Source organism: Heterodontus francisci, chromosome 28 (assembly GCF_036365525.1).
Source record: "Heterodontus francisci isolate sHetFra1 chromosome 28, sHetFra1.hap1, whole genome shotgun sequence".
In the NCBI taxonomy this organism is placed as follows: Eukaryota; Metazoa; Chordata; class Chondrichthyes; order Heterodontiformes; family Heterodontidae; genus Heterodontus; species Heterodontus francisci.
Genome location: NC_090398.1, coordinates 43,780,853 through 44,069,210, shown reverse-complemented (window position 1 = coordinate 44,069,210; position 288,358 = coordinate 43,780,853).

Here is a 288,358-nt window from a genome sequence, read left to right as displayed (position 1 = left end):
CCCTGTTACCGGGACAGCGCAATGCCCTGCTTCCAGGGTAACTGACTGCCCTGTTTCCAGGGGAACTGACTGCCCTGTTTCCGGGGTAGCTGACGAACCTATTTCCAGGGTGACTGACTGCCCTGTTTCCAGGGTAACTGACTGCCCTTTTTCCAGGGAAGCTGATCACCCTGTTTCCGGGATAACTGACTGCCCTGTTTCCAGGTTAACTGATCACCCTGTTTCCGGGGTAACTGACTAACCTGTTTCCAGGGTAACTGACTGCCCTGTTTCCAGGGTAACTGACTGCCCTTTTTCCGGGGAAACTGACTGCCCTGTTTCCAGGGTAACTGACAGCCCTGTTTCCAGGGAAACTGATCACCCTTTTTCCGGGTTAACTGACTGCCCTGTTTCCGGGGTAAATGACTGCCCTGTTTCCGGGAAAACTGACTGCCCTGTTTCCGGGGACACTGAGCGCCCTGTTTCCTGGATAAGTGACCGCCCTAATTCCGGGGTATCGGTCCGCACTGTTTCCAGGATAATTGACTGCCCTGTTTCCAGGATAACTGACTGCCCTGTTTCCAGGGAAACTGACTGCCCAGTCTCCAGGGTAACTGATCACCCTGTTCCCAGGATAACTGACTGCCCTGTTTCCAGGGTAACTGACCGCCCTGTTTCCAGGGTAACTGACTGCCCAGTTTCCCGGGTGACTGTTCACCCTGTTCCCGGGATAACTGACCGCCCTGTTACCGGGACAGCGCAATGCCCTGCTTCCAGGGTAACTGACTGCCCTGTTTCCAGGGGAACTGACTGCCCTGTTTCCGGGGTAGCTGACGAACCTATTTCCAGGGTGACTGACTGCCCTGTTTCCAGGGTAACTGACTGCCCTTTTTCCAGGGAAGCTGATCACCCTGTTTCCGGGATAACTGACTGCCCTGTTTCCAGGTTAACTGATCACCCTGTTTCCGGGGTAACTGACTAACCTGTTTCCAGGGTAACTGACTGCCCTGTTTCCAGGGTAACTGACTGCCCTGCTTCCGGCGTAACTGACTGCCCTGTTTCCAGGGTAACTGACTGCCCAGTTTCGAGGGTAACTGACACCCTTTTTCCGGGATTACTGACTGCCCTGTTTCCGGGGTAACTGACTGCCCTGTTTCCAGGGCAGCTGATCACCCTGTTTCCGGGATAACTGACTGCCCTGTTTCCAGGGTAACTGACTGCCCTGTTTCCAGGGTAACTGATCGCCCTGTTTCCGGGGTAACTGATCTCCCTGTTTCCGGGTTAACTGACTACCCTGTTTCCGGGAGAACTGACTGCCCTGTTTCCAGGGTAACTGACTGCCCTGTTTCCAGGGTAACTGATCACCCTGTTTCTGGGGTAACTGACTGCCCTGTTTCCAGGATAACTGATCACCCTGTTTCCGGGGTAACTGACTGCCCTGTTTCCGGAGTAAATGACCGCTCTGTTTCCAGGATAACAGATCACCCTGTTTCCGGGGTAACTGACCACCCTGTTTCCAGGGTCACTGACCACCCTGTTTCCAGGATAACTGACTGCCCTGTTTCCAAGGTAACTGACTGCCCTGTTACCGGGGTATCTGATCTCCCTGTTTCCAGGGTTACTGACTGCCCAGTTTCAAGGGTAACTGACTGCCCTGTTGCCGGGATAACTGACTGACCTGTTTCCAGGGTAACTGATCGCCCTATTTCCAGGATAACTGATTGCCCTGTTTCCAGGGTAACTCATCACCCTGTTTCCGGGGTAACTGACCGCCCTTTTTCCAGGATAACTGATTGCCCTGTTTCCAGAGTAACTGATCACCCTGTTTCCGGGATAACTGACTGCCCAGTTTGAAGGGTAACTGATCACCCTGTTTCCGGGATAACTGACTGCCCTGTTTCCGGGATAACTGACTGCCCTGTTTCCAGGGTAACTGACTGCCCAGTTTCTGGGGTAACTGACTGCCCTGTTTCCAGGGTAACTGACTGCCCTGCTTCCGTGGTAACTGACTGCCCTGTTTCCAGGGTAACTGACTGCCCAGTTTCCAGGGTAACTGACTGCACTGCTTCCGGGTTAACTGACTGCCCTGTTTCCAGGCTAACTGACTGCCCTGTTTCCAGGATAACTGATCACCCTGTTTCCGGGGTAACTGACTGCCCTGTTTCCGGGGTAACTGACCGCCCTGTTTCCAGGATAACAGATCACCCTGTTTCCGGGGTAACTGACCACCCTGTTTCCAGGGTCACTGACCACCCTGTTTCCAGGATAACTGACTGCCCTGTTTCCAAGGTAACTGACTGCCCTGTTGCCGGGGTATCTGATCTCCCTGTTTCCAGGGTAACTGACTGCCCAGTTTCAAGGGTAACTGACTGCCTGTTTCCGGGATAACTGACTGCCCTGTTTACAGGGTAACTGATCGCCCTATTTCCAGGATAACTGATTGCCCTGTTTCCAGGGTAACTCATCACCCTGTTTCCGGGGTAACTGACCGCCCTGTTTCCAGGATAACTGATTGCCCTGTTTCCAGAGTAACTGATCACCCTGTTTCCGGGATAACTGACTGCCCTGTTTCCAGGGTAACTGACTGCCCAGTTTCTGGGGTAACTGACTGCCCTGTTTCCAGGGTAACTGACTGCCCTGCTTCCGTGGTAACTGACTGCCCTGTTTCCAGGGTAACTGACTGCCCAGTTTCTAGGGTAACTGACTGCCCTGCTTCCGGGGTAACTGACTGCCCTGTTTCCAGGGTAACTGACTGCCCAGTTTCCCGGGTGACTGTTCACCCTGTTTCCGGGATAACTGACTGCCCTGTTACCGGGACAGCTCACTGCCCTGTTTCCAGGGTAACTGACCTCCCTGTTTCCAGGGGAACTGACTGCCCTGTTTCCGGGGTAACTGATCACCCTGTTTCCGGGGTAACTGACTAACCTATTTCCAGGGTGACTGACTGCCCTATTTCCAGGGTAACTTTTTGCCCTGTTTCCGGGATAACTGACTGCCCTGTTTCCGGGATAACAGACTGCCCGGTTTCCGGGGTAAATGACAGCCCTGTTTCCGGGATAACTGACTGCCCTGTTTCCAGGGTAACTGACTGCCCTGTTTCCAGGTTAACTGACTGCCCTGTTTCCAGGGTAACTGACTGCCCTGTTTCCATGATAACTGACTGCCCTGTTTCCAGGGTAACTGACCGCCCTATTTCCGGGGTAACTGACCGCCCTTTTTCCAGGATAACTGACTGCCCTTTTCCAGGATAACTGACTGCCCTGTTTCCAGGGTAACTGACCATCCTGTTTCCGGGGTAACTGACCGCCCTGTTTCCAGGATAATTAACCTCCCTATTTCCGGGGTAACTGACCGCCCTGTTTCCAGGGTAACTGACTGCCCTGTTTCCAGGAAAACTGACTGCCCTGTTTCCAGGGTAACTGACGGCCCAAAATCCGGGGTAACTGACCACCCTATTTCCAGGATAACTGACTGCCCTGTTTCCAGGATAACTGACTGCCCTGTTCCATGGTAACTGACTGCCCAGTTTCCTGTGTAACTGATCACCCTGTTTCCAGGATAACTGACTGCCCTGTTTCCAGGGTAACTGACCGCCCTGTTTCCAGGGTAACTGACTGCCCAGTTTCCACGGTAGCTGTTCACCCTGTTTCCGGGATAACTGACTGCCCTCTTTCCGGGATAGCTCACTGCCCTGTTCCCAGTGTAACTGACTGCCCTGTTTCCGGGGTAACTGACTGCCCAGTTTCCAGGGTAAATGACCACACTTTTTCCGGGATAACTGACTGCCCTGTTTCCGGGATAACTGAATGCCCTGTTTCCAGGGTAACTGACTGCCCAGTTTCTGGGGTAACTGACTAACCTGTTTCCAGGGTGACTGACTGCCCTGTTTCCAGGGTAACTGACGGCCCAGTTTCCAGGGTAAATGACCACACATTTTCCGGGATAACTGACTGCCCTGTTTCCGGGATAACTGAATGCCCTGTTTCCAGGTTAACTGACTGCCCAGTTTCCGGGGTAACTGACTGCCCTGTTTCCAGGCTAACTGACTGCCCTGTTTCCGGGGAAACTGACTGCCCTGTTTCCAGGGTAACTGACAGCCCTGTTTCCAGGGAAACTGATCACCCTTTTTCCGGGTTAACTGACTGCCCTGTTTCCGGGGTAAATGACTGCCCTGTTTCCGGGAAAACTGACTGCCCTGTTTCCAGGGTAAATGACTGCCCATTTTCCGGGGTAACTGATGACCCAGTTTCGGGGTCACTGAGCGCCCTGTTTCCTGGATAACTGAATGCCCTGTTTCCAGGGTAACAGCCTGCCCAATTTCCGGGGTAACTGACTGCACTGCTTCCAGGCTAACTGAGTGCCCTGTTTCCAGGGTAACTGACTGCCCAGTTTCCAGGGTAACTGATCGTCCTGTTTCCGGGGTAACTGATCTCCCTGTTTCCGGGGTAACTGATCACCCTGTTTCCGGGGTAACTGACTAACCTGTTTCCAGGGTAACTGACTGCCCAGTTTCCAGGGTAACTGATCACCCTGTTTCCAGGATAACTGACTGCCCTGTTTCCAGGGTAACTGACCGCCCTGTTTCCAGGGTAACTGACTGCCCAGTTTCCCGGGTGACTGTTCACCCTGTTTCCGGGATAGCTGACTGACCTGTTACCGGGTCTGCGCACTGCCCTGTTTCCAGGGTAACTGACTGCCCTGTTTCCAGGGGAACTGACTGCCCTGTTTCCAGGGTAACTGACTGCCCTGTTTCCAGGGAAGCTGATCACCCTGTTTCCGGGATAACTGCCTGCCCTGTTTCCAGGGTAAGTGACTGCCCTGTTTCCAGGGTAACTGATCGCCCTGTTTCCGGGGTAACTGATCTCCCTGTTTCCGGGGTAACTGATCACCCTGTTTCCGGGGTAACTGACTAACCTGTTTCCAGGGTAACTGACCTCCCTGTTTCCAGGGTAAGCGAATGCCCTGCTTCCGGCGTAACTGACTGCCCTGTTTCCAGGGTAACTGACTGCCCAGTTTCCAGGGTAACTGACACCCTTTTTCCGGGATTACTGATCACCCTGTTTCCGGGATAACTGACTGCCCTGTTTCCGGGGTAACTGACCGCCCTGTTTCCAGGATAATTGACCTCCCTATTTCCGGGGTAACTGTCCGCCCTGTTTCCAGGGTAACTGACTGCCCTGTTTCCAGGAAAACTGACTGCCCTGTTTCCAGGGGAACTGACCGCCCTATATCCGGGGTAACTGACCACCCTATTTCCAGGATAACTGACTGCCCTGTTTCCAGGATAACTGACTGCCCTGTTCCAGGGTAACTGACTGCCCAGTTTCCTGGGTAACTGATCACCCTGTTTCCAGGATAACTGACTGCCCTGTTTCCAGGGTAACTGACCGCCCTGTTTCCAGGGTAACTGACTGCCCAGTTTCCACGGTAACTGTTCACCCTGTTTCCGGGATAACTGACTGCCCTCATTCCGGGATAGCTCACTGCCCTGTTTCCAGGGTAACTGACTGCCCTGTTTCCAGGGGAACTGACTGCCCTGTTTCTGGGGTAACTGAATACCCTGTTTCCGGGAGAACTGACTAACCTGTTTCCAGGGTGACTGACTGCCCTGTTTCCAGGGTAACTGACGGCCCAGTTTCCAGGGTAAATGACCACACTTTTTCCGGGATAACTGACTGCCCTGTTTCCGGGATAACTGAATGCCCTGTTTCCAGGGTAACAGACTGCCCAATTTCCGGGGTAACTGACTGCCCTGCTTCCAGGGTAACTGACGGCCCAGTTTCCAGGGTAAATGACCACACTTTTTCCGGGATAACTGACTGCCCTGTTTCCGGGATAACTGAATGCCCTGTTTCCAGGGTAGCAGACTGCCCAATTTCTGGGGTAACTGACTGCCCTGATTCCAGGCTAACTGACTGCCCTGTTTCCGGGGAAACTGACTGCCCTGTTTCCAGGGTAACTGACAGCCCTGTTTCCAGGGAAACTGATCACCCTTTTTCCGGGTTAACTGACTGCCCTGTTTCCGGGGTAAATGACTGCCCTGTTTCCGGGAAAACTGACTGCCCTGTTTCCGGGGTAACTGACTGCCCATTTTCCGGGGTAACTGATGAACCAGTTTCCAGGGTCACTGAGTGCCCTGTTTCCTGGATAACTGACCGCCCTAATTCCGGGGTATCGGTCCGCCCTGTTTCCAGGATAATTGACTGCCCTGTTTCCAGGATAACTGACTGCCCTGTTTCCAGGGTAACTGACTGCCCAGTTTCCAGGGTAACTACTCACCCTGTTTCCAGGATAACTGACTGACCTGTTTCCAGGGTAAATGACCGCCCTGTTTCCAGGGTAACTGACTGCCCTGTTACCGGGAAGGCGCAATGCCCTGCTTCCAGGGTAACTGACTGCCCTGTTTCCAGGGGAACTGACTGCCCTGTTTCCGGGTTAACTGACGAACCTATTTCCAGGGTGACTGACTGCCCTGTTTCCAGGGTACTGACTGCCCTGTTTCCAGGGAATCTGATCACCCTGTTTCCGGGATAACTGACTGCCCTCTTTCCAGGGTAACTGACTGCCCTGTTTCCAGGGTAAATGATCACCCTGTTTCCGGGGTAACTGATCTCCCTGTTTCCGGGGTAACTGATCACCCTGTTTCCGGGCTAACTGACTAACCTGTTTCCAGGGTAACTGACTGCCCTGTTTCCAGGGTAAATGATCGCCCTGTTTCCGGGGTAACTGACTGCCCTGTTTCCAGGGTAAATGATCGCCCTGTTTCCGGGGTAACTGATCTCCCTGTTTCCAGGGTAACTGACTGCCCAGTTTCCAGGGTAACTGATCACCCTGTTTCCAGGGTAACTGACTGCCCAGTTTCCCGGGTGACTGTTCACCCTGTTTCTGGGATAACTGACTGACCTGTTACCGGGACTGCGCACTGCCCTGTTTCCAGGGTAACTGACTGCCCTGTTTCCAGGGGAACTGACTGCCCTGTTTCCAGGGTAACTGACTGCCCTGTTTCCAGGGAAGCTGATCACCCTGTTTCCGGGATAACTGCCTGCCCTGTTTCCAGGGTAACTGACTGCACTGTTTCCAGGGTAACTGATCGCCCTGTTTCTGGGGTATCTGATCTCCCTGTTTCCGGGGTAACTGATCACCCAGTTTCCGGGGTAACTGACCAACCTGTTTCCAGGGTAACTGACTGACCTGTTTCCAGGGTAAGTGACTGCCCTGCTTCCGGCGTAACTGACTGCCCTGTTTCCAGGGGAACTGACTGCCCAGTTTCCAGGGTAACTGACACCCTTTTTCCGGGATTACTGACTGCCCTGTTTCCGGGATAACTGACTGCCCTGTTTCCAGGGTAGCTGATCACCCTGTTTCCGGGATAACTGACTGCCCTGTTTCCGGGGTAACTGACCGCCCTGTTTCCAGGATAATTGAACTCCCTATTTCCGGGGTAACTGTCCGCCCTGTTTCCAGGGTAACTGACTGCCCTGTTTCCAGGGTAACTGACTGCCCTGTTTCCAGGGTAACTGACCGCCCTATATCCGGGGTAACTGACCACCCTATTTCCAGGATAACTGACTGCCCTGTTTCCTGGATAACTGACTGCCCTGTTCCAGGGTAACTGACTGCCCAGTTTCCTGGGTAACTGATCACCCTGTTTCCAGGATAACTGACTGCCCTGTTTCCAGGGTAACTGACCGCCCTGTTTCCAGGGTAACTGACTGCCCAGTTTCCACGGTAACTGTTCACCCTGTTTCCGGGATAACTGACTGCCCTCTTTCCGGGATAGCTCACTGCCCTGTTTCCAGGGTAACTGACTGCCCTGTTTCCAGGGGAACAGACTGCCCTGTTTCCGGGGTGACTGACTGCCCTGTTTCCAGGGTAACTGACGGCCCAGTTTCCAGGGTAAATGACCACACTTTTTCCGGGATAACTGACTGCCCTGTTTCCGGGATAACTGAATGCCCTGTTTCCAGGGTAACTGACTGCCCAGTTTCCGGGGTAACTGACTGCCCTGCTTCCAGGCTAACTGACTGCCCTTTTTCCGGGGAAACTGACTGCCCTGTTTCCAGGGTAACTGACAGCCCTGTTTCCAGGGAAACTGATCACCCTTTTTCCGGGTTAACTGACTGCCCTGTTTCCGGGGTAAATGACTGCCCTGTTTCCGGGAAAACTGACTTCCCTGTTTCTGGGGTAACTGACTGCCCATTTTCCGGGGTAACTGATGACCCCGTTTCCGGGGACACTGAGCGCCCTGTTTCCTGGATAACTGACCGCCCTAATTCCGGGGTATCGGTCCGCACTGTTTCCAGGATAATTGACTGCCCTGTTTCCAGGATAACTGACTGCCCTGTTTCCAGGGAAACTGACTGCCCAGTTTCCAGGGTAACTGATCACCCTGTTCCCAGGATAACTGACTGCCCTGTTTCCAGGGTAACTGACCGCCCTGTTTCCAGGGTAACTGACTGCCCAGTTTCCCGGGTGACTGTTCACACTGTTTCCGGGATAACTGACTGCCCTGTTACCGGGACAGCGCAATGCCCTGCTTCCAGGGTAACTGACTGCCCTGTTTCCAGGGGAACTGACTGCCCTGTTTCCGGGGTAGCTGACGAACCTATTTCCAGGGTGACTGACTGCAATGTTTCCAGGGTAACTGACTGCCCTTTTTCCAGGGAAGCTGATCACCCTGTTTCCGGGATAACTGACTGCCCTGTTTCCAGGTTAACTGATCACCCTGTTTCCGGGGTAACTGACTAACCTGTTTCCAGGGTAACTGACTGCCCTGTTTCCAGGGTAACTGACTGCCCTGCTTCCGGCGTAACTGACTGCCCTGTTTCCAGGGTAACTGACTGCCCAGTTTCGAGGGTAACTGACACCCTTTTTCCGGGATTACTGACTGCCCTGTTTCCGGGATAACTGACTGCCCTGTTTCCAGGGCAGCTGATCACCCTGTTTCCGGGATAACTGACTGCCCTGTTTCCAGGGTAACTGACTGCCCTGTTTCCAGGGTAACTGATCGCCCTGTTTCCGGGGTAACTGATCTCCCTGTTTCCGGGTTAACTGACTACCCTGTTTCCGGGAGAACTGACTGCCCTGTTTCCAGGGTAACTGACTGCCCTGTTTCCGGGGTAACTGACTGCCCTGTTTACAGGATAACTGATCACCCTGTTTCCGGGATAACTGACTGCCCTGTTTCTGGGATAACTGACTGCCCTGTTTCCAGGGTAACTGGCTGCCCTGTTACCGGGTTAACTGACTGCCCTGTTTCCAGGCTAACTGACTGGCCTGTTTCCAGGATAACATATCACCCTGTTTCCGGGGTAACTGACCACCCTGTTTCCAGGGTCACTGACCACCCCGTTTCCAGGATAACTGACTGCCCTGTTTCCAAGGTAACTGACTGCCCTGTTTCCAGGGTAACTGACTGCCCTGCTTCCGGGGTAACTTACTGCCCTGTTTCCAGGGTAACTGACTGCCCATTTCCCGGGTGACTGTTCACCCTGTTTCCGGGATAACTGACTGCCCTGTTACCGGGACAGCTCACTGCCCTGTTTCCAGGGTAACTGACCTCCCTGTTTCCAGGGGAACTGACTGCCTTGTTTCCGGGGTAACTGATCACCCTGTTTCCTGGGTAACTGACTAACCTATTTCCCGGGTGACTGACTGCCCTATTTCCAGGATAACTGACTGCCCTGTTTCCGGGATAACTGACTGCCCTGTTTCCGGGATAACTGACTGCCCGGTTTCCAGGGTAAATGACAGCCCTGTTTCCGGGATAACTGACTGCCCGGTTTCCGGGGTAAATGACTGCCCGGTTTCCGGGATAACTGACTGCCCTGTTTCCAGGTTAACTGACTGCCCAGTTTCCAGGGTAACTGACCGCCCTGTTTCCAGGATAATTCACCTCCCAATTTCCGGGGTAACTGACCGCCCTGTTTCCAGGGTAACTGACAGCCCTGTTTCCAGGATAACTGACTGCCCTGTTTCCAGGGTAACTGACCGCCCTATTTCCGGGGTAACTGACCGCCCTTTTTCCAGGATAACTGACTGCCCTTTTCCAGGGTAACTGACTGCCCAGTTTCCAGGGTAACTGATCACCCTGTTTCCAGGATAACTGACTGCCCTGTTTCCAGGGTAGCTGACCGCCCTGTTTCCGGGGTAACTGACCGCCCCGTTTCCATGATAATTGACCTCCCTATTTCCGGGGTAACTGACCGCCCTGTTTCCAGGGTAACTGACTGCCCTGTTTCCAGGAAAACTGACTGCCCTGTTCCAGGGTAACTGACTGCCCAGTTTCCTGGGTAACTGATCACCCTGTTTCCAGGATAACTGACTGACCTGTTTCCAGGGTAACTGACCGCCCTGTTTCCAGGGTAACTGACTGCTCTGTTTCCACGGTAACTGTTCACCCTGTTTCCGGGATAACTGACTGCCCACTTTCTGGGATAGCTCACTGCCCTGTTTCCAGGATAACTGATGGCCCTGTTTCCAGGGGAACTGACTGCCCTGTTTCCGGGGTAACTGAATTCCCTGTTTCCGGGGTAACTGACTAACCTGTTTCCAGGGTGACTGACTGCCCTGTTTCCAGGGTAACTGACGGCCCAGTTTCCAGGGTAAATGACCACACTTTTTCCGGGATAACTGACTGCCCTGTTTCCGGGATAACTGAATGCCCTGTTTCCAGGGTAACTGACTGCCCAGTTTCCGGGGTAACTGACTGCCCTGTTTCCAGGCTAACTGACTGCCCTGTTTCCGGGGAAACTGACTGCCCTGTTTCCAGGGTAACTGACAGCCCTGTTTCAAGGGAAACTGATCACCCTTCTTCCGGGTTAACTGACTGCCATGTTTCCGGGGTAAATGACTGCCCTGTTTCCGGGAACACTGACTGCTCTGTTTCCAGGGAAACTGACTGCCCATTTTTCGGGGTAACTGAAGACCCAGTTTCCGGGGTCACTGAGCGCCCTGTTTCCTGGATAACTGACCGCCCTAATTGCGGGGTATCGGTCCGCCCTGTTTCCAGGATAATTGACTGCCCTGTTTCCAGGATAACTGACTGCCCTGTTTCCAGGGTAACTGACTGCCCAGTTTCCAGGGTAACTGATCACCCTGTTTCCAGGATAACTGACTGCGCTGTTTCCAGGGTAACTGACCGCCCTGTTTCCAGGGTAACTGACTGCCCAGTTTCCCGGGTGACTGTTCACCCTGTTTCCGGGATAACTGACTGCCCTGTTACCGGGACAGCGCACTGCCCTGTTTCCAGGGTAACTGACTGCCCTGTTTCCAGGATAATTCACCTCCCAATTTCCGGGGTAACTGACCGCCCTGTTTCCAGGGTAACTGACAGCCCTGTTTCCAGGATAACTGACTGCCCTGTTTCCAGGGTAACTGACCGCCCTATTTCCGGGGTAACTGACCGCCCTTTTTCCAGGATAACTGACTGCCCTTTTCCAGGGTAACTGACTGCCCAGTTTCCAGGGTAACTGATCACCCTGTTTCCAGGATAACTGACTGCCCTGTTTCCAGGGTAACTGACCGCACTGTTTCCGGGGTAACTGACCGCCCCGTTTCCATGATAATTGACCACCCTATTTCCGGGGTAACAGAGCGCCCTGTTTCCAGGGTAACTGACTGCCCTGTTTCCAGGAAAACTGACTGCCCTGTTTCCAGGGTAACTGACCGCCCTATATCCGGGGTAACTGACCACCCTATTTCCAGGATAACTGCCTGTCCTGTTTCCAGGATAACTGAGTTCCCTGTTCCAGGGTAACTGACTGCCCAGTTTCCTGGGTAACTGATCACCCTGTTTCCAGGATAACTGACTGCCCTGTTTCCAGGGTAACTGACCGCCCTGTTTCCAGGGTAACTGACTGCTCTGTTTCCACGGTAACTGTTCACCCTGTTTCCGGGATAACTGACTGCCCTCTTTCCGGGATAGCTCACTGCCCTGTTTCCAGGGTAACTGACTGCCCTGTTTCCAGGGGAACTGACTGCCCTGTTTCCGGGGTAACTGAATACCCTGTTTCCGGGGGAACTGACTAACCTGTTTCCAGGGTGACTGACTGCCCTGTTTCCAGGGTAACTGTTCACCCTGTTTCCAGGGTAAATGACCACACTTTTTCCGGGATAACTGACTGCCCTGTTTCTGGGATAACTGAATGCCCTGTTTCCAGGGTAACTGACTGCCCAGTTTCCGGGGTAACTGACTGCCCTGTTTCCAGGCTAACTGACTGCCCTGTTTCCGGGGAAACTGACTGCCCTGTTTCCAGGGTAACTGACAGCCCTGTTTCAAGGGAAACTGATCACCCTTTTTCCGGGTTAACTGACTGCCCTGTTTCCGGGGTAAATGACTGCCCTGTTTCCGGGAAAACTGACTGCCCTGTTTCCAGGGAAACTGACTGCCCATTTTCCGGGGTAACTGAAGACCCAGTTTCCGGGGTCACTGAGCGCCCTGTTTCCTGGATAACTGACCGCCCTAATTCCGGGTTATCGGTCTGCCCTGTTTCCAGGATAATTGACTGCCCTGTTTCCAGGATAACTGACTGCCCTGTTTCCAGGGTAACTGACTGCCCAGTTTCGAGGGTAACTGATCACCCTGTTTCCAGGATAACTGACTGCCCTGTTTCCAGGGTAACTGACCGCCCTGTTTCCAGGGTAACTGACTGCCCAGTTTCCCGGGTGACTGTTCACCCTGTTTCCGGGATAACTGACTGCCCTGTTACCGGGACAGCGCACTGCCCTGTTTCCAGGGTAACTGACTGCCCTGTTTCCAGGGGAACTGACTGCCCTGTTTCCGGGGTAACTGACGAACCTATTTCCAGGGTGACTGACTGCCCTGTTTCCAGGGTAACTGACTGCCCTGTTTCCAGGGAAGCTGATCACCCTGTTTCCGGGATAACTGACTGCCCTGTTTCCAGGGTAACTGACTGCCCTGTTTCCAGGGTAACTGATCGCCCTGTTTCCGGGGTAACTGATCTCCCTGTTTCCGGGGTAACTGATCACCTTGTTTCCGGGCTAACTGACTAACCTGTTTCCAGGGTAACTGACTGCCCTGTTTCCAGAGTAACTGACTGCCCTGCTTCCGGCGTAACTGACACCCTTTTTCCGGGATTACTGACTGCCCTGTTTCCGGGATAACTGACTGCCCTGTTTCCAGGGTAGCTGATCACCCTGTTTCCGGGATAACTGACTGCCCTGTTTCCAGGTTAACTGATCACCCTGTTTCCTGGCTAACAGACTAACCTGTTTCCAGGGTAACTGACTGCCCTGTTTCCAGGGTAACTGACTGCCCAGTTTCCAGGGTAACTGACACCCTTTTTCCGGGATTACTGACTGCCTGTTTCCGGGATAACTGACTGCCCTGTTTCCAGGGTAGCTGATCACCCTGTTTCCGGGATAACTGACTGCCCTGTTTCCAGGTTAACTGACTGCCCTGTTTCCAGGGTAACTGATCGCCCTTTTTCCGGGGTAACTGATCTCCCTGTTTCCGGGGTAACTGACCGCCCTTTTTCCAGGATAACTGATTGCCCTGTTTCCAGAGTAACTGATCACCCTGTTTCCGGGATAACTGACTGCCCAGTTTCCAGGGTAACTGATCACCCTGTTTCCGGGATAACTGACTGCCCTGTTTCCGGGAAAAATGACTGCCCTGTTTCCAGGGTAACTGACTGCCCAGTTTCCGGGGTAACTGACTGCCCTGTTTCCAGGGTAACTGACTGCCCTGCTTCCGGGGTAACTGACTGCCCTGTTTCCAGGGTAACTGACTGCCCAGTTTCCAAGGTAACTGACTGCCCTGCTTCCGGGGTAACTGACTGCCCTGTTTCCAGGGTAACTAATTGCCCAGTTTCCCGGGTGACTGTTCACCCTGTTTCCGGGATAACTGACTGCCCTGTTACCGGGACAGCACACTGCCCTGTTTCCAGGTTAACTGACTGCCCTGTTTCCAGGGTAACTGATCGCCCTTTTTCCGGGGTAACTGATCACCCTGTTTCCGGGGTAACTGACCGCCCTTTTTCCAGGATAACTGATTGCCCTGTTTCCAGAGTAACTGATCACCCTGTTTCCAGGGTAACTGACTGCCCTGTTTCCGGGGTAACTGACTGCCCTGTTTACAGGATATCTTATCACCCTGTTTCCGGGATAACTGACTGCCCTATTTCCGGGATAACTGACCACCCTGTTTCCAGGGTCACTGACCACCCCGTTTCCAGGATAACTGACTGCCCTGTTTCCAAGGTAACTCACTGCCCTGTTACCGGGGTATCTGATCTCCCTGTTTCCAGGGTAACTGACTGCCCAGTTTCAAGGGTAACTGACCGCCCTGTTTCAAGGATAACTGAATGCCCTGTTTCCAGAGTAACTGACTGCCCAGTTTCCAGGGTAACTGATCACCCTGTTTCCGGGATAACTGACTGCCCTGTTTCCGGGAAAAATGACTGCCCTGTTTCCAGGGTAACTGACTGCCCAGTTTCCGGGGTAACTGACTGCCCTGTTTCCAGGGTAACTGACTGCCCTGCTTCCGGGGTAACTGACTGCCCTGTTTCCAGGGTAACTGACTGCCCAGTTTCCAAGGTAACTGACTGCCCTGCTTCCGGGGTAACTGACTGCCCTATTTCCAGGGTAACTAACTGCCCAGTTTCCCGGGTGACTGTTCACCCTGTTTCCGGGATAACTGACTGCCCTGTTACCGGGACAGCTCACTGCCCTGTTTCCAGGGTAACTGACCTCCCTGTTTCCAGGGGAACTGACTGCCCTGTTTCCAGGGTAACTGATCACCCTGTTTCCGGGGAAACTGACTAACCTATTTCCAGGGTGACTGACTGCCCTATTTCCAGGGTAACTTTTTGCCCTGTTTCCGGGATAACTGACTGCTCTGTTTCCAAGGTAACTGACTGCCCTGTTACCGGGGTATCTGATCTCCCTGTTTCCAGGGTAACTGACTGCCCGGTTTCCGGGATAACTGACTGCCCTGTTTCCAGGGTAGCTGATCACCCTGTTTCCGGGATAACTGAATGCCCTGTTTCCAGAGTAACTGACTGCCCAGTTTCCAGGGTAACTGATCACCCTGTTTCCGGGGTAACTGACCGCCCTTTTTCCAGGATAACTGATTGCCCTGTTTCCAGAGTAACTGATCACCCTGTTTCCAGGGTAACTGACTGCCCTGTTTCCGGGGTAACTGACTGCCCTGTTTACAGGATATCTGATCACCCTGTTTCCGGGATAACTGACTGCCCTATTTCCGGGATAACTGACCACCCTGTTTCCAGGGTCACTGACCACCCCGTTTCCAGGATAACTGACTGCCCTGTTTCCAAGGTAACTCACTGCCCTGTTACCGGGGTATCTGATCTCCCTGTTTCCAGGGTAACTGACTGCCCAGTTTCAAGGGTAACTGACCGCCCTGTTTCAAGGATAACTGAATGCCCTGTTTCCAGAGTAACTGACTGCCCAGTTTCCAGGGTAACTGATCACCCTGTTTCCGGGGTAACTGACCGCCCTGTTTCCAGGATAACTGATTGCCCTGTTTCCAGAGTAACTGATCACCCTGTTTCCGGGATAACTGACTGCCCAGTTTCCAGGGTAACTGATCACCCTGTTTCCGGGATAACTGACTGCCCTGTTTCCGGGAAAAATGACTGCCCTGTTTCCAGGGTAACTGACTGCCCAGTTTCCGGGGTAACTGACTGCCCTGTTTCCAGGGTAACTGACTGCCCTGCTTCCGGGGTAACTGACTGCCCTGTTTCCAGGGTAACTGACTGCCCAGTTTCCAAGGTAACTGACTGCCCTGCTTCCGGGGTAACTGACTGCCCGGTTTCCAGGGTAACTAACTGCCCAGTTTCCCGGGTGACTGTTCACCCTGTTTCCGGGATAACTGACTGCCCTGTTACCGGGACAGCTCACTGCCCTGTTTCCAGGGTAACTGACCTCCCTGTTTCCAGGGGAACTTACTGCCCTGTTTCCAGGGTAACTGATCACCCTGTTTCCGGGGAAACTGACTAACCTATTTCCAGGGTGACTGACTGCCCTATTTCCAGGGTAACTTTTTGCCCTGTTTCCGGGATAACTGACTGCTCTGTTTCCAAGGTAACTGACTGCCCTGTTACCGGGGTATCTGATCTCCCTGTTTCCAGGGGAACTGACTGCCCGGTTTCCAGGATAACTGACTGCCCTGTTTCCAGGGTAGCTGATCACCCTGTTTCCGGGATAACTGAATGCCCTGTTTCCAGAGTAACTGACTGCCCAGTTTCCAGGGTAACTGATCACCCTGTTTCCGGGGTAACTGACCGCCCTTTTTCCAGGATAACTGATTGCCCTGTTTCCAGAGTAACTGATCACCCTGTTTCCGGGATAACTGACTGCCCAGTTTCCAGGGTAACTGATCACCCTGTTTCCGGGATAACTGACTGCCCTGTTTCCGGGAAAAATGACTGCCCTGTTTCCAGGGTAACTGACTGCCCAGTTTCCGGGGTAACTGACTGCCCTGTTTCCAGGGTAACTGACTGCCCTGCTTCCGGGGTAACTGACTGCCCTGTTTCCAGGGTAACTGACTGCCCAGTTTCCAAGGTAACTGACTGCCCTGCTTCCGGGGTAACTGACTGCCCTGTTTCCAGGGTAACTAATTGCCCAGTTTCCCGGGTGACTGTTCACCCTGTTTCCGGGATAACTGACTGCCCTGTTACCGGGACAGCTGACTGCCCTGTTTCCAGGTTAACTGACTGCCCTGTTTCCAGGGTAACTGATCGCCCTTTTTCCGGGGTAACTGATCTCCCTGTTTCCGGGTTAACTGACTGCCCTGTTTCCAGGGTAACTGACTGCCCTGTTTCCGGGGTAACTGACTGCCCTGTTTACAGGATAACTGATCACCCTGTTTCCAGGATAACTGACTGCCCTGTTTCCGGGATAACTGACTGCCCTGTTTACAGGGTAGCTGACTGCCCTGTTACCGGGTTAACTGACTGCCCTGTTTCCAGGCTAACTGTCTGCCCTGTTTCCATGATAACTGATTGCCCTTTTTCCGGGGTAACTGATCTCCCTGTTTCCGGGTTCACTAACTACACTGTTTCCAGGGTAACTGACCACCCTGTTTCCAGGGTCACTGACCACCCCGTTTCCAGGATAACTGACTGCTCTGTTTCCAAGGTAACTGACTGCCCTGTTACCGGGGTATCTGATCTCCCTGTTTCCAGGGTAACTGACTGCCCGGTTTCCGGGATAACTGACTGCCCTGTTTCCAGGGTAGCTGATCACCCTGTTTCCGGGATAACTGACTGCCCTGTTTCCAGGTTAACTGACAGCCCTGTTTCCAGGGTAACTGATTGCCCTTTTTCCGGGGTAACTGATCTCCCTGTTTCCGGGTTCACTGACTACCCTGTTTCCGGGATAACTGACTGCCCTGTTTCCAGGGTAACTGACTGCCCTGTTTCCGGGGTAACTGACTGCCCTGTTTACAGGATATCTGATCACCCTGTTTCCGGGATAACTGACTGCCCTATTTCCGGGATAACTGACCACCCTGTTTCCAGGGTCACTGACCACCCCGTTTCCAGGATAACTGACTGCCCTGTTTCCAAGGTAACTCACTGCCCTGTTACCGGGGTATCTGATCTCCCTGTTTCCAGGGTAACTGACTGCCCAGTTTCAAGGGTAACTGACCGCCCTGTTTCAAGGATAACTGAATGCCCTGTTTCCAGAGTAACTGACTGCCCAGTTTCCAGGGTAACTGATCACCCTGTTTCCGGGGTAACTGACCGCCCTGTTTCCAGGATAACTGATTGCCCTGTTTCCAGAGTAACTGATCACCCTGTTTCCGGGATAACTGACTGCCCAGTTTCCAGGGTAACTGATCACCCTGTTTCCGGGATAACTGACTGCCCTGTTTCCGGGAAAAATGACTGCCCTGTTTCCAGGGTAACTGACTGCCCAGTTTCCGGGGTAACTGACTGCCCTGTTTCCAGGGTAACTGACTGCCCTGCTTCCGGGGTAACTGACTGCCCTGTTTCCAGGGTAACTGACTGCCCAGTTTCCAAGGTAACTGACTGCCCTGCTTCCGGGGTAACTGACTGCCCTATTTCCAGGGTAACTAACTGCCCAGTTTCCCGGGTGACTGTTCACCCTGTTTCCGGGATAACTGACTGCCCTGTTACCGGGACAGCTCACTGCCCTGTTTCCAGGGTAACTGACCTCCCTGTTTCCAGGGGAACTGACTGCCCTGTTTCCAGGGTAACTGATCACCCTGTTTCCGGGGAAACTGACTAACCTATTTCCAGGGTGACTGACTGCCCTATTTCCAGGGTAACTTTTTGCCCTGTTTCCGGGATAACTGACTGCTCTGTTTCCAAGGTAACTGACTGCCCTGTTACCGGGGTATCTGATCTCCCTGTTTCCAGGGTAACTGACTGCCCGGTTTCCGGGATAACTGACTGCCCTGTTTCCAGGGTAGCTGATCACCCTGTTTCCGGGATAACTGAATGCCCTGTTTCCAGAGTAACTGACTGCCCAGTTTCCAGGGTAACTGATCACCCTGTTTCCGGGGTAACTGACCGCCCTTTTTCCAGGATAACTGATTGCCCTGTTTCCAGAGTAACTGATCACCCTGTTTCCAGGGTAACTGACTGCCCTGTTTCCGGGGTAACTGACTGCCCTGTTTACAGGATATCTGATCACCCTGTTTCCGGGATAACTGACTGCCCTATTTCCGGGATAACTGACCACCCTGTTTCCAGGGTCACTGACCACCCCGTTTCCAGGATAACTGACTGCCCTGTTTCCAAGGTAACTCACTGCCCTGTTACCGGGGTATCTGATCTCCCTGTTTCCAGGGTAACTGACTGCCCAGTTTCAAGGGTAACTGACCGCCCTGTTTCAAGGATAACTGAATGCCCTGTTTCCAGAGTAACTGACTGCCCAGTTTCCAGGGTAACTGATCACCCTGTTTCCGGGGTAACTGACCGCCCTGTTTCCAGGATAACTGATTGCCCTGTTTCCAGAGTAACTGATCACCCTGTTTCTGGGATAACTGACTGCCCAGTTTCCAGGGTAACTGATCACCCTGTTTCCGGGATAACTGACTGCCCTGTTTCCGGGAAAAATGACTGCCCTGTTTCCAGGGTAACTGACTGCCCAGTTTCCGGGGTAACTGACTGCCCTGTTTCCAGGGTAACTGACTGCCCTGCTTCCGGGGTAACTGACTGCCCTGTTTCCAGGGTAACTGACTGCCCAGTTTCCAAGGTAACTGACTGCCCTGCTTCCGGGGTAACTGACTGCCCGGTTTCCAGGGTAACTAACTGCCCAGTTTCCCGGGTGACTGTTCACCCTGTTTCCGGGATAACTGACTGCCCTGTTACCGGGACAGCTCACTGCCCTGTTTCCAGGGTAACTGACCTCCCTGTTTCCAGGGGAACTGACTGCCCTGTTTCCAGGGTAACTGATCACCCTGTTTCCGGGGAAACTGACTAACCTATTTCCAGGGTGACTGACTGCCCTATTTCCAGGGTAACTTTTTGCCCTGTTTCCGGGATAACTGACTGCTCTGTTTCCAAGGTAACTGACTGCCCTGTTACCGGGGTATCTGATCTCCCTGTTTCCAGGGGAACTGACTGCCCGGTTTCCAGGATAACTGACTGCCCTGTTTCCAGGGTAGCTGATCACCCTGTTTCCGGGATAACTGAATGCCCTGTTTCCAGAGTAACTGACTGCCCAGTTTCCAGGGTAACTGATCACCCTGTTTCCGGGGTAACTGACCGCCCTTTTTCCAGGATAACTGATTGCCCTGTTTCCAGAGTAACTGATCACCCTGTTTCCGGGATAACTGACTGCCCAGTTTCCAGGGTAACTGATCACCCTGTTTCCGGGATAACTGACTGCCCTGTTTCCGGGAAAAATGACTGCCCTGTTTCCAGGGTAACTGACTGCCCAGTTTCCGGGGTAACTGACTGCCCTGTTTCCAGGGTAACTGACTGCCCTGCTTCCGGGGTAACTGACTGCCCTGTTTCCAGGGTAACTGACTGCCCAGTTTCCAAGGTAACTGACTGCCCTGCTTCCGGGGTAACTGACTGCCCTGTTTCCAGGGTAACTAATTGCCCAGTTTCCCGGGTGACTGTTCACCCTGTTTCCGGGATAACTGACTGCCCTGTTACTGGGACAGCTCACTGCCCTGTTTCCAGGTTAACTGACTGCCCTGTTTCCAGGGGAACTGACTGCCCTGTTTCCGGGGTAACTGATCACCCTGTTTCCGGGGTAACTGACTATCCTATTTCCAGGGTGACTGACTGCCCTATTTCCAGGGTAACTTTTTGCCCTGTTTCCGGGATAACTGACTGCCCTGTTTCCGGGATAACTGACTGCCCGGTTTCCGGGGTAAATGACAGCCCTGTTTCCGGGATAACTGACTGCCCGGTTTCCGGGGTAAATGACTGCCCTGTTTCCGGGATAACTGACTGCCCTGTTTCCAGGGTAACTGACTGCCCATTTTCCAGGTTAACTGACTGCCCAGTTTCCAGGGTAACTGACCGCCCTGTTTCCAGGATAATTGACCTCCCAATTTCCAGGGTAACTGACCGCCCTATTTCCGGGGTAACTGACCGCCCTTTTTCCAGGATAACTGACTGCCCTGTTTCCAGGATAACTGACTGCCCTTTTCCTGGGTAACTGACTGCCCAGTTTCCAGGGTAACTGATCACCCTGTTTCCAGGATAACTAACTGCCCTGTTTCCAGGGTAACGGACCGCCCTGTTTCCGGGGTAACTGACCGCCCTGTTTCCAGGATAATTGACCTCCCTATTTCCGGGGTAACTGACCGTCCTGTTTCCAGGGTAACTGACTGCCCTGTTTCCAGGAAAACTGACTGCCCTATTTCCAGGGTAACTGACCGCCCTATATCCGGGGTAACTGACTGCCCTATTTCCAGGATAACTGACTGCCCTGTTTCCAGGATAACTGACTGCCCAGTTTCCGGGTTAACTGACTGCCCTGTTTCCGGCGTAAATGACTGCCCTGTTTCCGGGAAAACTGACTGCCCTGTTTCCGGGGTAACTGACTGCCCATTTTCCGGGGTAACTGATGGCCCAGTTTCCGGGGTCACTGAGCGCCCTGTTTCCAGGATAACTGACCGCCCTAATTCCGGGGTATCGGTCCGCCCTGTTTCCATGATAATTGACTGCCCTGCTTCCGGGTTAACTGACTGCCCTGTTTCCGGGGTAAATGACTGCCCTGTTTCCGGGAAAACTGACTGCCCTGTTTCCGGGGTAACTGACTGCCCATTTTCCGGGGTAACTGATGACCCAGTTTCCGGGGTCACTGAGCGCCCTGTTTCCTGGATAACTGACCGCCCTAATTCCGGGGTATCGGTCCGCCCTGTTTCCAGGATAATTGACTGCCCTGTTTCCAGGATAACTGACTGCCCTGTTTCCAGGGTAACTGACTGCCCAGTTTTCAGGGTAACTGATCACCCTGTTTCCAGGATAACTGAATGCCCGGTTTCCAGGGTAACTGACCGCCCTGTTTCTGGGATAACTGACTGCCCTGTTACCGGGACAGCGCAATGCCCTGCTTCCAGGGTAACTGACTGCCCTGTTTCCAGGGGAACTGACTGCCCTGTTTCCGGGGTAGCTGACGAACCTATTTCCAGGGTGACTGACTACCCTGTTTCCAGGGTAACTGACTGCCCTGTTTCCAGGGAAGCTGATCACCCTGTTTCCGGGATAACTGACTGCCCTGTTTCCAGGGTAACTGACTGCCCTGTTTCCAGGGTAACTGATCGCCCTGTTTCCGGGGTAACTGATCTCCCTGTTTCCGGGGTAACTGATCACCCTGTTTCCGGAGTAACTGACTAACCTGTATCCAGGGTAACTGACTGCCCTGTTTCCAGGGTAACTGACTGCCCTGCCTCCGGCGTAACTGACTGCCCTGTTTCCAGGGTAACTGACTGCCCAGTTTCCAGGGTAACTGACACCCTTTTTCCGGGATTACTGACTGCCCTGTTTCCGGGATAACTGACTGCCCTGTTTCCAGGGTAGCTGATCACCCTGTTTCCGGGATAACTGACTGCCCTGTTTCCGGGGTAACTGACCGCCCTGTTTCCAGGATAATTTACCTCCCTATTACCGGGGTAACTGACCGGCCTGTTTCCAGGGTAACTGACTGCCCTGTTTCTAGGAAAACTGACTGCCCTGTTTCCAGGATAACTGACCGCCCTATATCCGGGGTAACTGACTGCCCTATTTCCAGGATAACTGACTGCCCTGTTTCCAGGATAACTGACTGCCCAGTTTCCGGGTTAACTGACTGCCCTGTTTCTGGCGTAAATGACTGCCCTGTTTCCAGGAAAACTGACTGCCCTGTTTCCGGGGTAACTGACTGCCCTGTTTCTAGGAAAACTGACTGCCCTGTTTCCAGGGTAACTGACCGCCCTATATCCGGGGTAACTGACTGCCCTATTTCCAGGATAACTGACTGCCCTGTTTCCAGGATAACTGACTGCCCAGTTTCCGGGTTAACTGACTGCCCTGTTTCTGGCGTAAATGACTGCCCTGTTTCCAGGAAAACTGACTGCCCTGTTTCCGGGGTAAGTGACTGCCCATTTTCCGGGGTAACTGATGACCCAGTTTCCGGGGTCACTGAGCGCCATGTTTCCTGGATAACTGACCGCCCCTAATTCTGGGGTATCGGTCCGCCCTGTTTCCAGGATAATTGACTGCCCTGTTTCCGGGTTAACTGACGGCCCTATTTCCGGCGTAAATGACTGCCCTTTTTCCGGGAAAACTGACTGCCTGTTTCCGGGGTAACTGACTGCCCATTTTCCGGGGTAACTGATGACCCAGTTTCCGGGGTCACTGAGCGCCCTGTTTCCTGGATAACTGACCGCCCTAATTCCGGGGTATCGGTCCGCCCTGTTTCCAAGATAATTGACTGCCCTAATTCCAGGATAACTGACTGCCCTGTTTCCAGGGTAACTGACTGCCCTGTTTCCAGGGTAACTGATCACCCTGTTTCCAGGATAACTGAATGCCCGGTTTCCAGGGTAACTGACCGCCCTGTTTCCAGGGTAACTGACTGCCCAGTTTCCCAGGTGACTGTTCACCCTGTTTCCGGGATAACTGACTGCCCTGTTACCGGGACAGCGCAATGCCCTGCTTCCAGGGTAACTGACTGCCCTGTTTCCAGGGGAACTGACTGCCCTGTTTCCGGGGTAGCTGACGAACCTATTTCCAGGGTGACTGACTACCCTGTTTCCAGGGTATCTGACTGCCCTGTTTCCAGGGAAGCTGATCACCCTGTTTCCGGGATAACTGACTGCCCTGTTTCCAGGGTAACTGACTGCCCTGTTTCCATGGTAACTGATCGCCCTGTTTCCGGGGTAACTGATCTCCCTGTTTCTGGGGTAACTGATCACCCTGTTTCCGGGGTAACTGACTAACCTGTTTCCAGGGTAACTGACTGCCCTGTTTCCAGGGTAACTGACTGCCCTGTTTCTGGCGTAACTGACTGCCCTGTTTCCAGGGTAACTGACTGCCCAGTTTCCAGGGTAACTGACACCCTTTTTCCGGGATTACTGACTGCCCTGTTTCCGGCATAACTGACTGCCCTGTTTCCAGGGTAGCTGATCACCCTGTTTCCGGGATAACTGACTGCCCTGTTTCCGCGGTAACTGACCGCCCTGTTTCCAGGATAATTGACCTCCCTATTTCCGGGGTAACTGTCCGCCCTGTTTCCAGGGTAACTGACTGCCCTGTTTCCAGGAAAACTGACTGCCCTGTTTCCAGGGTAACTGACCGCCCTATATCCGGAGTAACTGACCAACCTATTTCCAGGATAACTGACTGCCCTCTTTCCGGGACAGCTCACTGCCCTGTTTCCAGGGTAACTGACTGCCCTGTTTCCAGGGGAACTGACTGCCCTGTTTCCGGGGTAACTGACTGCCCTGTTTCCAGGGTAACTGATCGCCCTGTTTCCGGGGTAACTGATCTCCCTGTTTCCGGGGTAACTGATCACCCTGTTTCCGGGGTAACTGACTAACCTGTTTCCAGGGTAACTGACTGCCCTGTTTCCATGGTAACTGACTGCCCTGCTTCCGGCGTAACTGACTGCCCTGTTTCCAGGGTAACTAACTGCCCTGTTTCCGGGATAACTGACTGCCCTGTTTTCAGGGTAGCTGATCACCCTGTTTCCGGGATAACTGACTGCCCTGTTTCCGGGGTAACTGACCGCCCTGTTTCCAGGATAATTGACCTCCCTATTTCCGGGGTAACTGACCGCCCTGTTTCCAGGGTAACTGACTGCCCTGTTTCCAGGAAAACTGACTGCCCTGTTTCCAGGGTAACTGACCGCCCTATATCCGGGGTAACTGACTGCCCTATTTCCAGGATAACTGACTGCCCTGTTTCCAGGATAACTGACTGCCCAGTTTCCGGGTTAACTGACTGCCCTGTTTCCATCGTAAATTACTGCCCTGTTTCCGGGAAAACTCACTGCCCTGTTTCCGGGGTAACTGACTGCCCATTTTCCGGGGTAACTGATGACCCAGTTTCCGGGGTCACTGAGCGCCCTGTTTCCTGGATAACTGACCGCCCTAATTCCAGGATAACTGACTGCCCTGTTTCAAGGGTAACTGACTACCCAGTTTCCAGGGTAACTGATCACCCAGTTTCCAGGATAACTGAATGCCCGGTTTCCAGGGTAACTGACCGCCCTGTTTCCAGGGTAACTGACTGCCCAGTTTCCCGGGTGACTGTTCACCCTGTTTCCGGGATAACTGACTGCCCTGTTACCGGGACAGCGCAATGCCCTGCTTCCAGGGTAACTGACTGCCCTGTTTCCAGGGGAACTGACTGCCCTGTTTCCGGGGTAGCTGACGAACCTATTTCCAGGGTGACTGACTACCCTGTTTCCAGGGTAACTGACTGCCCTGTTTCCAGGGTAACTGATCGCCCTGTTTCCGGGGTAACTGATCTCCCTGTTTCCGGGGTAACTGATCACCCTGTTTCCGGGGTAACTGACTAACCTGTTTCCAGGGTAACTGACTGCCCTGTTTCCAGGGTAACTGACTGCCCTGCTTCCAGGATAACTGACTGCCCAGTTTCCGGGTTAACTGACTGCCCTGTTTCCGGCGTAAATTACTGCCCTGTTTCCGGGAAAACTGACTGCCCTGTTTCCGGGGTAACTGACTGCCCATTTTCCGGGGTAACTGATGACCCAGTTTCCGGGGTCACTGAGCGCCCTGTTTCCTGGATAACTGACCGCCCTAATTCCAGGATAACTGACTGCCCTGATTCAAGGGTAACTGACTGCCCAGTTTCCAGGGTAACTGATCACCCTGTTTCCAGGATAACTGAATGCCCGGTTTCCAGGGTAACTGACCGCCCTGTTTCCAGGGTAACTGACTGCCCAGTTTCCCGGGTGACTGTTCACCCTGTTTCCGGGATAACTGACTGCCCTGTTACCGGGACAGCGCAATGCCCTGCTTCCAGGGTAACTGACTGCCCTGTTTCCAGGGGAACTGACTGCCCTGTTTCCGGGGTAGCTGACGAACCTATTTCCAGGGTGACTGACTACCCTGTTTCCAGGGTAACTGACTGCCCTGTTTCCAGGGTAACTGATCGCCCTGTTTCCGGGGTAACTGATCTCCCTGTTTCCGGGGTAACTGATCACCCTGTTTCCGGGGTAACTGAATAACCTGTTTCCAGGGTAACTGACTGCCCTGTTTCCAGGGTAACTGAATGCCCTGCTTCCGGCGTAACTGACTGCCCTGTTTCCAGGGTAACTGACTGCCCAGTTTCCAGGGTAACTGACACCCTTTTTCCGGGATTACTGACTGCCCTGTTTCCGGGATAACTGACTGCCCTGTTTCCAGGGTAGCTGATCACCCTGTTTCCGGGATAACTGACTGCCCTGTTTCCGCGGTAACTGACCGCCCTGTTTCCAGGATAATTGACCTCCCTATTTCCGGGGTAACTGTCCGCCCTGTTTCCAGGGTAACTGACTGCCCTGTTTCCAGGAAAACTGACTGCCCTGTTTCCAGGGTAACTGACCGCCCTATATCCGGGGTAACTGACCACCCTATTTCCAGGATAACTGACTGCCCTCTTTCCGGGACAGCTCACTGCCCTGTTTCCAGGGTAACTGACTGCCCTGTTTCCAGGGGAACTGACTGCCCTGTTTCCGGGGTAACTGAATACCCTGTTTCCGGGGGAACTGACTAACCTGTTTCCAGGGTGACTGACTGCTCTGTTTCCAGGGTAACTGACGGCCCAGTTTCCAGGGTAAATGACCACACTTTTTCCGGGATAACTGACTGCCCTGTTTCCGGGATAACTGAATGCCCTGTTTCCAGGGTAACAGACTGCCCTGTTTCCGGGGTAACTGACTGCCCTGCTTCCAGGCTAACTGACATCCGTGTTTCCAGGGAAACTGATCACCCTTTTTCCGGGTTAACTGACTGCCCTGTTTCCGGGGTAAATGACTGCCCTGTTTCCGGGAAAACTGACTGCCCTGTTTCTGGGGTAACTGACTGCCCATTTTCCGGGGTAACTGATGACCCAGTTTCCAGGGTCACTGAGGCCCTGTTTCCTGGATAACTGACCGCCCTAATTCCGGGGTATCGGTCCGCCCTGTGTCCAGGATAATTGACTGCCCTGTTTCCAGGATAACTGACTGCCCTGTTCCAGGGTAACTGACTGCCCTGTTTCCAGGGTAACAGACCGCCCTGTTTCCAGGGTAACTGACTGCCCAGTTTCCCGGGTGACTGTTCACCCTGTTTCCGGGATAACTGACTGCCCTGTTACCGGGACAGCGCAATGACCTGCTTCCAGGGTAACTGACTGCCCTGTTTCCAGGGGAACTGACTGCCCTGTTTCCGGGGTAACTGACGAACCTATTTCCAGGGTGACTGACTGCCCTGTTTCCAGGGTAACTGAATGCCCTGTTTCCAGGGAAGCTGATCACCCTGTTTCCGGGATAACTGACTGCCCTGTTTCCAGGGTAACTGACTGCCCTGTTTCCAGGGTAACTGATCGCCCTGTTTCCCGGGTAACTGATCTCCCTGTTTCCGGGGTAACTGATCACCCTGTTTCCGGGGTAACTGACTAACCTGTTTCCAGGGTAACTGACTGCCTGTATCCAGGGGAACTGACTGCCCTGTTTCCGGGGTAACTGAATACCCTGTTTCCAGGGTAACTGACTGCCCAGTTTCCAGGGTAACTGACACCCTTTTTCCGGGATTACTGACTGCCCTGTTTCCGGGATAACTGACTGCCCTGTTTCCAGGGTCGCTGATCTCCCTGTTTCCGGGTTAACTGATCACCCTGTTTCCGGGGTAACTGACTAACGTGTTTCCAGGATAACTGACTGCCCAGTTTCCAGGGTAACTGATTGCCCTGCTTCCGGCGTAACTGACTGCCCTGTTTCCAGGGTAACTGACTGCCCATTTTCCAGGGTAACTGACACCCTTTTTCCGGGATTACTGACTGCCCTGTTTCCGGGATAACTGACTGCCCTGTTTCCAGGGTAGCTGATCACCCTGTTTCCGGGATAACTGACTGCCCTGTTTCCAGGGTAACTGACTGCCCTGTTTCCAGGGTAACTGATCGCCCTGTTTCCGGGGTAACTGATCTCCCTGTTTCCGGGTTAACTGACTACCCTGTTTCCGGGATAACTGACTGCCCCGTTTACAGGGTAACTGACTGCCCTGTTTCCGGGGTTACTGACTGCCCTGTTTACAGGATAACTGATCACCCTGTTTCCGGGATAACTGACTGCCCTGTTTCCGGGATAACTGACTGCCCTGTTTCCAGGGTAACTGACTGCCCTGTTACCGGGTTAACTGACTGCCCTGTTTCCAGGCTAACTGACTGCCCTGTTTCCAGGATAACTGATCACCCTGTTTCCGGGGTAACTGACCACCCTGTTTGCAGGGTCACTGACCACCCCGTTTCCAGGATAACTGACTGCCGTGTTTCCAAGGTAACTGACTGCCCTGTTTCCAGGGTAACTGACTGCCCTGCTTCCGGGGTAACTTACTGCTCTGTTTCCAGGGTAACTGACTGCCCAGTTTCCCGGGTGACTGTTCACCCTGTTTCCGGGATAACTGACTAACCTATTTCCAGGGTGACTGACAGCCCTATTTCCAGGGTAACATTTTGCCCTGTTTCCGGGTTAACTGACTGCCCTGTTTCCAGGATAACTGATCACCCTGTTTCCGGGGTAACTGACCACCCTGTTTCCAGGGTAACTGACCACCCCGTTTCCAGGATAACTGACTGCCCTGTTTCCAAGGTAACTGACTGCCCTGTTTCCAGGGTAACTGACTGCCCTGCTTCCGGGGTAACTTACTGCCCTGTTTCCAGGGTAACTGACTGCCCAGTTTCCCGGGTGACTGTTCACCCTGCTTCCGGGATAACTGACTAACCTATTTCCAGGGTGACTGACAGCCCTATTTCCAGGGTAACATTTTGCCCTGTTTCCGGGATAACTGACTGCCCTGTTTCCGGGATAACTGACTGCCCGGTTTCCGGGGTAAATGACAGCCCTGTTTCCGGGATAACTGACTGCCCGGATTCTGGGGTAAATGACTGCCCTGTTTCCGGGATAACTGACTGCCCTGTTTCCAGGGAAACTGACTGCCCATTTTCCAGGTTAACTGACTGCCCAGTTTCCAGGGTAACTGACCGCCCTGTTTCCAGGATAATTGACCTCCCAATTTCCGGGGTAACTGACCGCCCTGTTTCCAGGGTAACTGACAGCCCTGTTTCCAGGACAACTGACTGCCCTGTTTCCAGTGTGACTGACCGCCCTATTTCCGGGGTAACTGACCGCCCTTTTTCCAGGATAACTGACCGCCCTGTTTCCAGGGTAACTGACTGCCCTGTTTCCAGGAAAACTGACTGCCCTGTTTCCAGGGTAACTGACCGCCCTATATCCGGGGTAACTGACCACCCTATTTCCAGGATAACTGACTGCCCTGTTTCCAGGATAACTGACTGCCCTGTTCCAGGGTAACTGACTGCCCAGTTTGCTGGGTAACTGATCACCCTGTTTCCAGGATAACTGACTGCCCTGTTTCCAGGGTAACTGACCGCCCTGTTTCCAGGGTAACTGACTGCCCAGTTTCCACGGTAACTGTTCACCCTGTTTCCAGGATAACTGAATGCCCTCTTTCCGGGATAGCTCACTGCCCTGTTTCCAGGTTAACTGACTGCCCTGTTTCCAGGGGAACTGACTGCCCTGTTTCCGGGGTAACTGACCGCCCTGTTTCCAGGATAATTGACCTCCCTATTTCCGGGGTAACTGACCGCCCTGTTTCCAGGGTAACGGACTGCCCTGTTTCCAGGAAAACTGACTGCCCTGTTTCCAGGGTAACTGACCGCCCTATATCCGGGGTAACTGACCACCCTATTTCCAGGATAACTGACTGCCCTGTTTCCAGTATAACTGACTGCCCTGTTCCAGGGTAACTGACTGCCCAGTTTCCTGGGTAACTGATCACCCTGTTTCCAGGATAACTGTCTGCCCTGTTTCCAGGGTAACTGACGGCCACGTTTCCAGGATAACTGACTGCCCAGTTTCCACGGTAAATGTTCACCCTGTTTCCGGGATAACTGACTGCCCTCTTTCCGGGATAGCTCACTGCCCTGTTTCCAGGGTAACTGACTGCCCTGTTTCCAGGGGAACTGACTGCCCTGTTTCCGGGGTAACTGAATACACTGTTTCCGGGGGAACTGACAAACCTGTTTCCAGGGTGACTGACTGCCCTGTTTCCAGGGTAACTGACGGCCCAGTTTCCAGGGCAAATGACCACACTTTTTCCGGGATAACTGACTGCCCAGTTTCCGGGGTAACTGACTGCCCTGTTTCCAGGCTAACTGACTGCCCTGTTTCCGGGGAAACTGACTGCCCTGTTTCCAGGGTAACTGACAGCCCTGTTTCCAGGGAAACTGATCACCCTTTTTCCGGGTTAACTGACTGCCCTGTTTCCGGGGTAAATGACTGCCCTGTTTCCGCTAAAACTGACTGCCCTGTTTCCAGGGTAACTGACTGCCCATTTTCCGGGGTAACTGATGACGCATTTTCCGGGGTCACTGAGCGCCCTGTTTCCTGGATAACTGACCGCCCTAATTCCGGGGTATCGGTCCGCCCTGTTTGCAGGATAATTGACTGCCCTGTTTCCAGGATAACTGGCTGCCCTGTTTCCAGCCGAAATGACTGCCGAGTTTCCAGGGTAACTGATCACCCTGTTTCCAGGATAACTGACTGCCCTGTTTCCAGGGTAACTTACCGCCCTGTTTCCAGGGTAACTGACTGCCCAGTTTCCCGGGTGACTGTTCACCCTGTTTCCAGGGTAACTGACTGCCCTGTTTCCAGGGGAACTGACTGCCCTGTTTCCGGGGTAACTGACGAACCTATTTCCAGGGTGACTGACTGCCCTGTTTCCAGGGTAACTGACTGCCCTGTTTCAAGAGAAGCTGATCACCCTGTTTCCATGATAACTGACTGCCCTGTTTCCAGTGTAACTGACTGCCCTGTTTCCAGGGTAACTGATCGCCCTGTTTCCGGGGTAACTGATCTCCCTGTTTCCGGGGTAACTGATCACCCTGATTCCGGGCTAACTGACTAACCTGTTTCCAGGGTAACTGACTGCCCTGTTTCCAGGGTAACTGACTGCCCTGCTTCCGGGGTAACTGACTGCCCTGTTTACAGGATAACTGATCACCCTGTTTCCGGGATAACTGACTGCCCTGTTTCCGGGATAACTGACTGCCCTGTTTCCAGGGTAACTGACTGCCCTGTTACCGGGTTAACTGACTGCCCTGTTTCCAGGCTAACTGACTGCCCTGTTTCCAGGATAACTGATCACCCTGTTTCCGGGGTAACTGACTGCCCTATTTCCGGGGTAACTGACCGCCCTGTTTCCAGGATAACAGATCACCCTGTTTCCGGGCTCACTGACCACCCCGTTTCCATGATAACTGACTGCCCTGTTTCCAGGGTAACTGACTGCCCTGTTCACGGGATAACTGACTGCCCTGTTTCCAGGGTAGCTGATCACCCTGTTTCCGGGATAACTGACTGCCCTGTTTCCAGGTTAACTGACTGCCCTGTTTCCAGGGTAACTGATTGCCCTTTTTCCGGGGTAACTGATCTCCCTGTTTCCGGGTTCACTGACTATCCTGTTTCCGGGATAACTGACTGCCCTGTTTCCAGGCTAACTGACTGCCCTGTTTCCGGGGTAACTGACTGCCCTGTTTACAGGATAACTGATCACCCTGTTTCCGGGATAACTGACTGCCCTGTTTCCGGGATAACTGACTGCCCTGTTTCCAGGGTAACTGACTGCCCTGTTACCGGGTTAACTGACTGCCCTGTTTCCAGGCTAACTGACTGCCCTGTTTCCAGGATAACTGATCACCCTGTTTCCGGGGTAACTGACTGCCCTGTTTCCGGGGTAACTGACCGCCCTGTTTCCAGGATAACAGATCACCCTGTTTCCGGGGTAACTGACCACCCTGTTTCCAGGGTCACTGACCACCCCGTTTCCAGGATAACTGACTGCCCTGTTTCCAAGGTAACTGACTGCCCTGTTACCGGGGTATCTGATCTCCCTGTTTCCAGGGTAACTGACTGCCTAGTTTCAAGAGTAACTGACTGCCCTGTTTCCAAGGTAACTGACTTCCCTGTTACCGGGGTATCTGATCTCCCTGTTTCCAGGGTAACTGACTGCCCTGTTCACGGGATAACTGACTGCCCTGTTTCCAGGGTAGCTGATCACCCTGTTTCCGGGATAACTGACTGCCCTGTTTCCAGGTTAACTGACTGCCCTGTTTCCAGGGTAACTGATTGCCCTTTTTCCGGGGTAACTGATCTCCCTGTTTCCGGGTTCACTGACTACCCTGTTTCCGGGATAACTGACTGCCCTGTTTCCAGGCTAACTGACTGCCCTGTTTCCGGGGTAACTGACTGCCCTGTTTACAGGATAACTGATCACCCTGTTTCCGGGATAACTGACTGCCCTGTTTCGGGGTTAACTGACTGCCCTGTTTCCAGGGTAACTGACTGCCCTGTTTCCGGGATAACTGACTGCCCTGTTTCCGGGATAACTGACTGCCCTGATTCCAGGGTAACTGATCGCCCTATTTCCAGGATAACTGATTGCCCTGTTTCCAGAGTAACTGACTGCCCAGTTTCCAGGGAAACTGATCACCCTGTTTCCGGGGTAACTGACCGCCCTGTTTCCAGGATAACTGATTGCCCTGTTTCCAGAGTAACTGATCACCCTGTTTCCGGGATAGCTGACTGCCCAGTTTCCAGGGTAACTGATCACCCTGTTTCCGGGATAACTGACTGCCCTGTTTCCGGGATGTGACTGCCCGTTTTCCAGGGTAACTGACTGCCCTGTTTCCAGGGTAACTGATCACCCTGTTTCCGGTATAACTGACCGCCCTGTTTCCAGGATAACTGATTGCCCTGTTTCCAGAGTAACTGATCACCCTGTTTCCGGGATAGCTGACTGCCCAGTTTCCAGGGTAACTGATCACCCTGTTTCCGGGATAACTGACTGCCCTGTTTCCGGGATAACTGACTGCCCTGTTTCCAGGGTAACTGACTGCCCAGTTTCCGGGGTAACTGACTGCCCTGTTTCCAGGGTAACTGACTGCCCTGCTTCCGGGGTTACTGACTGCCCTGTTTCCAGGGTAACTGACTGCCCAGTTTCCAAGGTAACTGACTGCCCTGCTTCCGGGGTAACTGACTGCCCTTTTTCCAGGGTAACTGACTGCCCAGTTTCCAAGGTGACTGTTCACCCTGTTTCCGGGATAACTGACTGCCCTGTTACCGGGACAGCTCACTGCCCTGTTTCCAGGGTAACTGACCTCCCTGTTTCCAGGGGAACTGACTGCCCTGTTTCCGGGGTAACTGATCACCCTGTTTCCGGGGTAACTGACTAACCTATTTCCAGGTTGACTTTTTGCCCTGTTTCCGGGATAACTGACTGCCCTGTTTCCGGGATAACTGACTGCCCGGTTTCCGGGGTAAATGGCAGCCCTGTTTCCGGGATAACTGACTGCCCGGTTTCCGGGGTAAATGACTGCCCTGTTTCCGGGATAACTGACTGCCCTGTTTCCAGGGTAACTGACTGCCCATTTTCCAGGTTAACTGACAGCCCTGTTTCCAGGATAATTGACCTCCCAATTTCCCGGGTAACTGACCGCCCTGTTTCCAGGGTAACTGACTGCCCTGTTTCCAGGATAACTGACTGCCCTGTTTCCAGGGTAACTGACCGCCCTATTTTCGGGGTAACTGACCGCCCTTTTTCCAGGATAACTGACTGCCCTTTTCCAAGGTAACTGACTGCCCAGTTTCCAGGGTAACTGATCACCCTGTTTCCAGGATAACTGACTGCCCTGTTTCCAGGGTAACTGACCGCCCTGTTTCCGGGGTAACTGACCGCCCTGTTTCCAGGATAATTGACCTCCCTATTTCCGGGGTAACTGACCGCCCTGTTTCCAGGGTAACTGACTGCCCTGTTTCCAGGAAAACTGACTGCCCTGTTTCCAGGGTAACTGACTGTCCTGTTTCCAGGATAACTGACTGCCCTGTTCCAGGGTAACTGACTGCCCAGTTTCCTGGGTAACTGATCACCCTGTTTCCAGGATAACTGACTGCCCTGTTTCCAGGGTAACTGACCGCCCTGTTTCCAGGGTAACTGACTGCCCAGTTTCCACGGTAACTGTTCACCCTGTTTCCGGGATAACTGACTGCCCTGTTTCCGGGATAGCTCACTGCCCTGTTTCCAGGGTAACTGACTGCCCTGTTTCCGGGGTAACTGAATCCCCTGTTTCCGGGGGAACTGACTAACCTGTTTCCAGGGTGACTGACTGCCCTGTTTCCAGGGTAACTGACTGCCCTGTTTCCGGCGAAACTGACTTCCCTGTTTCCAGGGTAAATGACGGCTCAGTTTCCAGGGTAAATGACTGCCCAGTTTCCGGGGTAACTGACTGCCCTGTTTCCAGGCTAACGGACTGCCCTGTTTCCGGGGATAACTGACTGCCCTGTTTCCAGGGTAACTGGCAGCCCTGTTTCCAGGGAAACTGATCACCCTTTTTCCGGGTTAACTGACTGCCCTGTTTCCGGGGTAAATGACTGCCCTGTTTCCGGGATAACTGACTGCCCTGTTTCCAGGGTAATTGACTGCCCATTTTCCGGAGTAACTGAGGACCCTGTTTCCGGGGTCAATGACCGCCCGGTTTCCTGGATAACTGACAGCCCTAATTCCGGGGTATCGGTCCGCCCTGTTTCCAGGATAATTGACTGCCCTGTTTCCAGGATAACTGACTGCCCTGTTCCAGGGTAACTGACTGCCCAGTTTCCTGGGTAACTGATCACCCTGTTTCCAGGATAACTGACTGCCCTGTTTCCAGGGTAACTGACCGCCCTGTTTCCAGGGTAACTGACTGCCCAGTTTCCACGGTAACTGTTCACCCTGTTTCCGGGATAACTGACTGCCCTGTTTCCGGGATAGCTCACTGCCCTGTTTCCAGGGTAACTGACTGCCCTGTTTCCGGGGTAACTGAATCCCCTGTTTCCGGGGGAACTGACTAACCTGTTTCCAGGGTGACTGACTGCCCTGTTTCCAGGGTAACTGACTGCCCTGTTTCCGGCGAAACTGACTTCCCTGTTTCCAGGGTAAATGACGGCCCAGTTTCCAGGGTAAATGACTGCCCAGTTTCCGGGGTAACTGACTGCCCTGTTTCCAGGCTAACGGACTGCCCTGTTTCCGGGGATAACTGACTGCCCTGTTTCCAGGGTAACTGACCGCCCTGTTTCCAGGGAAACTGATCACCCTTTTTCCGGGTTAACTGACTGCCCTGTTTCCAGGATAACTGACTGCCCTTTTCCAGGGTAACTGACTGCCCAGTTTCCAGGGTAACTGATCACCCTCTTTCCAGGGTAACTGGCCGCCCTGTTTCCGGGGTAACTGACCGCCCTGTTTCCAGGATAATTGACCTCCCTATTTCCGGGGTAACTGACCGCTCTGTTTCCAGGGTAACTGACTGCCCTGTTTCCAGGAAAACTGACTGCCCTGTTTCCAGCGTAACTGACCGCCCTATATCCAGGGTAACTCACCACCCTATTTCCAGGATAACTGACTGCCCTGTTTCAAGGATAACTGACTGCCCTGTTCCAGGGTAATTGACTGCCCAGTTTCCTGGGTAACTGATCACCCTGTTTCCAGGATAACTGACTGCCCTGTTTCCAGGGTAACTGACCGCCCTGTTTCCAGGGTAACTGACTGCCCAGTTTCCACGGTAACTGTTCACCCTGTTTCCGGGATAACTGACTGCCCTCTTTCCGGGATAGCTCACTGCCCTGTTTCCAGGGTAACTGACTGCCCTGTTTCCAGGGGAACTGACTGCCCTGTTTCCGAGGTAACTGAATACCCTGTTTCCGGGGGAACTGACTAACCTGTTTCCAGGGTGACTGAATGCCCTGTTTCCAGGGTAACTGACTGCCCAGTTTCTGGGGTAACTGACTGCCCTGTTTCCAGGGTAACTGACTGCCCTGTTTCCGGCGAAACTGACTGCCCTGTTTCCAGGGTAACTGGCTGCCGAGTTTCCAGGGTAACTGTTCACCCTTTTTCCGGGATAACTGACTGCCCTGTTTCCGGGATAACTGACTGCCCTGTTCCCGGGACAGCGCACTGCCCTGTTTCCAGGATAACTGACTGCCCTGTTTCCGGGATAGCACACTGCCCTGTTTCCAGGGTAACTGACTGCCCTGTTTCCAGGGTAACTGACTGCCCAGTTTCCGGGGTAACTGGCTGCTCTGTTTCCAGGGTAACTGACTGCCCTGTTTCCGGGGAAACTGACTGCCCTGTTTCCAGGGTAACTGGCTGCCGAGTTTCCTGGGTAACTGTTCACCCTTTTCCGGAATAACTGACTGCCCTGTTTCCGGGATAACTGAATGCCCTGTTTCCAGGGTAACTGACTGCCCTGTTTCCAGGGTAACTGACCGCCCTATTTCCGGGGTATCTGACTGCCCTGTTTCCAGGATAACTGACTGCCCTATTTCCAGGGTAACTGACCGCGCTGTTTCCAGGGTAACTGATCACACTGCTTCCGGGATAACCGACTGCCCTGTTTCCGGGGTAAATGACTGCCCTGTTTCCGGAGTAACTGACTGCCCTGTTTCCAGGGTAACTGACTAACCTGTTTCCAGGGTGACTGACTGCCCTGTTTCCAGGGCAACTGACTGCCCAGTTTACGGGGTAACTGATTAACCTATTTGCAGGGTAACTGACCGCCCTGTTTCCAGGGTAACTGACTGCCCTGTTTCCAGGGTAACTGACCGCCCTGTTTCCGGGATAACTGACTGCCCTGTTTCCGGGATAACTGACTGCCCTGTTTCCGGGGTAAATGACTGCCCTGTTTCCGGGATAACTGACTGCCCTGTTTCCAGGATAACTGACTGCCCTGTTTTTAGGGTAACTGACTGCCCTGCTTCCAGGGTAACTGACCGCCCTGTTTCCGGGGTAACTGATCTCCCTGCTTCCGATGTAACTGACCGCCCTGTTTCCAGGATAACTGACCGCCCTATTTCAGGGGTATCTGAACGCCCTGTTTCCAGGATAACTGACTGCCCTATTTCCAGGATAACTGACTGCCCTGTTTCCAGGGTAACTGACTGCCCATTTTCCAGGGTAACTGATCACGTTGTTTCCAGGATAACTGACTGCGCTGTTTCCATGGTAACAGACCGCTCTGTTTCCAGGGTAACTGACTGCCCAGTTTCCAGGGTAACTGTTCACCCTGTTTCCGGGATAACTGACTGCCCTGTTTCCGGGATAGCTCACTGCCCTGTTTCCAGGGTAACTGACTGCCCTGTTTCCAGGGGAACTGACTGCCCTGTTTCTGGGGTAACTGATCACCCTGTTTCCGGGACAACTGACCAACCTGTTTCCAGTGTGACTGACTGCCCTGTTTCCAGGGTAACTGACTGCCCAGTTTCCGGTGTAACTGACTGCCCTGTTTCCAGCGTAACTGACTGCCCTGTTTCCGGGGAAACTGACTGCCCTGTTTCCAGGGTAACTGTTCACCCTGTTTCCAGGGTAACTGCTCACCCTGTTTCCGGGATAACAGACTGCCCTGTTTCCGGGATAACTGAATGCCCTGTTTCCAGGGCAACTGACTGCCCTGTTTCCGGGGTAACTGATCACCCTGTTTCCGGGGTAACTGATTAACCTATTTCCAGGGTAACTGACCGCCCTGTTTCCAGGGTAACTGACTGCCCTGTTTCCAGGGTAACTGACCGCCCTGTTTACGGGATAACTGACTGCCCTGTTTCAGGGTTATCTGACTGCCCGGTTTCCGGGGTAAATGAATGCCCTGTTTTCGGGATAACTGACTGCCCTGTTTCCAGGGTAACTGACTGCCCGTTTTTCAGGGTAATTGACTGCCCTGTTTCCAGGGAAACTGACCGCCCTATTTAGGGGGTAACTGACTGCCCTGTTTCAAGGGTAACTGACCGCCCTGTTTCCAGGGTAACTGACCGCCCTGTTTCCAGGATAACAGATCGGCCTGTTTCCTGGGTAACTGACTGCCCTGTTTCCAGGGTAACTGATCCCCCTGTTTCCAGGATAACTGACTGCCCTGTTTCCAGGGTAACTGACCGCCCTGTTTCCAGGGTAACTGACTGCCCAGTTTCCAGGGTAACTGATCACCCTGTTTCCGGGATAACAGACTGCCCTGTTTCCGGGATAACTGACTGCCCTGTTTCCAGGGTAACTGACTGCCCTGTATCCAGGGGAACTGACTGCCCTGTTTCCGGGGTAACTGATCACCCTGTTTCCGGGATAACTGACTAACCTGTTTCTAGGGTGACTGACTGCCCTGTTTCCAGGGTAACTGACAGCCCAGTTTCCGGGGTAACTGACTGTTCTGTTTCCAGGGTAACTGACAGCCCTGCTTCCGGGGTAACTGAGTGCCCTGTTTCCAGGGGAACTGACCGCCCAGTTTCCAGGGTAACTGATCACCCTTTTTCCAGGGTAACTTACTGCCCTGTTTCCGGGATAACTGACTGCCCTGTTTCCACGGTAACTGATCACCCTGTTTCCGGGTTAACTGTCTGCCCTGTTTCCAGGGTAAATGACTGCCCAGTTACCAAGGGTAACTGATCACCCTGTTTCCGGGATAACTGACTGCCCTGTTTCCAGGATAACTGACTGCCCTTTTTCCGGGATAGCTCACTGCCCTGTTTCCTGGGTAATTGACTGCCCTGTTTCCGGGGTAACTGACTGCCCTGTTTCCAGGGTAAGTGACTGCCCAGTTACCAAGGGTAACTGATCACCCTGTTTCCGGGATAACTGACTGCCCTGTTTCCGGGGTAACTGACTGCCCTGTTTCCAGGCTAACTGACTGCCCTGTTTCCAGGATAACTGATCACCCTGTTTCCGGGGTAAATGACTGCCCTGTTTCTGGGTTTACTGACCGCCCTGTTTTCAGGATAACTGATCACCCTGTTTCCGGGGTAACTGACCACCCTGTTTCCAGGGACACTGATCACCCTGTTTCCAGGATAACTGACTGCCCTGTTTCCAGGGTAACTAACTGCCCTGTTTCCGGGTTAACTGATCTCCCTGTTTCCGGGGTAACTGACTGCCCTGTTTCCGGGGTAAATGACTGCCCTGTTTCCGGGAGAACTGACTGCCCTGTGTCCAGGGTAACTGACCGCCCTGTTTCCGGGGTAACTGATCACCCTGTTTCCAGGATAACTGACTGCCCTGTTTCCAGGGTAACTGACCGCCCTGTTTCCAGGGTAACTGACTGCCCAGTTTCCCGGGTGACTGTTCACCCTGTTTCCGGGATAACTGACTGCCCTGTTACCGGGACAGCGCACTGCCCTGTTTCCAGGCAAACTGACTGCCCTGTTTCCAGGGGAACTGACTGCCCTGTTTCCGGGGTAACTGACGAACCTATTTCCAGGGTGACTGACTGCCCTGTTTCCAGGGTAACTGACAGCCCTGTTTCCAGAGTAACTGACTGCCCAGTTTCCAGGGTAACTGATCACCCTTTTTCCGGGGTAACTGACCGCCCAGTTTCCAGGATAACTGATTGCCCTGTTTCCAGAGTAACTGATCACCCTGTTTCCGGGATAACTGACTGCCCTGTTTCCGGGATAACTGACTGCCCTGTTTCCAGGGTAACTGACTGCCCAGTTTCCGGGGAAACTGACTGCCCTGTTTCCAGGGTAACTGACTGCCCAGTTTCCAAGGTAACTGACTGCCCTGCTTCCGGGGTAACTGACTGCCCTGTTTCCAGGGTAACTGACTGCCCAGTTCCCCGGGTGACTGTTCACCCTGTTTCCGGGATAACTGACTGCCCTGTTACCGGGACAGCTCAGTGCCCTGTTTCCAGGGTAACTGACCTCCCTGTTTCCAGGGGAACTGACTGCCCTGTTTCCGGGGTAACTGATCACCCTGTTTCCGGGGTAACTGACTGACCTATTTCCAGGATGACTGACTGCCCTATTTCCAGGGTAACTTTTTGCCCTGTTTCCGGGATAACTGACTGCCCTGTTTCCGGGATAACTGACTGCCCGATTTCCGGGGTAAATGACAGCCCTGTTTCCGGGATAACTGACTGCCCACTTTCCGGGGTAAATGACTGCCCTGTTTCCGGGATAACTGACTGCCCTGTTTCCAGGGTAACTGACTGCCCATTTTCCAGGTTAACTGACTGCCCAGTTTCCAGGGTAACTGACCGCCCTGTTTCCAGGATAATTGACCTCCCAATTTCCGGGGTAACTGACCGCCCTGTTTCCAGGGTAACTGACTGCCCTGTTTCCAGGGTAACTGACCGCCCTATTTCCGGGGTAACTGACCGCCCTTTTTCCAGGATAACTGACTGCCCTGTTTCCAGGATAACTGACTGCCCTTTTCCAGGGTAACTGACTGCCCAGTTTCCAGGGTAACTGATCACCCTGTTTCCAGGGTAACTGGCCGCCCTGTTTCCGGGGTAACTGACCGCCCTGTTTCCAGGATAATTGACCTCCCTATTTCCGGGGTAACTGACCGCTCTGTTTCCAGGGTAACTGACTGCCCTGTTTCCAGGAAAACTGACTGCCCTGTTTCCAGCGTAACTGACCGCCCTATATCCAGGGTAACTGACCACCCTATTTCCAGGATAACTGACTGCCCTGTTTCCAGGATAACTGACTGCCCTGTTCCAGGGTAATTGACTGCCCAGTTTCCTGGGTAACTGATCACCCTGTTTCCAGGATAACTGACTGCCCTGTTTCCAGGGTAACTGACCGCCCTGTTTCCAGGGTAACTGACTGCCCAGTTTCCACGGTAACTGTTCACCCTGTTTCCGGGATAACTGACTGCCCTCTTTCCGGGATAGCTCACTGTCCTGTTTCCAGGGTAACTGACTGCCCTGTTTCCAGGGGAACTGACTGCCCTGTTTCCGAGGTAACTGAATACCCTGTTTCCGGGGGAACTGACTAACCTGTTTCCAGGGTGACTGAATGCCCTGTTTCCAGGGTAACTGACTGCCCAGTTTCTGGGGTAACTGACTGCCCTGTTTCCAGGGTAACTGACTGCCCTGTTTCCGGCGAAACTGACTGCCCTGTTTCCAGGGTAACTGGCTGCCGAGTTTCCAGGGTAACTGTTCACCCTTTTTCCGGGATAACTGACTGCCCTGTTTCCGGGAGAACTGACTGCCCTGTTACCGGGACAGCGCACTGCCCTGTTTCCAGGATAACTGACTGCCCTGTTTCCGGGATAGCACACTGCCCTGTTTCCAGGGTAACTGACTGCCCTGTTTCCAGGGTAACTGACTGCCCAGTTTCCGGGGTAACTGGCTGCTCTGTTTCCAGGGTAACTGACTGCCCTGTTTCCGGGGAAACTGACTGCCCTGTTTCCAGGGTAACTGGCTGCCGAGTTTCCTGGGTAACTGTTCACCCTTTTTCCGGGATAACTGACTGCCCTGTTTCCGGGATAACTGAATGCCCTGTTTCCAGGGTAACTGACTGCCCTGTTTCCAGGGTAACTGACCGCCCTATTTCCGGGGTATCTGACTGCCCTGTTTCCAGGATAACTGACTGCCCTATTTCCAGGGTAACTGACCGCGCTGTTTCCAGGGTAACTGATCACACTGCTTCCGGGATAACCGACTGCCCTGTTTCCGGGGTAAATGACTGCCCTGTTTCCGGGGTAACTGACTGCCCTGTTTCCAGGGTAACTGACTAACCTGTTTCCAGGGTGACTGACTGCCCTGTTTCCAGGGCAACTGACTGCCCAGTTTACGGGGTAACTGATTAACCTATTTGCAGGGTAACTGACCGCCCTGTTTCCAGGGTAACTGACTGCCCTGTTTCCAGGGTAACTGACCGCCCTGTTTCCGGGATAACTGACTGCCCTGCTTCCGGGATAACTGACTGCCCTGTTTCCGGGGTAAATGACTGCCCTGTTTCCGGGATAACTGACTGCCCTGCTTCCGGGATAACTGACTGCCCTGTTTCCGGGGTAAATGACTGCCCTGTTTCCGGGATAACTGACTGCCCTGTTTCCAGGATAACTGACTGCCCTGTTTTTAGGGTAACTGACTGCCCTGCTTCCAGGGTAACTGACCGCCCTGTTTCCGGGGTAACTGATCTCCCTGCTTCCGATGTAACTGACCGCCCTGTTTCCAGGATAACTGACCGCCCTATTTAAGGGGTATCTGACCGCCCTGTTTCCAGGATAACTGACTGCCCTGTTTCCAGGATAACTGACTGCCCTGTTTCCAGGGTAACTGACTGCCCATTTTCCAGGGTAACTGATCACGTTGTTTCCAGGATAACTGACTGCGCTGTTTCCATGGTAACAGACCGCTCTGTTTCCAGGGTAACTGACTGCCCAGTTTCCAGGGTAACTGTTCACCCTGTTTCCGGGATAACTGACTGCCCTGTTTCCGGGATAGCTCACTGCCCTGTTTCCAGGGTAACTGACTGCCCTGTTTCCAGGGGAACTGACTGCCCTGTTTCTGGGGTAACTGATTACCCTGTTTCCGGGGTAACTGACCAACCTGTTTCCAGTGTGACTAACTGCCCTGTTTCCAGGGTAACTGACTGCCCAGTTTCCGGGGTAACTGACGAACCTATTTCCAGGGTGACTGACTGCCCTGTTTCCAGGGTAACTGCCAGCCCTGTTTCCAGAGTAACTGACTGCCCAGTTTCCAGGGTAACTGATCACCCTTTTTCCGGGGTAACTGACCGCCCTGTTTCCAGGATAACTGATTGCCCTGTTTCCAGAGTAACTGATCACCCTGTTTCCGGGATAACTGACTGCCCTGTTTCCGGGATAACTGACTGCCCTGTTTCCAGGGTAACTGACTGCCCAGTTTCCGGGGAAACTGACTGCCCTGTTTCCAGGGTAACTGACTGCCCAGTTTCCAAGGTAACTGACTGCCCTGCTTCCGGGGTAACTGACTGCCCTGTTTCCAGGGTAACTGACTGCCCAGTTCCCCGGGTGACTGTTCACCCTGTTTCCGGGATAACTGACTGCCCTGTTACCGGGACAGCTCAGTGCCCTGTTTCCAGGGTAACTGACCTCCCTGTTTCCAGGGGAACTGACTGCCCTGTTTCCGGGGTAACTGATCACCCTGTTTCCGGGGTAACTGACTAACCTATTTCCAGGATGACTGACTGCCCTATTTCCAGGGTAACTTTTTGCCCTGTTTCCGGGATAACTGACTGCCCTGTTTCCGGGATAACTGACTGCCCGATTTCCGGGGTAAATGAGAGCCCTGTTTCCGGGATAACTGACTGCCCAGTTTCCAGGGTAAATGACTGCCCTGTTTCCGGGATAACTGACTGCCCTGTTTCCAGGGTAACTGACTGCCCATTTTCCAGGTTAACTGACTGCCCAGTTTCCAGGGTAACTGACCGCCCTGTTTCCAGGATAATTGACCTCCCAATTTCCGGGGTAACTGACCGCCCTGTTTCCAGGGTAACTGACTGCCCTGTTTCCAGGGTAACTGACCGCCCTATTTCCGGGGTAACTGATCACCCTTTTTCCAGGATAACTGACTGCCCTGTTTCCAGGATAACTGACTGCCCTTTTCCAGGGTAACTGACTGCCCAGTTTCCAGGGTAACTGATCACCCTGTTTCCAGGGTAACTGGCCGCCCTGTTTCCGGGGTAACTGACCGCCCTGTTTCCAGGATAATTGACCTCCCTATTTCCGGGGTAACTGACCGCTCTGTTTCCAGGGTAACTGACTGCCCTGTTTCCAGGAAAACTGACTGCCCTGTTTCCAGCGTAACTGACCGCCCTATATCCAGGGTAACTGACCACCCTATTTCCAGGATAACTGACTGCCCTGTTTCCAGGATAACTGACTGCCCTGTTCCAGGGTAATTGACTGCCCAGTTTCCTGGGTAACTGATCACCCTGTTTCCAGGATAACTGACTGCCCTGTTTCCAGGGTAACTGACCGCCCTGTTTCCAGGGTAACTGACTGCCCAGTTTCCACGGTAACTGTTCACCCTGTTTCCGGGATAACTGACTGCCCTCTTTCCGGGATAGCTCACTGTCCTGTTTCCAGGGTAACTGACTGCCCTGTTTCCAGGGGAACTGACTGCCCTGTTTCCGAGGTAACTGAATACCCTGTTTCCGGGGGAACTGACTAACCTGTTTCCAGGGTGACTGAATGCCCTGTTTCCAGGGTAACTGACTGCCCAGTTTCTGGGGTAACTGACTGCCCTGTTTCCAGGGTAACTGACTGCCCTGTTTCCGGAGAAACTGTCTGCCCTGTTTCCAGGGTAACTGGCTGCCGAGTTTCCAGGGTAACTGTTCACCCTTTTTCCGGGATAACTGACTGCCCTGTTTCCGGGAGAACTGACTGCCCTGTTACCGGGACAGCGCACTGCCCTGTTTCCAGGATAACTGACTGCCCTGTTTCCGGGATAGCACACTGCCCTGTTTCCAGGGTAACTGACTGCCCTGTTTCCAGGGTAACTGACTGCCCAGTTTCCGGGGTAACTGGCTGCTCTGTTTCCAGGGTAACTGACTGCCCTGTTTCCGGGGAAACTGACTGCCCTGTTTCCAGGGTAACTGGCTGCCGAGTTTCCTGGGTAACTGTTCACCCTTTTTCCGGGATAACTGACTGCCCTGTTTCCGGGATAACTGAATGCCCTGTTTCCAGGGTAACTGACTGCCCTGTTTCCAGGGTAACTGACCGCCCTATTTCCGGGGTATCTGACTGCCCTGTTTCCAGGATAACTGACTGCCCTACTTCCAGGGTAACTGACCGCGCTGTTTCCAGGGTAACTGATCACACTGCTTCCGGGATAACCGACTGCCCTGTTTCCGGGGTAAATGACTGCCCTGTTTCCGGGGTAACTGACTGCCCTGTTTCCAGGGTAACAGACTAACCTGTTTCCAGGGTGACTGACTGCCCTGTTTCCAGGGCAACTGACTGCCCAGTTTACGGGGTAACTGATTAACCTATTTGCAGGGTAACTGACCGCCCTGTTTCCAGGGTAACTGACTGCCCTGTTTCCAGGGTAACTGACCGCCCTGTTTCCGGGATAACTGACTGCCCTGCTTCCGGGATAACTGACTGCCCTGTTTCCGGGGTAAATGACTGCCCTGTTTCCGGGATAACTGACTGCCCTGCTTCCGGGATAACTGACTGCCCTGTTTCCGGGGTAAATGACTGCCCTGTTTCCGGGATAACTGACTGCCCTGTTTCCAGGATAACTGACTGCCCTGTTTTTAGGGTAACTGACTGCCCTGCTTCCAGGGTAACTGACCGCCCTGTTTCCGGGGTAACTGATCTCCCTGCTTCCGATGTAACTGACCGCCCTGTTTCCAGGATAACTGACCGCCCTATTTAAGGGGTATCTGACCGCCCTGTTTCCAGGATAACTGACTGCCCTGTTTCCAGGATAACTGACTGCCCTGTTTCCAGGGTAACTGACTGCCCATTTTCCAGGGTAACTGATCACGTTGTTTCCAGGATAACTGACTGCGCTGTTTCCATGGTAACAGACCGCTCTGTTTCCAGGGTAACTGACTGCCCAGTTTCCAGGGTAACTGTTCACCCTGTTTCCGGGATAACTGACTGCCTTGTTTCCGGGATAGCTCACTGCCCTGTTTCCAGGGTAACTGACTGCCCTGTTTCCAGGGGAACTGACTGCCCTGTTTCTGGGGTAACTGATTACCCTGTTTCCGGGGTAACTGACCAACCTGTTTCCAGTGTGACTAACTGCCCTGTTTCCAGGGTAACTGACTGCCCAGTTTCCGGTGTAACTGACTGCCCTTTTTCCAGCGTAACTGACTGCCCTGTTTCCGGGGAAACTGACTGCCCTGTTTCCAGGGTAACTGTTCACCCTGTTTCCAGGGTAACTGCTCACCCTGTTTCCGGGATAACTGACTGCCCTGTTTCCGGGATAACTGAATGCCCTGTTTCCAGGGTAACTGACTGCCCTGTTTCCGGGGTAACTGATCACCCTGTTTCCGGGGTAACTGATTAACCTATTTCCAGGGTAACTGACCGCCCTGTTTCCAGGGTAACTGACTGCCCTGTTTCCAGGGTAACTGACCGCCCTGTTTACGGGATAACTGACTGCCCTGTTTCAGGGTTATCTGACTGCCCGGTTTCCGGGGTAAATGAATGCCCTGTTTCCGGGATAACTGACTGCCCTGTTTCCAGAGTAACTGACTGCCCGTTTTTCAGGGTAATTGACTGCCCTGTTTCCAGGGTAACTGACCGCCCTATTTAGGGGGTAACTGACTGCCCAGTTTCAAGGGTAACTGACCGCCCTGTTTCCAGGGTAACTGACCGCCCTGTTTCCAGGATAACAGATCGCCCTGTTTCCTGGGTAACTGACTGCCCTGTTTCCAGGGTAACTGATCCCCCTGTTTCCAGGATAACTGACTGCCCTGTTTCCAGGGTAACTGACCGCCCTGTTTCCAGGGTAACTGACTGCCCAGTTTCCAGGGTAACTGATCACCCTGTTTCCGGGATAACAGACTGCCCTGTTTCCGGGATAACTGACTGCCCTGTTTCCAGGGTAACTGACTGCCCTGTATCCAGGGGAACTGACTGCCCTGTTTCCGGGGTAACTGATCACCCTGTTTCCGGGATAACTGACTAACCTGTTTCTAGGGTGACTGACTGCCCTGTTTCCAGGGTAACTGACAGCCCAGTTTCCGGGGTAACTGACTGTTCTGTTTCCAGGGTAACTGACAGCCCTGCTTCCGGGGTAACTGAGTGCCCTGTTTCCAGGGTAACTGACCGCCCAGTTTCCAGGGTAACTGATCACCCTTTTTCCAGGGTAACTTACTGCCCTGTTTCCGGGATAACTGACTGCCCTGTTTCCACGGTAACTGATCACCCTTTTTCCGGGTTAACTGTCTGCCCTGTTTCCAGGGTAACTGACTGCCCTTTTTCCGGGATAGCTCACTGCCCTGTTTCCTGGGTAATTGACTGCCCTGTTTCCGGGGTAACTGACTGCCCTGTTTCCAGGGTAAGTGACTGCCCAGTTACCAAGGGTAACTGATCACCCTGTTTCCGGGATAACTGACTGCCCTGTTTCTGGGATAACTGACTGCCCTGTTTCCAGGGTAACTGACTGCCCTGTTTCCGGGGTAACTGACTGCCCTGTTTCCAGGCTAACTGACTGCCCTGTTTCCAGGATAACTGATCACCCTGTTTCCGGGGTAAATGACTGCCCTGTTTCTGGGTTTACTGACCGCCCTGTTTCCAGGATAACTGATCACCCTGTTTCCGGGGTAACTGACCACCCTGTTTCCAGGGACACTGATCACCCTGTTTCCAGGATAACTGACTGCCCTGTTTCCAGGGTAACTAACTGCCCCGTTTCCGGGTTAACTGATCTCCCTGTTTCCGGGGTAACTGACTGCCCTGTTTCCGGGGTAAATGACTGCCCTGTTTCCGGGAGAACTGACTGCCCTGTGTCCAGGGTAACTGACCGCCCTGTTTCCGGGGTAACTGATCTCCCTGTTTCCTGGGTAACTGATCGCCCTGTTTCCAGGATAACTGACCGCCCTACTTCAGGGGTATCTGACCGTCCTGTTTCCAGGAAAACTGACTGCCCTGTTTCCAGGATAACTGACTGCCCTGTTTCCAGGGTAACTGACCGCAGTGTTTCCAGGGTAACTGACTGCCCAGTTTCCAGGGTCACTGTTCACCCTGTTTCAGGGATAACTGACTGCCCTGTTTCCGGAATAGCTCACTGCCCTGTTTCCAGGGTAACTGACTGCCTGTTTCCGGTGTAACTGACTGCCCTCTTTCCAGGGCAACTGATCACCCTGTTTCCGGGATAACTGACTGCCCTGTTTCCAGGGTAACTGACAGCCCTGTTTCCGGGGAAATTGACAGCACTGTTTCCAGGGTAACTGACTGCCCTGTTTCCAGGAAAACTGACTGCCCTGTTTCCAGCGTAACTGACCGCCCTATATCCAGGGTAACTGACCACCCTATTTCCAGGATAACTGACTGCCCTGTTTCCAGGATAACTGACTGCCCTGTTCCAGGGTAATTGACTGCCCAGTTTCCTGGGTAACTGATCACCCTGTTTCCAGGATAACTGACTGCCCTGTTTCCAGGGTAACTGACCGCCCTGTTTCCAGGGTAACTGACTGCCCAGTTTCCACGGTAACTGTTCACCCTGTTTCCGGGATAACTGACTGCCCTCTTTCCGGGATAGCTCACTGTCCTGTTTCCAGGGTAACTGACTGCCCTGTTTCCAGGGGAACTGACTGCCCTGTTTCCGAGGTAACTGAATACCCTGTTTCCGGGGGAACTGACTAACCTGTTTCCAGGGTGACTGAATGCCCTGTTTCCAGGGTAACTGACTGCCCAGTTTCTGGGGTAACTGACTGCCCTGTTTCCAGGGTAACTGACTGCCCAGTTTCCAGGGTAACTGATCACCCTGTTTCCGGGATAACAGACTGCCCTGTTTCCGGGATAACTGACTGCCCTGTTTCCAGGGTAACTGACTGCCCTGTATCCAGGGGAACTGACTGCCCTGTTTCCGGGGTAACTGATCACCCTGTTTCCGGGATAACTGACTAACCTGTTTCTAGGGTGACTGACTGCCCTGTTTCCAGGGTAACTGACAGCCCAGTTTCCGGGGTAACTGACTGTTCTGTTTCCAGGGTAACTGACAGCCCTGCTTCCGGGGTAACTGAGTGCCCTGTTTCCAGGGTAACTGACCGCCCAGTTTCCAGGGTAACTGATCACCCTTTTTCCAGGGTAACTTACTGCCCTGTTTCCGGGATAACTGACTGCCCTGTTTCCACGGTAACTGATCACCCTGTTTCCGGGTTAACTGTCTGCCCTGTTTCCAGGGTAACTGACTGCCCTTTTTCCGGGATAGCTCACTGCCCTGTTTCCTGGGTAATTGACTGCCCTGTTTCCGGGGTAACTGACTGCCCTGTTTCCAGGGTAAGTGACTGCCCAGTTACCAAGGGTAACTGATCACCCTGTTTCCGGGATAACTGACTGCCCTGTTTCTGGGATAACTGACTGCCCTGTTTCCAGGGTAACTGACTGCCCTGTTTCCGGGGTAACTGACTGCCCTGTTTCCAGGCTAACTGACTGCCCTGTTTCCAGGATAACTGATCACCCTGTTTCCGGGGTAAATGACTGCCCTGTTTCTGGGTTTACTGACCGCCCTGTTTCCAGGATAACTGATCACCCTGTTTCCGGGGTAACTGACCACCCTGTTTCCAGGGACACTGATCACCCTGTTTCCAGGATAACTGACTGCCCTGTTTCCAGGGTAACTAACTGCCCCGTTTCCGGGTTAACTGATCTCCCTGTTTCCGGGGTAACTGACTGCCCTGTTTCCGGGGTAAATGACTGCCCTGTTTCCGGGAGAACTGACTGCCCTGTGTCCAGGGTAACTGACCGCCCTGTTTCCGGGGTAACTGATCTCCCTGTTTCCTGGGTAACTGATCGCCCTGTTTCCAGGATAACTGACCGCCCTACTTCAGGGGTATCTGACCGTCCTGTTTCCAGGAAAACTGACTGCCCTGTTTCCAGGATAACTGACTGCCCTGTTTCCAGGGTAACTGACCGCAGTGTTTCCAGGGTAACTGACTGCCCAGTTTCCAGGGTCACTGTTCACCCTGTTTCAGGGATAACTGACTGCCCTGTTTCCGGAATAGCTCACTGCCCTGTTTCCAGGGTAACTGACTGCCTGTTTCCGGTGTAACTGACTGCCCTCTTTCCAGGGCAACTGATCACCCTGTTTCCGGGATAACTGACTGCCCTGTTTCCAGGGTAACTGACAGCCCTGTTTCCGGGGAAATTGACAGCACTGTTTCCGGGGAAACTGACTGCCCTGTTTCCAGGGTAACTGACTGCCCAGTTTCCAGGGTAACTGATCACACTTTTACCGGGATAACTGACTGCCCTGTTTCCGGGATAACTGACTGCCCTGTTTTTAGGGTAACTGACTGCCCTGCTTCCAGGGTAACTGACCGCCCTGTTTCTGGGGTAACTGATCTCCCTGCTTACGATGTAACTGACCGCCCTGTTTCCAGGATAACTGACCGCCCTATTTCCCGGGTATCTGACCGCCCTGTTTCCAGGATAACTGACTGCCCTTTTTCCAGGATAACTGACTGCCCTGTTTCCAGGGTAACTGACTGACCATTTTCCAGGGTAACTGATCACCCTGCTTCCACGATAACTGACTGCCCTGTTTCCAGGGTAACTGACCGCTCTGTTTCCAGGGTAACTGACTGCCCAGTTTCCAGGGTAACTGTTCACCCTGTTTCCGGGATAAATGACTGCCCTTTTTCCGGGATAGCTCACTGCCCTGTTTCCAGGGTAACTGAATGCCCTGTTTCCAGGGGAACTGACTGCCCTGTTTCCGGGGTAACTGATCACCCTGTTTCCGGGGTAACTGATTAACCTATTTCCAGGGTAACTGAACGCCCTGTTTCCAGGGTAACTGACTGCCCTGTTTCCAGGGTAACTGACCGCCCTGTTTCCGGGATAACTGACTGCCCTGTTTCAGGGATAACTGAATGCCCGGTTTCCGGGGTAAATAAATGCCCTGTTTCCAGGATAACTGACTGCCCTGTTTCCAGGGTAACTGACTGCCCATTTTCCAGGGTAACTGACTGCCCTGTTTCCAGGGTAACTGACCGCCCTATTTCCGGGGTAACTGACTGCCCTGTTTCCAGGGTAACTGAGCGCCCTGTTTCCAGGGTAACTAATCGCCCTGTTTCCAGGATAACTGACTGCCCTGTTTCCAGGGTAACTGACTGCCCACTTTCCAGGGTAACTGATCCCCCTGTTTCCAGGATAACTGACTGCCCTGTTTCCAGGGTAACTGACCGCCCTGTTTCCAGGGTAACTGACTGCCCAGTTGCCAGGGGAACTGACTGCCTTGTTTCCGGGGTAACTGATCACCCTGTTTCCGGGGTAACTGACTAACCTGTTTCCAGGGTGACTGACTGCCCTGTTTCCAGGGTAACTGACGGCCCAGTTTCTGGGTTAACTGACTGTTCTTTTTCCAGGGTAACAGACAGCACTGCTTCTGGGGTAACTGAGTGCCCTGTTTCCAGGGGAACTGACCGCCCAGTTTCCAGGGTAACTGATCACCCTTTTTCCGGGGTAACTGACTGCCCTGTTTCCGGGATAACTGACTGCCCTGTTTCCAGGGTAACTGATCACCCTGTTTCCGGGATAACTGTCTGCCCTGTTTCCAGGGTAACTGACTGCCCAGTTTCCAGGGTAATTGACTGCCCTGCTTCCGGGGTAACTGACTGCCCAGTTTCCAGGGTAACTGATCACCCTGTTTCCGGGATAACTGACCGCCCTGTTTCCGGGATAACTGACTGCCCTGTTTACAGGCTAACTGACTGCCCTGTTTCCAGGATATCTGATCACCCTATTTCCGGGGTAACTGAGTGCCCAGTTGCCAGGGGTAAATGACTGCCCTGTTTCTGGGTTTACTGACCGCCCTGTTTCCAGGATAACTGACTGCCCTGTTTCCGGGGTAACTGACCACCCTGTTTCCAGGGTCACTGATCACCCTGTTTCCAGGATAACTGACTGCCCTGTTTCCAGGGTAATTAACTGCCCTGTTTCCGGGGTAACTGATCTCCCTGTTTCCGGGGTAACTGACTGCCCTGTTTCCGGGGTAAATGACTGCCCTGTTTCCGGGATAACTGACTGCCCTGTTTCCAGGGTAACTGACCGCCCTGTTTCCGGGGTAACTGATCTCCCTGTTTCCTGGGTAACTGACCGCCCTGTTTCCAGGATAACTGACCGCCCTATTTCCGGGGTATCTGACAGCCCTGTTTCCAGGATAACTGACTGCCCTGTTTCCAGGATAACTGACTGCCCTGTTTCCAGGGTAACTGACCGCCGTGTTTCCAGGGTAACTGACTGCCCAGTTTCCAGGGTAACTGTTCACCCTGTTTCCGGGATAACTGGCTGCTCTGTTTCCGGAATAGCTCACTGCCCTGTTTCCAGGGAAACTGACTGCCCTGTTTCCGGTGTAACTGACTGCCCTCTTTCCAGGGCAACTGATCACCCTGTTTCCGGGATAACTGACTGCCCTGTTTCCAGGGTAACTGACAGCCCTGTTTCCGGGGAAATTGACAACCCTGTTTCCGGGGAAACTGACTGCCCTGTTTCCAGGGTAACTGACTGCCCAGTTTCCAGGGTAACTGATCACACTTTTTCCGGGATAACTGACTGCCCTGTTTCCGGGATAACTGACTGCCCTGTTTTTAGGGTAACTGACTGCCCTGCTTCCAGGGTAACAGATCGCCCTGTTTCCAGGGTAACTGACTGCCCACTTTCCAGGGTAACTGATCCCCCTGTTTCCAGGATAACTGACTGCCCTGTTTCCAGGGTAACTGACCGCCCTGTTTCCAGGGTAACTGACTGCCCAGTTTCCAGGGTAACTGATCACCCTGTTTCCGGGATAACAGACTGCCCTGTTTCCGGGATAACTGACTGCCCTGTTTCCAGGGTAACTGACTGCCCTGTATCCAGGGGAACTGACTGCCCTGTTTCTGGGGTAACTGATCACCCTGTTTCCGGGGTAACTGATTAACCTTTTTCTAGGGTGACTGACTGCCCTGTTTCCAGGGTAACTGACAGCCCAGTTTCCGGGGTAACTGACTGTTCTGTTTCCAGGGTAACTGACAGCCCTGCTTCCGGGGTAACTGAGTGCCCTGTTTCCAGGGGAACTGACCGCCCAGTTTCCAGGGTAAATGATCACCCTTTTTCCAGGGTAACTTACTGCCCTGTTTCCGGGATAACTTACTGCCCTGTTTCCAGCGTAACTGACTGCCCAGTTACCAAGGGTAACTGATCACCCTGTTTCCGGGATAACTGACTGCCCTGTTTCCGGGATAACTGACTGCCCTTTTTCCGGGATAGCTCACTGCCCTGTTTCCAGGGTAATTGACTGCCCTGTTTCCGGGGTAACTGACTGCCCTGTTTCCAGGGTAACTGACTGCCCAGTTACCAAGGGTAACTGATCACCCTGTTTCCGGGATAACTGACTGCCCTGTTTCCGGGATAACTGACTGCCCTGTTTCCAGGGTAACTGACTGCCCTGTTTCCGGGGTAACTGACTGCCCTGTTTCCAGGCTAACTGACTGCCCTGTTTCCAGGATAACTGATCACCCTGTTTCCGGGGTAAATGACTGCCCTGTTTCTGGGTTTACTGACCGCCCTGTTTCCAGGATAACTGATCACCCTGTTTCCAGGGTAACTGACCACCCTGTTTCCAGGGACACTGATCACCCTGTTTCCAGGATAACTGACTGCCCTGTTTCCAGGGTAACTAACTGCCCTGTTTCCGGGGTAACTGATCTCCCTGTTTCCGGGGTAACTGACTGCCCTGTTTCCGGGGTAAATGACTGCCCTGTTTCCGGGAGAACTGACTGCCCTGTGTCCAGGATAACTGACCGCCCTGTTTCCGGTGTAACTGATCTCCCTGTTTCCTGGGTAACTGATCGCCCTGTTTTCAGGATAACTGACCGCCCTATTTCCGGGGTATCTGACCGTCCTGTTTCCAGGATAACTGACTGCCCTGTTTCCAGGATAACTGACTGCCCTGTTTCCAGGGTAACTGACCGCCGTGTTTCCAGGGTAACTGATTGCCCAGTTTCCAGGGTCACTGTTCACCCTGTTTCCGGGATAACTGACTGCCCTGTTTCCGGAATAGGTCACTGCCCTGTTTCCAGGGTAACTGACTGCCTGTTTCCGGTGTAACTGACTGCCCTATTTCCAGGGCAACTGATCACCCTGTTTCCGGGATAACTGACTACCCTGTTTCCAGGGTAACTGACAACCCTGTTTCCGGGGAAATTGACAGCACTGTTTTCGGGGGAACTGACTGCCCTTTTTCCAGGGTAACTAACTGCCCAGTTTCCAGGGTAACTGATCACACTTTTACCGGGATAACTGACTGCCCTGTTTCCGGGATAACTGACTGCCCTGTTTTTAGGGTAACTGACTGCCCTGCTTCCAGGGTAACTGACCGCCCTGTTTCCGGGGTAACTGATCTCCCTGCTTACGATGTAACTGACCGCCCTGTTTCCAGGATAACTGACCGCCCTATTTCCCGGGTATCTGACCGCCCTGTTTCCAGGATAACTGACTGCCCTTTTTCCAGGATAACTGACTGCCCTGTTTCCAAGGTAACTGACTGACCATTTTCCAGGGTAACTGATCACCCTGCTTCCAGGATAACTGACTGCCCTGTTTCCAGGGTAACTGACCGCTCTGTTTCCAGGGTAACTGACTGCCCAGTTTGCAGGGTAACTGTTCACCCTGTTTCCGGGATAACTGACTGCCCTTTTTCCGGGATAGCACACTGCCCTGTTTCCAGGGTAACTGAATGCCCTGTTTCCAGGGGAACTGACGGCCCTGTTTCCGGGGTAACTGATCACCCTGTTTCCGGGGTAACTGACCAACCTGTTTCCAGTGTGACTGACTGCCCTGTTTCCAGGGTAACTGACTGACCAGTTTCCCGGGTAACTGACTGCCCTGTTTCCAGCGTAACTGACTGCCCTGTTTCCGGGGAAACTGACTGCCCTGTTTCTGGGATAAATGAATGCCCTGTTTCCAGAGTAACTGACTGCCCTGTTTCCGGGGTAACTGATCACCTTGTTTCCGGGGTAACTGATTAACCTATTTCCAGGGTAACTGACCGCCCTGTTTCCAGGGTAACTGACTGCCCTGTTTCCAGGGTAACTGACTGCCCTGTTTCCGGGATAACTGACTGCCCTGTTTCAGGGATAACTGAATGCCCGGTTTCCGGGGTAAATAAATGCCCTGTTTCCAGGATAACTGACTGCCCTGTTTCCAGGGTAACTGACTGCCCATTTTCCAGGGTAACTGACTGCCCTGTTTCCAGGGTAACTGACCGCCCTATTTCCGGGGTAACTGACTGCCCTGTTTCCAGGGTAACTGACCGCCCTGTTTCCAGGGTAACTAACCGCCCTGTTTCCAGGATAACTGACTGCCCTGTTTCCAGGGTAACTGACTGCCCACTTTCCAGGGTAACTGATCCCCCTGTTTCCAGGATAACTGACTGCCCTGTTTCCAGGGTAACTGACCGCCCTGTTTCCAGGGTAACTGACTGCCCAGTTGCCAGGGGAACTGACTGCCTTGTTTCCGGGGTAACTGATCACCCTGTTTCCGGGGTAACTGACTAACCTGTTTCCAGGGTGACTGACTGCCCTGTTTCCAGGGTAACTGACGGCCCAGTTTCCGGGTTAACTGACTGTTCTTTTTCCAGGGTAACAGACAGCACTGCTTCCGGGGTAACTGAATGCCCTGTTTCCAGGGGAACTGACCGCCCAATTTGCAGGGTAACTGATCACTCTTTTTCCGGGGTAACTGACTGCCCTGTTTCCGGGATAACTGACTGCCCTGTTTCCAGGGTAACTGATCACCCTGTTTCCGGGATAACTGTCTGCCCTGTTTCCAGGGTAACTGACTGCCCAGTTTCCAGGGTAATTGACTGCCCTGTTTCCGGGGTAACTGACTGCCCTGTTTCCAGGATAACTGATCACCCTATTTCCGGGGTAAATGACTGCCCTGTTTCTGGGTTTATTGACCGCCCTGTTTACAGGATAACTGACTGCCCTGTTTCCGGGGTAACTGACCACCCTGTTTCCAGTGTCACTGATCACCCTGTTTCCAGGATAACTGACTGCCCTGTTTCCAGGGTAACTAACTGCCCTGTTTCCGGGGTAACTGATCTCCCTGTTTCCGGGGTAACTGACTGCCCTGTTTCCGGGGTAAATGACAGCCCTGTTTCCGGGATAACTGACTGCCCTGTTTCCAGGGTAACTGACCGCCCTGTTTCCGGGGTAACTGATCTCCCTGTTTCCTGGGTAACTGACCGCCCTGTTTCCAGGAAAACTGACCGCCCTATTTCCGGGGTATCTGACCGCCGTGTTTCCAGGATAACTGACTGCCCTGTTTCCAGGATAACTGACTGCCCTGTTTCCAGGGTAACTGACCGCCGTGTTTCCAGGGTAACTGACTGCCCTGTTTCCAGGGAAACTGACTGACCTGTTTCCGGTGTAACTGACTGCCCTCTTTCCAGGGCAACTGATCACACTGTTTCCGGGATAACTGACTGCCCTGTTTCCAGGGTAACTGACAGCCCTGTTTACGGGGAAATTGACAACCCTGTTTCCGGGGAAACTGACTGCCCTGTTTCCAGGGTAACTGACTGCCCAGTTTCCAGGGTGACTGATCACACTTTTTCCGGGATAACTGACTGCCCTGTTTCCGGGATAACTGACTGCCCTGTTTTTAGGGTAACTGACTGCCCTGCTTCCAGGGTAACTGATCTCCCTGCTTACGATGTAACTGACCGCCCTGTTTCCAGGATAACTGACCGCCCTATTTCCAGGGTATCTGACCGCCCTGTTTCCAGGATAACTGACTGCCCTGTTTCCAGGATAACTGACTGCCCTGTTTCCAGGGTAACTGACTGAACATTTTCCAGGGTAACTGATCACTTTGTTTCCAGGATAACTGACTGCCCTGTTTCCAGGGTAACTGACCGCTCTGTTTCCAGGGTAACTGACTGCCCAGTTTCCAGGGTAACTGTTCACCCTGCTTCCGGGATAACTGACTGCCCTTTTTCCGGGATAGCTCACTGCCCAGTTTCCCGGCTAACTGACTGCCCTGTTTCCAGCGTAACTGACTGCCCTGTTTCAGGGGAAACTGAATGCCCTGTTTCCAGGGTAACTGGCTGCCCAGTTTCCAGGGTAATTGCTCACCCTTTTTCCGGGATAACTGACTGCCCTGTTTCCGGGATAACTGAATGCCCTGTTTCCAGGATAACTGACCGCCCTGTTTCCAGGATAACTGACTGCCCTGTTTCCAGGTAACTGACTGCCCACTTTCCAGGGCAACTGATCCCCCTGTTTCCAGGATAACTGACTGCCCTGTTTCCATGGTAACTGACCGCCCTGTTTCCAGGGTAACTGACTGCCCAGTTTCCAGGGTAACTGATCACCCTGTTTCCGGGATAACTGACTGCCCTGTTTCCATGGTAACTGACTGGCCTGTTTCCAGGGGAACTGACTGCCCTGTTTCCGGGGTAACTGACAGCCCAGTTTCCGGGGTAACTGACTAACCTGTTTCCAGGGTGACTGACAGCCCTGCTTCCGGGGTAACTGAGTGCCCTGTTTCCAGGGGAACTGACCGCCCAGTTTCCAGGGTAACTGACTGCCCTTTTTCCAGGGTAACTTACTGCCCTGTTTCCGGGATAACTGACTGCCCTGTTTCCAGGGTAACTGATCACCCTGTTTCCGGGTTAACTGTCTGCCCTGTTTCCAGCGTAACTGACTGCCCAGTTTCCAGGGTAATTGACAGCCCTGTTTCCGGGGTAACTGACTGCCCTGTTTCCAGGGTAACTGACTGCCCAGTTACCAAGGGTAACTGATCACCCTGTTTCCGGGATAACTGACTGCCCTGTTTCCGGGATAACTGACTGCCCTGTTTCCAGGGTAACTGACTGCCCTGTTTCCGGGATAACTGACTGCCCTGTTTACAGGCTAACTGACTGCCCTGTTTCCAGGATAACTGATCACCCTGTTTCCGGGGTAAATGACTGCCCTGTTTCTGGGTTTACTGACCGCCCTGTTTCCAGGATAACTGATCACCCTGTTTCCGGGGTAACTGACCACCCTGTTTCCAGGGACACTGATCACCCTGTTTCCAGGATAACTGACTGCCCTGTTTCCAGGGTAACTAACTGCCCTGTTTCCGGGGTTACTGATCTCCCTGTTTCCGGGGTAACTGACTGCCCTGTTTCCGGGGTAAATGACTGCCCTGTTTCCGGGAGAACTGACTGCCCTGTGTCCAGGATAACTGACCGCCCTGTTTCCGGTGTAACTGTTCTCCCTGTTTCCTGGGTAACTGATCGCCCTGTTTTCAGGATAACTGACCGCCCTATTTCCGGGGTATCTGACCGTCCTGTTTCCAGGATAACTGACTGCCCTGTTTCCAGGATAACTGACTGCCCTGTTTCCAGGGTAACTGACCGCCGTGTTTCCAGGGTAACTGATTGCCCAGTTTCCAGGGTCACTGTTCACCCTGTTTCCGGGATAACTGACTGCCCTGTTTCCGGAATAGGTCACTGCCCTGTTTCCAGGGTAACTGACTGCCTGTTTCCGGTGTAACTGACTGCCCTCTTTCCAGGGCAACTGATCACCCTGTTTCCGGGATAACTGACTACCCTGTTTCCAGGGTAACTGACAACCCTGTTTCCGGGGAAATTGACAGCACTGTTTTCGGGGGAACTGACTGCCCTTTTTCCAGGGTAACTAACTGCCCAGTTTCCAGGGTAACTGATCACACTTTTACCGGGATAACTGACTGCCCTGTTTCCGGGATAACTGACTGCCCTGTTTTTAGGGTAACTGACTGCCCTGCTTCCAGGGTAACTGACCGCCCTGTTTCCGGGGTAACTGATCTCCCTGCTTACGATGTAACTGACCGCCCTGTTTCCAGGATAACTGACCGCCCTATTTCCCGGGTATCTGACCGCCCTGTTTCCAGGATAACTGACTGCCCTTTTTCCAGGATAACTGACTGCCCTGTTTCCAAGGTAACTGACTGACCATTTTCCAGGGTAACTGATCACCCTGCTTCCAGGATAACTGACTGCCCTGTTTCCAGGGTAACTGACCGCTCTGTTTCCAGGGTAACTGACTGCCCAGTTTGCAGGGTAACTGTTCACCCTGTTTCCGGGATAACTGACTGCCCTTTTTCCGGGATAGCACACTGCCCTGTTTCCAGGGTAACTGAATGCCCTGTTTCCAGGGGAACTGACGGCCCTGTTTCCGGGGTAACTGATCACCCTGTTTCCGGGGTAACTGACCAACCTGTTTCCAGTGTGACTGACTGCCCTGTTTCCAGGGTAACTGACTGACCAGTTTCCCGGGTAACTGACTGCCCTGTTTCCAGCGTAACTGACTGCCCTGTTTCCGGGGAAACTGACTGCCCTGTTTCTGGGATAAATGAATGCCCTGTTTCCAGAGTAACTGACTGCCCTGTTTCCGGGGTAACTGATCACCTTGTTTCCGGGGTAACTGATTAACCTATTTCCAGGGTAACTGACCGCCCTGTTTCCAGGGTAACTGACTGCCCTGTTTCAAGGGTAACTGACCGCCCTGTTTCCGGGATAACTGACTGCCCTGTTTCAGGGATAACTGAATGCCCGGTTTCCGGGGTAAATAAATGCCCTGTTTCCAGGATAACTGACTGCCCTGTTTCCAGGGTAACTGACTGCCCATTTTCCAGGGTAACTGACTGCCCTGTTTCCAGGGTAACTGACCGCCCTTTTTCCGGGGTAACTGATCACCCTGTTTCCGGGGTAACTGATTAACCTATTTCCAGGGTAACTGACCGCCCTGTTTCCAGGGTAACTGACTGCCCTGTTTCCAGGGTAACTGACCGCCCTGTTTCCGGGATAACTGACTGCCCTGTTTCAGGGATAACTGAATGCCCGGTTTCCGGGGTAAATAAATGCCCTGTTTCCAGGATAACTGACTGCCCTGTTTCCAGGGTAACTGACTGCCCATTTTCCAGGGTAACTGACTGCCCTGTTTCCAGGGTAACTGACCGCCCTATTTCCGGGGTAACTGACTGCCCTGTTTCCAGGGTAACTGACCGCCCTGTTTCCAGGGTAACTAACCGCCCTGTTTCCAGGATAACTGACTGCCCTGTTTCCAGGGTAACTGACTGCCCACTTTCCAGGGTAACTGATCCCCCTGTTTCCAGGATAACTGACTGCCCTGTTTCCAGGGTAACTGACCGCCCTGTTTCCAGGGTAACTGACTGCCCAGTTGCCAGGGGAACTGACTGCCTTGTTTCCGGGGTAACTGATCACCCTGTTTCCGGGGTAACTGACTAACCTGTTTCCAGGGTGACTGACTGCCCTGTTTCCAGGGTAACTGACGGCCCAGTTTCCGGGTTAACTGACTGTTCTTTTTCCAGGGTAACAGACAGCACTGCTTCCGGGGTAACTGAATGCCCTGTTTCCAGGGGAACTGACCGCCCAATTTGCAGGGTAACTGATCACTCTTTTTCCGGGGTAACTGACTGCCCTGTTTCCGGGATAACTGACTGCCCTGTTTCCAGGGTAACTGATCACCCTGTTTCCGGGATAACTGTCTGCCCTGTTTCCAGGGTAACTGACTGCCCAGTTTCCAGGGTAATTGACTGCCCTGTTTCCGGGGTAACTGACTGCCCTGTTTCCAGGATAACTGATCACCCTATTTCCGGGGTAAATGACTGCCCTGTTTCTGGGTTTATTGACCGCCCTGTTTACAGGATAACTGACTGCCCTGTTTCCGGGGTAACTGACCACCCTGTTTCCAGTGTCACTGATCACCCTGTTTCCAGGATAACTGACTGCCCTGTTTCCAGGGTAACTAACTGCCCTGTTTCCGGGGTAACTGATCTCCCTGTTTCCGGGGTAACTGACTGCCCTGTTTCCGGGGTAAATGACAGCCCTGTTTCCGGGATAACTGACTGCCCTGTTTCCAGGGTAACTGACCGCCCTGTTTCCGGGGTAACTGATCTCCCTGTTTCCTGGGTAACTGACCGCCCTGTTTCCAGGAAAACTGACCGCCCTATTTCCGGGGTATCTGACCGCCGTGTTTCCAGGATAACTGACTGCCCTGTTTCCAGGATAACTGACTGCCCTGTTTCCAGGGTAACTGACCGCCGTGTTTTCAGGGTAACTGACTGCCCTGTTTCCAGGGAAACTGACTGACCTGTTTCCGGTGTAACTGACTGCCCTCTTTCCAGGGCAACTGATCACACTGTTTCCGGGATAACTGACTGCCCTGTTTCCAGGGTAACTGACAGCCCTGTTTACGGGGAAATTGACAACCCTGTTTCCGGGGAAACTGACTGCCCTGTTTCCAGGGTAACTGACTGCCCAGTTTCCAGGGTGACTGATCACACTTTTTCCGGGATAACTGACTGCCCTGTTTCCGGGATAACTGACTGCCATGTTTTTAGGGTAACTGACTGCCCTGCTTCCAGGGTAACTGATCTCCCTGCTTACGATGTAACTGACCGCCCTGTTTCCAGGATAACTGACCGCCCTATTTCCAGGGTATCTGACCGCCCTGTTTCCAGGATAACTGACTGCCCTGTTTCCAGGATAACTGACTGCCCTGTTTCCAGGGTAACTGACTGAACATTTTCCAGGGTAACTGATCACTTTGTTTCCAGGATAACTGACTGCCCTGTTTCCAGGGTAACTGACCGCTCTGTTTCCAGGGTAACTGACTGCCCAGTTTCCAGGGTAACTGTTCACCCTGCTTCCGGGATAACTGACTGCCCTTTTTCCGGGATAGCTCACTGCCCAGTTTCCCGGCTAACTGACTGCCCTGTTTCCAGCGTAACTGACTGCCCTGTTTCAGGGGAAACTGAATGCCCTGTTTCCAGGGTAACTGGCTGCCCAGTTTCCAGGGTAATTGCTCACCCTTTTTCCGGGATAACTGACTGCCCTGTTTCCGGGATAACTGAATGCCCTGTTTCCAGGATAACTGACCGCCCTGTTTCCAGGATAACTGACTGCCCTGTTTCCAGGTAACTGACTGCCCACTTTCCAGGGCAACTGATCCCCCTGTTTCCAGGATAACTGACTGCGCTGTTTCCATGGTAACTGACCGCCCTGTTTCCAGGGTAACTGACTGCCCAGTTTCCAGGGTAACTGATCACCCTGTTTCCGGGATAACTGACTGCCCTGTTTCCATGGTAACTGACTGGCCTGTTTCCAGGGGAACTGACTGCCCTGTTTCCGGGGTAACTGACAGCCCAGTTTCCGGGGTAACTGACTAACCTGTTTCCAGGGTGACTGACAGCCCTGCTTCCGGGGTAACTGAGTGCCCTGTTTCCAGGGGAACTGACCGCCCAGTTTCCAGGGTAACTGACTGCCCTTTTTCCAGGGTAACTTACTGCCCTGTTTCCGGGATAACTGACTGCCCTGTTTCCAGGGTAACTGATCACCCTGTTTCCGGGTTAACTGTCTGCCCTGTTTCCAGCGTAACTGACTGCCCAGTTTCCAGGGTAATTGACAGCCCTGTTTCCGGGGTAACTGACTGCCCTGTTTCCAGGGTAACTGACTGCCCAGTTACCAAGGGTAACTGATCACCCTGTTTCCGGGATAACTGACTGCCCTGTTTCCGGGATAACTGACTGCCCTGTTTCCAGGGTAACTGACTGCCCTGTTTCCGGGATAACTGACTGCCCTGTTTACAGGCTAACTGACTGCCCTGTTTCCAGGATAACTGATCACCCTGTTTCCGGGGTAAATGACTGCCCTGTTTCTGGGTTTACTGACCGCCCTGTTTGCAGGATAACTGATCACCCTGTTTCCGGGGTAACTGACCACCCTGTTTCCAGGGACACTGATCACCCTGTTTCCAGGATAACTGACTGCCCTGTTTCCAGGGTAACTAACTGCCCTGTTTCCGGGGTTACTGATCTCCCTGTTTCCGGGGTAACTGACTGCCCTGTTTCTGGGGTAAATGACTGCCCTGTTTCCGGGAGAACTGACTGCCCTGTGTCCAGGGTAACTGACCGCCCTGCTTCCGGGGTAACTGATCTCCCTGTTTCCAGGATAACTGACTGCCCTGTTTCCAGGATAACTGACTGCCCTGTTTCCAGGGTAACTGACTGCCCAGTTTCCAGGGTAACTGATCACACTTTTTCCGTGATAACTGACTGCCCTGTTTCCGGGATAACTGACTGCCCTGTTTTTAGGGTAACTGACTGCCCTGCTTCCAGGGTAACTGATCTCCCTGCTTACGATGTAACTGACCGCCCTGTTTCCAGGATAACTGACCGCCCTATTTCCAGGGTATCTGACCGCCCTGTTTCCAGGATAACTGACTGCCCTGTTTCCAGGATAACTGACTGCCCTGTTTCCAGGGTAACTGACTGAACATTTTCCAGGGTAACTGATCACCCTGTTTCCAGGATAACTGACTGCCCTGTTTCCAGGGTAACTGACCGCTCTGTTTCCAGGGTAACTGACTGCCCAGTTTCCAGGGTAACTGTTCACCCTGCTTCCGGGATAACTGACTGCCCTTTTTCCGGGATAGCTCACTGCCCAGTTTCCCAGCTAACTGACTGCCCTGTTTCCAGCGTAACTGACTGCCCTGTTTCAGGGGAAACTGAATGCCCTGTTTCCAGGGTAACTGGCTGCCCAGTTTCCAGGGTAATTGCTCACCCTTTTTCCGGGATAACTGACTGCCCTGTTTCCGGGATAACTGAATGCCCTGTTTCCAGGATAACTGACCGCCCTGTTTCCAGGATAACTGACTGCCCTGTTTCCAGGGTTACTGACTGCCCACTTTCCAGGGCAACTGATCCCCCTGTTCCCAGGATAACTGACTGCCCTGTTTCCATGGTAACTGACCGCCCTGTTTCCAGGGTAACTGACTGCCCAGTTTCCAGGGTAACTGATCACCCTGTTTCCGGGATAACTGACTGCCCTGTTTCCAGGATAACTGACTGCCTTGTTAACATGGTAACTGACTGGCCTGTTTCCAGGGGAACTGACTGCCCTGTTTCCGGGGTAACTGACAGCCCAGTTTCCGGGGTAACTGACTAACCTGTTTCCAGGGTGACTGACAGCCCTGCTTCCGGGGTAACTGAGTGCCCTGTTTCCAGGGGAACTGACCGCCCAGTTTCCAGGGTAACTGACTGCCCTTTTTCCAGGGTAACTTACTGCCCTGTTTCCGGGATAACTGACTGCCCTGTTTCCAGGGTAACTGATCACCCTGTTTCCGGGTTAACTGTCTGCCCTGTTTCCAGCGTAACTGACTGCCCAGTTTCCAGGGTAATTGACTGCCCTGTTTCCGGGGTAACTGACTGCCCTGTTTCCAGGGTAACTGACTGCCCAGTTATCAAGGGTAACTGATCACCCTGTTTCCGGGATAACTGACTGCCCTGTTTCCGGGATAACTGACTGCCCTGTTTCCAGGGTAACTGACTGCCCTGTTTCCGGGATAACTGACTGCCCTGTTTACAGGCTAACTGACTGCCCTGTTTCCAGGATAACTGATCACCCTGTTTCCGGGGTAAATGACTGCCCTGTTTCTGGGTTTACTGACCGCCCTGTTTCCAGGATAACTGATCACCCTGTTTCCGGGGTAACTGACCACCCTGTTTCCAGGGACACTGATCACCCTGTTTCCAGGATAACTGACTGCCCTGTTTCCAGGGTAACTAACTGCCCTGTTTCCGGGGTTACTGATCTCCCTGTTTCCGGGGTAACTGACTGCCCTGTTTCTGGGGTAAATGACTGCCCTGTTTCCGGGAGAACTGACTGCCCTGTGTCCAGGGTAACTGACCGCCCTGTTTCCGGGGGAACTGATCTCCCTGTTTCCTGGGTAACTGATCGCCCTGTTTCCAGGATAACTGACCGCCCTATTTCCGGGGTATCTGACCGTCCTGTTTCCAGGATAACTGACTGCCCTGTTTCCAGGATAACTGACTGCCCTGTTTCCAGGGTAACTGACCGCCGTGTGTCCAGGGTAACTGACTGCCCAGTTTCCAGGGTCACTGTTCACCCTGTTTCCGGGATAACTGACTGCCCTGTTTCCGGAATAGCTCACTGCCCTGTTTCCAGGGTAACTGACTGCCTGTTTCCGGTGTAACTGACTGCCCTCTTTCCAGGGCAACTGATCACCCTGTTTCCGGGATAACTGACTGCCCTGTTTCCAGGGTAACTGACAGCCCTGTTTCCGGGGAAATTGAGAGCACTGTTTCCGGGGAAACTGACTGCTCTGTTTCCAGTGTAACTGACTGCCCAGTTTCGAGGGTAACTGATCACACTTTTTCCGGGATAACTGACTGCCCTGTTTCCGGGATAACTGACTGCCCTGTTTTTAGGGTAACTGACTGCCTGCTTCCAGGGTAACTGACCGCCCTGTTTCCGGGGTAACTGATCTCCCTGCTTACGATGTAACTGACCGCCCTGTTTCCAGGATAACTGACCGCCCTATTTACCGGGTATCTGTCCGCCCTGTTTCCTGGGTAACTGATCGCCCTGTTTCCAGGATAACTGACCGCCCTATTTCCGGGGTATCTGACCGTCCTGTTTCCAGGATAACTGACTGCCCTGTTACCAGGATAACTGACTGCCCTGTTTCCAGGGTAACTGACCGCCGTGTTTCCAGGGTAACTGACTGCCCAGTTTCCAGGGTCACTGTTCACCCTGTTTCCGGGATAACTGACTGCCCTGTTTCCGGAATAGCTCACTGCCCTGTTTCCAGGGTAACTGACTGCCTGTTTCCGGTGTAACTGACTGCCCTCTTTCCAGGGCAACTGATCACCCTGTTTCCGGGATAACTGACTGCCCTGTTTCCAGGGTAACTGACAGCCCTGTTTCCGGGGAAATTGAGAGCACTGTTTCCGGGCAAACTAACTGCCCTGTTTCCAGGGTAACTGACTGCCCAGTTTCCAGGGTAACTGATCACACTTTTTCCGGGATAACTGACTGCCCTGTTTCCGGGATAACTGACTGCCCTGTTTTTAGGGTAACTGACTGCCTGCTTCCAGGGTAACTGACCGCCCTGTTTCCGGGGTAACTGATCTCCCTGCTTACGATGTAACTGACCGCCCTGTTTCCAGGATAACTGACCGCCCTATTTCCCGGGTAACTGACCGCCCTGTTCCAGGATAACTGACTGCCCTGTTTCCAGGATAACTGACTGCCCTGTTTCCAGGGTAACTGACTGACCATTTTCCAGGGTAACTGATCACCCTGCTTCCAGGATAACTGACTGCCCTGTTTCCAGGGTAACTGACCGCTCTGTTTCCAGGGTAACTGACTGCCCAGTTTCCAGGGTAACTGTTCACCCTGTTTCCGAGATAACTGACTGCCCTTTTTCCGGGATAGCTCACTGCCCTGTTTCCAGGGTAACTGACTGCCCTGTTTCCAGGGGAACTGACTGCCCTGTTTCCGGGGTAACTGATCACCCTGTTTCCGGGGTAACTGACCAACCTGTTTCCAGTGTGACTGACTGCCCTGTTTCCAGGGTAACTGACTGCCCAGTTTCCCGGGTAACTGACTGCCCTGTTTCCAGCCTAACTGACTGCCCTGTTTCCGGGGAAACTGACTGCCCTGTTTCCAGGGTAACTGACTGCCCAGTTTCCAGGGTAACTGTTCACCCTGTTTCCGGGATAACTGACTGCCCTTTTTCTGGGATAGCTCACTGCCCTGTTTCCAGGGTAACTGACTGCCCTGTTTCCAGGGGAACTGACTGCCCTGTTTCAGGGGTAACTGATCACCCTTTTCCGGGGTAACTGACCAACCTCTTTCCAGTGTGACTGACTGCCCTGTTTCCAGGGTAACTGACTGCCCAGTTTTCCGGTTAACTGACTGCCCTGTTTCCAGCGTAACTGACTGCACTGTTTCCGGGGAAACTGACTGCCCTGTTTCCAGGGTAACTGGCTGCCCAGTTAACAGGGTAACTGCTCACCCTTTTTCCGGGATAACTGACTGCCCTGTTTCCGGGATAAATGAATGCCCTGTTTCCAGGGTAACAGACTGCCCTGTTTCCGGGGTAACTGATCACCCTGTTTCCGGGGTAACTGATTAACCTATTTCCAGGGTAACTGACCGCCCTGTTTCCAGGGTAACTGACTGCCCTGTTTCCAGGGTAACTGACCGCCATGTTTCCGGGAAAACTGAGTGCCCTGTTTCCAGGATAACTGACTGCCCTGTTTCCAGGGTAACTGACTGCCCATTTTCCAGGGTAACCTACTGCCCTGTTTCCAGGGTAACTGACCGCCCTATTTCCGGGGTAACTGACTGCCCTGTTTCCAGGGTAACTGACCGCCCTGTTTCCAGGGTAACTAACCGCCCTGTTTCCAGGATAACTGACTGCCCTGTTTCCAGGGTAACTGACTGCCCACTTTCCAGGGTAACTGGTCCCCCTGTTTCCAGGATAACTGACTGCCCTGTTTTCAGGGTAACTGAACGCCCTGTTTCCAGGGTAACTGACTGCCCAGTTGCCAGGGGAACTGACTGCCTTGTTTACGGGGTAACTGATCACCCTGTTTCTGGGGTAACTGACTAACCTGTTTCCAGGGTGACTGACTGCCCTGTTTCCAGGGTAACTGACGCCCCAGTTTCCAGGTTATCTGACTGCTCTTTTTCCAGGGTAACTGACAGCCCTGCTTCCGGGGTAACTGAGTGCCCTGTTTCCAGGGGAACTGACCGCCCAGTTTCCAGGGTAACTGAACACCCTTTTTCCGGGGTAACTGACTGCACTGTTTCCGGGATAACTGACTGCCCTGTTTCCAGGGTAACTGATCACCCTGTTTCCGGGATAACTGTCTGCCCTGTTTCCAGGGTAACTGACTGCCCAATTTCCAGGGTAATTGACTGCCCTGTTTCCGGGGTAACTGACTGCCCAGTTTCCAGGGTAACTGATCACCCTGTTTCCGGATAACTGACTGCCCTGTTTCCGGGATAACTGACTGCCCTGTTTACAGGCTAACTGACTGCCCTGTTTCCAGGATAACTGATCACCCTGTTTCCGGGGTAAATGACTGCCCTGTTTCTGGGTTTACTGACCGCCCTGTTTCCAGGATAACTGATCACCCTGTTTCCCGGGTAACTGACCACCCTGTTTCCAGGGTCACTGATCACCCTGTTTCCAGGAGAACTGACTGCCCTGTTTCCAGGGTAACTAACTGCCCTGTTTCCGGGGTAACTGATCTCCCTGTTTCCGGGGTAACTGACTGCCCTGTTTCCGGGGTAAATGACTGCCCTGTTTCCGGGATAACTGACTGCCCTGTTTCCAGGGAAACTGACCGCCCTGTTTCCGGGGTAACTGATCTCACTGTTTCCTGGGTAACTGACCGCCCTGTTTCCAGGATAACTGACCGCCCTATTTCCGGGGTATCTGACCGCCCTGTTTCCAGGATAACTGACTGCCCTGTTTCCAGGATAACTGACTGCCCTGTTTCCAGGGTAACTGACCGCCGTGTTTCCAGGGTAACTAACTGCCCAGTTTCCAGGGTAACTGTTCACACTGTTTCCGGGATAACTGACTGCCCTGTTTCCGGAATAGCTCACTGCCCTGTTTCCAGGGAAACTGACTGCCCTGTTTCCGGGGAAACTGACTGCCCTGTTTCCAGGGTAACTGGCTGCCCAATTAACAGGGTAACTGCTCACCCTTTTTCCGGGATAACTGACTGCCCTGTTTCCGGGATAAATGAATGCCCCGTTTCCAGGGTAACAGACTGCCCTGTTTCCGGGGTAACTGATCACCCTGTTTCCGGGGTAACTGATTAACCTATTTCCAGGGTAACTGACCGCCCTGTTTCCAGGGTAACTGACTGCCCTGTTTCCAGGGTAACTGACCGCCCTGTTTCCGGGAAAACTGAGTGCCCTGTTTCCAGGATAACTGACTGCTCTGTTTCCAGGGTAACTGACTGCCCATTTTCCAGGGTAACTGACTGCCCTGTTTCCAGGGTAACGGACCGCCCTATTTCCGGGGTAACTGACTGCCCTGTTTCCAGGGTAACTGACCGCCCTGTTTCCAGGGTAACTAACCGCCCTGTTTCCAGGATAACTGACTGCCCTGTTTCCAGGGTAACTGACTGCCCACTTTCCAGGGTAACTGGTCCCCCTGTTTCCAGGATAACTGACTGCCCTGTTTTCAGGGTAACTGAACGCCCTGTTTCCAGGGTAACTGACTGCCCAGTTGCCAGGGGAACTGACTGCCTTGTTTCCGGGGTAACTGATCACCCTGTTTCCGGGGTAACTGACTAACCTGTTTCCAGGGTGACTGACTGCCCTGTTTCCAGGGTAACTGACGGCCCAGTTTCCGGGTTATCTGACTGCTCTTTTTCCAGGGTAACTGACAGCCCTGCTTCCGGGGTAACTGAGTGCCCTGTTTCCAGGGGAACTGACCGCCCAGTTTCCAGGGTAACTGATCACCCTTTTTCCGTGGTAACTGACTGCCCTGTTTCCGGGATAACTGACTGCCCTGTTTCCAGGGTAACTGATCACCCTGTTTCCGGGATAACTGTCTGCCCTGTTTCCAGGGTAACTGACTGCCCAATTTCCAGGGTAATTGACTGCCCTGTTTCCGGGGTAACTGACTGCCCAATTTCCAGGGTAACTGATCACCCTGTTTCCGGGATAACTGACTGCCCTGTTTCCGGGATAACTGACTGCCCTGTTTACAAGCTAACTGACTGCCCTGTTTCCAGGATAACTGATCACCCTGTTTCCGGGGTAAATGACTGCCTTGTTTCTGGGTTAACTGACCGCCCTGTTTCCAGGATAACTGATCACCCTGTTTCCGGGGTAACTGACCACCCTGTTTCCAGGGTCACTGATCACCCTGTTTCCAGGATAACTGACTGCCCTGTTTCCAGGGTAACTAACTGCCCTGTTTCCGGGGTAACTGATCTCCCTGTTTCCGGGGTAACTGACTGCCCTGTTTCCGGGGTAAATGACTGCCTTGTTTCCGGGATAACTGACTGCCCTGTTTCCAGGGTAACTGACCGCCCCGTTTCCGGGGTAACTGATCTCCCTGTTTCCTGGGTAACTGACCGCCCTGTTTCCAGGATAACTGACCGCCCTATTTCTAGGGTATCTGACCGCCCTGTTTCCAGGATAACTGACTGCCCTGTTTCCAGGATAACTGACTGCCCTGTTTCCAGGGTAACTGACCACCGTGTTTCCAGGGTAACTGACTGCCCAGTTTCCAGGGTAACTGTTCACACTGTTTCCGGGATAACTGACTGCCCTGTTTCCGGAATAGCTCACTGCCCTGTTTCCAGGGAAACTGACTGCCCTGTTTCCGGTGTAACTGACTGCCCTCTTTCCAGGGCAACTGATCACCCTGTTTCCGGGATAACTGACTGCCCTGTTTCCAGGGTAACTGACAGCCCTGTTTCCGGGGAAATTGACAACCCTGTTTCCGGGGAAACTGACTGCCCTGTTTCCAGGGTAACTGACTGCCCAGTTTCCAGGGTAACTGATCACACATTTTCCGGGATAACTGACTGCCCTGTTTCCGGGATAACTGACTGCCCTGTTTTTAGGGTAACTGACTGCCCTGCTTCCAGGGTAACTGACCGCCCTGTTTCCGGGTAACTGATCTCCCTGCTTACGATGTAACTGACCGCCCTGTTTCCAGGATAACTGACCGCCCTATTTCCGGGGTATCTGACCGCCCTGTTTCCAGGATAACTGACTGCCCTGTTTCCAGGATAACTGACTGCCCTGTTTCCAGGGGAACTGACTGCCCTGTTTCCGGGGTAACTGATCACCCTGTTTCCGGGGTAACTGACCAACCTGTTTCCAGTGTGACTGACTGCCCTGTTTCCAGGGTAACTGACTGCCCAGTTTCCCGGGTAACTGACTGCCCTGTTTCCAGCCTAACTGACTGCCCTGTTTCCGGGGAAACTGACTGCCCTGTTTCCAGGGTAACTGACTGCCCAGTTTCCAGGGTAACTGTTCACCCTGTTTCCGGGATAACTGACTGCCCTTTTTCTGGGATAGCTCACTGCCCTGTTTCCAGGGTAACTGACTGCCCTGTTTCCAGGGGAACTGACTGCCCTGTTTCAGGGGTAACTGATCACCCTTTTCCGGGGTAACTGACCAACCTCTTTCCAGTGTGACTGACTGCCCTGTTTCCAGGGTAACTGACTGCCCAGTTTTCCGGGTAACTGACTGCCCTGTTTCCAGCGTAACTGACTGCACTGTTTCCGGGGAAACTGACTGCCCTGTTTCCAGGGTAACTGGCTGCCCAGTTAAAAGGGTAACTGCTCACCCTTTTTCCGGGATAACTGACTGCCCTGTTTCCGGGATAAATGAATGCCCTGTTTCCAGGGTAACAGACTGCCCTGTTTCCGGGGTAACTGATCACCCTGTTTCCGGGGTAACTGATTAACCTATTTCCAGGGTAACTGACCGCCCTGTTTCCAGGGTAACTGACTGCCCTGTTTCCAGGGTAACTGACCGCCATGTTTCCGGGAAAACTGAGTGCCCTGTTTCCAGGATAACTGACTGCCCTGTTTCCAGGGTAACTGACTGCCCATTTTCCAGGGTAACCTACTGCCCTGTTTCCAGGGTAACTGACCGCCCTATTTCCGGGGTAACTGACTGCCCTGTTTCCAGGGTAACTGACCGCCCTGTTTCCAGGGTAACTAACCGCCCTGTTTCCAGGATAACTGACTGCCCTGTTTCCAGGGTAACTGACTGCCCACTTTCCAGGGTAACTGGTCCCCCTGTTTCCAGGATAACTGACTGCCCTGTTTTCAGGGTAACTGAACGCCCTGTTTCCAGGGTAACTGACTGCCCAGTTGCCAGGGGAACTGACTGCCTTGTTTACGGGGTAACTGATCACCCTGTTTCTGGGGTAACTGACTAACCTGTTTCCAGGGTGACTGACTGCCCTGTTTCCAGGGTAACTGACGCCCCAGTTTCCAGGTTATCTGACTGCTCTTTTTCCAGGGTAACTGACAGCCCTGCTTCCGGGGTAACTGAGTGCCCTGTTTCCAGGGGAACTGACCGCCCAGTTTCCAGGGTAACTGATCACCCTTTTTCCGGGGTAACTGACTGCACTGTTTCCGGGATAACTGACTGCCCTGTTTCCAGGGTAACTGATCACCCTGTTTCCGGGATAACTGTCTGCCCTGTTTCCAGGGTAACTGACTGCCCAATTTCCAGGGTAATTGACTGCCCTGTTTCCGGGGTAACTGACTGCCCAGTTTCCAGGGTAACTGATCACCCTGTTTCCGGATAACTGACTGCCCTGTTTCCGGGATAACTGACTGCCCTGTTTACAGGCTAACTGACTGCCCTGTTTCCAGGATAACTGATCACCCTGTTTCCGGGGTAAATGACTGCCCTGTTTCTGGGTTTACTGACCGCCCTGTTTCCAGGATAACTGATCACCCTGTTTCCCGGGTAACTGACCACCCTGTTTCCAGGGTCACTGATCACCCTGTTTCCAGGAGAACTGACTGCCCTGTTTCCAGGGTAACTAACTGCCCTGTTTCCGGGGTAACTGATCTCCCTGTTTCCGGGGTAACTGACTGCCCTGTTTCCGGGGTAAATGACTGCCCTGTTTCCGGGATAACTGACTGCCCTGTTTCCAGGGAAACTGACCGCCCTGTTTCCGGGGTAACTGATCTCACTGTTTCCTGGGTAACTGACCGCCCTGTTTCCAGGATAACTGACCGCCCTATTTCCGGGGTATCTGACCGCCCTGTTTCCAGGATAACTGACTGCCCTGTTTCCAGGATAACTGACTGCCCTGTTTCCAGGGTAACTGACCGCCGTGTTTCCAGGGTAACTAACTGCCCAGTTTCCAGGGTAACTGTTCACACTGTTTCCGGGATAACTGACTGCCCTGTTTCCGGAATAGCTCACTGCCCTGTTTCCAGGGAAACTGACTGCCCTGTTTCCGGGGAAACTGACTGCCCTGTTTCCAGGGTAACTGGCTGCCCAATTAACAGGGTAACTGCTCACCCTTTTTCCGGGATAACTGACTGCCCTGTTTCCGGGATAAATGAATGCCCCGTTTCCAGGGTAACAGACTGCCCTGTTTCCGGGGTAACTGATCACCCTGTTTCCGGGGTAACTGATTAACCTATTTCCAGGGTAACTGACCGCCCTGTTTCCAGGGTAACTGACTGCCCTGTTTCCAGGGTAACTGACCGCCCTGTTTCCGGGAAAACTGAGTGCCCTGTTTCCAGGATAACTGACTGCTCTGTTTCCAGGGTAACTGACTGCCCATTTTCCAGGGTAACTGACTGCCCTGTTTCCAGGGTAACGGACCGCCCTATTTCCGGGGTAACTGACTGCCCTGTTTCCAGGGTAACTGACCGCCCTGTTTCCAGGGTAACTAACCGCCCTGTTTCCAGGATAACTGACTGCCCTGTTTCCAGGGTAACTGACTGCCCACTTTCCAGGGTAACTGGTCCCCCTGTTTCCAGGATAACTGACTGCCCTGTTTTCAGGGTAACTGAACGCCCTGTTTCCAGGGTAACTGACTGCCCAGTTGCCAGGGGAACTGACTGCCTTGTTTCCGGGGTAACTGATCACCCTGTTTCCGGGGTAACTGACTAACCTGTTTCCAGGGTGACTGACTGCCCTGTTTCCAGGGTAACTGACGGCCCAGTTTCCGGGTTATCTGACTGCTCTTTTTCCAGGGTAACTGACAGCCCTGCTTCCGGGGTAACTGAGTGCCCTGTTTCCAGGGGAACTGACCGCCCAGTTTCCAGGGTAACTGATCACCCTTTTTCCGTGGTAACTGACTGCCCTGTTTCCGGGATAACTGACTGCCCTGTTTCCAGGGTAACTGATCACCCTGTTTCCGGGATAACTGTCTGCCCTGTTTCCAGGGTAACTGACTGCCCAATTTCCAGGGTAATTGACTGCCCTGTTTCCGGGGTAACTGACTGCCCAATTTCCAGGGTAACTGATCACCCTGTTTCCGGGATAACTGACTGCCCTGTTTCCGGGATAACTGACTGCCCTGTTTACAAGCTAACTGACTGCCCTGTTTCCAGGATAACTGATCACCCTGTTTCCGGGGTAAATGACTGCCTTGTTTCTGGGTTAACTGACCGCCCTGTTTCCAGGATAACTGATCACCCTGTTTCCGGGGTAACTGACCACCCTGTTTCCAGGGTCACTGATCACCCTGTTTCCAGGATAACTGACTGCCCTGTTTCCAGGGTAACTAACTGCCCTGTTTCCGGGGTAACTGATCTCCCTGTTTCCGGGGTAACTGACTGCCCTGTTTCCGGGGTAAATGACTGCCTTGTTTCCGGGATAACTGACTGCCCTGTTTCCAGGGTAACTGACCGCCCCGTTTCCGGGGTAACTGATCTCCCTGTTTCCTGGGTAACTGACCGCCCTGTTTCCAGGATAACTGACCGCCCTATTTCTAGGGTATCTGACCGCCCTGTTTCCAGGATAACTGACTGCCCTGTTTCCAGGATAACTGACTGCCCTGTTTCCAGGGTAACTGACCACCGTGTTTCCAGGGTAACTGACTGCCCAGTTTCCAGGGTAACTGTTCACACTGTTTCCGGGATAACTGACTGCCCTGTTTCCGGAATAGCTCACTGCCCTGTTTCCAGGGAAACTGACTGCCCTGTTTCCGGTGTAACTGACTGCCCTCTTTCCAGGGCAACTGATCACCCTGTTTCCGGGATAACTGACTGCCCTGTTTCCAGGGTAACTGACAGCCCTGTTTCCGGGGAAATTGACAACCCTGTTTCCGGGGAAACTGACTGCCCTGTTTCCAGGGTAACTGACTGCCCAGTTTCCAGGGTAACTGATCACACATTTTCCGGGATAACTGACTGCCCTGTTTCCGGGATAACTGACTGCCCTGTTTTTAGGGTAACTGACTGCCCTGCTTCCAGGGTAACTGACCGCCCTGTTTCCGGGTAACTGATCTCCCTGCTTACGATGTAACTGACCGCCCTGTTTCCAGGATAACTGACCGCCCTATTTCCGGGGTATCTGACCGCCCTGTTTCCAGGATAACTGACTGCCCTGTTTCCAGGATAACTGACTGCCCTGTTTCCAGGGTAACTGACTGAACATTTTCCAGGGTAACTGATCACCCTGTTTCCAGGATAACTGACTGCCCTGTTTCCAGGGTAACTGACCGCTCTGTTTCCAGGGTAACTGACAGCCCAGTTTCCAGGGTAACTGTTCACCCTGTTTCCGGGATAACTGACTGCCCTTTTTCCGGGATAGCTCACTGCCCTGTTTCCAGGGTAACTGACTGCCCTGTTTCCAGGGGAAATGACTGCCCTGTTTCCGGGGTAACTGATCACCCTGTTTCCGGGGTAACTGTCCAACCTGTTACCAGTGTGACTGACTGCCCTGTTTCCAGGGTAACTGACTGCCCAGTTTCCCGGGTAACTGACTGCCCTGTTTCCAGCGTAACTGACTGCCCTGTTTCCGGGGAAACTGACTGCCCTGTTTCCAGGGTAACTGACTGCCCAGATTCCAGGGTAACTGTTCACCCTGTTTCCGGGATAACTGACTGCCCTTTTTCCGGGATAGCTCACTGCCCTGTTTCCAGGGTAACTGACTGCCCTGTTTCCAGGGGAACTGACTGCCCTGTTTCCGGGGTAACTGATCACCCTGTTTCCGGGGTAACTGACCAACCTGTTTCCAGTGTGACTGACTGCCCTGTTTCCAGGGTAACTGACTGCCCAGTTTCCCGGGTAACTGACTGCCCTGTTTCCAGCGTAACTGACTGCCCTGTTTCCGGGGAAACTGACTGCCCTGTTTCCAGGGTAACTGGCTGCCCAGTTAACAGGGTAACTGCTCACCCTTTTTCCGGGATAACTGACTGCCCTGTTTCCGGGATAAATGAATGCCCTGTTTCCAGGGTAACTGACTGCCCTGTTTCCGGGGTAACTGATCACCCTGTTTCCGGGGTAACTGATTAACCTATATCCAGGGTAACTGACCGCCCTGTTTCCAGGGTAACTGACTGCCCTGTTTCCAGGGTAACTGACCGCCCTGTTTCCGGGATAACTGAGTGCCCTGTTTCCAGGATAACTGACTGCCCTGTTTCCAGGGTAACTGACTGCCCATTTTCCAGGGTAACTGACTGCCCTGTTTCCAGGGTAACTAACCGCCCTATTTCCGGGGTAACTGACTGCCCTGTTTCCAGGGTAACTGACCGCCCTGTTTCCAGGGTAACTAACCGCCCTGTTTCCAGGATAACTGACTGCCCTGTTTCCAGGGTAACAGACTGCCCACTTTCCAGGGTAACTGGTCCCCCTGTTTCCAGGGTAACTGACCGCCCTGTTTCCAGGGTAACTGACTGCCCAGTTGCCAGGGGAACTGACTGCCTTGTTTCCGGGGTAACTGATCACCCTGTTTCTGGGGTAACTGACTAACCTGTTTCCAGGGTGACTGACTGCCCTGTTTCCAGGGTAACTGACGGCCCAGTTTCCGGGTTAACTGACTGTTCTTTTTCCAGGGTAACTGACAGCCCTGCTTCCGGGGTAACTGAGTGCCCTGTTTCCAGGGGAACTGACCGCCCAGTTTCCAGGGTAACTGATCACCCTGTTTCCGGGGTAACTGACTGCCCTATTTCCGGGATAACTGACTGCCCTGTTTCCAGGGTAACTGTTCACCCTGTTTCCGGGATAACTGTCTGCCCTGTTTCCAGGGTAACTGACTGCCCAATTTCCAGGGTAATTGACTGCCCTGTTTCCGGGGTAACTGACTGCCCAGTTTCCAGGGTAACTGATCACCCTGTTTCCGGGATAACTGACTGCCCTGTTTCCGGGATAACTGTCTGCCCTGTTTACAGGCTAACTGACTGCCCTGTTTCCAGGATAACTGATCACCCTGTTTCCGGGGTAAATGACTGCCCTGTTTCTGGGTTTACTGACCGCCCTGTTTCCAGGATAACTGATCACCCTGTTTCCGGGGTAACTGACCACCCTGTTTCCAGGGTCACTGATCACCCTGTTTCCAGGATAACTGACTGCCCTGTTTCCAGGGTAACTAACTGCCCTGTTTCCGGGGTAACTGATCTCCCTGTTTCCGGGGTAACTGACTGCCCTGTTTCCGGGGTAAATGACTGCCCTGTTTCCGGGATAACTGACTGCCCTGTTTCCAGGGTAACTGACCGCCCTGTTTCCGGGGTAACTGATCTCCCTGTTTCCTGGGTAACTGACCGCCCTGTTTCCAGGATAACAGACCGCCCTATTTCCGGGGTATCTGACCGCCCTGTTTCCAGGATAACTGACTGCCCTGTTTCCAGGATAACTGACTGCCCTGTTTCCAGGGTAACTGACCGCCGTGTTTCCAGGGTAACTAACTGCCCAGTTTCCAGGGTAACTGTTCACACTGTTTCCGGGATAACTGACTGCCCTGTTTCCGGAATAGCTCACTGCCCTGTTTCCAGGGAAACTGACTGCCCTGTTTCCGGGGAAACTGACTGCCCTGTTTCCAGGGTAACTGGCTGCCCAATTAACAGGGTAACTGCTCACCCTTTTTCCGGGATAACTGACTGCCCTGTTTCCGGGATAAATGAATGCCCTGTTTCCAGGGTAACAGACTGCCCTGTTTCCGGGGTAACTGATCACCCTGTTTCCGGGGTAACTGATTAACCTATTTCCAGGGTAACTGACCGCCCTGTTTCCAGGGTAACTGACTGCCCTGTTTCCAGGGTAACTGACCGCCCTGTTTCCGGGAAAACTGAGTGCCCTGTTTCCAGGATAACTGACTGCTCTGTTTCCAGGGTAACTGACTGCCCATTTTCCAGGGTAACTGACTGCCCTGTTTCCAGGGTAACGGACCGCCCTATTTCCGGGGTAACTGACTGCCCTGTTTCCAGGGTAATTGACCGCCCTGTTTCCAGGGTAACTAACCGCCCTGTTTCCAGGATAACTGACTGCCCTGTTTCCAGGGTAACTGACTGCCCTGTTTCCAGGGTAACTGGTCCCCCTGTTTCCAGGATAACTGACTGCCCTGTTTTCAGGGTAACTGAACGCCCTGTTTCCAGGGTAACTGACTGCCCAGTTGCCAGGGGAACTGACTGCCTTGTTTCCGGGGTAACTGATCACCCTGTTTCCGGGGTAACTGACTAACCTGTTTCCAGGGTGACTGACTGCCCTGTTTCCAGGGTAACTGACGGCCCAGTTTCCGGGTTATCTGACTGCTCTTTTTCCAGGGTAACTGACAGCCCTGCTTCCGGGGTAACTGAGTGCCCTGTTTCCAGGGGAACTGACCGCCCAGTTTCCAGGGTAACTGATCACCCTTTTTCCGGGGTAACTGACTGCCCTGTTTCCGGGATAACTGACTGCCCTGTTTCCAGGGTAACTGATCAACCTGTTTCCGGGATAACTGTCTGCCCTGTTTCCAGGGTAACTGACTGCCCAATTTCCAGGGTAATTGACTGCCCTGTTTCCGGGGTAACTGACTGCCCAGTTTCCAGGGTAACTGATCACCCTATTTCCGGGATAACTGACTGCCCTGTTTCCGGGATAACTGACTGCCCTGTTTACAAGCTAACTGACTGCCCTGTTTCCAGGATAACTGATCACCCTGTTTCCGGGGTAAATGACTGCCTTGTTTCTGGGTTAACTGACCGCCCTGTTTCCAGGATAACTGATCACCCTGTTTCCGGGGTAACTGACCACCCTGTTTCCAGGGTCACTGATCACCCTGTTTCCAGGATAACTGACTGCCCTGTTTCCAGGGTAACTAACTGCCCTGTTTTCGGGGTAACTGATCTCCCTGTTTCCGGGGTAACTGACTGCCCTGTTTCCGGGGTAAATGACTGCCTTGTTTCCGGGATAACTGACTGCCCTGTTTCCAGGGTAACTGACCGCCCCGTTTCCGGGGTAACTGATCTCCCTGTTTCCTGGGTAACTGACTGCCCTGTTTCCAGGATAACTGACCGCCCTATTTCTAGGGTATCTGACCGCCCTGTTTCCAGGATAACTGACTGCCCTGTTTCCAGGATAACTGACTGCCCTGTTTCCAGGGTAACTGACCACCGTGTTTCCAGGGTAACTGACTGCCCAGTTTCCAGGGTAACTGTTCACACTGTTTCCGGGATAACTGACTGCCCTGTTTCCGGAATAGCTCACTGCCCTGTTTCCAGGGAAACTGACTGCCCTGTTTCCGGTGTAACTGACTGCCCTCTTTCCAGGGCAACTGATCACCCTGTTTCCGGGATAACTGACTGCCCTGTTTCCAGGGTAACTGACAGCCCTGTTTCCGGGGAAATTGACAACCCTGTTTCCGGGGAAACTGACTGCCCTGTTTCCAGGGTAACTGACTGCCCAGTTTCCAGGGTAACTGATCACACATTTTCCGGGATAACTGACTGCCCTGTTTCCGGGATAACTGACTGCCCTGTTTTTAGGGTAACTGTCTGCCCTGCTTCCAGGGTAACTGACCGCCCTGTTTCCGGGTAACTGATCTCCCTGCTTACGATGTAACTGACCGCCCTGTTTCCAGGATAACTGACCGCCCTATTTCCGGGGTATCTGACCGCCCTGTTTCCAGGATAACTGACTGCCCTGTTTCCAGGATAACTGACTGCCCTGTTTCCAGGGTAACTGACTGAACATTTTCCAGGGTAACTGATCACCCTGTTTCCAGGATAACTGACTGCCCTGTTTCCAGGGTAACTGACCGCTCTGTTTCCAGGGTAACTGACAGCCCAGTTTCCAGGGTAACTGTTCACCCTGTTTCCGGGATAACTGACTGCCCTTTTTCCGGGATAGCTCACTGCCCTGTTTCCAGGGTAACTGACTGCCCTGTTTCCAGGGGAACTGACTGCCCTGTTTCCGGGGTAACTGATCACCCTGTTTCCGGGGTAACTGACCAACCTGTTTCCAGTGTGACTGACTGCCCTGTTTCCAGGGTAACTGACTGCCCAGTTTCCCGGGTAACTGACTGCCCTGTTTCCAGCGTAACTGACTGCCCTGTTTCCGGGGAAACTGACTGCCCTGTTTCCAGGGTAACTGGCTGCCCAGTTAACAGGGTAACTGCTCACCCTTTTTCCGGGATAACTGACTGCCCTGTTTCCGGGATAAATGAATGCCCTGTTTCCAGGGTAACTGACTGCCCTGTTTCCGGGGTAACTGATCACCCTGTTTCCGGGGTAACTGATTAACCTATTTCCAGGGTAACTGACCGCCCTGTTTCCAGGGTAACTGACTGCCCTGTTTCCAGGGTAACTGACCGCCCTGTTTCCGGAATAACTGAGTGCCCTGTTTCCAGGATAACTGACTGCCCTGTTTCCAGGGTAACTGACTGCCCATTTTCCAGGGTAACTGACTGCCCTGTTTCCAGGGTAACTAACCGCCCTATTTCCGGGGTAACTGACTGCCCTGTTTCCAGGGTAACTGACCGCCCTGTTTCCAGGGTAACTAACCGCCCTGTTTCCAGGATAACTGACTGCCCTGTTTCCAGGGTAACTGACTGCCCACTTTCCAGGGTAACTGGTCCCCCTGTTTCCAGGGTAACTGACCGCCCTGTTTCCAGGGTAACTGACTGCCCAGTTGCCAGGGGAACTGACTGCCTTGTTTCCGGGGTAACTGATCACCCTGTTTCTGGGGTAACTGACTAACCTGTTTCCAGGGTGACTGACTGCCCTGTTTCCAGGGTAACTGACGGCCCAGTTTCCGGGTTAACTGACTGTTCTTTTTCCAGGGTAACTGACAGCCCTGCTTCCGGGGTAACTGAGTGCCCTGTTTCCAGGGGAACTGACCGCCCAGTTTCCAGGGTAACTGATCACCCTGTTTCCGGGGTAACTGACTGCCCTATTTCCGGGATAACTGACTGCCCTGTTTCCAGGGTAACTGTTCACCCTGTTTCCGGGATAACTGTCTGCCCTGTTTCCAGGGTAACTGACTGCCCAATTTCCAGGGTAATTGACTGCCCTGTTTCCGGGGTAACTGACTGCCCAGTTTCCAGGGTAACTGATCACCCTGTTTCCGGGATAACTGACTGCCCTGTTTCCGGGATAACTGTCTGCCCTGTTTACAGGCTAACTGACTGCCCTGTTTCCAGGATAACTGATCACCCTGTTTCCGGGGTAAATGACTGCCCTGTTTCTGGGTTTACTGACCGCCCTGTTTCCAGGATAACTGATCACCCTGTTTCCGGGGTAACTGACCACCCTGTTTCCAGGGTCACTGATCACCCTGTTTCCAGGATAACTGACTGCCCTGTTTCCAGGGTAACTAACTGCCCTGTTTCCGGGGTAACTGATCTCCCTGTTTCTGGGGTAACTGACTGCCCTGTTTCCGGGGTAAATGACTGCCCTGTTTCCGGGATAACTGACTGCCCTGTTTCCAGGGTAACTGACCGCCCTGTTTCCGGGGTAACTGATCTCCCTGTTTCCTGGGTAACTGACCGCCCTGTTTCCAGGATAACTGACCGCCCTATTTCCGGGGTATCTGACCGCCCTGTTTCCAGGATAACTGACTGCCCTGTTTCCAGGATAACTGACTGCCCTGTTTCCAGGGTAACTGACCGCCGTGTTTCCAGGGTAACTGACTGCCCAGTTTCCAGGGTAACTGTTCCCACTGTTTCCGGGATAACTGACTGCCCTGTTTCCGGAATAGCTCACTGCCCTGTTTCCAGGGAAACTGACTGCCCTGTTTCCGGTGTAACTGACTGCCCTCTTTCCAGGGCAACTGATCACCCTGTTTCCGGGATAACTGACTGCCCTGTTTCCAGGGTAACTGACAGCCCTGTTTCCGGGGAAATTGACAACCCTGTTTCCGGGGAAACTGACTGCCCTGTTTCCAGGGTGACTGACTGCCCAGTTTCCAGGGTAACTGATCACACTTTTTCCGGGATAACTGACTGCCCTGTTTCCGGGATAACTGACTGCCCTGTTTTTAGGGTAACTGACTGCCCTGCTTCCAGGGTAACTGACCGCCCTGTTTCCGGGTAACTGATCTCCCTGCTTACGATGTAACTGACCGCCCTGTTTCCAGGATAACTGACCGCCCTATTTCCGGGGTATCTGACCGCCCTGTTTCCAGGATAACTGACTACCCTGTTTCCAGGATAACTGACTGCCCTGTTTCCAGGGTAACTGACTGAACATTTTCCAGGGTGACTGATCACCCTGTTTCCAGGATAACTGACTACCCTGTTTCCAGGGTAACTGACCGCTCTGTTTCCAGGGTAACTGACAGCCCAGTTTCCAGGGTAACTGTTCACCCTGTTTCCGGGATAACTGACTGCCCTTTTTCCGGGATAGCTCACTGCCCTGTTTCCAGGGTAACTGACTGCCCTGTTTCCAGGGGAAATGACTGCCCTGTCTCCGGGGTAACTGATCACTCTGTTTCCGGGGTAACTGTCCAACCTGTTACCAGTGTGACTGACTGCCCTGTTTCCAGGGTAACTGACTGCCCAGTTTCCCGGGTAACTGACTGCCCTGTTTCCAGCGTAACTGACTGCCCTGTTTCCGGGGAAACTGACTGCCCTGTTTCCAGGGTAACTGACTGCCCAGTTTCCAGGGTAACTGTTCACCCTGTTTCCGGGATAACTGACTGCCCTTTTTCCGGGATAGCTCACTGCCCTGTTTCCAGGGTAACTGACTGCCCTGTTTCCAGGGGAACTGACTGCCCTGTTTCCGGGGTAACTGATCACCCTGTTTCTGGGGTAACTGACCAACCTGTTTCCAGTGTGACTGACTGCCCTGTTTCCAGGGTAACTGACTGCCCAGTTTCCCGGGTAACTGACTGCCCTGTTTCCAGCGTAACTGACTGCCCTGTTTCCGGGGAAACTGACTGCCCTGTTTACAGGGTAACTGGCTGCCCAGTTAACAGGGTAACTGCTCACCCTTTTTCCGGGATAACTGACTGCCCTGTTTCCGGGATAAATGAATGCCCTGTTTCCTGGGTAACTGACTGCCCTGTTTCCGGGGTAACTGATCACCCTGTTTCCGGGGTAACTGATTAACCTATTTCCAGGGTAACTGACCGCCCTGTTTCCAGGGTAACTGACTGCCCTGTTTCCAGGGTAACTGACCGCCCTGTTTCCGGGATAACTGAGTGCCCTGTTTCCAGGATAACTGACTCCCCTGTTTCCAGGGTAACTGACTGCCCATTTTCCAGGGTAACTGACTGCCCTGTTTCCTGGGTAACTGACTGCCCAGTTTCCCGGCTAACTGACTGCCCTGTTTCCAGCGTAACTGACTGCCCTGTTTCAGGGGAAACTGACTGCCCTGTTTCCAGGGTAACTGGCTGCCCAGTTTCCAGGGTAACTGCTCACCCTTTTTCCGGGATAACTGACAGCCCTGTTTCCGGGATAACTGAATGCCCTGTTTCCAGGATAACTGACCGCCCTGTTTCCAGGAGAACTGACTGCCCTGTTTCCAGGGTAAATGACAGCCCACTTTCCAGGGTAACTGATCCCCCTGTTTCCAGGATAACTGACTGCCCTGTTTCCATGGTAACTGACCGCCCTGTTTCCAGGGTAACTGACTGCCCAGTATCCAGGGTAACTGATCACCCTGTTTCCGGGATAACTGACTGCCCTGTTTCCGGGATAACTGACTGCCCTGTTTCCAGGGTAAGTGACTGCCCTGTTTCCATGGGAACTGACTGCCCTGTTTCCGGGGTAACTGATCACCCTGTTTCCGGGTTCACTGACTAACCTGTTTCCAGGGTGACTGACTGCCCTGTTTCCAGGGAAACTGACAGCCCAGTTTCCAGGGTAACTGACAGTTCTGTTTCCAGGGTAACTGAAAGACCTGCTTCCGGGGTAACTGAGTGCCCTGTTTCCAGGGGAACTGACCGCCCAGTTTCCAGGGTAACTTATCACCCTTTTTCCGGGATAACTGACTGCCCTGTTTCCGGGATAACTGACTGCCCTGTTTCCAGGGTAACTGATCACCCTGTTTCCGGGATAACTGTCTGCCCTGTTTCCAGGGTAACTGACTGCCCAGTTTCCAGGGTAATTGACTGCCCTGTTTCCGGGGTAACTGACTGCCCTGTTTCCAGGGTAACTGACTGCCCAGTTTCCAGGGTAACTGATCACCCTGTTTCCTGGATAACTGACTGCCCTGTTTCCGGGATAAATGACTGCCCTGTTTCCAGGGTAACTGACTGCCCTGTTTACGGGGTAACTGACTGCCCTGTTTCCAGGCTAACTGACTGCCCTGTTTCCAGGATAACTGATCACCCTGTTTCCGGGGTAACTGACTGCCCAGATTCTGGGTTTACTGACCGCCCTGTTTCCAGGATAACTGATCAACCTGTTTCCGGGGTAACTGACCACCCTGTTTCCAGGGTCAATGATCACCCTGTTTCCAGGATAACTGACTGCCCTGTTTCCAGGGTAACTAACTGCCCTGTTTCCGGGGTAACTGATCTCCCTGTTTCCGGGGTAACTGACTGCCCTGTTTCCGGGGTAAATGACTGCCCTGTTTCCAGGATAACTGACTGCCCTGTTTCCATGGTAACTGACCGCCCAGTTTCCGGGGTAACTGATCTCCCTGTTTCCTGGGTAACTGACCGCCCTGCTTCCAGGATAACAGACCGCCCTATTTCCAGGGTATCTGACCGCCCTGTTTCCAGGATAACTGACTGCCCTGTTTCCAGGATAACTGACTGACCTGTTTCCAGGGTAACTGACCGCCGTGTTTCCAGGGTAACTGACTGCCCAGTTTCCAGGGTAACTGTTCACCCTGTTTCCGGGATAACTGACTGCCCTGTTTCCGGAATAGCTCACTGCCCTGTTTCCCGGGAAACTGACTGCCCTGTTTCCGGTGTAACTGACTGCCCTCTTTCCAGGGCAACTGATCACCCTGTTTCCGGGGAGATTGACAGCCTTGTTTCCAGGGAAACTGACTGCCCTATTTCCAGGGTAACTGACTGCCCAGTTTCCAGGGTAAATGATCACACTTTTTCCGGGATAACTGACTGCCCTGTTTCCGGGAGAACTGACTGCACTGTTTTTTGGGTAACTGACTGCCCTGCTTCCAGGGTAACTGACCGCCCTGTTTCCGGGTAACTGATCTCCCTGCTTACGATGTAACTGACCGCCCTGTTTCCAGGATAACTGACCGCCCTATTTCCGGGGTATCTGACCGCCCTGTTTCCAGGATAACTGACCGCCCTGTTTCCAGGATAACTGACTGCCCTGTTTCCAGGGTAACTGACTGCCCAGTTTCCAGGGTAACTGATCACACTTTTTCCGGGATAACTGACTGCCCTGTTTCCGGGATAACTGACTGCCCTGTTTTTAGGGTAACTGACTGCCCTGCTTCCAGGGTAACTGACCGCCCTGTTTCCGGGTAACTGATCTCCCTGCTTACGATGTAACTGACCGCCCTGTTTCCAGGACAACTGACCGCCCTATTTCCGGGGTATCTGACCGCCCTGTTTCCAGGATAACTGACTACACTGTTTCCAGGATAACTGACTGCCCTGTTTCCAGGGTAACTGACTGAACATTTTCCAGTGTAACTGATCACCCTGTTTCCAGGATAACTGACTGCCCTGTTTCCAGGGTAACTGACCGCTCTGTTTCCAGGGTAACTGACAGCCCAGTTTCCAGGGTAACTGTTCACCCTGTTTCCGGGATAACTGACTGCCCTTTTTCCGGGATAGCTCACTGCCCTGTTTCCAGGGTAACTGACTGCCCTGTTTCCAGGGGAAATGACTGCCCTGTTTCCGGGGTAACTGATCACCCTGTTTCCGGGGTAACTGTCCAACCTGTTACCAGTGTGACTGACTGCCCTGTTTCCAGGGTAACTGACTGCCCAGTTTCCCGGGTAACTGACTGCCCTGTTTCCAGCGTAACTGACTGCCCTGTTTCCGGGGAAACTGACTGCCCTGTTTCCAGGGTAACTGACTGCCCAGTTTCCAGGGTAACTGTTCACCCTGTTTCCGGGATAACTGACTGCCCTTTTTCCGGGATAGCTCACTGCCCTGTTTCCAGGGTAACTGACTGCCCTGTTTCCAGGGGAACTGACTGCCATGTTTCCGGGGTAACTGATCACCCTGTTTCTGGGGTAACTGACCAACCTGTTTCCAGTGTGACTGACTGCCCTGTTTCCAGGGTAACTGACTGCCCAGTTTCCCGGGTAACTGACTGCCCTGTTTCCAGCGTAACTGACTGCCCTGTTTCCGGGGAAACTGACTGCCCTGTTTACAGGGGAACTGGCTGCCCAGTTAACAGGGTAACTGCTCACCCTTTTTCCGGGATAACTGACTGCCCTGTTTCCGGGATAAATGAATGCCCTGTTTCCTGGGTAACTGACTGCCCTGTTTCCGGGGTAACTGATCACCCTGTTTCCGGGGTAACTGATTAACCTATTTCCAGGGTAACTAACCGTCCTGTTTCCAGGGTAACTGACTGCCCTGTTTCCAGGGTAACTGACCGCCCTGTTTCCGGGATAACTGACCGCCCTGTTTCCAGGGTAACTGACTGCCCATTTTCCAGGGTAACTGACTGCCCTGTTTCAAGGGTAACTGACTGCCCAGTTTCCCGGCTAACTGACAGCCCTGTTTCCAGCGTAACTGACTGCCCTGTTTCAGGGAAAACTGACTGCCCTGTTTCCAGGGTAACTGGCTGCCCAGTTTCCAGGGTAACTGCTCACCCTTTTTCCAGGATAACTGACCGCCCTGTTTCCGGGATAACTGACTGCCCTGTTTCCAGGGTAACTGACTGCCCACTTTCCAGGGTAACTGATCCCCCTGTTTCCAGGATAACTGACTGCCCTGTTTCCATGGTAACTGACCGCCCTGTTTCCAGGGTAACTGACTGCCCAGTTTCCAGGGTAACTGATCACCCTGTTTCCGGTATAACTGACTGCCCTGTTTCCGGGATAACTGACTGCCCTGTTTCCAGGGTAAGTGACTGCCCTGTTTCCATGGGAACTGACTGCCCTGTTTCCGGGGTAACTGATCACCCTGTTTCCGGGTTCACTGACTAACCTGTTTCCAGGGTGACTGACTGCCCTGTTTCCAGGGTAACTGACAGCCCAGTTTCCAGGGTAACTGACAGTTCTGTTTCCAGGGTAACTGAAAGACCTGCTTCCGGGGTAACTGAGTGCCCTGTTTCCAGGGGAACTGACCGCCCAGTTTCCAGGGTAACTTATCACCATTTTTCCGGGATAACTGACTGCCCTGTTTCCGGGATAACTGACTGCCCTGTTTCCAGGGTAACTGATCACCCTGTTTCCGGGATAACTGTCTGCCCTGTTTCCAGGGTAACTGACTGCCCAGTTTCCAGGGTAATTGACTGCCCTGTTTCCGGGGTAACTGACTGCCCTGTTTCCAGGGTAACTGACTGCCCAGTTTCCAGGGTAACTGATCACCCTGTTTCCTGGATAACTGACTGCCCTGTTTCCGGGATAAATGACTGCCCTGTTTCCAGGGTAACTGACTGCCCTGTTTACGGGGTAACTGACTGCCCTGTTTCCAGGCTAACTGACTGCCCTGTTTCCAGGATAACTGATCACCCTGTTTCCGGGGTAACTGACTGCCCAGATTCTGGGTTTACTGACCGCCCTGTTTCCAGGATAACTGATCAACCTGTTTCCGGGGTAACTGACCACCCTGTTTCCAGGGTCAATGATCACCCTGTTTCCAGGATAACTGACTGCCCTGTTTCCAGGGTAACTAACTGCCCTGTTTCCGGGGTAACTGATCTCCCTGTTTCCGGGGTAACTGACTGCCCTGTTTCCGGGGTAAATGACTGCCCTGTTTCCAGGATAACTGACTGCCCTGTTTCCATGGTAACTGACCGCCCAGTTTCCGGGGTAACTGATCTCCCTGTTTCCTGGGTAACTGACCGCCCTGCTTCCAGGATAACAGACCGCCCTATTTCCAGGGTATCTGACCGCCCTGTTTCCAGGATAACTGACTGCCCTGTTTCCAGGATAACTGACTGACCTGTTTCCAGGGTAACTGACCGCCGTGTTTCCAGGGTAACTGACTGCCCAGTTTCCAGGGTAACTGTTCACCCTGTTTCCGGGATAACTGACTGCCCTGTTTCCGGAATAGCTCACTGCCCTGTTTCCCGGGAAACTGACTGCCCTGTTTCCGGTGTAACTGACTGCCCTCTTTCCAGGGCAACTGATCACCCTGTTTCCGGGGAGATTGACAGCCTTGTTTCCAGGGAAACTGACTGCCCTATTTCCAGGGTAACTGACTGCCCAGTTTCCAGGGTAAATGATCACACTTTTTCCGGGATAACTGACTGCCCTGTTTCCGGGAGAACTGACTGCCCTGTTTTTAGGGTAACTGACTGCCCTGCTTCCAGGGTAACTGACCGCCCTGTTTCCGGGTAACTGATCTCCCTGCTTACGATGTAACTGACCGCCCTGTTTCCAGGATAACTGACCGCCCTATTTCCGGGGTATCTGACCGCCCTGTTTCCAGGATAACTGACCGCCCTGTTTCCAGGATAACTGACTGCCCTGTTTCCAGGGTAACTGACTGAACATTTTCCAGGGTAACTGATCACCCTGTTTCCAGGATAACTGACTGCCCTGTTTCCAGGGTAACTGACCGCTCTGTTTCCAGGGTAACTGACTGCCCAGTTTCCAGGGTAACTGTTCACCCTGTTTCCGGGATAACTGACTGCACTTTTTCCGGGATAGCTCACTGCCCTGTTTCCAGGGTAACTGACTGCCCTGTTTCCAGGGGAACTGACTGCCCTGTTTCCGGGGTAACTGATCACCCTGTTTCCGGGGTAACTGACCAACCTGTTTCCAGTGTGACTGACTGCCCTGTTTCCAGGGTAACTGACTGCCCAGTTTCCCGGCTAACTGACTGCCCTGTTTCCAGCCTAACTGACTGCCCTGTTTCCGGGGAAACTGACTGCCCTGTTTCCAGGGTAACTGGCTGCCCAGTTTCCAGGGTAACTGCTCACCCTTTTTCCGGGATAACTGACAGCCCTATTTCCGGGATAACTGAATGCCCTGTTTCCAGGATAACTGACCGCCCTGTTTCCTGGATAACTGACTGCCCTGTTTCCAGGGTAACTGACTGCCCACTTTCCAGGGTAACTGATCCCCCTGTTTCCAGGATAACTGACTGCGCTGTTTCCATGGTAACTGACCGCCCTGTTTCCAGGGTAACTGACTGCCCAGTTTCCAGGGTAACTGATCACCCTGTTTCCGGGATAACTGACTGCCCTGTTTCCGGGATAACTGACTGCCCTGTTTCCAGGGTAACTGACTGCCCTGTTTCCAGGGGAACTGACTGCCCTGTTTCCGGGGTAACTGATCACCCTGTTTCCGGCGTAACTGACTAACCTGTTTCCAGGGTGACTGACTGCCCTGTTTCCAGGGTAACTGACAGACCAGTTTCCGGGGTAACTGACTGTTCTGTTTCCAGGGTAACTGACAGACCTGCTTCCGGGGTAACAGAGTGCCCTGTTTCCAGGGGAACTGACTGCCCTGTTTCCAGGGGAACAGACTGCCCTGTTTCCAGGATAACTGATCAACCTGTTTCCGGGGTAACTGACCACCCTGTTTCCAGGGTCAATGATCACCCTGTTTCCAGGATAACTGACTGCCCTGTTTCCAGGGTAACTAACTGCCCTGTTTCCGGGGTAACTGATCTCCCTGTTTCCGGGGTAACTGACTGCCCTGTTTCCGGGGTAAATGACTGCCCTGTTTCCAGGATAACTGACTGCCCTGTTTCCATGGTAACTGACCGCCCAGTTTCCGGGGTAACTGATCTCCCTGTTTCCTGGGTAACTGACCGCCCTGTTTCCAGGATAACAGACCGCCCTATTTCCAGGGTATCTGACCGCCCTGTTTCCAGGATAACTGACTGCCCTGTTTCCAGGATAACTGACTGACCTGTTTCCAGGGTAACTGACCGCCGTGTTTCCAGGGTAACTGACTGCCCAGTTTCCAGGGTAACTGTTCACCCTGTTTCCGGGATAACTGACTGCCCTGTTTCCGGAATAGCTCACTGCCCTGTTTCCCGGGAAACTGACTGCCCTGTTTCCAGTGTAACTGACTGCCCTCTTTCCAGGGCAACTGATCACCCTGTTTCCGGGGAGATTGACAGCCTTGTTTCCAGGGAAACTGACTGCCCTATTTCCAGGGTAACTGGCTGCCCAGTTTCCAGGGTAAATGATCACACTTTTTCCGGGATAACTGACTGCCCTGTTTCCGGGAGAACTGACTGCCCTGTTTTTAGGGTAACTGACTGCCCTGCTTCCAGGGTAACTGACCGCCCTGTTTCCGGGTAACTGATCTCCCTGCTTACGATGTAACTGACTGCCCTGTTTCCAGGATAACTGACCGCCCTATTTCCGGGGTATCTGACCGCCCTGTTTCCAGGATAACTGACCGCCCTGTTTCCAGGATAACTGACTGCCCTGTTTCCAGGGTAAATGACTGAACATTTTCCAGGGTAACTGATCACCCTGTTTCCAGGGTAACTGACCGCTCTGTTTCCAGGGTAACTGACTGCCCAGTTTCCAGGGTAACTGTTCACCCTGTTTCCGGGATAACTGACTGCACTTTTTCCGGGATAGCTCACTGCCCTGTTTCCAGGGTAACTGACTGCCCTGTTTCCAGGGGAACTGACTGCCCTGTTTCCGGGGTAACTGATCACCCTGTTTCCGGGGTAACTGACCAACCTGTTTCCAGTGTGACTGACTGCCCTGTTTCCAGGGTAACTGACTGCCCAGTTTCCCGGCTAACTGACTGCCCTGTTTCCAGCGTAACTGACTGCCCTGTTTCCGGGGAAACTGACTGCCCTGTTTCCAGGGTAACTGGCTGCCCAGTTTCCAGGGTAACTGCTCACCCTTTTTCCGGGATAACTGACTGCCCTATTTCCGGGTTAACTGAATGCCCTGTTTCCAGGATAACTGACCGCCCTGTTTCCTGGATAACTGACTGCCCTGTTTCCAGGGTAACTGAGTGCCCACTTTCCAGGGTAACTGATCCCCCTGTTTCCAGGATAACTAACTGCGCTGTTTCCATGGTAACTGACCGCCCTGCTTCCAGGGTAACTGACTGCCCAGTTTCCAGGGTAACTGATCACCCTGTTTCCGGGATAACTGACTGCCCTGTTTCTGGGATAACTGACTGCCCTGTTTCCAGGGTAACTGACTGCCCTGTTTCCAGGGGAACTGACTGCCCTGTTTCCGGGGTAACTGATCACCCTGTTTCCGGCGTAACTGACTGACCTGTTTCCAGGGTGACTGACTGCCCTGTTTCCAGGGTAACTGACAGACCAGTTTCCGGGGTAACTGACTGTTCTGTTTCCAGGGTAACTGACAGACCTGCTTCCGGGGTAACAGAGTGCCCTGTTTCCAGGGGAACTGACTGCCCTGTTTCCAGGGGAACAGACTGCCCTGTTTCCGGGGTAACTGATCACCCTGTTTCCGGCGTAACTGACAAACCTGTTTCCAGGGTGACTGACTGCCCTGTTTCCAGGGTAACTGACAGCCCAGTTTCCGGGGTAACTGACTGTTCTGTTTCCAGGGTAACTGACAGACCTGCTTCCGGGGTAAAAGAGTGCCCTGTTTCCAGGGGAACTGACCGCCCAGTTTCCAGGGTAACTGATCACCCTTTTTCCGGGGTAACTGACTGCCCTGTTTCCGGGATAACTGACTGACCTGTTTCCAGGGTAACTGATCACCCTGTTTCCGGGTTAACTGTCTGCCCTGTTTCCAGGGTAACTGACTGCCCTGTTTCCGGGGTAACTGATCGCCCTGTTTCCGGGGTAACTGACTAACCTGTTTCCAGGGTAACTGACAGCCCAGTTTCCAGGGGAACTGACCGCCCAGTTTCCAGGGTAACTGATCACCCTTTTTCCGGTGTAACTGACTGCCCTGTTTCCGGGATAACTGACTGACCTGTTTCCAGGGTAACTGATCACCCTGTTTCCGGGATAACTGTCTGCCCTGTTTCCAGGATAACTGACTGCCCAGTTTCCAGGGTAATTGACTGCCCTGTTTCCGGGATAACTGACTGCCCTGTTTCCAGGGTAACTGACTGCCCTGTTTCCGGGGTAACTGACTGCCCTGTTTCCAGGCTAACTGACTGCCCTGTTTCCAGGATAACTGATCACTCTGTTTCCGGGGTAAATGACTGCCCTGTTTCTGGGTTTACTGACCGCCCTGTTTCCAGGATAACTGATCACCCTGTTTCCGGGGTAACTGACCACCCTGTTTCCCGGGTCACTGATCACCCTGTTTCCAGGATAACTGACTGCACTGTTTCCAGGGTAACTAACTGCCCTTTTTCCGGGGTAACTGATCTCCCTGTTTCCGGGGTAACTGACTGCCCTGTTTCCGGGGTAAATGACTGCCCTGTTTCCGGGATAACTGACTGCCCTGTTTCCAGGGTAACTGACCGCCCTGTTTCCAGGATAACAGACCGCCCTATTTCCGGGGTATCTGACCGCCCTGTTTCCAGGATAGCTGACTGCCCTGTTTCCAGGATAGCTGACTGCCATGTTTCCAGGTTAACTGACCGCCGTGTTTCCAGTGTAACTGACTGCCCAGTTTCCAGGGTAACTGTTCACCCTGTTTCCGGGATAACTGACTGCCCTGCTTCCGGAATAGCTCACTGCCCTGTTTCCAGGGTAACTGACTGCCCTGTTTCCGGGGTAACTGACAGCCCTCTTTCAGGGCAACTGATCACCCTGTTTCCAGGGTAACTGACTGCCTTGTTTCCAGGGTAACTGTTTACCCTGTTTCCGGGATAACTGACTGCCCTGTTTCCGGAATAGCTCACTGCCCTGTTTCCAGGGTAACTGACTGCCCTGTTTCCGGGGTAACTGACAGCCCTCTTTCCAGGGCAACTGATCACCCTGTTTCCAGGGTAACTGACTGCCCAGTTTCCAGGGTAACTGTTCACCCTGTTTCCGGGATAACTGACTGCCCTGTTTCCGGAATAGCTCACTGCCCTGTTTCCAGGGTAACTGACTGCCCTGTTTCCGGGGTAACTGACAGCCCTCTTTCCAGGGCAACTGATCACCCTGTTTCCGGGGAAATTGACAGCCCTGTTTCCGGGGAAACTGACTGCCCTGTTTCCAGGGTAACGGAGTGCCCAGTTTCCAGGGTAACTGATCACACTTTTTCCAGGGTAATTGACTGCCCTCTTTCCAGGGCAACTGATAACCCTGTTTCCAGGGTAACTGACTGCCCTGTTTCCAGGGGAACTGACAGCCCTGTTTCCGGGGAAATTGACAGCCCTGTTTCTGGGGAAACTGACTGTCCTGTTTCCAGGGTCACGGACTGCCCAGTTTCCAGGGTAACTGATGACACTTTTTCCGGGATAACTGACTGCCCTGTTTCCGGGATAACTGACTGCCCTGTTTCCAGGGTAACTGACTGCCCTGTTTCCGGGGTAACTGACTGCCCTGTTTCTAGGTTAACTGATCACCCTGTTTCCGGGATAACTGACTGCCCTGTTTCCGGGATAACTGACTGCCCTGTTTCCAGGGTAACTGACAGCCCTGTTTCCTGGGTAACTGACTGCCCTGTTTCCTGGCTAACTGACTGCCCTGTTTCCAGGATAAATGATCACCCTGTTTCCGGGGTAACTGACTAATCTGTTTCCAGGGTTCCTGAGCGCCCTGTTTCCGGGGTAACTGACTGCCCTGTTTACAGGGTAACTGACTGCCCTGTTTCCAGGATAACTGATCACCCTGTTTCCGGGGTAACTGACCACCCTGTTTCCAGGGGAACTGACCACCCTGTTTCCAGGATAACTGACTGCCCTGTTTCCAGGGTAACTGACTGCCCTGTTTCCGGGGTAACTGAGCTCCCTGTTTCCGGGGTAACTGACCGCCCAGTTTCCAGGATAACAGACTGCCCTGTTTCCAGGGTAACTGACTGCCCTGTTTCGAGGGTAACTGACTGCCCAATTTCCAGGATAACTGATCACCCTGTTTCCGGGATAACTGACTGCCCTGTTTCCGGGATAACTGACTGCCCTGTTTCCAGGGTAACTGACTGCCCATTTTCCAGGGGAACTGACTGCCCTATTTCCGGGGTAACTGATCACCCTGTTTCAGGGGTAACTGACTAACCTGTTTCCAGGGTGACTGACTGCCCTGTTTCCAGGGTAACTGACAGCCCAGTTTCCGGGGTAACTGACTGTTCTGTTTCCAGGGTAAATGACAGACCTGCTTCCGGGGTAACAGAGTGCCCTGTTTCCAGGGGAACTGACCGCCCAGTTTCCAGGGTATTTGATCACCCTTTTTCCGGGGTAACTGACTACCCTGTTTCTGGGATAACTGACTGACCTGTTTCCAGGGTAACTGATCACCCTGTTTCCGGGATAACTGTCTGCCCTGTTTCCAGGGTAACTGACTGCCCTGTTTCCGGGGTAACTGATCGCCCTGTTTCCGGGGTAACTGACTAACCTGTTTCCAGGGTGACTGATTGCCCTGTTTCCAGGGTAACTGACAGCCCAGTTTCCAGGGGAACTGACCGCCCAGTTTCCAGGGTAACTGATCACCCTTTTTCCGGGGTAACTGACTGCCCTGTTTCCGGGATAACTGACTGACCTGTTTCCAGGGTAACTGATCAGCCTGTTTCCGGGATAACTGTCTGCCCTGTTTCCAGGATAACTGACTGCCCAGTTTCCAGGGTAATTGACTGCCCTGTTTCCGGGGTAACTGACTGCCCTGCTTCCAGGGTAACTGACTGCCCAGTTTCCAGGCTAACTGATCACCCTGTTTCCTGGATAACTGACTGCCCTGTTTCCGGGATTACTGACTGCCCTGTTTCCAGGGTAACTGACTGCCCTGTTTCCGGGGTAACTGACTGCCCTGTTTCCAGGCTAACTGACTGCCCTGTTTCCAGGATAACTGATCACCCTGTTTCCGGGGTAAATGACTGCCCTGTTTCTGGGTTTACTGACCGCCCTGTTTCCAGGATAACTGATCACCCTGTTTCCGTGGTAACTGACCACCCTGTTTCCAGGGTCACTGATCACCCTGTTTCCAGGATAACTGACTGCACTGTTTCCAGGGTAACTAACTGCCCTGTTTCCGGGGTAACTGATCTCCCTGTTTCCGGGGTAACTGACTGCCCTGTTTCCGGGGTAAATGACTGCCCTGTTTCCGGGATAACTGTTCACCCTGTTTCCGGGATAACTGACTGCCCTGTTTCCGGAATAGCTCACTGCCCTGTTTCCAGGGTAACTGACTGCCCAGTTTCCAGGGGAACTGACAGCCCTCTTTCCTGGGCAACTGATAACCCTGTTTCCAGGGTAACTGACTGCCCTGTTTCCAGGGGAACTGACAGCCCTGTTTCCGGGGAAATTGACAGCCCTGTTTCCGGGATAACTGACTGCCCTGTTTCCAGGGTAACTGACTGCCCTGTTTCCGGGGTAACTGACTGCCCTGTTTCTAGGTTAACTGATCACCCTGTTTCCGGGATAACTGAATGCCCTGTTTCCGGGATAACAGACTGCCCTGTTTCCAGGGTAACTGACAGCCCTGTTTCCGGGGTAACTGACTGCCCTGTTTCCTGGCTAACTGACTGCCCTGTTTCCAGGATAACTGATCACCCTGTTTCCGGGGTAACTGACTAATCTGTTTCCAGGGTTCCTGACCGCCCTGTTTCCGGGGTAACAGACTGCCCTGTTTCCGGTGTAACTGACTGCCCTGTTTCCAGGATAACTGATCACCCTGTTTCCGGGGTAACTGACCACCCTGTTTCCAGGGGAACTGACCACCCTGTTTCCAGGATAACTGACTGCCCTGTTTCCAGGGTAACTGACTGCCCTGTTTCCGGGGTAACTGAGCTCCCTGTTTCCGGGGTAACTGACCGCCCAGTTTCCAGGATAACTGACTGCCCTGTTTCCAGGGTAACTGACTGCCCTGTTTCTAGGGTAACTGACTGCCCAGTTTCCAGGGTAACTGATCACCCTGTTTCCAGGATAACTGACTGCCCTGTTTCCAGGGTAACTGACCGCCCTGTTTACAGGGTAACAGACTGCCCAGTTTCCACGTTAACTGATCGCCTTGTTTCCAGGGTAACTGACCGCCCTGTTTACAGGGTAACTGACTGCCCTGTTTCCGGGGTAACTGACTGCCCAGTTTCCAGGGTAACTGACCGCCCTGTTTCCAGGGTAACAGACTGCCCAGTTTCCAGGTTAACTGATCGCCCTGTTTCCGGGATAACTGACTGCCCTGTTTCCGGGATAACTGAATGCCCTGTTTCCAGGGTAACTGACCGCCCTGTTTCCAGGGGCACTGACTGCCCTGTTTCTGGGGTAACTGATCACCCTGTTTCCGGGGTAACTGACTAACCTGTTTCCAGGGTGACTGACTGCTATGTTTCCAGAGTAACTGACTGCCCAGTTTCCGGGGTAACTGACTGTCCTGTTTCCAGGGTAACTGACTGCCTGTTTCCGGGATAACTGACTGCCCTGTTTCCAGGGTGACTGATCACCCTGTTTCCGGGATAAATGACTGCCCTGTTTCCAGGGTAACTGACTGCCCTGTTTCTGGGGTAACTGACTGCCCTGTTTCCAGGGTAACTGACTGCCCAGTTTCCAGGGTAACTGATCACCCTGTTTCCGGGATAACTGACTGCCCTGTTTCCGGGATAACTGACTGCCCTGTTTCCAGGTTAACTGACTGCCCTGTTTCCAGGGTAACTGACTGCCCTGTTTCCGGGGTAACTGACTGCCCAGTTTCCAGGGTAACTGACCGCCCTGTTTCCAGGGTAACAGACTGCCCAGTTTCCAGGTTAACTGATCGCCCTGTTTCCGGGATAACTGACTGCCCTGTTTCCGGGATAACTGAATGCCCTGTTTCCAGGGTAACTGACCGCCCTGTTTCCAGGGGCACTGACTGCCCTGTTTCTGGGGTAACTGATCACCCTGTTTCCGGGGTAACTGACTAACCTGTTTCCAGGGTGACTGACTGCTATGTTTCCAGAGTAACTGACTGCCCAGTTTCCGGGGTAACTGACTGTCCTGTTTCCAGGGTAACTGACTGCCTGTTTCCGGGATAACTGACTGCCCTGTTTCCAGGGTGACTGATCACCCTGTTTCCGGGATAAATGACTGCCCTGTTTCCAGGGTAACTGACTGCCCTGTTTCTGGGGTAACTGACTGCCCTGTTTCCAGGGTAACTGACTGCCCAGTTTCCAGGGTAACTGATCACCCTGTTTCCGGGATAACTGACTGCCCTGTTTCCGGGATAACTGACTGCCCTGTTTCCAGGTTAACTGACTGCCCTGTTTCCAGGGTAACTGACTGCCCTGTTTCCAGGGTAACTGACCGCCCTGTTTCCGAGGTAACAGATCTCCCTGTTTCTGGGGTAACTGACCGCCCTGTTTTCAGGATAACTGACCGCCCTATTTCCGGGGTATCTGACTGTCCTGTTCCCTGGATAACTGACTGCCCTGTTTCCAGGGTAACTGATCGCCCTTTTTCCAGGGTAACTGACTGCCCAGTTTCCAGGGTAACTGTTAAACCTGTTTCCGGGATAACTGACTGCCCTGCTTCCGGGATGGCTCACTGCCCTGTTTCCAGGGTAACTGACTGCCCTATTTCCAGGGGAACTGACTGCCCTGTTTCCGGTGTAACTGAATAACCTGTTTCCAGGGTGACTGACTGCCCTGTTTCCAGGGTAACTGACTGCCCAGTTTCCGGGGTAAATGAATACCCTGTTTCCAGGGTAACTGACTGCCCTGTTACCGGGGAAACTGACTGCCCTGGTTCCAGGGTAAGTGACTGCCCAGTTTTCAGGGTAACTGATCACCCTTTTTCCGGTATAACTGAATGCCCTGTTTCCAGAGTAACTGACTGCCCTGTTTCCGGGGTAACTGATCACCCTGTTTCCGGGGTAACTGATTAAGCTATTTCCAGGGAAACTGACCGCCCTGTTTCCAGGATAACTGACCGCCCTGTTTCCAGGATAACTGACTGCCCTGTTTCCAGGGTAACTGACTGCCCACTTTCCAGGGTAACTGATCCCCCTGTTTCCAGGATAACTGACTGCGCTGTTTCCATGGTAACTGACCGCCCTGTTTCCAGGGTAACTGACTGCCCAGTTTCCAGGGTAACTGATCACCCTGTTTCCGGGATAACTGACTGCCCTGTTTCCGGGATAACTGACTGCCCTGTTTCCAGGGTAACTGACTGCCCTGTTTCCAGGGGAACTGACTGCCCTGTTTCCGGGGTAACTGATCACCCTGTTTCCGGGGTAACTGACTAACCTGTTTCCAGGGTGACTGACTGCCCTGTTTCCAGGGTAACTGACAGCCCAGTTTCCAGGGTAACTGACTGTTCTGTTTCCAGGGTAACTGACAGACCTGCTTCCGGGGTAACTGAGTGCCCTGTTTCCAGGGGAACTGACCGCCCTGTTTCCAGGGTAACTGATCACCCTTTTTCCGGGGTAACTGACTGCCCTGTTTCTGGGATAACTGACTGCCCTGTTTCCAGGGTAACTGATCACCCTGTTTCCGGGATAACTGTCTGCCCTGTTTCCAGGGTAACTGACTGCCCAGATTCCAGGGTAATTGACTGCCCTGTTTCCGGGGTAACTGACTGCCCTGTTTCCAGGGTAACTGACTGCCCAGTTTCCAGGGTAACTGATCACCCTGTTTCCTGGATAACTGACTGCCCTGTTTCCGGGATAACTGACTGCCCTGTTTCCAGGGTAACTGACTGCCCTGTTTCCGGGGTAACTGACTGCCCTGTTTCCAGGCTAACTGACTGCCCTGTTTCCAGGATAACTGATCACTCTGTTTCCGGGGTAAATGACTGCCCTGTTTCTGGGTTTACTGACCGCCCTGTTTCCAGGATAACTGATCACCCTGTTTCCGGGGTAACTGACCACCCTGTTTCCAGGGTCACTGATCACCCTGTTTCCAGGATAACTGACTGCCCTGTTTCCAGGGTAACTAACTGCCCTGTTTCCGGGGTAACTGATCTCCCTGTTTCCGGGGTAACTGACTGCCCTGTTTCCGGGGTAAATGACTGCCCTGTTTCCGGGATAACTGACTGCCCTGCTTCCAGGGTAACTGACAGCCCAGTTTCCGGGGTAACTGACAGTTCTGTTTCCAGGGTAACTGACAGACCTGCTTCCGGGGTAACTGAGTGCCCTGTTTCCAGGGGAAGAGACCGCCCAGTTTCCAGGGTTACTGATCACCCTTTTTCCGGGGTAACTGACTGCCCTGTTTCCAGGATAACTGACCGCCCTGTTTCCAGGATAACTGACTGCCCTGTTTCCAGGGTAACTGACTGCCCACTTTCCAGGGTACCTGATCCCCCTGTTTCCAGGATAACTGACTGCGCTTTTTCCATGGTAACTGACCGCCCTGTTTCCAGGGTAACTGACTGCCCAGTTTCCAGGGTAACTGATCACCCTGTTTCCGGGATAACTGACTGCCCTGTTTCCGGGATAACTGACTGCCCTGTTTCCAGGGTAACTGACTGCCCTGTTTCCAGGGGAACTGACTGCCCTGTTTCCGGGGTAACTGATCACCCTGTTTCCGGGGTAACTGACTAACCTGTTTCCAGGGTGACTGACTGCCCTGTTTCCAGGGTAACTGACAGCCCAGTTTCCGGGGTAACTGACTGTTCTGTTTCCAGGGTCACTGACAGACCTGCCTCCGGGGTAACTGAGTGCCCTGTTTCCAGGGGAACTGACCGCCCTGTTAACAGGGTAACTGATCACCCTTTTTCCGGGGTAACTGACTGCCCTGTTTCCGGGATAACTGACTGCCCTGTTTCCAGGGTAACTGATCACCCTGTTTCCGGGATAACTGTCTGCCCTGTTTCCAGGGTAACTGACTGCCCAGTTTCCAGGGTAATTGAGTGCCCTGTTTCCGGGGTAACTGACTGCCCTGTTTCCAGGGTAACTGACTGCCCAGTTTCCAGGGTAACTGATCACCCTGTTTCCTGGATAACTGACTGCCCTGTTTCCGGGATAACTGACTGCCCTGTTTCCAGGGTAACTGACTGCCCTGTTTCCGGGGTAACTGACTGCCCTGTTTCCAGGCTAACTGACTGCCCAGTTTCCAGGGTAACTGATCACCCTGTTTCCTGGATAACTGACTGCCCTGTTTCCGGGATAACTGACTGCCCTGTTTCCAGGGTAACTGACTGCCCTGTTTCCGGGGTAACTGACTGCCCTGTTTCCAGGCTAACTGACTGCCCTGTTTCCAGGATAACTGATCACCCTGTTTCCGGGGTAAATGACTGCCCTGTTTCTGGGTTTACTGACCGCACTGTTTCCAGGATAACTGATCACCCTGTTTCCAGGGTAACTGACCACCCTGTTTCCAGGGTCACTGATCACCCTGTTTCCAGGATAACTGACTGCCCTGTTTCCAGGGTAACTAACAGCCCTGTTTCCGGGGTAACTGATCTCCCTGTTTCCGGGGAAACTGACTGCCCTGTTTCCAGGGTAACGGAGTGCCCAGTTTCCAGGGCAACTGATAACCCTGTTTCCAGGGTAACTGACTGCCCTGTTTCCAGGGGAACTGACAGCCCTGTTTCCGGGGAAATTGACAGCCCTGTTTCCGGGGAAACTGACTGCCCTGTATCCAGGGTCACGGACTGCCCAGTTTCCAGGGTAACCGATGACACTTTTTCCGGGATAACTGACTGCCCTGTTTCCGGGATAACTGACTGCCCTGTTTCCAGGGTAACTGACTGCCCTGTTTCCGGGGTAACTGACTGCCCTGTTTCTAGGTTAACTGATCACCCTGTTTCCGGGATAACTGACTGCCCTGTTTCCGGGATAACTGACTGCCCTGTTTCCAGGGTAACTGACAGCCCTGTTTCCGGGGTAACTGACTGCCCTGTTTCCTGCTAACTGACTGCCCTGTTTCCAGGATAACTGATCACCCTGTTTCCGGGGTAACTGACTAATCTGTTTCCAGGGTTCCTGACCGCCCTGTTTCCGGGGTAACTGACTGCCCTGTTTCCGGGGTAACTGACTGCCCTGTTTCCAGGATAACTGATCACCCTTTTTCCGGGGTAACTGACCACCCTGTTTCCAGGGGAACTGACCACCCTGTTTCCAGGATAACTGACTGCCCTGTTTCCAGGGTAACTGACTGCCCTGTTTCAGGGGTAACTGAGCTCCCTGTTTCCGGGGTAACTGACCGCCCAGTTTCCAGGATAACTGACTGCCCTGTTTCCAGGGTAACTGACTGCCCTGTTTCTAGGGTAACTGACTGCCCAGTTTCCAGGGTAACTGATCACCCTGTTTCCAGGATAACTGACTGCCCTATTTCCAGGGTAACTGACCGCCCTGTTTACAGGGTAACAGACTGCCCAGTTTCCACGTTAACTGATCGCCTTGTTTCCAGGGTAACTGACCGCCCTGTTTACAGGGTAACTGACTGCCCTGTTTCCGGGGTAACTGACTGCCCAGTTTCCAGGATAACTGACCGCCCTGTTTCCAGGGTAACAGACTGCCCAGTTTCCAGGTTAACTGATTGCCCTGTTTCCGGGATAACTGACTGCCCTGTTTCCGGGATAACTGACTGCCCTGTTTCCAGGGTAACTGACCGCCCTGTTTCCAGGGGCACTGACTGCCCTGTTTCTGGGGTAACTGATCACCCTGTTTCCGGGGTAACTGACTAACCTGTTTCCAGGGTGACTGACTGCTATGTTTCCAGAGTAACTGACTGCCCAGTTTCCGGGGTAACTGACTGTCCTGTTTCCAGGGTAACTGACTGCCTGTTTCCGGGATAACTGACTGCCCTGTTTCCAGGGTGACTCATCACCCTGTTTCCGGGATAACTGACTGCCCTGTTTCCAGGGTAACTGACTGCCCTGTTTCTGGGGTAACTGACTGCCCTGTTTCCAGGGTAACTGACTGCCCAGTTTCCAGGGTAACTGATCACCCTGTTTCCAGGGTAACTGACTGCCCTGTTTCTGGGGTAACTGACTGCCCAGTTTCCATGGTAACTGATTGCCCTGTTTCCGGGATAACTGACTGCCCTGTTTCCGGGATAACTGACTGCCCTGTTTCCAGGATAACTGACCGCCCTGTTTCCAGGGTAACAGACTGCCCAGTTTCCAGGTTAACTGATTGCCCTGTTTCCAGGGTAACAGACTGCCCAGTTTCCAGGTTAACTGATTGCCCTGTTTCCGGGATAACTGACTGCCCTGTTTCCGGGATAACTGACTGCCCTGTTTCCAGGGTAACTGACCGCCCTGTTTCCAGGGGCACTGACTGCCCTGTTTCTGGGGTAACTGATCACCCTGTTTCCGGGGTAACTGACTAACCTGTTTCCAGGGTGACTGACTGCTATGTTTCCAGAGTAACTGACTGCCCAGTTTCCGGGGTAACTGACTGTCCTGTTTCCAGGGTAACTGACTGCCTGTTTCCGGGATAACTGACTGCCCTGTTTCCAGGGTGACTCATCACCCTGTTTCCGGGATAACTGACTGCCCTGTTTCCAGGGTAACTGACTGCCCTGTTTCTGGGGTAACTGACTGCCCTGTTTCCAGGGTAACTGACTGCCCAGTTTCCAGGGTAACTGATCACCCTGTTTCCGGGATAACTGACTGCCCTGTTTGCGGGATAACTGACTGCCCTGTTTCCAGGGTAACTGACTGCCCTGTTTCCAGGGAAACTGACCGCCCTGTTTCCGGGGTAACTGATCTCCCTGTTTCTGGGGTAACTGACCGCCCTGTTTCCAGGATAACTGACCGCCCTATTTCCGGGGTATCTGACTGCCCTGTTCCCAGGATAACTGACTGCCCTGTTTCCAGGGTAACTGTTCGCCCTTTTTCCAGGGTAACTGACTGCCCAGTTTCCAGGGTAACTGTTAAACCTGTTTCCGGGATAACTGAGTGCCCTGCTTCCGGGATAGCTCACTGCCCTGTTTCCAGGGTAACTGACTGCCCTGTTTCCAGGGGAACTGACTGCCCTGTTTCCGGTGTAACTGAATAACCTGTTTCCAGGGTGACTGACTGCCCTGTTTCCAGGGTAACTGACTGCCCCGTTTCCGGGGTAAATGAATGCCCTGTTTCCAGGGTAACTGACTGCCCTGTTACCGGGGTAACTGACTGCCCTGTTTCCAGGGTAAGTGACTGCCCAGTTTTCAGGGTAACTGATCACCCTTTTTACGGTATAACTGAATGCCCTGTTTCCAGAGTAACTGACTGCCCTGTTTCCGGGGTAACTGATCACCCTGTTTCCGGGGTAACAGATTAACCTATTTCCAGGGTAACTGACCGCCCTGTTTCCAGGATAACTGACCGCCCTGTTTCCAGGATAACTGACTGCCCTGTTTCCAGGGTAACTGACTGCCCAGTTTCCAGGGTAACTGATCACCCTGTTTCCGGGATAACTGACTGCCCTGTTTCCAGGATAACTGACTGCCCTGTTTCCAGGGTAACTGACTGCCCTGTTTCCAGGGGAACTGACTGCCCTGTTTCCAGGGTAACTGATCACCCTGTTTCCGGGGTAACTGACTAACCTGTTTCCAGGGTGACTGACTGCCCTGTTTCCAGGGTAACTGACAGCCCAGTTTCCGGGGTAACTGACTGCCCAGTTTCCAGGGTAACTGACAGACCTGCTTCTGGGGTAACTGAGTGCCCTGTTTCCAGGGGAACTGACCGCCCTGTTTCCAGGGTAACTGATCACCCTTTTTCCGGGGTAACTGTCTGCCCTGTTTCCGGGATAACTGACTGCCCTGTTTCCAGGGTAACTGATCACCCTGTTTCCGGGATAACTGATCACCCTGTTTCCAGGGTAACTGACTGCCCAGTTTCCAGGGTAATTGACTGCCCTGTTTCCGGGGTAACTGACTGCCCTGTTTCCAGGGTAACTGACTGCCCAGTTTCCAGGGTAACTGATCACCCTGTTTCCTGGATAACTGACTGCCCTGTTTCCGGGATAACTGACTGCCCTGTTTCCAGGGTAACTGACTGCCCTGTTTCCGGGGTAACTGACTGCCCTGTTTCCAGGCTAACTGACTGCCCTGTTTCCAGGGTAACTGATCACCCTGTTTCCGGGGTAAATGACTGCCCTGTTTCTGGGTTTACTGACCGCCCTATTTCCAGGATAACTGATCACCCTGTTTCCGGGGTAACTGACCACCCTGTTTCCAGGGTCACTGATCACCCTGTTTCCAGGATAACTGACTGCCCTGTTTCCAGGGTAACTAACTGCCCTGTTTCCGGGGTAACTGATCTCCCTGTTTCCGGGGTAACTGACTGCCCTGTTTCCGGGGTAAATGACTGCCCTGTTTCCGGGATAACTGACTGCCCTGTTTCCAGGGTAACTGACAGCCCAGTTTCCGGGGTAACTGACTGTTCTGTTTCCAGGGTAACTGACAGACCTGCTTCCGGGCTAACTGAGTGCCCTGTTTCCAGGGGAAGAGACCGCCCTGTTTCCGGGGTAACTGATCACCCTTTTTCCGGGGTAACTGACTGCCCTGTTTCCAGGATAACTGACCGCCCTGTTTCCAGGATAACTGACTGCCCTCTTTCCAGGGTAACTGACTGCCCACTTTCCAGGGTAACTGATCCCCCTGTTTCCAGGATAACTGACTGCGCTGTTTCCATGGTAACTGACGGCCCCGTTTCCAGGGTAACTGACTGCCCAGTTTCCAGGGCAACTGATCACCCTGTTTCCGGGATAACTGACTGCCCTGTTTCCGGGATAACTGACTGCCTTGTTTCCAGGGTAACTGACTGCCCTGTTTCCAGGGGAACTGACTGCCCTGTTTCCGGGGTAACTGATCACCCTGTTTCCGGGATAACTGACTGCCCTGTTTCCAGGATAACTGACTGCCCTGTTTCCAGGGTAACTGACTGCCCTGTTTCCAGGGGAACTGACTGCCCTGTTTCCAGGGTAACTGATCACCCTGTTTCCGGGGTAACTGACTAACCTGTTTCCAGGGTGACTGACTGCCCTGTTTCCAGGGTAACTGACAGCCCAGTTTCCAGGGTAACTGACTGCCCAGTTTCCAGGGTAACTGATCACCCTGTTTCCGGGATAACTGACTGCCCTGTTTCCAGGATAACTGACTGCCCTGTTTCCAGGGTAACTGACTGCCCTGTTTCCAGGGGAACTGACTGCCCTGTTTCCAGGGTAACTGATCACCCTGTTTCCGGGGTAACTGACTAACCTGTTTCCAGGGTGACTGACTGCCCTGTTTCCAGGGTAACTGACAGCCCAGTTTCCGGGGTAACTGACTGTTCTGTTTCCAGGGTAACTGACAGACCTGCTTCTGGGGTAACTGAGTGCCCTGTTTCCAGGGGAACTGACCGCCCTGTTTCCAGGGTAACTGATCACCCTTTTTCCGGGGTAACTGTCTGCCCTGTTTCCGGGATAACTGACTGCCCTGTTTCCAGGGTAACTGATCACCCTGTTTCCGGGATAACTGATCACCCTGTTTCCAGGGTAACTGACTGCCCAGTTTCCAGGGTAATTGACTGCCCTGTTTCCGGGGTAACTGACTGCCCTGTTTCCAGGGTAACTGACTGCCCAGTTTCCAGGGTAACTGATCACCCTGTTTCCTGGATAACTGACTGCCCTGTTTCCGGGATAACTGACTGCCCTGTTTCCAGGGTAACTGACTGCCCTGTTTCCGGGGTAACTGACTGCCCTGTTTCCAGGCTAACTGACTGCCCTGTTTCCAGGGTAACTGATCACCCTGTTTCCGGGGTAAATGACTGCCCTGTTTCTGGGTTTACTGACCGCCCTATTTCCAGGATAACTGATCACCCTGTTTCCGGGGTAACTGACCACCCTGTTTCCAGGGTCACTGATCACCCTGTTTCCAGGATAACTGACTGCCCTGTTTCCAGGGTAACTAACTGCCCTGTTTCCGGGGTAACTGATCTCCCTGTTTCCGGGGTAACTGACTGCCCTGTTTCCGGGGTAAATGACTGCCCTGTTTCCGGGATAACTGACTGCCCTGTTTCCAGGGTAACTGACAGCCCAGTTTCCGGGGTAACTGACTGTTCTGTTTCCAGGGTAACTGACAGACCTGCTTCCGGGCTAACTGAGTGCCCTGTTTCCAGGGGAAGAGACCGCCCTGTTTCCGGGGTAACTGATCACCCTTTTTCCGGGGTAACTGACTGCCCTGTTTCCAGGATAACTGACCGCCCTGTTTCCAGGATAACTGACTGCCCTCTTTCCAGGGTAACTGACTGCCCACTTTCCAGGGTAACTGATCCCCCTGTTTCCAGGATAACTGACTGCGCTGTTTCCATGGTAACTGACGGCCCCGTTTCCAGGGTAACTGACTGCCCAGTTTCCAGGGCAACTGATCACCCTGTTTCCGGGATAACTGACTGCCCTGTTTCCGGGATAACTGACTGCCTTGTTTCCAGGGTAACTGACTGCCCTGTTTCCAGGGGAACTGACTGCCCTGTTTCCGGGGTAACTGATCACCCTGTTTCCGGGGTAACTGACTAACCTGTTTCCAGGGTGACTGACTGCCCTGTTTCCAGGGTAACTGACAGCCCAGTTTCCGGGGTAACTGACTGTTCTGTTTCCAGGGTAACTGACAGACCTGCTTCCGGGGTAACTGAGTGCCCTGTTTCCAGGGGAACTGACCGCCCTGTTTCCAGGGTAACTGATCACCCTTTTTCCGGGGTAACTGACTGCCCTGTTTCCAGGGTAACTGATCACCCTGTTTCCGGGATAACTGTCTGCCCTGTTTCCAGGGTAACTGATCACCCTGTTTCCTGGATAACTGACTGCCCTGTTTCCGGGATAACTGACTGCCCTGTTTCCAGGGTAACTGACTGCCCTGTTTCCGGAGTAACTGACTGCCCTGTTTCCAGGCTAACTGACTGCCCTGTTTCCGGGATAACTGATCACCGTGTTTCCGGGGTAAATGACTGCCCTGTTTCTGGGTTTACTGACCGCCCTGTTTCCAGGATAACTGATCACCCTGTTTCCGGGGTAACTGACCACCCTGTTTCCAGGGTCACTGATCACCCTGTTTCCAGGATAACTGACTGCCCTGTTTCCAGGGTAACTAACTGCCCTGTTTCCGGGGTAACTGATCTCCCTGTTTCCGGGGTAACTGACTGCCCTGTTTCCGGGGTAAATGACTGCCCTGTTTCCGGGATAACTGACTGCCCTGTTTCCAGGGTAACTGACAGCCCAGTTTCCGGGGTAACTGACTGTTCTGTTTCCAGGGTAACTGACAGACCTGCTTCCGGGGTAACTGAGTGCCCTGTTACCAGGGGAAGAGCCCGCCCAGTTTCCAGGGTAACTGATCACCCTTTTTCCGGGGTAACTGACTGCCCTGTTTCCGGGATAACTGACTGCCCTGTTTCCAGGGTAACTGATCACCCTGTTTCCGGGATAACTGTCTGCCCTGTTGCCAGGGTAACTGACTGCCCAGTTTCCAGGGTAATTGACTGCCCTGTTTCCGGGGTAACTGACTGCCCTGTTTCCAGGGTAACTGACTGCCCAGTTTCCAGGGTAACCGATCACCCTGTTTCCTGGATAACTGACTGCCCTGTTTCCGGGATAACTGACTGCCCTGTTTCCAGGGTAACTGACTGCCCTGTTTCCGGGGTAACTGACTGCCCTGTTTCCGGGGTAAATGACTGCCCTGTTTCCGGGATAACTGACTGCCCTGTTTCCATGGTAACTGACCGCCCTGTTTCCGGGGTAACTGATCTCCCTGTTTCCTGGGTAACTGACCGCCCTGTTTCCAGGATAACAGACCGCCCTATTTCCGGGATATCTGACCGTCCTGTTTCCAGGATAACTGACTGCCCTGTTTCCAGGATAACTGACTGCCCTGTTTCCAGGGTAACAGACCGCCGTGTTTCCAGGGTAACTGACTGTTCTGTTTCCAGGGTAACTGGCAGACCTGCTTCCGGGGTAACTGAGTGCCCTGATTCCAGGGGAAGAGACCGCCCAGTTTCCAGGGTAACTGATCACCCTTTTTCCGGGGTAACTGACTGCCCTGTTTCCGGGATAACTGACTGCCCTGTTTCCAGGGTAACTGATCACCCTGTTTCCGGGATAACTGTCTGCCCTGTTTCCAGGGTAACTGACTGCCCAGTTTCCAGGGTAATTGACTGCCCTGTTTCCGGGGTAACTGACTGCCCTGTTTCCAGGGTAACTGACTGCACAGTTTCCAGGGTAACTGATCACCCTGTTTCCTGGATAACTGACTGCCCTGTTTCCGGGATAACTGACTGCCCTGTTTCCAGGGTAACTGACTGCCCTGTTTCCAGGGTAACTGACTGCCCTGTTTCCGGGGTAAATGACTGCCCTGTTTCCGGGATAACTGACTGCCCTGTTTCCATGGTAACTGACCGCCCTGTTTCCGGGGTAACTGATCACCCTGTTTCCTGGGTAACTGACCGCCCTGTTTCCAGGATAACAGACCGCCCTATTTCCGGGGTATCTGACCGCCCTGTTTCCAGGATAACTGACTGCCCTGTTTCCAGGATAACTGACTGCCCTGTTTCCAGGGTAACTGACCGCCGTGTTTCCAGGGTAACTGACTGCCCAGTTTCCAGGGTAATTGTTCACCCTGTTTCCGGGATAACTGACTGCCCTGTTTCCGGAATAGCTCACCGCCCTGTTTCCAGGGAAACTGACTGCCCTGTTTCCGGTGTAACTGACTGCCCTCTTTCCAGGGCAACTGATCACCCTGTTTCCGGGATAACTGACTGCCCTGTTTCCAGGGTAACTGACTGCCCTGTTTCCAGGGTAACTGACTGCCCTGTTTCCGGGGTAAATGACTGCCCTGTTTCCGGGATAACTGACTGCCCTGTTTCCATGGTAACTGACCGCCCTGTTTCCGGGGTAACTGATCACCCTGTTTCCTGGGTAACTGACCGCCCTGTTTCCAGGATAACAGACCGCCCTATTTCCGGGGTATCTGACCGCCCTGTTTCCAGGATAACTGACTGCCCTGTTTCCAGGATAACTGACTGCCCTGTTTCCAGGGTAACTGACCGCCGTGTTTCCAGGGAAACTGACTGCCCTGTTTCCGGTGTAACTGACTGCCCTCTTTCCAGGGCAACTGATCACCCTGTTTCCGGGATAACTGACTGCCCTGTTTCCAGGGTAACTGACTGCCCTGTTTCCAGGGTAACTGATCACCCTGTTTCCGGGGTAACTGACTAACCTGTTTCCAGGGTGACTGACTGCCCTGTTTCCAGGGTAACTGACAGCCCAGTTTCCGGGGTAACTGACTGTTCTGTTTCCAGGGTAACTGACAGACCTGCTTCCGGGGTAACTGAGTGCCCTGTTTCCAGGGGAACTGACCGCCCTGTTTCCAGGGTAACTGATCACCCTTTTTCCGGGGTAACTGACTGCCCTGTTTCCAGGGTAACTGATCACCTTGTTTCCGGGATAACTGTCTGCCCTGTTTCCAGGGTAACTGATCACCCTGTTTCCTGGATAACTGACTGCCCTGTTTCCGGGATAACTGACTGCCCTGTTTCCAGGGTAACTGACTGCCCTGTTTCCGGAGTAACTGACTGCCCTGTTTCCAGGCTAACTGACTGCCCTGTTTCCAGGATAACTGATCACCGTGTTTCCGGGGTAAATGACTGCCCTGTTTCTGGGTTTACTGACCGCCCTGTTTCCAGGATAACTGATCACCCTGTTTCCGGGGTAACTGACCACCCTGTTTCCAGGGTCACTGATCACCCTGTTTCCAGGATAACTGACTGCCCTGTTTCCAGGGTAACTAACTGCCCTGTTTCCGGGGTAACTGATCTCCCTGTTTCCGGGGTAACTGACTGCCCTGTTTCCGGGGTAAATGACTGCCCTGTTTCCGGGATAACTGACTGCCCTGTTTCCAGGGTAACTGACAGCCCAGTTTCCGGGGTAACTGACTGTTCTGTTTCCAGGGTAACTGACAGACCTGCTTCCGGGGTAACTGAGTGCCCTGTTACCAGGGGAAGAGCCCGCCCAGTTTCCAGGGTAACTGATCACCCTTTTTCCGGGGTAACTGACTGCCCTGTTTCCGGGATAACTGACTGCCCTGTTTCCAGGTTAACTGATCACCCTGTTTCCGGGATAACTGTCTGCCCTGTTGCCAGGGTAACTGACTGCCCAGTTTCCAGGGTAATTGACTGCCCTGTTTCCGGGGTAACTGACTGCCCTGTTTCCAGGGTAACTGACTGCCCAGTTTCCAGGGTAACTGATCACCCTGTTTCCTGGATAACTGACTGCCCTGTTTCCGGGATAACTGACTGCCCTGTTTCCAGGGTAACTGACTGCCCTGTTTCCGGGGTAACTGACTGCCCTGTTTCCGGGGTAAATGACTGCCCTGTTTCCGGGATAACTGACTGCCCTGTTTCCATGGTAACTGACCGCCCTGTTTCCGGGGTAACTGATCTCCCTGTTTCCTGGGTAACTGACCGCCCTGTTTCCAGGATAACAGACCGCCCTATTTCCGGGGTATCTGACCGTCCTGTTTCCAGGATAACTGACTGCCCTGTTTCCAGGATAACTGACTGCCCTGTTTCCAGGGTAACTGACCGCCGTGTTTCCAGGGTAACTGACTGTTCTGTTTCCAGGGTAACTGGCAGACCTGCTTCCGGGGTAACTGAGTGCCCTGATTCCAGGGGAAGAGACCGCCCAGTTTCCAGGGTAACTGATCACCCTTTTTCCGGGGTAATTGACTGCCCTGTTTCCGGGATAACTGACTGCCCTGTTTCCAGGGTAACTGATCACCCTGTTTCCGGGATAACTGTCTGCCCTGTTTCCAGGGTAACTGACAGCCCAGTTTCCAGGGTAATTGACTGCCCTGTTTCCGGGGTAACTGACTGCCCTGTTTCCAGGGTAACTGACTGCACAGTTTCCAGGGTAACTGATCACCCTGTTTCCGGGATAACTGACTGCCCTGTTTCCGGGATAACTGACTGCCCTGTTTCCAGGGTAACTGACTGCCCTGTTTCCAGGGTAACTGACTGCCCTGTTTCCGGGGTAAATGACTGCCCTGTTTCCGGGATAACTGACTGCCCTGTTTCCATGGTAACTGACCGCCCTGTTTCCGGGGTAACTGATCTCCCTGTTTCCTGGGTAACTGACCGCCCTGTTTCCAGGATAACAGACCGCCCTATTTCCGGGGTATCTGACCGCCCTGTTTCCAGGATAACTGACTGCCCTGTTTCCAGGATAACTGACTGCCCTGTTTCCAGGGTAACTGACCGCCGTGTTTCCAGGGTAACTGACTGCCCAGTTTCCAGGGTAATTGTTCACCCTGTTTCCGGGATAACTGACTGCCCTGTTTCCGGAATAGCTCACTGCCCTGTTTCCAGGGAAACTGACTGCCCTGTTTCCGGTGTAACTGACTGCCCTCTTTCCAGGGCAACTGATCACCCTGTTTCCGGGATAACTGACTGCCCTGTTTCCAGGGTAACTGACAGCCCTGTTTCCGGGGAAATTGACAGACCTGTTTCCGGGGAAACTGACTGCCCTATTTCCAGGGTAACTGACTGCCCAGTTTCCAGGGTAAATGATCACACTTTTTTCGGGATAACTGACTGCCCTGTTTTTAGGGTAACTGACTGCCCTGCTTCCAGGGTAACTGACCGCCCTGTTTCTGGGTAACTGATCTCCCTGCTTACGATGTAACTGACCGCCCTGTTTCCAGGATAACTGACCGCCCTATTTCCGGGGTATCTGACCGCCCTGTTTCCAGGATAACTGACCGCCCTGTTTCCAGGATAACTGACTGCCCTGTTTCCAGGGTAACTGACTGAACATTTTCCAGGGTAAATGATCACCCTGTTTCCAGGATAACTGACTGCCCTGTTTCCAGGGTAACTGACCGCTCTGTTTCCAGGGTAACTGACTGCCCTGTTGCCAGGGTAACTGACCGCCCTGTTTCCAGGGTAACAGAATGCCCAGTTTCCACGTTAACTGATCGCCTTGTTTCCAGGGTAACTGACCGCCCTGTTTACAGGGTAACTGACTGCCCTGTTTCCGGGGTAACTGACTGCCCAGTTTCCAGGGTAACTGACCGCCCTGTTTCCAGGGTAACAGACTGCCCAGCTTCCAGGTTAACTGATCGCCCTGTTTCCGGGATAACTGACTGCCCTGTTTCCGGGATAACTGAATGCCCTGTTTCCAGGGTAACTGACCGCCCTGTTTCCAGGGGCACTGACTGCCCTGTTTCTGGGGTAACTGATCACCCTGTTTCCGGGGTAACTGACTAACCTGTTTCCAGGGTGACTGACTGCTATGTTTCCAGAGTAACTGACTGCCCAGTTTCCGGGGTAACTGACTGTCCTGTTTCCAGGGTAACTGACTGCCTGTTTCCGGGATAACTGACTGCCCTGTTTCCAGGGTGACTGATCACCCTGTTTCCGGGATAACTGACTGCCCTGTTTCCAGGGTAACTGACTGCCCTATTTCTGGGGTAACTGACTGCCCTGTTTCCAGGGTAACTGACTGCCCAGTTTCCAGGGTAACTGATCACCCTGTTTCCGGGATAACTGACTGCCCTGTTTCCGGGATAACTGACTGCCCTGTTTCCAGGTTAACTAACTGCCCTGTTTCCAGGGTAACTGACTGCCCTGTTTCCAGGGGAACTGACTGCCCTGTTTCCGGTGTAACTGAATAACCTGTTTCCAGGGTGACTGACTGCCCTGTTTCCAGGGTAACTGACTCCCCAGTTTCCGGGGTAAATGAATGCCCTGTTTCCAGGGTAACTGACTGCCCTGTTACCGGGGAAACTGACTGCCCTGTTTCCAAGGTAAGTGACTGCCCAGTTTTCAGGGTAACTGATCACCCTTTTTCCGGTATAACTGAATGCCCTGTTTCCAGAGTAGCTGACTGCCCTGTTTCCGGGGTAACTGATCACCCTGTTTCCGGGGTAACTGATTAACCTATTTCCAGGGTAACTGACCGCCCTGTTTCCAGGATAACTGACCGCCCTGTTTCCAGGATAACTGACTGCCCTGTTTCCAGGGTAACTGACTGCCCAATTTCCAGGGTAACTGATCCCCCTGTTTCCAGGATAACTGACTGCGCTGTTTCCATGGTAACTGACCGCCCTGTTTCCAGGGTAACTGACTGCCCAGTTTCCAGGGTAACTGATCACCCTGTTTCCGGGATAACTGACTGCCCTGTTTCCAGGGTAACTGACTGCCCTGTTTCCAGGGTAACTGATCACCCTGTTTCCGGGGTAACTGACTAACCTGTTTCCAGGGTGACTGACTGCCCTGTTTCCAGGGTAACTGACATCCCAGTTTCCGGGGTAACTGACTGTTCTGTTTCCAGGGTAACTGACAGACCTGCTTCCGGGGTAACTGAGTGCCCTGTTTCCAGGGGAACTGACCGCCCTGTTTCCAGGGTAACTGATCACCCTTTTTCCGGGGTAACTGTCTGCCCTGTTTCCGGGATAACTGACTGCCCTGTTTCCAGGGTAACTGATCACCCTGTTTCCGGGATAACTGTCTGCCCTGTTTCCAGGGTAACTGACTGCCCAGTTTCCAGGGTAATTGACTGCCCTGTTTCCGGGGTAACTGACTGCCCTGTTTCCAGGGTAACTGACTGCCCAGTTTCCAGGGTAACTGATCACCCTGTTTCCTGGATAACTGACTGCCCTGTTTCCGGGATAACTGACTGCCCTGTTTCCAGGGTAACTGACTGCCCTGTTTCCGGGGTAACTGACTGCCCTGTTTCCAGGCTAACTGACTGCCCTGTTTCCAGGATAACTGATCACCCTGTTTCCGGGGTAAATGACTGCCCTGTTTCTGGGTTTACTGACCGCCCTATTTCCAGGATAACTGATCACCCTGTTTCCAGGGTAACTGACCACCCTGTTTCCAGGGTCACTGATCACCCTGTTTCCAGGATAACTGACTGCCCTGTTTCCAGGGTAACTAACTGCCCTGTTTCCGGGGTAATTGATCTCCCTGTTTCCGGGGTAACTGACTGCCCTGTTTCCAGGGTAAATGACTGCCCTGTTTCCGGGATAACTGACTGCCCTGTGTCCAGGGTAACTGACAGCCCAGTTTCCGGGGTAACTGACTGTTCTGTTTCCAGGGTAACTGACAGACCTGCTTCCGGGGTAACTGAGTGCCCTGTTTCCAGGGGAAGAGACCGCCCAGTTTCCAGGGTAACTGATCACCCTTTTTCCGGGGTAACTGACTGCCCTGTTTCCAGGATAACTGACCGCCCTGTTTCCAGGATAACTGACTGCCCTGTTTCCAGGGTAACTGACTGCCCACTTTCCAGGGTAACTGATCCCCCTGTTTCCAGGATAACTGACTGCGCTGTTTCCATGGTAACTGACCGCCCTGTTTCCAGGGTAACTGACTGCCCAGTTTCCAGGGTAACTGATCACCCTGTTTCCGGGATAACTGACTGCCCTGTTTCCGGGATAACTGACTGCCCTGTTTCCAGGGTAACTGACTGCCCTGTTTCCAGGGAACTGACTGCCCTGTTTCCGGGGTAACTGATCACCCTGTTTCCGGGGTAACTGACTAACCTGTTTCCAGGGTGACTGACTGCCCTGTTTCCAGGGTAACTGACTGCCCTGTTTCCAGGGTAACTGACCGCCCTGTTTACAGGGTAACAGACTGCCCAGTTTCCACGTTAACTGATCGCCTTGTTTCCAGGGTAACTGACCGCCCTGTTTACAGGGTAACTGACTGCCCTGTTTCCGGGGTAACTGACTGCCCAGTTTCCAGGGTAACTGACCGCCCTGTTTCCAGGGTAACAGACTGCCCAGTTTCCAGGTTAACTGATCGCCCTGTTTCCGGGATAACTGACTGCCCTGTTTCCGGGATAACTGACTGCCCTGTTTCCAGGGTAACTGACCGCCCTGTTTCCAGGGGCACTGACTGCCCTGTTTCTGGGGTAACTGATCACCCTGTTTCCGGGGTAACTGACTAACCTGTTTCCAGGGTGACTGACTGCTATGTTTCCAGAGTAACTGACTGCCCAGTTTCCATGGTAACTGACTGTCCTGTTTCCAGGGTAACTGACTGCCTGTTTCCGGGATAACTGACTGCCCTGTTTCCAGGGTGACTGATCACCCTGTTTCCGGGATAACTGACCGCCCTGTTTCCAGGGTAACTGACTGCCCTGTTTCTGGGGTAACTGACTGCCCTGTTTCCAGGGTAACTGACTGCCCAGTTTCCAGGGTAACTGATCACCCTGTTTCCGGGATAACTGACTGCCCTGTTTCCGGGATAACTGACTGCCCTGTTTCCAGGTTAACTGACTGCCCTGTTTCCAGGGTAACTGACTGCCCTGTTTCCAGGGGAACTGACTGCCCTGTTTCCGGTGTAACTGAATAACCTGTTTCCAGGGTGACTGACTGCCCTGTTTCCAGGGTAACTGACTGCCCAGTTTCCGGGGTAAATGAATGCCCTGTTTCCAGGGTAACTGACTGCCCTGTTACCGGGGAAAGTGACTGCCCTGTTTCCAGTGTAAGTGACTGCCCAGTTTTCAGGGTAACTGATCACCCTTTTTCCGGTATAACTGAATGCCCTGTTTCCAGAGTAACTGACTGCCCTGTTTCCGGGGTAACTGATCACCCTGTTTCCGGGGTAACTGATTAACCTATTTCCAGGGTAACTGACCGCCCTGTTTCCAGGATAACTGACCGCCCTGTTTCCAGGATAACTGACTGCCCTGTTTCCAGGGTAACTGACTGCCCAATTTCCAGGGTAACTGATCCCCCTGTTTCCAGGATAACTGACTGCGCTGTTTCCATGGTAACTGACCGCCCTGTTTCCAGGGTAACTGACTGCCCAGTTTCCAGGGTAACTGATCACCCTGTTCCCGGGATAACTGACTGCCCTGTTTCCAGGGTAACTGACTGTCCTGTTTCCAGGGGAACTGACTGCCCTGTTTCCAGGGTAACTGATCACCCTGTTTCCGGGGTAACTGACTAACCTGTTTCCAGGGTGACTGACTGCCCTGTTTCCAGGGTAACTGACATCCCAGTTTCCGGGGTAACTGAATGTTCTGTTTCCAGGGTAACTGACAGACCTGCTTCCGGGGTAACTGAGTGCCCTGTTTCCAGGGGAACTGACTGCCCTGTTTCCAGGGTAACTGATCACCCTGTTTCCGGGATAACTGTCTGCCCTGTTTCCAGGGTAACTGACTGCCCAGTTTCCAGGGTAATTGACTGCCCTGTTTCCGGGGTAACTGACTGCCCTGTTTCCAGGGTAACTGACTGCCCAGTTTCCAGGGTAACTGATCACCCTGTTTCCTGGATAACTGACTGCCCTGTTTCCGGGATAACTGACTGCCCTGTTTCCAGGGTAACTGACTGCCCTGTTTCCGTAGTAACTGACTGCCCTGTTTCCAGGCTAACTGACTGCCCTGTTTGCAGGATAACTGATCACCCTGTTTCCGGGGTAAATGACTGCCCTGTTTCTGTGTTTACTGACCGCCCTATTTCCAGGATAACTGATCACCCTGTTTCCGGGGTAAATGACCACCCTGTTTCCAGGGTCACTGATCACCCTGTTTCCAGGATAACTGACTGCCCTGTTTCCAGGGTAACTAACTGCCCTGTTTCCGGGGTAACTGATCTCCCTGTTTCCGGGGTAACTGACTGCCCTGTTTCCGGGGTAACTGACTGTTCTGTTTCCAGGGTAACTGACAGACCTGCTTCCGGGGTAACTGAGTGCCCTGTTTCCAGGGGAAGAGACCGCCCAGTTTCCAGGGTAACTGATCACCCTTTTTCCGGGGTAACTGACTGCCCTGTTTCCAGGATAGCTGACCGCCCTGTTTCCAGGATAACTGACTGCCCTGTTTCCAGGGTAACTGACTGCCCACTTTCCAGGGTAACTGATCCCCCTGTTTCCAGGATAACTGACTGCGCTGTTTCCATGGTAACTGACCGCCCTGTTTCCAGGGTAACTGACTGCCCAGTTTCCAGGGTAACTGATCACCCTGTTTCCGGGATAACTGACTGCCCTGTTTCCGGGATAACTGACTGCCCTGTTTCCAGGGTAACTGACTGCCCTGTTTCCAGGGAACTGACTGCCCTGTTTCCGGGGTAACTGATCACCCTGTTTCCGGGGTAACTGACTAACCTGTTTCCAGGGTGACTGACTGCCCTGTTTCCAGGGTAACTGACAGCCCAGTTTCCGGGGTAACTGACTGTTCTGTTTCCAGGGTAACTGACAGACCTGCTTCCGGGGTAACTGAGGGCCCTGTTTCCAGGGGAACTGACCGCCCTGTTTCCAGGGTAACTGATCACCCTTTTTCCGGGGTAACTGACTGCCCTGTTTCCGGGATAACTGACTGCCCTGTTTCCAGGGTAACTGATCACCCTGTTTCCGGGATAATTGTCTGCCCTGTTTCCAGGGTAACTGACTGCCCAGTTTCCAGGGTAATTGACTGCCCTGTTTCCGGGGTAACTGACTGCCCTGTTTCCAGGGTAACTGACTGCCCAGTTTCCAGGGTAACTGATCACCCTGTTTCCTGGATAACTGACTGCCCTGTTTCCGGGATAACTGACTGCCCTGTTTCCAGGGTAACTGACTGTCCTGTTTCCGGGGTAACTGACTGCCCTGTTTCCAGGCTAACTGACTGCCCTGTTTCCAGGATAACTGATCACCCTGTTTCCGGGGTAAATGACTGCCCTGTTTCTGGGTTTACTGACCGCCCTGTTTCCAGGATAATTGTTCACCCTGTTTCCGGGGTAACTGACCACCCTGTTTCCAGGGTCACTGATCACCCTGTTTCCAGGATAACTCTCTGCCCTGTTTCCAGGGTAACTGACTGCCCAGTTTCCAGGGTAATTGACTGCCCTGTTTCCGGGGTAACTGACTGCCCTGTTTCCAGGGTAACTGACTGCCCAGTTTCCAGGGTAACTGATCACCCTGTTTCCTGGATAACTGACTGCCCTGTTTCCGGGATAACTGACTGCCCTGTTTCCAGGGTAACTGACTGCCCTGTTTCCGTAGTAACTGACTGCCCTGTTTCCAGGTTAACTGACTGCCCTGTTTCCAGGATAACTGATCACCCTGTTTCCGGGGTAAATGACCGCCCTGTTTCTGTGTTTACTGACCGCCCTATTTCCAGGATAACTGATCACCCTGTTTCCGGGGTAACTGACCACCCTGTTTCCAGGGTCACTGATCACCCTGTTTCCAGGATAACTGACTGCCCTGTTTCCAGGGTAACTAACTGCCCTGTTTCCGGGGTAACTGATCACCCTGTTTCCGGGGTAACTGACTAACCTGTTTCCAGGGTGACTGACTGCCCTGTTTCCAGGGTAACTGACAGCCCAGTTTCCGGGGTAACTGACTGTTCTGTTTCCAGGGTAACTGACAGACCTGCTTCCGGGGTAACTGAGTGCCCTGTTTCCAGGGGAACTGACCGCCCTGTTTCCAGGGTAACTGATCACCCTTTTTCCGGGGTAACTGACTGCCCTGTTTCCGGGATAACTGACTGCCCTGTTTCCAGGGTAACTGATCACCCTGTTTCCGGGATAATTGTCTGCCCTGTTTCCAGGGTAACTGACTGCCCAGTTTCCAGGGTAATTGACTGCCCTGTTTCCGGGGTAACTGACTGCCCTGTTTCCAGGGTAACTGACTGCCCAGTTTCCAGGGTAACTGATCACCCTGTTTCCTGGATAACTGACTGCCCTGTTTCCGGGATAACTGACTGCCCTGTTTCCAGGGTAACTGACTGTCCTGTTTCCGGGGTAACTGACTGCCCTGTTTCCAGGCTAACTGACTGCCCTGTTTCCAGGATAACTGATCACCCTGTTTCCGGGGTAAATGACTGCCCTGTTTCTGGGTTTACTGACCGCCCTGTTTCCAGGATAATTGTTCACCCTGTTTCCGGGGTAACTGACCACCCTGTTTCCAGGGTCACTGATCACCCTGTTTCCAGGATAACTCTCTGCCCTGTTTCCAGGGTAACTGACTGCCCAGTTTCCAGGGTAATTGACTGCCCTGTTTCCGGGGTAACTGACTGCCCTGTTTCCAGGGTAACTGACTGCCCAGTTTCCAGGGTAACTGATCACCCTGTTTCCTGGATAACTGACTGCCCTGTTTCCGGGATAACTGACTGCCCTGTTTCCAGGGTAACTGACTGCCCTGTTTCCGTAGTAACTGACTGCCCTGTTTCCAGGTTAACTGACTGCCCTGTTTCCAGGATAACTGATCACCCTGTTTCCGGGGTAAATGACCGCCCTGTTTCTGTGTTTACTGACCGCCCTATTTCCAGGATAACTGATCACCCTGTTTCCGGGGTAACTGACCACCCTGTTTCCAGGGTCACTGATCACCCTGTTTCCAGGATAACTGACTGCCCTGTTTCCAGGGTAACTAACTGCCCTGTTTCCGGGGTAACTGATCTCCCTGTTTCCGGGGTAACTGTCTGCCCTGTTTCCGGGGTAAATGACTGCCCTGTTTCCGGGATAACTGACTGCCAAGTTTCCAGGGTAACTGACAGCCCAGTTTCCGGGGTAACTGACTGTTCTGTTTCCAGGGTAACTGACAGACCTGCTTCCAGGGTAACTGAGTGCCCTGTTTCCAGGGGAAGAGACCGCCCAGTTTCCAGGGTAACTGATCACCCTTTTTCCGGGGTAACTGACTGCCCTGTTTCCAGGATAGCTGACCGCCCTGTTTCCAGGATAACTGACTGCCCTGTTTCCAGGGTAACTGACTGCCCACTTTCCAGGGTAACTGATCCCCCTGTTTCCAGGATAACTGACTGCGCTGTTTCCATGGTAACTGACCGCCCTGTTTCCAGGGTAACTGACTGCCCAGTTTCCAGGGTAACTGATCACCCTGTTTCCGGGATAACTGACTGCCCTGTTTCCGGGATAACTGACTGCCCTGTTTCCAGGGTAACTGACTGCCCTGTTTCCAGGGAACTGACTGCCCTGTTTCCGGGGTAACTGATCACCCTGTTTCCGGGGTAACTGACTAACCTGTTTCCAGGGTGACTGACTGCCCTGTTTCCAGGGTAACTGACAGCCCAGTTTCCGGGGTTAATGACTGTTCTGTTTCCAGGGTAACTGACAGACCTGCTTCCGGGGTAACTGAGTGCCCTGTTTCCAGGGGAACTGACCGCCCTGTTTCCAGGGTAACTGATCACCCTTTTTCCGGGGTAACTGACTGCCCTGTTTCTGGGATAACTGACTGCCCTGTTTCCAGGGTAACTGATCACCCTGTTTCCGGGATAATTGTCTGCCCTGTTTCCAGGGTAACTGACTACCCAGTTTCCAGGGTAATTGACTGCCCTGTTTCCGGGGTAACTGACTGCCCTGTTTCCAGGGTAACTGACTGCCCAGTTTCCAGGGTAACTGATCACCCTGTTTCCTGGATAACTGACTGCCCTGTTTCCGGGATAACTGACTGCCCTGTTTCCAGGGTAACTGACTGCCCTGTTTCCGGGGTAACTGACTGCCCTGTTTCCAGGCTAACTGACTGCCCTGTTTCCAGGATAACTGATCACCCTGTTTCCGGGGTAAATGACTGCCCTGTTTCTGGGTTTACTGACCGCCCTGTTTCCAGGATAATTGTTCACCCTGTTTCCGGGGTAACTGACCACCCTGTTTCCAGGGTCACTGATCACCCTGTTTCCAGGATAACTGACTGCCCTGTTTCCAGGGTAACTAACTGCCCTGTTTCCGGGGTAACTGATCTCCCTGTTTCCGGGGTAACTGACTGCCCTGTTTCCGGGGTAACTGACTGCCCTGTTTCCGGGATAAATGACTGCCCAGTTTCCAGGGTAACTGACAGCCCAGTTTCCGGGGTAACTGACTGTTCTGTTTCCAGGGTAACTGACAGACCTGCTTCCGGGGTAACTGAGTGCCCTGTTACCAGGGGAAGAGACCGCCCAGTTTCCAGGGTAACTGATCACCCTTTTTCCGGGGTAACTGACTGCCCTGTTTCCGGGATAACTGACTGCCCTGTTTCCAGGGTAACTGATCACCCTGTTTCCGGGATAACTGTCTGCCCTGTTTCCAGGGTAACTGACTGCTCTGTTTCCAGGGGAACTGACTGCCCTGTTTCCGGGGTAACTGATCACCCTGTTTCCGGGGTAACTGACTAACCTGTTTCCAGGGTGACTGACTGCCCTGTTTCCAGGGTAACTGACAGCCCAGTTTCCGGGGTAACTGACTGTTCTGTTTCCAGGGTAACTGACAGACCTGCTTCCGGGGTAACTGAGTGCCCTGTTTCCAGGGGAACTGACCGCCCTGTTTCCAGGGTAACTGATCACCCTTTTTCCGGGGTAACTGACTGCCGTTTCCGGGATAACTGACTGCCCTGTTTCCAGGGTAACTGATCACCCTGTTTCCGGGATAACTGTCTGCCCTGTTTCCAGGGTAACTGACTGCCCAGTTTCCAGGGTAATTGACTGCCCTGTTTCCGGGGTAACTGACTGCCCTGTTTCCAGGGTAACTGACTGCCCAGTTTCCAGGGTAACTGATCACCCAGTTTCCTGGATAACTGACTGCCCTGTTTCCGGGATAACTGACTGCCCTGTTTCCAGGGTAACTGACTGCCCTGTTTCCGGGGTAACTGACTGCCCTGTTTCCAGGCTAACTGACTGCCCTGTTTCCAGGATAACTGATCACCCTGTTTCCGGGGTAAATGACTGACCTGTTTCTGGGTTTACTGACCGCCCTGTTTCCAGGATAACTGATCACCCTGTTTCCGGGGTAACAGACCACCCTGTTTCCAGGGTCACTGATCACCCTGTTTCCAGGATAACTGACTGCCCTGTTTCCAGGGTAACTAACTGCCCTGTTTCCGGGGTAACTGATCTCCCTGTTTCCGGGGTAACTGACTGCCCTGTTTCCGGGGTAAATGACTGCCCTGTTTCCGGGATAACTGACTGCCCTGTTTCCAGGGTAACTGACAGCCCAGTTTCCGGGGTAACTGACTGTTCTGTTTCCAGCGTAACTGACAGTCCTGCTTCCGGGGTAACTGACTGCCCTGTTTCCGGGATAACTGACTGCCCTGTTTCCAGGGTAACTGACCGCCCTGTTTCCAGGGGCACTGACTGCTCTGTTTCTGGGGTAACTGATCACCCTGTTTCCGGGGTAACTGACTAACCTGTTTCCAGGGTGACTGACTGCTATGTTTCCAGAGTAACTGACTGCCCAGTTTCCGGGGTAACTGACTGTCCTGTTTCCAGGGTAACTGACTGCCTGTTTCCGGGATAACTGACTGCCCTGTTTCCAGGGAGACTGATCACCCTGTTTCCGGGATAACTGACTGCCCTGTTTCCAGGGTAACTGACTGCCCTGTTTCTGGGGTAACTGACTGCCCTGTTTCCAGGGTAACTGACTGCCCAGTTTCCAGGGTAACTGATCACCCTGTTTCCGGGATAACTGACTGCCCTGTTTCCGGGATAACTGACTGCCCTGTTTCCAGGTTAACTGACTGCCCTGTTTCCAGGGTAACTGACTGCCCTGTTTCCAGGGTAACTGACCGCCCTGTTTCCGGGGTAACAGATCTCCCTGTTTCTGGGGTAACTGACCGCCCTGTTTCCAGGATAACTGACCGCCCTATTTCCGGGGTATCTGACTGCCCTGTTCCCTGGATAACTGACTGCCCTGTTTCCAGGTTAACTGACTGCCCTGTTTCCAGGGTAACTGACTGCCCTGTTTCCAGGGGAACTGACTGCCCAGTTTCCGGGGTAAATGAATGCCCTGTTTCCAGGGTAACTGAATGCCCTGTTACCGGGGAAACTGACTGCCCTATTTCCAGGGTAAGTGACTGCCCAGTTTTCAGGGTAACTGATCACCCTTTTTCCGGTATAACTGAATGCCCTGTTTCCAGAGTAACTGACTGCCCTGTTTCCGGGGTAACTGATCACCCTGTTTCTGGGGTAACTGATTAACCTATTTCCAGGGTAACTGGCCGCCCTGTTTCCAGGATAACTGACCGCCCTGTTTCCAGGATAACTGACTGCCCTGTTTCCAGGGTAACTGACTGCCCAATTTCCAGGGTAACTGATCCCCCTGTTTCCAGGATAACTGACTGCGCTGTTTCCATGGTAACTGACCGCCCTGTTTCCAGGGTAACTGACTGCCCAGTTTCCAGGGTAACTGATCACCCTGTTTCCGGGATAACTGACTGCCCTGTTTCCAGGGTAACTGACTGCCCTGTTTCCAGGGGAACTGACTGCCCTGTTTCCAGGGTAACTGATCACCCTGTTTCCGGGGTAACTGACTAACCTGTTTCCAGGGTGACTGACTGCCCTGTTTCCAGGGTAACTGACATCCCAGTTTCCGGGGTAACTGAATGTTCTGTTTCCAGGGTAACTGACAGACCTGCTTCCGGGGTAACTGAGTGCCCTGTTTCCAGGGGAACTGACTGCCCTGTTTCCAGGGTAACTGATCACCCTGTTTCCGGGATAACTGTCTGCCCTGTTTCCAGGGTAACTGACTGCCCAGTTTCCAGGGTAATTGACTGCCCTGTTTCCGGGGTAACTGACTGCCCTGTTTCCAGGGTAACTGACTGCCCAGTTTCCAGGGTAACTGATCACCCTGTTTCCTGGATAACTGACTGCCCTGTTTCCGGGATAACTGACTGCCCTGTTTCCAGGGTAACTGACTGCCCTGTTTCCGGGGTAAATGACTGCCCTGTTTCCAGGCTAACTGACTGCCCTGTTTCCAGGATAACTGATCACCCTGTTTCCGGGGTAAATGACTGCCCTGTTTCTGGGTTTACTGACCGCCCTATTTCCAGGATAACTGATCACCCTGTTTCCGGGGTAACTGACCACCCTGTTTCCAGGGTCACTGATCACCCTGTTTCCAGGATAACTGACTGCCCTGTTTCCAGTGTAACTAACTGCCCTGTTTCCGGGGTAACTGATCTCCCTGTTTCCGGGGTAACTGACTGCCCTGTTTCCGGGGTAAATGACTGCCCTGTTTCCGGGATAACTGACTGCCCTGTTCCAGGGTAACTGACAGCCCAGTTTCCGGGGTAACTGACTGTTCTGTTTCCAGGGTAACTGACAGACCTGCTTCCGGGGTAACTGAGTGCCCTGTTTCCAGGGGAAGAGACCGCCCAGTTTCCAGGGTAACTGATCACCCTTTTTCCGGGGTAACTGACTGCCCTGTTTCCAGGATAGCTGACCGCCCTGTTTCCAGGATAACTGACTGCCCTGTTTCCAGGGTAACTGACTGCCCACTTTCCAGGGTAACTGATCCCCCTGTTTCCAGGATAACTGACTGCGCTGTTTCCATGGTAACTGACCGCCCTGTTTCCAGGGTAACTGACTGCCCAGTTTCCAGGGTAACTGATCACCCTGTTTCCGGGATAACTGACTGCCCTGTTTCCGGGATAACTGACTGCCCTGTTTCCAGGGTAACTGACTGCCCTGTTTCCAGGGAACTGACTGCCCTGTTTCCGGGGTAACTGATCACCCTGTTTCCGGGGTAACTGACTAACCTGTTTCCAGGGTGACTGACTGCCCTGTTTCCAGGGTAACTGACAGCCCAGTTTCGGGGTAACTGACTGTTCTGTTTCCAGGGTAACTGACAGACCTGCTTCCGGGGTAACTGAGTGCCCTGTTTCCAGGGGAACTGACCGCCCTGTTTCCAGGGTAACTGATCACCCTTTTTCCGGGGTAACTGACTGCCCTGTTTCCGGGATAACTGACTGCCCTGTTTCCAGGGTAACTGATCACCCTGTTTCCGGGATAACTGTCTGCCCTGTTTCCAGGGTAACTGACTGCCCAGTTTCCAGGGTAATTGACTGCCCTGTTTCCGGGGTAACTGACTGCCCTGTTTCCAGGGTAACTGACTGCCCAGTTTCCAGGGTAACTGATCACCCTGTTTCCTGGATAACTGACTGCCCTGTTTCCGGGATAACTGACTGCCCTGTTTCCAGGGTAACTGACTGCCCTGTTTCCGGGGTAACTGACTGCCCTGTTTCCAGGCTAACTGACTGCCCTGTTTCCAGGATAACTGATCACCCTGTTTCCGGGGTAAATGACTGCCCTGTTTCTGGGTTTACTGACCGCCCTGTTTCCAGGATAATTGATCACCCTGTTTCCGGGGTAACTGACTGCCCTGTTTCCAGGGAACTGACTGCCCTGTTTCCGGGGTAACTGATCACCCTGTTTCCGGGGTAACTGACTAACCTGTTTCCAGGGTGACTGACTGCCCTGTTTCCAGGGTAACTGACAGCCCAGTTTCCGGGGTTAATGACTGTTCTGTTTCCAGGGTAACTGACAGACCTGCTTCCGGGGTAACTGAGTGCCCTGTTTCCAGGGGAACTGACCGCCCTGTTTCCAGGGTAACTGATCACCCTTTTTCCGGGGTAACTGACTGCCCTGTTTCTGGGATAACTGACTGCCCTGTTTCCAGGGTAACTGATCACCCTGTTTCCGGGATAATTGTCTGCCCTGTTTCCAGGGTAACTGACTACCCAGTTTCCAGGGTAATTGACTGCCCTGTTTCCGGGGTAACTGACTGCCCTGTTTCCAGGGTAACTGACTGCCCAGTTTCCAGGGTAACTGATCACCCTGTTTCCTGGATAACTGACTGCCCTGTTTCCGGGATAACTGACTGCCCTGTTTCCAGGATAACTGACTGCCCTGTTTCCGGGGTAACTGACTGCCCTGTTTCCAGGCTAACTGACTGCCCTGTTTCCAGGATAACTGATCACCCTGTTTCCGGGGTAAATGACTGCCCTGTTTCTGGGTTTACTGACCGCCCTGTTTCCAGGATAATTGTTCACCCTGTTTCCGGGGTAACTGACCACCCTGTTTCCAGGGTCACTGATCACCCTGTTTCCAGGATAACTGACTGCCCTGTTTCCAGGGTAACTAACTGCCCTGTTTCCGGGGTAACTGATCTCCCTGTTTCCGGGGTAACTGACTGCCCTGTTTCCGGGGTAACTGACTGCCCTGTTTCCGGGATAAATGACTGCCCAGTTTCCAGGGTAACTGACAGCCCAGTTTCCGGGGTAACTGACTGTTCTGTTTCCAGGGTAACTGACAGACCTGCTTCCGGGGTAACTGAGTGCCCTGTTACCAGGGGAAGAGACCGCCCAGTTTCCAGGGTAACTGATCACCCTTTTTCCGGGGTAACTGACTGCCCTGTTTCCGGGATAACTGACTGCCCTGTTTCCAGGGTAACTGATCACCCTGTTTCCGGGATAACTGTCTGCCCTGTTTCCAGGGTAACTGACTGCTCTGTTTCCAGGGGAACTGACTGCCCTGTTTCCGGGGTAACTGATCACCCTGTTTCCGGGGTAACTGACTAACCTGTTTCCAGGGTGACTGACTGCCCTGTTTCCAGGGTAACTGACAGCCCAGTTTCCGGGGTAACTGACTGTTCTGTTTCCAGGGTAACTGACAGACCTGCTTCCGGGGTAACTGAGTGCCCTGTTTCCAGGGTAACTGAGTGCCCTGTTTCCAGGGTAACTGATCACCCTTTTTCCGGGGTAACTGACTGCCGTTTCCGGGATAACTGACTGCCCTGTTTCCAGGGTAACTGATCACCCTGTTTCCGGGATAACTGTCTGCCCTGTTTCCAGGGTAACTGACTGCCCAGTTTCCAGGGTAATTGACTGCCCTGTTTCCGGGGTAACTGACTGCCCTGTTTCCAGGGTAACTGACTGCCCAGTTTCCAGGGTAACTGATCACCCAGTTTCCTGGATAACTGACTGCCCTGTTTCCGGGATAACTGACTGCCCTGTTTCCAGGGTAACTGACTGCCCTGTTTCCGGGGTAACTGACTGCCCTGTTTCCAGGCTAACTGACTGCCCTGTTTCCAGGATAACTGATCACCCTGTTTCCGGGGTAAATGACTGACCTGTTTCTGGGTTTACTGACCGCCCTGTTTCCAGGATAACTGATCACCCTGTTTCCGGGGTAACAGACCACCCTGTTTCCAGGGTCACTGATCACCCTGTTTCCAGGATAACTGACTGCCCTGTTTCCAGGGTAACTAACTGCCCTGTTTCCGGGGTAACTGATCTCCCTGTTTCCGGGGTAACTGACTGCCCTGTTTCCGGGGTAAATGACTGCCCTGTTTCCGGGATAACTGACTGCCCTGTTTCCAGGGTAACTGACAGCCCAGTTTCCGGGGTAACTGACTGTTCTGTTTCCAGCGTAACTGACAGTCCTGCTTCCGGGGTAACTGACTGCCCTGTTTCCGGGATAACTGACTGCCCTGTTTCCAGGGTAACTGACCGCCCTGTTTCCAGGGGCACTGACTGCTCTGTTTCTGGGGTAACTGATCACCCTGTTTCCGGGGTAACTGACTAACCTGTTTCCAGGGTGACTGACTGCTATGTTTCCAGAGTAACTGACTGCCCAGTTTCCGGGGTAACTGACTGTCCTGTTTCCAGGGTAACTGACTGCCTGTTTCCGGGATAACTGACTGCCCTGTTTCCAGGGAGACTGATCACCCTGTTTCCGGGATAACTGACTGCCCTGTTTCCAGGGTAACTGACTGCCCTGTTTCTGGGGTAACTGACTGCCCTGTTTCCAGGGTAACTGACTGCCCAGTTTCCAGGGTAACGATCACCCTGTTTCCGGGATAACTGACTGCCCTGTTTCCGGGATAACTGACTGCCCTGTTTCCAGGTTAACTGACTGCCCTGTTTCCAGGGTAACTGACTGCCCTGTTTCCAGGGTAACTGACCGCCCTGTTTCCGGGGTAACAGATCTCCCTGTTTCTGGGGTAACTGACCGCCCTGTTTCCAGGATAACTGACCGCCCTATTTCCGGGGTATCTGACTGCCCTGTTCCCTGGATAACTGACTGCCCTGTTTCCAGGTTAACTGACTGCCCTGTTTCCAGGGTAACTGACTGCCCTGTTTCCAGGGGAACTGACTGCCCAGTTTCCGGGGTAAATGAATGCCCTGTTTCCAGGGTAACTGAATGCCCTGTTACCGGGGAAACTGACTGCCCTATTTCCAGGGTAAGTGACTGCCCAGTTTTCAGGGTAACTGATCACCCTTTTTCCGGTATAACTGAATGCCCTGTTTCCAGAGTAACTGACTGCCCTGTTTCCGGGGTAACTGATCACCCTGTTTCTGGGGTAACTGATTAACCTATTTCCAGGGTAACTGGCCGCCCTGTTTCCAGGATAACTGACCGCCCTGTTTCCAGGATAACTGACTGCCCTGTTTCCAGGGTAACTGACTGCCCAATTTCCAGGGTAACTGATCCCCCTGTTTCCAGGATAACTGACTGCGCTGTTTCCATGGTAACTGACCGCCCTGTTTCCAGGGTAACTGACTGCCCAGTTTCCAGGGTAACTGATCACCCTGTTTCCGGGATAACTGACTGCCCTGTTTCCAGGGTAACTGACTGCCCTGTTTCCAGGGGAACTGACTGCCCTGTTTCCAGGGTAACTGATCACCCTGTTTCCGGGGTAACTGACTAACCTGTTTCCAGGGTGACTGACTGCCCTGTTTCCAGGGTAACTGACATCCCAGTTTCCGGGGTAACTGAATGTTCTGTTTCCAGGGTAACTGACAGACCTGCTTCCGGGGTAACTGAGTGCCCTGTTTCCAGGGGAACTGACTGCCCTGTTTCCAGGGTAACTGATCACCCTGTTTCCGGGATAACTGTCTGCCCTGTTTCCAGGGTAACTGACTGCCCAGTTTCCAGGGTAATTGACTGCCCTGTTTCCGGGGTAACTGACTGCCCTGTTTCCAGGGTAACTGACTGCCCAGTTTCCAGGGTAACTGATCACCCTGTTTCCTGGATAACTGACTGCCCTGTTTCCGGGATAACTGACTGCCCTGTTTCCAGGGTAACTGACTGCCCTGTTTCCGGGGTAAATGACTGCCCTGTTTCCAGGCTAACTGACTGCCCTGTTTCCAGGATAACTGATCACCCTGTTTCCGGGGTAAATGACTGCCCTGTTTCTGGGTTTACTGACCGCCCTATTTCCAGGATAACTGATCACCCTGTTTCCGGGGTAACTGACCACCCTGTTTCCAGGGTCACTGATCACCCTGTTTCCAGGATAACTGACTGCCCTGTTTCCAGTGTAACTAACTGCCCTGTTTCCGGGGTAACTGACTGCCCTGTTTCCGGGGTAACTGACTGTTCTGTTTCCAGGGTAACTGACAGACCTGCTTCCGGGGTAACTGAGTGCCCTGTTTCCAGGGGAAGAGACCGCCCAGTTTCCAGGGTAACTGATCACCCTTTTTCCGGGGTAACTGACTGCCCTGTTTCCAGGATAGCTGACCGCCCTGTTTCCAGGATAACTGACTGCCCTGTTTCCAGGGTAACTGACTGCCCACTTTCCAGGGTAACTGATCCCCCTGTTTCCAGGATAACTGACTGCGCTGTTTCCATGGTAACTGACCGCCCTGTTTCCAGGGTAACTGACTGCCCAGTTTCCAGGGTAACTGATCACCCTGTTTCCGGGATAACTGACTGCCCTGTTTCCGGGATAACTGACTGCCCTGTTTCCAGGGTAACTGACTGCCCTGTTTCCAGGGAACTGACTGCCCTGTTTCCGGGGTAACTGATCACCCTGTTTCCGGGGTAACTGACTAACCTGTTTCCAGGGTGACTGACTGCCCTGTTTCCAGGGTAACTGACAGCCCAGTTTCCGGGGTAACTGACTGTTCTGTTTCCAGGGTAACTGACAGACCTGCTTCCGGGGTAACTGAGTGCCCTGTTTCCAGGGGAACTGACCGCCCTGTTTCCAGGGTAACTGATCACCCTTTTTCCGGGGTAACTGACTGCCCTGTTTCCGGGATAACTGACTGCCCTGTTTCCAGGGTAACTGATCACCCTGTTTCCGGGATAACTGTCTGCCCTGTTTCCAGGGTAACTGACTGCCCAGTTTCCAGGGTAATTGACTGCCCTGTTTCCGGGGTAACTGACTGCCCTGTTTCCAGGGTAACTGACTGCCCAGTTTCCAGGGTAACTGATCACCCTGTTTCCTGGATAACTGACTGCCCTGTTTCCGGGATAACTGACTGCCCTGTTTCCAGGGTAACTGACTGCCCTGTTTCCGGGGTAACTGACTGCCCTGTTTCCAGGCTAACTGACTGCCCTGTTTCCAGGATAACTGATCACCCTGTTTCCGGGGTAAATGACTGCCCTGTTTCTGGGTTTACTGACCGCCCTGTTTCCAGGATAATTGATCACCCTGTTTCCGGGGTAACTGACCACCCTGTTTCCAGGGTCACTGATCACCCTGTTTCCAAGATAACTGACTGCCCTGTTTCCAGGGTAACTAACTGCCCTGTTTCCGGGGTAACTGATCTCCCTGTTTCCGGGGTAACTGACTGCCCTGTTTCCGGGGTAAATGACTGCCCTGTTTCCGGGATAACTGACTGCCCTGTTTCCAGGATAACTGACAGCCCAGTTTCCGGGGTAACTGACTGTTCTGTTTCCAGGGTAACTGACAGACCTGCTTCCGGGGTAACTGAGTGCCCTGTTACCAGGGGAAGAGACCGCCCAGTTTCCAGGGTAACTGATCACCCTTTTTCCGGGGTAACTGACTGCCCTTTTTCCGGGATAACTGACTGCCCTGTTTCCAGGGTAACTGATCACCCTGTTTCCGGGATAACTGTCTGCCCTGTTTCCAGGGTAACTGACTGCTTTGTTTCCAGGGGAACTGACTGCCCTGTTTCCGGGGTAACTGATCACCCTGTTCCCGGGGTAACTGACTAACCTGTTTCCAGGGTGACTGACTGCCCTGTTTCCAGGGTAACTGACAGCCCAGTTTCCGGGGTAACTGACTGTTCTGTTTCCAGGGTAACTGACAGACCTGCTTCCGGGGTAACTGAGTGCCCTGTTTCCAGGGGAACTGACCGCCCTGTTTCCAGGGTAACTGATCACCCTTTTTCCGGGGTAACTGACTGCCCTGTTTCCGGGATAACTGACTGCCCTCTTTCCAGGGTAACTGATCACCCTGTTTCCGGGATAACTGTCTGCCCTGTTTCCAGGGTAACTGACTGCCCAGTTTCCAGGGTAATTGACTGCCCTGTTTCCGGGGTAACTGACTGCCCTGTTTCCAGGGTAACTGACTGCCCAGTTTCCAGGGTAACTGATCACCCTGTTTCCTGGATAACTGACTGCCCTGTTTCCGGGATAACTGACTGCCCTGTTTCCAGGGTAACTGACTGCCCTGTTTCCGGGGTAACTGACTGCCCTGTTTCCAGGCTAACTGACTGCCCTGTTTCCAGGATAACTGATCACCCTGTTTCCGGGGTAAATGACTGACCTGTTTCTGGGTTTACTGACCGCCCTGTTTCCAGGATAACTGATCACCCTGTTTCCGGGGTAACAGACCACCCTGTTTCCAGGGTCACTGATCACCCTGTTTCCAGGATAACTGACTGCCCTGTTTCCAGGGTAACTAACTGCCCTGTTTCCGGGGTAACTGATCTCCCTGTTTCCGGGGTAACTGACTGCCCTGTTTCCGGGGTAAATGACTGCCCTGTTTCCGGGATAACTGACTGCCCTGTTTCCAGGGTAACTGACAGCCCAGTTTCCGGGGTAACTGACTGTTCTGTTTCCAGCGTAACTGACAGTCCTGCTTCCGGGGTAACTGAGTGCCCTGTTACCAGGGGAAGAGACCGCCCAGTTTCCAGGGTAACTGACTGCCCTGTTTCCGATATAACTGACTGCCCTGTTTCCAGGGTAACTGACTGCCCTGTTTCCAGGGTAACTGACTGCCCAGTTTCCAGGGTAACTGATCACCCTGTTTCCTGGATAACTGACTGCCCTGTTTCCGGGATAACTGACTGCCCTGTTTCCAGGGTAACTGACTGCCCTGTTTCCGGGGTAACTGACTGCCCTGTTTCCGGGGTAAATGACTGCCCTGTTTCCGGGATAACTGACTGCCCTGTTTCCATGGTAACTGACCGCCCTGTTTCCGGGGTAACTGATCTCCCTGTTTCCTGGGTAACTGACCGCACTGTTTCCAGGATAACAGACCGCCCTATTTCCGGGGTATCTGACCGCCCTGTTTCCAGGATAACTGACTGCCCTGTTTCCAGGATAACTGACTGCCATGTTTCCAGGGTAACTGACTGCCGTGTTTCCAGGGTAACTGACTGTTCTGTTTCCAGGGTAACTGACAGACCTGCTTCCGGGGTAACTGAGTGCCCTGTTTCCAGGGGAAGAGACCGCCCAGTTTCCAGGGTAACTGATCACCCTTTTTCCGGGGTAACTGACTGCCCTGTTTCCGGGATAACTGACTGCCCTGTTTCCAGGGTAACTGATCACCCTGTTTCCGGGATAACTGTCTGCCCTGTTTCCAGGGTAACTGACTGCCCTGTTTCCGGGGTAACTGACTGCCCTGTTTCCAGGGTAACTGACTGCCCAGTTTCCAGGGTAACTGATCACCCTGTTTCCTGGATAACTGACTGCCCTGTTTCCGGGATAACTGACTGCCCTGTTTCCAGGGTAACTGAGTGCCCTGTTTCCGGGGTAACTGACTGCCCTGTTTCCGGGGTAAATGACTGCCCTGTTTCCGGGATAACTGACTGCCCAGTTTCCATGGTAACTGACCGCCCTGTTTCCGGGGTAACTGATCTCCCTGTTTCCTGGGTAACTGACCGCCCTGTTTCCAGGATAACAGACCGCCCTATTTCCGGGGTATCTGACCGCCCTGTTTCCGGGGTAACTGACTGCCCTGTTTCCAGGCTAACTGACTGCCCTGTTTCCAGGATAACTGATCACCCTGTTTCCGGGGTAAATGACTGACCTGTTTCTGGGTTTACTGACCGCCCTGTTTCCAGGATAACTGATCACCCTGTTTCCGGGGTAACAGACCACCCTGTTTCCAGGGTCACTGATCACCCTGTTTCCAGGATAACTGACTGCCCTGTTTCCAGGGTAACTAACTGCCCTGTTTCCGGGGTAACTGATCTCCCTGTTTCCGGGGTAACTGACTGCCCTGTTTCCGGGGTAAATGACTGCCCTGTTTCCGGGATAACTGACTGCCCTGTTTCCAGGGTAACTGACAGCCCAGTTTCCGGGGTAACTGACTGTTCTGTTTCCAGCGTAACTGACAGTCCTGCTTCCGGGGTAACTGAGTGCCCTGTTACCAGGGGAAGAGACCGCCCAGTTTCCAGGGTAACTGACTGCCCTGTTTCCGATATAACTGACTGCCCTGTTTCCAGGGTAACTGACTGCCCTGTTTCCAGGGTAACTGACTGCCCAGTTTCCAGGGTAACTGATCACCCTGTTTCCTGGATAACTGACTGCCCTGTTTCCGGGATAACTGACTGCCCTGTTTCCAGGGTAACTGACTGCCCTGTTTCCGGGGTAACTGACTGCCCTGTTTCCGGGGTAAATGACTGCCCTGTTTCCGGGATAACTGACTGCCCTGTTTCCATGGTAACTGACCGCCCTGTTTCCGGGGTAACTGATCTCCCTGTTTCCTGGGTAACTGACCGCACTGTTTCCAGGATAACAGACCGCCCTATTTCCGGGGTATCTGACCGCCCTGTTTCCAGGATAACTGACTGCCCTGTTTCCAGGATAACTGACTGCCATGTTTCCAGGGTAACTGACTGCCGTGTTTCCAGGGTAACTGACTGTTCTGTTTCCAGGGTAACTGACAGACCTGCTTCCGGGGTAACTGAGTGCCCTGTTTCCAGGGGAAGAGACCGCCCAGTTTCCAGGGTAACTGATCACCCTTTTTCCGGGGTAACTGACTGCCCTGTTTCCGGGATAACTGACTGCCCTGTTTCCAGGGTAACTGATCACCCTGTTTCCGGGATAACTGTCTGCCCTGTTTCCAGGGTAACTGACTGCCCTGTTTCCGGGGTAACTGACTGCCCTGTTTCCAGGGTAACTGACTGCCCAGTTTCCAGGGTAACTGATCACCCTGTTTCCTGGATAACTGACTGCCCTGTTTCCGGGATAACTGACTGCCCTGTTTCCAGGGTAACTGAGTGCCCTGTTTCCGGGGTAACTGACTGCCCTGTTTCCGGGGTAAATGACTGCCCTGTTTCCGGGATAACTGACTGCCCAGTTTCCATGGTAACTGACCGCCCTGTTTCCGGGGTAACTGATCTCCCTGTTTCCTGGGTAACTGACCGCCCTGTTTCCAGGATAACAGACCGCCCTATTTCCGGGGTATCTGACCGCCCTGTTTCCAGGATAACTGACTGCCCTGTTTCCAGGATAACTGACTGCCCTGTTTCCAGGGTAACTGACCGCCGTGTTTCCAGGGTAACTGACTGCCCAGTTTCCAGGGTAATTGTTCACCCTGTTTCCGGGATAACTGACTGCCCTGTTTCCGGAATAGCTCACTGCCCTGTTTCCAGGGAAACTGGATGCCCTGTTTCCGGTGTAACTGACTGCCCTCTTTCCAGGGCAACTGATCACCCTGTTTCCGGGATAACTGACTGCAATGTTTCCAGGTAAACTGACAGCCCTGTTTCCGGGGAAATTGACAGACCTGTTTCCGGGAAAACTGACTGCCCTATTTCCAGGGTAAATGATCACACTTTTTTCGGGATAACTGACTGCCCTGTTTTTAGGGTAACTGACTGCCCTGCTTCCAGGGTAACTGACCGCCCTGTTTCCGGGTAACTGATCTCCCTGCTTACGATGTAACTGACCGCCCTGTTTCCAGGATAACTGACCGCCCTATTTCCGGGGTATCTGACCGCCCTGTTTCCAGGATAACTGACCGCCCTGTTTCCAGGATAACTGATTGCCCTGTTTCCAGGGTAACTGACTGAACATTTTCCAGGGTAACTGATCACCCTGTTTCCAGGATAACTGACTGCCCTGTTTCCAGGGTAACTGACCGCTCTGTTTCCAGGGTAACTGACTGCCCTGTTTCCAGGGTAACTGATCGCCTTGTTTCCATGGTAACTGACCGCCCTGTTTACAGGGTAAGTGACTGCCCTGTTTCCGGGGTAACTGACTGCCCTGTTTCCGGGGTAATTGACCGCCCTGTTTCCAGGGTAACAGACTGCCCAGTTTCCAGGTTAACTGATCGCCCTGTTTCCGGGATAACTGACTGCCCTGTTTCCGGGATAACTGACTGCCCTGTTTCCAGGGTAACTGACCGCCCTGTTTCCAGGGGTACTGACTGCCCTGTTTCTGGGGTAACTGATCACCCTGTTTCCGGGGTAACTGACTAACCTGTTTCCAGGCTGACTGACTGCTATGTTTCCAGAGTAACTGACTGTCCAGTTTCCGGGGTAACTGACTGTCCTGTTTCCAGGGTAACTGACTGCCTGTTTCCGGGATAACTGACTGCCCTGTTTCCAGGGTGACTGATCACCCTGTTTCCGGGATAACTGACTGCCCTGTTTCCAGGGTAACTGACTGCCCTGTTTCTGGGGTAACTGACTGCCCTGTTTACAGGGTAACAGACTGCCCAGTTTCCACGTTAACTGATCGCCTTGCTTCCAGGGTAACTAACCGCCCTGTTTACAGGGTAACTGACGTCCCTGTTTCCGGGGTAACTGACTGCCCAGTTTCCAGGGTAACTGACCGCCCTGTTTCCAGGGTAACAGACTGCCCAGTTTCCAGGTTAACTGATCGCCCTGTTTCCGGGATAACTGACTGCCCTGTTTCCGGGATAACTGACTGCCCTGTTTCCAGGGTAACTGACCGCCCTGTTTCCAGGGGCACTGACTGCCCTGCTTCTGGGGTAACTGATCACCCTGTTTCCGGGGTAACTGACTAACCTGTTTCCAGGGTGACTGACTGCTATGTTTCCAGAGTAACTGACTGCCCAGTTTCCGGGGTAACTGACTGTCCTGTTTCCAGGGTAACTGACTGCCTGTTTCCGGGATAACTGACTGCCCTGTATCCAGGGTGACTGATCACCCTGTTTCCGGGATAACTGACTGCCCTGTTTCCAGGGTAACTGACTGCCCTGTTTCTGGGGTAACTGACTGCCCTGTTTCCAGGGTAACTGTCTGCCCAGTTTCCAGGGTAACTGATCACCCTGTTTCCGGGATAACTGACTGCCCTGTTTCCGGGATAACTGACTGCCCTGTTTCCAGGTTAACTGACTGCCCTGTTTCCAGGGTAATTGACTGCCCTGTTTCCAGGGTAACTGACCGCCCTATTTCCAGGGTAACTGACCGCCCTGTTTCTAGGATAACTGACTGCCCTTTTTCCGGGGTAACTGACTGCCCTGTTTCCAGGATAACTGATCACCCTGTTTGCGGGGTAACTGACCGCCCTGTTTCCAGGATAACTGACCGCCCTATTTCCGGGGTGTCTGACTGCCCTGTTCCCAGGATAACTGACTGCCCTGTTTCAAGGGTAACTGATCGCCCTTTTTCCAGGGTAAATGACTGCCCAGTTTCCAGGGTAACTGTTAAACCTGTTTCCGGGATTGCTGACTGCCCTGCTTCCGGGATAGCTCACTGCCCTGTTTCCAGGGGAACTGACTGCCCTGTTTCCGGTGTAACTGAATAACCTGTTTCCAGGGTGACTGACTGCCCTGTTTCCAGGGTAACTGACTGCCCAGTTTCCGGGGTAAATGAATGCCCTGTTTCCAGGGTAACTGACTGCCCTGTTACCGGGGAAACTGACTGCCCTGTTTCCAGGGTAAGTGACTGCCCAGTTTTCAGGGTAACTGATCACCCTTTTTCCGGTATAACTGAATGCCCTGTTTCCAGAGTAACTGACTGCCCTGTTTCCGGGGTAACTGATCACCCTGTTTCCGGGGTAACTGATTAACCTATTTCCAGGGTAACTGACCGCCCTGTTTCCAGGATAACTGACCGCCCTGTTTCCAGGACAACTGACTGCCCTGTTTCCAGGGTAACTGACTGCCCACTTTCCAGGGTAACTGATCCCCCTGTTTCCAGGATAACTGACTGCGCTGTTTCCATGGTAACTGACCGCCCTGTTTCCAGGGTAACTGACTGCCCAGTTTCCAGGGTAACTGATCACCCTGTTTCCGGGATAACTGACTGCCCTGTTTCCGGGATAACTGACTGCCCTGTTTCCAGGGTAACTGACTGCCCTGTTTCCAGGGGAACTGACTGCCCTGTTTCCGGGGTAACTGATCACCCTGTTTCCGGGGTAACTGACTAACCTGTTTCCAGGGTGACTGACTGCCCTGTTTCCAGGGTAACTGACAGCCCAGTTTTCGGGGTACCTGACTGTTCTGTTTCCAGGGTAACTGACAGACCTGCTTCCGGGGTAACTGAGTGCCCTGTTTCCAGGGTTTCTGACCGCCCTGTTTCCAGGGTAACTGATCACCCTTTTTCCGGGGTAACTGACTGCCCTGTTTCCGGGATAACTGACTGCCCTGTTTCCAGGGTAACTGACTGCCCAGTTTCCAGGGTAATTGACTGCCCTGTTTCCGGGGTAACTGACTGCCCTGTTTCCAGGGTAACTGACTGCCCAGTTTCCAGGGTAACTGATCACCCTGTTTCCTGGATAACTGACTGCCATGTTTCCGGGATAACTGACTGCCCTGTTTCCAGGGTAACTGACTGCCCTGTTTCCGGGGTAACTGACTGCCCTGTTTCCAGGCTAACTGACTGCCCTGTTTCCAGGATAACTGATCACCCTGTTTCCGGGGTAAATGACTGCCCTGTTTCTGGGTTTACTGACCGCCCTGTTTCCAGGATAACTGATCACCCTGTTTCCGGGGTAACTGACCACCCTGTTTCCAGGGTCTCTGATCAACCTGTTTCCAGGATAACTGACTGCCCTGTTTCCAGGGAAACTAACTGCCCTGTTTCTGGGGTAACTGATCTCCCTGTTTCCGGGGTAACTGACTGCCCTGTTTCCGGGGTAAATGACTGCCCTGTTTCTGGGATAACTGACTGCCCTGTTTCCAGGGTAACTGATCACCCTGTTTCCGGGGTAACTGACCAACCTGTTTCCAGTGTGACTGACTGCCCTGTTTCCAGGGTAACTGACTGCCCAGTTTCCCGGCAAACTGACTGCCCTGTTTCCAGCGTAACTGACTGCCCTGTTTCCGGGAAAACTGACTGCCCTGTTTCCAGGGTAACTGGCTGCCCAGTTTCCAGGGTAACTGCTCACCCTTTTTCCGGGATAACTGACTGCCCTGTTTCCGGGATAACTGAATGCCCTGTATCCAGGATAACTGACCGCCCTGTTTCCAGGATAACTGACTGCCCTGTTTCCAGGGTAACTGACTGCCCACTTTCCAGGGTAACTGATACCCCTGTTTCCAGGATAACTGACTGCGCTGTTTCCATGGTAACTGACCGCCCTGTTTCCAGGGTAACTGACTGCCCAGTTTCCAGGGTAACTGATCACCCTGTTTCCGGGATAACTGACTACCCTGTTTCCGGGATAACTGACTGCCCTGTTTCCAGGGTTACTGACTGCCCTGTTTCCAGGGGAACTGACTGCCCTGTTTCCGGGGTAACTGATCACCCTGTTTCCGGGGTAACTGACTAACCTGTTTCCAGGGTGACTGACTGCCCTGTTTCCAGGGTAACTGACAGCCCAGTTTCCGGGGTAACTGACTGTTCTGTTTCCAGGGTAACTGACAGACCTGCTTCCGGGGTAACTGAGTGCCCTGTTTCCAGGGGAACTGACCGCCATGTTTCCAGGGTAACTGATCACCCTGTTTCCCGGGTGACTGACCGCCCTATTTCCAGGGTAACTGACCGCCCTGTTTCCAGGATAACTTGAATGCCCTGTTTCCAGGATAACTGACTGCCCTGTTTCCAGGTTAACTGACTGCTCTGTTTCCAGGGTAACTAACCGCCCTGTTTCCAGTGTAACTGATCTCCCTGTTTCCGGGGTAACTGACCGCCCTGTTTCCAGGGTAACTGACCGCGCTGTTTCCAGGATAACTTGAATGCCCTGTTTCCAGGATAACCGACCGCCCTATTTCCAGGGTAACTGACCGCCCTGTTTCTAGGATAACTGACTGCCCTTTTTCCGGGGTAACTGACTGCCCTGTTTCCAGGATAACTGATCACCCTGTTTCCGGGGTAACTGACCGCCCTGTTTCCAGGATAACTGCCCGCCCTATTTCCGGGGTATCTGACTGCCCTGTTCCCAGGATAACTGACTGCCCTGTTTCCAGGGTAACTGATCGCCCTTTTTCCAGGGTAAATGACTGCCCAGTTTCCAGGGTAACTGTTAAACCTGTTTCCGGGATTACTGACTGCCCTGCTTCCGGGATAGCTCACTGCCCTGTTTCCAGGGGAACTGACTGCCCTGTTTCCGGTGTAACTGAATAACCTGTTTCCAGGGTGACTGACTGCCCTGTTTCCAGGGTAACTGACTGCCCAGTTTCCGGGGTAAATGAATGCCCTGTTTCCAGGGTAACTGACTGCCCTGTTACCGGGGAAACTGACTGCCCTGTTTCCAGGGTAAGTGACTGCCCAGTTTTCAGGGTAACTGATCACCCTTTTTCCGGTATAACTGAATGCCCTGTTTCCAGAGTAACTGACTGCCCTGTTTCCGGGGTAACTGATCACCCTGTTTCCGGGGTAACTGATTAACCTATTTCCAGGGTAACTGACCGCCCTGTTTCCAGGATAACTGACCACCCTGTTTCCAGGACAACTGACTGCCCTGTTTCCAGGGTAACTGACTGCCCACTTTCCAGGGTAACTGATCCCCCTGTTTCCAGGATAACTGACTGCGCTGTTTCCATGGTAACTGACCGCCCTGTTTCCAGGGTAACTGACTGCCCAGTTTCCAGGGTAACTGATCACCCTGTTTCCGGGATAACTGACTGCCCTGTTTCCGGGATAACTGACTGCCCTGTTTCCAGGGTAACTGACTGCCCTGTTTCCAGGGGAACTGACTGCCCTGTTTCCGGGGTAACTGATCACCCTGTTTCCGGGGTAACTGACTAACCTGTTTCCAGGGTGACTGACTGCCCTGTTTCCAGGGTAACTGACAGCCCAGTTTCCGGGGTACCTGACTGTTCTGTTTCCAGGGTAACTGACAGACCTGCTTCCGGGGTAACTGAGTGCCCTGTTTCCAGGGTTTCTGACCGCCCTGTTTCCAGGGTAACTGATCACCCTTTTTCCGGGGTAACTGACTGCCCTGTTTCCGGGATAACTGACTGCCCTGTTTCCAGGGTAACTGATCACCCTGTTTCCGGGATAACTGTCTGCCCTGTTTCCAGGGTAACTGACTGCCCAGTTTCCAGGGTAATTGACTGCCCTGTTTCCGGGGTAACTGACTGCCCTGTTTCCAGGGTAACTGTCTGCCCAGTTTCCAGGGTAACTGATCACCCTGTTTCCTGGATAACTGACTGCCCTGTTTCCGGGATAACTGACTGCCCTGTTTCCAGGGTAACTGACTGCCCTGTTTCCGGGGTAACTGACTGCCCTGTTTCCAGGCTAACTGACTGCCCTGTTTCCAGGATAACTGATCACCCTGTTTCCGGGGTAAATGACTGCCCTGTTTCTGGGTTTACTGACCGCCCTGTTTCCAGGATAACTGATCACCCTGTTTCCGGGGTAACTGACCACCCTGTTTCCAGGGTCTCTGATCACCCTGTTTCCAGGATAACTGACTGCCCTGTTTCCAGGGAAACTAACTGCCCTGTTTCTGGGGTAACTGATCTCCCTGTTTCCGGGGTAACTGACTGCCCTGTTTCCGGGGTAAATGACTGCCCTGTTTCCGGGATAACTGACTGCCCTGTTTCCAGGGTAACTGACCGCCCTGTTTCCAGAGTAACTGACTGCCCAGTTTCCAGGGTAACTGTTCACCCTGTTTCCGGGATAACTTACTGCCCTTTTTCCGGGATAGCTCACTGCCCTGTTTCCAGGGTAACTGACTGCCCAGGTTCCAGGGGAACTGACTGCCCTGTTTACGGGGTAACTGATCACCCTGTTTCCGGGGTAACTGACCAACCTGTTTCCAGTGTGACTGACTGCCCTGTTTCCAGGGTAACTGACTGCCCAGTTTCCCGGCAAACTGACTGCCCTGTTTCCAGCGTAACTGACTGCCCTGTTTCCGGGGAAACTGACTGCCCTGTTTCCAGGGTAACTGGCTGCCCAGTTTCCAGGGTAACTGCTCACCCTTTTTCCGGGATAACTGACTGCCCTGTTTCCGGGATAACTGAATGCCCTGTATCCAGGATAACTGACCGCCCTGTTTCCAGGATAACTGACTGCCCTGTTTCCAGGGTAACTGACTGCCCACTTTCCAGGGTAACTGATACCCCTGTTTCCAGGATAACTGACTGCGCTGTTTCCATGGTAACTGACCGCCCTGTTTCCAGGGTAACTGACTGCCCAGTTTCCAGGGTAACTGATCACCCTGTTTCCGGGATAACTGACTACCCTGTTTCCGGGATAACTGACTGCCCTGTTTCCAGGGTTACTGACTGCCCTGTTTCCAGGGGAACTGACTGCCCTGTTTCCGGGGTAACTGATCACCCTGTTTCCGGGGTAACTGACTAACCTGTTTCCAGGGTGACTGACTGCCCTGTTTCCAGGGTAACTGACAGCCCAGTTTCCGGGGTAACTGACTGTTCTGTTTCCAGGGTAACTGACAGACCTGCTTCCGGGGTAACTGAGTGCCCTGTTTCCAGGGGAACTGACCGCCAAGTTTCCAGGGTAACTGATCACCCTGTTTCCCGGGTGACTGACCGCCCTATTTCCAGGGTAACGGACCGCCCTGTTTCCAGGATAACTTGAATGCCCTGTTTCCAGGATAACTGACTGCCCTGTTTCCAGGTTAACTGACTGCTCTGTTTCCAGGGTAACTAACCGCCCTGTTTCCAGTGTAACTGATCTCCCTGTTTCCGGGGTAACTGACCGCCCTGTTTCCAGGGTAACTGACCGCGCTGTTTCCAGGATAACTTGAATGCCCTGTTTCCAGGATAACTGACTGCCCTTTTTCCGGGGTAACTGACTGCCCTGTTTCCAGGATAACTGATCACCCTGTTTCCGGGGTAACTGACCGCCCTGTTTCCAGGATAACTGACCGCCCTTTTTCCGGGGTAACTGACCGCCCTGTTTCCGGGATAACTGACTGCACTGTTTCCGGGGATAACTGACTGCCCTGCTTCCAGGGTAACTGACTGCCCTGTTTCCAGGGGAACTGACTGCCCTGTTTCCGGGGTAACAGATCACCCTGTTACCGGGGTAACTGACTAACCTGATTCCATGGTGACTGACTGCCCTGTTTCCAGGGTATCTGACTGCCCAGTTTCATGGGTAACTGACTGCCCTGTTTCCAGGGTAACTGACTGCCCTGTTTCCGGGGTAACTGACTGCCCTGTTTCCAGGGTAACTGACTGCCCAGTTTCCAGGGTAACTGATCACCCTTTTTCCGGGATAACTGACTGCCCTGTTTCCGGGATAACTGACTGCCCTGTTTCCAGGGTAACTGATCACCCTGTTTCCGGGATAACTGACTGCATTGCTTCCAGGGTAACTGGCTGCCCAGTTTCCAGGGTAACTGACTTCCCTGTTTCCAGGGTAACTGACTTCCCAGTTTCCAGGGTAACTGATCACCCTTTTTCTGGGATAACTGACTGCCCTGTTTCCGGGATAACTGACTGCCCTGTTTCCAGGGTAACTGATCACCCTGTTTCTGGGATAACTGACTGCCCTGTTTCCAGATTCACTGACTGCCCAGTTTCCAGGGTAACTGACTGCCCTGTTTCCAGGGTAACTGACTGCCCAGTTTCCAGGGTAACTGATCACCCTGTTTCCGGGATAACTGACTGCCCTGTTTCCGGGATAACTGACTGCCCTGTTTCCGGGATAACTGACTGCCCTGTTTCCAGAGTAACTGATCACCCTGTTTCCGGGGTAACTGACTGCCCTGTTTCCGGGATAACTGACTGCCCTGTTTCCAGGCTCACTGACTGCCCTGTTTCCAGGATAACTGATCACCCTGTTTCCGGGGTAACTGACTAATCTGTTTCCAGGCTTACTGACCGCCCTGTTTCCGGGGTAACTGACTGCCCTGTTTCTGGGGTAACTGACCGCCCTGTTTCCAGGATAACTGATCACCCTGTTTCCGGGGTAACTGACCACCCTGTTTCCAGGGTAACTGACCACCCTGTTTCCGGGATAACTGACTGCCCTGTTTCCGGGGTAACTGACTGCGCAGTTTCCAGAGTAACTGATCACCCTGTTTCCGGGATAACTGACTGCCCTGATTCCGGGATAACTGACTGCCCTGTTTCCAGGCTCACTGACTGCCCTGTTTCCAGGATAACTGATCACCCTGTTTCCGGGGTAACTGACTAATCTGTTTCCAGGCTTACTGACCGCCCTGTTTCCGGGGTAACTGACTGCCCTGTTTCTGGGGTAACTGACCGCCCTGTTTCCAGGATAACTGATCACCCTGTTTCCGGGGTAACTGACCACCCTGTTTCCAGGGTAACTGACCACCCTGTTTCCAGGATAACTGACTGCCCTGTTTCCAGGGTAACTGACTGCCCTGTTTCAGGGGTAACTGATCTCCCTGTTTCCCGGGTGACTGACCGCCCTATTTCCAGGGTAACTGACCGCCCTGTTTCCAGGATAACTTGAATGCCCTGTTTCCAGGATAACTGATCACCCTGTTTCCGGGGTAACTGACCACCCTGTTTCCAGGGTCTCTGATCACCCTGTTTCCAGGATAACTGACTGCCCTGTTTCCAGGGAAACTAACTGCCCTGTTTCTGGGGTAACTGATCTCCCTGTTTCCGGGGTAACTGACTGCCCTGTTTCCGGGGTAAATGACTGCCCTGTTTCCGGGATAACTGACTGCCCTGTTTCCAGGGTAACTGACCGCCCTGTTTCCAGAGTAACTGACTGCCCAGTTTCCAGGGTAACTGTTCACCCTGTTTCCGGGATAACTTACTGCCCTTTTTCCGGGATAACTGACTGCCCTGTTTCCAGGGTTACTGACTGCCCTGTTTCCAGGGGAACTGACTGCCCTGTTTCCGGGGTAACTGATCACCCTGTTTCCGGGGTAACTGACTAACCTGTTTCCAGGGTGACTGACTGCCCTGTTTCCAGGGTAACTGACTGCCCAGGTTCCAGGGGAACTGACTGCCCTGTTTACGGGGTAACTGATCACCCTGTTTCCGGGGTAACTGACCAACCTGTTTCCAGTGTGACTGACTGCCCTGTTTCCAGGGTAACTGACTGCCCAGTTTCCCGGCAAACTGACTGCCCTGTTTCCAGCGTAACTGACTGCCCTGTTTCCGGGGAAACTGACTGCCCTGTTTCCAGGGTAACTGGCTGCCCAGTTTCCAGGGTAACTGCTCACACTTTTTCCGGGATAACTGACTGCCCTGTTTCCGGGATAACTGAATGCCCTGTATCCAGGATAACTGACCGCCCTGTTTCCAGGATAACTGACTGCCCTGTTTCCAGGGTAACTGACTGCCCACTTTCCAGGGTAACTGATACCCCTGTTTCCAGGATAACTGACTGCGCTGTTTCCATGGTAACTGACCGCCCTGTTTCCAGGGTAACTGACTGCCCAGTTTCCAGGGTAACTGATCACCCTGTTTCCGGGATAACTGACTACCCTGTTTCCGGGATAACTGACTGCCCTGTTTCCAGGGTTACTGACTGCCCTGTTTCCAGGGGAACTGACTGCCCTGTTTCCGGGGTAACTGATCACCCTGTTTCCGGGGTAACTGACTAACCTGTTTCCAGGGTGACTGACTGCCCTGTTTCCAGGGTAACTGACAGCCCAGTTTCCGGGGTAACTGACTGTTCTGTTTCCAGGGTAACTGACAGACCTGCTTCCGGGGTAACTGAGTGCCCTGTTTCCAGGGGAACTGACCGCCAAGTTTCCAGGGTAACTGATCACCCTGTTTCCCGGGTAACTGACCGCCCTATTTCCAGGGTAACTGACCGCCCTGTTTCCAGGATAACTTGAATGCCCTGTTTCCAGGATAACTGACTGCCCTGTTTCCAGGTTAACTGACTGCTCTGTTTCCAGGGTAACTAACCGCCCTGTTTCCAGTGTAACTGATCTCCCTGTTTCCGGGGTAACTGACCGCCCTGTTTCCAGGGTAACTGACCGCGCTGTTTCCAGGATAACTTGAATGCCCTGTTTCCAGGATAACTGACCGCCCTATTTCCAGGGTAACTGACCGCCCTGTTTCTAGGATAACTGACTGCCCTTTTTCCGGGGTAACTGACTGCCCTGTTTCCAGGATAACTGATCACCCTGTTTCCGGGGTAACTGACCGCCCTGTTTCCAGGATAACTGACCGCCCTTTTTCCGGGGTAACTGACCGCCCTGTTTCCGGGATAACTGACTGCACTGTTTCCGGGGATAACTGACTGCCCTGCTTCCAGGGTAACTGACTGCCCTGTTTCCAGGGGAACTGACTGCCCTGTTTCCGGGGTAACAGATCACCCTGTTACCGGGGTAACTGACTAACCTGATTCCATGGTGACTGACTGCCCTGTTTCCAGGGTATCTGACTGCCCAGTTTCATGGGTAACTGACTGCCCTGTTTCCAGGGTAACTGACTGCCCTGTTTCCGGGGTAACTGACTGCCCTGTTTCCAGGGTAACTGACTGCCCAGTTTACAGGGTAACTGATCACCCTTTTTCCGGGATAACTGACTGCCCTGTTTCCGGGATAACTGACTGCCCTGTTTCCAGGGTAACTGATCACCCTGTTTCCAGGATAACTGACTGCATTGCTTCCAGGGTAACTGGCTGCCCAGTTTCCAGGGTAACTGACTGCCCTGTTTCCAGGGTAACTGACTTCCCAGTTTCCAGGGTAACTGATCACCCTTTTTCTGGGATAACTGACTGCCCTGTTTCCGGGATAACTGACTGCCCTGTTTCCAGGGTAACTGATCACCCTGTTTCTGGGATAACTGACTGCCCTGTTTCCAGATTCACTGACTGCCCAGTTTCCAGGGTAACTGACTGCCCTGTTTCCAGGGTAACTGACTTCCCAGTTTCCAGGGTAACTGATCACCCTTTTTCTGGGATAACTGACTGCCCTGTTTCCGGGATAACTGACTGCCCTGTTTCCAGGGTAACTGACCGCCCTGTTTCTAGGATAACTGACTGCCCTTTTTCCGGGGTAACTGACTGCCCTGTTTCCAGGATAACTGATCACCCTGTTTCCGGGGTAACTGACCGCCCTGTTTCCAGGATAACTGACCGCCCTTTTTCCGGGGTAACTGACCGCCCTGTTTCCGGGATAACTGACTGCACTGTTTCCGGGGATAACTGACTGCCCTGCTTCCAGGGTAACTGACTGCCCTGTTTCCAGGGGAACTGACTGCCCTGTTTCCGGGGTAACAGATCACCCTGTTACCGGGGTAACTGACTAACCTGATTCCATGGTGACTGACTGCCCTGTTTCCAGGGTATCTGACTGCCCAGTTTCATGGGTAACTGACTGCCCTGTTTCCAGGGTAACTGACTGCCCTGTTTCCGGGGTAACTGACTGCCCTGTTTCCAGGGTAACTGACTGCCCAGTTTCCAGGGTAACTGATCACCCTTTTTCCGGGATAACTGACTGCCCTGTTTCCGGGATAACTGACTGCCCTGTTTCCAGGGTAACTGATCACCCTGTTTCCGGGATAACTGACTGCATTGCTTCCAGGGTAACTGGCTGCCCAGTTTCCAGGGTAACTGACTTCCCTGTTTCCAGGGTAACTGACTTCCCAGTTTCCAGGGTAACTGATCACCCTTTTTCTGGGATAACTGACTGCCCTGTTTCCGGGATAACTGACTGCCCTGTTTCCAGGGTAACTGATCACCCTGTTTCTGGGATAACTGACTGCCCTGTTTCCAGATTCACTGACTGCCCAGTTTCCAGGGTAACTGACTGCCCTGTTTCCAGGGTAACTGACTGCCCAGTTTCCAGGGTAACTGATCACCCTGTTTCCGGGATAACTGACTGCCCTGTTTCCGGGATAACTGACTGCCCTGTTTCCGGGATAACTGACTGCCCTGTTTCCAGAGTAACTGATCACCCTGTTTCCGGGGTAACTGACTGCCCTGTTTCCGGGATAACTGACTGCCCTGTTTCCAGGCTCACTGACTGCCCTGTTTCCAGGATAACTGATCACCCTGTTTCCGGGGTAACTGACTAATCTGTTTCCAGGCTTACTGACCGCCCTGTTTCCGGGGTAACTGACTGCCCTGTTTCTGGGGTAACTGACCGCCCTGTTTCCAGGATAACTGATCACCCTGTTTCCGGGGTAACTGACCACCCTGTTTCCAGGGTAACTGACCACCCTGTTTCCGGGATAACTGACTGCCCTGTTTCCGGGGTAACTGACTGCGCAGTTTCCAGAGTAACTGATCACCCTGTTTCCGGGATAACTGACTGCCCTGATTCCGGGATAACTGACTGCCCTGTTTCCAGGCTCACTGACTGCCCTGTTTCCAGGATAACTGATCACCCTGTTTCCGGGGTAACTGACTAATCTGTTTCCAGGCTTACTGACCGCCCTGTTTCCGGGGTAACTGACTGCCCTGTTTCTGGGGTAACTGACCGCCCTGTTTCCAGGATAACTGATCACCCTGTTTCCGGGGTAACTGACCACCCTGTTTCCAGGGTAACTGACCACCCTGTTTCCAGGATAACTGACTGCCCTGTTTCCAGGGTAACTGACTGCCCTGTTTCAGGGGTAACTGATCTCCCTGTTTCCCGGGTGACTGACCGCCCTATTTCCAGGGTAACTGACCGCCCTGTTTCCAGGATAACTTGAATGCCCTGTTTCCAGGATAACTGATCACCCTGTTTCCGGGGTAACTGACCACCCTGTTTCCAGGGTCTCTGATCACCCTGTTTCCAGGATAACTGACTGCCCTGTTTCCAGGGAAACTAACTGCCCTGTTTCTGGGGTAACTGATCTCCCTGTTTCCGGGGTAACTGACTGCCCTGTTTCCGGGGTAAATGACTGCCCTGTTTCCGGGATAACTGACTGCCCTGTTTCCAGGGTAACTGACCGCCCTGTTTCCAGAGTAACTGACTGCCCAGTTTCCAGGGTAACTGTTCACCCTGTTTCCGGGATAACTTACTGCCCTTTTTCCGGGATAACTGACTGCCCTGTTTCCAGGGTTACTGACTGCCCTGTTTCCAGGGGAACTGACTGCCCTGTTTCCGGGGTAACTGATCACCCTGTTTCCGGGGTAACTGACTAACCTGTTTCCAGGGTGACTGACTGCCCTGTTTCCAGGGTAACTGACTGCCCAGGTTCCAGGGGAACTGACTGCCCTGTTTACGGGGTAACTGATCACCCTGTTTCCGGGGTAACTGACCAACCTGTTTCCAGTGTGACTGACTGCCCTGTTTCCAGGGTAACTGACTGCCCAGTTTCCCGGCAAACTGACTGCCCTGTTTCCAGCGTAACTGACTGCCCTGTTTCCGGGGAAACTGACTGCCCTGTTTCCAGGGTAACTGGCTGCCCAGTTTCCAGGGTAACTGCTCACACTTTTTCCGGGATAACTGACTGCCCTGTTTCCGGGATAACTGAATGCCCTGTATCCAGGATAACTGACCGCCCTGTTTCCAGGATAACTGACTGCCCTGTTTCCAGGGTAACTGACTGCCCACTTTCCAGGGTAACTGATACCCCTGTTTCCAGGATAACTGACTGCGCTGTTTCCATGGTAACTGACCGCCCTGTTTCCAGGGTAACTGACTGCCCAGTTTCCAGGGTAACTGATCACCCTGTTTCCGGGATAACTGACTACCCTGTTTCCGGGATAACTGACTGCCCTGTTTCCAGGGTTACTGACTGCCCTGTTTCCAGGGGAACTGACTGCCCTGTTTCCGGGGTAACTGATCACCCTGTTTCCGGGGTAACTGACTAACCTGTTTCCAGGGTGACTGACTGCCCTGTTTCCAGGGTAACTGACAGCCCAGTTTCCGGGGTAACTGACTGTTCTGTTTCCAGGGTAACTGACAGACCTGCTTCCGGGGTAACTGAGTGCCCTGTTTCCAGGGGAACTGACCGCCAAGTTTCCAGGGTAACTGATCACCCTGTTTCCCGGGTAACTGACCGCCCTATTTCCAGGGTAACTGACCGCCCTGTTTCCAGGATAACTTGAATGCCCTGTTTCCAGGATAACTGACTGCCCTGTTTCCAGGTTAACTGACTGCTCTGTTTCCAGGGTAACTAACCGCCCTGTTTCCAGTGTAACTGATCTCCCTGTTTCCGGGGTAACTGACCGCCCTGTTTCCAGGGTAACTGACCGCGCTGTTTCCAGGATAACTTGAATGCCCTGTTTCCAGGATAACTGACCGCCCTATTTCCAGGGTAACTGACCGCCCTGTTTCTAGGATAACTGACTGCCCTTTTTCCGGGGTAACTGACTGCCCTGTTTCCAGGATAACTGATCACCCTGTTTCCGGGGTAACTGACCGCCCTGTTTCCAGGATAACTGACCGCCCTTTTTCCGGGGTAACTGACCGCCCTGTTTCCGGGATAACTGACTGCACTGTTTCCGGGGATAACTGACTGCCCTGCTTCCAGGGTAACTGACTGCCCTGTTTCCAGGGGAACTGACTGCCCTGTTTCCGGGGTAACAGATCACCCTGTTACCGGGGTAACTGACTAACCTGATTCCATGGTGACTGACTGCCCTGTTTCCAGGGTATCTGACTGCCCAGTTTCATGGGTAACTGACTGCCCTGTTTCCAGGGTAACTGACTGCCCTGTTTACAGGGTAACTGATCACCCTTTTTCCGGGATAACTGACTGCCCTGTTTCCGGGATAACTGACTGCCCTGTTTCCAGGGTAACTGATCACCCTGTTTCCAGGATAACTGACTGCATTGCTTCCAGGGTAACTGGCTGCCCAGTTTCCAGGGTAACTGACTGCCCTGTTTCCAGGGTAACTGACTTCCCAGTTTCCAGGGTAACTGATCACCCTTTTTCTGGGATAACTGACTGCCCTGTTTCCGGGATAACTGACTGCCCTGTTTCCAGGGTAACTGATCACCCTGTTTCTGGGATAACTGACTGCCCTGTTTCCAGATTCACTGACTGCCCAGTTTCCAGGGTAACTGACTGCCCTGTTTCCAGGGTAACTGACTTCCCAGTTTCCAGGGTAACTGATCACCCTTTTTCTGGGATAACTGACTGCCCTGTTTCCGGGATAACTGACTGCCCTGTTTCCAGGGTAACTGACCGCCCTGTTTCTAGGATAACTGACTGCCCTTTTTCCGGGGTAACTGACTGCCCTGTTTCCAGGATAACTGATCACCCTGTTTCCGGGGTAACTGACCGCCCTGTTTCCAGGATAACTGACCGCCCTTTTTCCGGGGTAACTGACCGCCCTGTTTCCGGGATAACTGACTGCACTGTTTCCGGGGATAACTGACTGCCCTGCTTCCAGGGTAACTGACTGCCCTGTTTCCAGGGGAACTGACTGCCCTGTTTCCGGGGTAACAGATCACCCTGTTACCGGGGTAACTGACTAACCTGATTCCATGGTGACTGACTGCCCTGTTTCCAGGGTATCTGACTGCCCAGTTTCATGGGTAACTGACTGCCCTGTTTCCAGGGTAACTGACTGCCCTGTTTCCGGGGTAACTGACTGCCCTGTTTCCAGGGTAACTGACTGCCCAGTTTCCAGGGTAACTGATCACCCTTTTTCCGGGATAACTGACTGCCCTGTTTCCGGGATAACTGACTGCCCTGTTTCCAGGGTAACTGATCACCCTGTTTCCGGGATAACTGACTGCATTGCTTCCAGGGTAACTGGCTGCCCAGTTTCCAGGGTAACTGACTGCCCTGTTTCCAGGGTAACTGACTTCCCAGTTTCCAGGGTAACTGATCACCCTTTTTCTGGGATAACTGACTGCCCTGTTTCCGGGATAACTGACTGCCCTGTTTCCAGGGTAACTGATCACCCTGTTTCTGGGATAACTGACTGCCCTGTTTCCAGATTCACTGACTGCCCAGTTTCCAGGGTAACTGACTGCCCTGTTTCCAGGGTAACTGACTGCCCAGTTTCCAGGGTAACTGATCACCCTGTTTCCGGGATAACTGACTGCCCTGTTTCCGGGATAACTGACTGCCCTGTTTCCGGGGTAACTGACTGCCCTGTTTCCAGAGTAACTGATCACCCTGTTTCCGGGATAACTGACTGCCCTGTTTCCGGGATAACTGACTGCCCTGTTTCCAGGCTCACTGACTGCCCTGTTTCCAGGATAACTGACTGCATTGCTTCCAGGGTAACTGACTGCCCAGTTTCCAGGGTAACTGATCACCCTGTTTCCGGGATAACTGACTGCCCTGTTTCCGGGATAACTGACTGCCCTGTTTCCGGGGTAACTGACTGCCCTGTTTCCAGAGTAACTGATCACCCTGTTTCCGGGGTAACTGACTGCCCTGTTTCCGGGATAACTGACTGCCCTGTTTCCAGGCTCACTGACTGCCCTGTTTCCAGGATAACTGATCACCCTGTTTCCGGGGTAACTGACTAATCTGTTTCCAGGCTTACTGACCGCCCTGTTTCCGGGGTAACTGACTGCCCTGTTTCTGGGGTAACTGACCGCCCTGTTTCCAGGATAACTGATCACCCTGTTTCCGGGGTAACTGACCACCCTGTTTCCAGGGTAACTGACCACCCTGTTTCCGGGATAACTGACTGCCCTGTTTCCGGGGTAACTGACTGCGCAGTTTCCAGAGTAACTGATCACCCTGTTTCCGGGATAACTGACTGCCCTGATTCCGAGATAACTGACTGCCCTGTTTCCAGGCTCACTGACTGCCCTGTTTCCAGGATAACTGATCACCCTGTTTCCGGGGTAACTGACTAATCTGTTTCCAGGCTTACTGACCGCCCTGTTTCCGGGGTAACTGACTGCCCTGTTTCTGGGGTAACTGACCGCCCTGTTTCCAGGATAACTGATCACCCTGTTTCCGGGGTAACTGACCACCCTGTTTCCAGGGTAACTGACCACCCTGTTTCCAGGATAACTGACTGCCCTGTTTCCAGGGTAACTGACTGCCCTGTTTCAGGGGTAACTGATCTCCCTGTTTCCCGGGTGACTGACCGCCCTATTTCCAGGGTAACTGACCGCCCTGTTTCCAGGATAACTTGAATGCCCTGTTTCCAGGATAACTGACTGCCCTGTTTCCAGGTTAACTGACTGCTCTGTGTCCAGGGTAACTGACTGCCCTGTTTCCAGGGTAACTAACCGCCCTGTTTCCGGTGTAACTGATCTCCCTGTTTCCGGGGTAACTGACCGCCCTGTTTCCAGGGTAACTGACCGCGCTGTTTCCAGGATAACTTGAATGCCCTGTTTCCAGGATAACTGACCGCCCTATTTCCGGGGTAACTGACCGCCCTGTTTCTCGGATAACTGACTGCTCTGTTTCCAGGATAACTGACTGCCCTGTTTCCAGGGTAACTGACTGTCCTGTTTCCACGGTAACTGACCGCCCTGTTTCCGGGATAACTGACTGCCCAGTTTCCAAGGTAACTGATCACACTGTTTCCGAGGTAACTGACTGCCCTGTTTCCAGGTTAACTGACCACCCTGTTTCCGGGGTAACTGACTGCCCTGTTTCCAGGGTAACTGATCACCCTGTTTCTGGGATAACTGACTGCCCTGTTTCCAGATTCACTGACTGCCCATTTTCCAGGGTAACTGACTGCCCTGTTTCCAGGGTAACTGACTGCCCAGTTTCCAGGGTAACTGATCACCCTGTTTCCGGGATAACTGACTGCCCTGTTTCCGGGATAACTGACTGCCCTGTTTCCGGGGTAACTGACTGCCCTGTTTCCAGAGTAACTGATCACCCTGTTTCCGGGATAACTGACTGCCCTGTTTCCGGGATAACTGACTGCCCTGTTTCCAGGCTAACTGACTGCCCTGTTTCCAGGATAACTGATCACCCTGTTTCCGGGGTAACTGACTAATCTGTTTCCAGGCTTACTGATCGCCCTGTTTCTGGGGTAACTGACTGCCCTGTTTCTGGGGTAACTGACCGCCCTGTTTCCAGGATAACTGATCACCCTGTTTCCGGGGTAACTGACCACCCTGTTTCCAGGATAACTGACTGCCCTGTTTCCAGGGTAACTGACTGCCCTGTTTCAGGGTTAACTGATCTCCCTGTTTCCCGGGTGACTGACCGCCCTATTTCCAGGGTAACTGACCGCCCTGTTTCCAGGATAACTTGAATGCCCAGTTTCCAGGATAACTGACTGCCCTGTTTCCAGGTTAACTGACTGCTCTGTGTCCAGGGTAACTGACTGCCCTGTTTCCAGGGTAACTAACCGCCCTGTTTCCGGTGTAACTGATCTCCCTGTTTCCGGGGTAACTGACCGCCCTGTTTCCAGGGTAACTGACCGCGCTGTTTCCAGGATAACTTGAATGCCCTGTTTCCAGGATAACTGACCGCCCAATTTCCGAGGTAACTGACCGCCCTGTTTCTCGGATAACTGACTGCCCTGTTTCCAGGATAACTGACTGCCCTGTTTCCAGGGTAACTGACTGCCCTGTTTCCACGGTAACTGACCGCCCTGTTTCCGGGATAACTGACTGCCCAGTTTCCAAGGTAACTGATTACACTGTTTCCAAGGTAACTGACTGCCCTGTTTCCAGGGTAACTGACAACCCTGTTTCCGGGGTAACTGACTGCCCTGTTTCCAGGGTAACTGACCAACCTGTTTCCGTGGTAACTGACTGCCCAGTTTCCAGGGTAGCTGATCACCCTGTTTCCGGGATAACTGACGTCCCTCTTTCCAGGGTAACTGACTGGCTGTTTCCAGGGTAACTGACTGCCCAGTTTCCAGGGTAACTGATCACCCTGTTTCCGGAGTAACTGACTGCCCTGTTTCCAGGGTAACTGACTGCCCAGTTTGCAGTGTAACTGATCACCCTGTTTCCAGGGTAACTGATCGCCCTGTTTCTGGGGTAATTAACCGCCCTGTTTCCGGGGTAACTGAACGTCCAGTTTCCGGGGTAACTGACTGCCTTGTTTCCAAGGTAACTGATCACCCTGTTTCCGGGATAACTGACTGCCCTGTTTCCGGGATAACTGACTGCCCTGTTTCCAGGGTAACTGACTAATTTGTTTCCAGGGTTACTGACCGCCCTGTTTCCGGGGTAACTGACTGCCCTGTTTCGGATTAACTGACCGCCCTGTTTCCAGGATAACTGATCACCCTGTTTCCGGGGTAACTGACCACCCAGTTTCCAGGGTAACTGACCATCCTGTTTCCTGGATAACTGACTGCCCTGTTTCCAGGGTAACTGACTGCCCTGTTTCAGGGGTAACTGATCTCCCTGTTTCCGGGGTAACTGACCGCCCTATTTCCGGGGTAACTGAGCGCCCTGTTTCCATGATAACTGAATGCCCTGTTTCCAGGATAACTGACTGCCCTGTTTCCAGGGTAACTGATCACCCTGTTTCCGGGATAACTGACTGCCCTGTTTCCGGGATAACTGACTGCCCTGTTTCCAGGGTAACGGACTGCCCTGTTTCCAGGATAACTGATCACCCTGTTTCCGGGGTAACTGACTAATCTGTTTCCAGGCTTACTGATCGCCCTGTTTCCGGGGTAACTGACTGCCCTGTTTCTGGGGTAACTGACCGCCCTGTTTCCAGGATAACTGATCACCCTGTTTCCGGGGTAACTGACCACCCTGTTTCCAGGGTAACTGACCACCCTGTTTCCAGGATAACTGACTGCCCTGTTTCCAGGGTAACTGACTGCCCTGTTTCAGGGGTAACTGATCTCCCTGTTTCCCGGGTGATTGACCGCCCTATTTCCAGGGTAACTGACCGCCCTGTTTCCAGGATAACTTGAATGCCCTGTTTCCAGGATAACTGACTGCCCTGTTTCCAGGTTAACTGACTGCTCTGTGTCCAGGGTAACTGACTGCCCTGTTTCCAGGGTAACTAACCGCCCTGTTTCCGGTGTAACTGATCTCCCTGTTTCCGGGGTAACTGACCGCCATGTTTCCAGGGTAACTGACCGCGCTGTTTCCAGGATAACTTGAATGCCCTGTTTCCAGGATAACTGACCGCCCAATTTCCGGGGTAACTGACCGCCCTGTTTCTCGGATAACTGACTGCCCTGTTTCCAGGATAACTGACTGCCCTGTTTCCAGGGTAACTGACTGCCCTGTTTCCACGGTAACTGACCGCCCTGTTTCCGGGATAACTGACTGCCCAGTTTCCAAGGTAACTGATTACACTGTTTCCGAGGTAACTGACTGCCCTGTTTCCAGGGTAACTGACCACCCTGTTTCCGGGGTAACTGACTGCCCTGTTTCCAGGGTAACTGACCAACCTGTTTCCGTGGTAACTGACTGCCCAGTTTCCAGGGTAGCTGATCACCCTGTTTCCGGGATAACTGACGTCCCTCTTTCCAGGGTAACTGACTGGCTGTTTCTAGGGTAACTGACTGCCCAGTTTCCAGGGTAACTGATCACCCTGTTTCCGGAGTAACTGACTGCCCTGTTTCCAGGGTAACTGACTGCCCAGTTTCCAGGGTAACTGATCACCCTGTTTCCAGGGTAACTGATCGCCCTGTTTCTGGGGTAATTAACCGCCCTGTTTCCGGGGTAACTGAACGTCCTGTTTCCCGGGTAACTGACTGCCTTGTTTCCAAGGTAACTGATCACCCTGTTTCCGGGATAACTGACTGCCCTGTTTCCGGGATAACTGACTGCCCTGTTTCCAGGGTAACTGACTAATTTGTTTCCAGGGTTACTGACCGCCCTGTTTCCGGGGTAACTGACTGCCCTGTTTCGGATTAACTGACCGCCCTGTTTCCAGGGTAACTGATCACCCTGTTTCCGAGGTAACTGACCACCCAGTTTCCAGGGTAACTGACAACCCTGTTTCCTGGATAACTGACTGCCCTGTTTCCAGGGTAACTGACTGCCCTGTTTCAGGGGTAACTGATCTCCCTGTTTCCGGGGCAACTGACCGCCCCATTTCCGGGGTAACTGAGCGACCTGTTTCCATGATAACTGAATGCCCTGTTTCCAGGATAACTGACTGCCCTGTTTCCAGGGTAACTGATCACCCTGTTTCCGGGATAACTGACTGCCCTGTTTCCGGGATAACTGACTGCCCTGTTTCCAGGGTAACGGACTAATTTGTTTCCAGAGTTACTGAGCGCCCTGTTTCCGGGGTGACTGACTGCCCTGTTTCCGGGTTAACTGACCGCCCTGTTTCCAGGATAACTGATCACCCTGTTTCCGGGGTAACTGACCACCCTGTTTCCAGGGTAACTGACCACCCTGTTTCCTGGATAACTGACTGCCCTGCTTCCAGGGTAACTGACTGCCCTGTTTCCAGGGTAACTGACTGCCCTGTTTAAGGGGTAACTGACCGCCCTATTTCCGGGGAACTGAGCGCCCTGTTTCCATGATAACTGAAAGCCCTGTTTCCAGGGTAACTGACTGCCCACTTTCCAGGGTAACTGACCGCCCTGTTTCCAGGGGCACTGACTGCCCTGTTTCTGGGGTAACTGATCACCCTGTTTCCGGGGTAACTGACTAACCTGTTTCCAGGCTGACTGACTGCTATGTTTCCAGAGTAACTGACTGCCCAGTTTCCGGGGTAACTGACTGTCCTGTTTCCAGGGTAACTGACTGCCTGTTTCCGGGATAACTGACTGCCCTGTTTCCAGGGTGACTGATCACCCTGTTTCCGGGATAACTGACTGCCCTGTTTCCAGGGTAACTGACTGCCCTGTTTCTGGGGTAACTGACTGCCCTGTTTACAGGGTAACAGACTGCCATGTTTCCACGTTAACTGATCGCCTTGTTTCCAGGGTAACTGACTGCCCTGTTTACAGGGTAACTGACGGCCCTGTTTCCGGGGTAACTCACTGCCCAGTTTCCAGGGTAACTGACCGCCCTGTTTCCAGGGTAACAGACTGCCCAGTTTCCAGGTTAACTGATCGCCCTGTTTCCGGGATAACTGACTGCCCTGTTTCCGGGATAACTGACTGCCCTGTTTCCAGGGTAACTGACCGCCCTGTTTCCAGGGGCACTGACTTCCCTGTTTCTGGGGTAACTGATCACCCTGTTTCCGGGGTAACTGACTAACCTGTTTCCAGGGTGACTGACTGCTATGTTTCCAGAGTAACTGACTGCCCAGTTTCCGGGGTAACTGACTGTCCTGTTTCCAGGGTAACTGACTGCCTGTTTCCGGGATAACTGACTGCCCTGTTTCCAGGGTGACTGATCACCCTGTTTCCGGGATAACTGACTGCCCTGTTTCCAGGGTAACTGACTGCCCTGTTTCTGGGGTAACTGACTGCCCTGTTTCCAGGGTAACTGTCTGCCCAGTTTCCAGGGTAACTGATCACCCTGTTTCCGGGATAACTGACTGCCCTGTTTCCGGGATAACTGACTGCCCTGTTTCCAGGTTAACTGACTGCCCTGTTTCCAGGGTAAATGACTGCTCTGTTTCCAGGGTAACTGACCGCCCTGTTTCCGGGGTAACTGATCTCCCTGTTTCTGGGGTAACTGACCGCCCTGTTTCCAGGATAACTGACCGCCCTATTTCCGGGGTATCTGACTGCCCTGTTCCCAGGATAACTGACTGCCCTGTTTCCAGGGTAACTGATCGCCCTTTTTCCAGGGTAACTGACTGCCCAGTTTACAGGGTAACTGACGGCCCTGTTTCCGGGGTAACTGACTGCCCAGTTTCCAGGGTAACTGACCGCCCTGTTTCCAGGGTAACAGACTGCCCAGTTTCCAGGTTAACTGATCGCCCTGTTTCCGGGATAACTGACTGCCCTGTTTCCGGGATAACTGACTGCCCTGTTTCCAGGGTAACTGACCGCCCTGTTTCCAGGGGCACTGACTGCCCTGTTTCTGGGGTAACTGATCACCCTGTTTCCGGGGTAACTGACTAACCTGTTTCCAGGGTGACTGACTGCTATGTTTCCAGAGTAACTGACTGCCCAGTTTCCGGGGTAACTGACTGTCCTGTTTCCAGGGTAACTGACTGCCTGTTTCCGGGATAACTGACTGCCCTGTTTCCAGGGTGACTGATCACCCTGTTTCCGGGATAACTGACTGCCCTGTTTCCAGGGTAACTGACTGCCCTGTTTCTGGGGTAACTGACAGCCCTGTTTCCAGGGTAACTGTCTGCCCAGTTTCCAGGGTAACTGATCACCCTGTTTCCGGGATAACTGACTGCCCTGTTTCCGGGATAACTGACTGCCCTGTTTCCAGGTTAACTGACTGCCCTGTTTCCAGGGTAAATGACTGCTCTGTTTCCAGGGTAACTGACCGCCCTGTTTCCGGGGTAACTGATCTCCCTGTTTCTGGGGTAACTGACCGCCCTGTTTCCAGGATAACTGACCGCCCTATTTCCGGGGTATCTGACTGCCCTGTTCCCAGGATAACTGACTGCCCTGTTTCCAGGGTAACTGATCGCCCTTTTTCCAGGGTAACTGACTGCCCAGTTTACAGGGTAACTGACGGCCCTGTTTCCGGGGTAACTGACTGCCCAGTTTCCAGGGTAACTGACCGCCCTGTTTCCAGGGTAACAGACTGCCCAGTTTCCAGGTTAACTGATCGCCCTGTTTCCGGGATAACTGACTGCCCTGTTTCCGGGATAACTGACTGCCCTGTTTCCAGGGTAACTGACCGCCCTGTTTCCAGGGGCACTGACTGCCCTGTTTCTGGGGTAACTGATCACCCTGTTTCCGGGGTAACTGACTAACCTGTTTCCAGGGTGACTGACTGCTATGTTTCCAGAGTAACTGACTGCCCAGTTTCCGGGGTAACTGACTGTCCTGTTTCCAGGGTAACTGACTGCCTGTTTCCGGGATAACTGACTGCCCTGTTTCCAGGGTGACTGATCACCCTGTTTCCGGGATAACTGACTGCCCTGTTTCCAGGGTAACTGACTGCCCTGTTTCTGGGGTAACTGACTGCCCTGTTTACAGGGTAACAGACTGCCATGTTTCCACGTTAACTGATCGCCTTGTTTCCAGGGTAACTGACTGCCCTGTTTACAGGGTAACTGACGGCCCTGTTTCCGGGGTAACTCACTGCCCAGTTTCCAGGGTAACTGACCGCCCTGTTTCCAGGGTAACAGACTGCCCAGTTTCCAGGTTAACTGATCGCCCTGTTTCCGGGATAACTGACTGCCCTGTTTCCGGGATAACTGACTGCCCTGTTTCCAGGGTAACTGACCGCCCTGTTTCCAGGGGCACTGACTGCCCTGTTTCTGGGGTAACTGATCACCCTGTTTCCGGGGTAACTGACTAACCTGTTTCCAGGGTGACTGACTGCTATGTTTCCAGAGTAACTGACTGCCCAGTTTCCGGGGTAACTGACTGTCCTGTTTCCAGGGTAACTGACTGCCTGTTTCCGGGATAACTGACTGCCCTGTTTCCAGGGTGACTGATCACCCTGTTTCCGGGATAACTGACTGCCCTGTTTCCAGGGTAACTGACTGCCCTGTTTCTGGGGTAACTGACTGCCCTGTTTCCAGGGTAACTGTCTGCCCAGTTTCCAGGGTAACTGATCACCCTGTTTCCGGGATAACTGACTGCCCTGTTTCCGGGATAACTGACTGCCCTGTTTCCAGGTTAACTGACTGCCCTGTTTCCAGGGTAAATGACTGCTCTGTTTCCAGGGTAACTGACCGCCCTGTTTCCGGGGTAACTGATCTCCCTGTTTCTGGGGTAACTGACCGCCCTGTTTCCAGGATAACTGACCGCCCTATTTCCGGGGTATCTGACTGCCCTGTTCCCAGGATAACTGACTGCCCTGTTTCCAGGGTAACTGATCGCCCTTTTTCCAGGGTAACTGACTGCCCAGTTTACAGGGTAACTGACGGCCCTGTTTCCGGGGTAACTGACTGCCCAGTTTCCAGGGTAACTGACCGCCCTGTTTCCAGGGTAACAGACTGCCCAGTTTCCAGGTTAACTGATCGCCCTGTTTCCGGGATAACTGACTGCCCTGTTTCCGGGATAACTGACTGCCCTGTTTCCAGGGTAACTGACCGCCCTGTTTCCAGGGGCACTGACTGCCCTGTTTCTGGGGTAACTGATCACCCTGTTTCCGGGGTAACTGACTAACCTGTTTCCAGGGTGACTGACTGCTATGTTTCCAGAGTAACTGACTGCCCAGTTTCCGGGGTAACTGACTGTCCTGTTTCCAGGGTAACTGACTGCCTGTTTCCGGGATAACTGACTGCCCTGTTTCCAGGGTGACTGATCACCCTGTTTCCGGGATAACTGACTGCCCTGTTTCCAGGGTAACTGACTGCCCTGTTTCTGGGGTAACTGACAGCCCTGTTTCCAGGGTAACTGTCTGCCCAGTTTCCAGGGTAACTGATCACCCTGTTTCCGGGATAACTGACTGCCCTGTTTCCGGGATAACTGACTGCCCTGTTTCCAGGTTAACTGACTGCCCTGTTTCCAGGGTAAATGACTGCTCTGTTTCCAGGGTAACTGACCGCCCTGTTTCCGGGGTAACTGATCTCCCTGTTTCTGGGGTAACTGACCGCCCTGTTTCCAGGATAACTGACCGCCCTATTTCCGGGGTATCTGACTGCCCTGTTCCCAGGATAACTGACTGCCCTGTTTCCAGGGTAACTGATCGCCCTTTTTCCAGGGTAACTGACTGCCCAGTTTACAGGGTAACTGACGGCCCTGTTTCCGGGGTAACTGACTGCCCAGTTTCCAGGGTAACTGACCGCCCTGTTTCCAGGGTAACAGACTGCCCAGTTTCCAGGTTAACTGATCGCCCTGTTTCCGGGATAACTGACTGCCCTGTTTCCGGGATAACTGACTGCCCTGTTTCCAGGGTAACTGACCGCCCTGTTTCCAGGGGCACTGACTGCCCTGTTTCTGGGGTAACTGATCACCCTGTTTCCGGGGTAACTGACTAACCTGTTTCCAGGGTGACTGACTGCTATGTTTCCAGAGTAACTGACTGCCCAGTTTCCGGGGTAACTGACTGTCCTGTTTCCAGGGTAACTGACTGCCTGTTTCCGGGATAACTGACTGCCCTGTTTCCAGGGTGACTGATCACCCTGTTTCCGGGATAACTGACTGCCCTGTTTCCAGGGTAACTGACTGCCCTGTTTCTGGGGTAACTGACTGCCCTGTTTACAGGGTAACAGACTGCCATGTTTCCACGTTAACTGATCGCCTTGTTTCCAGGGTAACTGACTGCCCTGTTTACAGGGTAACTGACGGCCCTGTTTCCGGGGTAACTCACTGCCCAGTTTCCAGGGTAACTGACCGCCCTGTTTCCAGGGTAACAGACTGCCCAGTTTCCAGGTTAACTGATCGCCCTGTTTCCGGGATAACTGACTGCCCTGTTTCCGGGATAACTGACTGCCCTGTTTCCAGGGTAACTGACCGCCCTGTTTCCAGGGGCACTGACTGCCCTGTTTCTGGGGTAACTGATCACCCTGTTTCCGGGGTAACTGACTAACCTGTTTCCAGGGTGACTGACTGCTATGTTTCCAGAGTAACTGACTGCCCAGTTTCCGGGGTAACTGACTGTCCTGTTTCCAGGGTAACTGACTGCCTGTTTCCGGGATAACTGACTGCCCTGTTTCCAGGGTGACTGATCACCCTGTTTCCGGGATAACTGACTGCCCTGTTTCCAGGGTAACTGACTGCCCTGTTTCTGGGGTAACTGACTGCCCTGTTTCCAGGGTAACTGTCTGCCCAGTTTCCAGGGTAACTGATCACCCTGTTTCCGGGATAACTGACTGCCCTGTTTCCGGGATAACTGACTGCCCTGTTTCCAGGTTAACTGACTGCCCTGTTTCCAGGGTAAATGACTGCTCTGTTTCCAGGGTAACTGACCGCCCTGTTTCCGGGGTAACTGATCTCCCTGTTTCTGGGGTAACTGACCGCCCTGTTTCCAGGATAACTGACCGCCCTATTTCCGGGGTATCTGACTGCCCTGTTCCCAGGATAACTGACTGCCCTGTTTCCAGGGTAACTGATCGCCCTTTTTCCAGGGTAACTGACTGCCCAGTTTACAGGGTAACTGACGGCCCTGTTTCCGGGGTAACTGACTGCCCAGTTTCCAGGGTAACTGACCGCCCTGTTTCCAGGGTAACAGACTGCCCAGTTTCCAGGTTAACTGATCGCCCTGTTTCCGGGATAACTGACTGCCCTGTTTCCGGGATAACTGACTGCCCTGTTTCCAGGGTAACTGACCGCCCTGTTTCCAGGGGCACTGACTGCCCTGTTTCTGGGGTAACTGATCACCCTGTTTCCGGGGTAACTGACTAACCTGTTTCCAGGGTGACTGACTGCTATGTTTCCAGAGTAACTGACTGCCCAGTTTCCGGGGTAACTGACTGTCCTGTTTCCAGGGTAACTGACTGCCTGTTTCCGGGATAACTGACTGCCCTGTTTCCAGGGTGACTGATCACCCTGTTTCCGGGATAACTGACTGCCCTGTTTCCAGGGTAACTGACTGCCCTGTTTCTGGGGTAACTGACAGCCCTGTTTCCAGGGTAACTGTCTGCCCAGTTTCCAGGGTAACTGATTACCCTGTTTCCGGGATAACTGACTGCCCTGTTTCCGGGATAACTGACTGCCCTGTTTCCAGGTTAACTGACTGCCCTGTTTCCAGGGTAAATGACTGCTCTGTTTCCAGGGTAACTGACCGCCCTGTTTCCGGGGTAACTGATCTCCCTGTTTCTGGGGTAACTGACCGCCCTGTTTCCAGGATAACTGACCGCCCTATTTCCGGGGTATCTGACTGCCCTGTTCCCAGGATAACTGACTGCCCTGTTTCCAGGGTAACTGATCGCACTTTTTCCAGGGTAACTGACTGCCCAGTTTACAGGGTAACTGACGGCCCTGTTTCCGGGGTAACTGACTGCCCAGTTTCCAGGGTAACTGACCGCCCTGTTTCCAGGGTAACAGACTGCCCAGTTTCCAGGTTAACTGATCGCCCTGTTTCCGGGATAACTGACTGCCCTGTTTCCGGGATAACTGACTGCCCTGTTTCCAGGGTAACTGACCGCCCTGTTTCCAGGGGCACTGACTGCCCTGTTTCTGGGGTAACTGATCACCCTGTTTCCGGGGTAACTGACTAACCTGTTTCCAGGGTGACTGACTGCTATGTTTCCAGAGTAACTGACTGCCCAGTTTCCGGGGTAACTGACTGTCCTGTTTCCAGGGTAACTGACTGCCTGTTTCCGGGATAACTGACTGCCCTGTTTCCAGGGTGACTGATCACCCTGTTTCCGGGATAACTGACTGCCCTGTTTACAGGGTAACTGACTGCCCTGTTTCTGGGGTAACTGACAGCCCTGTTTCCAGGGTAACTGTCTGCCCAGTTTCCAGGGTAACTGATCACCCTGTTTCCGGGATAACTGACTGCCCTGTTTCCGGGATAACTGACTGCCCTGTTTCCAGGTTAACTGACTGCCCTGTTTCCAGGGTAACTGACTGCCCTGTTTCCAGGGTAACTGACCGCCCTGTTTCCGGGGTAACTGATCTCCCTGTTTCTGGGGTAACTGACCGCCCTGTTTCCAGGATAACTGACCGCCCTATTTCCGGGGTATATGACTGCCCTGTTCCCAGGATAACTGACTGCCCTGTTTCCAGGGTAACTGATCGCCCTTTTTCCAGGGTAACTGACTGCCCAGTTTCCAGGGTAACTGTTAAACCTGTTTCCAGGATTACTGACTGCCCTGCTTCCGGGATAGCTCACTGCCCTGTTTCCAGGGTAACTGACTGCCCTGTTTCCAGGGGAACTGACTGCCCTGTTTCCGGTGTAACTGAATAACCTGTTTCCAGGGTGACTGACTGCCCTGTTTCCAGGGTAACTGACTGCCCAGTTTCCGGGGTAAATGAATGCCCTGTTTCTAGGGTAACTGACTGTCCTGTTACCGGGGAAACTGACTGCCCTGTTTCCAGGCTAAGTGACTGCCCAGTTTTCAGGGTAACTGATCACCCTTTTTCCGGTATAACTGAATGCCCTGTTTCCAGAGTAACTGACTGCCCTGTTTCCGGGGTAACTGATCACCCTGTTTCCGGGGTAACTGATTAACCTATTTCCAGGGGAACTGACCGCCCTGTTTCCAGGATAACTGACTGCCCTGTTTCCAGGGTAACTGACTGCCCACTTTCCAGGGTAACTGATCCCCCTGTTTCCAGGATAACTGACTGCGCTGTTTCCATGGTAACTGACCGCCCTGTTTCCAGGGTAACTGACTGCCCAGTTTCCAGGGTAACTGATCACCCTGTTTCCGGGATAACTGACTGCCCTGTTTCCGGGATAACTGACTGCCCTGTTTCCAGGGTAACTGACTGCCCTGTTTCCAGGGGAACTGACTGCCCTGTTTCCGGGGTAACTGATCACCCTGTTTCCGGGGTAACTGACTAACCTGTTTCCAGGGTGACTGACTGCCCTGTTTCCAGGGTAACTGACAGCCCAGTTTCCGGGGTAACTGACTGTTCTGTTTCCAGGGTAACTGACAGACCTGCTTCCGGGGTAACTGAGTGCCCTGTTTCCAGGGGAACTGACCGCCCTGTTTCCAGGGTAACTGATCACCCTTTTTCCGGGGTAACTGACTGCCCTGTTTCCGGGATAACTGACTGCTCTGTTTCCTGGGTAACTGATCACCCTGTTTCCGGGATAACTGTCTGCCCTGTTTCCAGGGTAACTGACTGCCCAGTTTCCAGGGTAATTGACTGCCCTGTTTCCGGGGTAACTGACTGCCCTGTTTCCAGGGTAACTGACTGCCCAGTTTCCAGGGTAACTGATCACCCTGTTTCCTGGATAACTGACTGCCCTGTTTCCAGGGTAACTGACTGCCCTGTTTCCGGGGTAACTGACTGCCCTGTTTCCAGGCTAACTGACTGCCCTGTTTCCAGGATAACTGATCACCCTGTTTCCGGGGTAAATGACTGCCCTGTTTCTGGGTTTACTGACCGCCCTGTTTCCAGGATAACTGATCACCCTGTTTCCGGGGTAACTGACCACCCTGTTTCCAGGGTCACTGACCACCCTGTTTCCAGGATAACTGACTGCCCTGTTTCCAGGGTAACTAACTGCCCTGTTTCCGGGGTAACTGATCTCCCTGTTTCCGGGGTAACTGACTGCCCTGTTTCCAGGGTAACTGAAAGCCCAGTTTCCGGGGTAACTGACTGTTCTGTTTCCAGGGTAACTGACAGACCTGCTTCCGGGGTAACTGAGTGCCCTGTTTCCAGGGGAAGAGACCGCCCAGTTTCCAGGGTAACTGATCACCCTTTTTCCGGGGTAACTGGCTGCCCTGTTTCCGGGATAACTGACTGCCCTGTTTCCAGGGTAACTGATCACCCTGTTTCCGGGATAACTGTCTGCCCTGTTTCCAGGGTAACTGACTGCCCAGTTTCCAGGGTAATTGACTGCCCAGTTTCCGGGGTAACTGACTGCCCTGTTTCCAGGGTAACTGACTGCCCAGTTTCCAGGGTAACTGATCACCCTGTTTCCTGGATAACTGACTGCCCTGTTTCCGGGATAACTGACTGCCCTGTTTCCAGGGTAACTGACTGCCCTGTTTCCGGGGTAACTGACTGCCCTGTTTCCAGGCTAACTGACTGCCCTGTTTCCAGGATAACTGATCACCCTGTTTCCGGGGTAAATGACTGCCCTGTTTCTGGGTTTACTGACCGCCCTGTTTCCAGGATAACTGATCACCCTGTTTCCGGGGTAACTGACCACCCTGTTTCCAGGGTCACTGATCACCCTGTTTCCAGGATAACTGACTGCCCTGTTTCCAGGGTAACTAACTGCCCTGTTTCCGGGGTAACTGATCTCCCTGATTCCGGGGTAACTGACTGCCCTGTTTCTGGGGTAAATGACTGCCCTGTTTCCGGGATAACTGACTGCCCTGTTTCCAGGGTAACTGACAGCCCAGTTTCCGGGGTAACTGACTGTTCTGTTTCCAGGGTAACTGACAGACCTGCTTCCGGGGTAACTGAGTGCCCTGTTTCCAGGGGAAGAGACCGCCCAGTTTCCAGGGTAACTGATCACCCTTTTTCCGGGGTAACTGACTGCCCTGTTTCCGGGGTAACTGACTGCCCTGTTTCCAGGGTAACTGATCACCCTGTTTCCGGGATAACTGTCTGCCCTGTTTCCAGGGTAACTGACTGCCCAGTTTCCAGGGTAATTGACTGCCCTGTTTCCGGGGTAACTGACTGCCCTGTTTCCAGGGTAACTGACTGCCCAGTTTCCAGGGTAACTGATCACCCTGTTTCCTGGATAACTGACTGCCCTGTTTCCGGGATAACTGACTGCCCTGTTTCCAGGGTAACTGACTGCCCTGTTTCCGGGGTAACTGACTGCCCTGTTTCCGGGGTAAATGACTGCCCTGTTTCCGGGATAACTGACTGCCCTGTTTCCATGGTAACTGACCGCCCTGTTTCCGGGGTAACTGATCTTCCTGTTTCCTGGGTAACTGACCGCCCTGTTTCCAGGATAACAGACCGCCCTATTTCCGGGGTATCTGACCGCCCTGTTTCCAGGATAACTGACTGCCCTGTTTCCAGGATAACTGACTGCCCTGTTTCCAGGGTAACTGACCGCCGTGTTTCCAAGGTAACTGACTGTTCTGTTTCCAGGGTAACTGACAGACCTGCCTCCGGGGTAACTGAGTGCCCTGTTTCCAGGGGAAGAGACCGCCCAGTTTCCAGGGTAACTGATCACCCTTTTTCCGGGGTAACTGACTGCCCTGTTTCCGGGATAACTGACTGCCCTGTTTCCAGGGTAACTGATCACCCTGTTTCCGGGATAACTGTCTGCCCTGTTTCCAGGGTAACTGACTGCCCAGTTTCCAGGGTAACTGACTGCCCTGTTTCCAGGGTAACTGACTGCCCAGTTTCCAGGGTAACTGATCACCCTGTTTCCTGGATAACTGACTGCCCTGTTTCCGGGATAACTGACTGCCCTGTTTCCAGGGTAACTGACTGCCCTGTTTCTGGGGTAACTGACTGCCCTGTTTCCAGGCTAACTGACTGCCCTGTTTCCAGGATAACTGATCACCCTGTTTCCGGGGTAAATGACTGCCCTGTTTCTGGGTTTACTGACCGCCCTGTTTCCAGGATAACTGATCACCCTGTTTCCGGGGTAACTGACCACCCTGTTTCCAGGGTCACTGATCACCCTGTTTCCAGGATAACTGACTGCCCTGTTTCCAGGGTAACTAACTGCCCTGTTTCCGGGGTAACTGATCTCCCTGTTTCCGGGGTAACTGACAGCCCAGTTTCCGGGGTAACTGACTGTTCTGTTTCCAGGGTAACTGACAGACCTGCTTCCGGGGTAACTGAGTGCCCTGTTTCCAGGGGAAGAGACCGCCCAGTTTCCAGGGTAACTGATCACCCTTTTTCCGGGGTAACTGACTGCCCTGTTTCCGGGATAACTGACTGCCCTGTTTCCAGGGTAACTGACTGCCCAGTTTCCAGGGTAATTGACTGCCCTGTTTCCGGGGTAACTGACTGCCCTGTTTCCAGGGTAACTGACTGCCCAGTTTCCAGGGTAACTGATCACCCTGTTTCCTGGATAACTGACTGCCCTGTTTCCGGGATAACTGACTGCCCTGTTTCCAGGGTAACTGACTGCCCTGTTTCCGGGGTAACTGGCTGCCCTGTTTCCGGGGTAAATGTCTGCCCTGTTTCCGGGATAACTGACTGCCCTGTTTCCATGGTAACTGACCGCCCTGTTTCCGGGGTAACTGATCTCCCTGTTTCCAGGGTAACTGACCGCCCTGTTTCCAGGATAACAGACCGCCCTATTTCCGGGGTATCTGACCGCCCTGTTTCCAGGATAACTGACTGCCCTGTTTCCAGGATAACTGACTGCCCTGTTTCCAGGGTAACTGACCGCCGTGTTTCCAAGGTAACTGACTGTTCTGTTTCCAGGGTAACTGACAGACCTGCTTCTGGGGTAACTGAGTGCCCTGTTTCCAGGGGAAGAGACCGCCCAGTATCCAGGGGAACTGATCACCTTTTTTCTGGGGTAACTGACTGCCCTGTTTCCGGGATATCTGACTGCCCTGTTTCCAGAATAACTGATCACCCTGTTTCCGGGATAACTGTCTGCCCTGTTTCCAGGGTAACTGACTGCCCAGTTTCCAGGGTAATTGACTGCCCTGTTTCCGGGGTAACTGACTGCCCTGTTTCCAGGGTAACTGACTGCCCGGTTTCCAGGGTAACTGACTGCCCTGTTTCCAGGGTAACTGACCGCCCTGTTTCCGGGGTAACTGATCTCCCTGTTTCTGGGGTAACTGACCGCCCTGTTTCCAGGATAACTGACCGCCATATTTCCGGGGTATCTGACTGCCCTGTTCCCAGGATAACTGACTGCCCTGTTTCCAGGGTAACTGATCGCCCTTTTTCCAGGGTAACTGACTGCCCAGTTTCCAGGGGAACTGTTAAACCTGTTTCCAGGATTACTGACTGCCCTGCTTCCAGGATAGCTCACTGCCCTGTTTCCAGGGTAACTGACTGCCCTGTTTCCAGGGGAACTGACTGCCCTGTTTCCGGTGTAACTGAATAACCTGTTTCCAGGGTGACTGACTGCCCTGTTTCCAGGGTAACTGACTGCCCAGTTTCCGGGGTAAATGAATGCCCTGTTTCCAGGGTAACTGACTGCCCTGTTACCGGGGAAGCTGACTGCCCTGTCTCCAGGCTAAGTGACTGCCCAGTTTTCAGGGTAACTGATCACCCTTTTTCCGGTATAACTGAATGCCCTGTTTCCAGAGTAACTGACTGCCCTGTTTCCGCGGTAACTGATCACCCTGTTTCCGGGGTAACTGATTAACCTATTTCCAGGGTAACTGACCGCCCTGTTTCCAGGATAACTGACTGCCCTGTTTCCAGGGTAACTGACTGCCCACTTTCCAGGGTAACTGATCCCCCTGTTTCCAGGATAACTGACAGCGCTGTTTCCATGGTAACTGACCGCCCTGTTTCCAGGGTAACTGACTGCCCAGTTTCCAGGGTAACTGATCACCCTGTTTCCGGGATAACTGACTGCCCCGTTTCCGGGATAACTGACTGCCCTGTTTCCAGGGTAACTGACTGCCCTGTTTCCAGGGGAACTGACTGCCCTGTTTCCGGGGTAACTGATCACCCTGTTTCCGGGGTAACTGACTAACCTGTTTCCAGGGCGACTGACTGCCCTGTTTCCAGGGTAACTGACAGCCCAGTTTCCGGGGTAACTGACTGTTCTGTTTCCAGGGTAACTGACAGACCTGCTTCCGGGGTAACTGAGTGCCCTGTTTCCAGGGGAACTGACCGCCCTGTTTCCAGGGTAACTGATCACCCTGTTTCCGGGATAACTGTCTGCCCTGTTTCCAGGGTAACTGACTGCCCAGTTTCCAGGGTAATTGACTGCCCTGATTCCGGGGTAACTGACTGCCCTGTTTCCAGGGTAACTGACTGCCCAGTTTCCAGGGTAACTGATCACCCTGTTTCCTGGATAACTGACTGCCCTGTTTCCGGGATAACTGACTGCCCTGTTTCCAGGGTAACTGACTGCCCTGTTTCCGGGGTAACTGACTGCCCTGTTTCCAGGCTAACTGACTGCCCTGTTTCCAGGATAACTGATCACCCTGTTTCCGGGGTAAATGACGGCCCTGTTTCTGGGTTTACTGACCGCCCTGTTTCCAGGATAACTGATCACCCTGTTTCCGGGGTAACTGACCACCCTGTTTCCAGGGTCACTGATCACCCTGTTTCCAGGATAACTGACTGCCCTGTTTCCAGGTTAACTAACTGCCCTGTTTCCGGGGTAACTGATCTCCCTGTTTCCGGGGTAACTGACTGCCCTGTTTCCGGGGTAAATGACTGCCCTGTTTCCGTGATAACTGACTGCCCTGTTTCCAGGGTAACTGACAGCCCAGTTTCCGGGGTAACTGTCTGTTCTGTTTCCAGGGTAACTGACAGACCTGCTTCCGGGGTAACTGAGTGCCCTGTTTCCAGGGGAAGAGACCGCCCAGTTTCCAGAGTAACTGATCACACTTTTTCCGGGGTAACTGACTGCCCTGTTTCCGGGATAACTGACTGCCCTGTTTCCAGGGTAACTGATCACCCTGTTTCCGGGATAACTGTCTGCCCTGTTTCCAGGGTAACTGACTGCCCAGTTTCCAGGGTAATTGACTGTCCTGTTTCCGGGGTAACTGACTGCCCTGTTTCCAGGGTAACTGACTGCCCAGTTTCCAGGGTAACTGATCACCCTGTTTCCTGGATAACTGACTGCCCTGTTTCCGGGATAACTGACTGCCCTGTTTCCAGGGTAACTGACTGCCCTGTTTCCGGGGTAACTGACTGCCCTGTTTCCAGGCTAACTGACTGCCCTGTTTCCAGGATAACTGATCACCCTGTTTCCGGGGTAAATGACTGCCCTGTTTCTGGGTTTACTGACCGCCCTGTTTCCAGGATAACTGATCACCCTGTTTCCGGGGTAACTGACCACCCTGTTTCCAGGGTCACTGATCACCCTGTTTCCAGGATAACTGACTGCCCTGTTTCCAGGGTAACTAACTGCCCTGTTTCCGGGGTAACTGATCTCCCTGTTTCCGGGGTAACTGTCTGCCCTGTTTCCGGGGTAAATGACTGCCCTGTTTCTGGGATAACTGACTGCTCTGTTTCCAGGGTAACTGACAGCCCAGTTTCCGGGGTAACTGACTGTTCTGTTTCCAGGGTAACTGACAGACCTGCTTCCGGGGTAACTGAGTGCCCTGTTTCCAGGGGAAGAGACCGCCCAGTTTCCAGGGTAACTGATCACCCTTTTTCCGGGGTAACTGACTGCCCTGTTTCCGGGATAACTGACTGCCCTGTTTCCAGGGTAACTGATCACCCTGTTTCCGGGATAACTGTCTGCCCTGTTTCCAGGGTAACTGACTGCCCAGTTTCCAGGGTAATTGACTGCCCTGTTTCCGGGGTAACTGACTGCCCTGTTTCCAGGGTAACTGACTGCCCAGTTTCCAGGGTAACTGATCACCCTGTTTCCTGGATAACTGACTGCCCTGTTTCCGGGATTACTGACTGCCCTGTTTCCAGGGTAACTGACTGCCCTGTTTCCGGGGTAACTGACTGCCCTGTTTCCGGGGTAAATGACTGCCCTGTTTCCGGGATAACTGACTGCCCTGTTTCCATGGTAACTGACCGCGCTGTTTCCGGGGTAACTGATCTCCCTGTTTCCTGGGTAACTGACCGCCCTGTTTCCAGGATAACAGACCGCCCTATTTCCGGGGTATCTGACCGCCCTGTTTCCAGGATAACTGACTGCCCTGTTTCCAGGATAACTGACTGCCCTGTTTCCAGGGTAACTGACCGCCGTGTTTCCAAGGTAACTGACTGTTCTGTTTCCAGGGTAACTGACAGACCTGTTTCCTGGGTAACTGACCGCCCTGTTTCCAGGATAACAGACCGCCCAGTTTCCAGCATAACTGATCACCCTTTTTCCGGGGTAACTGACTGCCCTGTTTCCGGGATAACTGACTGCCCTGTTTCCAGGGTAAATGATCACCCTGTTTCCGGGATAACTGTCTGCCCTGTTTCCAGGGTAACTGACTGCCCAGTTTCCAGGGGAAGAGACCGCCCAGTATCCAGGGGAACTGATCACCCTTTTTCCGGGGTAACTGACTGCCCTGTTTCCGGGATATCTGACTGCCCTGTTTCCAGGGTAACTGATCACCCTGTTTCCGGGATAACTGTCTGCCCTGTTTCCAGGGTAACTGACTGCCCAGTTTCCAGGGTAATTGACTGCCCTGTTTCCGGGGTAACTGACTGCCCTGTTTCCAGGGTAACTGACTGCCCAGTTTCCAGGGTAACTGATCACCCTGTTTCCTGGATAACTGACTGCCCTGTTTCCGGGATAACTGACTGCCCTGTTTCCAGGGTAACTGACTGCCCTGTTTCCGGGGTAACTGACTGCCCTGTTTCCGGGGTAAATGACTGCCCTGTTTCCGGGATAACTGACTGCCCTGTTTCCATGGTAACTGACCGCCCTGTTTCCGGGGTAACTGATCTCCCTGTTTCCTGGGTAACTGACCGCCCTGTTTCTAGGATAACAGACCGCCCTATTTCCGGGGTATCTGACCGCCCTGTTTCCAGGATAACTGACTGCCCTGTTTCCAGGATAACTGACTGCCCTGTTTCCAGGGTAACTGACTGCCGTGTTTCCAGGGTAACTGTCTGCCCAGTTTCCAGGGTAATTGTTCACCCTGTTTCCGGGATAACTGACTGCCCTGTTTCCGGAATAGCTCACTGCCCTGTTTCCAGGGAAACTGACTGCCCTGTTTCCGGTGTAACTGACTGCCCTCTTTCCAGGGCAACTGATCACCCTGTTTCCGGGATAACTGACTGCCCTGTTTCCAGGGTAACTGACAGCCCTGTTTCCGGGGAAATTGACAGACCTGTTTCCGGGGAAACTGACTGCCCTATTTCCAGGGTAACTGACTTCCCAGTTTCCAGGTAAATGATCACACTTTTTTCGGGATAACTGACTGCCCTGTTTTTAGGGAAACTGACTGCCCTGCTTCCAGGGTAACTGACCGCCCTGTTTCCGGGTAACTGATCTCCCTGCTTACGATGTTACTGACCGCCCTGTTTCCAGGATAACTGACCGCCCTATTTCCGGGGTATCTGACCGCCCTGTTTCCAGGATAACTGACCGCCCTGTTTCCAGGATAACTGACTGCCCTGTTTACAGGGTAACTGACTGAACATTTTCCAGGGTAACTGATCACCCTGTTTCCAGGATAACTGACTGCCCTGTTTCCAGGGTAACTGGCCGCTCTGTTTCCAGGGTAACTGACTGCCCAGTTTCCAGGGTAACTGTTCACCCTGTTTCCGGGATAACTGACTGCCCTTTTTCCGGGATAGCTCACTGCCCTGTTTCCAGGGTAACTGACTGCCCTGGTTCCAGGGGAACTGACTGCCCTCTTTACGGGGTAACTGATCACCCTGTTTCCGGGGTAACTGACCAACCTGTTTCCAGTGTGACTGACTGCCCGGTTTCCAGGGTAACTGACTGCCCAGTTTCCCGGCAAACTGACTGCCCTGTTTCCAGCGTAACTGACTGCCCTGTTTCCGGGGAAACTGACTGCCCTGTTTCCAGGGTAATTGGCTGCCCTGTTTCCAGGGTAACTGCTCACCCTTTTTCCGGGATAACTGACTGCCCTGTTTCCGGGATAACTGAATGCCCTGTATCCAGGATAACTGACCGCCCTGTTTCCAGGATAACTGACTGCGCTGTTTCCATGGTAACTGACCGCCCTGTTTCCAGGGTAACTGACTGCCCAGTTTCCAGGGTAACTGATCACCCTGTTTCCGGGATAACTGACTACCCTGTTTCCGGGATAACTGACTGCCCTGTTTCCAGGGTTACTGACTGCCCTGTTTCCAGGGGAACTGACTGCCCTGTTTCCGGGGTAACTGATCACCCTGTTTCCGGGGTAACTGACTAACCTGTTTCCAGGGTGACTGACTGCCCTGTTTCCAGGGTAACTGACAGCCCAGTTTCCGGGGTAACTGACTGTTCTGTTTCCAGGGTAACTGACAGACCTGCTTCCGGGGTAACTGAGTGCCCTGTTTCCAGGGGAACTGACCGCCAAGTTTCCAGGGTAACTGATCACCCTGTTTCCCGGGTGACTGACCGCCCTATTTCCAGGGTAACTGACCGCCCTGTTTCCAGGATAACTTGAATGCCATGTTTCCAGGATAACTGACTGCCCTGTTTCCAGGTTAACTGACTGCTCTGTGTCCAGGGTAACTGAATGCCCTGTTTCCAGGGTAACTAACCGCCCTGTTTCCGGTGTAACTGATCTCCCTGTTTCCGGGGTAACTGACCGCCCTGTTTCCAGGGTAACTGACCGCGCTGTTTCCAGGATAACTTGAATGCCCTGTTTCCAGGATAACTGCCCGCCCTATTTCCAGGGTAACTGACCGCCCTGTTTCTAGGATAACTGACTGCCCTTTTTCCGGGGTAACTGACTGCCCTGTTTCCAGGATAACTGATCACCCTGTTTCCGGGGTAACTGACCGCCCTGTTTCCAGGGTAACTGACCGCCCTGTTTCTAGGATAACTGACAGCCCTGTTTCCGGGGAAATTGACAGACCTGTTTCCGGGGAAACTGACTGCCCTATTTCCAGGGTAACTGACTTCCCAGTTTCCAGGTAAATGATCACACTTTTTTCGGGATAACTGACTGCCCTGTTTTTAGGGAAACTGACTGCCCTGCTTCCAGGGTAACTGACCGCCCTGTTTCCGGGTAACTGATCTCCCTGCTTACGATGTTACTGACCGCCCTGTTTCCAGGATAACTGACCGCCCTATTTCCGGGTTATCTGACCGCCCTGTTTCCAGGATAACTGACCGCCCTGTTTCCAGGATAACTGACTGCCCTGTTTACAGGGTAACTGACTGAACATTTTCCAGGGTAACTGATCACCCTGTTTCCAGGATAACTGACTGCCCTGTTTCCAGGGTAACTGGCCGCTCTGTTTCCAGGGTAACTGACTGCCCAGTTTCCAGGGTAACTGTTCACCCTGTTTCCGGGATAACTGACTGCCCTTTTTCCGGGATAGCTCACTGCCCTGTTTCCAGGGTAACTGACTGCCCTGGTTCCAGGGGAACTGACTGCCCTCTTTACGGGGTAACTGATCACCCTGTTTCCGGGGTAACTGACCAACCTGTTTCCAGTGTGACTGACTGCCCGGTTTCCAGGGTAACTGACTGCCCAGTTTCCCGGCAAACTGACTGCCCTGTTTCCAGCGTAACTGACTGCCCTGTTTCCGGGGAAACTGACTGCCCTGTTTCCAGGGTAATTGGCTGCCCTGTTTCCAGGGTAACTGCTCACCCTTTTTCCGGGATAACTGACTGCCCTGTTTCCGGGATAACTGAATGCCCTGTATCCAGGATAACTGACCGCCCTGTTTCCAGGATAACTGACTGCGCTGTTTCCATGGTAACTGACCGCCCTGTTTCCAGGGTAACTGACTGCCCAGTTTCCAGGGTAACTGATCACCCTGTTTCCGGGATAACTGACTACCCTGTTTCCGGGATAACTGACTGCCCTGTTTCCAGGGTTACTGACTGCCCTGTTTCCAGGGGAACTGACTGCCCTGTTTCCGGGGTAACTGATCACCCTGTTTCCGGGGTAACTGACTAACCTGTTTCCAGGGTGACTGACTGCCCTGTTTCCAGGGTAACTGACAGCCCAGTTTCCGGGGTAACTGACTGTTCTGTTTCCAGGGTAACTGACAGACCTGCTTCCGGGGTAACTGAGTGCCCTGTTTCCAGGGGAACTGACCGCCAAGTTTCCAGGGTAACTGATCACCCTGTTTCCCGGGTGACTGACCGCCCTATTTCCAGGGTAACTGACCGCCCTGTTTCCAGGATAACTTGAATGCCATGTTTCCAGGATAACTGACTGCCCTGTTTCCAGGTTAACTGACTGCTCTGTGTCCAGGGTAACTGACTGCCCTGTTTCCAGGGTAACTAACCGCCCTGTTTCCGGTGTAACTGATCTCCCTGTTTCCGGGGTAACTGACCGCCCTGTTTCCAGGGTAACTGACCGCGCTGTTTCCAGGATAACTTGAATGCCCTGTTTCCAGGATAACTGCCCGCCCTATTTCCAGGGTAACTGACCGCCCTGTTTCTAGGATAACTGACTGCCCTTTTTCCGGGGTAACTGACTGCCCTGTTTCCAGGATAACTGATCACCCTGTTTCCGGGGTAACTGACCGCCCTGTTTCCAGGATAACTGACCGCCCTTTTTCCGGGGTAACTGACTGCCCTGTTTCCGGGATAACTGACTGCACTGTTTCCGGGGATAACTGACTGCCCTGCTTCCAGGGTAACTGACTGCCCTGTTTCCAGGGGAACTGACTGCCCTGTTTCCGGGGTAACAGATCACCCTGTTACCGGGGTAACTGACTAACCTGATTCCAGGGTGACTGACTGCCCTGTTTCCAGGGTATCTGACTGCCCAGTTTCATGGGTAACTGACTGCCCTGTTTCCGGGGTAACTGACTGCCCTGTTTCCAGGGTAACTGACTGCCCAGTTTCCAGGGTAACTGATCACCCTTTTTCCGGGATAACTGACTGCCCTGTTTCCGGGATAACTGACTGCCCTGTTTCCAGGGTAACTGATCACCCTGTTTCCGGGATAACTGACTGCATTGCTTCCAGGGTAACTGGCTGCCCAGTTTCCAGGGTAACTGACTGCCCTGTTTCCAGGGTAACTGACTTCCCAGTTTCCAGGGTAACTGATCTGCCTTTTTCTGGGATAACTGACTGCCCTGTTTCCGGGATAACTGACTGCCCTGTTTCCAGGGTAACTGATCACCCTGTTTCTGGGATAACTGACTGCCCTGTTTCCAGATTCACTGACTGCCCAGTTTCCAGGGTAACTGACTGCCCTGTTTCCAGGGTAACTGACTGCCCTGTTTCCAGGGTAACTGATCACCCTGTTTCCGGGATAACTGACTGCCCTGTTTCCGGGATAACTGACTGCCCTGTTTCCGGGGTAACTGACTGCCCTGTTTCCAGAGTAACTGATCACCCTGTTTCTGGGATAACTGACTGCCCTGTTTCCGGGATAACTGACTGCCCTGTTTCCAGGCTCACTGACTGCCCTGTTTCCAGGATAACTGATCACCCTGTTTCCGAGGTAACTGACTAATCTGTTTCCAGGCTTACTGACCGCCCTGTTTCCGGGGTAACTGACTGCCCTGTTTCTGGGGTAACTGACCGCCCTGTTTCCAGGATAACTGATCACCCTGTTTCCGGGGTAACTGACCACCCTGTTTCCAGGCTAACTGACCACCCTGTTTCCAGGATAACTGACTGCCCTGTTTCCAGGGTAACTAACTGCCCTGTTTCAGGGGTAACTGATCTCCCTGTTTCCCGGGTGACTGACCGCCCTATTTCCAGGGTAACTGACCGCCCTGTTTCCAGGATAACTTGAATGCCCTGTTTCCAGGATAACTGACTGCCCTGTTTCCAGGTTAACTGACTGCTCTGTGTCCAGGGTAACTGACTGCCCTGTTTCCAGGGTAACTAACCGCCCTGTTTCCGGTGTAACTGATCTCCCTGTTTCCGGGGTAACTGACCGCCCTGTTTCCAGGGTAACTGACCGCGCTGTTTCCAGGATAACTTGAATGCCCTGTTTCCAGGATAACTGACCGCCCTATTTCCGGGGTAACTGACCGCCCTGTTTCTCGGATAACTGACTGCTCTGTTTCCAGGATAACTGACTGCCCTGTTTCCAGGGTAACTGACTGCCCTGTTTCCACGGTAACTGACCGCCCTGTTTCCGGGATAACTGACTGCCCAGTTTCCAAGGTAACTGATCACACTGTTTCCGAGGTAACTGACTGCCCTGTTTCCAGGGTAACTGACCACACTGTTTCCGGGGTAACTGACTGCCCTGTTTCCAGGGTAACTGATCACCCTGTTTCTGGGATAACTGACTGCCCTTTTTCCAGATTCACTGACTGCCCAGTTTCCAGGGTAACTGACTGCCCTGTTTCCAGGGTAACTGACTGCCCAGTTTCCAGGGTAACTGATCACCCTGTTTCCGGGATAACTGACTGCCCTGTTTCCGGGATAACTGACTGCCCTGTTTCCGGGGTAACTGACTGCCCTGTTTCCAGAGTAACTGATCACCCTGTTTCCGGGATATCTGACTGCCCTGTTTCCGGGATAACTGACTGCCCTGTTTCCAGGCTAACTGACTGCCCTGTTTCCAGGATAACTGATCACCCTGTTTCCGGGGTAACTGACTAATCTGTTTCCAGGCTTACTGATCGCCCTGTTTCCGGGGTAACTGACTGCCCTGTTTCTGGGGTAACTGACCGCCCTGTTTCCAGGATAACTGATCACCCTGTTTCCGGGGTAACTGACCACCCTGTTTCCAGGGTAACTGACCACCCTGTTTCCAGGATAACTGACTGCCCTGTTTCCAGGGTAACTGACTGCCCTGTTTCAGGGGTAACTGATCTCCCTGTTTCCCGGGTGACTGACCGCCCTATTTCCAGGGTAACTGACCGCCCTGTTTCCAGGATAACTTGAATGCCCTGTTTCCAGGATAACTGACTGCCCTGTTTCCAGGTTAACTGACTGCTCTGTGTCCAGGGTAACTGACTGCCCTGTTTCCAGGGTAACTAACCGCCCTGTTTCCGGTATAACTGATCTCCCTGTTTCCGGGGTAACTGACCGCCCTGTTTCCAGGGTAACTGACCGCGCTGTTTCCAGGATAACTTGAATGCCCTGTTTCCAGGATAACTGACCGCCCAATTTCCGGGGTAACTGACCGCCCTGTTTCTCGGATAACTGACTGCCCTGTTTCCAGGATAACTGACTGCCCTGTTTCCAGGGTAACTGACTGCCCTGTTTCCACGGTAACTGACAGCCCTGTTTCCGGGATAACTGACTGCCCAGTTTCCAAGGTAACTGATCGCACTGTTTCCGAGGTAACTGACTGCCCTGTTTCCAGGGTAACTGACCACCCTGTTTCCGGGGTAACTGACTGCCCTGTTTCCAGGGTAACTGACCACCCTGTTTCCGTGGTAACTGACTGCCCAGTTTCCAGGGTAGCTGATCACCCTGTTTCCGGGATAACTGATCACCCTGTTTCCGGGGTAACTGACTGGCTGTTTCCAGGGTAACTGACTGCCCAGTTTCCAGGGTAACTGATCACCCTGTTTCCGGAGTAACTGACTGCCCTGTTTCCAGGGTAACGGACTAATTTGTTTCCAGAGTTACTGAGCGCCCTGTTTCCGGGGTAACTGACTGCCCTGTTTCCGGGTTAACTGACCGCCCTGTTTCCAGGATAACTGATCACCCTGTTTCCGGGGTAACTGACCACCCTGTTTCCAGGGTAACTGACCACCCTGTTTCCTGGATAACTGACTGCCCTGTTTCCAGGGTAACTGACTGCCCTGTTTCCAGGGTAACTGACTGCCCTGTTTAAGGGGTAACTGACCTCCCTATTTCCGGGGAACTGAGCGCCCTGTTTCCATGATAACTGAATGCCCTGTTTCCAGGGTAACTGACTGCCCTGTTTCCAGCGTATCTATGCGCCCTGTTTCCGGGGTAACAGATCTCCCTGTTTCCGGGGTAACTGACCGCCCTGTTTCCAGGATAACTGACTGCCCGGTTTCGGGGATAACTGACTGCCCTGTTTCCAGGGTAACTGACTGCCCTGTTTCTAGGATAAGTGGCTGCCCTTTTTCCGGGGTAACAGAGTGCCCTGTTTCCAGGATAACTGATCACCCTGTTTCCGGGGTAACTGACCGCCCTGTTTCCAGGATAACTGACCGCCCTTTTAATGGGGTAACTGACCGCCCTGTTTCCAGGATAACTGACTGCCCTGTTTCCAGGAACACTGACGGCCCAGTTTCCAGGGTAACTGATCACCCTGTTTCCGGGATAACTGACTGCACTGTTTCCGGGGATAACTGACTGCCCTGTTTCCAGGGTACCTGACTGCCCAGTTTCCAGGGGAACTGACTGCCCTCTTTCCGGGGTAACAGATCAGCCTGTAACCGTGGTAACTGACTAACCTGATTCCAGGGTGACTGACTGCCCTGTTTCCAGGGTATCTGACTGCCCAGTCTCATGGGTAACTGACTGCCCTGTTTCCAGGGGAACTGACTGCCCTGTTTCCGGGGTAACTGACTGCCCTGTTTCCAGGGTAACTGACCGCGCTGTTTCCAGGATAACTTGAATGCCCTGTTTCCAGGATAACTGACCGCCCTATTTCCCGGATAACTGACTGCCCTGTTTCCAGGGTAACTGACTGCCCTGTTTCCACGGTAACTGACCGCCCTGTTTCCGGGATAACTGACTGCCCAGTTTCCAAGGTAACTGATCACACTGTTTCCGAGGTAACTGACTGCCCTGTTTCCAGGGTAACTGACTGCCCTGTTTCCACGGTAACTGACCGCCCTGTTTCCGGGATAACTGACTGCCCAGTTTCCAAGGTAACTGATCACACTGTTTCCGAGGTAACTGACTGCCCTGTTTCCAGGGTAACTGACCACCTTGTTTCCGGGGTAACTGACTGCCCTGTTTCCAGGGTAACTGACCACCCTGTTTCCGTGGTAACTGACTGCCCAGTTTCCAGGGTAACTGATCACCCTGTTTCCGGGATAACTGACGTCCCTCTTTCCAGGGTAACTGACTGGCTGTTTCCAGGGTAACTGACTGCCCAGTTTCCAGGGTAACTGATCACCCTGTTTCCGGAATAACTGACTGCCCTGTTTCCAGGGTAACTGACTGCCCAGTTTCCAGGGTAACTGATCACCCTGTTTCCAGGGTAACAGATCGCCCTGTTTCTGGGGTAATTAACCGCCCTGTTTCCAGGGTAACTGATCACCCTGTTTCCGGGATAACTGACTGCATTGCTTCCAGGGGAACTGGCTGCCCAGTTTCCAGGGTAACTGACTGCCCTGTTTCCAGGGTAACTGACTGCCCTGTTTCCAGGGTAACTGACCACCCTGTTTCCGGGGTAACTGACTGCCCTGTTTCCAGGGTAACTGACCACCCTGTTTCCGTGGTAACTGTCTGCCCAGTTTCCAGGGTAACTGATCACCCTGTTTCCGGGATAACTGACGTCCCTCTTTCCAGGGTAACTGACTGGCTGTTTCCAGGGTAACTGACTGCCCAGTTTCCAGGGTAACTGATCACCCTGTTTCCGGAATAACTGACTGCCCTGTTTCCAGGGTAACTGACTGCCCAGTTTCCAGGGTAACTGATCACCCTGTTTCCAGGGTAACAGATCGCCCTGTTTCTGGGGTAATTAAACGCCCTGTTTCCAGGGTAACTGATCACCCTGTTTCCGGGATAACTGACTGCATTGCTTCCAGGGTAACTGGCTGCCCAGTTTCCAGGGTAACTGACTGCCCGGTTTCCAGGGTAACTGACTTCCCAGTTTCCAGGGTAACTGTTCACCCTGTTTCCGGGATAACTGACTGCCCTGTTTCCAGGGTAAATGATCACCCTGTTTCTGGGATAACTGATTGCCCTGTTTCCAGATTCACTGACTGCCCAGTTTCCAGGGTAACTGACCACCCTGTTTCCAGGGTAACTGACTGCCCAGTTTCCAGGGTAACTGATCACCCTGTTTCCGGGATAACTGACTGCCCTGTTTCCGGGATAACTGACTGCTCTGTTTCCGGGGTGACTGACTGCCCTGTTTCCAGAGTAACTGATCACCCTGTTTCCGGGATAACTGACTGCCCTATTTCCGGGATAACTGACTGCCCTGTTTAGAGGCTAACTGACTGCCCTGTTTCCAGGATAACTGATCACCCTGTTTCCGGGGTAACTGACTCATCTGTTTCCAGGCTTACTGACCGCCCTGTTTCCGGGGTAACTGACTGCCCTGTTTCTGGGGTAACAGACCGCCCTGTTTCCAGGATAAGTGATCACCCTGTTTCCGGGGTAACTGACCACCCTGTTTCCAGGGTAACTGACCACCCTGTTTCCAGGATAACTGACTGCCCTGTTTCCAGGGTAACTGACTGCCCTGTTTCAGGGGTAACTGATCTCCCTGTTTCCCGGGTGACTGTCCGCCCTATTTCCAGGGTAACTGACCGCCCTGTTTCCAGGATAACTTGAATGCCCTGTTTCCAGGATAACTGACTGCCCTGTTTCCAGGTTAACTGACTGCTCTGTGTCCAGGGTAACTGACTGCCCTGTTTCCAGGGTAACTAACCGCCCTGCTTCCGTTGTAACTGATCTCCCTGTTTCCGGGGTAACTGACCGCCCTGTTTCCATGTTTACTGACTGCGCTGTTTCCGGGATAACTGACTGCATTGCTTCCAGGGTAACTGGCTGCCCAGTTTCCAGGGTAACTGACTGCCCTGTTTCCAGGGTAACTGACTGCCCTGTTTCCAGGGTAACTGACCACCCTGTTTCCGGGGTAACTGACTGCCCTGTTTCCAGGGTAAATGACCACCCTGTTTCCGTGGTAACTGACTGCCCAGTTTCCAGGGTAACTGATCACCCTGTTTCCGGGATAACTGACGTCCCTCTTTCCAGGGTAACTGACTGGCTGTTTCCAGGGTAACTGACTGCCCAGTTTCCAGGGTAACTGATCACCCTGTTTCCGGAATAACTGACTGCCCTGTTTCCAGGGTAACTGACTGCCCAGTTTCCAGGGTAACTGATCACCCTGTTTCCAGGGTAACAGATCGCCCTGTTTCTGGGGTAATTAAACGCCCTGTTTCCAGGGTAACTGATCACCCTGTTTCCGGGATAACTGACTGCATTGCTTCCAGGGTAACTGGCTGCCCAGTTTCCAGGGTAACTGACCGCCCTGTTTCCAGGGTAACTGACTTCCCAGTTTCCAGGGTAACTGTTCACCCTGTTTCCGGGATAACTGACTGCCCTGTTTCCAGGGTAACTGATCACCCTGTTTCTGGGATAACTGATTGCCCTGTTTCCAGATTCACTGACTGCCCAGTTTCCAGGGTAACTGACCATCCTGTTTCCAGGGTAACTGTCTGCCCAGTTTCCAGGGTAACTGATCACCCTGTTTCCGGGATAACTGACTGCCCTGTTTCCGGGATAACTGACTGCCCTGTTTCCGAGGTGACTGACTGCCCTGTTTCCAGAGTAACTGATCACCCTGTTTCCGGGATAACTGACTGCCCTATTTCCGGGATAACTGACTGCCCTGTTTCCAGGCTAACTGACTGCCCTGTTTCCAGGATAACTGATCACCCTGTTTCCGGGGTAACTGACTCATCTGTTTCCAGGCTTACTGACCGCCCTGTTTCCGGGGTAACTGACTGCCCTGTTTCTGGGGTAACTGACCGCCCTGTTTCCAGGAAAACTGATCACCTTGTTTCCGGGGTAACTGACCACCCTGTTTCCAGGGTAACTGACCACCCTGTTTCCAGGATAACTGACTGCCCTGTTTCCAGGGTAACTGACTGCCCTGTTTCAGGGGTAACTGATCTCCCTGTTTCCCGGGTGACTGTCCGCCCTATTTCCAGGGTAACTGACCGCCCTGTTTCCAGGATAACTTGAATGCCCTGTTTCCAGGATAACTGACTGCCCTGTTTCCAGGTTAACTGACTGCTCTGTGTCCAGGGTAACTGACTGCCCTGTTTCCAGGGTAACTAACCGCCCAGCTTCCGGTGTAACTGATCTCCCTGTTTCCGGGGTAACTGACCGCCCTGTTTCCATGGTAACTGACCGCACTGTTTCCAGGATAACTTGAATGCCCTGTTTCCAGGATAACTGACCGCCCTATTTCCGGGGTAACTGACCGCCCTGTTTCTAGGATAACTGACTGCCCTGTTTCCAGGATAACTGACTGCCCTGTTTCCAGGATAACTGACCGCCCTGTTTCCGGGATAACTGACCGCCCTATTTCCGGGGTAACTGACCGCCCTGTTTCTAGGATAACTGACTGCCCTGTTTCCAGGATAACTGACCGCCCTGTTTCCGGGATAACTGACTGCCCTGTTTCCAGGGTAACTGATTGCCCTGTTTCCACGGTAACTGACCGCCCTGTTTCCGGGATAACTGACTGCCCAGTTTCCAAGGTAACTGATCACACTGTTTCCGAGGTAACTGACTGCCCTGTTTCCAGGGTAACTGACCACCCTGTTTCCGGGGTAACTGACTGCCCTGCTTCCAGGGTAACTGACCACCCTGTTTCCGTGGTAACTGACTGCCCAGTTTCCAGGGTAACTGATCACCCTGTTTCCGGGATAACTGACGTCCCTCTTTCCAGGGTAACTGACTGGCTGTTTCCAGGATAACTTGAATGCCCTGTTTCCAGGATAACTGACTGCCCTGTTTCCAGGTTAACTGACTGCTCTGTGTCCAGGGTAACTGACTGCCCTGTTTCCAGGGTAACTAACCGCCCTGCTTCCGGTGTAACTGATCTCTCTGTTTCCGGGGTAACTGACCGCCCTGTTTCCAGGGTAACTGACCGCGCTGTTTCCAGGATAACTTGAATGCCCTGTTTCCAGGATAACTGACCGCCCTATTTCCGGGGTAACTGACCGCCCTGTTTCTAGGATAACTGACTGCCCTGTTTCCCGGATAACTGACTGCCCTGTTTCCAGGGTAACTGACTGCCCTGTTTCCACGGTAACTGGCCGCCCTGTTTCCGGGATAACTGACTGCCCAGTTTCCAAGGTAACTAATCACACTGTTTCCGAGGTAACTGACTGCCCTGTTTCCAGGGTAACTGACCACCCTGTTTCCGGGGTAACTGACTGCACTGTTTCCAGGGTAACTGACCACCCTGTTCCCGTGGTAACTGACTGCCCAGTTTCCAGTGTAACTGATCACCCTGTTTCCGGGATAACTGACGTCCCTCTTTCCTGGGTAACTGACTGGCTGTTTCCAGGGTAACTGACTGCCCAGTTTCCAGGGTAACTGATCACCCTGTTTCCGGAATAACTGACTGCCCTGTTTCCAGGGTAACTGACTGCCCAGTTTCCAGGGTAACTGATCACCCTGTTTCCAGGGTAACAGATCGCCCTGTTTCTGGGGTAATTAACCGCCCTGTTTCTGGGGTAACTGAACGTCCTGTTTCCGGGGTAACTGACTGCCCTGTTTCCAAGGTAACTGATCACCCTGTTCCTGGGATAACTGACTGCCCTGTTTCCGGGATAACTGACTGCCCTGTTTCCAGGGTAACTGACTAATTTGTTTCCAGGGTTGCTGACCGCCCTGTTTCCGGGGTTAATGACTGCCCTGTTTCGGATTAACTGACCGCCCTGTTTCCAGGATAACTGATCACCCTGTTTCCGGGGTAACTGACCACCCAGTTTCCAGGGTAACTGACCACCCTGTTTCCTGGATAACTGACTGCCCTGTTTCCAGGGTAACTGACTGCCCTGTTTCAGGGGTAACTGATCTCCCTGTTTCCAGGGTAACTGACCGCCCTATTTCCGTGGTAACTGAGCGCCCTGTTTCCATGATAACTGAATGCCCTGTTTCCAGGATAACTGACTGCCCTGTTTCCAGGGTAACTGATCACCCTGTTTCCGGGATAACTGACTGCCCTGTTTCCGGGATAACTGACTGCCCTGTTTCCAGGGTAACGGACTAATTTGTTTCCAGGGTTACTGAGCGCCCTGTTTCCGGGGTAACTGACTGCCCTGTTTCCGGGTTAACTGACCGCCCTGTTTCCAGGATAACTGATCACCCTGTTTCCGGGGTAACTGACCACCCTGTTTCCAGGGTAACTGACCACCCTGTTTCCTGGATAACTGACTGCCGTGTTTCCAGGGTAACTGACTGCACTGTTTCCAGGGTAACTGACTGCACTGTTTAAGGGGTAACTGACCGCCCTATTTCCGGGGTAACTGAGCGCCCTGTTTCCATGATAACTGAATGCCCTGTTTCCAGGGTAACTGACTGCCCTGTTTCCAGCGTATCTATGCGCCCTGTTTCCGGGGTAACAGATCTCCCTGTTTCCGGGGTAACTGACCGCCCTGTTTCCAGGATAACTGACTGCCCGGTTTCGGGGATAACTGACTGCCCTGTTTCCAGGGTAACTGACTGCCCTGTTTCCAGGGGAACTGACTGCCCTGTTTCCGGGGTACCTGATCACCCTGTTACCGGGGTTACTGACTAACCTGATTCCAGGGTGACTGACTGCCCTGTTTCCAGGGTATCTGACTCCCCAGTTTCATGGGTAACTGACTTCCCTGTTTCCAGGGTAACTGACTGCCCTGTTTCCGGGGTAACTGACTGCCCAGTTTCCAGGGTAAGTGACTGCCCAGTTTCCAGTGTAACTGATCACCCTTTTTCCAGGATAACTGACTGCCCTGTTTCCAGGGTTACTGACTGCCCTGTTTCCGGCGTAACTGACAGCCCAGTTTCCAGGGTAACTGATCACCCTGTTTCCGGGATAACTGACTGCCCGGTTTCGGGGATAACTGACTGCCCTGTTTCCAGGTTAAATGACTGCCCTGTTTCCAGGGGAACTGACTGCCCTGTTTCCGGGGTAACTGATCACCCTGTTTCCGCGGTAACTGACTAACCTGTTTCCAGGGAAACTGACTGCCCTGTTTCCAGGGTAACTGACTGCCCAGTTTCATGGGTAACAGACTGCCCTGTTTCCAGGTTAACTGACTGCCCTGTTTCCGGGGTAACTGACTGCCCTGTTTCCAGGGTAACTGACTGCCCAGTTTCCAGGGTAACTGATCATCCTTTGTCTGGGATAACTGACTGCCCTGGTTCCGGGATAACTGACTGCCCTGTTTCCAGGGTAACTGATCACCCTGTTTCCGGGATAAATGAATGCCCTGTTTCCAGATTAACTGACTGCCCAGTTTCCAGGGTAACTGACTGCCCTGTTTCTGGGGTAACAGACTGCCCTGTTTCCAGGGTAACTGATCACCCTGTTTCCGGGGTAACTGACTGCACTTTTTCCGGGGTAACTGACTGCCATGTTTCCAGGATAACTGATCACCCTGTTTCCGGGATAACTGACTGCCCTGTTTCCAGGGTAACTGACTGCACTGTTTCCAGGGTAACTGACTGCCCTGTTTCCACGGTAACTGATCACCTTGTTTCAAGGATAACTGACTGCCCTGTTTCCAGGTGAACTGACTGCCCTGCTTCCAGGGGAACTGACTGCCCTGTTTCCGGGGTAACTGATCACCCTGTTTCCGGGATAACTGATCACCCTGTTTCCAGGGTAACTGACCGCCCTGTTTCCGGAGTAACTGACTAATCTGTTTCCAGGCTGACTGACCGCCCTGTTTCCAGGGTAACTGACTGCCCTATTTCTGGGGTAACTGACCGCCCTGTTTCCAGGATAACTGATCACCCTGTTTCCGGGGTAACTGACCACCCTGTTTCCAGGGTAACTGACCACCCTGTTTCCAGGATAACTGACTGCTCTGTTTCCCGGGTGACTGACCGCCCTATTTCCAGGGTAACTGACCGCCCTGTTTCCAGGATAACTTGAATGCCCTGTTTCCAGGATAACTGACTGCCCTGTTTCCAGGTTAACTGGCTGCTCTGTGTCCAGGGTAACTGTCTGCCCTGTTTCCAGGGTAACTAACCGCCCTGTTTCCGGTGTAACTGATTTCCCTGTTTCCGGACTAACTGACCGCAAAGTTTCCAGGGTAACTGACCGCGCTGTTTCCAGGATAACTTGAATGCCCTGTTTCCAGGATACCTGACCGCCCTATTTCCGGGGTAACTGACCGCCCTGTTTCTAGGATAACTGACTGCCCTGTTTCCAGGGTAACTGACTGCCCTGTTTCCAGGGTAACTGACTGCCCTGTTTCCACGGTAAATGACCGCCCTGTTTCCGGGATAACTGACTGCCCTGTTTCCAGGGTAACTGATCACCCTGTTTCCGGGATAACTGACGTCACTCTTTCCAGGGTAACTGACTGGCTGTTTCCAGGGTAAATGACTGCCCAGTTTCCAGGGTAACTGATCACCCTGTTTCCGGAATAACTGACTGCCCTGTTTCCAGGGTAACTGAGTGCCCAGTTTCCATGGTAACTGATCACCCTGTTTCCAGGGTAACTGATCGCCCTGTTTCTGGGGTAATTAACCGCCCTGTTTCCGGGGTAACTGACTGCCCTGTTTCCACGGTAACTGACCGCCCTGTTTCCGGGATAACTGACAGCCCAGTTTCCAGGGTAACTGATCACACTGTTTCAGAGGTAACTGACTGCCCTGTTTCCAGGGTAACTGACCACCCTGTTCCCGGGGTAACTGACTGCCCTGTTTCTAGGGTAACTGACCACCCTGTTTCCGTGGTAACTGACTGCCCAGTTTCCAGGGTAACTGATCACCCTGTTTCCGGGATAACTGACGTCCCTCTTTCCAGGGCAACTGAGTGGCTGCTTCCAGGGTAACTGACTGCCCAGTTTCCAGAGTAACTGATCACCCTGTTTCCGGGATAACTGACTGCCCTATTTCCGGGATAACTGACTGCCCTGTTTCCAGGCTAACTGACTGCCCTGTTTCCAGGATAACTGATCACCCTGTTTCCGGGGTAACTGACTCATCTGTTTCCAGGCTTACTGACCGCCCTGTTTCCGGGGTAACTGACTGCCCTGTTTCTGGGGTAACTGACCGCCCTGTTTCCAGGATAACTGATCACCCTGTTTGCGGGGTAACTGACCACCCTGTTTCCAGGGTAACTGACCACCCTGTTTCCAGGATAACTGACTGCCCTGTTTCCAGGGTAACTGACTGCCCTGTTTCAGGGGTAACTGATCTCCCTGTTTCCCGGGTGACTGTCCGCCCTATTTCCAGGGTAACTGACCGCCCTGTTTCCAGGATAACTTGAATGCCCTGTTTCCAGGATAACTGACTGCCCTGTTTCCAGGTTAACTGACTGCTCTGTGTCCAGGGTAACTGACTGCCCTGTTTCCAGGGTAACTAACCGCCCTGCTTCCGGTGTAACTGATCTCCCTGTTTCCGGGGTAACTGACCGCCCTGTTTCCATGGTAACTGACCGCGCTGTTTCCAGGATAACTTGAATGCCCTGTTTCCAGGATAACTGACCGCCCTATTTCCGGGGTAACTGACCGCCCTGTTTCTAGGATAACTGACTGCCCGTTTCCAGGATAACTGACTGCCCTGTTTCCAGGGTAACTGATTGCCCTGTTTCCACGGTAACTGACCACCCTGTTTCCGGGATAACTGACTGCCCAGTTTCCAAGGTAACTGATCACACTGTTTCCGAGGTAACTGACTGCCCTGTTTCCAGGGTAACTGACCACCCTGTTTCCGGGGTAACTGACTGCCCTGCTTCCAGGGTAACTGACCACCCTGTTTCCGTGGTAACTGACTGCCCAGTTTCCAGGGTAACTGATCACCCTGTTTCCGGGATAACTGACGTCCCTCTTTCCAGGGTAACTGACTGGCTGTTTCCAGGGTAACTGACTGCCCAGTTTCCAGGGTAACTGATCACCCTGTTTCCGGAATAACTGACTGCCCTGTTTCCAGGGTAACTGACTGCCCAGTTTCCAGGGTAACTGATCACCCTGTTTCCAGGGTAACAGATCGCCCTGTTTCTGGGGTAATTAACCGCCCTGTTTCCAGGGTAACTGATCACCCTGTTTCCGGGATAACTGACTGCTTTGCTTCCAGGTCAACTGGCTGCCCAGTTTCCAGGGTAACTGACTGCCCTGTTTCCAGGGTAACTGACTTCCCAGTTTCCAGAGTAACTGATCACCCTGTTTCCGGGATAACTGACTGCCCTGTTTCCAGGGTAACTGATCACCCTGTTTCTGGGATAACAGATTGCCCTGTTTCCAGATTCACTGACTGCCCAGTTTCCAGGGTAACTGACCACCCTTTTTCCAGGGTAACTGACTGCCCAGTTTCCAGGGTAATTGATCACCCTGTTTCCGGGATAACTGACTGCCCTGTTTCCGGGATAACTGACTGCTCTGTTTCCAGGGTGACTGACTGCCCTGTTTCCAGAGTAACTGATCACCCTGTTTCCGGGATAACTGACTGCCCTGTTTCCGGGATAACTGACTGCCCTGTTTCCAGGCTAACTGACTGCCCTGTTTCCAGGATAACTGATCACCCTGTTTCCGGGGTAACTGACTCATCTGTTTCCAGGCTTACTGACCGCCCTGTTTCCGGGGTAACTGACTGCCCTGTTTCTGGGGTAACTGACCGCCCTGTTTCCAGGATAAGTGATCACCCTGTTTCCGGGGTAACTGACCACCCTGTTTCCAGGGTAACTGACCACCCTGTTTCCAGGATAACTGACTGCCCTGTTTCCAGGGTAACTGACTGCCCTGTTTCAGGGGTAACTGATCTCCCTGTTTCCCGGGTGACTGACCGCCCTATTTCCAGGGTAACTGACCGCCCTGTTTCCAGGATAACTTGAATGCCCTGTTTCCAGGATAACTGACTGCCCTGTTTCCAGGTTAACTGACTGCTCTGTGTCCAGGGTAACTGACTGCCCTGTTTCCAGGGTAACTAACCGCCCTGCTTCCGGTGTAACTGATCTCTCTGTTTCCGGGGTAACTGACCGCCCTGTTTCCAGGGTAACTGACCGCGCTGTTTCCAGGATAACTTGAATGCCCTGTTTCCAGGATAACTGACCGCCCTATTTCCGGGGTAACTGACCGCCCTGTTTCTAGGATAACTGACTGCCCTGTTTCCCGGATAACTGACTGCCCTGTTTCCAGGGTTACTGACTGCCCTGTTTCCACGGTAACTGGCCGCCCTGTTTCCGGGATAACTGACTGCCCAGTTTCCAAGGTAACTAATCACACTGTTTCCGAGGTAACTGACTGCCCTGTTTCCAGGGTAACTGACCACCCTGTTTCCGGGGAAACTGACTGCACTGTTTCCAGGGTAACTGACCACCCTGTTCCCGTGGTAACTGACTGCCCAGTTTCCAGGGTAACTGATCACCCTGTTTCCGGGATAACTGACGTCCCTCTTTCCTGGGTAACTGACTGGCTGTTTCCAGGGTAACTGACTGCCCAGTTTCCAGGGTAACTGATCACCCTGTTTCCGGAATAACTGACTGCCCTGTTTCCGGAATAACTGACTGCCCTGTTTCCGGGATAACTGACTGCTCTGTTTCCAGGGTGACTGACTGCCCTGTTTCCAGAGTAACTGATCACCCTGTTTCCGGGATAACTGACTGCCCTGTTTCCGGGATAACTGACTGCCCTGTTTCCAGGCTAACTGACTGCCCTGTTTCCAGGATAACTGATCACCCTGTTTCCGGGGTAACTGACTCATCTGTTTCCAGGCTTACTGACCGCCCTGTTTCCGGGGTAACTGACTGCCCTGTTTCTGGGGTAACTGACCGCCCTGTTTCCAGGATAAGTGATCACCCTGTTTCCGGGGTAACTGACCACCCTGTTTCCAGGGTAACTGACCACCCTGTTTCCAGGATAACTGACTGCCCTGTTTCCAGGGTAACTGACTGCCCTGTTTCAGGGGTAACTGATCTCCCTGTTTCCCGGGTGACTGACCGCCCTATTTCCAGGGTAACTGACCGCCCTGTTTCCAGGATAACTTGAATGCCCTGTTTCCAGGATAACTGACTGCCCTGTTTCCAGGTTAACTGACTGCTCTGTGTCCAGGGTAACTGACTGCCCTGTTTCCAGGGTAACTAACCGCCCTGCTTCCGGTGTAACTGATCTCTCTGTTTCCGGGGTAACTGACCGCCCTGTTTCCAGGGTAACTGACCGCGCTGTTTCCAGGATAACTTGAATGCCCTGTTTCCAGGATAACTGACCGCCCTATTTCCGGGGTAACTGACCGCCCTGTTTCTAGGATAACTGACTGCCCTGTTTCCCGGATAACTGACTGCCCTGTTTCCAGGGTAACTGACTGCCCTGTTTCCACGGTAACTGGCCGCCCTGTTTCCGGGATAACTGACTGCCCAGTTTCCAAGGTAACTAATCACACTGTTTCCGAGGTAACTGACTGCCCTGTTTCCAGGGTAACTGACCACCCTGTTTCCGGGGAAACTGACTGCACTGTTTCCAGGGTAACTGACCACCCTGTTCCCGTGGTAACTGACTGCCCAGTTTCCAGGGTAACTGATCACCCTGTTTCCGGGATAACTGACGTCCCTCTTTCCTGGGTAACTGACTGGCTGTTTCCAGGGTAACTGACTGCCCAGTTTCCAGGGTAACTGATCACCCTGTTTCCGGAATAACTGACTGCCCTGTTTCCAGGGTAACTGACTGCCCAGTTTCCAGGGTAACTGATCACCCTGTTTCCAGGGTAACAGATCGCCCTGTTTCTGGGGTAATTAACCGCCCTGTTTCTGGGGTAACTGAACGTCCTGTTTCCGGGGTAACTGACTGCCCTGTTTCCAAGGTAACTGATCACCCTGTTCCCGGGATAACTGACTGCCCTGTTTCCGGGATAACTGACTGCCCTGTTTCCAGGGTAACTGACTAATTTGTTTCCAGGGTTGCTGACCGCCCTGTTTCCGGGGTTAATGACTGCCCTGTTTCGGATTAACTGACCGCCCTGTTTCCAGGATAACTGATCACCCTGTTTCCGGGGTAACTGACCACCCAGTTTCCAGGGTAACTGACCACCCTGTTTCCTGGATAACTGACTGCCCTGTTTCCAGGGTAACTGACTGCCCTGTTTCAGGGGTAACTGATCTCCCTGTTTCCAGGGTAACTGACCGCCCTATTTCCGGGGTAACTGAGCGCCCTGTTTCCATGATAACTGAATGCCCTGTTTCCAGGATAACTGACTGCCCTGTTTCCAGGGTAACTGATCACCCTGTTTCCGGGATAACTGACTGCCCTGTTTCCGGGATAACTGACTGCCCTGTTTCCAGGGTAACGGACTAATTTGTTTCCAGGGTTACTGAGCGCCCTGTTTCCGGGGTAACTGACTGCCCTGTTTCCGGGTTAACTGACCGCCCTGTTTCCAGGATAACTGATCACCCTGTTTCCGGGGTAACTGACCACCCTGTTTCCAGGGTAACTGACCACCCTGTTTCCTGGATAACTGACTGCCGTGTTTCCAGGGTAACTGACTGCACTGTTTCCAGGGTAACTGACTGCACTGTTTAAGGGGTAACTGACCGCCCTATTTCCGGGGTAACTGAGCGCCCTGTTTCCATGATAACTGAATGCCCTGTTTCCAGGGTAACTGACAGCCCTGTTTCCAGCGTATCTATGCGCCCTGTTTCCGGGGTAACAGATCTCCCTGTTTCCGGGGTAACTGACCGCCCTGTTTCCAGGGTAACTGACTGCCCTGTTTCCAGGGGAACTGACTGCCCTGTTTCCGGGGTACCTGATCACCCTGTTACCGGGGTTACTGACTAACCTGATTCCAGGGTGACTGACTGCCCTGTTTCCAGGGTATCTGACTCCCCAGTTTCATGGGTAACTGACTTCCCTGTTTCCAGGGTAACTGACTGCCCTGTTTCCGGGGTAACTGACTGCCCAGTTTCCAGGGTAAGTGACTGCCCAGTTTCCAGTGTAACTGATCACCCTTTTTCCAGGATAACTGACTGCCCTGTTTCCAGGGTTACTGACTGCCCTGTTTCCGGCGTAACTGACAGCCCAGTTTCCAGGGTAACTGATCACCCTGTTTCCGGGATAACTGACTGCCCGGTTTCGGGGATAACTGACTGCCCTGTTTCCAGGTTAAATGACTGCCCTGTTTCCAGGGGAACTGACTGCCCTGTTTCCGGGGTAACTGATCACCCTGTTTCCGCGGTAACTGACTAACCTGTTTCCAGGGAAACTGACTGCCCTGTTTCCAGGGTAACTGACTGCCCAGTTTCATGGGTAACAGACTGCCCTGTTTCCAGGTTAACTGACTGGCTGTTTCCGGGGTAACTGACTGCCCTGTTTCCAGGGTAACTGACTGCCCAGTTTCCAGGGTAACTGATCATCCTTTGTCTGGGATAACTGACTGCCCTGGTTCCGGGATAACTGACTGCCCTGTTTCCAGGGTAACTGACTGCCCTGTTTCCAGGGTAACTGACTGCCCTGTTTCCACGGTAACTGGCCGCCCTGTTTCCGGGATAACTGACTGCCCAGTTTCCAAGGTAACTAATCACACTGTTTCCGAGGTAACTGACTGCCCTGTTTCCAGGGTAACTGACCACCCTGTTTCCGGGGAAACTGACTGCACTGTTTCCAGGGTAACTGACCACCCTGTTCCCGTGGTAACTGACTGCCCAGTTTCCAGGGTAACTGATCACCCTGTTTCCGGGATAACTGACGTCCCTCTTTCCTGGGTAACTGACTGGCTGTTTCCAGGGTAACTGACTGCCCAGTTTCCAGGGTAACTGATCACCCTGTTTCCGGAATAACTGACTGCCCTGTTTCCAGGGTAACTGACTGCCCAGTTTCCAGGGTAACTGATCACCCTGTTTCCAGGGTAACAGATCGCCCTGTTTCTGGGGTAATTAACCGCCCTGTTTCTGGGGTAACTGAACGTCCTGTTTCCGGGGTAACTGACTGCCCTGTTTCCAAGGTAACTGATCACCCTGTTCCCGGGATAACTGACTGCCCTGTTTCCGGGATAACTGACTGCCCTGTTTCCAGGGTAACTGACTAATTTGTTTCCAGGGTTGCTGACCGCCCTGTTTCCGGGGTTAATGACTGCCCTGTTTCGGATTAACTGACCGCCCTGTTTCCAGGATAACTGATCACCCTGTTTCCGGGGTAACTGACCACCCAGTTTCCAGGGTAACTGACCACCCTGTTTCCTGGATAACTGACTGCCCTGTTTCCAGGGTAACTGACTGCCCTGTTTCAGGGGTAACTGATCTCCCTGTTTCCAGGGTAACTGACTGCCCTATTTCCGGGGTAACTGAGCGCCCTGTTTCCATGATAACTGAATGCCCTGTTTCCAGGATAACTGACTGCCCTGTTTCCAGGGTAACTGATCACCCTGTTTCCGGGATAACTGACTGCCCTGTTTCCGGGATAACTGACTGCCCTGTTTCCAGGGTAACGGACTAATTTGTTTCCAGGGTTACTGAGCGCCCTGTTTCCGGGGTAACTGACTGCCCTGTTTCCGGGTTAACTGACCGCCCTGTTTCCAGGATAACTGATCACCCTGTTTCCGGGGTAACTGACCACCCTGTTTCCAGGGTAACTGACCACCCTGTTTCCTGGATAACTGACTGCCGTGTTTCCAGGGTAACTGACTGCACTGTTTCCAGGGTAACTGACTGCACTGTTTAAGGGGTAACTGACCGCCCTATTTCCGGGGTAACTGAGCGCCCTGTTTCCATGATAACTGAATGCCCTGTTTCCAGGGTAACTGACAGCCCTGTTTCCAGCGTATCTATGCGCCCTGTTTCCGGGGTAACAGATCTCCCTGTTTCCGGGGTAACTGACCGCCCTGTTTCCAGGGTAACTGACTGCCCTGTTTCCAGGGGAACTGACTGCCCTGTTTCCGGGGTACCTGATCACCCTGTTACCGGGGTTACTGACTAACCTGATTCCAGGGTGACTGACTGCCCTGTTTCCAGGGTATCTGACTCCCCAGTTTCATGGGTAACTGACTTCCCTGTTTCCAGGGTAACTGACTGCCCTGTTTCCGGGGTAACTGACTGCCCAGTTTCCAGGGTAAGTGACTGCCCAGTTTCCAGTGTAACTGATCACCCTTTTTCCAGGATAACTGACTGCCCTGTTTCCAGGGTTACTGACTGCCCTGTTTCCGGCGTAACTGACAGCCCAGTTTCCAGGGTAACTGATCACCCTGTTTCCGGGATAACTGACTGCCCGGTTTCGGGGATAACTGACTGCCCTGTTTCCAGGTTAAATGACTGCCCTGTTTCCAGGGGAACTGACTGCCCTGTTTCCGGGGTAACTGATCACCCTGTTTCCGCGGTAACTGACTAACCTGTTTCCAGGGAAACTGACTGCCCTGTTTCCAGGGTAACTGACTGCCCAGTTTCATGGGTAACAGACTGCCCTGTTTCCAGGTTAACTGACTGGCTGTTTCCGGGGTAACTGACTGCCCTGTTTCCAGGGTAACTGACTGCCCAGTTTCCAGGGTAACTGATCATCCTTTGTCTGGGATAACTGACTGCCCTGGTTCCGGGATAACTGACTGCCCTGTTTCCAGGGTAACTGATCACCCTGTTTCCGGGATAAATGACTGCCCTGTTTCCAGATTAACTGACTGCCCAGTTTCCAGGGTAACTGACTGCCCTGTTTCTGGGGTAACAGACTGCCCTGTTTCCAGGGTAACTGATCACCCTGTTTCCGGGGTAACTGACTGCACCTTTTCCGGGGTAACTGACTGCCATGTTTCCAGGATAACTGATCACCCTGTTTCCGGGATAACTGACTGCCCTGTTTCCAGGGTAACTGACTGCACTGTTTCCAGGGTAACTGACTGCCCTGTTTCCACGGTAACTGATCACCTTGTTTCAAGGATAACTGACTGCCCTGTTTCCAGGTGAACTGACTGCCCAGCTTCCAGGGGAACTGACTGCCCTGTTTCCGGGGTAACTGATCACCCTGTTTCCGGGATAACTGATCACCCTGTTTCCAGGGTAACTGACCGCCCTGTTTCCGGAGTAACTGACTAATCTGTTTCCAGGCTGACTGACCGCCCTGTTTCCAGGGTAACTGACTGCCCTGTTTCTGGGGTAACTGACCGCCCTGTTTCCAGGATAACTGATCACCCTGTTTCCGGGGTAACTGACCACCCTGTTTCCAGGGTAACTGACCACCCTGTTTCCAGGATAACTGACTGCTCTGTTTCCCGGGTGACTGACCGCCCTATTTCCAGGGTAACTGACCGCCCTGTTTCCAGGATAACTTGAATGCCCTGTTTCCAGGATAACTGACTGCCCTGTTTCCAGGTTAACTGGCTGCTCTGTGTCCAGGGTAACTGACTGCCCTGTTTCCAGGGTAACTAACCGCCCTGTTTCCGGTGTAACTGATTTCCCTGTTTCCGGACTAACTGACCGCAAAGTTTCCAGGGTAACTGACCGCGCTGTTTCCAGGATAACTTGAATGCCCTGTTTCCAGGATAACTGACCGCCCTATTTCCGGGGTAACTGACTGTCCTGTTTCTAGGATAACTGACTGCCCTGTTTCCAGGGTAACTGACTGCCCTGTTTCCAGGGTAACTGACTGCCCTGTTTCCACGGTAAATGACCGCCCTGTTTCCGGGATAACTGACTGCCCAGTTTCCAGGGTAACTGATCACCCTGTTTCCGGGATAACTGACGTCACTCTTTCCAGGGTAACTGACTGGCTGTTTCCAGGGTAACTGACTGCCCAGTTTCCAGGGTAACTGATCACCCTGTTTCCGGAATAACTGACTGCCCTGTTTCCAGGGTAACTGAGTGCCCAGTTTCCAGGGTAACTGATCACCCTGTTTCCAGGGTAACTGATCGCCCTGTTTCTGGGGTAATTAACCGCCCTGTTTCCGGGGTAACTGACTGCCCTGTTTCCACGGTAACTGACCGCCCTGTTTCCGGGATAACTGACAGCTCAGTTTCCAGGGTAACTGATCACACTGTTTCAGAGGTAACTGACTGCCCTGTTTCCAGGGTAACTGACCACCCTGTTCCCGGGGTAACTGACTGCCCTGTTTCTAGGGTAACTGACCACCCTGTTTCCGTGGTAACTGACTGCCCAGCTTCCAGGGTAACTGATCACCCTGTTTCCGGGATAACTGACGTCCCTCTTTCCAGGGCAACTGAGTGGCTGCTTCCAGGGTAACTGACTGCCCAGTTTCCAGGGTAAATGATCACCCTGTTTCCGGAATAACTGACTGCCCTGTTTCCAGGGTAACTGAGTGCCCAGTTTCCAGGGTAACTGATCACCCTGTTTCCAGGGTAACTGATCGCCCTGTTCCAGGGGTAATTAACCGCGCTGTTTCCGGGATAACTGAACGTCCTGTTTCCGGGGTAACTGACTGCCCTGTTTCCAAGGTAACTGATCACACTGTTTCCGGGATAACTGACTGCCCTGCTTCCGGGATAACTGACTGTCCTGTTTCCAGGGTAACTGACTAATTTGTTTCCAGGGTTACTGACCGCCCTGTTTCTGGGGTAACTGACTGCCATGTTTCCGGATTAACTGACCGCCCTGTTTCCAGGATAACTGATCACCCTGTTTCTGGGGTAACTGACCACCCTGTTTCCAGGGTAACTGACCAACCTGTTTCCTGGATAACTGACTGCCCTGTTTCCAGGGTAACTGACTGCCCTGTTTCAGGGGTAACTGATCTCCCTGTTTCCGGGGTAACTGACCGCCCTATTTCCGGGGTAACTGAGCGCCCTGTTTCCATGATAACTGAATGCCCTGTTTCCAGGATAACTGACTGCCCTGTTTCCAGGATAACTGATCACCCTGTTTCCGGGATAACTGACTGCCCTGTTTCCAGGATAACTGATCACCCTGTTTCCAGGGTAACGGACTAATTTGTTTCCAGGGTTACTGAGCGCCCTGTTTCCGGGGTAACTGACTGCCCTGTTTCCGGGTTAACTGACCGCCCTGTTTCCAGGATAACTGATGACCCTGTTTCTGGGGTAACTGACCACCCTGTTTCCAGGGTAACTGACCACCCTGTTTCCTGGATAACTGACTGCCCTGTTTCCAGGGTAACTGACTGCCCTGTTTAAGGGGTAACTGACCGCCCTATTTCCGGGGTAACTGAGCGCCCTGTTTCCATGATAACTGAATGCCCTGTTTCCAGGGTAACTGACTGCCCTGTTTCCAGCATAACTGACTGCACTGTTTCCAGGGTAACTGACTGCCCTGCTTCCAGGGGAACTGACTGCCCTGCTTCCGGGGTAACTGATCACCCTGTTCCCGGGATAACTGACTGCCCTGTTTCCAGGGTAACTGACTGCCCTGTTTCCACGGTAACTGATCACCCTGTTTCCAGGGTAACTGACCGCCCTGTTTCCGGGGTAACTGACTGCCCAGTTTACAGGATAACTGATTGCCTTGCATCCGGGGTAACTGATCTCCCTGTTTCCGAGGTAACTGACCGCCCTTTTTCCAGGATAACTGACCGCCCAATATGCGGGGTAACTGACCACCCTGTTTCCAGGATAACTGTCTGCCCTGTTTCCAGGATAACTGACCGCCCTGTTTCCAGGGTAACTGACTGCCCTGTTTCCAGCATAACTGACTGCCCAGTTTCCAGGGTAACTGATCACCCTGTTTCCGGGATAACTGACTGCCCTGTTTCCAGGGTAACTGACCGCCCTGTTTCCAGTGGAACTGACTGCCCTGTATCCGGGGTAACTGATCACCCTGTTTCCGGGGTAACTGAATGCCCTGTTTCCAGGGTAACTGACTGCCCAGTTTCATGGGTAACTGACTGCCCTGTTTCCAGGGTAACTGACTGCCCTGTTTCCGGGGTAACTGACTGCCCTGTTTCCAGGGTAACTGACTGCCCAGTTTCCAGGGTAACTGATCACCCTTTTTCCGGGATAACTGACTGCCCTGTTTCCGGGATAACTGTCTGCCCTGTTTCCGGGGTAACTGACTGCCCTGTTTCCAGGACAACTGATCACGCTGTTTCCTGGGTAACTGACTAATCTGTTTCCAGGGTTACTGACCGCCCTGTTTCCGGGATAACTGACTGCCCTGTTTCCGTGGTAACTGACCGCCCTGTTTCCAGGATAACGGACCAACCTGTTTCCAGGGTAACTGACCACCCTGTTTCTAGGGTAACTAACCGCCCTGTTTCCGGGGTAACTGATCTCCATGTTTCCGGGGTAACTGACCGCCCTGTTTCCAGGATAACTGAATGCCCTATTTCCAGGATAACTGACTGCCCTGTTTCTGGTGTAACTGATCTCCCTGTTTCCGGGGTAACTGACCGCCCTGTTTCCAGGATAACTGAATGCCCTGTTTCCAGGGTAACTGACCGCCCTGTTTCTAGGATAACTGACTGCCCTGTTTCCAGGATAACTGACTGCCCTGTTTCCAGGGTAACAAACCGCCCTGTTTCCGGGGTAACTGATCTCCCTGTTTCCGGGGTAACTGACCGCCCTGTTTCTACGATAACTGACCGCCCTATTTCCGGGGTAACTGACCGCCCTGTTTCTAGGATAACTGACTGCCCTGTTTCCAGGATAACTGACTGCCCTTTTTCCAGTGTAACTGACTGCCCTGTTTCCACGGTAACTGACCGCCCTGTTTCCGGGATAACTGACCGCCCTGTTTCCGGTGTAACTGACCACCCTGTTTACGTGGTAACTGACTGCCCAGTTTCCAGGCTAACTGATCACCCTGTTTCCGGGATAACTGACGTCCCTCTTTCCAGGGTAACTGACTGGCTGTTTCCAGGGTAACTGACTGCCCTGTTTCCAGGGGAACTGATCACACTGTTTCCGAGGTAACTGACAGCCCTGTTTCCAGGGTAACTGACCACCCTGTTTCCGTGGTAACTGACTGCCCAGTTTCCAGGGTAACTGATCACCCTGTTTCCGGGATAACTGTCGGCCCTCTTTCCAGGGTAACTGACTGCCTGTTTCCAGGGTAACTGACTGCCCAGTTTCCAGGGTAACTGATCACACTGTTTCCGGAATAACTGATCGCCCTGTTTCTGGGGTAATTAACCGCCCTGTTTCCGGGGTAACTGAACGTCCTGTTTCCGGGGTAACTGACTGCCCTGTTTCCAAGGTAACTGATCACCCTGTTTCCGGGATAACTGACGGCCCTGTTTCCGGGATAACTGACTGCCCTGTTTCCAGGCTACCTGACCGCCCTGTTTCCAGGATAACTGATCACCCTGTTTCCGGGGTAACTGACCACCCTGTTTCCAGGATAACTGACTGCCCAGTTTCCAGGGTAACTGACCGCCCTTTATCCAGGGTAACTGACTGCCTTGTTTCCAGGGTAACTAACCGCCCTGTTTCCGGGGTAACTGATCTCCCTGTTTCCAGGATAACTGACTGCCCTGTTTCCAGGGTTACTGATCCCCCTGTTTCCGGGGTAACTGACTGCCCTGTTTCCGGGGTAACTGACTGCCCTGTTTCCAGGGTAACGGACTAATTTGTTTCCAGGGTTACTGAGCGCCCTGTTTCCGGGGTAACTGACTGCCCTGTTTCCGGGTTAAGTGACCGCCCTGTTACCAGGATAACTGATCACCCTGTTTCTGGGGTAACTGACCACCCTGTTTCCAGGGTAACTGACCACCCTGTTTCCAGGGTAACTGACGGCCCTGTTTCAGGGGTAACTGACCGCCCTATTTCCGGGGTAACTGAGCGCCCTGTTTCCATGATAACTGAATGCCCTGTTTCCAGGGTAACTGACTGCCCTGTTTCAAGCGTATCTAACCGCCCTGTTTCCGGGGTAACTGATCTCCCTGTTTCTGGGGTAACTGACCGCCCTGTTTCCAGGATAATTGACTGCACGGTTTCGGGGATAACTGACTGTCCTGTTTCCCGGGTAACTGACTGCCCTGTTTCCAGGGGAACTGACTGCCCTGTTTCCGGGGTAACTCATCACCCTGTTACCGGGGTAACTGACTAACCTGATTCCAGGGTGACTGACTGCCCTGTTTCCAGGGTATCTGACTCCCCAGTTTCATGGGTAACTGACTGCCCTGTTTCCAGGGTAACTGACTGCCCTGTTTCCGGGGTAACTGACTGCCATGTTTCCAGGGTAAGTGACTGCCCAGTTTCCAGGGTAACTGATCACCCTTTTTCCGGGATAACTGACTGCCCTGTTTCCAGGGTAACTGACTGCACTGTTTCCGGCGTAACTGACTGCCCTGTTTCCAGAGTAACTGATCACCCTGTTTCCGGGGTAAATGACTGCCCTGTTTCCAGGGTCACTGACAGCCCTGTTTCCAGGATAACTGATCACCCTGTTTCCGGGGTAACGGACTAATCTGTTTCCAGGGTTACTGACCGCCCTGTTTCCGGGGTAACTGACTGCCCTGTTTCCGGGGTAACTGACCGCCCTGTTTCCAGGATAACTGATCACCCTGTTTCCGGGGTAACTGACCACCCTGTTTCCAGGGTAACTGACTGCCCTGTTTCCAGGGTAACTGATCACCCTGTTTCCAGGATAACTGACTGCCCTGTTTCCAGGGTAACTGACTGCCCTGTTTCCAGGGTAACTAACCAGCCTGTTTCCGGGGTAACTGACCGCCCTGTTTCCAGGATAACTGACCGCCCTTTTTCCAGGGTAACTGAACGCCCTGTTACCAGGATAACTGACTGCCCTGTTTCCAGGAAAACTGACTGCCCAGTTGCCAGGGTAACTGATCACACTTTTTCCGGGATAACTGACTGCCCGGTGTCGGGGATAACTGACTGCCCTGTTTCCAGGGTAACTGACTGCCCTGTTTCCAGGGGAACTGACTGCCCTGTTTCCGGGGTAACAGATCACCCTGTTACCGGGGTACCTGACTAACCTGATTCCAGGGTGACTGACTGCCCTGTTTCCAGGGTATCTGACTGCCCAGTTTCATGGGTAACTGACTGACCTGTTTCCAGGGTAACTGACTGCCCTGTTTCAGGGGTAACTGACTGCCCTGTTTCTAGGGAAACTGACTGCCCAGTTTCCAGGGTAACTGATCACCCTTTTTCCGGGATAACTGACTGCCCTGTTTCCGGGGTAACTGACTGCCCTGTTTCCAAGGTAACTGATCACCCTGTTTCCGGGACAACTGACTGCCCTGTTTCCGGGATAACTGACTGCTCTGTTTCCAGGGTAACTGACTAATTTGTTTCCAGGGTTACTGAACGCCCTGTTTCCGGGGTAAATGACTGCCCTGTTTCCGGGTTAAATGACCGCGCTGTTTCCAGGATAACTGATCACCCTGTTTCCGGGGTACCTGACCACCCTGTTTCCAGGGTAACTGACCACACTGTTTCCTGGATAACTGACTGCCCTGTTTCCAGGGTAACTGACTGCCCTGTTTCAGGGGTAACTGATCTCCCTGTTTCCGGGGTAACTGACCGCCCTATTTCCGTGGTAACTGAGCGCCCTGTTTCCATGATAACTGAATGCCCTGTTTCCAGGATAACTGACTGCCCTGTTTCCAGGGTAACTGATCACCCTGTTTCCGTGATAACTGACTGCCCTGTTTTCGGGATAACTGACTGCCCTGTTTCCAGGGCAACGGACTAATTTGTTTCCAGGGTTACTGAGCGCCCTGTTTCCGGGGTAACTGACTGCCCTGCTTCCGGGTTAAGTGACCGCCCTGTTTCCAGGATAACTGATCACCCTGTTTCCGGGGTAACTGACCACCCAGTTTCCAGGGTAACTGACCACCCTGTTTCCTGGATAACTGACTGCCCTGTTTCCAGGGTAACTGACTGCCCTGTTTCCGGGGTAACTGACTGCCCTGTTTCCGGGGTAACTGACCGCCCTGTTTCCAGGATAACTGATCACCCTGTTTCCGGGGTAACTGACCACCCTGTTTCCAGGGTAACTGACTGCCCTGTTTCCAGGGTAACTGATTACCCTGCTTCCAGGATAACTGACTGCCCTGTTTCCAGGGTAACTGACTGCCCTGTTTCCAGGGTAACTAACCGCCCTGTTTCCGGGGTAACTGACCGCCCTGTTTCCAGGATAACTGACCGCCCTTTTTCCAGGGTAACTGAACGCCCTGTTACCAGGATAACTGACTGCCCTGTTTCCAGGAAAACTGACTGCCCAGTTGCCAGGGTAACTGAACACCCTGTTTCCGGGATAACTGACTGCCCGGTGTCGGGGATAACTGACTGCCCTGTTTCCAGGGTAACTGACTGCCCTGTTTCCAGGGGAACTGACTGCCCTGTTTCCGATGTAACAGATCACCCTGTTACCGGGGTACCTGACTAACCTGATTCCAGGGTGACTGACTGCCCTGTTTCCAGGGTATCTGACTGACCAGTTTCATGGGTAACTGACTGCCCTGATTCCAGGGTAACTGACTGCCCTGTTTCCGGGGTAACTGACTGCCATGTTTCCAGGGTAAGTGACTGCCCAGTTTCCAGGGTAACTGATCACCCTTTTTCCGGGATAACTGACTGCCCTGTTTCCGGGGTAACTGACTGCCCTGTTTCCAAGGTAACTGATCACGCTGTTTCCGGGACAACTGACTGCCCTGTTTCCGGGATAACTGACTGCCCTGTTTCCAGGGTAACTGACTAATTTGTTTCCAGGGTTACTGACCGCCCTGTTTCCGGGGTAAATGACTGCCCTGTTTCCGGGTTAAATGACCGCGCTGTTTCCAGGATAACTGATCACCCTGTTTCCGGGGTACCTGACCACCCTGTTTCCAGGGTAACTGACCACCCTGTTTCCTGGATAACTGACTGCCCTGTTTCCGGGGTAACTGAACGCCCTATTTCCGTGGTAACTGAGCGCCCTGTTTCCATGATAACTGAATGCCCTGTTTCCAGGATAACTGACTGCCCTGTTTCCAGGGTAACTGATCACCCTGTTTCCGTGATCACTGACTGCCCTGTTTTAGGGATAACTGACTGCCCTGTTTCCAGGGCAACGGACTAATTTGTTTCCAGGGTTACTGAGCGCCCTGTTTCCGGGGTAACTGACTGCCCTGTTTCCGGGTTAAGTGACCGCCCTGTTTCCAGGATAACTGATCACCCTGTTTCCGGGGTAACTGACCACCCAGTTTCCAGGGTAACTGACCACCCTGTTTCCTGGATAACTGACTGCCCTGTTTCCAGGGTAACTGACTGCCCTGTTTAAGGGGTAACTGACCGCCCTATTTCCGGGGTCACTGAGCGCCCTGTTTCCATGATAACTGAATGCCCTGTTTCCAGGGTAACTGACTGCCCTGTTTCCAGCGTATATATGCGCCCTGTTTCCGGGGTAACAGATCTCCCTGTTTCCGGGGTAACTGACCGCCCTGTTTCCAGGATAACTGACTGCCCGGTTTCGGGGATAACTGACTGCCCAGTTTCCAGGGTAACTGACTGCCCTGTTTCCAGGGGAACTGACTGCCCTGTTTCCGGAAAAACTGATCACCCTGTTACCGGAGTAACTGACTAACCTGATTCCAGGGTGACTGACTGCCCTGTTTCCAGGGTAACTGACTGCTCTGATTCCGGGGTAACTGACTGCCCAGTTTCCAGGGGAAGTGACTGCCCAGTTTCCAGGGTAACTGATCACCCTTTTTCCGGGATAACTGACTGCCCTGTTTCCAGGGTAACTGACTGCCCTGTTTCCGGCGCAACTGACTGCCCAGTTTCCAGGGTAACTGATCACCCTGTTTCCAGGGTTACTGACCGCCCTGTTTCCGGGGTAACTGACTGCCCTTTTTCCGGGGTAACTGACTGCCCAGTTTCCAGGATAACTGATCACCCTGTTTCCGGGATAATTGACTGCCCTGTTTCCAGGGTAACTGACTGCTCTGTTTCCAGGGTAACTGACTGCCCTGTTTCCAGGGGAACTGACTGCCCTGTATCCGGGGTAACTAATCACCCTGTTTCCGGGGTAACTGACTAACCTGTTTCCAGGGTGACTGACTGCCCTGTTTCCAGGGTAACTGACTGCCCAGTTACATGGGTAACTGACTGCCCTGTTAACAGGGTAACTGACTGCCCTGTTTCCGGGGTAACTGACTGCCCTGTTTCCAGGGTAACTGACTGCCCAGTTTTCAGGGTAACTGATCACCCTTTTTCTGGGATAACTGACTGAACTGGTTCCGGGATAACTGACTGCCCTGTTTCCAGGGTAACTGATCACCCTGTTTCCGGGATAAATGACTGCCCTGTTTCCAGATTAACTGACTGCCCAGTTTCCAGGGTAACTGACTGCCCTGTTTCCGGGGTAACTGACTGCCCTGTTTCCAGGGTAACTGATCACCCTGTTTCCGGGGTAACTGACTAATCTGTTTCCAGGGTTACTGACCGCCCTGTTTCCGGGGTAACTGACTGCCCTTTTTCCGGGGTAACTGACTGCCCAGTTTCCAGGATAACTGATCACCCTGTTTCCGGGATAATTGACTGCCCTGTTTCCAGGGTAACTGACTGCACTGTTTCCAGGGTAACTGACTGCCCTGTTTCCACGGTAACTGATCACCTTGTTTCAAGGATAACTGACTGCCCTGTTTCCAGGTTAACTGACTGCCCTGCTTCCAGGGGAACTGACTGCCCTGCTTGCGGGGTAACTGATCACCCTGTTTCCGGGATAACTGACTGCCCTGTTTCCAGGGTAACTGACTGCCCTGTTTCCATGGTAACTGATCACCCTGTTTCCAGGGTAACTGACCGCCCTGTTTCCGGGGTAACTGACTGCCCAGTTTACAGGATAACTGATTGCCCTGTTTCCAGGGTAACTGACCGCCCTGTATCCAGGGTAACTGACTGCCTTATTTCCAGGGTAACTAACCGCCCTGTTTCCGGGGTAACTGATCTCCCTGTTTCCAGGATAACTGACTGCCCTGTTTCCAGGGTTACTGATCCCCCTGTTTCCGGGGTAACTGACTGCAATGTTTCCGGGGTAAGTGACTGCCCTGTTTCCAGGGTAACGGACTAATTTGTTTCCAGGTTTACTGAGCGCCCAATTTCCGGGGTAACTGACTGCCCTGTTTCCGGGTTAAGTGACCGCCCTGTTACCAGGATAACTGATCACCCTGTTTCTGAGGTAACTGACCACACTGTTTCCAGGGTAACTGACCACCCTGTTTCCAGGGTAACTGACTGCCCTGTTTCAGGGGTAACAGACAGCCCTATTTCCGGGGTAACTGAGCGCCCTGTTTCCATGATAACTGAATGCCCTGTTTCCAGGGTAACTGACTGCCCTGTTTCCAGCGTATCTAACCGCCCTGTTTCCGGGGTAACTGATCTCCCTGTTTCCGGGGTAACTGACCGCCCTGTTTCCAGGATAACTGACTGCCCGGTTTCGGGGATAACTGACTGCCCTGTTTCCAGGGTAACTGACTGCCCTGTTTCCAGGGGAACTGACTGCCCTGTTTCCGGGGTAACTGATCACCCTATTACCGGGGTAACTGACTAACCTGATTCCAGGGTGACTGACCGCCCTGTTTCCGGGGTAACTGACTGCCCAGTTTACAGGATAACTGATTGCCCTGTTTCCGGGGTAACTGATCTCCCTGTTTCCGAGGTAACTGACCGCCCTTTTTCCAGGATAACTGACCGCCCAATATCCGGGGTAACTGACCACCCTGTTTCCAGGATAACTGTCTGCCCTGTTTCCAGGATAACTGACTGCCCTGTTTCCAGGGTAAATGACTGCCCTGTTTCCAGCATAACTGACTGCCCAGTTTCCAGGGTAACTGATCACCCTGTTTCCGGGATAACTGACTGCCCGGTTTCGGGGATAACTGACTGCCCTGTTTCCAGTGTAACTGTCCGCCCTGTTTCTAGGATAACTGACTGCCCTGTTTCCAGGATAACTGACTGCCCTGTTACCAGGGTAACTAACCGCCCTGTTTCCGGGGTAACTGATCTCCCTGTTTCCTGGGTAACTGACCGCCCTGTTTCCAGGATAACTGACCGCCCTATTTCCGGGGTAACTGACCGCCCTGTTTCCAGGATAACTGACTTCCCTGTTTCCAGGATAACTGACTGCCCTGTTTCCAGGGTAACTGACTGCCCTGTTTCCACGGTAACTGACCGCCCTGTTTCCGGGATAACTGACCGCCCTGTTTCCGGGGTAACTGACCACCCTGTTTCCGTGGTAACTGACTGCCCAGTTTCCAGGGTAACTGATCACCCTGTTTCCGGGATAACTGACGTCCCTCTTTCCAGGGTAACTGACTGGCTGTTTCCAGGGTAACTGACTGCCCTGTTTCCAGGGTAACTGATCACACTGTTTCCGAGGTAACTGACTGCCCTGTTTCCAGGGTAACTGACCACCCTGTTTCCGTGGAAACTGACTGCCCAGTTTCCAGGGTAACTGATCACCCTGTTTCCGGGATAACTGACGTCCCTCTTTCCAGGGTAACTGACTGCCTGTTTCCAGGGTAACTGACTGCCCTGTTTCCAGGGTAACTGATCACAGTCTTTCCGGAATAACTGACTGCCCTGTTTCCAGGGTAACTGACTGCCCAGTTTCCAGGGTAACTGATCACCCTGTTTCCAGGGTAACTGATCGCCCTGTTTCTGGGGTAATTAACCACCCTGTTTCCGGGGTAACTGAACGTCCTGTTTCCGGGGTAACTGACTGCCCTGTTTCCAAGGTAACTGATCACCCTGTTTCCGGGATAACTGACTGCCCTGTTTCCGGGATAACTGACTGCCCTGTTTCCAGGGTAACTGACCGCCCTGTTTCCAGGATAACTGATCACCCTGTTTCCGGGGTAACTGACCACCCTGTTTCCAGGGTAACTGACCAGCCTGTTTCCAGGATAACTGACTGCCCTGTTTCCAGGGTAACTGACCGCCCTGTATCCAGGGTAACTGACTGCCTTATTTCCAGGGTAACTAACCGCCCTGTTTCCGGGGTAACTGATCTCCCTGTTTCCAGGATAACTGACTGCCCTGTTTCCAGGGTTACTGATCCCCCTGTTTCCGGGGTAACTGACTGCAATGTTTCCGGGGTAAGTGACTGCCCTGTTTCCAGGGTAACGGACTAATTTGTTTCCAGGTTTACTGAGCGCCCAATTTCCGGGGTAACTGACTGCCCTGTTTCCGGGTTAAGTGACCGCCCTGTTACCAGGATAACTGATCACCCTGTTTCTGAGGTAACTGACCACACTGTTTCCAGGGTAACTGACCACCCTGTTTCCAGGGTAACTGACTGCCCTGTTTCAGGGGTAACAGACAGCCCTATTTCCGGGGTAACTGAGCGCCCTGTTTCCATGATAACTGAATGCCCTGTTTCCAGGGTAACTGACTGCCCTGTTTCCAGCGTATCTAACCGCCCTGTTTCCGGGGTAACTGATCTCCCTGTTTCCGGGGTAACTGACCGCCCTGTTTCCAGGATAACTGACTGCCCGGTTTCGGGGATAACTGACTGCCCTGTTTCCAGGGTAACTGACTGCCCTGTTTCCAGGGGAACTGACTGCCCTGTTTCCGGGGTAACTGATCACCCTATTACCGGGGTAACTGACTAACCTGATTCCAGGGTGACTGACTGCCCTGTTTCCAGGGTATCTGACTCCCCAGTTTCATGGGTAACTGACTGCCCTGCTTCCAGGGTAACTGACTGCCCTGTTTCCGGGGTAACTGACTGCCATGTTTCCAGGGTAAGTGACTGCCCAGTTTCCAGGGTAACTGATCACCCTTTTTCTGGGATAACTGACTGCCCTGTTTCCAGGGTAACTGATCACCCTGTTTCCGGGGTAAATGACTGCCCTGTTTCCAGGCTCACTGACAGCCCTGTTTCCAGGATAACTGATCACCCTGTTTCCGGGGTAACTGACTAATCGGTTTCCAGGGTTACTGAACGCCCTGTTTCCGGGGTAACTGACTGCCCTGTTTCCGGGGTAACTGTCCGCCCTGTTTCCAGGATAACTGATCACCCTGTTTCCGGGGTAACTGACCACCCTGTTTCCAGGGTAACTGACTGCCCTGTTTCCAGGGTAACTGATCACCCTGTTTCCAGGATAACTGACTGCCCTGTTTCGAGGGTAACTGACTGCCCTGTTTCCAGGGTAACTAACCGCCCTGTTTCCGGGGTAACTGATCTCCCTGTTTCCGGGGTAACAGACCGCCCTGTTTCCAGGATAACTGACCGCCCTTTTTCCGGGGTAACTGACCGCCCTGTTTCCAGGATAACTGACCGCCCTTTTTCCGGGGTAACTGACCGCCCTGTTTCCAGGATAACTGACTGCCCTGTTTCCGGGATAACTGACTGCCCGGTGTCGGGGATAACTGACTGCCCTGTTTCCAGGGTAACTGACTGCCCTGTTTCCAGGGGAACTGACTGCCCTGTTTCCGGGGTAACAGATCTCCCTGTTACCGGGGGAACTGACTGACCTGATTCCAGGGTGACTGACTGCCCTGTTTCCATGGTATCTGACTGCCCAGTTTCATGGGTAACTGACTGCCCTGTTTCCAGGGGTAACTGACTGCCCTGTTTCCAGGGTAACTGACTGCCCAGTTTCCAGGGTAACTGATCACCCTTTTTCCGGGATAACTGACTGCCCTGTTTCCGGGGTAACTGACTGCCCTGTTTCCAAGGTAACTGATCACCCTGTTTCCGGGACAACTGACTGCCCTGTTTCCGGGATAACTGACTGCCCTATTTCCAGGGTAACTGACTAATTTGTTTCCAGGGTTACTGATCGCCCTGTTTCCAGGATAACTGATCACCCTGTTTCCGGGGTAACTGACCAGCCTGTTTCCAGGGTAACTGACCAACCTGTTTCCTGGATAACTGACTGCCCTGTTTCCAGGGTGACTGACTGCCCTGTTTCCAGGGTAACTGACTGCCCTGTTTCCGGGGTAACTGACTGCCCAGTTTCCAGGGGAAGTGACTGCCCAGTTTCCAGGGTAACTGATCACCCTTTTTCCGGGATAAATGACTGCCCTGTGTCCAGGGTAACTGACTGCCCTGTTTCCGGCGTAACTGACTGCCCGGTTTCCAGGGTAACTGATCACCCTGTTTCCGGGATAACTGACTGCCCGGTTTCGGGGATAACTGACTGCCCTGTTTCCAGGGTAACTGACTGCCCTGCTTCCAGGGGAACTGACTGCCCTGTATCCGGGGTAACTGATCTCCCTGTTTCCGGGGGAAATGACTAACCTGTTTCCAGGGTGACTGACTGCCCTGTTTCCATGGTATCTGACTGCCCAGTTTCATGGGTAACTGACTGCCCTGTTTCCAGGGGTAACTGACTGCCCTGTTTCCAGGGTAACTGACTGCCCAGTTTCCAGGGTAACTGATCACCCTTTTTCCGGGATAACTGACTGCCCTGTTTCCGGGGTAACTGACTGCCCTGTTTTTAAGGTAACTGATCACCCTGTTTCCGGGACAACTGACTGCCCTGTTTCCGGGATAACTGACTGCCCTGTTTCCAGGGTAACTGACTAATTTGTTTCCAGGGTTACTGACCGCCCTGTTTCCGGGGTAAATGACCGCCCTGTTTCCGGGTTAACTGACCGCCCTGTTTCCAGTATAACTGATCACACTGTTTCCGGGGTAACTGACCACCCTGTTTCCAGGGTAACTGACCACCCTGTTTCCTGGATAACTGACTGCCCTGTTTCCAGGGTGACTGACTGCCCTGTTTCCAGGGTAACTGACTGCCCTGTTTCCGGGGTAACTGACTGCCCAGTTTCCAGGGGAAGTGACTGCCCAGTTTCCAGGGTAACTGATCACCCTTTTTCCGGGATAACTGACTGCCCTGTGTCCAGGGTAACTGACTGCCCTGTGTCCGGCGTAACTGACTGCCCGGTTTCCAGGGTAACTGATCACCCTGTTTCCGGGATAACTGACTGCCCGGTTTTGGGGATAACTGACTGCCCTGTTTCCAGGGTAACTGACTGCCCTGCTTCCAGGGGAACTGACTGCCCTGTATCCGGGGTAACTGATCTCCCTGTTTCCGGGGGAAATGACTAACCTGTTTCCAGGGTGACTGACTGCCCTGTTTCCATGGTATCTGACTGCCCAGTTTCATGGATAACTGACTGCCCAGTTTCCAGCGTAACTGATCACCCTTTTTCTGGGATAACTGACTGCCCTGTTTCCGGGGTAACTGACTGCCCTGTTTTTAAGGTAACTGATCACTCTGTTTCCGGTACAACTGACTGCCCTGTTTCCGGGATAACTGACTGCCCTGTTTCCAGGGTAACTGACTAATTTGTTTCCAGGGTTACTGACCGCCCTGTTTCCGGGATAACTGACTGCCCTGTTTCCAGGGTAACTGACTAATTTGTTTCCAGGGTTACTGACCGCCCTGTTTCCGGGGTAAATGACCGCCCTGTTTCCGGGTTAACTGACCGCCCTGTTTCCAGTATAACTGATCACACTGTTTCCGGGGTAACTGACCACCCTGTTTACAGGGTAACTGACCACCCTGTTTCCTGGATAACTGACTGCCCTGTTTCCAGGGTGACTGACTGCCCTGTTTCCAGGGTAACTGACTGCCCTGTTTCCGGGGTAACTGACTGCCCAGTTTCCAGGGGAAGTGACTGCCCAGTTTCCAGGGTAACTGATCACCCTTTTAACAGGATAACTGACTGCCCTGTTTCCAGGGTAACTGACTGCCCTGTTTCCGGCGTAACTGACTGCCCAGTTTCCAGGTTAACTGATCACCCTGTTTCCGGGATAACTGACTGCCCGGTTTCGGGGATAACTGACTGCCCTGTTTCCAGGGTAACTGACTGCCCTGTTTCCAGGGGAACTGAGTGCCCTGTATCCGGGGTAACTGATCACCCTGTTTCCGGGGGAAATGACTAACCTGTTTCCAGGGTGACTGACTGCCCTGTTTCCAGGGTAACTGACTGCCCAGTTTCATGGGTAACTGACTGCCCTGTTAACAGTGTAACTGACTGCCCTGTTTCCGGGGTAACTGACTGCCCTGTTTCCAGGGTAACTGACTGCCCTGTTTCCGGGGTAACTGACTGCCCTGTTTCCAGGGGAAGTGACTGCCCAGTTTCCAGGGTAACCGATCACCCTTTTTCCGGGATAACTGACTGCCCTGTGTCCAGGGTAACTGACTGCCCTGTGTCCGGCGTAACTGACTGCCCGGTTTCCAGGGTAACTGATCACCCTGTTTCCGGGATAACTGACTGCCCGGTTTCGGGGATAACTGACTGCCCTGTTTCCAGGGTAACTGACTGCCCTGCTTCCAGGGGAACTGACTGCCCTGTATCCGGGGTAACTGATCTCCCTGTTTCCGGGGGAAATGACTAACCTGTTTCCAGGGTGACTGACTGCCCTGTTTCCATGGTATCTGACTGCCCAGTTTCATGGATAACTGACTGCCCAGTTTCCAGGGTAACTGATCACCCTTTTTCTGGGATAACTGACTGCCCTGTTTCCGGGGTAACTGACTGCCCTGTTTTTAAGGTAACTGATCACTCTGTTTCCGGGACAACTGACTGCCCTGTTTCCGGGATAACTGACTGCCCTGTTTCCAGGGTAACTGACTAATTTGTTTCCAGGGTTACTGACCGCCCTGTTTCCGGGGTAAATGACCGCCCTGTTTCCGGGTTAACTGACCGCCCTGTTTCCAGTATAACTGATCACACTGTTTCCGGGGTAACTGACCACCCTGTTTCCAGGGTAACTGACCACCCTGTTTCCTGGATAACTGACTGCCCTGTTTCCAGGGTGACTGACTGCCCTGTTTCCAGGGTAACTGACTGCCCTGTTTCCAGGGTAACTGACTGCCCAGTTTCCAGGGGAAGTGACTGCCCAGTTTCCAGGGTAACTGATCACCCTTTTAACAGGATAACTGACTGCCCTGTTTCCAGGGTAACTGACTGCCCTGTTTCCGGCGTAACTGACTGCCCAGTTTCCAGGTTAACTGATCACCCTGTTTCCGGGATAACTGACTGCCCGGTTTCGGGGATAACTGACTGCCCTGTTTCCAGGGTAACTGACTGCCCTGTTTCCAGGGGAACTGAGTGCCCTGTATCCGGGGTAACTGATCACCCTGTTTCCGGGGGAAATGACTAACCTGTTTCCAGGGTGACTGACTGCCCTGTTTCCAGGGTAACTGACTGCCCAGTTTCATGGGTAACTGACTGCCCTGTTAACAGTGTAACTGACTGCCCTGTTTCCGGGGTAACTGACTGCACTGTTTCCAGGGTAACTGACTGCCTAGTTTTCAGGGTAACTGATCACCCTTTTTCTGGGATAACTGACTGAACTGGTTCCGGGATAACTGAATGCCCTGTTTCCAGCGTAACTGATCACCCTATTTCCGGGATAACTGACCGCCCTTTTTCCAGGATAACTGACCGCCCAATATCTGGGGTAACTGAACACCCTGTTTCCAGGATAACTGTCTGCCCTGTTTCCAGGATAACTGACTGCCCTGTTTCCAGGGTAACTGACTGCCCTGTTTCCAGGGTAACTGACCGCCCTGTTTCCAGTGGAACTGACTGCCCTGTATCCGGGGTAACTGATCACCCTGTTTCCGGGGTAACTGAATGCCCTGTTTCCAGGGTAACTGACTGCCCAGTTTCATGGGTAACTGACTGCCCTGTTTCCAGGGTAACTGACTGCCCTGTTTCCGGGGTAACTGACTGCCCTGTTTCCAGGGTAACTGACTGCCCAGTTTCCAGGGTAACTGATCACCCTTTTTCCGGGATAACTGACTGCCCTGTTTCCGGGATAAGTGTCTGCCCTGTTTCCGGGGTAACTGACTGCCCTGTTTCCAGGATAACTGATCACGCTGTTTCCTGGGTAACTGACTGATCTGTTTCCAGGGTTACTGACCGCCCTGTTTCCGGGGTAACTGACTGCCCTGTTTCCGGGGTAACTGACCGCCCAGTTTCCAGGATAACGGACCACCCTGTTTCCAGGGTAACTGACCACCCTGTTTCCAGGATAACTGACCGCCCTATTTCCTGGGTAACTGACTGCCCTGTTTCCAGGGTAACTAACCGCCCTGTTTCCGGGGTAACTGATCTCCCTGTTTCCGGGGTAACTGACCGCCCTGTTTCCAGGATAACTGAATGCCCTATTTCCAGGATAACTGACTGCCCTGTTTCCGGTGTAACTGATCTCCCTGTTTCCGGGGTAACTGACCGCCCTGTTTCCAGGATAACTGAATGCCCTGTTTCCAGGTTAACTGACCGCCCTGTTTCTAGGATAACTGACTGCCCTGTTTCCAGGATAACTGACTGCCCTGTTTCCAGGGTAACTAACCGCCCTGTTTCCGGGGTAACTGATCTCCCTGTTTCCGGGGTAACTGACCGCCCTGTTTCCAGGATAACTGACCGCCCTATTTCCGGGGTAACTGACCGCCCTGTTTCCAGGATAACTGACTGCCCTGTTTCCAGGGTAACTGACTGCCCTGTTTCCACGGTAACTGACCGCCCTGTTTCCGGGATAACTGACCGCCCTGTTTCCGGGGTAACTGACCACCCTGTTTACGTGGTAACTGACTGCCCAGTTTCCAGGCTAACTGATCACCCTGTTTCCGGGATAACTGACGTCCCTCTTTCCAGGGTAACTGACTGGCTGTTTCCAGGGTAACTGACTGCCCTGTTTCCAGGGTAACTGATCACACTGTTTCCGAGGTACCTGACAGCCCTGTTTCCAGGGTAACTGACCACCCTGTTTCCGTGGTAACTGACTGCCCGGTTTCCAGGGTAACTGATCACCCTGTTTCCGGGATAACTGACGGCCCTCTTACCAGGGTAACTGACTGCCTGTTTCCAGGATAACTGACTGCCCAGTTTCCAGGGTAACTGATCACCCTTTTAACAGGATAACTGACTGCCCTGTTTCCAGGGTAACTGACTGCCCTGTTTCCGGCGTAACTGACTGCCCAGTTTCCAGGTTAACTGATCACCCTGTTTCCGGGATAACTGACTGCCCGGTTTCGGGGATAACTGACTGCCCTGTTTCCAGTGTAACTGACTGCCCTGTTTCCAGGGGAACTGAGTGCCCTGTATCCGGGGTAACTGATCACCCTGTTTCCGGGGGAAATGACTAACCTGTTTCCAGGGTGACTGACTGCCCTGTTTCCAGGGTAACTGACTGCCCAGTTTCATGGGTAACTGACTGCCCTGTTAACAGTGTAACTGACTGCCCTGTTTCCGGGGTAACTGACTGCCCTGTTTCCAGGGTAACTGACTGCCCTGTTTCCGGGGTAACTGACTGCCCAGTTTCCAGGGGAAGTGACTGCCCAGTTTCCAGGGTAACCGATCACCCTTTTTCCGGGATAACTGACTGCCCTGTGTCCAGGGTAACTGACTGCCCTGTGTCCGGCGTAACTGACTGCCCGGTTTCCAGGGTAGCTGATCACCCTGTTTCCGGGATAACTGACTGCCCGGTTTCGGGGATAACTGACTGCCCTGTTTCCAGGGTAACTGACTGCCCTGCTTCCAGGGGAACTGACTGCCCTGTATCCGGGGTAACTGATCTCCCTGTTTCCGGGGGAAATGACTAACCTGTTTCCAGGGTGACTGACTGCCCTGTTTCCATGGTATCTGACTGCCCAGTTTCATGGATAACTGACTGCCCAGTTTCCAGGGTAACTGATCACCCTTTTTCTGGGATAACTGACTGCCCTGTTTCCGGGGTAACTGACTGCCCTGTTTTTAAGGTAACTGATCACTCTGTTTCCGGGACAACTGACTGCCCTGTTTCCGGGATAACTGACTGCCCTGTTTCCAGGGTAACTGACTAATTTGTTTCCAGGGTTACTGACCGCCCTGTTTCCGGGGTAAATGACCGCCCTGTTTCCGGGTTAACTGACCGCCCTGTTTCCAGTATAACTGATCACACTGTTTCCGGGGTAACTGACCACCCTGTTTCCAGGGTAACTGACCACCCTGTTTCCTGGATAACTGACTGCCCTGTTTCCAGGGTGACTGACTGCCCTGTTTCCAGGGTAACTGACTGCCCTGTTTCCGGGGTAACTGACTTCCCAGTTTCCAGGGGAAGTGACTGCCCAGTTTCCAGGTTAACTGATCACCCTGTTTCCGGGATAACTGACTGCCCGGTTTCGGGGATAACTGACTGCCCTGTTTCCAGGGTAACTGACTGCCCTGTTTCCAGGGGAACTGAGTGCCCTGTATCCGGGGTAACTGATCACCCTGTTTCCGGGGGAAATGACTAACCTGTTTCCAGGGTGACTGACTGCCCTGTTTCCAGGGTAACTGACTGCCCAGTTTCATGGGTAACTGACTGCCCTGTTAACAGTGTAACTGACTGCCCTGTTTCCGGGGTAACTGACTGCACTGTTTCCAGGGTAACTGACTGCCCAGTTTTCAGGGTAACTGATCACCCTTTTTCTGGGATAACTGACTGAACTGGTTCCGGGATAACTGAATGCCCTGTTTCCAGCGTAACTGATCACCCTATTTCCGGGATAACTGACCGCCCTTTTTCCAGGATAACTGACCGCCCAATATCTGGGGTAACTGAACACCCTGTTTCCAGGATAACTGTCTGCCCTGTTTCCAGGATAACTGACTGCCCTGTTTCCAGGGTAACTGACTGCCCTGTTTCCAGGGTAACTGACCGCCCTGTTTCCAGTGGAACTGACTGCCCTGTATCCGGGGTAACTGATCACCCTGTTTCCGGGGTAACTGAATGCCCTGTTTCCAGGGTAACTGACTGCCCAGTTTCATGGGTAACTGACTGCCCTGTTTCCAGGGTAACTGACTGCCCTGTTTCCGGGGTAACTGACTGCCCTGTTTCCAGGGTAACTGACTGCCCAGTTTCCAGGGTAACTGATCACCCTTTTTCCGGGATAACTGACTGCCCTGTTTCCGGGATAAGTGTCTGCCCTGTTTCCGGGGTAACTGACTGCCCTGTTTCCAGGATAACTGATCACGCTGTTTCCTGGGTAACTGACTGATCTGTTTCCAGGGTTACTGACCGCCCTGTTTCCGGGGTAACTGACTGCCCTGTTTCCGGGGTAACTGACCGCCCAGTTTCCAGGATAACGGACCACCCTGTTTCCAGGGTAACTAACCGCCCTGTTTCCGGGGTAACTGATCTCCCTGTTTCCGGGGTAACTGACCGCCCTGTTTCCAGGATAACTGAATGCCCTATTTCCAGGATAACTGACTGCCCTGTTTCCGGTGCAACTGATCTCCCTGTTTCCGGGGTAACTGACCGCCCTGTTTCCAGGATAACTGAATGCCCTGTTTCCAGGTTAACTGACCGCCCTGTTTCTAGGATAACTGACTGCCCTGTTTCCAGGATAACTGACTGCCCTGTTTCCAGGGTAACTAACCGCCCTGTTTCCGGGGTAACTGATCTCCCTGTTTCCGGGGTAACTGACCGCCCTGTTTCCAGGATAACTGACTGCCCTGTTTCCAGGGTAACTGACTGCCCTGTTTCCACGGTAACTGACCGCCCTGTTTCCGGGATAACTGACCGCCCTGTTTCCGGGGTAACTGACCACCCTGTTTACGTGGTAACTGACTGCCCAGTTTCCAGGCTAACTGATCACCCTGTTTCCGGGATAACTGACGTCCCTCTTTCCAGGGTAACTGACTGGCTGTTTCCAGGGTAACTGACTGCCCTGTTTCCAGGGTAACTGATCACACTGTTTCCGAGGTACCTGACAGCCCTGTTTCCAGGGTAACTGACCACCCTGTTTCCGTGGTAACTGACTGCCCAGTTTCCAGGGTAACTGATCACCCTGTTTCCGGGATAACTGACGGCCCTCTTACCAGGGTAACTGACTGCCTGTTTCCAGGATAACTGACTGCCCAGTTTCCAGGGTAACTGATCACCCTTTTAACAGGATAACTGACTGCCCTGTTTCCAGGGTAACTGACTGCCCTGTTTCCGGCGTAACTGACTGCCCAGTTTCCAGGTTAACTGATCACCCTGTTTCCGGGATAACTGACTGCCCGGTTTCGGGGATAACTGACTGCCCTGTTTCCAGGGTAACTGACTGCCCTGTTTCCAGGGGAACTGAGTGCCCTGTATCCGGGGTAACTGATCACCCTGTTTCCGGGGGAAATGACTAACCTGTTTCCAGGGTGACTGACTGCCCTGTTTCCAGGGTAACTGACTGCCCAGTTTCATGGGTAACTGACTGCCCTGTTAACAGTGTAACTGACTGCCCTGTTTCCGGGGTAACTGACTGCCCTGTTTCCAGGGTAACTGACTGCCCTGTTTCCGGGGTAACTGACTGCCCAGTTTCCAGGGGAAGTGACTGCCCAGTTTCCAGGGTAACCGATCACCCTTTTTCCGGGATAACTGACTGCCCTGTGTCCAGGGTAACTGACTGCCCTGTGTCCGGCGTAACTGACTGCCCGGTTTCCAGGGTAACTGATCACCCTGTTTCCGGGATAACTGACTGCCCAGTTTCGGGGATAACTGACTGCCCTGTTTCCAGGGTAACTGACTGCCCTGCTTCCAGGGGAACTGACTGCCCTGTATCCGGGGTAACTGATCTCCCTGTTTCCGGGGGAAATGACTAACCTGTTTCCAGGGTGACTGACTGCCCTGTTTCCATGGTATCTGACTGCCCAGTTTCATGGATAACTGACTGCCCAGTTTCCAGGGTAACTGATCACCCTTTTTCTGGGATAACTGACTGCCCTGTTTCCGGGGTAACTGACTGCCCTGTTTTTAAGGTAACTGATCACTCTGTTTCCGGGACAACTGACTGCCCTGTTTCCGGGATAACTGACTGCCCTGTTTCCAGGGTAACTGACTAATTTTTTTCCAGGGTTACTGACCGCCCTGTTTCCGGGGTAAATAACCGCCCTGTTTCCGGGTTAACTGACCGCCCTGTTTCCAGTATAACTGATCACACTGTTTCCGGGGTAACTGACCACCCTGTTTCCAGGGTAACTGACCACCCTGTTTCCTGGATAACTGACTGCCCTGTTTCCAGGGTGACTGACTGCCCTGTTTCCAGGGTAACTGACTGCCCTGTTTCCGGGGTAACTGACTGCCCAGTTTCCAGGGGAAGTGACTGCCCAGTTTCCAGGGTAACTGATCACCCTTTTAACAGGATAACTGACTGCCCTGTTTCCAGGGTAACTGACTGCCCTGTTTCCGGCGTAACTGACTGCCCAGTTTCCAGGTTAACTGATCACCCTGTTTCCGGGATAACTGACTGCCCGGTTTCGGGGATAACTGACTGCCCTGTTTCCAGGGTAACTGACTGCCCTGTTTCCAGGGGAACTGAGTGCCCTGTATCCGGGGTAACTGATCACCCTGTTTCCGGGGGAAATGACTAACCTGTTTCCAGGGTGACTGACTGCCCTGTTTCCAGGGTAACTGACTGCCCAGTTTCATGGGTAACTGACTGCCCTGTTAACAGTGTAACTGACTGCCCTGTTTCCGGGGTAACTGACTGCACTGTTTCCAGGGTAACTGACTGCCCAGTTTTCAGGGTAACTGATCACCCTTTTTCTGGGATAACTGACTGAACTGGTTCCGGGATAACTGAATGCCCTGTTTCCAGCGTAACTGATCACCCTATTTCCGGGATAACTGACCGCCCTTTTTCCAGGATAACTGACCGCCCAATATCTGGGGTAACTGAACACCCTGTTTCCAGGATAACTGTCTGCCCTGTTTCCAGGATAACTGACTGCCCTGTTTCCAGGGTAACTGACTGCCCTGTTTCCAGGGTAACTGACCGCCCTGTTTCCAGTGGAACTGACTGCCCTGTATCCGGGGTAACTGATCACCCTGTTTCCGGGGTAACTGAATGCCCTGTTTCCAGGGTAACTGACTGCCCAGTTTCATGGGTAACTGACTGCCCTGTTTCCAGGGTAACTGACTGCCCTGTTTCCGGGGTAACTGACTGCCCGGTTTCCAGGGTAACTGACTGCCCAGTTTCCAGGGTAACTGATCACCCTTTTTCCGGGATAACTGACTGCCCTGTTTCCGGGATAAGTGTCTGCCCTGTTTCCGGGGTAACTGACTGCCCTGTTTCCAGGATAACTGATCACGCTGTTTCCTGGGTAACTGACTGATCTGTTTCCAGGGTTACTGACCGCCCTGTTTCCGGGGTAACTGACTGCCCTGTTTCCGGGGTAACTGACCGCCCAGTTTCCAGGATAACGGACCACCCTGTTTCCAGGGTAACTAACCGCCCTGTTTCCGGGGTAACTGATCTCCCTGTTTCCGGGGTAACTGACCGCCCTGTTTCCAGGATAACTGAATGCCCTATTTCCAGGATAACTGACTGCCCTGTTTCCGGTGTAACTGATCTCCCTGTTTCCGGGGTAACTGACCGCCCTGTTTCCAGGATAACTGAATGCCCTGTTTCCAGGTTAACTGACCGCCCTGTTTCTAGGATAACTGACTGCCCTGTTTCCAGGATAACTGACTGCCCTGTTTCCAGGGTAACTAACCGCCCTGTTTCCGGGGTAACTGATCTCCCTGTTTCCGGGGTAACTGACCGCCCTGTTTCCAGGATAACTGACCGCCCTATTTCCGGGGTAACTGACCGCCCTGTTTCCAGGATAACTGACTGCCCTGTTTCCAGGGTAACTGACTGCCCTGTTTCCACGGTAACTGACCGCCCTGTTTCCGGGATAACTGACCGCCCTGTTTCCGGGGTAACTGACCACCCTGTTTACGTGGTAACTGACTGCCCAGTTTCCAGGCTAACTGATCACCCTGTTTCCGGGATAACTGACGTCCCTCTTTCCAGGGTAACTGACTGGCTGTTTCCAGGGTAACTGACTGCCCTGTTTCCAGGGTAACTGATCACACTGTTTCCGAGGTACCTGACAGCCCTGTTTCCAGGGTAACTGACCACCCTGTTTCCGTGGTAACTGACTGCCCAGTTTCCAGGGTAACTGATCACCCTGTTTCCGGGATAACTGACGGCCCTCTTACCAGGGTAACTGACTGCCTGTTTCCAGGATAACTGACTGCCCAGTTTCCAGGGTAACTGATCACACTGTTTCCGGGATAACTGACGGCCCTCTTACCAGGGTAACTGACTGCCTGTTTCCAGGGTAACTGACTGCCCAGTTTCCAGGGTAACTGATCACACTGTTTCCGGAATAACTGATGGCCCTGTTTCTGGGGTAATTAACCGCCCTGTTTCCGGGGTAACTGAACGTCCTGTTTCCGGGGTAACTGACTGCCCTGTTTCCAAGGTAACTGATCACCCTGTTTCCGGGATAACTGACTGCCCTGTTTCCGGGATAACTGACTGCCCTGTTTCCAGGGTAACTGACCGCCCTGTTTCCAGGATAACTGATCACCCTGTTTCCGGGGTAACTGACCACCCTGTTTCCAGGGTAACTGACCACCCTGTTTCCAGGATAACTGACTGCCCAGTTTCCAGGGTAACTGACCGCCCTGTATCCAGGGTAACTGACTGCCTTGTTTCCAGGGTAACTAACCGCCCTGTTTCCGGGGTAACTGATCTCCCTGTTTCCAGGATAACTGACTGCCCTGTTTCCAGGGTTACTGATCCCCCTGTTTCCGGGGTAACTGACTGCCCTGTTTCCGGGGCAACTGACTGCCCTGTTTCCAGGGTAACGGACTAATTTGTTTCCAGGGTTACTGAGCGCCCTGTTTCCGGTGTAACTGACTGCCCTGTTTCCGGGTTAAGTGACCGCCCTGGTACCAGGATAACTGATCACCCTGTTTCTGGGGTAACTGACCACCCTGTTTCCAGGGTAACTGACCACCCTGTTTCCAGGGTAACTGACGGCCCTGTTTCAGGGGTAACTGACCGCCCTATTTCCGGGGTAACTGAGCGCCCTGTTTCCATGATAACTGAATGCCCTGTTTCCAGGGTAACTGACTGCCCTGTTTCCAGAGTATCTAACCGCCCTGTTTCCGGGGTAACTGATCTCCCTGTTTCCGGGGTAACTGACCGCCCTGTTTCCAGGATAACAGACTGCCCGGTTTCGGGGATAACTGACTGCCCTGTTTCCCGGGTAACTGACTGCCCTGTTTCCAGGGGAACTGACTGCCCTGTTTCCGGGGTAACTGATCACCCTGTTACCGGGGTAACTGACTAACCTGATTCCAGGGTGACTGACTGCCCTGTTTCCAGGGTATCTGACTCCCCAGTTTCATGGGTAACTGACTGCCCTGTTTCCAGGGTAACTGACTGCCCTGTTTCCGGGGTAAATGACTGCCATGTTTCCAGGGTAAGTGACTGCCCAGTTTCCAGGGTAACTGATCACCCTTTTTCCGGGATAACTGACTGCCCTGTTTCCAGGGTAACTGACTGCACTGTTTCCGGCGTAACTGACTGCCCTGTTTCCAGAGTAACTGATCACCCTGTTTCCGGGGTAAATGACTGCCCTGTTTCCAGGGTCACTGACAGCCCTGTTTCCAGGATAACTGATCACCCTGTTTCCGGGGTAACTGACTAATCTGTTTCCAGGGTTACTGACCGCCCTGTTTCCGGGGTAACTGACTGCCCTGTTTCCGGGGTAACTGACCGCCCTGTTTCCAGGATAACTGATCACCCTGTTTCCAGGGTAACTGACTGCCCTGTTTCCAGGGTAACTGATCACCCTGTTTCCAGGATAACTGACTGCCCTGTTTCCAGGGTAACTGACTGCCCTGTTTCCAGGGTAACTAACCGCCCTGTTTCCGGGGTAACTGATCTCCCTGTTTCCGGGGTAACTGACCGCCCTGTTTCCAGGATAACTGACCGCCCTTTTTCCGGGGTAACTGAACGCCCTGTTACAAGGATAACTGACTGCCCTGTTTCCAGGAAAACTGACTGCCCAGTTGCCAGGGTAACTGATCACCCTGTTTCCGGGATAACTGACTGCCCGGTGTCGGGGATAACTGACTGCCCTGTTTCCAGGGTAACTGACTGCACTGTTTCCAGGGTAACTGACTGCCCAGTTTTCAGGGTAACTGATCACCCTTTTTCTGGGATAACTGACTGAACTGGTTCCGGGATAACTGAATGCCCTGTTTCCAGCGTAACTGATCACCCTGTTTCCGGGATAAATGACTGCCCTGTTTCCAGATTAACTGACTGCCCAGTTTCCAGGGTAACTGACTGCTCTGTTTCCGGGGTAACTGACTGCCCTGTTTCCAGGGTAACTGATCACCCTGTTTCCGGGGTAACTGACTAATCTGTTTCCAGGGTTACTGACCGCCCTGTTTCCGGGGTAACTGACTGCCCTTTTTCCGGGGTAACTGACTGCCCTGTTTCCAGGATAACTGATCACCCTGTTTCCGGGATAACTGACTGCCCTGTTTCCAGGGTAACTGACTGCACTCTTTCCAGGGTAACTGACTGCCCTGTTTCCACGGTAACTGATCACCTTGTTTCAAGGATAACTGATCACCCTGTTTCCGGGATAACTGACTGCCCTGTTTCCAGGGTAACTGACTGCCCTGTTTCCACGGTAACTGATCACCCTGTTTCCAGGGTAACTGACCGCCCTGTTTCCAGGGTAACTGACCACCCTGTTTCCAGGATAACTGACCGCCCTATTTCCTGGGTAACTGACTGCCCTGTTTCCAGGGTAACTAACCGCCCTGTTTCCGGGGTAACTGATCTCCCTGTTTCCGGGGTAACTGACCGCCCTGTTTCCAGGATAACTGAATGCCCTATTTCCAGGATAACTGACTGCCCTGTTTCCGGTGTAACTGATCTCCCTGTTTCCGGGGTAACTGACCGCCCTGTTTCCAGGATAACTGAATGCCCTGTTTCCAGGTTAACTGACCGCCCTGTTTCTAGGATAACTGACTGCCCTGTTTCCAGGATAACTGACTGCCCTGTTTCCAGGGTAACTAACCACCCTGTTTCCGGGGTAACTGATCTCCCTGTTTCCGGGGTAACTGACCGCCCTGTTTCCAGGATAACTGACCGCCCTATTTCCGGGGTAACTGACCGCCCTGTTTCCAGGATAACTGACTGACCTGTTTCCAGGGTAACTGACTGCCCTGTTTCCACGGTAACTGACCGCCCTGTTTCCGGGATAACTGACCGCCCTGTTTCCGGGGTAACTGACCACCCTGTTTACGTGGTAACTGACTGCCCAGTTTCCAGGCTAACTGATCACCCTGTTTCCGGGATAACTGACGTCCCTCTTTCCAGGGTAACTGACTGGCTGTTTCCAGGGTAACTGACTGCCCTGTTTCCAGGGTAACTGATCACACTGTTTCCGAGGTACCTGACAGCCCTGTTTCCAGGGTAACTGACCACCCTGTTTCCGTGGTAACTGACTGCCCAGTTTCCAGGGTAACTGATCACCCTGTTTCCGGGATAACTGACGGCCCTCTTACCAGGGTAACTGACTGCCTGTTTCCAGGGTAACTGACTGCCCAGTTTCCAGGGTAACTGATCACACTGTTTCCGGAATAACTGATGGCCCTGTTTCTGGGGTAATTAACCGCCCTGTTTCCGGGGTAACTGAACGTCCTGTTTCCGGGGTAACTGACTGCCCTGTTTCCAAGGTAACTGATCACCCTGTTTCCGGGATAACTGACTGCCCTGTTTCCGGGATAACTGACTGCCCTGTTTCCAGGGTAACTGACCGCCCTGTTTCCAGGATAACTGATCACCCTTTTTCCGGGGTAACTGACCACCCTGTTTCCAGGGTAACTGACCACCCTGTTTCCAGGATAACTGACTGCCCAGTTTCCAGGGTAACTGACCGCCCTGTATCCAGGGTAACTGACTGCCTTGTTTCCAGGGTAACTAACCGCCCTGTTTCCGGGGTAACTGATCTCCCTGTTTCCAGGATAACTGACTGCCCTGTTTCCAGGGTTACTGATCCCCCTGTTTCCGGGGTAACTGACTGCCCTGTTTCCGGGGCAACTGACTGCCCTGTTTCCAGGGTAACGGACTAATTTGTTTCCAGGGTTACTGAGCGCCCTGTTTCCGGTGTAACTGACTGCCCTGTTTCCGGGTTAAGTGACCGCCCTGGTACCAGGATAACTGATCACCCTGTTTCTGGGGTAACTGACCACCCTGTTTCCAGGGTAACTGACCACCCTGTTTCCAGGGTAACTGACGGCCCTGTTTCAGGGGTAACTGACCGCCCTATTTCCGGGGTAACTGAGCGCCCTGTTTCCATGATAACTGAATGCCCTGTTTCCAGGGTAACTGACTGCCCTGTTTCCAGCGTATCTAACCGCCCTGTTTCCGGGGTAACTGATCTCCCTGTTTCCGGGGTAACTGACCGCCCTGTTTCCAGGATAACAGAATGCCCGCTTTCGGGGATAACTGACTGCCCTGTTTCCCGGGTAACTGACTGCCCTGTTTCCAGGGGAACTGACTGCCCTGTTTCCGGGGTAACTGATCACCCTGTTACCGGGGTAACTGACTAACCTGATTCCAGGGTGACTGACTGCCCTGTTTCCAGGGTATCTGACTCCCCAGTTTCATGGGTAACTGACTGCCCTGTTTCCAGGGTAACTGACTGCCCTGTTTCCGGGGTAAATGACTGCCATGTTTCCAGGGTAAGTGACTGCCCAGTTTCCAGGGTAACTGATCACCCTTTTTCCGGGATAACTGACTGCCCTGTTTCCAGGGTAACTGACTGCACTGTTTCCGGCGTAACTGACTGCCCTGTTTCCAGAGTAACTGATCACCCTGTTTCCGGGGTAAATGACTGCCCTGTTTCCAGGGTCACTGACAGCCCTGTTTCCAGGATAACTGATCACCCTGTTTCCGGGGTAACTGACTAATCTGTTTCCAGGGTTACTGACCGCCCTGTTTCCGGGGTAACTGACTGCCCTGTTTCCGGGGTAACTGACCGCCCTGTTTCCAGGATAACTGATCACCCTGTTTCCGGGGTAACTGACCACCCTGTTTCCAGGGTAACTGACTGCCCTGTTTCCAGGGTAACTGATCACCCTGTTTCCAGGATAACTGACTGCCCTGTTTCCAGGGTAACTGACTGCCCTGTTTCCAGGGTAACTAACCGCCCAGTTTCCGGGGTAACTGATCTCCCTGTTTCCGGGGTAACTGACCGCCCTGTTTCCAGGATAACTGACCGCCCTTTTTCCGGGGTAACTGAACGCCCTGTTACAAGGATAACTGACTGCCCAGTTTCCAGGAAAACTGACTGCCCAGTTGCCAGGGTAACTGATCACCCTGTTTCCGGGATAACTGACTGCCCGGTGTCGGGGATAACTGACTGCCCTGTTTCCAGGGTAACTGACTGCACTGTTTCCAGGGTAACTGACTGCCCAGTTTTCAGGGTAACTGATCACCCTTTTTCTGGGATAACTGACTGAACTGGTTCCGGGATAACTGAATGCCCTGTTTCCAGCGTAACTGATCACCCTGTTTCCGGGATAAATGACTGCCCTGTTTCCAGATTAACTGACTGCCCAGTTTCCAGGGTAACTGACTGCTCTGTTTCCGGGGTAACTGACTGCCCTGTTTCCAGGGTAACTGATCACCCTGTTCCCGGGGTAACTGACTAATCTGTTTCCAGGGTTACTGACCGCCCTGTTTCCGGGGTAACTGACTGCCCTTTTTCCGGGGTAACTGACTGCCCTGTTTCCAGGATAACTGATCACCCTGTTTCCGGGATAACTGACTGCCCTGTTTCCAGGGTAACTGACTGCACTCTTTCCAGGGTAACTGACTGCCCTGTTTCCACGGTAACTGATCACCTTGTTTCAAGGATAACTGATCACCCTGTTTCCGGGATAACTGACTGCCCTGTTTCCAGGGTAACTGACTGCCCTGTTTCCACGGTAACTGATCACCCTGTTTCCAGGGTAACTGACCGCCCTGTTTCCGGGGTAACTGACTGCCCAGTTTACAGGATAACTGATTGCCCTGTTTCCGGGGTAACTGATCTCCCTGTTTCCGAGGTAACTGACCGCCCTTTTTCCAGGATAACAGACCGCCCAATATCCGGTGTAACTGACCACCCTGTTTCCAGGATAACTGTCTGCCCTGTTTCCAGGATAACTGACTGCCCTGTTTCCAGGGTAACTGACTGCCCTGTTTCCAGCATAACTGACTGCCCAGTTTCCAGGGTAACTGATCACCCTGTTTCCGGGATAACTGACTGCCCTGTTTCCAGGGTAACTGACCGCCCTGTTTCCAGTGGAACTGACTGCCCTGTATCCGGGGTAACTGATCACCCTGTTTCCGGGGTAACTGAATGCCCTGTTTCCAGGGTAACTGACTGCCCAGTTTCATGGGTAACTGACTGCCCTATTTCCAGGGTAACTGACTGCCCTGTTTCCAGGGTAACTAACCGCCCTGTTTCTGGGGTAACTGATCTCCCTGTTTCCGGGGTAACTGACCGCCCTGTTTCCAGGATAACTGAATGCCCTATTTCCAGGATAACTGACTGCCCTGTTTCCGGTGTAACTGATCTCCCTGTTTCCGGGGTAACTGACCGCCCTGTTTCCAGGATAACTGAATGCCCTGTTTCCAGGTTAACTGACCGCCCTGTTTCTAGGATAACTGACTGCCCTGTTTCCAGGATAACTGACTGCCCTGTTTCCAGGGGAACTGACTGCCCTGTTTCCGGGGTAACTGATCACCCTGTTACCGGGGTAACTGACTAACCTGATTCCAGGGTGACTGACTGCCCTGTTTCCAGGGTATCTGACTCCCCAGTTTCATGGGTAACTGACTGCCCTGTTTCCAGGGTAACTGACTGCCCTGTTTCCGGGGTAAATGACTGCCATGTTTCCAGGATAACTGACTGCCCTGTTTCCAGGGTAACTGACTGCCCTGTTTCCAGCATAACTGACTGCCCAGTTTCCAGGGTAACTGATCACCCTGTTTCCGGGATAACTGACTGCCCTGTTTCCAGGGTAACTGACCGCCCTGTTTCCAGTGGAACTGACTGCCCTGTATCCGGGGTAACTGATCACCCTGTTTCCGGGGTAACTGAATGCCCTGTTTCCAGGGTAACTGACTGCCCAGTTTCATGGGTAACTGACTGCCCTATTTCCAGGGTAACTGACTGCCCTGTTTCCAGGGTAACTAACCGCCCTGTTTCTGGGGTAACTGATCTCCCTGTTTCCGGGGTAACTGACCGCCCTGTTTCCAGGATAACTGAATGCCCTATTTCCAGGATAACTGACTGCCCTGTTTCCGGTGTAACTGATCTCCCTGTTTCCGGGGTAACTGACCGCCCTGTTTCCAGGATAACTGAATGCCCTGTTTCCAGGTTAACTGACCGCCCTGTTTCTAGGATAACTGACTGCCCTGTTTCCAGGATAACTGACTGCCCTGTTTCCAGGGTAACTAACCGCCCTGTTTCCGGGGTAACTGATCTCCCTGTTTCCGGGGTAACTGACCGCCCTGTTTCCAGGATAACTGACCGCCCTATTTCAGGGGTAACTGACCGCCCTGTTTCCAGGATAACTGACTGCCCTGTTTCCAGGGTAACTGACTGCCCTGTTTCCACGGTAACTGACCGCCCTGTTTCCGGGATAACTGACCGCCCTGTTTCCGGGGTAACTGACCACCCTGTTTACGTGGTAACTGACTGCCCAGTTTCCAGGCTAACTGATCACCCTGTTTCCGGGATAACTGACGTCCCTCTTTCCAGGGTAACTGACTGGCTGTTTCCAGGGTAACTGACTGCCCTGTTTCCAGGGTAACTGATCACACTGTTTCCGAGGTACCTGACAGCCCTGTTTCCAGGGTAACTGACCACCCTGTTTCCGTGGTAACTGACTGCCCAGTTTCCAGGGTAACTGATCACCCTGTTTCCGGGATAACTGACGGCCCTCTTACCAGGGTAACTGACTGCCTGTTTCCAGGGTAACTGACTGCCCAGTTTACAGGGTAACTGATCACACTGTTTCCGGAATAACTGATGGCCCTGTTTCTGGGGTAATTAACCGCCCTTTTTCCGGGGTAACTGAACGTCCTGTTTCCGGGGTAACTGACTGCCCTGTTTCCAAGGTAACTGATCACCCTGTTTCCGGGGTAACTGACCACCCTGTTTCCAGGGTAACTGACCACCCTGTTTCCAGGATAACTGACTGCCCAGTTTCCAGGGTAACTGACCGCCCTGTATCCAGGGTAACTGACTGCCTTGTTTCCAGGGTAACTAACCGCCCTGTTTCCGGGGTAACTGATCTCCCTGTTTCCAGGATAACTGACTGCCCTGTTTCCAGGGTTACTGATCCCCCTGTTTCCGGGGTAACTGACTGCCCTGTTTCCGGGGTAACTGACTGCCCTGTTTCCAGGGTAACGGACTAATTTGTTTCCAGGGTTACTGAGCGCCCTGTTTCCGGTGTAACTGACTGCCCTGTTTCCGGGTTAAGTGACCGCCCTGGTACCAGGATAACTGATCACCCTGTTTCTGGGGTAACTGACCACCCTGTTTCCAGGGTAACTGACCACCCTGTTTCCAGGGTAACTGACGGCCCTGTTTCAGGGGTAACTGACCGCCCTATTTCCGGGGTAACTGAGCGCCCTGTTTCCATGATAACTGAATGCCCTGTTTCCAGGGTAACTGACTGCCCTGTTTCCAGCGTATCTAACCGCCCTGTTTCCGGGGTAACTGATCTCCCTGTTTCCGGGGTAACTGACCGCCCTGTTTCCAGGATAACAGACTGCCCGGTTTCGGGGATAACTGACTGCCCTGTTTCCCGGGTAACGGACTGCCCTGTTTCCAGGGGAACTGACTGCCCTGTTTCCGGGGTAACTGATCACCCTGTTACCGGGGTAACTGACTAACCTGATTCCAGGGTGACTGACTGCCCTGTTTCCAGGGTATCTGACTCCCCAGTTTCATGGGTAACTGACTGCCCTGTTTCCAGGGTAACTGACTGCCCTGTTTCCGGGGTAAATGACTGCCATGTTTCCAGGATAACTGACTGCCCTGTTTCCAGGGTAACTGACTGCCCTGTTTCCAGCATAACTGACTGCCCAGTTTCCAGGGTAACTGATCACCCTGTTTCCGGGATAACTGACTGCCCTGTTTCCAGGGTAACTGACCGCCCTGTTTCCAGTGGAACTGACTGCCCTGTATCCGGGGTAACTGATCACCCTGTTTCCGGGGTAACTGAATGCCCTGTTTCCAGGGTAACTGACTGCCCAGTTTCATGGGTAACTGACTGCCCTATTTCCAGGGTAACTGACTGCCCTGTTTCCAGGGTAACTGATCACACTGTTTCCGAGGTACCTGACAGCCCTGTTTCCAGGGTAACTGACCACCCTGTTTCCGTGGTAACTGACTGCCCAGTTTCCAGGGTAACTGATCACCCTGTTTCCGGGATAACTGACGGCCCTCTTACCAGGGTAACTGACTGCCTGTTTCCAGGGTAACTGACTGCCCAGTTTACAGGGTAACTGATCACACTGTTTCCGGAATAACTGATGGCCCTGTTTCTGGGGTAATTAACCGCCCTTTTTCCGGGGTAACTGAACGTCCTGTTTCCGGGGTAACTGACTGCCCTGTTTCCAAGGTAACTGATCACCCTGTTTCCGGGGTAACTGACCAACCTGTTTCCAGGGTAACTGACCACCCTGTTTCCAGGATAACTGACTGCCCAGTTTCCAGGGTAACTGACCGCCCTGTATCCAGGGTAACTGACTGCCTTGTTTCCAGGGTAACTAACCGCCCTGTTTCCGGGGTAACTGATCTCCCTGTTTCCAGGATAACTGACTGCCCTGTTTCCAGGGTTACTGATCCCCCTGTTTCCGGGGTAACTGACTGCCCTGTTTCCGGGGTAACTGACTGCCCTGTTTCCAGGGTAACGGACTAATTTGTTTCCAGGGTTACTGAGCGCCCTGTTTCCGGTGTAACTGACTGCCCTGTTTCCGGGTTAAGTGACCGCCCTGGTACCAGGATAACTGATCACCCTGTTTCTGGGGTAACTGACCACCCTGTTTCCAGGGTAACTGACCACCCTGTTTCCAGGGTAACTGACGGCCCTGTTTCAGGGGTAACTGACCGCCCTATTTCCGGGGTAACTGAGCGCCCTGTTTCCATGATAACTGAATGCCCTGTTTCCAGGGTAACTGACTGCCCTGTTTCCAGCGTATCTAACCGCCCTGTTTCCGGGGTAACTGATCTCCCTGTTTCCGGGGTAACTGACCGCCCTGTTTCCAGGATAACAGACTGCCCGGTTTCGGGGATAACTGACTGCCCTGTTTCCCGGGTAACGGACTGCCCTGTTTCCAGGGGAACTGACTGCCCTGTTTCCGGGGTAACTGATCACCCTGTTACCGGGGTAACTGACTAACCTGATTCCAGGGTGACTGACTGCCCTGTTTCCAGGGTATCTGACTCCCCAGTTTCATGGGTAACTGACTGCCCTGTTTCCAGGGTAACTGACTGCCCTGTTTCCGGGGTAAATGACTGCCATGTTTCCAGGGTAAGTGACTGCCCAGTTTCCAGGGTAACTGATCACCCTTTTTCCGGGATAACTGACTGCACTGTTTCCGGCGTAACTGACTGCCCTGTTTCCAGAGTAACTGATCACCCTGTTTCAGGGGTAAATGACTGCCCTGTTTCCAGGGTCACTGACAGCCCTGTTTCCAGGATAACTGATCACCCTGTTTCTGGGGTAACTGACTAATCTGTTTCCAGGGTTACTGACCGCCCTGTTTCCGGGGTAACTGACTGCCCTGTTTCCGGGGTAACTGACCGCCCTGTTTCCAGGATAACTGATCACCCTGTTTCCGGGGTAACTGACCACCCTGTTTCCAGGTTAACTGACTGCCCTGTTTCCAGGGTAACTGATCACCCTGTTTCCAGGATAACTGACTGCCCTGTTTCCAGGGTAACTGACTGCCCTGTTTCCAGGGTAACTAACCGCCCTGTTTCCGGGGTAACTGATCTCCCTGTTTCCGGGGTAACTGACCGCCCTGTTTCCAGGATAACTGACCGCCCTTTTTCCGGGGTAACTGAACGCCCTGTTTCCAGGGTAACTGACTGCACTCTTTCCAGGGTAACTGACTGCCCTGTTTCCACGGTAACTGATCACCTTGTTTCAAGGATAACTGATCACCCTGTTTCCGGGATAACTGACTGCCCTGTTTCCAGGGTAACTGACTGCCCTGTTTCCACGGTAACTGATCACCCTGTTTCCAGGGTAACTGACCGCCCTGTTTCCGGGGTAACTGACTGCCCAGTTTACAGGATAACTGATTGCCCTGTTTCCGGGGTAACTGATCTCCCTGTTTCCGAGGTAACTGACCGCCCTTTTTCCAGGATAACAGACCGCCCAATATCCGGTGTAACTGACCACCCTGTTTCCAGGATAACTGTCTGCCCTGTTTCCAGGATAACTGACTGCCCTGTTTCCAGGGTAACTGACTGCCCTGTTTCCAGCATAACTGACTGCCCAGTTTCCAGGGTAACTGATCACCCTGTTTCCGGGATAACTGACTGCCCTGTTTCCAGGGTAACTGACCGCCCTGTTTCCAGTGGAACTGACTGCCCTGTATCCGGGGTAACTGATCACCCTGTTTCCGGGGTAACTGAATGCCCTGTTTCCAGGGTAACTGACTGCCCAGTTTCATGGGTAACTGACTGCCCTATTTCCAGGGTAACTGACTGCCCTGTTTCCAGGGTAACTAACCGCCCTGTTTCTGGGGTAACTGATCTCCCTGTTTCCGGGGTAACTGACCGCCCTGTTTCCAGGATAACTGAATGCCCTATTTCCAGGATAACTGACTGCCCTGTTTCCGGTGTAACTGATCTCCCTGTTTCCGGGGTAACTGACCGCCCTGTTTCCAGGATAACTGAATGCCCTGTTTCCAGGTTAACTGACCGCCCTGTTTCTAGGATAACTGACTGCCCTGTTTCCAGGATAACTGACTGCCCTGTTTCCAGGGTAACTAACCGCCCTGTTTCCGGGGTAACTGATCTCCCTGTTTCCGGGGTAACTGACCGCCCTGTTTCCAGGATAACTGACCGCCCTATTTCAGGGGTAACTGACCGCCCTGTTTCCAGGATAACTGACTGCCCTGTTTCCAGGGTAACTGACTGCCCTGTTTCCACGGTAACTGACCGCCCTGTTTCCGGGATAATTGACCGCCCTGTTTCCGGGGTAACTGACCACCCTGTTTACGTGGTAACTGACTGCCCAGTTTCCAGGCTAACTGATCACCCTGTTTCCGGGATAACTGACGTCCCTCTTTCCAGGGTAACTGACTGGCTGTTTCCAGGGTAACTGACTGCCCTGTTTCCAGGGTAACTGATCACACTGTTTCCGAGGTACCTGACAGCCCTGTTTCCAGGGTAACTGACCACCCTGTTTCCGTGGTAACTGACTGCCCAGTTTCCAGGGTAACTGATCACCCTGTTTCCGGGATAACTGACGGCCCTCTTACCAGGGTAACAGACTGCCTGTTTCCAGGGTAACTGACTGCCCAGTTTACAGGGTAACTGATCACACTGTTTCCGGAATAACTGATGGCCCTGTTTCTGGGGTAATTAACCGCCCTTTTTCCGGGGTAACTGAACGTCCTGTTTCCGGGGTAACTGACTGCCCTGTTTCCAAGGTAACTGATCACCCTGTTTCCGTGGTAACTGACCACCCTGTTTCCAGTGTAACTGACCACCCTGTTTCCAGGATAACTGACTGCCCAGTTTCCAGGGTAACTGACCGCCCTGTATCCAGGGTAACTGACTGCCTTGTTTCCAGGGTAACTAACCGCCCTGTTTCCGGGGTAACTGATCTCCCTGTTTCCAGGATAACTGACTGCCCTGTTTCCAGGGTTACTGATCCCCCTGTTTCCGGGGTAACTGACTGCCCTGTTTCCGGGGTAACTGACTGCCCTGTTTCCAGGGTAACGGACTAATTTGTTTCCAGGGATACTGAGCGCCCTGTTTCCGGTGTAACTGACTGCCCTGTTTCTGGGTTAAGTGACCGCCCTGGTACCAGGATAACTGATCACCCTGTTTCTGGGGTAACTGACCACCCTGTTTCCAGGGTAACTGACCACCCTGTTTCCAGGGTAACTGACGGCCCTGTTTCAGGGGTAACTGACCGCCCTATTTCCGGGGTAACTGAGCGCCCTGTTTCCATGATAACTGAATGCCCTGTTTCCAGGGTAACTGACTGCCCTGTTTCCAGCGTATCTAACCGCCCTGTTTCCGGGGTAACTGATCTCCCTGTTTCCGGGGTAACTGACCGCCCTGTTTCCAGGATAACAGACTGCCCGGTTTCGGGGATAACTGACTGCCCTGTTTCCCGGGTAACGGACTGCCCTGTTTCCAGGGGAACTGACTGCCCTGTTTCCGGGGTAACTGATCACCCTGTTACCGGGGTAACTGACTAACCTGATTCCAGGGTGACTGACTGCCCTGTTTCCAGGGTATCTGACTCCCCAGTTTCATGGGTAACTGACTGCCCTGTTTCCAGGGTAACTGACTGCCCTGTTTCCGGGGTAAATGACTGCCATGTTTCCAGGGTAAGTGACTGCCCAGTTTCCAGGGTAACTGATCACCCTTTTTCCGGGATAACTGACTGCACTGTTTCCGGCGTAACTGACTGCCCTGTTTCCAGAGTAACTGATCACCCTGTTTCAAGGATAACTGATCACCCTGTTTCTGGGGTAACTGACTAATCTGTTTCCAGGGTTACTGACCGCCCTGTTTCCGGGGTAACTGACTGCCCTGTTTCCGGGGTAACTGACCGCCCTGTTTCCAGGATAACTGATCACCCTGTTTCCGGGGTAACTGACCACCCTGTTTCCAGGTTAACTGACTGCCCTGTTTCCAGGGTAACTGATCACCCTGTTTCCAGGATAACTGACTGCCCTGTTTCCAGGGTAACTGACTGCCCTGTTTCCAGGGTAACTAACCGCCCTGTTTCCAGGGTAACTGACTGCACTGTTTCCAGGGTAACTGACTGCCCAGTTTTCAGGGTAACTGATCACCCTTTTTCTGGGATAACTGACTGAACTGGTTCCGGGATAACTGAATGCCCTGTTTCCAGCGTAACTGATCACCCTGTTTCCGGGATAAATGACTGCCCTGTTTCCAGATTAACAGACTGCCCAGTTTCCAGGGTAACTGACTGCCCTGTTTCCGGGGTAACTGACTGCCCTGTTTCCAGGGTAACTGATCACCCTGTTTCCGGGGTAACTGACTAATCTGTTTCCAGGGTTACTGACCGCCCTGTTTCCGGGGTAACTGACTGCCCTTTTTCCGGGGTAACTGACTGCCCTGTTTCCAGGATAACTGATCACCCTGTTTCCGGGATAACTGACTGACCTGTTTCCAGGGTAACTGAGTGCACTCTTTCCAGGGTAACTGACTGCCCTGTTTCCACGGTAACTGATCACCTTGTTTCAAGGATAACTGATCACCCTGTTTCCGGGATAACTGACTGCCCTGTTTCCAGGGTAACTGACTGCCCTGTTTCCACGGTAACTGATCACCCTGTTTCCAGGGTAACTGACCGCCCTGTTTCCGGGGTAACTGACTGCCCAGTTTACAGGATAACTGATTGCCCTGTTTCCGGGGTAACTGATCTCCCTGTTTCCGAGGTAACTGACCGCCCTTTTTCCAGGATAACAGACCGCCCAATATCCGGGGTAACTGACCACCCTGTTTCCAGGATAACTGTCTGCCCTGTTTCCAGGATAACTGACTGCCCTGTTTCCAGGGTAACTGACTGCCCTGTTTCCAGCATAACTGACTGCCCAGTTTCCAGGGTAACTGATCACCCTGTTTCCGGGATAACTGACTGCCCTGTTTCCAGGGTAACTGACCGCCCTGTTTCCAGTGGAACTGACTGCCCTGTATCCGGGGTAACTGATCACCCTGTTTCCGGGGTAACTGAATGCCCTGTTTCCAGGGTAACTGACTGCCCAGTTTCATGGGTAACTGACTGCCCTATTTCCAGGGTAACTGACTGCCCTGTTTCCAGGGTAACTAACCGCCCTGTTTCTGGGGTAACTGATCTCCCTGTTTCCGGGGTAACTGACCGCCCTGTTTCCAGGATAACTGACCGCCCTTTTTCCGGGGTAACTGAACGCCCTGTTACAAGGATAACTGACTGCCCTGTTTCCAGGAAAACTGACTGCCCAGTTGCCAGGGTAACTGATCACCCTGTTTCCGGGATAACTGACTGCCCGGTGTCGGGGATAACTGACTGCCCTGTTTCCAGGGTAACTGACTGCACTGTTTCCAGGGTAACTGACTGCCCAGTTTTCAGGGTAACTGATCACACTTTTTCTGGGATAACTGACTGAACTGGTTCCGGGATAACTGAATGCCCTGTTTCCAGCGTAACTGATCACCCTGTTTCCGGGATAAATGACTGCCCTGTTTCCAGATTAACTGACTGCCCAGTTTCCAGGGTAACTGACTGCCCTGTTTCCGGGGTAACTGACTAATCTGTTTCCAGGGTTACTGACCGCCCTGTTTCCGGGGTAACTGACTGCCCTTTTTCCGGGGTAACTGACTGCCCTGTTTCCAGGATAACTGATCACCCTGTTTCCGGGATAACTGACTGCCCTGTTTCCAGGGTAACTGACTGCACTCTTTCCAGGGTAACTGACTGCCCTGTTGCCACGGTAACTGATCACCTTGTTTCAAGGATAACTGATCACCCTGTTTCCGGGATAACTAACTGCCCTGTTTCCAGGGTAACTGACTGCCCTGTTTCCACGGTAACTCATCACCCTGCTTCCAGGGTAACTGACCGCCCTGTTTCCGGGGTAACTGACTGCCCAGTTTACAGGATAACTGATTGCCCTGTTTCCGGGGTAACTGATCTCCCTGTTTCCGAGGTAACTGACCGCCCTTTTTCCAAGATAACAGACCGCCCAATATCCGGGGTAACTGACCACCCTGTTTCCAGGATAACTGTCTGCCCTGTTTCCAGGATAACTGACTGCCCTGTTTCCAGGGTAACTGACTGCCCTGTTTCCAGCATAACTGACTGCCCAGTTTCCAGGGTAACTGATCACCCTGTTTCCGGGATAACTGACTGCCCTGTTTCCAGGGTAACTGACCGCCCTGTTTCCAGTGGAACTGACTGCACTTTATCCGGGGTAACTGATCACCCTGTTTCCGGGGTAACTGAATGCCCTGTTTCCAGGGTAACTGACTGCCCAGTTTCATGGGTAACTGACTGCCCTGTTTCCAGGGTAACTGACTGCCCTGTTTCCGGGGTAACTAACTGCCCTGTTTCCAGGGTAACTGACTGCCCAGTTTCCAGGGTAACTGATCACCCTTTTTCCTGGATAACTGACTGCCCTGTTTCCGGGATAAGTGTCTGCCCTGTTTCCGGGGTAACTGACTGCCCTGTTACCAGGATAACCGATCACGCTGTTTCCTGGGTAACTGACTAATCTGTTTCCAGGGTTACTGACCGCCCTGTTTCCGGGGTAACTGACTGCCCTGTTTCCAGGGTAACTGACCGCCCAGTTTCCAGGATAACGGACCACACTGTTTCCAGGGTAACTGACCACCCTGTTTCCAGAATAACTGACCGCCCTATTTCCTGGGTAACTGACTGCCCTGTTTCCGGGGTAACTGATCTCCCTGTTTCCGGGGTAACTGACCGCCCTGTTTCCAGGATAACTGAATGCCCTATTTCCAGGAAAACTGACTGCCCTGTTTCCGGTGTAACTGATCTCCCTGTTTCCGGGGTAACTGACCGCCCTGTTTCCAGGATAACTGAATGCCCTGTTTCCAGGGTAACTGACCGCCCTGTTTCTAGGATAACTGAATGCCCTGTTTCCAGGATAACTGACTGCCCTGTTTCCAGGGTAACTAACCGCCCTGTTTCCGGGGTAACTGATCTCCCTGTTTCCGGGGTAACTGACCGCCCTGTTTCCAGGATAACTGACCGCCCTATTTCCGGGGTAACTGACCGCCCTGTTTCTAGGATAACTGACTGCCCTGTTTCCAGGATAACTGACTGCCCTGTTTCCAGGGTAACTGACTGCCCTGTTTCCACGGTAACTGACCGCCCTGTTTCCGGGATAACTGACCGCCCTGTTTCTGGGGTAACTGACCACCCTGTTTACGTGGTAACTGACTGCCCAGTTTCCAGGCTAACTGATCACCCTGTTTCCGGGATAACTGACGTCCCTCTTTCCAGGGTAACTGACTGGCTGTTTCCAGGGTAACTGACTGCCCTGTTTCCAGGGTAACTGATCACACTGTTTCCGAGGTAACTGACAGCCCTGTTTCCAGGGTAAATGACCACCCTGTTTCCGTGGTAACTGACTGCCCATTTTCCAGGGTAACTGATCACCCTGTTTCCGGGATAACTGACGGCCCTCTTTCCAGGGTAACTGACCGCCCTGTATCCAGGGTAACTGACTGCCTTGTTTCCAGGGTAACTAACCGCCCTGTTTCCGGGGTAACTGATCTCCCTGTTTCCAGGATAACAGACTGCCCTGTTTCCAGGGTTACTGATCCCCCTGTTTCCGGGGTAACTGACTGCCCTGTTTCCGGGGTAACTGACTGCCCTGTTTCCAGGGTAACGGACTAATTTGTTTCCAGGGTTACTGAGCGCCCTGTTTCCGGGGTAACTGACTGCCCTGTTTCCGGGTTAAGTGACCGCTCTGTTACCAGGATAACTGATCACCCTGTTTCTGGGGTAACTGACCACCCTGTTTCCAGGGTAACTGACCACCCTGTTTCCTGGATAACTGACTGCCCTGTTTCAGGGGTAACTGACCGCCCTATTTCCGGGGTAACTGAGCGCCCTGTTTCCATGATAACTGAATGCCCTGTTTCCAGGGTAACTGACTGCCCTGTTTCCAGCGTATCTAACCGCCCTGTTTCCGAGGTAACTGATCTCCCTGTTTCCGGGGTAACTGACTGCCCTGTTTCCAGGGTAACTGACTGCCTTGTTTCCGGGGTAACTGACTGCCATGTTTCCAGGGTAAGTGACTGCCCAGTTTCCAGGGTAACTGATCACCCTTTTTCCGGGATAACTGACTGCCCTGTTTCCAGGGTAACTGACTGCACTGTTTCCGGCGTAACTGATCACCCTGTTTCCAGAGTAACTGATCACCCTGTTTCCGGGGTAAATGACTGCCCTGTTTCCAGGGTCACTGACAGCCCTGTTTCCAGGATAAATGATCACCCTGTTTCCGGGGTAACTGACTAATCTGTTTCCAGGGTTACTGACCGCCCTGTTTCCGGGGTAACTGACTGCCCTGTTTCCGGGGTAACTGACCGCCCTGTTTCCAGGATAACTGATCACCCTGTTTCCGGGGTAACTGACCACCCTGTTTCCAGGGTAACTGACTGCCCTGTTTCCAGGGTAACTGATCACCCTGTTTCCAGGATAACTGACTGCCCTGTTTCCAGGGTAACTGACTGCCCTGTTTCCAGGGTAACTAACCGCCCTGTTTCCGGGGTTACTGATCTCCCTGTTTCCGGGGTAACTGACCGCCCTGTTTCCAGGATAACTGACCGCCCATTTTCCTGGGTAACTGTACGCCCTGTTTCCAGGAAAACTGACTGCCCAGTTGCCAGGGTAACTGATCACCCTGTTTCCGGGATAACTGACTGCCCGGTGTCGGGGATAACTGACTGCCCTGTTTCCAGGGTAACTGACTGCCCTGTTTCCAGGGGAACTGACTGCCCTGTTTCCGGGGTAACAGATCACCCTGTTACCGGGGTAACTGACTAACCTGATTCCAGGGTGACTGACTGCCCTGTTTCCAGGGTATCTGACTGCCCAGTTTCATGGGTAACTGACTGCCCTGTTTCCAGGGTAACTGACTGCCCTGTTTCAGGGGTAACTGACTGCCCTGTTTCCAGGGAAACTGACTGCCCAGTTTCCAGGGTAACTGATCACCCTTTTTCCGGGATAACTGTCTGCCCTGTTTCTGGGGTAACTGACTGCCCTGTTTCCAAGGTAACTGACTAATTTGTTTCCAGGGTTACTGACCGCCCTGTTTCCGGGGTAAATGACTGCCCTGTTTCCGGGTTAAATGACCGCCCTGTTTCCTGGAAAACTGACTGCCCTGTTTCCAGGGTAACTGACTGCCCTGTTTCAGGGGTAACTGATCTCCCTGTTTCCGGGGTAACTGACCGCCCTGTTTCCAGGGTAACTGACCACCCTGTTTCCTGGATAACTGACTGCCCTGTTTCCAGGGTAACTGACTGCCCTGTTTCAGGGGTAACTGATCTCCCTGTTTCCGGGGTAACTGACCGCCCTATTTCCGGGGTAACTGAGCGCCCTGTTTCCATGATAACTGAATGCCCTGTTTCCAGGATAACTGACTGCCCTGTTTCCAGGGTAACTGATCACCCTGTTTCCGGGATAATTGACTGCCCTGTTTTCGGGATAACTGACTGCCCTGTTTCCAGGGCAACGGACTAATTTGTTTCCAGGGTTACTGAGCGCCCTGTTTCCGGGGTAACTGACTGCCCTGTTTCCGGGTTAAGTGACCGCCCTGTTTCCAGGATAACTGATCACCCTGTTTCTGGGGTAACTGACCACCCTGTTTCCAGGGTAACTGACCACCCTGTTTCCTGGATAACTGACTGCCCTGTTTCAGGGGCAACTGACCGCCCTATTTCCGGGGTAACTGAGCGCCCTGTTTCCATGATAACTGAATGCCCTGTTTCCAGGGTAACTGACTGCCCTGTTTCCAGCGTATCTAACCGCCCTGTTTCCGAGGTAACTGATCTCCCTGTTTCCGGGGTAACTGACTGCCCTGTTTCCAGGGTAACTGACTGCCTTGTTTCCGGGGTAACTGACTGCCATGTTTCCAGGGTAAGTGACTGCCCAGTTTCCAGGGTAACTGATCACCCTTTTTCCGGGATAACTGACTGCCCTGTTTCCAGGGTAACTGACTGCACTGTTTCCGGCGTAACTGATCACCCTGTTTCCAGAGTAACTGATCACCCTGTTTCCGGGGTAAATGACTGCCCTGTTTCCAGGGTCACTGACAGCCCTGTTTCCAGGATAAATGATCACCCTGTTTCCGGGGTAACTGACTAATCTGTTTCCAGGGTTACTGACCGCCCTGTTTCCGGGGTAACTGACTGCCCTGTTTCCGGGGTAACTGACCGCCCTGTTTCCAGGATAACTGATCACCCTGTTTCCGGGGTAACTGACCACCCTGTTTCCAGGGTAACTGACTGCCCTGTTTCCAGGGTAACTGATCACCCTGTTTCCAGGATAACTGACTGCCCTGTTTCCAGGGTAACTGACTGCCCTGTTTCCAGGGTAACTAACCGCCCTGTTTCCGGGGTTACTGATCTCCCTGTTTCCGGGGTAACTGACCGCCCTGTTTCCAGGATAACTGACCGCCCATTTTCCGGGGTAACTGTACGCCCTGTTTCCAGGAAAACTGACTGCCCAGTTGCCAGGGTAACTGATCACCCTGTTTCCGGGATAACTGACTGCCCGGTGTCGGGGATAACTGACTGCCCTGTTTCCAGGGTAACTGACTGCCCTGTTTCCAGGGGAACTGACTGCCCTGTTTCCGGGGTAACAGATCACCCTGTTACCGGGGTAACTGACTAACCTGATTCCAGGGTGACTGACTGCCCTGTTTCCAGGGTATCTGACTGCCCAGTTTCATGGGTAACTGACTGCCCTGTTTCCAGGGTAACTGACTGCCCTGTTTCAGGGGTAACTGACTGCCCTGTTTCCAGGGAAACTGACTGCCCAGTTTCCAGAGTAACTGATCACCCTTTTTCCGGGATAACTGTCTGCCCTGTTTCTGGGGTAACTGACTGCCCTGTTTCCAAGGTAACTGACTAATTTGTTTCCAGGGTTACTGACCGCCCTGTTTCCGGGGTAAATGACTGCCCTGTTTCCGGGTTAAATGACCGCCCTGTTTCCTGGAAAACTGACTGCCCTGTTTCCAGGGTAACTGACTGCCCTGTTTCAGGGGTAACTGATCTCCCTGTTTCCGGGGTAACTGACCGCCCTGTTTCCAGGGTAACTGACCACCCTGTTTCCTGGATAACTGACTGCCCTGTTTCCAGGGTAACTGACTGCCCTGTTTCAGGGGTAACTGATCTCCCTGTTTCCGGGGTAACTGACCGCCCTATTTCCGGGGTAACTGAGCGCCCTGTTTCCATGATAACTGAATGCCCTGTTTCCAGGATAACTGACTGCCCTGTTTCCAGGGTAACTGATCACCCTGTTTCCGGGATAATTGACTGCCCTGTTTTCGGGATAACTGACTGCCCTGTTTCCAGGGCAACGGACTAATTTGTTTCCAGGGTTACTGAGCGCCCTGTTTCCGGGGTAACTGACTGCCCTGTTTCCGGGTTAAGTGACCGCCCTGTTTCCAGGATAACTGATCACCCTATTTCCGGGGTAACTGACCACCCTGTTTCCAGGGTAACTGACCACCCTGTTTCCTGGATAACTGACTGCCCTGTTTCCAGGGTAACTGACTGCCCTGTTTCCAGTGTAACTGACTGCCCTGTTTAAGGGGTAACTGACCGCCCTATTTCCGGGGTAACTGAGCGCCCTGTTTCCATGACAACTGAATGCCCTGTTTCCAGCGTATCTATGCGCCCTGTTTCCGGGGTAACTGATCTCCCTGTTTCCGGGGTAACTGACCGCCCTGTTTCCAGGATAACTGACTGCCCGGTTTCGGGGATAACTGACTGCCCTGTTTCCAGGGTAACTGACTGCCCTGTTTCCAGGGGAACTGACTGCCCTGTTTCCGGGGTAGCTGATCACCCTGTTACCGGGGTAACTGACTAACCTGATTCCAGGGTGACTGACTGCCCTGTTTCCAGGGTAACTGACTGCTCTGATTCCGGGGTAACTGACTGCCCAGTTTCCAGGGGAAGTGACTGCCCAGTTTCCAGGGTAACTGATCACCCTTTTTCCGGGATAACTGACTGCCCTGTTTCCAGGGTAACTGACTGCCCTGTTTCCGGCGTAACTGACTGCCCAGTTTCCAGGGTAACTGATCACCCTGTTTCCGGGATAACTGACTGCCCGGTTTCGGGGATAACTGACTGCTCTGTTTCTAGGGTAACTGACTGCCCTGTTTCCAGGGGAACTGACTGCCCTGTATCCGGGGTAACTGATCACCCTGTTTCCGGGGTAACTGACTGCCCTGTTAACAGGGTAACTGACTGCCCTGTTTCCGGGGTAACTGACTGCCCTGTTTCCAGGGTAACTGACTGCCCAGTTTTCAGGGTAACTGATCACCCTTTTTCTGGGATAACTGACTGAACTGGTTCCGGGATAACTGACTGCCCTGTTTCCAGGGTAACTGATAACCCTGTTTCCGGGATAAATGACTGCCCTGTTTCCAGATTAACTGACTGCCCAGTTTCCAGGGTAACTGACTGCCCTGTTTCCGGGGTAACTGACTGCGCTGTTTCCAGGGTAACTGATCACCCTGTTTCCGGGGTAACTGACTAATCTGTTTCCAGGTTTACTGACCGCCCTGTTTCCGGGGTAACTGACTGCCCTTTTTCCGGGGTAACTGACTGCCCTGTTTCCAGGATAACTGATCACCCTGTTTCCGGGATAATTGACTGCCCTGTTTCCAGGGTAACTGACTGCACTGTTTCCAGGGTAACTGACTGCCCTGTTTCCACGGTAACTGATCACCTTGTTTCAAGGATAACTGACTGCCCTGTTTCCAGGTTAACTGACTGCCCTGCTTCCAGGGGAACTGACTGCCCTGCTTGCGGGGTAACTGATCACCCTGTTTCCGGGATAACTGACTGCCCTGTTTCCAGGGTAACTGACCGCCCTGTTTCCGGGGGAACTGACTGCCCAGTTTACAGGATAACTGATTGCCCTGTTTCCGGGGTAACTGATCTCCCTGTTTCCGAGGTAACTGACCGCCCTTTTTCCAGGATAACTGACCGCCCAATACCCGGGGTAACTGACCACCCTGTCTCCAGGTTAACTGTCTGCCCTGTTTCCAGGATAACTGACTGCCCTGTTTCCAGGGTAAATGACTGCCCTGTTTCCAGCATAACTGACTGCCCAGTTTCCAGGGTAACTGATCACCCTGTTTCCGGGATAACTGACTGCCCGGTTTCGGGGATAACTGACTGCCCTGTTTCCAGGGTAACTGACCGCCCTGTTTCTAGGATAACTGACTGCCCTGTTTCCAGGATAACTGACTGCCCTGTTTCCAGGGTAACTGACTGCCCTGTTTCAGGGGTAACTGATCTCCCTGTTTCCGGGGTAACTGACCGCCCTATTTCCGGGGTAACTGAGCGCCCTGTTTCCGGGATAATTGACTGCCCTGTTTTCGGGATAACTGACTGCCCTGTTTCCAGGGCAACGGACTAATTTGTTTCCAGGGTTACTGAGCGCCCTGTTTCCGGGGTAACTGACTGCCCTGTTTCCGGGTTAAGTGACCGCCCTGTTTCCAGGATAACTGATCACCCTGTTTCCGGGGTAACTGACCACCCTGTTTCCAGGGTAACTGACCACCCTGTTTCCTGGATAACTGACTGCCCTGTTTCCAGGGTAACTGACTGCCCTGTTTCCAGGGTAACTGACTGCCCTGTTTAAGGGGTAACTGACCGCCCTATTTCCGGGGTAACTGAGCGCCCTGTTTCCATGACAACTGAATGCCCTGTTTCCAGCGTATCTATGCGCCCTGTTTCCGGGGTAACTGATCTCCCTGTTTCCGGGGTAACTGACCGCCCTGTTTCCAGGATAACTGACTGCCCGGTTTCGGGGATAACTGACTGCCCTGTTTCCAGGGTAACTGACTGCCCTGTTTCCAGGGGAACTGACTGCCCTGTTTCCGGGGTAGCTGATCACCCTGTTACCGGGGTAACTGACTAACCTGATTCCAGGGTGACTGACTGCCCTGTTTCCAGGGTAACTGACTGCTCTGATTCCGGGGTAACTGACTGCCCAGTTTCCAGGGGAAGTGACTGCCCAGTTTCCAGGGTAACTGATCACCCTTTTTCCGGGATAACTGACTGCCCTGTTTCCAGGGTAACTGACTGCCCTGTTTCCGGCGTAACTGACTGCCCAGTTTCCAGGGTAACTGATCACCCTGTTTCCGGGATAACTGACTGCCCGGTTTCGGGGATAACTGACTGCTCTGTTTCTAGGGTAACTGACTGCCCTGTTTCCAGGGGAACTGACTGCCCTGTATCCGGGGTAACTGATCACCCTGTTTCCGGGGTAACTGACTGCCCTGTTAACAGGGTAACTGAATGCCCTGTTTCCGGGGTAACTGACTGCCCTGTTTCCAGGGTAACTGACTGCCCAGTTTTCAGGGTAACTGATCACCCTTTTTCTGGGATAACTGACTGAACTGGTTCCGGGATAACTGACTGCCCTGTTTCCAGGGTAACTGATAACCCTGTTTCCGGGATAAATGACTGCCCTGTTTCCAGATTAACTGACTGCCCAGTTTCCAGGGTAACTGACTGCCCTGTTTCCGGGGTAACTGACTGCGCTGTTTCCAGGGTAACTGATCACCCTGTTTCCGGGGTAACTGACTAATCTGTTTCCAGGTTTACTGACCGCCCTGTTTCCGGGGTAACTGACTGCCCTTTTTCCGGGGTAACTGACTGCCCTGTTTCCAGGATAACTGATCACCCTGTTTCCGGGATAATTGACTGCCCTGTTTCCAGGGTAACTGACTGCACTGTTTCCAGGGTAACTGACTGCCCTGTTTCCACGGTAACTGATCACCTTGTTTCAAGGATAACTGACTGCCCTGTTTCCAGGTTAACTGACTGCCCTGCTTCCAGGGGAACTGACTGCCCTGCTTGCGGGGTAACTGATCACCCTGTTTCCGGGATAACTGACTGCCCTGTTTCCAGGGTAACTGACCGCCCTGTTTCCGGGGGAACTGACTGCCCAGTTTACAGGATAACTGATTGCCCTGTTTCCGGGGTAACTGATCTCCCTGTTTCCGAGGTAACTGACCGCCCTTTTTCCAGGATAACTGACCGACCAATACCCGGGGTAACTGACCACCCTGTCTCCAGGTTAACTGTCTGCCCTGTTTCCAGGATAACTGACTGCCCTGTTTCCAGGGTAAATGACTGCCCTGTTTCCAGCATAACTGACTGCCCAGTTTCCAGGGTAACTGATCACCATGTTTCCGGGATAACTGACTGCCCGATTTCGGGGATAACTGACTGCCCTGTTTCCAGGGTAACTGACCGCCCTGTTTCTAGGATAACTGACTGCCCTGTTTCCAGGATAACTGACTGCCCTGTTTCCAGGGTAACTAACCGCCCTGTTTCCGGGGTAACTGATCTCCCTGTTTCCTGGGTAACTGACCGCCCTGTTTCCAGGATAACTGAACGCCCTATTTCCGGGGTAACTGACTGCCCTGTTTCCAGGGTAACAGATCACCCTGTTTCCGGGGTAACTGACTAATCTGTTTCCAGGGTTACTGACCGCCCTGTTTCCGGGTTAACTGACTGCCCTTTTTCCGGGGTAACTGACTGCCCTGTTTCCAGGATAACTGATCACCCTGTTTCCGGGATAATTGACTGCCCTGTTTCCAGGGTAACTGACTGCACTGTTTCCAGGGTAACTGACTGCCCTGTTTCCACGGTAACTGATCACCTTGTTTCAAGGATAACTGACTGCCCTGTTTCCAGGTTAACTGACTGCCCTGCTTCCAGGGGAACTGACTGCCCTGCTTGCGGGGTAACTGATCACCCTGTTTCCGGGATAACTGACTGCCCTGTTTCCAGGGTAACTGACTGCCCTGTTTCCACGGTAACTGATCACCCTGTTTCCAGGGTAACTGACCGCCCTGTTTCCGGGGTAACTGACTGCCCAGTTTACAGGATAACTGATTGCCCTGTTTCCGGGGTAACTGATCTCCCTGTTTCCGAGGTAACTGACCGCCCTTTTTCCAGGATAACTGACCGCCCAATATCCGGGGTAACTGACCACCCTGTCTCCAGGTTAACTGTCTGCCCTGTTTCCAGGATAACTGACTGCCCTGTTTCCAGGGTAAATGACTGCCCTGTTTCCAGCATAACTGACTGCCCAGTTTCCAGGGTAACTGATCACCCTGTTTCCGGGATAACTGACTGCCCGGTTTCGGGGATAACTGACTGCCCTGTTTCCAGGGTAACTGACCGCCCTGTTTCTAGGATAACTGACTGCCCTGTTTCCAGGATAACTGACTGCCCTGTTTCCAGGGTAACTAACCGCCCTGTTTCCGGGGTAACTGATCTCCCTGTTTCCTGGGTAACTGACCGCCCTGTTTCCAGGATAACTGACCGCCCTATTTCCGGGGTAACTGACCGCCCTGTTTCCAGGATAACTGACTGCCCTGTTTCCAGGATAACTGACTGCCCTGTTTCCAGGGTAACTGACTGCCCTGTTTCCACGGTAACTGACCGCCCTGTTTCCGGGATAACTGACCGCCCTGTTTCTGGGGTAACTGACCACCCTGTTTCCCTGGTAACTGACTGCCCAGTTTCCAGGGTAACTGATCACCCTGTTTCCGGGATAACTGACGTCCCTCTTTCCAGGGTAACTGACTGGCTGTTTCCAGGGTAACTGACTGCCCTGTTTCCAGGGTAACTGATCACACTGTTTCCGAGGTAACTGACTGCCCTGTTTCCAGGGTAACTGACCACCCTGGTTCTGTGGTAACTGACAGCCCAGTTTCCAGGGTAACTGATCACCCTGTTTCCGGGATAACTGACGTCCCTCTTTCCAGGGTAACTGACTGCCTGTTTCCAGGGTAACTGACTGCCCAGTTTCCAGGGTAACTGATCACAGTCTTTCCTGAGAAACTGACTGCCCTGTTTCCAGGGTAACTGACTGCCCAGTTTCCAGGGTAACTGATCACCCTGTTTCCAGGGTAACTGATCGCCCTGTTTCTGGGGTAATTAACCACCCTGATTCCGGGGTAACTGAACGTCCTGTTTCCGGGGTAACTGACTGCCCTGTTTCCAAGGTAACTGATCACCCTGTTTCCGGGATAACTGACTGCCCTGTTTCCGGGATAACTGACTGCCCTGTTTCCAGGGTAACTGACTGCCCTGTTTCCAGGATAACTGATCACCCTGTTTCCGGGTAACTGACCACCCTGTTTCCAGGGTAACTGACCACCCTGTTTCCAGGATAACTGAGTGCCCTGTTTCCAGGGTAACTGACCGCCCTGTATCCAGGGTAACTGACTGCCTTATTTCCAGCGTAACTAACCGCCCTGTTTCCGGGGTAACTGATCTCCCTGTTTCCAGGATAACTGACTGCCCTGTTTCCAGGGTTACTGATCCCCCTGTTTCCGGGGTAACTGACTGCAATGTTTCCGGGGTAAGTGACTGCCCTGTTTCCAGGGTAACGGACTAATTTGTTTCCAGGTTTACTGAGCGCCCAGTTTCCGGGGTAACTGACTGCCCTGTTTCCGGGTTAAGTGACCGCCCTGTTACCAGGATAACTGATCACCCTGTTTCTGGGGTAACAGACCACCCTGTTTCCAGGGTAACTGACCACCCTGTTTCCAGGGTAACTGACTGCCCTGTTTCAGGGGTAACTGACCGCCCTATTTCCGGGGTAACTGAGCGCCCTGTTTCCATGATAACTGAATGCCCTGTTTCCAGGGTAACTGACTGCCCTGTTTCCAGCGTATCCAACCGCCCTGTTTCCGGGGTAACTGATCTCCCTGTTTCCGGGGTAACTGACCGCCCTGTTTCCAGAATAACTGACTGCCCGGTTTCGGGGATAACTGACTGCCCTGTTTCCAGGGTAACTGACTGCCCTGTTTCCAGGGGAACTGAATGCCCTGTTTCCGGGGTAACTGATCACCCTATTACTGGGGGAACTGACTAACCTGATTCCAGGGTGACTGACTGCCCTGTTTCCAGGGTATCTGACTCCCCAGTTTCATGGGTAACTGACTGCCCTATTTCCAGGGTAACTGACTGCCCTGTTTCCAGGGTAACTGACTGCCATGTTTCCAGGGTAAGTGACTGCCCAGTTTCCAGGGTAACTGATCACCCTTTTTCCGGGATAACTGACTGCCCTGTTTCCAGGGTAACTGACTGCACTGTTTCCTGCGTAACTGACTGCCCTGTTTCCAGGGTAACTGATCACCCTGTTTCCGGGGTAAATGACTGCTCTGTTTCCAGGCTCACTGACAGCCCTGTTTCCAGGATAACTGATCACCCTGTTTCCGGGGTAACTGACTAATCGGTTTCCAGGGTTACTGAACGCCCTGTTTCCGGGGTAACTGACTGCCCTGTTTCCAGGGGTAACTGACTGCCCTGTTTCCAGGGTAACTGACTGCCCAGTTTCCAGGGTAACTGATCACCCTTTTTCCGGGATAACTGACTGCCCTGTTTCCGGGGTAACTGACTGCCCTGTTTTTAAGGTAACTGATCACCCTGTTTCCGGGACAACTGACTGCCCTGTTTCCGGGATAACTGACTGCCCTGTTTCCAGGGTAACTGACTAATTTGTTTCCAGGGTTACTGACCGCCCTGTTTCCGGGGTAAATGACCGCCCTGTTTCCGGGTTAACTGACCGCCCTGTTTCCAGGATAACTGATCACCCTGTTTCCGGGGTTACTGACCACCCTGTTTCCAGGGTAACTGACCACCCTGTTTCCTGGATAACTGACTGCCCTGTTTCCAGGGTGACTGACTGCCCTGTTTCCAGGGTAACTGACTGCCCTGTTTCCGGGGTAACTGACTGCCCAGTTTCCAGGGGAAGTGACTGCCCAGTTTCCAGGGTAACTGATCACCCTTTTTCCGGGATAACTGACTGCACTGTTTCCAGGAAAACTGACTGCCCTGTTTCCGGCGTAACTGACTGCCCGGTTTCCAGGGTAACTGATCACCCTGTTTCCGGGATAACTGACTGCCCGGTTTCGGGGATAACTGACTGCCCTGTTTCCAGGGTAACTGACTGCCCTGCTTCCAGGGGAACTGACTGCCCTGTATCCGGGGTAACTGATCTCCCTGTTTCCGGGGGAAATGACTAACCTGTTTCCAGGGTGACTGACTGCCCTGTTTCCATGGTATCTGACTGCCCAGTTTCATGGGTAACTGACTGCCCTGTTTCCAGGGGTAACTGACTGCCCTGTTTCCAGGGTAACTGACTGCCCAGTTTCCAGGGTAACTGATCACCCTTTTTCCGGGATAACTGACTGCCCTGTTTCCGGGGAACTGACTGCCCTGTTTTTAAGGTAACTGATCACCCTGTTTCCGGGACAACTGACTGCCCTGTTTCCGGGATAACTGACTGCCCTGTTTCCAGGGTAACTGACTAATTTGTTTCCAGGGTTACTGACCGCCCTGTTTCCGGGGTAAATGACCGCCCTGTTTCCGGGTTAACTGACCGCTCTGTTTCAAGTATAACTGATCACCCTGTTTCCAGGGTAACTGACCACCCTGTTTCCAGGGTAACTGACCACCCTGTTTCCTGGATAACTGACTGCCCTGTTTCCAGGGTGACTGACTGCCCTGTTTCCAGGGTAACTGACTGCCCTGTTTCCGGGGTAACTGACTGCCCAGTTTCCAGGGGAAGTGACTGCCCAGTTTCCAGGGTATCTGATCACCCTTTTTCCGGGATAACAGACTGCCCTGTTTCCAGGGTATCTGATCACCCTTTTTCCGGGATAACTGACTGCCCGGTTTCGGGGATAACTGACTGCCCTGCTTCCAGGGGAACTGACTGCCCTGTATCCGGGGTAACTGATCTCCCTGTTTCCGGGGGAAATGACTAACCTGTTTCCAGGGTGACTGACTGCCCTGTTTCCATGGTATCTGACTGCCCAGTTTCATGGGTAACTGACTGCCCTGTTTCCAGGGGTAACTGACTGCCCTGTTTCCAGGGTAACTGACTGCCCAGTTTCCAGGGTAACTGATCACCCTTTTTCCGGGATAACTGACTGCCCTGTTTCCGGGGTAACTGACTGCCCTGTTTTTAAGGTAACTGATCACCCTGTTTCCGGGACAACTGACTGCCCTGTTTCCGGGATAACTGACTGCCCTGTTTCCAGGGTAACTGACTAATTTGTTTCCAGGGTTACTGACCGCCCTGTTTCCGGGGTAAATGACCGCCCTGTTTCCGGGTTAACTGACCGCCCTGTTTCCAGTATAACTGATCACCCTGTTTCCGGGGTAACTGACCACCCTGTTTCCAGGGTAACTGACCACCCTGTTTCCTGGATAACTGACTGCCCTGTTTCCAGGGTGACTGACTGCCCTGTTTCCAGGGTAACTGACTGCCCTGTTTCCGGGGTAACTGACTGCCCAGTTTCCAGGGGAAGTGACTGACCAGTTTCCAGGGTATCTGATCACCCTTTTTCCGGGATAACTGACTGCCCTGTTTCCAGGGTAACTGACTGCCCTGTTTCCGGCGTAACTGACTGCCCAGTTTCCAGGTTAACTGATCACCCTGTTTCCGGGATAACTGACTGCCCTGTTTCGGGGATAACTGACTGCCCTGTTTCCAGGGTAACTGACTGCCCTGTTTCCAGGGGAACTGACTGCCCTGTATCCGGGGTAACTGATCATCCTGTTTCCGGGGGAAATGACTAACCTGTTTCCAGGGTGAATGACTGCCCTGTTTCCAGGGTAACTGACTGCCCAGTTTCATGGGTAACTGACTGCCCTTTTAACAGGGTAACTGACTGCCCTGTTTCCGGGGTAACTGACTGCACTGTTTCCGGGGTAACTGACTGCCCAGTTTTCAGGGTAACTGATCACCCTTTTTCTGGGATAACTGACTGAACTGGTTCCGGGATAACTGAATGCCCTGTTTCCAGCGTAACTGATCACCCTGTTTCCGGGATAAATGACTGCCCTGTTTCCAGATTAACTGACTGCCCAGTTTCCAGGGTAACTGACTGCCCTGTTTCCGGGGTAACTGACTGCCCTGTTTCCAGGGTAACTGATCACCCTGTTTCCGGGGTAACTGACTAATCTGTTTCCAGGGTTACTGACCACCCTGTTTCCGGGGTAACAGACTGCCCTTTTTCCGGGGTAACTGACTGCCCTGTTTCCAGGATAACTGATCACCCTGTTTCCGGGATAACTGACTGCCCTGTTTCCAGGGTAACTGACTGCACTCTTTCCAGGGTAACTGACTGCCCTCTTTCCACGGTAACTGATCACCTTGTTTCAAGGATAACTGACTGCCCTGTTTCCAGGTTAACTGACTGCCCTGCTTCCAGGGGAACTGACTGCCCTGCTTCCGGGGTAACTGACTGCCCTGTTTCCAGGATAACTGATCACCCTGTTTCCGGGATAACTGACTGCCCTGTTTCCACGGTAACTGACTGCCCTGTTTCCACGGTAACTGATCACCCTGTTTCCAGGGTAACTGACCGCCCTGTCTCCGGCGTAACTGACTGCCCAGGTTACAGGATAACTGATTGCCCTGTTTCCGGGGTAACCAATCTCCCTGTTTCCGAGGTAACTGACCGCCCTTTTTCCAGGATAACTGACCGCCCAATATCCGGGGTAACTGACCACCCTGTTTCCAGGATAACTGTCTGCCCTGTTTCCAGGATAACTGACCGCCCAGTTTCCAGGGTAACTGATCACCCTGTTTCCGGGATAACTGACTGCCCGGTTTCGGGGATAACTGACTGCCCTGTTTCCAGGGTAACTGACCGCCCTGTTACCAGGGGAACTGACTGCCCTGTATCCGGGGTATCTGATCACCCTGTTTCCGGGGTAACTGACTGCCCTGTTTCCAGGGTAACTGAAGGCCCAGTTTCATGGGTAACTGACTGCCCTGTTTCCAGGGTAACTGACTGCCCTGTTTCTGGGGTAACTGACTGCCCTGTTTCCAGGGTAACTGACTGCCCAGTTTCCAGGGTAACTGATCACCCTTTTTCCGGGATAACTGTCTGCCCTGTTTCCGGGGTAACTGACTGCCCTGTTTGCAGGATAACTGATCACGCTGTTTCCTGGGTAACTGACTAATCTGTTTCCAGGGTTACTGACCGCCCAGTTTCCGGGGTAACTGACTGCCCTGTTTCCGGGGTAACTGACCGCCAGGTTTCCAGGATAACTGACCACCCTGTTTCCAGGGTAACTGACCACCCTGTTTCCAGGATAACTGACCGCCCTATTGCCTGGGTAACTGACTGCCCTGTTTCCAGGGTAACTAACCGCCCTGTTTCCGGGGTAACTGATCTCCCTGTTTCCGGGGTAACTGACCGCCCTGTTTCCAGGATAACTGAATGCCCTGTTTCCAGGATAACAGACTGCCCTGTTTCCGGGGTAACTGATCTCCCTGTTTCCGGGGTAACTGGCCGCCCTGTTTCCAGGATAACTGAATGCCCTGTTTCCAAGGTAACTGACCGCCCTGTTTCTAGGATAACTGACTCCCCTGTTTCCAGGATAACTGACTGCCCTGTTTCCAGGGTAACTAACCGCCCTGTATCCGGGGTAACTGATCTCCCTGTTTCCGGGTTAACTGACCGCCCTGTTTCCAGGATAACTGACCGCCCTATTTCCGGGGTAACTGACCGCCCTGTTTCTAGGATAACTGACTGCCCTGTTTCCAGGATAACTGACCGCCCTGTTTCCGGGATAACTGACCGCCCTGTTTCCGGGGTAACTGACCACCCTGTTTCCGTGGTAACTGACTGCCCAGTTTCCAGGGTAACTGATCACCCTGTTTCCGGGATAACTGACGTCCCTCTTTCCAGGGTAACTGACTGGCTGTTTCCAGGGTAACTGACTGCCCTGTTTCCTGGGTAACTGATCACACTGTTTCCGAGGTAACTGACTGCCCTGTTTCCAGGGTAACTGACCACCCTGTTTCCGTGGTAACTGACTGCCCAGTTTCCAGGGTAACTGATCACCCTGTTTCCGGGATAACTGACGTCCCTCTTTCCAGGGTAACTGACTGCCTGTTTCCAGGGTAACTGACTGCCCAGTTTCCAGTGTAATTGATCACACTGTTTCCGGAATAACTGACTGCCCTTTTTCCAGGGTAACTGACTGCCCAGTTTCCAGGGTAACTGATCACCCTGTTTCCAGGGTAACTGATCGCCCTGTTTCTGGGGTAATTAACCGCCTTGCTTCCGGTGTAACTGAACGTCCTGTTTCCGGGGTAACTGACTGCCCTGTTTCCAAGGTAACTGATCACCCTGTTTCCGGGATAACTGACTGCCCTGTTTCCGGGATAACTGACTGCCCTGTTTCCAGGGTAACTGACCGCCCTGTTTCCAGGATAACTGATCACCCTGTTTCCGGGGTAACTGACCACCCTGTTTCCAGGGTAACTGACTGCCCTGTTTCCAGGGTAACTGATCACCATGTTTCCAGGATAACTGACTGCCCTGTTTCCAGGGTAACTGACTGCCCTGTTTCCAGGGTAACTAACCGCCCTGTTTCCGGGGTAACCGATCTCCCTGTTTCCGGTGTAACTGACCGCTCTGTTTCCAGGATAACTGACCGCCCTTTTTCCGGGGAAACTGACCGCCCTGTTTCCAGGATAACTGACTGCCCTGTTTCCAGGGTAACTATCCGCCCTGTTTCCGGGGTAACCGATCTCCCTGTTTCCGGGGTAACTGACCGCCCTGTTTCCAGGATAACTGACCGCCCTTTTTCCGGGGAAACTGATCTCCCTGTTTCAGGGATAACTGACTGCCCGGTGTCGGGGATAAATGACTGCCCTGTTTCCAGGGTAACTGACTGCCCTGTTTCCAGGGGAACTGACTGCCCTGTTTCCGGGGTAACAGATCACCCTGTTACCGGGGTAACTGACTAACCTGATTCCAGGGTGACTGACTGCCCTGTTTCCATGGTATCTGACTGCCCAGTTTCATGGGTAACTGACTGCCCTGTTTCCAGGGGTAACTGACTGCCCTGTTTCCAGGGTAACTGACTGCCCAGTTTCCAGGGTAACTGATCACCCTTTTTCCGGGATAACTGACTGCCCTGTTTCCGGGGTAACTGACCGCCCAGTTTCCAGGATAACTGACCACCCTGTTTCCAGGGTAACTGACCACCCTGTTTCCAGGATAACTGACCGCCCTATTGCCTGGGTAACTGACTGCCCTGTTTCCAGGGTAACTAACCGCCCTGTTTCCGGGGTAACTGATCTCCCTGTTTCCGGGGTAACTGACCGCCCTGTTTCCAGGATAACTGAATGCCCTGTTTCCAGGATAACAGACTGCCCTGTTTACGGGGTAACTGATCTCCCTGTTTCCGGGGTAACTGGCCGCCCTGTTTCCAGGATAACTGAATGCCCTGTTTCCAAGGTAACTGACCGCCCTCTTTCTAGGATAACTGACTCCCCTGTTTCCAGGATAACTGAATGCCCTGTTTCCAGGGTAACTAACTGCCCTGTATCCGGGGTAACTGATCTCCCTGTTTCCGGGGTAACTGACCGCCCTGTTTCCAGGATAACTGACCGCCCTATTTCCGGGGTAACTGACCGCCCTGTTTCTAGGATAACTGACTGCCCTGTTTCCAGGATAACTGACCGCCCTGTTTCCGGGATAACTGACCGCCCTGTTTCCGGGGTAACTGACCACCCTGTTTCCGTGGTAACTGACTGCCCAGTTTCCAGGGTAACTGATCACCCTGTTTCCGGGATAACTGACGTCCCTCTTTCCAGGGTAACTGACTGGCTGTTTCCAGGGTAACTGACTGCCCTGTTTCCAGGGTAACTGATCACACTGTTTCCGAGGTAACTGACTGCCCTGTTTCCAGGGTAACTGACCACCCTGTTTCCGTGGTAACTGACTGCCCAGTTTCCAGGGTAACTGATCACCCTGTTTCCGGGATAACTGACGTCCCTCTTTCCAGGGTAACTGACTGCCTGTTTCCAGGGTAACTGACTGCCCAGTTTCCAGGGTAACTGATCACACTGTTTCCGGAATAACTGACTGCCCTGTTTCCAGGGTAACTGACTGCCCAGTTTCCAGGGTAACTGATCACCCTGTTTCCAGGGTAACTGATCGCCCTGTTTCTGGGGTAATTAACCGCCCTGCTTCCGGGATAACTGACTGCCCTGTTTCCGGGATAACTGACTGCCCTGTTTCCAGGGTAACTGACCGCCCTGTTTCCAGGATAACTGATCACCCTGTTTCCGGGGTAACTGACCACCCTGTTTCCAGGGTAACTGACTGCCCTGTTTCCAGGGTAACTGATCACCATGTTTCCAGGATAACTGACTGCCCTGTTTCCAGGGTAACTGACTGCTCTGTTTCCAGGGTAACTAACCGCCCTGTTTCCGGGGTAACCGATCTCCCTGTTTCCGGGGTAACTGACCGCCCTGTTTCCAGGATAACTGACCGCCCTTTTTCCGGGGAAACTGACCGCCCTGTTTCCAGGATAACTGACTGCCCTGTTTCCAGGGTAACTAACCGCCCTGTTTCCGGGGTAACCGATCTCCCTGTTTCCGGGGTAACTGACCGCCCTGTTTCCAGGATAACTGACCGCCCTTTTTCCGGGGAAACTGATCTCCCTGTTTCCGGGATAACTGACTGCCCGGTGTCGGGGATAACTGACTGCCCTGTTTCCAGGGTAACTGACTGCCCTGTTTCCAGGGAAACTGACTGCCCTGTTTCCGGGGTAACAGATCACCCTGTTACCGGGGTAACCGACTAACCTGATTCCAGGGTGACTGACTGCCCAGTTTCATGGGTAACTGACTGCCCTGTTTCCAGGGGTAACTGACTGCCCTGTTTCCAGGGTAACTGACTGCCCAGTTTCCAGGGTAACTGATCACCCTTTTTCCGGGATAACTGACTGCCCTGTTTACGGGGTAACTGACTGCCCTGTTTCCCAGGTAACTGATCACCCTGTTTCCGGGACAACTGACTGACCTGTTTCCGGGATAACTGACTGCCCTGTTTCCAGGGTAACTGACTAATTTGTTTCCAGGGTTACTGACCGCCCTGTTTCCGGGGTAAATAACTGCCGTGTTTCCGGGTTAACTGACCGCCCTGTTTCCAGGATAACTGATCACCCTGTTTCCGGCGTAACTGACCACCCTGTTTCCAGGGTAACTGACCACCCTGTTTCCTGGATAACTGACTGCCCTGTTTCCAGGGTGACTGACTGCCCTGCTTCCAGGGTAACTGACTGCCCTGTTTCCGGGGTAACTGAATGCCCAGTTTCCAGGGGAAGTGACTGCCCAGTTTCCAGGGTAACTGATCACCCTTTTTCCGGGATAACTGACTGCCCTGTTTCCAGGGTAACTGACTGCCCTGTTTCCGGCGTAACTGACTGCCCAGTTTCCAGGGTAACTGATCACGCTGTTTCCGGGATAACTGACTGCCCGGTTTCGGGGATAACTGACTGCCCTGTTTCCAGGGTAACTGACTGCCCTGTTTCCAGGGGAACTGACTGCCCTGTATCCGGGGTAACTGATCACCCTGTTTCCGGGGTAACTGACTAACCTGTTTCCAGGGTGACTGACTGCCCTGTTTTCAGGGTAACTGACTGCCCAGTTTCATGGGTAACTGACTGCCCTGTTAACAGGGTAACTGACTGCCCTGTTTCCAGGGTAACTGACTGCACAGTTTTCAGGGTAACTGATCACCCTTTTTCTGGGATAACTGACTGAACTGGTTCCGGGATAACTGACTGCCCTGTTTCCAGGGTAACTGATCACCCTGTTTCCGGGATAAATGACTGCCCTGTTTCCAGATTAACTGACTGCCCAGTTTCCAGGGTAACTGACTGCCCTGTTTCCGGGGTAACTGACTGCCCTGTTTCCAGGGTAACTGATCACCCTGTTTCCGGGGTAACTGACTAATCTGTTTCCAGGGTTACTGACCACCCTGTTTCCGGGTTAACTGACTGTCCTTTTTCCGGGGTAACTGACTGCCCTGTTTCCAGGATAACTGATCACCCTGTTTCCGTGATAACTGACTGCCCTGTTTCCAGGGTAACTGACTGCACTGTTTCCAGGGTAACTGACTGCCCTGTTTCCACGGTAACTGATCACCTTGTTTCAAGGATAACTGACTGCCCTGTTTCCAGGTTAACTGACTGCCCTGCTTCCAGGGGAACTGACTGCCCTGCTTCCGGGGTAACTGACTGCCCTGTTTCCAGGATAACTGATCACCCTGTTTCCGGGATAACTGACTGCCCTGTTTCCAGGGTAACTGATTGCCCTGTTTCCACGGGAACTGATCACCCTGTTTCCAGGGTAACTGACCGCCCTGTATCCGGGGTAACTGACTGCCCAGTTTACAGGATAACTGATTGCCCTGTTTCCGGGGTAACTGATCTCCCTGTTTCCGAGGTAACTGACCGCCCTATTTCCAGGATAACTGACCGCCCAATATCGGGGTAACTGACCACCCTGTTTCCAGGATAACTGTCTGCCCTGTTTCCAGGATAACTGACTGCCCTGTTTCCAGGGTAACTGACTGCCCTGTTTCCAGCATAACTGACTGCGCAGTTTCAAGGGTAACTGATCGCCCTGTTTCCGGGTTAACTGACCGCCCTGTTTCCAGGATAACTGATAGCCCTGTTTCCAGGGTAACTGACTGCCCTGTTTCCAGCATAACTGACTGCCCAGTTTCAAGGGTAACTGATTGCCCTGTTTCCGGGTTAACTGACCGCCCTGTTTCCAGGATAACTGATCACCCTGTTTCCGGCGTAACTGACCACCCTGTTTCCAGGGTAACTGACCACCCTGTTTCCTGGATAACTGACTGCCCTGTTTCCAGGGTGACTGACTGCCCTGCTTCCAGGGTAACTGACTGCCCTGTTTCCGGGGTAACTGACTGCCCAGTTTCCAGGTGAAGTGACTGCCCAGTTTCCAGGGTAACTGATCACCCTTTTTCCGGGATAACTGACTGCCCTGTTTCCAGGGTAACTGACTGCCCTGTTTCCGGCGTAACTGACTGCCCAGTTTCCAGGGTAACTGATCACGCTGTTTCCGGGATAACTGACTGCCCGGTTTCGGGGATAACTGACTGCCCTGTTTCCAGGGTAACTGACTGCCCTGTTTCCAGGGGAACTGACTGCCCTGTATCCGGGGTAACTGATCACCCTTTTTCCGGGGTAACTGACTAACCTGTTTCCAGGGTGACTGACTGCCCTGTTTTCAGGGTAACTGACTGCCCAGTTTCATGGGTAACTGACTGCCCTGTTAACAGGGTAACTGACTGCCCTGTTTCCAGGGTAACTGACTGCACAGTTTTCAGGGTAACTGATCACCCTTTTTCTGGGATAACTGACTGAACTGGTTCCGGGATAACTGACTGCCCTGTTTCCAGGGTAACTGATCACCCTGTTTCCGGGATAAATGACTGCCCTGTTTCCAGATTAACTGACTGCCCAGTTTCCAGGGTAACTGACTGCCCTGTTTCCGGGGTAACTGACTGCCCTGTTTCCAGGGTAACTGATCACCCTGTTTCCAGGGTAACTGACTAATCTGTTTCCAGGGTTACTGACCACCCTGTTTCCGGGGTAACTGACTGTCCTTTTTCCGGGGTAATTGACTGCCCTGTTTCCAGGATAACTGATCACCCTGTTTCCGTGATAACTGACTGCCCTGTTTCCAGGGTAACTGACTGCACTGTTTCCAGGGTAACTGACTGCCCTGTTTCCACGGTAACTGATCACCTTGTTTCAAGGATAACTGACTGCCCTGTTTCCAGGTTAACTGACTGCCCTGCTTCCAGGGGAACTGACTGCCCTGCTTCCGGGGTAACTGACTGCCCTGTTTCCAGGATAACTGATCACCCTGTTTCCGGGATAACTGACTGCCCTGTTTCCAGGGTAACTGATTGCCCTGTTTCCACGGGAACTGATCACCCTGTTTCCAGGGTAACTGACCGCCCTGTATCCGGGGTAACTGACTGCCCAGTTTACAGGATAACTGATTGCCCTGTTTCCGGGGTAACTGATCTCCCTGTTTCCGAGGTAACTGACCGCCCTTTTTCCAGGATAACTGACCGCCCAATATCCGGGGTAACTGTCCACCCTGTTTCCAGGATAACTGTCTGCCCTGTTTCCAGGATAACTGACTGCCCTGTTTCCAGGGTAACTGACTGCCCTGTTTCCAGCATAACTGACTGCCCAGTTTCAAGGGTAACTGATCGCCCTGTTTCCGGGTTAACTGACCGCCCTGTTTCCAGGATAACTGATTGCCCTGTTTCCAGGGTAACTGACTGCCCTGTTTCCAGCATAACTGACTGCCCAGTTTCAAGGGTAACTGATTGCCCTGTTTCCGGGTTAACTGACCGCCCTGTTTCCAGGATAACTGATCACCCTGTTTCCGGCGTAACTGACCACCCTGTTTCCAGGGTAACTGACCACCCTGTTTCCTGGATAACTGACTGCCCTGTTTCCAGGGTGACTGACTGCCCTGCTTCCAGGGTAACTGACTGCCCTGTTTCCGGGGTAACTGACTGCCCAGTTTCCAGGGGAAGTGACTGCCCAGTTTCCAGGGTAACTGATCACCCTATTTCCGGGATAACTGACTGCTCTGTTTCCAGGGTAACTGACTGCCCTGTTTCTGGCGTAACTGACTGCCCAGTTTCCAGGGTAACTGATCACGCTGTTTCCGGGATAACTGACTGCCCGGTTTCGGGGATAACTGACTGCCCTGTTTCCAGGGTAACTGACTGCCCTGTTTCCAGGGGAACTGACTGCCCTGTATCCGGGGTAACTGATCACCCTGTTTCCGGGGTAACTGACTAACCTGTTTCCAGGGTGACTGACTGCCCTGTTTTCAGGGTAACTGACTGCCCAGTTTCATGGGTAACTGACTGCCCTGTTAACAGGGTAACTGACAGCCCTGTTTCCGGGGTAACTGACTGCCCTGTTTCCAGGGTAACTGACTGCACAGTTTTCAGGGTAACTGATCACCCTTTTTCTGGGATAACTGACTGAACTGGTTCCGGGATAAATGACTGCCCTGTTTACAGATTAACTGACTGCCCAGTTTCCAGGGTAACTGACTGCCCTGTTTCCAGGGTAACTGATCACCCTGTTTCCGGGGTAACTGACTAATCTGTTTCCAGGGTTACTGCCCGCCCTGTTTCCGGGGTAACTGACTGTACTTTTTCCGGGGTAACTGACTGCCCTGTTTCCAGGATAACTGATCACCCTGTTTCCGGGATAACTGACTGCCCTGTTTCCAGGGTAACTGACTGCACTGTTTCCAGGGTAACTGACTGCCCTGTTTCCACGGTAACTGATCACCTTGTTTCAAGGATAACTGACTGCCCTGTTTCCAGGTTAACTGACTGCCCTGCTTCCAGGGGAACTGACTGCCCTGCTTCCGGGGTAACTGACTGCCCTGTTTCCAGGATAACTGATCACCCTGTTTCCGGGATAACTGACTGCCCTGTTTCCAGGGTAACTGATTGCCCTGTTTCCACGGTAACTGATCACCCTGTTTCCAGGGTAACTGACCGCCCAGTATCCGGGGTAACTGACTGCCCAGTTTACAGGATATCTGATTGCCCTGTTTCCGGGGTAACTGATCTCCCTGTTTCCGAGGTAACTGACCGCCCTTTTTCCAGGATAACTGACCGCCCAATATCCGGGGTAACTGACCACCCTGTTTCCAGGATAACTGTCTGCCCTGTTTCCAGGATAACTGACTGCCCTGTTTCCAGGGTAACTGACTGCCCTGTTTCCAGCATAACTGACTGCCCAGTTTCCAGGGTAACTGATCGCCCTGTTTCCGGGATAACTGACTGCCCGGTTACGGGGATAACTGACTGCCCTGTTTCCAGGGTAACTGACCGCCCTGTTTCCAGGGGAACTGACTGCCCTGTATCCGGGGTAACTGATCACCCTGTTTCCGGGGTAACTGACTGCCCTGTTTCCAGGGTAACTGACTGCCCAGTTTCATGGGTAACTGACTGCCCTGTTTCCAGGGTAACTGACTGCCCTGTTTCCGGGGTAACTGATGCCCTGTTTCCAGGGTAACTGACTGCCCAGTTTCCAGGGGAACTGATCACCCTTTTTCCGGGATAACTGACTGCCCTGTTTCCGGGATAACTGTCTGCCCTGTTTCCAGGGTAACTGATCACCCTGTTTCCAGGATAACTGATCACGCTGTTTCCTGGGTAACTGACTAATCTGTTTCCAGGGTTACTGACCGCCCTGTTTCCGGGGTAACTGACTGCCCTGTTTCCGGGGTAACTGACCGCCCAGTTTCCAGGATAACTGACCACCCTGTTTCCAGGGTAACTGACCACCATGTTTCCAGGATAACTGACCGCCTTATTGCCTGGGTAACTGACTGCCCTGTTTCCAGGGTAACTAACCGCCCTGTTTCCGGGGTAACTGATCTCGATGTTTCCGGGGTAACTGACCGCCCTGTTTCCAGGATAACTGAATGCCCTGTTTCCAGGATTCAGACTGCCCTGTTTCCGGGGTAACTGATCTCCCTGTTTCCGGGGTAACTGACCGCCCTGTTTCCAGGATAACTGAATGCCCTGTTTCCAGGGTAACTGACCGCCCTGTTTCTAGGATAACTGACTGCCCTGTTTCCAGGATAACTGACTGCCCTGTTTCCAGGGTAACTGACTGCCCTGTTTCCACGGTAACTGACCGCCCTGTTTCCGGGATAACTGACCGCCCTGTTTCCGGGATAACTAACCGCCCTGTTTCCGGGGTAACTGATCTCGATGTTTCCGGGGTAACTGACCGCCCTGTTTCCAGGATAACTGAATGCCCTGTTTCCAGGATTCAGACTGCCCTGTTTCCGGGGTAACTGATCTCCCTGTTTCCGGGGTAACTGACCGCCCTGTTTCCAGGATAACTGAATGCCCTGTTTCCAGGGTAACTGACCGCCCTGTTTCTAGGATAACTGACTGCCCTGTTTCCAGGATAACTGACTGCCCTGTTTCCAGGGTAACTGACTGCCCTGTTTCCACGGTAACTGACCGCCCTGTTTCCGGGATAACTGACCGCCCTGTTTCCGGGGTAGCTGACCACCCTGTTTCCGTGGTAACTGACTGCCCAGTTTCCAGGGTAACTGATCACCCTGTTTCCGGGATAACTGACGTCCCTCTTTCCAGGGTAACTGACTGGCTGTTTCCAGGGTAACTGACTGCCCTGTTTCCAGGGTAACTGATCACACTGTTTCCGAGGTAACTGACTGCCCTGTTTCCAGGGTAACTGACCACCCTGTTTCCGTGGTAACTGACTGCCCAGTTTCCAGGGTAACTGATCACCCTGTTTCCGGGATAACTGACGTCCCTCTTTCCAGGGTAACTGACTGCCTGTTTCCAGGGTAACTGACTGCCCAGTTTCCAGGGTAACTGATCACACTGTTTCCGGAATAACTGACTGCCCTTTTTCCAGGGTAACTGATCGCCCTGTTTCCGGGATAACTGACTGCCCGGTTACGGGGATAACTGACTGCCCTGTTTCCAGGGTAACTGACCGCCCTGTTTCCAGGGGAACTGACTGCCCTGTATCCGGGGTAACTGATCACCCTGTTTCCGGGGTAACTGACTGCCCTGTTTCCAGGGTAACTGACTGCCCAGTTTCATGGGTAACTGACTGCCCTGTTTCCAGGGTAACTGACTGCCCTGTTTCCGGGGTAACTGACTGCCCTGTTTCCAGGGTAACTGACTGCCCAGTTTCCAGGGGAACCGATCACCCTTTTTCCGGGATAACTGACTGCCCTGTTTCCGGGATAACTGTCTGCCCTGTTTCCAGGGTAACTGATCACCCTGTTTCCAGGATAACTGATCACGCTGTTTCCTGGGTAACTGACTAATCTGTTTCCAGGGTTACTGACCGCCCTGTTTCCGGGGTAACTGACTGCCCTGTTTCCGGGGTAACTGACCGCCCAGTATCCAGGATAACTGACCACCCTGTTTCCAGGGTAACTGACCACCATGTTTCCAGGATAACTGACCGCCTTATTGCCTGGGTAACTGACTGCCCTGTTTCCAGGGTAACTAACCGCCCTGTTTCCGGGGTAACTGATCTCGATGTTTCCGGGGTAACTGACCGCCCTGTTTCCAGGATAACTGAATGCCCTGTTTCCAGGATTCAGACTGCCCTGTTTCCGGGGTAACTGATCTCCCTGTTTCCTGGGTAACTGACCGCCCTGTTTCCAGGATAACTGAATGCCCTGTTTCCAGGGTAACTGACCGCCCTGTTTCTAGGATAACTGACTGCCCTGTTTCCAGGATAACTGACTGCCCTGTTTCCAGGGTAACTAACCGCCCTGTTTCCGGGGTAACTGATCTCCCTGTTTCCGGGGAACTGACCGCCCTGTTTCCAGGATAACTGACCGCCCTATTTCCGGGGTAACTGACCGCCCTGTTTCTAGGATAACTGACTGCCCTGTTTCCAGGATAACTGACTGCCCTGTTTCCAGGGTAACTGACTGCCCTGTTTCCACGGTAACTGACCGCCCTGTTTCCGGGATAACTGACCGCCCTGTTTCCGGGGTAGCTGACCACCCTGTTTCCGTGGTAACTGACTGCCCAGTTTCCAGGGTAACTGATCACACTGTTTCCGGGATAACTGACGTCCCTCTTTCCAGGGTAACTGACTGGCTGTTTCCAGGGTAACTGACTGCCCTGTTTCCAGGGTAACTGACTGCCCAGTTTCCAGGGGAACTGATCACCCTTTTTCCGGGATAACTGACTGCCCTGTTTCCGGGATAACTGTCTGCCCTGTTTCCAGGGTAACTGATCACCCTGTTTCCAGGATAACTGATCACGCTGTTTCCTGGGTAACTGACTAATCTGTTTCCAGGGTTACTGACCGCCCTGTTTCCGGGGTAACTGACTGCCCTGTTTCCGGGGTAACTGACCGCCCAGTTTCCAGGATAACTGACCACCCTGTTTCCAGGGTAACTGACCACCATGTTTCCAGGATAACTGACCGCCTTATTGCCTGGGTAACTGACTGCCCTGTTTCCAGGGTAACTAACCGCCCTGTTTCCGGGGTAACTGATCTCGATGTTTCCGGGGTAACTGACCGCCCTGTTTCCAGGATAACTGAATGCCCTGTTTCCAGGATTCAGACTGCCCTGTTTCCGGGGTAACTGATCTCCCTGTTTCCGGGGTACATGACCGCCCTGTTTCCAGGATAACTGAATGCCCTGTTTCCAGGGTAACTGACCGCCCTGTTTCTAGGATAACTGACTGCCCTGTTTCCAGGATAACTGACTGCCCTGTTTCCAGGGTAACTGACTGCCCTGTTTCCACGGTAACTGACCGCCCTGTTTCCGGGATAACTGACCGCCCTGTTTCCGGGATAACTAACCGCCCTGTTTCCGGGGTAACTGATCTCGATGTTTCCGGGGTAACTGACCGCCCTGTTTCCAGGATAACTGAATGCCCTGTTTCCAGGATTCAGACTGCCCTGTTTCCGGGGTAACTGATCTCCCTGTTTCCGGGGTAACTGACCGCCCTGTTTCCAGGATAACTGAATGCCCTGTTTCCAGGGTAACTGACCGCCCTGTTTCTAGGATAACTGACTGCCCTGTTTCCAGGATAACTGACTGCCCTGTTTCCAGGGTAACTGACTGCCCTGTTTCCACGGTAACTGACCGCCCTGTTTCCGGGATAACTGACCGCCCTGTTTCCGGGGTAGCTGACCACCCTGTTTCCGTGGTAACTGACTGCCCAGTTTCCAGGGTAACTGATCACCCTGTTTCCGGGATAACTGACGTCCCTCTTTCCAGGGTAACTGACTGGCTGTTTCCAGGGTAACTGACTGCCCTGTTTCCAGGGTAACTGATCACACTGTTTCCGAGGTAACTGACTGCCCTGTTTCCAGGGTAACTGACCACCCTGTTTCCGTGGTAACTGACTGCCCAGTTTCCAGGGTAACTGATCACCCTGTTTCCGGGATAACTGACGTCCCTCTTTCCAGGGTAACTGACTGCCTGTTTCCAGGGTAACTGACTGCCCAGTTTCCAGGGTAACTGATCACACTGTTTCCGGAATAACTGACTGCCCTTTTTCCAGGGTAACTGATCACCCTGTTTCCGGGATAACTGACTGCCCGGTTACGGGGATAACTGACTGCCCTGTTTCCAGGGTAACTGACCGCCCTGTTTCCAGGGGAACTGACTGCCCTGTATCCGGGGTAACTGATCACCCTGTTTCCGGGGTAACTGACTGCCCTGTTTCCAGGGTAACTGACTGCCCAGTTTCATGGGTAACTGACTGCCCTGTTTCCAGGGTAACTGACTGCCCTGTTTCCGGGGTAACTGACTGCCCTGTTTCCAGGGTAACTGACTGCCCAGTTTCCAGGGGAACTGATCACCCTTTTTCCGGGATAACTGACTGCCCTGTTTCCGGGATAACTGTCTGCCCTGTTTCCAGGGTAACTGATCACCCTGTTTCCAGGATAACTGATCACGCTGTTTCCTGGGTAACTGACTAATCTGTTTCCAGGGTTACTGACCGCCCTGTTTCCGGGGTAACTGACTGCCCTGTTTCCGGGGTAACTGACCGCCCAGTATCCAGGATAACTGACCACCCTGTTTCCAGGGTAACTGACCACCATGTTTCCAGGATAACTGACCGCCTTATTGCCTGGGTAACTGACTGCCCTGTTTCCAGGGTAACTAACCGCCCTGTTTCCGGGGTAACTGATCTCGATGTTTCCGGGGTAACTGACCGCCCTGTTTCCAGGATAACTGAATGCCCTGTTTCCAGGATTCAGACTGCCCTGTTTCCGGGGTAACTGATCTCCCTGTTTCCGGGGTAACTGACCGCCCTGTTTCCAGGATAACTGAATGCCCTGTTTCCAGGGTAACTGACCGCCCTGTTTCTAGGATAACTGACTGCCCTGTTTCCAGGATAACTGACTGCCCTGTTTCCAGGGTAACTAACCGCCCTGTTTCCGGGGTAACTGATCTCCCTGTTTCCGGGGAACTGACCGCCCTGTTTCCAGGATAACTGACCGCCCTATTTCCGGGGTAACTGACCGCCCTGTTTCTAGGATAACTGACTGCCCTGTTTCCAGGATAACTGACTGCCCTGTTTCCAGGGTAACTGACTGCCCTGTTTCCACGGTAACTGACCGCCCTGTTTCCGGGATAACTGACCGCCCTGTTTCCGGGGTAGCTGACCACCCTGTTTCCGTGGTAACTGTCTGCCCAGTTTCCAGGGTAACTGATCACCCTGTTTCCGGGATAACTGACGTCCCTCTTTCCAGGGTAACTGACTGGCTGTTTCCAGGGTAACTGACTGCCCTGTTTCCAGGGTAACTGATCACACTGTTTCCGAGGTAACTGACTGCCCTGTTTCCAGGGTAACTGACCACCCTGTTTCCGTGGTAACTGACTGCCCAGTTTCCAGGGTAACTGATCACCCTGTTTCCGGGATAACTGACGTCCCTCTTTCCAGGGTAACTGACTGCCTGTTTCCAGGGTAACTGACTGCCCAGTTTCCAGGGTAACTGATCACACTGTTTCCGGAATAACTGACTGCCCTTTTTCCAGGGTAACTGACTGCCCAGTTTCCAGGCTAACTGATCTCCCTGTTTCCAGGGTAACTGATCGCCCTGTTTCTGGGGTAATTAATCGCCCTGTTTCCGGGGTAACAGAACGTCCTGCTTCCGGGGTAACTGACTGCCCTGTTTCCAAGGTAACTGATCACCCTGTTTCCGGCATAACTGACTGCCCTTTTTCCGGGATAACTGACTGCCCTGTTTCCAGGGTAACTGACCGCCCTGTTTCCAGGATAACTGATCACCCTGTTTCCGGGGTAACTGACCACCCTGTTTCCAGGGTAACTGACCACCCTGTTTCCAGGATAACTGACTGCCCTGTTTCCAGGGTAATTGACCGCCCTGTATCCAGGGTAACTGACTGCATTGTTTCCAGGGTCACTAACCGCCCTGTTTCTGGGGTAACTGATCTCCCTGTTTCCAGGATAACTGACTGCCCTGTTTCCAGGGTTACTGATCCCCCTGTTTCCGGGGTAACTGACTGCAATGTTTCCGGGGTAAGTGACTGCCCTGTTTCCAGGGTAATGGACTGATTTGTTTCCAGGTTTACTGAGCGCCCTGTTTTCGGGGTAACTGACTGCCCTGTTTCCGGGTTAAGTGACAGCCCTGTTACCAGGATAACTGATCACCCTGTTTCTGGGGTAACTGACCACCCTGTTTCCAGGGTAACTGACCACACTGTTTCCAGGGTAACTGACTGCCCTGTTTCAGGGGTAACTGACCGCCCTATTTCCGGGGTAACTGAGCGCCCTGTTTCCATGATAACTGAATGCCCTGTTTCCAGGGTAACTGACTGCCCTGTTTCCAGCGTATCTAACCGCCCTGTTTCCGGGGTAACTGATCTCCCTGTTTCCGGGGTAACTGACCGCCCTGTTTCCAGGATAACTGACTGCCCGGTTTCGGGGATAACTGACTGCCCTGTTTCCAGGGTAACTGACTGCCCTGTTTCCAGGGGAACTGACTGCCCTGTTTCCGGGGTAACTGATCACCCTGTTACCGGGGTAACTGTCTAACCTGATTCCAGGGTGACTGACTGCCCTGTTTCCAGGGTATCTGACTCCCCAGTTTCATGGGTAACTGACTGCCCTGTTTCCAGGGTAACTGACTGCCCTGTTTCCGGGGTAACTGACTGCCATGTTTCCAGGGTAAGTGACTGCCCAGTTGCCAGGGTAACTGATCACCCTTTTTCCGGGATAACTGACTGCCCTGTTTCCAGGGTAACTGACTGCACTGTTTCTGGCGTAACTGACTGCCCTGTTTCCAGGGTAACTGATCACCCTGTTTCCGGGGTAAATGTCTGCCCTGTTTCCAGGCTCACTGACAGCCCTGTTTCCAGGATAACTGATCACCCTGTTTCTGGGGTAACTGACTAATCTGTTTCCAGGGTTACTGAACGCCCTGTTTCCGGGGTAACTGACTGCCCTGTTTCCGGGGTAACTGTCCGCCCTGTTTCCAGGATAACTGATCACCCTGTTTCCGGGGTAACTGACCACCCTGTTTCCAGGGTAACTGACTGCCCTGTTTCCAGGGTAACTGATCACCCTGTTTCCAGGATAACTGACTGCCCTGTTTCCAGGGTAACTGACTGCCCTGTTTCCAGGGTAACTAACCGCCCTGTTTCCGGGGTAACTGATCTCCCTGTTTCCGGGGTAACTGACCGCCCTGTTTCCAGGATAACTGACCGCCCTTTTTCCGGGGTAACTGACCGCCCTGTTTCCAGGATAACTGACTGCCCTGTTTCCAGGAAAACTGACTGCCCAGTTTCCAGGGTAACTGATCACCCTGTTTCCGGGATAACTGACTGCCCGGTGTCGGGGATAACTGACTGCCCTGTTTCCAGGGTAACTGACTGCCCTGTTTCCAGGGGAACTGACTGCCCTGTTTCCGGGTAACAGATCACCCTGTTACCGGGGTAACTGACTAACCTGATTCCAGGGTGACTGACTGCCCTGTTTCCATGGTATCTGACTGCCCAGTTTCATGGGTAACTGACTGCCCTGTTTCCAGGGGTAACTGACTGCCCAGTTTCCAGGGTAACTGATCACCCTTTTTCCGGGATAACTGACTGCCCTGTTTCCGGGATAACTGACTGCCCTGTTTCCAGGGTAACTGACTAATTTGTTTCCAGGATTATTGATCCCCCTGTTTCCGGGGTAACTGACTGCAATGTTTCCGGGGTAAGTGACTGCCCTGTTTACAGGGTAACGGACTAATTTGTTTCCAGGTTTACTGAGCGCCCTGTTTCCGGGGTAACTGACTGCCCTGTTTCCGGGTTAAGTGACCGCCCTGTTACCAGGATAACTGATCTCCCTGTTTCTGGGGTAACAGACCACCCTGTTTCCAGGGTAACTGACCACCCTGTTTCCAGGGTAACTGACTGCCCTGTTTCAGGGGTAACTGACCGCCCTATTTCCGGGTTAACTGAGCGCCCTATTTCCATGATAACTGAATGCCCTGTTTCCAGGGTAACTGACTGCCCTGTTTCCTGCGTATATAACCGCCCTGTTTCCGGGGTAACTGATCTCCCTGTTTCCAGGGTAACTGACCGCCCTGTTTCCAGGATCACTGACTGCCCGGTTTCGGGGATAACTGACTGCCCTGTTTCCAGGGTAACTGACTGCCCTGTTTCCAGGGGAACTGACTGCCCTGTTTCCGGGCAACTGATCACCCTGTAACAGGGGTAACTGACTAACCTGATTCCAGGGTGACTGACTGCCCTGTTTCCAGGTTATCTGACTCCCCAGTTTCATGGGTAACTGACTGCCCTGTTTCCAGGGTAACTGACTGCCCTGTTTCCGGGGTAACTGACTGCCATGTTTCCAGGGTAAGTGACTGCCCATTTTCCAGGGTAACTGATCACCCGTTTTCCGGCATAACTGACTGCCCTGTTTCCAGGGTAACTGACTGCCCTGTTTCCGGCGTAACTGACTGCCCTGTTTCCAGGGTAACTGATCACCCTGTTTCCGGGGTAACTGAATGCCCTGTTTCCAGGCTAACTGACTGCCCTGTTTCCGGGATAACTGATCACCCTGTTTCCGGGGTAACTGAATAATCAGTTTCCAGGATTACTGACCGCCCTGTTTCCGGAGTAACTGACTGCCCTGTTTCCGGGGTAACTGACCGCCCTGTTTCCAGGATAACTGATCACCCTGTTTCCGGGGTAACTGACCACCCTGTTTCCAGGGTAACTGACCCCCCTGTTTCCAGGATAACTGACTGCCCTGTTTCAGGGGTAACTGACTGCCCTGTTTCAGGGGTAACTGATCTCCCTGTTTCAGGGGTAACTGATCTCCCTGCTTCCGGGGTAACTGACCGCCCTATTTCCAGGGTAACTGACCGCCCTGTTTCCAGGATAACTGAATGCCCTGTTTCCAGGATAACTGACTGCCCTGTTTCCAGGGTAACTGACTGCCCTGTTTCCAGGGTAACTTACCGCCCTGTTTCCGGGGTAACTGATCTCCCTGTTTCCGGGGTAACTGACCGCCCTGTTTCCAGGATAACTGACCGCCCTTTTTCCGGGGTAACTGACCGCCCTGTTTCCAGGATAACTGACTGTCCTGCTTCCAGGAAAACTGACTGCCCAGTTTCCAGGGTAACTGATCACCCTGTTTCCGGGATAACTGACTGCACTGTTTCCGGGGATAACTGACGGCCCTGTTTCCAGGGTAACTGACTGCCCTGTTTCCAGGGGAACTGACTGCCCTGTTTCCGGGGTAACAGATCACCCTGTTACCGGGGTAACTGACTAACCTGATTCCAGGGTGACTGACTGCCCTGTTTCCAGGTTATCTGACTGCCCAGTTTCATGGGTAACTGACTGCCCTGTTTCCAGGGTAACTGACTGCCCTGTTTCCGGGGTAACTGACTGCCCTGTTTCTAGGGTAACTGACTGCCCAGTTTCCAGGGTAACTAATCACCCTTTTTCCGGGATATCTGACTGCCCTGTTTCCGGGATAACTGACTGCCCTGTTTCCAGGGTAACTGATGACCCTGTTTCCGGGATAACTGACTGCACTGTTTCCAGGGTAACTGACTGCCATGTTTCCAGGGTAACTGACTGCCCTGTTTCCAGGGTAACTGACTTCCCAGTTTCCAGGGTAACTGATCACCCTTTTTCCGGGATTACTGACTGCCCTGTTTCCGGGATAACTGACTGCCCTGTTTCCAGGGTAACTGATCACCCTGTTTCTGGGATAACTGACTGCCCTGTTTCCAGATTCACTGACTGCCCAGTTTCCAGGGTAACTGACTGCCCTGTTTCCAGGGTAACTGACATGCCCAGTTTCCAGGGTAACTGATCACCCTGTTTCCGGGATAACTGACTGCCCTGTTTCCGGGATAACTGACTGCCCTGTTTCCGGGGTAACTGACCGCCCTGTTTCCAGGATAACTTGAATGCCCTGTTTCCAGGATAACTGACTGCCCTGTTTCCAGGTTAACTGACTGCTCTGTATCCAGGGTAACTGACTGCTTGTTTCCAGGGTAAATAACCGCCCTGATTCCGGTGTAACTGATCTCCCTGTTTCCGGGGTAACTGACCGCCCTGTTTCCAGGGTAACTGACCGCGCTGTTTCCAGGATAACTTGAATGCCCTGTTTCCAGGATAACTGACCGCGCTATTTCCGGGGTAACTGACCGCCCTGTTTCTAGGATAACTGACTGCCCTGTTTCCAGGATAACTGACTGCCCTGTTTCCAGGGTAACTGACTGCCCTGTTTCCACGGTAACTGGCCGCCCTGTTTCCGGGATAACTGACTGCCCAGTTTCCAAGGTAACTGATCACACTGTTTCCGAGGTAACTGACTGCCCTGTGTCCAGGGTAACTGACCACACTGTTTCCGGGGTAACTGACTGCCCTGTTTCCAGGGTAACTGACCACCCTGTTTCCGTGGTAACTGACTGCCCAGTTTCCAGGGTAACTGATCACCCTGTTTCCGGGATAACTGACGTCCCTCTTTCCAGGGTAACTGACTGGCTGTTTCCAGGGTAACTGACTGCCCAGTTTCCAGGGTAACTGATCACCCTGTGTCCGGAATAACTGACTGCCCTGTTTCCAGGGTAACTGACTGCCCAGTTTCCAGGGTAACTGATCACCCTGTTTCCAGGGTAACTGATCGCCCTGTTTCTGGGGTAATTAACCGCCCTGTTTCCGGGGTAACAGATCACCCTGTTTCCAGGATAACTGACTGCCCAGTTTCCGGATTAACTGACCGCCCTGTTTCCAGGATAACTGATCACCCTGTTTCCGGGGTAACTGACCACCCTGTTTCCAGGATAACTGATCACCCTGTTTCCGAGGTAACAGATCACCCTGTTACCGGGGTAACTGACTAACCTGATTCCAGGGTGACTGACTGCCCTGTTTCCATGGTATCTGACTGCCCAGTTTCATGGGTAACTGACTGCCCTGTTTCCAGGGGTAAGTGACTGCCCTGTTTCCAGGGTAACAGATCACCCTGTTTCCAGGATAACTGACTGCCCAGTTTCCGGATTAACTGACCGCCCTGTTTCCAGGATAACTGATCACCCTGTTTCCGGGGTAACTGACCACCCTGTTTCCAGGATAACTGATCACCCTGTTTCCGAGGTAACAGATCACCCTGTTACCGGGGTAACTGACTAACCTGATTCCAGGGTGACTGACTGCCCTGTTTCCATGGTATCTGACTGCCCAGCTTCATGGGTAACTGACTGCCCTGTTTCCAGGGGTAAGTGACTGCCCTGTTTCCAGGGTAACTGACTGCCCAGTTTCCAGGGTAACTGATCACCCTTTTTCCGGGATAACTGACTGCCCTGTTTCCGGGGTAACTGACTGCCCTGTTTCCAAGGTCACTGATCACCCAGCTTCCGGGACAAATGACTGCCCTGTTTCCGGGATAACTGACTGCTCTGTTTCCAGGGTAACTGACTAATTTGTTTCCAGGGTTACTGACCGCCCTGTTTCCGGGGTAAATGACTGCCCTGTTTCCGGGTTAACTGACCGCCCTGTTTCCAGGATAACTGATCACTCTGTTTCCGGGGTAACTGAGCACCCTGTTTCCAGGGTAACTGACCACCCTGTTTCCTGGATAACTGACTGCCCTGTTTCCAGGGTAACTGACTGCCCAGTTTCAGGGGTAACTGATCTCCCTGTTTCCGGGGTAACTGACCGCCCTATTTCCGGGGTAACTGAGCGCCCTGTTTCCATGATAACTGAATGCCCTGTTTCCAGGATAACTGTCTGCCCTGTTTCCAGGGAAACTGATCACCCTGTTTCCGGGATAACTGACTGCCCTGTTTTCGGGATAACTGACTGCCCTGTTTCCAGGGTAACGGAATAATTTGTTTCCAGGGTTACTGAGCGCCCTGTTTCTGGGGTAACTGACTGCCCTGTTTCCGGGTTAAGTGACCGCCCTGTTTCCAGGATAACTGATCACCCTGTTTCCGGGGTAACTGACCACCCAGTTTCCAGGGTAACTGACCACCCTGTTTCCTGGATAACTGACTACCCTGTTTCCAGGGTAACTGACTGCCCTTTTTCCAGGGTAACTGACTGCCCTGTTTCAGGGGTAACTGACCGCCCTATTTCCGGGGTAACTGAGCGCCCTGTTTCCATGATAACTGAATGCCCTGTTTCCAGGGTAACTGACTGCCCTGTTTCCTGCGTATATAACCGCCCTGTTTACGGGGTAACTGATCTCCCTGTTTCCGGGGTAACTGACCGCCCTGTTTCCAGGATCACTGACTGCCCGGTTTCGGGGATAACTGACTGCCCTGCTTCCAGGGTAACTGACTGCCCTGTTTCCAGGGGAACTGACTGCCCTGTTTCCGGGCAACTGATCACCCTGTAACCGGGGTAACTGACTAACCTGATTCCAGGGTGACTGACTGCCCTGTTTCCAGGTTATCTGACTCCCCAGTTTCATGGGTAACTGACTGCCCTGTTTCCAGGGTAACTGACTGCCCTGTTTCCGGGGTAACTGACTGCCATGTTTCCAGGGTAAGTGACTGCCCATTTTCCAGGGTAACTGATCACCCGTTTTCCGGCATAACTGACTGCCCTGTTTCCAGGGTAACTGACTGCCCTGTTTCCGGCGTAACTGACTGCCCTGTTTCCAGGGTAACTGATCGCCCTGTTTCCAGGGTAACTGATCACCCTGTTTCCGGGGTAACTGACTGCCCTGTTTTCAGGCTAACTGACTGCCCTGTTTCCGGGATAACTGATCACCCTGTTTCCGGGGTAACTGAATAATCAGTTTCCAGGATTACTGACCGCCCTGTTTCCGGAGTAACTGACTGCCCTGTTTCCGGGGTAACTGACCGCCCTGTTTCCAGGATAACTGATCACCCTGTTTCGGGGTAACTGACCACCCTGTTTCCAGGGTAACTGAACACCATGTTTCCAGGATAACTGACTGCCCTGTTTCAGGGGTAACTGACTGCCCTGTTTCAGGGGTAACTGATCTCCCTGTTTCAGGGGTAACTGATCTCCCTGCTTCCGGGGTAACTGACCGCCCTATTTCCAGGGTAACTGACCGCCCTGTTTCCAGGATAACTGACTGCCCTGTTTCCAGGGTAACTGACTGCCCTGTTTCCAGGGTAACTAACCGCCCTGTTTCCGGGGTAACTGATCTCCCTGTTTCCGGGGTAACTGACCGCCCTGTTTCCAGGATAACTGACCGCCCTTTTTCCGGGGTAACTGACCGCCCTGTTTACAGGATAACTGACTGTCCTGTTTCCAGGAAAACTGACTGCCCAGTTTCCAGGGTAACTGATCACCCTGTTTCCGGGATAACTGACTGCACTGTTTCCGGGGATAACTGATTGCCCTGTTTCCAGGGTAACTGACTGCCCTGTTTCCAGGGGAACTGACTGCCCTGTTTTCGAGGTAACAGATCACCCTGTTACCGGGGTAACTGACTAACCTGATTCCAGGGTGACTGACTGCCCTGTTTCCAGGGTATCTGACTGCCCAGTTTCATGGGTAACTGACTGCCCTGTTTCCAGGGTAACTGACTGCCCTGTTTCCGGGGTAACTGACTGCCCTGTTTCTAGGGTAACTGACTGCCCAGTTTCCAGGGTAACTGATCACCCTTTTTCCGGGATATCTGACTGCCCTGTTTCCGGGATAACTGACTGCCCTGTTTCCAGGGTAACTGATGACCCTGTTTCCGGGATAACTGACTGCACTGTTTCCAGGGTAACTGACTGCCATGTTTCCAGGGTAACTGACTGCCCTGTTTCCAGGGTAACTGACTTCCCAGTTTCCAGGGTAACTGATCACCCTTTTTCCGGGATTACTGACTGCCCTGTTTCCGGGATAACTGACTGCCCTGTTTCCAGGGTAACTGATCACCCTGTTTCTGGGATAACTGACTGCCCTGTTTCCAGATTCACTGACTGCCCAGTTTCCAGGGTAACTGACTGCCCTGTTTCCAGGGTAACTGACATGCCCAGTTTCCAGGGTAACTGATCACCCTGTTTCCGGGATAACTGAGTGCCCTGTTTCCGGGATAACTGACTGCCCTGTTTCCGGGGTAACTGACCGCCCTGTTTCCGGGATAACTTGAATGCCCTGTTTCCAGGATAACTGACTGCCCTGTTTCCAGGTTAACTGACTGCTCTGTATCCAGGGTAACTGACTGCTTGTTTCCAGGGTAAATAACCGCCCTGATTCCGGTGTAACTGATCTCCCTGTTTCCGGGGTAACTGACCGCCCTGTTTCCAGGGTAACTGACCGCGCTGTTTCCAGGATAACTTGAATGCCCTGTTTCCAGGATAACTGACCGCGCTATTTCCGGGGTAACTGACCGCCCTGTTTCTAGGATAACTGACTGCCCTGTTTCCAGGATAACTGACTGCCCTGTTTCCAGGGTAACTGACTGCCCTGTTTCCACGGTAACTGGCCGCCCTGTTTCCGGGATAACTGACTGCCCAGTTTCCAAGGTAACTGATCACACTGTTTCCGAGGTAACTGACTGCCCTGTGTCCAGGGTAACTGACCACACTGTTTCCGGGGTAACTGACTGCCCTGTTTCCAGGGTAACTGACCACCCTGTTTCCGTGGTAACTGACTGCCCAGTTTCCAGGGTAACTGATCACCCTGTTTCCGGGATAACTGACGTCCCTCTTTCCAGGGTAACTGACTGGCTGTTTCCAGGGTAACTGACTGCCCAGTTTCCAGGGTAACTGATCACCCTGTGTCCGGAATAACTGACTGCCCTGTTTCCAGGGTAACTGACTGCCCAGTTTCCAGCGTAACTGATCACCCTGTTTCCAGGGTAACTGATCGCCCTGTTTCTGGGGTAATTAATTGCCCTGTTTCCGGGGTAACTGAACGTCCTGTTTCCGGGGTAACTGACTGCCCTGTTTCCGGGGTAACAGATCACCCTGTTTCCAGGATAACTGACTGCCCAGTTTCCGGATTAACTGACCGCCCTGTTTCCAGGATAACTGATCACCCTGTTTCCGGGGTAACTGACCACCCTGTTTCCAGGGTAACTGACCACCCTGTTTCCAGGGTAACTGACTGCCCTGTTTCCAGGGTAACTGACTTCCCAGTTTCCAGGGTAACTGATCACCCTATTTCCGGGGTAACTGAGCGCCCTGTTTCCATGATAACTGAATGCCCTGTTTACAGGATAACTGACTGCCCTGTTTCCAGGGTAACTGATCACCCTGTTTCCAGGATAACTGACTGCCCTGTTTCCGGGATAACTGACTGCCCTGTTTCCGGGGTAACTGACTGCCCTGTTTCCGGGTTAACTGACCGCCCTGTTTCCAGGATAACTGATCACCCTGTTTCCGGGGTAACTGACCACCCTGTTTCCAGCTTAACTGACCACCCTGTTTCCTGGATAACTGACTGCCCTGTTTCCAGGGTAGCTGACTGCCCTGTTTCAGGGGTAACTGACCGCCCTATTTCCGGGGTAACTGAATGCCCTGTTTCCAGGCTAACTGACTGCCCTGTTTCCAGGATAACTGATCACCCTGTTTCCGGGGTAACTGAATAATCAGTTTCCAGGGTTACTGACCGCCCTGTTTCCGGAGTAACTGACTGCCCTGTTTCCGGGGTAACAGACCGCCCTGTTTCCAGGATAACTGATCACCCTGTTTCCGGGGTAACTGACCACCCTGTTTCCAGGGTAACTGACCACCCTGTTTCCAGGATAACTGACTGCCCTGTTTCCAGGGTAACTGACTGCCCTGTTTCAGGGGTAACTGACTGTCCTGTTTCAGGGGTAACTGATCTCCCTTCTTCCGGGGTAACTGTCCGCCCTATTTCCAGGGTAACTGACCGCCCTGTTTCCAGGATAACTGAATGCCCTGTTTCCAGGGTAACTGACTGCCCTGTTTCCAGGGTAACTGTCTGCCCTGTTTCCAGAGTAACTAACCGCCCTGTTTCCGGGGTAACTGATCTCCCTGTTTCCGGGGTAACTGACCGCCCTGTTTCCAGGATAACTGACCGCCCTTTTTCCGGGGTAACTGACCGCCCTGTTTCCAGGATAACTGACTGTCCTGTTTCCAGGAAAACTGACTGCCCAGTTTCCAGGGTAACTGATCACCCTGTTTCCGGGATTACTGACTGCACTGTTTCCGGGGATAACTGACGGCCCTGGTTCCAGGGTAACTGACTGCCCTGTTTCCAGGGGAACTGACTGCCCTGTTTCCGGGGTAACAGATCACCCTGTTACCGGGGTAACTGACTAACCTGATTCCAGGGTGACTGACTGCCCTGTTTCCAGGGTATCTGACTGCCCAGTTTCATGGGTAACTGACTGCCCTGTTTCCAGGGTAACTGACTGCCCGGTTTCCGGGGTAACTGACTGCCCTGTTTCCGGGATAACTGACTGCCCTGTTTCCAGGGTAACTGATGACCTGTTTCCGGGATAACTGACTGCACTGTTTCCAGGGTAACTGATCACCCTGTTTCCAGGATAACTGACTGTCCTGTTTCCAGGAAAACTGACTGCCCAGTTTCCAGGGTAACTGATCACCCTGTTTCCAGGGTATCTGACTGCCCAGTTTCATGGGTAACTGACTGCCCTGTTTCCAGGGTAACTGACCGCCCTGTTTCCAGGATAACTGACCGCCCTTTTTCCGGGGTAACTGACCGCCCTGTTTCCAGGATAACTGACTGTCCTGTTTCCAGGAAAACTGACTGCCCAGTTTCCAGGGTAACTGATCACCCTGTTTCCGGGATAACTGACTGCACTGTTTCCGGGGATAACTGACGGCCCTGGTTCCAGGGTAACTGACTGCCCTGTTTCCAGGGGAACTGACTGCCCTGTTTCCGGGGTAACAGATCACCCTGTTACCGGGGTAACTGACTAACCAGATTCCAGGGTGACTGACTGCCCTGTTTCCAGGGTATCTGACTGCCCAGTTTCATGGGTAACTGACTGCCCTGTTTCCAGGGTAACTGACTGCCCTGTTTCCTGGATAACTGACTGCCCTGTTTCCTGGGTAACTGATGACCCTGTTTCCGGGATAACTGACTGCACTGTTTCCAGGGTAACTGACTGCCCTGTTTCCAGGGTAACTGACTGCCCTGTTTCCAGGGTAACTGACTTCCCAGTTTCCAGGGTAACTGATCACCCTTTTTCCGGGATAACTGACTGCCCTGTTTCCGGGATAACTGACTGCCCTGTTTCCAGGGTAACTGATCACCCTGTTTCTGGGATAACTGACTGCCCTGTTTCCAGATTCACTGACTGCCCAGTTTCCAGGGTAACTGACTGCCCTGTTTCCAGGGTAACTGATCACCCTGTTTCCGGGATAACTGACTGCCCTGTTTCCAGATTCACTGACTGCCCTGTTTCCAGGGTAACTGACCACCCTTTTTCCGGGATAACTGACTGCCCTGTTTCAGGGGTAACTGACTGCCCTGTTTCCAGGGTAACTGATCACCCTGTTTCCGTGATAACTGACTGCCCTGTTTCCAGATTAACTGACTGCCCAGTTTCCAGGGTAACTGACTGCCCTGTATCCAGGGTAACCGACTGCCCAGATTCCAGGGTAACTGATCACCCTGTTTCCGGGATAACTGACTGCCCTGTTTCCGGTATAACTGACTGCCCTGTTTCCAGGGTAACTGACTGCCTTGTTTCCAGGGTAACTGATCACCCTATTTCCGGGATAACTGACTGCCCTGTTTCCGGGATAACTGACTGCCCTGTTTCCAGGCTAACTGACTGCCCTGTTTCCAGGATAACTGATCACCCTGTTTCCGGGGTAACTGACTAATCTGTTTCCAGGGTTACTAACCGCCCTGTTTCCGGGGTAACTGACTGCCCTGTTTCAGGGGTAACTGACCACCCTGTTTCCGGGGTAACTGACCGCCCTATTTCCGGGGTAACTGACCGCCCTGTTTCCAGGATAACTGAATGCCCTGTTTCCAGGATAACTGACTGCCCTGTTTCCAGGGAAACTGACTGCCCCTTTTCGAGGGTAACTAACCGCCCTGTTTCCGGGGTAACTGATCTCCCTGTTTCCAGGATAACTGACTGCCCTGTTTCCAGGAAAACTGACTGCCCAGTTTCCAGGGTAACTGATCACCCTTTTTCCGGGATAACTGACTGCCCGGTGTTGGGGATAACTGACTGCCCTGTTTCCCGGGTAACTGACTGCCCTGTTTCCAGGGGAACTGACTGTCCTGTTTCCGGGGTAACAGATCACCCTGTTACCGGGGTAACTGACTAACCTGATTCCAGGGTGACTGACTGCCCTGTTTCCAGGGTATCTGACTGCCCAGTTTCATGGGTAACTGACTGCCCTGATTCCTGGGTAACTGACTGCCCTTTTTCTGGGGTAACTGACTGCCCTGTTTCCAGGGTAACTGACTGCCCAGTTTCCAGGGTAACTGATCACCCTTTTTCCGGGATAACTGACTGCCCTGTTTCCGGGATAACTGACTGCCCTGTTTCCAGGGTAACTGATCACCCTGTTTCCGGGATAACTGACTGCCCTGTTTCCAGGGTAACTGACTGCCCAGTTTCCAGGGTAACTGACTGCCCTGTTTCTGGGGTAACTGACTGCCCAGTTTCCAGGGTAACTGATCACCCTGTTTCCGGGATAACTGACTGCCCTTTTTCCGGGATAACTGACTGCCCTGTTTCCGGGGTAACTGACTGCCCTGTTTCCAGGGTAACTGATCACACAGTTTCCGGGATAACTGACTGCCCTGTTTCCGGGATAACTGATCACCCTGTTTCCGGGGTAAGTGACTGCCCAGTTTCCAGGTTAACTGACTGCCCTGTTTCTGGGGTAACTGACTGCCCAGTTTCCAGGGTAACTGATCACCCTGTTTCCGGGATAACTGACTGCCCTTTTTCCGGGATAACTGACTGCCCTGTTTCAGGGATAACTGACTGCCCTGTTTCCAGGGTAACTGATCACCCTGTTTCCAGGGTAACTGATCACCCTGTTTCCGTGATAACTGACTGCCCTGTTTCCAGATTAACTGATTGCTCAGTTTCCAGGGTAACTGACTGCCCTGTTTCCAGGGTAACTGATCACCCTGTTTCCGGGATAACTGACTGCCCTGTTTCCCAGATAACTGACTGCCCTGTTTCCAGGGTAACTAACTGCCTTGTTTCCAGGGTAACTGATCACCCTATTTCCGGGATATCTGAAAGCCCTGTTTCCGGGATAACTGACTGCCCTGTTTCCAGGCTAACTGACTGCCCTGTTTCCTGGATAACTGATCACCCTGTTTCCGGGGTAACTGACTAATCTGTTTCCAGGGTTATTAACCGCCCTTTTTCCGGGGTAACTGACTGCCCTGTTTCCGGGGTAACTGACCACCCTGTTTCCAGGGTAACTGACCATCCTGTTTCCAGGATAACTGACTGCCCTGTTTCCAGGGTAACTGACTGCTCTGTTTCACGGATAACTGATCTCCCTGTCTCCGGTGTAACTGACCGCCCTATTTCCTGTGTAACTGGACGCCCAGTTTCCAGGGGAACTGATCACCCTGTTTCCGGAATAACTCACTGCCCTGTTTCCAGGGTAACTGACTGCCCAGTTTCCAGGGTAACTGATCACCCTGTTTCCAGGGTAACTGATCGCCCTGTTTCTGGAGTAATTAACCGCCCTGTTTCCGGGGTAATTGAACGTCCTGTTTCCGGGGTAATTGACTGCCCTGTTTCCAAGGTAACTGATCACCCTGTTTCCGGGATAACTGACTGCCCTGTTTCCGGTAAAACTGACTGCCCTGTTTCCAGGGTAACTGACTAATCTGTTTCCAGGGTTACTGACCGCCCTGTTTCCGGGGTAACTGACTGCCCTGTTTCCGGGGTAACTGACCGCCCTGTTTCCAGGGTAACTGATCACCCTGTTTCCTCGGTAACTGACTGCCCTTTTTCCAGGTTATCTGACTGCCCTGTTTCCAGGATAACTGACTGCCCTCTTTCCAGGGTAACTGACCACCCTGTTTCCGGGGTAACTGATCTCCCTGTTTCAGGGGCAACTGAACGCCCAGTTTCCAGGATAACTGACCGACCTATTTCCGGGGTAACTGACCGCCCTGTTTCCAGGATAACTGACCGACCTATTTCCGGGGTAACTGACTGCCCTGTTTCCAGGATAGCTAACTGCCCTGTTTCCAGGGTAACTGACTGCCCTGTTTCCACGGTAACTGACCGCCCTGTTTCCGGGTTAACTGACTGCCCAGTTTACAGGATAACTGACTGCCCTGTTTCCGGGGTAACTGATCTCCCTGTTTCCGGGGTATCTGACCGCCCTGTTTCCAGGATAACTGACAACCCTATATCCGTGGTAACTGACCACCCTGTTTCCAGGATAACTGTCTGCCCTGTTTCCAGGATAACTGACTGCCCTGTTTCCAGGGTAACTTACTGCCCTGTTTCCAGCGTAACTGACTGCCCAGTTTCCAGGGTAACTGATCACCCTGTTTCCAGGATAACAGGCTGCCCTGTTTCCAGGGCAACTGACCGCCCTGTTTCCAGGGTAACTGACTGCCCAGTTTCCAAGGTAACTGATCACCCTGTTTCCGGGATAACTGACTGCCCGGTTTCGGGGATAACTGTCTGCCCTGTTTCCAGGGGAACTGACTGCCCTGTTTCCGGGGTAACTGATCACCCTGTTTCCGGGGTAACTGACTAACCTGTTTCCAGGGTGACTGACTGCCCTGTTTCCAGGGTAACTGACTGCCCAGTTTCATGGGTAACTGACTGCCCTGTTTCCAGGGTAACTGACTGCCCAGTTTCCCGGGTAAGTGACTGCCCTGTTTCCAGGGTAACTGACTTCCCAGTTTCCAGGGTAACTGATCACCCTTTTTCCGGGATAACTGACTGCCCTGTTTCCAGGATAACTGACTGCCCTGTTTCCAGGGTAACTGATGACCCTGTTTCCGGGATAACTGACTGCCCTGTTTCCAGGGTAACTGACTGCCCAGTTTCCAGGGTAACTGACTGCCCTGTTTCCAGGGTAACTGACTGCCCAGTTTCCAGGGTAACTGATCACCCTGTTTCCGGGATAACTGACTGCCCTGTTTCCGGGATAACTGACTGCCCTGATTCCAGGGTAACTGATCATCCTGTTTCCGGGATAACTGACTGCCCTGTTTCCGGGATAACTGACTAATCTTTTTCCAGGGTTACTGACCGCCCTGTTTCCGGGGTAAGTGACTGCCCTGTTTCCGGGGTAACTGACCGCCCTGTTTCCAGGATAACTGATCACCCTGTTTCAGAGGTAACTGACCACCCTGTTTCCAGGGTAACTGACCACCCTGTTTCCGGTAAAACTGACTGCCCTGTTTCCAGGGTAACTGACTAATCTGTTTCCAGGGTTACTGACCGCCCTGTTTCCGGGGTAACTGACTGCCCTGTTTCCGGGGTAACTGACCGCCCTGTTTCCAGGGTAACTGATCTCCCTGTTTCCTGGGTAACTGACTGCCCTGTTTCCAGGTTAACTGACTGCCCTGTTTCCAGGGTAACTGACTGCCCTCTTTCCAGGGTAACTGACCACCCTGTTTCCGGGGTAACTGATCTCCCTGTTTCAGGGGCAACTGAACGCCCAGTTTCCAGGATAACTGACCGACCTATTCCCGGGGTAACTGACCGCCCTGTTTCCAGGATAACTGACCGACCTATTTCCGGGGTAACTGACTGCCCTGTTTCCAGGATAGCTAACTGCCCTGTTTCCAGGGTAACTGACTGCCCTGTTTCCGGGTTAACTGACTGCCCAGTTTACAGGATAACTGACTGCCCTGTTTCCGGGGTAACTGATCTCCCTGTTTCCGGGGTATCTGACCGCCCTGTTTCCAGGATAACTGACAACCCTATATCCGTGGTAACTGACCACCCTGTTTCCAGGATAACTGTCTGCCCTGTTTCCAGGATAACTGACTGCCCTGTTTCCAGGGTAACTTACTGCCCTGTTTCCAGCGTAACTGACTGCCCAGTTTCCAGGGTAACTGATCACCCTGTTTCCAGGATAACTGACTGCCCTGTTTCCAGGGCAACTGACCGCCCTGTTTCCAGGGTAACTGACTGCCCAGTTTCCAAGGTAACTGATCACCCTGTTTCCGGGATAACTGACTGCCCGGTTTCGGGGATAACTGTCTGCCCTGTTTCCAGGGGAACTGACTGGCCTGTTTCCGGGGTAACTGATCACCCTGTTTCCGGGCTAACTGACTAACCTGTTTCCAGGGTGACTGACTGCCCTGTTTCCAGGGTAACTGACTGCCCAGTTTCATGGGTAACTGACTGCCCTGTTTCCAGGGTAACTGACTGCCCTGTTTCCAGGGTAACTGACTTCCCAGTTTCCAGGGTAACTGATCACCCTTTTTCCGGGATAACTGACTGCCCTGTTTCCGGGATAACTCACTGCCCTGTTTCCAGGGTAACTGATGACCCTGTTTCCTGGATAACTGACTGCCCTGTTTCCAGGGTAACTGACTGCCCAGTTTCCAGGGTAACTGACTGCCCTGTTTCCAGGGTAACTGACTGCCCAGTTTCCAGGGTAACTGATCACCCTGTTTCCGGGATAACTGACTGCCCTGTTTCCAGGATAACTGACTGCCCTGATTCCAGGGTAACTGATCATCCTGTTTCCGGGATAACTGACTGCCCTGTTTCCGGGATAACTGACTAATCTTTTTCCAGGGTTACTGACCGCCCTGTTTCCGGGGTAAGTGACTGCCCTGTTTCCGGGGTAACTGACCCACCTGTTTCCAGGATAACTGATCACCCTGTTTCAGAGGTAACTGATCACCCTGTTTCCGGGATAACTGACTGCCATGTTTCCGGTAAAACTGACTGCCCTGTTTCCAGGGTAACTGACTAAACTGTTTCCAGGGTTACTGACCGCCCTGTTTCCGGGGTAACTGACTGCCCTGTTTCCGGGGTAACTGACCGCCCTGTTTCCAGGGTAACTGATCACCCTGTTTCCTGGGTAACTGACTGCCCTGTTTCCAGGTTAACTGACTGCCCTGTTTCCAGGGTATCTGACTGCCCTCTTTCCAGGGTAACTGACCACCCTGTTTCCGGGGTAACTGATCTCCCTGTTTCAGGGGCAACTGAACGCCCAGTTTCCAGGATAACTGACCGACCTATTTCCGGGGTAACTGACCGCCCTGTTTCCAGGATAACTGACCGACCTATTTCCGGGGTAACTGACTGCCCTGTTTCCAGGATAGCTAACTGCCCTGTTTCCAGGGTAACTGACTGCCCTGTTTCCACGGTAACTGACCGCCCTGTTTCCGGGTTAACTGACTGCCCAGTTTACAGGATAACTGACTGCCCTGTTTCCGGGGTAACTGATCTCCCTGTTTCCGGGGTATCTGACCGCCCTGTTTCCAGGATAACTGACAACCCTATATCCGTGGTAACTGACCACCCTGTTTCCAGGATAACTGTCTGCCCTGTTTCCAGGATAACTGACTGCCCTGTTTCCAGGGTAACTTACTGCCCTGTTTCCAGCGTAACTGACTGCCCAGTTTCCAGGGTAACTGATCACCCTGTTTCCAGGATAACTGACTGCCCTGTTTCCAGGGCAACTGACCGCCCTGTTTCCAGGGTAACTGACTGCCCAGTTTCCAAGGTAACTGATCACCCTGTTTCCGGGATAACTGACTGCCCGGTTTCGGGGATAACTGTCTGCCCTGTTTCCAGGGGAACTGAATGCACTGTTTCCGGCGTAACTGATCACCCTGTTTCCGGGGTAACTGACTAACCTGTTTCCAGGGTGACTGACTGCCCTGTTTCCAGGGTAACTGACTGCCCAGTTTCATGGGTAACTGACTGCCCTGTTTCCAGGGTAACTGACTGACCAGTTTCCGGGGTAGGTGACTGCCCTGTTTCCAGGGTAACTGACTTCCCAGTTTCCAGGGTAACTGATCACCCTTTTTCCGGGATAACTGACTGCCCTGTTTCCGGGATAACTGACTGCCCTGTTTCCAGGGCAACTGATGAACCTGTTTCCGGGATAACTGACTGCCCTGTTTCCAGGGTAACTGACTGCCCAGTTTCCAGGGTAACTGACTGCCCTGTTTCCAGGGTAACTGACTGCCCAGTTTCCAGGGTAACTGATCACCCTGTTTCCGGGATAACTGACTGCCCTGTTTCCGGGGTAACTGACTGCCCTGATTCCAGGGTAACTGATCATCCTGTTTCCGGAATAACTGACTGCCCTGTTTCCGGGATAACTGACTAATCTTTTTCCAGGGTTACTGACCGCCCTGTTTCCGGGGTAAGTGACTGCCCTGTTTCTGGGGTAACTGACCGCCCTGTTTCCAGGATAACTGATCACCCTGTTTCAGAGGTAACTGACCACCCTGTTTCCAGGGTAACTGACCACCCTGTTTCCAGGATAACTGACTGCCCTGTTTCCAGGGTAACTGACTGCCCTGTTTCAGGGGTAACTGATCTCCCTGTTTCCCGGGTAACTGACCGCCCTATTTCCAGGGTAACTGACCGCCCTGTTTCCAAGATAACTTGAATGCCCTGTTTCCAGGATAACTGACTGCCCTGTTTCCAGGTTAACTGACTGCCCTGTTTCCAGGGTAACTGACTGCCCTGTTTCCAGGGTAACTAACCGCGCTGTTTCCGGTGTAACTGATCTCCCTGTTTCCGGGGTAACTGACCGCCCTGTTTCCAGGATAACTGACCGCCCTATTTCCGGGGTAACTGACCGCCCTGTTTCCAGGATAACTGACTGCCCTGTTTCCAGGATAAAAGACTGACCTGTTTCCAGGGTAACTGAATGCCCTGTTTCCACCGTAACTGACCGCCCTGTTTCCGGGATAACTGACTGCCCATTTTCCAGGGTAACTGATCACACTGTTTCCGAGGTAACTGACTGTCCTGTTTCCAGGGTAACTGACCACCCTGTTTCCGGGGTAACTGACAGCCCTGTTTCTGGGATAACTGACTGCCCTGTTTCCGGGGTAACTGACTGCCCTGTTTCCAGGATAACTGACTGCCCTGTTTCCGGGGTAACTGACTGCCCTGTTTCCAGGGTAACTGATCACCCCGTTTCAGGGATAACTGACGTCCCTCCTTCCAGGGTAACTGACTGGCTGTTTCCAGGGTAACTGACTGCCCAGTTTCCAGGGTAACTGATCACCCTGTTTCTGGAATAACTGACTGCCCAGTTTCCAGGGTAACTGACCACCCTGTTTCCAGGGTAACTGACTGCCCAGTTTCCAGGGTAACTGATCACCCTATTTCCGGGACAACTGACTGCCCTGTTTCCGGGATAACTGACTGCCCTGTTTCTGGGGTAACTGACTGCCCTGTTTACAGGGTAACTGATCACCCTGTTTCCGGGATAACTGACTGCCCTGTTTCCGGGATAACTGACTGCCCTGTTTCCAGGCTAACTGACTGCCCTGTTTCCAGGATAACTGATCACCCTGTTTCCGGGGTAACTGACTATTCTGTTTCCAGGGTTACTGACCGCCCTGTTTCCGGGGTAACTGACTGCCCTGTTTCCGTGGTAACTGACCGCCCTGTTTCCAGGATAACTGATCACCCTGCTTCCGGGGTAACTGACCACCCTGTTTCCAGGGTTACTGACCACCCTGTTTCCAGGATAACTGACTGCCCTGTTTCCAGGGTAACTGACTGCCCTGTTTCAGGGGTAACTGATCTCCCTGTTTCCCGGGTAACTGACCGCCCTATTTCCGGGGTAACTGACTGCCCTGTTTCCACGGTAACTGACCGCCATGTTTCCAGGGTAACTGACTGCCCAGTTTCCAGAGTAACTGATCACCCTGTTTCCGGAATAACTGACTGCCCTGTTTCCAGGTAACTGACTGCCCAGTTTCCAGGGTAACTGATCGCCCTGTTTCTGGGGTAATTAACCGCACTGTTTCCGGGGTAACTGCATGTCCTGTTTCCGGGGTAACTGACTGCCCTGTTTCCAAGGTAACTGATCACCACGTTTCCGGGATAACTGACTGCCCTGTTTCCGGGATAACTGACTGCCCTGTTTCCGGGGTAACTGACTGCCCTGTTTCCAGGGTAACTGATCACCCAGTTTCTGGGATAACTGACTGCCCTGTTTCCGGGATAACTGATCACCCTGTGTCCGGGGTAACTGACTAATCTATTTATAGGTTTACTGACCGCCCTGTTTCCGGGGTAACTGACTGCCCTGTTTCCTGGGTAACTGACCGCCCTGTATCCAGGATAACTGATGACCCTGTTTACAGGGGAACCGACCACCCTGTTTCCAGGGTAACAGATCACCCAGTTTCCGGGATAACTGACTGCCCTGTTTCCGGGATAACTGATCACCCTGTGTCCGGGGTAATTGACTAATCTGTTTCCAGGGTTACTGACCGCCCTGTTTCCAGGGTAACTGACTGCCCTGTTTCCGGGGTAACTGACCGCCCTGTTTCCAGGATAACTGATCACCCTGTTTCCGGGGTAACCGACCACCCTGTTTCCAGGGTAAATGACCACCCTGTTTCCAGGATAACTGAATGCCCTGTTTCCAGGGTAACTGACTGCCCTGTTTCAGGGGTAACTGATCTCCCTGTTTCCGGGGTAACTGACCGCCCTGTTTCCAGTATAACTGAATGCCCTGTTTCCAGGATAACTGACTGCCCTATTTCCAGGGTAACTGACCACCCTGTTTCCGTGGTAACTGACTGCCCAGTTTCCAGGGTAACTGATCACCCTGTTTCAGGGATAACTGACGTCCCTCCTTCCAGGGTAACTGACTGGCTGTTTCCAGGGTAACTGACTGCCCAGTTTCCAGGGTAACTGATCACCCTGTTTCTGGAATAACTGACTGCCCAGTTTCCAGGGTAACTGACCACCCTGTTTCCAGGGTAACTGACTGCCCAGTTTCCAGGGTAACTGATCACCCTATTTCCGGGACAACTGACTGCCCTGTTTCCGGGATAACTGACTGCCCTGTTTCTGGGGTAACTGACTGCCCTATTTACAGGGTAACTGATCACCCTGTTTCCGGGATAACTGACTGCCCTGTTTCCGGGATAACTGACTGCCCTGTTTCCAGGCTAACTGACTGCCCTGTTTCCAGGATAACTGATCACCCTGTTTCCGGGGTAACTGACTAATCTGTTTCCAGGGTAACTGATCGCCCTGTTTCTGGAGTAATTAACCGCCCTGTTTCCGGGGTAATTGAACGTCCTGTTTCCGGGGTAACTGACTGCCCTGTTTCCAAGGTAACTGATCACCCTGTTTCCGGGATAACTGACTGCCCTGTTTCCGGTAAAACTGACTGCCCTGTTTCCAGGGTAACTGACTAATCTGTTTCCAGGGTTACTGACCGCCCTGTTTCCGGGGTAACTGACTGCCCTGTTTCCGGGGTAACTGACCGCCCTGTTTCCAGGTTAACTGATCACCCTGTTTCCTCGGTAACTGACTGCCCTTTTTCCAGGTTAACTGACTGCCCTGTTTCCAGGATAACTGACTGCCCTCTTTCCAGGGTAACTGACCACCCTGTTTCCGGGGTAACTGATCTCCCTGTTTCAGGGGCAACTGAACGCCCAGTTTCCAGGATAACTGACCGACCTATTTCCGGGGTAACTGACCGCCCTGTTTCCAGGATAACTGACCGACCTATTTCCGGGGTAACTGACTGCCCTGTTTCCAGGATAGCTAACTGCCCTGTTTCCAGGGTAACTGACTGCCCTGTTTCCACGGTAACTGACCGCCCTGTTTCCGGGTTAACTGACTGCCCAGTTTACAGGATAACTGACTGCCCTGTTTCCGGGGTAACTGATCTCCCTGTTTCCGGGGTATCTGACCGCCCTGTTTCCAGGATAACTGACAACCCTATATCCGTGGTAACTGACCACCCTGTTTCCAGGATAACTGTCTGCCCTGTTTCCAGGATAACTGACTGCCCTGTTTCCAGGGTAACTTACTGCCCTGTTTCCAGCGTAACTGACTGCCCAGTTTCCAGGGTAACTGATCACCCTGTTTCCAGGATAACTGACTGCCCTGTTTCCAGGGCAACTGACCGCCCTGTTTCCAGGGTAACTGACTGCCCAGTTTCCAAGGTAACTGATCACCCTGTTTCCGGGATAACTGACTGCCCGGTTTCGGGGATAACTGTCTGCCCTGTTTCCAGGGGAACTGACTGCCCTGTTTCCGGGGTAACTGATCACCCTGTTTCCGGGGTAACTGACTAACCTGTTTCCAGGGTGACTGACTGCCCTGTTTCCA